Source organism: Taudactylus pleione, unplaced genomic scaffold (assembly GCF_031769625.1).
Source record: "Taudactylus pleione unplaced genomic scaffold, aTauple2 ptg000106l, whole genome shotgun sequence".
In the NCBI taxonomy this organism is placed as follows: domain Eukaryota; kingdom Metazoa; phylum Chordata; class Amphibia; order Anura; family Myobatrachidae; genus Taudactylus; species Taudactylus pleione.
The window spans coordinates 474,174-762,531 of NW_028284508.1; the positions used below are offsets into that span (position 1 = coordinate 474,174).

Consider the following 288,358-nt stretch of genomic DNA (forward strand, 5'->3'; position numbering starts at 1 on the left):
GCATTAGAGGATACCTTTCCGGACGACGCTCCGGATGTCCAGAGGGCGCTGTTAGGACAGATGAGAGACGCTGCTTCCTACATTGGAGAGGCCTCTTTGGATGCTAGTCTGCTGACTTCTCGAGTATCGGCTGCAGCAGTGTCTTGCCGCCGATCCTTATGGCTGAGGTCCTGGAGAGCGGACTCCGATTCAAAGAAAGGCCTGGAGGCCTTACCTTTCAATGGAGAATTGCTATTTGGTCCGGACTTGGACAAAATAGTGGATACCCTGGATACCGGCACACCAGCGGTATCTGAGGTTTGCTATCCTGCAACATCACTACCAGTTTCGGGCGTTGCCTTTTGGCCTTTCCACGGCTCCGACGGTGTTCACCAAGGTGATGGCAATTATGGCCGCCCACCTTCGGGGCCAGGGTATACGGCTGCTGCCGTATCTGGACGATCTTCTTCTGCTGGCGTGCTCCCCGGAGGTACTTCTTCGACATCTCCACCTGACCATTGCTTGTCTTCAGGCACACGGGTGGTTGATAAATTGGAAGAAGTCATCTCTGATCCCATCACAATGGATGGTTCATTTGGGAGCCCTTGTGGATTCTCGTCAGCAAAGGATTTTCCTGACTCCGGAAAAAGTGTCCTCCCTACAACTGCGGATACACAGTTGCCTGAGCAGTGCCAGGGTGTCGGTACACTCGGCCATGAGAGTCCTAGGGTCCATGGTGTCTGCATTCGACATGGTGGAATTTGCCCAGTTCCATTCCAGGCCCCTGTAGGGGCAGATTCTAGCGGAATGGAACGGGTTACCTCACCGGATCCGATCCCAGACACTCGTCTTGTCCTCGAAAGTACGCCAGTCTCTAGCTTGGTGGCTTCAGCCAGCTCATCTCATCGAGGGTCGCCCCTTTTGGATCCCGGACTGGGTTCTGCTCACAAAAGATGCCAGTCTCCGGGGTTGGGGGGCAGTGACCGGCTCGTTATCTCTTCAGGGCTGTTGGTCTGTGGAGGAAGCAGTTCTTCCCATAAACGTGCTGGAACTGTGGGCCGTGTACAGGGCTCTGCTGTCGTCAGGCACCGCTCTTCACGGAAGGGCAGTTCAGGTGCAATCCGACAACGCCACCACGGTGGCGTACATCAATCACCAGGGAGGAACTCGCAGTCGAGCTGCGATGTCGGAGGTGTCTCAGATCCTGACTTGGGCGGAGTGCCACCTTCCAGCAATCTCTGCAGTCTTCATCCCAGGAGTCCTCAATTGGGAGGCAGACTTCCTCAGCCATCCGTGCATCCCGGGGAATGGTCGCTTCACCCAGAGGTGTTTCAACTTCTCGTGGACAAATGGGGACTGCCGGAGTTGGACCTGATGGCCTCCCGTCTTAATTACAAGTTACCCATGTACGGCTCAAGGACAAGGGACGCAGGCGCAAGCCTGGCAGACGCGCTGTCGGTGAAATGGACATTTCACCTAGCGTACCTGTTCCCTCCGATCTCCCTGCTACCTCGGGTACTAAGAAAAATCAAACAGGACGGGGGCACGTTTCTGCTGGTGGCTCCAGCGTGGCCCAGACGTCCTTGGTACTCCGATCTCAGGAGCTTGTCTGTAGATGCCCCGTTCCTTCTGCCGCAGCGTCGGCTGCCGCAGCGATCTGGGTTGACTGTCTTTGACGGCGTGGCTTTTGAGACAGCCGTCTTAAGGTCCCGGGGCTTTTCAAGCTCTGTCATCAGTACCATGCTGAGGGCGCGTAAACCTGCCTCTGCACGGATTTACCACAGAGTGTGGCACACTTACTTTCAGTGGTGTGAGTCCAGAAACTTTGATCCTCAGGTGTTCAGGGTTTCAAGGATTTTGGCATTTCTACAGTCAGGTCTTGACCTGGGCTTATGTCTTGCTTCCCTGACGGTTCATGTATCGGCTCTGTCTGTGTGTTCCAACGTAGAATCGCTACACTGCCTGACGTTCACACCTTTTTCCTGGGTGTTCTTAGAATCCAGCCTCCCTTTGTGCCTCCAGTGGCTCCGCGGGACTTGGCGGTGGTTCTTCGGGTCCTGCAGGGACCTCCTTTTGAACCTCTTCAGCCACTTGGTCTTCCATTCAGACGTTTTTGAGGTTTTATGCGTTTGACACCTTTGCCTCTCAGGATGCATCCTTTGGGTGCAGGATTCTCCTTTCTGCACAGGAGCGTCCCCGCCCTTAGTTGAACTGCTTTTGGACATCCCCAAGGTCAACCCTGTGGACCCCCTATGGACCCTAAGTAGAGATATGGTAAAAACTTACCTTTGTTATCTCTGTTTCTACGAAGTCCATAGGGTCCACAGGACGCCCGCCCTGACACACCTGGCTTCAAATGGGCTGTGTTGCTAGTCACCGGTTTTCCATCTCCTTTTTCTGTGAGTATGGTTTTCTTGTGTGTTCCAGTCTTCTCTCTGTTTAGTCTCCTCCTCCGGCCTGGGCTGCTTACCAACTGAGGTGCCTGTGGCTCGGGGGTGGGGTATAGAGGAGGATGGACCCAGAGCATCCTGGGAGCAGCTAAAGCTTTAATTGCGTGGTGCCCGTGGATCCAGATCCAGCTATACCCCAAGGTCAACCCTGTGGACCCTATGGACTTCGTAGAAACAGAAATAACAAAGGTAAGTTCTTACCATATCTCTTGTTTTTTTGCCCCTGCGCATGCGCCTGAGTGTCACTGTGCTTGCGTCAAAGTACATTACCGTAGTCACACGCTGCGAGTCTTTAATCGCAGCGTGATTGACAGACAGGGAGCATTTATGGGTAGCAACGGGGAGTGTTTGTTAAAACACAGGTTTGTCTCGACCGGTTCGGGGGCATGTCACATTCTGCATCTGCGATCCCATACGCAATTAACATGGCTCCAGCGTCTCTGTTACGGAGCCCATTTTGAGTGACCATAGACTCACTCAAGGACTCTGCGTCTGATGCTGCGTATATGTTTGCAGTTGCGGACAGCTGCGGTGGCTCAGGTGGACATCTCAGTACTAGTCCTGGTGTGTATGCACCATTAAGCAATGTGTGGTTCTTCCACTGTTGTGAAACTACGGCTGGATCTTGTAGGTGAACGGCAGCTGAAAGGCTACATATATGGAATAGTGTAATGAGAAGATCTCGTACACAAAATGTTATGTAAAATAATAGATTTTTTTTTTTTTATTAAACATGAAGCTGTGTGTCTCATCACTGAATATAAATACTCACACCTTTAGGAAATGCTAAAGTTTTAGTTTTTCTTAAATAGACCCAGGGTGGTATGTACTAAAGCCTGAAACACGGTCAAAACTCAGAAAACCCCCGTTTTCTGAGTTTTGCCCTCATTCCATATGTACCAAGCTCCGGAATACGATACAAGCTCCGGAGCTTGGACCAGGAGGGTCTTTTAATGTTTCCCCCTGAGAGGGATCCCTTCCAACTTCCCCCTGCGTCATTCGGCACATGCACAGAAGGACACTAGAGGGACTTCTGGGTCCTAAATCCAAAAGTCCCTCTATAGCAAAGGACAGCTGTGCATTTCTAGGTACATACCGGTGTTATTATCGCCAGTATGTACCCGATAATTGGAGGAATGTATGGCAGTGTGGATGCAATGCTTAGTACATCTTTCCCCCAATACAGTTGTCTCATGTAATTTCCATTTACATATAAATTGGTGTGTCCCATAGGTGAATTTCATGGGGGAGTCATGCGTAGGTGACAACAGTTTATAAAACCTAAAAGTCCCTTTGTGTTATTATTTTAAGCTGGGTACACACTGATAGATATATCGCCCGTTCCATTGAAAGGTGATATATATCGATAGTGCATCGCCGGGTGTACAGCGGTTGTCATTCACAGACACAGGGCCGGATTAAGGTCTGTGGGGGCCCCTGGGCAACAAACATGTGGGGGCCCCTATTAAATGTGACGAACTGGGGGTATGCACAAGGGGGACCCCAGTAGTGTCAGTGCCCGTATGCAGTGCATCCAGTAGTAGTGCCCCCAGGAGTGTTGCCCCTTATGCAGTGCCCCCAGTAGTAGTGTCCCCAATAGTAATGCCGCCTGTAAAAATGCCCTCAGTAGTAATACCCCTGTAGTTGTGCCCCCAGTAGTCATGCCCCCTGTGGTAGTGACACCAGTAGTAATGCCCCCTGTAGTAGTACCCTCTGTATGCCCCTGTATTAGTGCCCCTAATAGTAATGCTCCCTCTGTACTAGTGCCCCAGTAGTAATGCCCTACCTTCAAGTAGTCCCCAATAGTAATGCCCCCAGAAATGGTGCCCCCAATAGTAATGCCCCCTGTAGTAATGCCCCTTCCTGAGTAATGCCCCCTGTAGCAATGCCGAGTAATGTCCCCCCAGTTATGCCCCCCGAGCAATGCCCTCAGTGGAAAAGCCGCTTGCGCTAAAAAGAAAAAAAAAGTCATACTTACCTTAAGCCCCGCTCCCGCTGCCTTCTGGTCCACCCGGCTGCTCCTCTGCACTATGGGAGACGCATGACGTCTCTCCCATAGTGCACTGCATGAGCCGGGAGCCGGAGCTCACGAGTGAGCTCTAGCCTCCGGTTCTGGCTGCCGCTACGGGGAGGGAGCCGGGCGCCCGCTGGATACAGTCTCAGTGGGCGCCTGGCTAATGGTGCCTCCCTGCGGTGAAGGGGGTTAGGTGTTCGGAGGCGGCGGAACTGGTTCCGTCTCCTCCGGTTCACTTTAACCCCGATGGCTGGGTGTGGGGGCCCTTCAGGTGTGGGGGCCCAGGGACGATCGCCCCTGTCGCCCCCCCTTTAATCCAGCCCTGCACAGACATATCCGATCTGCTGTGCAGCACAGCAGATGCCGATAATTCTGAAAGAAATATCAGTCATCTACTGGTGTGTATGGGCGACGGTCATCTACTGGTGTGTACGGATGACCCGCCGATCGCTCGTACACAGCTCAACTAGGCGGGCAAATTTAAGTGCCCACCCAGTTGAGCTGTCAAGCCCGGCACATTGCACAGACGATTGTTAAGTGTGTATAGACGTACCAATCGTCAGATAGGTCGGCCTAGTGTGTACCCAACTTAAGTATATGTATGTGGTGTCACAGCATATTTATGTGTTGATGGACACCAATATAAATAATAGCACCCAGGGGGTTATCATGATGATATACCCCAGGGTGCTATTATTTACATTGGTGTCCATCTCCATTCAGAAGTATTTACCTATGGTACTTATTTACAAAATAACTAGACTCAGGTGAGCAGACATGCACCACTGACAATTGCTTTGTCTTTCAGAACAATGCCCATTGCTAGAAAGGGGAAATGTCCCAGCTCTGTATATGGCCTGGCTGGAGACCCTGTCACAAGACCCGAGACCTCCAGTCCTGTTAGTCAGGGGGAACCAGAAGAATGTCCTGACAATGTACTGCCAGTAAGAAGCAATCCACCACCATGTGTAAATACCAAGAGGAACCGGCAGAGCCTGACCAAGGATCCTGGGATATAAGCATGTCACCATATGTAGACTGCTATACTGTATATGTGTGTGTATATATATATATATATATATGTATATATATATATATATATATATATAGTCCATTATCTTTTATGGCTTGTACATGGCAGGATTGTAGATTATTGTCAGTGCAGAAGGTGATTATAATTAAGCTGTACCTGCTGGCTTTATAATGGTAAAACATTCATAGATTCAGTCATTTTGCGGGAAATCTATAAATGCTTCTGAAGAGGACTTGTGTAGATGTCCCCCACAGCAACTACTCGGATATTTATCTAGTACACACTATAAAATATCTAGAACAGTGGTGCTCAAACTCTGTCCTCAGTACCCCACACAGTTCACGTTTTGCTGGTCACCCAGCAAGTGCACAGGTGTACTCAATGACATATTTTAAAAGGTCCACAGGTGGAGCTAATTATTTCACTTGATTCAGTGTGGAGACATGGAAAACATGCACTGTTTTCGGTCCTGAGGACCGAGTTTGAGAACCTGTGATCTAGAATATGATTGGTTGCGATGAGTAATATCTCCAGTTGTCTTCCTTAGAAGGTTTGGCACATTTCCCCCACAATCCTCTGGTCTCAGGGCCTATTTCAGAGGCGGGCGCAATACCCGTTGTGGCTGAGATCCCGTACGCAGCGGTTGTGCAAAGATATGCAAATGTCGCAGACACTAGTATAGATTTATCTAAACGGACTGTGGAAATATTATACCTGTTAATCTAGATTCCTAAATTCAACAAAAATGCTCTTAAATATTTTTATCATGTAAATAAAGTTTTTTGCTTAACACTAGACAATCATTACGATAAATGTATATTTGTAATGATCTCACGTAATTATGCAAATGTAAACTTAAATATATATATACACACTGTATGTGTATGTATATATATATATATATACATACATATAACATTAATAAATAAAGTGATGTAAAAGTTAAAGGAATGTATCAGAAGTAGACATATTTGAGATTTATGAGTCGAATATAGTGAAATAAGGGACAGGAACAGATAATCTGATTAATCCTGGACACATTTAAGGCAGTAATCCCTCATAGTAGAACACACTGTATTTAACAGTACAGACAGAACTGAGGGGGTGTGACAAAGACTTTGTTATCACCACATCATGTGCCATGTGACTGTGGTTGCCATGACAGTACATGACACTGGCAAAACTTCAAAATCATTATTATCAGCCTAAAGATAGTCTTATAGGAAGAACAAAATACACTCATATTTTTCATGGGGTTGCTGCTTTAGAAACATGCACCTGGCCTGTACAATAGTATCAGTTTTCATTGTGTAAAATCCTGCAAGATGCAGTATATGTCTCTGATAATTCTTTTGCTTTAGTAACCGTAGCTCTCAGCTATATCACAATAATGTTACTTTTACATCTATATTCTCTTCTGCTATTATCAAGGGGCAAGGGAAATTGAAGACCAGTGAATAAAAAAACAATAATCAGTTTGTATCATCACACAACTTTTTGGATTTATTTTCTGACATATTCAAGCCTGTTTTAAAACAAATCAATAAACATGTGATTTAAACTACCGATGTTAACAAAACAATTAATCTGAGATTGTGCTTATTTTTATGCAATATTTGTTTCTGTGATTGAGTTTAACAGGAGCTGGAAAGTATGAAAATAAAATATGTTGACAATGTGACGTTATTTATTTTTGCTAGGTGCCTAAAACATTTTACTTTGTAAGCTGGCGAGTGGGAGCCTGGAAACTAACTATTTTCATCTCTTATGCAAACCACCATAAACATTTGTATAGAATTTGCGCATAGTTTGACTTTGTCATTAAGGAAAATGTTATTTCCGCTTGAATGTTTTAATACCCCACCCCCAAAAGGAACACTCTTGACATAGACTTCATTTGTGAGAACTGTACAACCTGGAGGTTTGTTTCTTTTGCCATTGTTGACAAATACACATTGGAGCAATGTCGGGCCGATTTACCGTTTTGTAATGACAAATCACCTACATCGCTCAGTGTGTACGGGTTATTGCGCGTTCAAGCGGTTGCTAGGTTTGATGTGCTGTAAATCAAACCTAGCGATACCGCAAGCAACCTGTGGTTTGTTAATGATGGACATAACAGTGTGTACGGGCAATCCTCGTTCAAGGGCATTCGGTCCGATGTCAGAAAGAATGTCCGAATGTCCATCGCTCCAGTGGTGTGTGAGAGTAGAACTGTGGCTAGTGTTGAACATACTGTAATCTGTGCAGTGTAATGGTGTGTGTAAAGTTATACTGTAACTATGCAGCGCTGTTGCTGCTGTTGGGGACTGATGCGATTAGTCTACCATTGACCCACTCTGATGCGCTTTGTATGTGGGGGTGAAGGGGTTAATGACAGCGAGGGGGAACTCATAGCTACTGAAGGTTAACTGTGTCCACTGGGGTTGGGTGTTATCACAAAAAAGTTTTTTTAACCAGGGGGTTGGTTATAATTAAGACATAAAGAAAGTTTGCACCACTTGGGTGAAGGGGTGCAGTGGGAGGCTATTCTTTGATGGAGTCTTGCAAATATGGGGTTTGGGGGCATTTATTTGTCACTGGGGAATCGATTGCCACTGGGTGGATTGGGGCGTATTATTACAATGGGGACCAATTGGCGGGGGGGGGGGGGGGTGTCTAGTTGCCTCTGCACATTTTTTACTTGATTTTAAACAATATGTTTTAGACTAAACTAAAACAATAATCAGTTAAGTCGTTTTTAAAGACACTGATTAAGTGACATTATAGGGCTTATTTATTATATTATTATAATATTTATTATAGTGAGAGAACCCACTACAAATTATATTTATATTGCTAAATCCAGGTCTGATATGTGCTGGAAAAACATCTATTTATACAGCATATTTGTCAATGACATCGGTGGTGAGAAGAGTACATTTGTTTTGGATTTTCACAAATGATCATAAATGAAGTTTTGCAGATGTGTTGGGGAAGTTTCTTTCTGTATTACCAGCTGAGGACAACAATGAGCACCTGCTGATTACAGTATGGTCACTCAAGTGAATCGTACATGGTTTTAAGCCACTTGTTTCAGAGTAGAAGCAGCAATGTTGTGTGAGACCAGTGATCCAGGCCAACATTGAAACGACACTTTCTACCTGAGAGATGTTCTGCTTATGATCGTCTCACTTAATTTACGGCTGCTGTTACTTGTACTGAATTATTTGATATATAAAAAAACAACACCCGGAAGGGAGATATATAATGTCAGCAAAGCAAGAGTAAAGTGAATGGGATATTCTGGGCAGAGTAGACTGTACCAGATGGAAGAGGTATGGTGATGGTATGCTGAGATTGAAATCATGTAGTTGTGTTAATGTAAACAATAAAAGCCACATAATATTTAGGCAACATATAATAATGCAATTACATGTTTGTGCAGAACTACCGGTGGTGCAGTCAGTGCATTGCACCGGGGCGCAGCGCAATAAAGGGGCCTGCAGCTGGCAGCATTATAATGAGTCAAAATGACTCGTTATATGCCACCGCAGGCCGCTAGCCCGTCCCAGAGGTAACATCATGGAATGGTGATGAGCCGTGGCCATGGTTGCGATCGGGCCGGAGGAGACCAGGCTGTCCTCCCTGCTCATCCCCTTTCATCCTCTCTCCTCCCAGCTCTTCCCCTTCCTCCCTGCATCTCCCTGTCTATATCAGTTCTTCCGCTCTCCTTGCTGCGGCACCAGGGATCTGACATCACGATCTCATGACCGTCCCCAGCATTCACTGCTTGTCACCTTGTCCCTGTCACTGACTGCCTCTACCTGTTACCCACTGCTTCTCCCTGTCACCCAGTGCCTGTCACCTCTCCCTGTCGCCATCTACCTCTGTCCTCTCCCCATCACCCACTACCTGTCACCTTTCTGTGTCATTCTCCCCCAGTCACCCACTGCCTCTCCCTGTTGCCCACTGCTTCTCCCTGTCACCCAGTGCCCGTCACCTCTCCCTGTCGCCATCTACCTCTGTCCTCTCCCCATCACCCACTACCTGTCACCTTTCTGTGTCATTCTCCCCCTGTCACCCACTGCTTCTCCCTGTCACCTAGTGTCTGTCACCTCTCCCTATCACTCTTTCCGTCACCTACTTCCTCTCCCTGTTGTCCACTGCCTGTCACTTCTACCTTTTACCCACTGCTTCTCCTTGTCACCCTCTCCCTGTCACCCACTGCCTCTCCCTGTCACCCATTGCCAGTCACCTCTACCTGTCACCCATTGCCAGTCACCTCTCCCTGTCAGCCACTGCTTCTCCCTGTCACCTCTCCCTGGGCGGGATGTACTATAGACAGAAATGTGGGAAAACCTAATTTCTCATGTAAACCCAGAAGTCCCTCTATTGCAAAGGACAACTCTTACCGGGAATGCTGTCCTTTGCAATTTTCTAGGTACATACCAGCGATATTACCAGATAATGGGCGGTATGTACAGCATCGCGGATGCATCCCGCCCCCTATCACCCTATTACTCTCTCCCTATCGCCCCTCTCACTGTCACCCACTGCCTTTCACCTCTCCCTGTCACACACTGCCTCTCCCTGTCATACACTGCCTGTCATCCTCTCCTTGTCACCCTCTTACCTCTCTATATCTTGTCGCTGCCTGTCGCCCTCTACCTCTCCCTGTAACTCACTGCACTATGAACTTATGTGCTCCGTGAAGCCACACACCTTTACTAGTGCCAATCTTGAGGGCGTGACTGCATGTCACACACCCCGTTCTTGGCACATGCAGTGGGCTTGCCTTACCCAGTTCTCCGGCAGCTGACGGTGTAACCTCTCCCGACATGCCACTTGCACACACCCCACACCATTATGGAACCACCACAAGCCTGCACAGTGCCTTGTTTACAACTGGGGTTCATGGGGTCTGTGCCACACCCGAACCCTACCATCAGCCCGAAACAACTGAAACCATGACTCATCGGACCACTCCACATATATTGCCAGTCCTCCGGGGTCCACTTAGCGATGTCATGAGAGCCCAGGAGAGGTGCTGTGTCCGGTGTCGTAGGGTTCACAGGGGCACTCTACTGCGTCTTCTGCTCCCATGGAAGCTGAAGAACGCTGCACTGACCTGCTGAATATGTGTCTGGTAGCTTCTGCATTGAATGTGGATGTGATTTGAGCCAGTGTCGCTTGTCTGTTACCACAGACAGTTCTGACCAAATGGTCAAGATCATTAAGTACCCGTGGTCATTCACTGTGCTTTGCATGGTGGCTGGTAATGCCTACCATGAGTTATTCCTGTTACACACATGACACCATAGATCAAGGAATGTTGAGATTGGACACACTATTATGCTTTGTTCAAACTTTGATAATTCAGTTCGCCTTACCATGAGCAGCCTAGCCGGTGTTCAAACTGACTCTTAAGATGTCAGGTTATAATTGAAGTAGGTATTTCCAAGATACCAAAGTACAGTGAGGCCACCTACCATTACCTTTACATGCTGCTATACCATGACTTTTGGCACTTCAGTGCATATATATATAAATATATATGGATATATATCTGCAGAAAACAGGTGGCACTCGAAGGTCAAATTCTTTTCTATAACAGTCCTATAAGTCATAGTTTTTTTTCCAATGTTTCAATCTCTTTATTGAGATTTTTCTTAAGGCTTCAGACTTGAGAAAAATCACAATAAAGAGATTGAAACGTTGGCAAAAAAACGATGACTTGAAGGTCAAATTCTTTTCTATACTAGTCCTATGAGTGCCGCCTGTTTTCTGCTGTATGGATTTGGGATCTCCCGGGGAAGGCACCAAGGCAAGGTAATATCAGGGATGTGTGGAGTGCCAGTTTTTTGGAAACCATATATATAAGCCCGGCACTCGTATTTGATTCAGCAAACGTAATGCTGCGGTGCCCTCCATGGGTGTGTGACACATCCAAATGCAGGGAACAAAAGATAGGCAGCACTCTGCAGACTTGTTCAAATCAAGAATTAAAAGTCCTTTATTACCAACGTTGATTTGAACAAGTCTGCAGAGTGCCGCCTATCTGTTGGTCCCTATATATCTATATAATGTGTATATATATATATATATATATATATTCAACAAATCTGCCGGAACTCCAATTTAATCCACAACTTGCTCCTGTGCCCGAATATTTCAATACAACCTTCAAACAAAACGGCACTGAGAGACGGCAAGTATGCAATAAAAACTTGTATTAAATAGACCACAGGTTCTCAAACGCGGTCCTCAGGACCCCACACAGGTCATATTTTGCAGTTCACCTAGCAGGTGCACAGGTGTATTCATTACTCACTGACATGTTTTAAAAGATCCACAATGGAGCTAATTATTTCACTTGTGTTTCTATGAGGCGACCTGCAAAACATGCACTGTGTGGGGTCCTGAGGACCGAATTTGAGAACCACTGAAATAGACGATCAACGTTTCAGAGCTGTCACCCCGTCGTCAGGATCAAAAACAAGTGATGAAGGTGACACCCTGTGGACGTTACAGGCAGACACCCTGCCATAATTACAGCTTCCCGGAGCATTTTGAAGACACTCTGGGCATTGCTGCAGCTTCAGACTGGTGGTAGCAAAGCCGTCACCCACCACTCACACCAATGTCACTGTGGCCCTGTGCACAGACTGCTATGTAGCCTATCAAGTAAATACTGGGCAAAAGCACCTCTCCCCCCAGAGGTGTAGCTACGGGCCATGGTGCCCGGAGCAAGGTTATGTTTTGCCCCCCCCCCCCCCCACCCTGTACTGTATTGGGGGCATCGTCGCCCACTCCCTGCCCACAAATGGCAGCAGACTGTCAATCACTGACAGTTTGCTGCCAGTCTGCGATCGAGTTAGCAGGGCCCATCTGCACACTCACAGAATGGGTCCTGCATCTGCGCAGATTCCCAAACATTAGCGTGCACTGCTGAATCAGGCCCTCTTGAGTGCTGCCTTTACTCCTATTTTACACACAGACACACACACATGCACACAGACACACATACATGCACACATACACGAGAAGAAGCAGCGTTGACTTTAGTTTAAATGTTTATAGATCACACTTTTTTGCTATGGTACATGCATTTTTTATGACTGGCAGTGGCAGTGCCCCCCCTTCATTGATTGTTGCAGGTCTCCATCCCTTATATTTATTATTAAACCCATCAGTCAGTGACCAGCACACTGATATATAATCAACAGGACACTGGCTGATGGGTGCAATAATAAATATAAGGGATGGGGACCTGCAACAATCTGTGAGGGGAGGGGGGCACTGCCACTGACTTTTCTCCCCCTCACTGACTGTAGCAGGTCCCCATCCCTTATATTCAATATTGCACCCAACAGTGACCATCCCTATGAATTATAAATTACATACTGTGTCAGTACGTACTATTGAAAATGGAGTGCGCTACTATGCAGGCCCCATGCTAGTTCCTATGTGAAGGTTTCATTCCCTAATCTAGATGGCTACCAACCCTAATACTACACATGCACGATGTCATTTTGTCACTGTATGAGCAACGCAGTAGTACATGGCTGTGTAGCACTTATCTCCAGTGAGACCTGAGTTTTACATGGTCCAATAGCGTTTCCAGAGTGATCCTGCACCCCTACCTGCATACACTCACCGGCTGATGAGCTGTGTAACACTCCGCTCTGCTCAAGCTCAGCTTCATCCTACTAATGTGTATGTGAGCAAGTACTGCTGTACCCATCACTTCTTCAATAAGACACTCTCTACTGGTTAAGCAACAAGGTTCTTCATTGTACGGAATCTGCTGGTGTGTACAGTCACTCTGCTCCATCCTTAAGGCTGTACACAAACCATTTTCCAATAGTTACCCAGCGACAGAACTACTTTTACTGCATGGGACCTTCTCCTCTTCTATTAGTAACACGACCCGCTGTGTAGGTACATAATGCATTATGGATGATGGTACTGTGCATCACTCCTACAAAGAGGAGTCACAATATGAACAGCTTCTAGACTGGCACAGGACGTCGGTGTTTCTGTACATCTCAGGGAATGAGAGTGGAGTGACACAATGGGGAAGCATATAAGAGAGTTATTAGTAAAATAAAAGAAGAAAGGAAAAACTAAAGCAAAATAACATGTGGAGGCAGACTTGAGCAGATATATGAAAAAAGGGGGCGCAGATGTTGAAGCAGACAGGAAAATAGGGGACTGAACATCTTCCAACAAACATGGAGCCTGATTTATAGATGTACACTAATGCCGCAGCTGCTGTGAATGTGTATGCAGTGGATTTACGAAAATATGCAAATGTAGCAGCCGCTGGGATTTGTATTGAGACGCCCTCCAATGGTTTTGTAAATGCAAGCGACTGCATACAAAGACGCAGTTGATTTCTGAGTATCCCTAAGGCATACCTCCACACTGTCCCAGTGGGACAGTCCAGCTTTTTGGCCACTGTCCCGGTGTCCCACCTGCGAGCGAGACACTCTGACACACACTCTGCATAGCAAAGCAGCAGTGACTGTATGACGGGCGCATGCGCTCGTCATCTACACACACTGTGCTGACTCTGGGATGGACTGGGGGCTGTGCAGAAGGTCTCAAAGCACTGGGCAAGTCCCTAGCATGACAAAAATTGGGGTTAGTGTGGCTCATTGGTACACTATGCACCCTAGTTTCAGGTACGTGCAATTTCCCTGACCATCACCTCACAAAAGTTGGTAGCCGAGGTATGCCTATGGTCGCTCAGAATGGCTGAAGTAACACGCAGGAGCCATTTTTTCTGTGTACGGGATCGCAGTTGTAGGTTGGGACATACTACGATAACGGCCGTGACACACCTTCTTTGTCATTGCCAGCCCCCTGTTGCCACCCACAGACAGTTCCTGACTGGCAATCACTTTGCGACGTCACTCTGAGCAGGGCCGGCGCCTCCATTAGGCAGCTGCCTTAGGGGCCCATTTGTCAAAGTTAATTCAAATACTAAGTATCCCCCGGATGTATGAAGGAGGGACCGAAGCAGGTATCTCCGATACCTGCTGCGATCCCTCCTTTGCCGCCGGCAGCTGCCTCCCCCATAGATTTCTATGGGTTGATGCGATGCTGCCAAATGTATCAATATCGGGAATGCGAAGCATTCCCAATATTGGCCCCAGCAGCTAACGTCATCCGAAGATAGCGTTAGCCGCTGTAGTCTATATGCAACCTACCGCATTTCAGCCAGCAGAGGGATCTCCCAGATCCCTCTGCCGGCAATGGGCGCCGCTCATGTGCAGGCAGTGGGACTGCGCATGCGCAGCAGCCCCGCATGCACTCCGGCCACATTGCAGGGATGGGCTCCTTTTGGAGCTCGTCTCTCTGCATGTGCCGGTACATACATTCAGCCGCTATGATCGCATTTTGCAATGCAATCATGGGTGGAACTGGATGCCCTGATCGCATTGCAAAATGCGTTCATTAATAAATAGGCCCCCTTGCACAGTGATGTGTATAGTGTATTGCACAATACTGTGTATATGTGTGATGTGTGTGTAGTGTAGTACTACATGGTACTGGGTGTGATGTATAGTGTATATTGCACAGTGATGTGTATAGTGTATTGCACAATACAGTGTATATTTGTGATGTGTGTTGTTGAAGCTGAATAATTGGCTGAGACAAGTTCAGTTTAAAATTGAATCACGGCGACGCCATCTTGCGACTGCCCGCAAGACGCCATCTTGAAAATGAGATCGTAAGACGCCATTTTGCGAATGGCCGCCTAAGCGCCATTTTAGATAAACTCACATTTTAGTACATGTGGCGATAATACTATTAGCATCATGCGAATGCATCTGTTGTGACCATCGCCATAGGTTACAGCGATTCACCAAAAGCCTATTTCATTACTTTACGTATTATAAAGGATATATATTTCAGAAATGGCTTTACAGTATGCCAAAATTGCATTAGCTGAATAGAGCAAATGGCCTAGTGACAACTAGCCTGTGTAGATAAGCTTCCTGGAATAATGTCTGCTCTCACTCCAGGTGGTCTGGCTAGAACACACACCTTACATTAGTAGGCTTCCTGCAATGACATGATTTCAAAGACTAGAGTGTCATCTTAGGTCTGTCTCTTGTAGCTGGGCTATTTGCATTTCACACAAGAGACTGGGAGAATAAAGAGTTTTTTCTTTTGAAGCCTGGGACAGGTGAGGGGGACTGCTGACAGAGTGGGCATGTGGAACTATCTGGCTCAGCATGTCACACTGCTAAGATGTTCACTTAGTGAGAGTTAAGTGCACCCTTCCTCATACACACATTAATACGTCTTTATATCAAACCCCGAATACTCACACATTACATATTCACACATAAGGTTTAATAAGCTTTAAATTATATGATTTAAGTTGGTTCAGTTAGTTTAAATGCTGAGAAATAAAGATATTTGATAACTAAGGTTTTATACATGTTAAGACAGCCGTGTTTGGGTTCGTACTGATGCATACTCTTTCAACAGTATTCCGGTGTTATTGGTGGGGAGATCGCATCATACATTCTCGAGTTATGGATCGCAGAGACTTCAAGCAACAAAATGTATTAACTGTTAGGATGTTACAGGGGGCGGGAAGGAAAAGACCCTCAGTTGTTAGAGGTTGGGCGAGTCTATTTGAACCAGCCTGTTAAATGCATTGTAACATATGCTTCTCCCCTGGGAACCAATGGCATAAGCAAGAAACTTCTCTATTGTCCTGTCTATTCTGGGGGGGTATAAACGTGTGCTCAAACACTGGGTCTTTAGTCTTCTTGCTGAATGCTGATTGACGGAGGTTTTCTTTCTGAATGCCGGGATCTGGTCCAGAGGCGCTGCGTATGTATACTGTACTTGGGTCTGTATAATTCCTTTGCGCTAAATTGTACACAGATCATAGCGTGTAACTGACTGTACTTTTACTTGAATAATACTTTGTGCTTCGGAACCACATGTTCTGAGTCTGGAGTCTCTATTTATTGTATGAAATACGGTAAAAGGATATTGCGCACTGGACTCAAGGTGAACGATAAAGGTGAGCTGCACTTTTAGGAAGGGTGTCTGACCTCCTGAATTGAATACAAATATCTAATCTATGGTCATAGATCAAAAATGCATTCAAAACCTTTAACGAGATGGTGTGCGTCAATTATAAGTGTATAGGAGAGTGATGAGTTCAAGCTGAATATTGTATTATAGAGCTTTAATTAAACAAAAATAGGTGATAATGGGCTAAAATAATGACTGTTCACTGACTAAGTCAATGGCAGTCAAAATACAGAATATATGTAGTAATAGTGGCAATATTCAGTACCTAACTTCACTAAAAAGGAGAAAAGGAAAAAACTGTGGCATAAATCCACAGATTAAAACAAGAAAAAACAAAGTCAATCGATGGTAAAAGTTGATTAAGTGAGTGAGACAGGCACCAAAGACCATGGAGCTCGCATTGGAGAATGACAAGTCTTATGAGAGAGTTAATGTTGGTGCGGCATCCCGCACTTATATTATAGACAGGGCTGCTGGTGGATAATTAAATGCTGGTGGTTTGCTTGGGTGTTCCCAGGGTAAGCAGTACGGAGACCTGCCCGAGTATGTAGAGGTGTGTTTCCAAGCCTGTGTATGACCATGGAACACGTCCGGAGCCTACCCGCCAATGCTAGGCAGTCTACGGCGCGTCCCGCCGGTCCACAACTAGGTACACAGAAGGAGGGGGAGAGACGGTTGTGGTGCTAAGTACCAGACGCCGTACTCCCTACCTCCACTGTGGACTCACCTCTCAGGGACTCGGCAGAGTCCGCTCTTCCCCTCGCCGGCGTGTTGCAGTCGCGTCGTCCGCTCCTTCAGTGTCCCTCGGCAGAAGCAGCTACTCATTGAATGCTCGTCAGGCGCCGTATGATCAGGTGTTTGATAGATGCGGTGTCCAGTTCCTTGCTCGATGGGGATGTGTGGCCAACGCGTTTCGACCCACGTGGGGTCTTCCTCTGGGCGGGATTGATCATACGGCGCCTGACGAGCATTCAGGGTAGGGAGTGGGGGAGGGTTTGGATACCGACCGACAGGTGTCGGTATCTTAACCCTGCCGGGATGCCAGTGGCTGGATTTTGACTGCCAGCATCCTGTACCCATCCCCATCTATATAAATACAAAAAAGGCACAACCACCGTGTTACCAATGCTGCACAATAAGTTTCCTTCTTATGTGCTCTGACAGTTTGCGGAAATTGGCCCTCATTCAGAGGCGCTCGCAAGAAGTGAGCGCTCGTTCTGAATGAGGGCTGCCGCTTCCTTTTTTTTAGTACGGCCTCCTGGTTGCTAGCTAAGCTATGGATTACCACCCACAGCTTAGCGACCGACCAGGTTAATGGTCGCGATGGTGAACACCATCGCGACCATCGGGGCTTGCGACAAGACCCTAAGGTTGGGTCTCGGCAACGGCAAATCGAGCAGGAAGCTCCCCACTGACATCACTGATGATGTCATTGCGGCCGCTCACAAAACGATAGGCGCTTCCGTTTTGGAAACCAGCCCCCCGACCCGCCTACAAAACGGGGCGAGCTGTCGATCAACATCGACAGCCGCCCCTTTTGTAGAGAGCTCCGGAGCAAGAGAGTTTCACTCTCACTCCAGGGCTTGTGCACGTACAGTGCGGCCGCTGTGCGTGCGCAGGGCTGTCCATCGACCCGGTTGAGAGCGCATCGGCGGTTGCGACCGGGTCTGAATGAGACCCATAGAGCCTACTGACAGAATTAGATGTGTGCAGCTTCCTATGTCAACTGATGTAATATTCTGTTAGTGTGACATAGAACATTACATGTGTGCAGCTTCCTATGTCATTAGTTAACAGATTGTTTTAACGCAGCGCTCAAACCTCTGTGGAATGCTCCCTTTAAATAAAGAAATGCAGTCAGAACACTGTAAATAGTGTTTCAATTTATTAAAATCTTGATTCTAACATATGGTATATATTTAATGAAATAGTCCGGCACTCTCAGAATCCTTATAAGGTGATGTGCTCGGGTGCCTCCTGATAAAATGGACAAAGCAGCAGGAAAACAATAGCGGCAGTAACAGAGGTAAAGTCTTACCTTAAATACCGAGGAGAAGCCCACAAGCGTGGCAGGAAGTGAGACGTGTGCGGCTGCCGGGTCCCAGTAAGATGATGTCATTGCGCTGACGACGCTCGCGTTGTCCGGGTAACTAGGGAAGCGGTCCAGCCTGAGGTACATGGAGACAAGTAAAAATAATGCCGCGTGAATTTTACCTAGAGCCACCAGAGCCCTCTGGCCCATAGTTTCTACTGACAGAGAATTACGATGCTTCAAGGATAAGCGTCCTATGCCCTGCTTTACGCGAGGCAGAAATATTAATTACATGATTGTCCATACGGACATTACTAACTTTTCGTCTACCCTTGGCCCAAAAATCTTTTTGTCTAAAGCACCAGGTTGCTATAAAGGTCTCCGGTGCACTACCTGCAGTATGATTATTGGGTCTACCTTCACTCACCCACATTCAGAACAGCAATTTAGCATCAAGCATGTACTAACTTGTACTTCAACTTATGTTGTGTACATAATTATCTGTTTCCATGCGGTCTCTATTACGTAGAGAAAACCACTAGGTCCTTACGTGAGAGAATGGCTTTACACTGTTCGGCCATTAAGGCGGCCTTGAGCGGTAAGACCTCGGAACAACCTGTAGCAAGGCACTTTGTGGAGATGCAACACGACCTGTCTGGGTTTAAGCATATAATTATTTATCATGTACCAAAAACGCTCAGAGGAGGGGACCAGGCCAACAAACTTCTGCAGACAGAAGCAAAGTGTATGTTTTAAATACCATCAGCCCCAATGGCCTAAACGAAAGGATGACGTGGAATGTGTTCTAATTTCTCGAAGTTGGATAGCTATAATCAATTTAATATGGATTTATATTATTTTTCCAATTTGTTTCCTCAACTGTTATAGATGGTCCCATATCTTTGCCTCAGCCCCAATAAGTGTACCTAGCTCTCGTTGATCCCTGTCCCTATGCTGCTTCGAGACTGATTTTTCTTATCCAATTAACATTTGTTGCTCCATTCCCCCATTGCACCTTTGGGGGCCTCAGAAGATCAATTTAATTTAGATGAATTTGATTCCATTCAATTATTCCAGGTTCTAGCCTATAGTTAATTTGGATTGCTAGCTGTTGTTTATACAGCCTCTGTCATGTATGTGTATTTAAGCTATGCCCGTGATTTTTTCATTGTTTTTTTCTGTTTATTCACTATTTGCTTTATTAGTGGTTTTTCTTATTTCTCTGCCCTTCTGGGTTCACTTTAAATTCACGCTGCATTATTTATTATTCACTTGTCTCCATGTACCTCGGGCTGGACCGCTTCTCTAGTTACCCGGATAATCCAGGCGTCAACAGCGCGATGACGTCATCTTACTGGGACCAGGCAGCCGCACACTGTCTCACTTCCTGGCATGCTTGTGGGCTTCTCCTCGGTATTTAAGGTAAGACTTTACTTTACATCTCTGCTACTCACCTTGACAAAGGGGCTCTGATGCCCCGAAACGTCGGACTGTCTTCCTAAATGTGGATTAAACATATTTACTTAATTGCCTATTTGAGACTGGGAGTGCCGCTATTGTTTTCCTGTTGCTTATATATATATATATATATATATATATATATATATATTCTGTAATTCAATTTGATGATGATGGATTTTGAGGTGTGCATAGTATGTGCTCCCCATATTGCAGTCGCCTTGTAGCTGTTATGTGAGACACCACATATAACAGGACAATAACGGTCTGACAAATATGAAACAGAGGGAAGAAGTGAGTGTGTGGGAATGTGTGGAAAACAGGGACAACTGTGTTTAGTGTTAGGGTAAAATATGGGGGGAGGGGAAAAGGAGCAGATGTTTTAGGTATTGGTCCTGGTTGGTAATAATACTTTTGTCCAAATGTTCCTTCAGTAGCATGTTGTAGGTTCTTTCGTAGGTGGGGAGCTCCCTGTTAAATGGGGTCTCTGTGGCTGCTTTACTTGTCCGTAGGATGTTAAAAATAGTGATGTGTTTTTGGGCCGCTTGAGACCCGTGGGTAACTTACCCTTCCTTGTTGGGCGGGACACTGGTCCCTCTGTACCGGGGTTATGCGGCGGGTTCTTGCAGCTGTTTGACGGTGGTTCGCGGTAGTGCCTTGCAGCACTGCCTGCATGTATTGGGATCCTGGGTGAGAGCCCGGGTTGGCTGGTTGCTGACGCTGTGTCTGCGGCTTCCACACTGCTTGTCAGTCTTTTCCGTCTCCGTGTGCTGTCTTCCTCCCTTTGTCTGGGGTCACAGCATTCGACTCTGCGGGGAGAACTGCTGGATTCATCGTGCTTGTTTCTAAAGGTGGCATGCACCTTCGTACAGTATGTCACACTAACTAAATATTACATCAGTGTGACATAAGAAGCTGCACACATGTAATATTATGTCACTTTGACATAGGAAGCTACACACGTTATATTCTAAATATTATGTGTGCAGCTTCCTATGTCATACTAAGATGTTGTTGCATGTATGTAGCTTCCCATGTCACACTGACAGAATATTACATTTGTTTAGTATTATTTTACTAACTGACAGAGTTATGACAACCTGTGGGAGGAAGGAAGGGGGTGGTAGCATGATACGATCTCATGTCATGTAATGTTACAGACCTGTCGCTTTATGACATGTGATGTAACCCAGCACGTACATGACATCAGGAGGTAGCATGTTGAGAGTAATTAGCATGTGTGGCTGTTGTATAGAAGCAGCCAGTGCCTCTGCCGACTGAGATACTACAAATGCCAGCGTGATCTGTTAGAGCATGCTGGCTCTTGTAGATCTGCAGCAGCTGAGGGGAGTCATAGGCAGTCCAGTGATAATGTACATTACACCACGGAGATCATTACCCGGTGTTGGGTTGCTGGGCACAGTCAGGCTGAGCACCGCAATGCTTCTTCCTCTCCCAATCATGATCGTGTTGGCTGCAGGCACTAAGCGCCTTCCAAATTCTAGCCCACACGGATTCAAGACAGCACCAGCCCCCAGCCGGCACTCGGAACCTGGCTCCACACTTCTGGCGTTTCCTGCTCAACGTGGGCTCTGCCGGGCAGCCACGAAGCTTCCGAGTCAGGATGGAGTACAGGCACTTCTGTGGTACCCCAGACCCTGGTTGTCCCTACCCATGCTGGTACCTATGTCAAATATATGTATATACATGTCATTATATAGTATTTGTGTCTGTCTGCATGTTAATCTTAAAAGTATTTTCTAGTTCACATATATTTGACCCCCTTCCCCCTCACAGAAGAGAGGAGGAGTGAGCAATGGAGTGGTTAGCCAGCAGATTTCACATGACATAGAACCAGCTGGAACCAGCTGCAGGTGGCTGAGGTGGACAGTTAAGTCGGCCAGGGAGACTCTCCTGAGGTAAAGGACAGAGTAGGAGTCTGCCATAAGGAAATGCCGCTATGTGGGAAGTGAGGACGGGGACGGAAGGATCAGCTCTGCAGGAGAGGCAGCAGAAAAGCCCGCCTGAGCTGAGGAGACAGGCAGCATTCAGCAAAGAGGCAGTTGATGACAAAAATGGACGCTCTGTGAGGCAGCAGCTAGTGAGAAGGAGGTGATTCCCCTCTGAAAGACGCCCACCTAACTGAGCTTTGGTGAAAATGACCAGAGAGGTCTGTAAATGCACCTATGCACAGCCCTACAACCATGGCCTACACTTCTAGTAAACTGATTAAATGAACTACAATACCAGAGACTAGCTTATTGTGTGTAGTGTAACACCAGTCACAGTGCATACTCCTGGCCTTAATCTTCTACTCATAAGAAAGACTGTAATATAGACACCAGGGAGCATTACCTCACCGCACCAGCATTACTGAGGGCATCCATTCACTGTTGATCGTCAGAGCCCTGTTAGCCAACGTCAGCAAGTAAAGACTGAATCTGATGGTAACTGAGCAGAAAGGCATTGTAGCCAGTACACTGCGACCCCCCCAAAGGAAGTAAAGGGGGTATCTGACCTCAATGTTTTTAGACAAATTAACATACTCGGAACAGGAATTCAGCCTGCAGCATAGCAATCATCATTAATGGCTCCAGCTCAGCAATTCTCTCTTTACTAATTGAGCCATAGATAGTAATTTATCTACTTTAATTTTAAACTTGTGTGCACCGACGAAACTTGGCCAATAAGGGTAGACTCAATTAGGGGGGATAAACCTAGTCCGGACTAAGGTACTGAAGTAAAGTGGTGTAGCGCACTGATTTATGTGTATACACTGTTATGCATTGAGATTGGTTAGTGTAAACTGAATTATTTCAAGAAAGTGTAATGAGAGATACGATTGTAATGTTGCAATGTGTTTATGTGATACGTTACAGTGGAGGAAAATTAATTTTATTCGGATTGCTGCATTTGCAAAATACTGACCTTTCAATTCCAATAGCTCCAGATCCGGAGTTCCAGTACAATAAATTTACATTTATTTGGTAACAACAGGAATAATTCTTTGTGTCTGAAGCAATCCTCCTTACCTCTCTGGTAATTCAAGAGGATAAAAAGAACCTACCCAGAGTGTAATAATCCATCATTGCTCAGTACGGTTCAAGAACATACTATCACACGCAAACATCTATTAGTGGGGTATTACACTTCCAGCCCACACGGATTCAAGACAGACCCCAGCCGGCACCAAACTGTTGGATTTGGGCACAGACCAATGCTGCACTGCCGTACACAGGTGAGTGAATCACAGTGCGTCCCTGCAGGACCCGCTCACTTTTAAAAATTGAGTCCCTCTACATCTGTAGTGCATAAAGACGCGCTATAGCGCGGATTTTGCGATCACTCCAGTCTTCCTTTCGGTAGACACGTACCTGGCATCAATTCAATAGCACAATTATAATCCCTGTGAGGAGGTAAAATATCCGCTTTGTTTTTTGAGAACACATCTGCAAATTCTTGGTATTGAGGAGGCAGGCCTTCAAACATTTGTTGCACAATCCGAACCGACAAGGACAGACATTTGGCATAACACTTAGGGCCTAATTCTCTATGGATCAATATTGCGATCGCAGCTGCAATTACTCACGCAGGTCTGCTGCGAAAATATGCTAATGGCTGCAATCGCAAAGCTAGTATAGAGACGCCCAAAGCCAGCATGGAGACGCCCACTACCGCTTTTGCACATCTGTAATACCTTGCAATCCTGCATATACATCGGTACCATCGAGTAACATCAATTACAACAGTTCTGACCTTACTCCGAAATTGCTAACCTCATCGTACACAGTGAGTACACAAGCTGCGTATGCAGCCACAGTGGTTAATTTATCCACGCCCAAGTAACAGTGTTCAAACAGACAGGCATGCCTGCATTTCTCTGGCCACTCCCCTGTCACCACCCCCAAATGCTGACCTGATGTCACTCACTCTGCGATGGCTTTGTATTTCTGCAGGCGATCGCAATGCTAACTCACACATGTGTGCTGCGATGTATATTCATGCGCAGTACGCACCATCAACCGATCTGCTTATGCGGTTTCAATTGCGATCCATGATAATCAGGCCCTTAGCACCCCATTCTAGGATCTCTCCTTTCTGCCAGTTAATGACTGGATTGTGATCCTTCAGCCAAGGGTGTCCTAAAATGAGAGGTACCATGGGACAATGTTTTAAGTAAAAGACCAAGTTGTCAGTGTGCAGAGAGCCAATGGCTACATGAAGGAGGAGTCTCAAATTGATCTTTCCGTTAAGGAGAGAATTACTATCGAGACCACAAATGGTAATTACAGGTGTTTATTCTAGAAATGGTATTTGTAGAAACTGCGCAAGCTCAATGTCCAAAACATTTCCTGCCAATCCACTATCCACAAAAGCGGAGATATCCACTGCACGTTGCGTGAATGATAACTGAGCAGGTACTAACACTGAATTTTTAGAAGACGTACTAGACATACACCCAAATAAATCTCCTCCACTTCATTTAAGCTTTGTGGTTTCCTGACTTGTTTAGGACAGTCACGAGCACAATAGAGACATAGGCCCACAATAGAGACATAGGCCCAGCAACTGTCTCCTACTTGAAGTCTGAGCGCTCCAAACTGCATAGACTCTGCTGGTTCCTCCATTGTTACTGGAAAGGCAGTCTGGGGGAAAAACAAAGTCCATTATTTTAACCATTCTACGTTCCTTGATCCATTGATCAATTTTTATGGCAAGCTGCATGAACTTGTTCAATGTCTCAGGAACTGAATATTGCACAAGTCTTTAATTTGTTCAGATAACCCCAGATGAAACTGACTATGGAGAGCCAGATCAATCCATCCACTGTCAGTGGACCACCACCTAAATTCTGCAAAATAAGTCTCTGCAGTGTTATGATCCTGCCCCATGGTGCGCCTCTGCTGATGCAGCCCTGTCAGGATCATCTTACAGCAGACCCAAAGCAGCAAAGAAAGCATCCACAGACTTGAAGGCAACATGATCCTGACTCAATCCAAAAGCCCAGGTCTGTGGATCTCCTTGTATCAAGGAAATAATCACTGCTACTCGTTGAGTGAGGCCTCAAGCGAAAAAACTGTTTATAAAACTTTCTTTAAAGTTCAAGAAAAGTTTACGTTCACCAGAAAAACGATCAGCCAAATGCATCATAGGGCCGTATTCAATTGGAGGCGGAAACTTTTCGCCGATGACGTAATTTTCGCCTGTTTGACTCTTACCCTGTATTCAATTTGAAAGACTTTCTGCCTAGGCGGAAAGTCAACGCAATGTAATAGGCGGAAAAGTTTTGCCTATGAATGGGAGGCGGAAAAAAGTGCAGAATTGGTTTTGGGGTGCAACGTTGTGGGAACCCCTGTGCAGCCTTCAGACAGTCCCCCAAAGGTAATCTGTGTCCAAAATTTTTAAATAAACACTTAAGAACACCCCAAAAAATTACTCTGAAAAAGGGGGCGAAAAAAAAAATGTTGGGGTACAAACTTAAAAACTACCGACCTTGACTCTGGGGGTCCCCAAATATGCCACAAGTGTTTTTTTGATTGCAGGTGTTTGCACCAGGTGGATTTTTCATGATTTTTTCAACTTCACTTTAGAAACTTTTAAATATGCTGACCATTTTCAAGTACCCCAAATTTGCTGGGATAACTTATTTTCTTTAAAAAAAAATCCTAAATATTCTGCATCATGTATAGAAAAACGCTATTTAGCAGCTATTGAGCCCGTTTAAAAATACCAAATACCTTCAGCAAGCCAAATCGGGGAGGTACCATAGGGAACCCCCATGTCAGAGCATCATTTGGGTGATGTCAGCTGATTTCCCCAAAACTGACAGTACTTTCCGCTTGTTTAAGTTTTGCCGGGTCCCGTTTTCATGTACTTCCATATTGAATATGGGGTAAAGCCAGGACAGCCACGATACTTTTCCGCCTACAAAACAGGCGAAGTAGGCGGAAAGTCCGGGCCGCTCGGCTCATATTGAATACGGCTTTTAGGTTCATTTAAGATCGTTAAAGAACAGAGAGGGGAAAAAAAATGGGACGTCACTGCACTGATATATAATCACCAATTTGTATCAACATATGAGTATATGGGGCAGCGTGCTATGACCACTAATAATCAGAAATAATTGTACCCTATGGATTTGGTAAATGTATGATAGTGGGGGTGCTTCTCAGAGTTAATTTAATCTATACAACAAAAATTGGAGGTTTTGCTTACCACCAAAGACTCTATAACAGTGTTGGCTAACCTTGACACTCCAGCTGTTATGGAACTACATAACCCAGCATGCACTGCTACAGTTTTGCTATTAGGGCATGCTAAAACTGTGGCAGGGCATGCTGGGATATATAGTTCCACAACAGCTGGAGTGTCAAGGTTAGCCAACACTGCTCTATAATGAGAGCACTCTAATAGCATGTAGATGCCGACAATGCGAATCCGGTTAAAACCTAACCTTTATTAGAACTACAGTCTCATTTAGGATTAAGTGAGCTGATCTCCGTGACCAAACTACTCAGGCGAAATGCGCGTCGGATTTGTTTCTAAGAGTGCCTTGCAGCTGTGCAATGTCAAGGCACCCCTACTCCCAGGTTGTATGGAGGTTTTATACACGTCACTTAGGGGCATATACAATTGGGCGTGAGGTTTAGCAAGGAAAAAGCCTTGCGCCCAATTTAGAAATACCGCAGGTATGCGCGCTCCCGCTACCCGCGGTATTCAATTAAAAAAATAGTGGTCACGGGGTTTTCAGCTCTGAAAATCCTGCGCCGCGTAAATAAATAAAAAATAAAATTCTTAACTTACCTGGCCGGGGGTCTCTCCAGCTCCCGGTGGCCTTCCCTCTCTCTTATTAGTGGAGAGGGGGCTGCTGGGATGTAGTTCTCTCTGCGCCCATTCCGGGGGGGTCACACACACACAGTCACTCATACACACTTACAAACACCACACACTGACATACCCTGATGCAGAAGAGCCGGCTCCAGACGCTGGATGCAGAAGACAGCACTTCGGAAGGTGAGTAATTAAGGACTAATTAAGCTAATTAGAGGCTTCAAATTGCTTAATTAGTCTGAAGGGGGGGGGGGGGTGCCGCACGGGTGCCAGAGAAAGTACCACTGAGGTTTCCTAAAAATAAAGATTTTAGGAAACATCACACTTGCTCTGGAGGTGCGTGAAAAAGAAATTCCTAGCGTGAAAAAAAGTAAAAAAAACACGCACCTAATTGAATAGCAAAAAACACGCACCTGCAGGAAAAACCTCACAGGTGCGGGTTTTTTGCTATTCTCGCCTGGAAGTGAATATGCCCCTTATACCCCTTCTAGCTATATCGAGAATCCCGGGAATTTGGCCTGCATCAGCCAAATTCCCGAGTAGCCGCGTATGTCTGAAAGGTACCTACCCTAGCCGACCCTTCAATCGACCAGGGTTTTTCCCGGGACTACTATTCCCACATTTTCCCAGGATTACTTACTGGACCCTGCACTGCACTTTATTACAGCCCTAACCTTTGTGTTAAAAAACAAACTTATCCAGTTCAGGACTCCAGGAATCAATACAGCTACTGCGAGGTTATCTTGCACATTACCTGAGAAGACCCATCGGTTTATTACTATTATTGCACTTGGAATTTCCATTGGCTTAATTTCACTTGTATCTCAAAATACATCTGATATAAGGATCTATTTTGCAGACTTATATTCGGGACTCCATCCTGGGATTATTTACTTCATCGGCTACATGCTGCCATTCTTTATATAGATTTTTTACCTTTAATTATTTTTTTTGTGTTTTAAATACAATGTGTTAATTAATTTGATATGTTTTTCCATTGAACCTAGTCGCAATTTTAATTTTTAATTGGAGCGCTGTAACTATCGGATACATTTTCTTTTCTTTATTTTGAAGACTCACATCCTTCATTTATACAGCTGCTTATTCTCAGGGGTATAGCGCCTATACTTGGACACCTTGTGTGTCTGGTTTTCTAAGTACCGGGAAATTACCCTGCTCATGTCTGAATGGTGCTTCCCGGGAATTTACTCCCGTCCTCACCAAACAGCTTGGGATTGGCCAGACGCGGCTGCCTGTTGGTGACATCATCAGTGGCAGCCAGACAGCGGAGGACAGACGCCACACATAGTGGTACAAGGTAGTGCAGTGCTACAAGGCAGATTTAGGTGCCGGAACAGCTGCCATACATGCTGCAGAGAGGCCCGCAAGACTACAAGGTAAATTTGGTGCTGACAGGGGAGAGAGTGCAGTACCAGGTGTTTGGAAAGGAGAGGAGAGGGGTGACAGGTGTGAACAGGTGGTTGCAGATCATGTCACATTGGAAGGAGGAGGAGGTCCGTGAGCTCTTACATGTGAGGGGAGAGGAGGAAATAAAAGCTCAAATCACAGGCACTCTTAAGGATGCCATGATCTATGGCAACATTGCCAAAATCCTGGCCAGCCAGGGTATTGTGAAGACACAGCAACAAGTCCTTAATAAGCTAAAGAGCCTAAAGAAACAATACACAAAGGTCCATGACCACAATCGTAATCGCAGTGGTGTGGGAAGGATGGAGTGGCTCTTATACGATTTATGCAGTTCCGCTTTTGGGCATACAGCACTATGCAACCCCATTGCTCTATCCTCATCAAGTGATGCTGGCACAAATGTCTGCAACAACGTCAGGCACGCCTTCAACAACTCCTGAGAGCAGCCAGCAGAGCCCGGCATTATCACAGGTCCTATTGACCCAGATGAGGACTCATCTAACACCATGATCATTGAACCAAGCACTGGCACAGATTTGACGTCTCCATCGCAAAGGCAAGAGTCTGAGTCTGAGCCACGGACCCAGGGAGAAAAGCCAACCTTACGCAGTAACAGTAAGTTTAATTCAATTAACTTATGTTCTGCTGCGTTAATCTATGTAATGTTCTGGTTCAATTTCTAGTATATTTTCTCTTGTAAAAATAAATTAATATTTTGTCTATTGGGTTAGTTAACGCATTACTTTAATGCTTCTATATTATACAGGTACAGGGTTTTTGAATGTAACTGTATTGTTTCTGCGTTCAGCTTGTAGTCAAGGATGGTCACCGTATGCAAGGAGACGTGCTGCTTTTTAAATTTGGGCCATTTATTATTTTGTGCTTCCTGTGTTTAAAATATTTTTAACATCTGTTCCTTAATGTTTTTTCTCTTTTACTTTCAGTTTTCACAGTGCCAACACGTAAAAAGAAGAAGAGCAAAATTGAGGTTGCTACCAAAGCCATGACAAATATTCTGTGTGAACAACTACGCGACCTAGATTCAGAATGGTCGACACAAGAGGATGCCAGACTGCAGCAGTTCATGGCCAATGAGAGAGAAATGCAGAGTAATTTACTAAAGGAAATGATAGCTATGCAGGAAAGGCTTAGTCGCCATAACCACAAATTTTTTGCATAAATATTGAGCACAATCCACTTCAAACCAACACATGTTCCACCACCCACCCATTTTGCCCAACAAGCTAAGTATCCAAACTCATTTGGTGAACCATCCCAGAATGTGCAACAACCTCAGTCTCCCACTTCATTTGAGCATACATCACAGTATGGTCAGCAAGCTAATTTCCCCACAGCATTTTGCCAAAGTATGTGCAACAAGCAAAATCCCCCACAGCATTTGGCCCAACTACATCCCAGTAAGCTCAACAAGCAAAGTCCCCCACAGCATTTGGCCCAACTACATCCCAGTAAGCGCAACAAGCAAAGTCCCCCACAGCATTTGGCCCAACTACATCCCAGTATGCGCAACTTGCAAAATATCGAGCCTCAGCGGGACCTATATACCAACATGCGCAAACGCCGAAGTCACCCTCAATATTTACAGATAGTACATTAGATAATGTAATTGAAGGTCATTTAAAGATACTTTGTCTACTAATACTCTGTCACAGGAAGTTACTCCCGACAAGAACATAGAGTTTACAGTCTATAGAAATATGTAACTGTGCTATGCAAATATATCTAGTGATGTTAGCTAGCCATATCTCATGTTATTGTTTGAAATTTTATGGTTTTGTGGTGTTATTTCTTTAAGGATATTCTGTGGGTGTAAACAAGGTTATAACTAAAAATTGTTGACCTAATTGTTTTATTTAAAAGCGTTGTTTGATGCCTCAGAGCAATATGCGCACTTAATGTTTACATTGTCTACGCTCATAATATGTTCAACAATGTTCAACAATATCAATCCATACATACTGTTGAAGCTGAATAATTGAGTGAGACAAGTTCAGTTTAAAATTTAATCGCAGCGACGCCATCTTGCGAATGGCCGCAAGACTCCATTTTGGAAATGAGATCGCAAGACACCATTTTTGTGGTCAGCATTAATTCAAGCTATAACTCAGGAGCTAAGAACAGATGGCAATGTTTTTGTTAACCTACCAAGGGCAACGGGAAAAACCAGCTTTCTGAGTAAAAGTAAATAAGAAGAGACAATGGGTATTTTTACATACAAATTGGGAATCCCTGGATGCAGATAAAGTATAGTTGTGGCAATTGTAATATAATATCTACACAATTGGATTTGCCAGGATGGCCCCAAATCCCACAGTTTGAGGTGATAATACATTTGCATTTCACACAAGAGTCTGTGAGAACAAAAGAGGTTTTGTTTTCCTTTGAACACACAACAGGTGGGGGCCTGCTGACAGAGGGCATGTAGAACTACAACCCTCAGCCATCCACACTGCTGGATGTTCACTTCATGTATGAGAGATTATGCACTTAAATCTCACCCATTAATAACTAGCGTCCTTATACCAAACCCCGAATACCCACACACTACATATTCACACATAAGGTTCCATAAGCATCAAAATGTATGATTCAAGAAGGTTCAGTTAGTTTAAATGCTAAGAAATAAAGATATTTGTTAACTAAGGAATTATACAAGATAAACATGTCATTCTTGGAGTTGTTCTGATGCATACTCTTTCCACAGTTTCCCGGTGCTATCGGTGAGGAGATCGCATTATGCATTCTCGAGTTATGGACCGCAGAACCTACAAGCAACCAAAATGTATATTTTAGATTCAACTGTTAGGATGCTAAAGGAGGCGTTACCAGAAAGACTCCGGCTGTTAGAGGCAGGGAAAGTCTATTTGAAACAACCTGTTAAATGTGTCGTTACATATGCTTCTCCTCTGGGAACCAATGAGATCAGCAGGAAGTTCTCCCTTTGTCCTGTTTCAGTCTGGGGGGGGAATAAATACATGTGTCCGAACACTGGTTTGCCAGTTCATGCTGAATTTTGGGTGAACTGAGGATATCTAGTCAGAAGTCTATCTCTGGGTCCAGAGGCGCAGCGTATGTATAACCGTACTTGGTCTGTATTATTTCCTTTTACGCCTAAATTATGTATGTATAGATTGCGTGTAACTGACTGTACTTTTACCTGAATAATACTTGTGCGTTGGAACCACAGATTCCACTCCTGTCTTTATTTGCGGTCATACTGCGTATGCAATTAGCGTTGTGTTTAGCGGTTTATAGGCAGGTTTTGTCTTAGAAGTTCTAGGCAGGTGAATCTTAGAGGTTTATAGGCAGGAATGTATTAAAGGGTTTATTTACAAATTCAACAATACATATGGCCTACATTGTGCTCTGAAGTAAATGTGCACTTTTCTGTTTTTATATACTATTGTTTCTTTTTTACTGGTGTTGTATTTTGTGCGACATTATTTCCTATACAAAAAATATATAAGTAAGGCTTTCAAACTTCTTATTCAAATTATCCAAAAGGCCTTTATTAAAATTAAACATTTTTGGAACATTTCAAAATGTGTCTTTTAATATTTTACAATGACACCATAGAAGTTATGTTTTTAGAAAGCGTCCTTCGAATCAATCATGTTTCATTGGGTCTATAAGCAAGTGAGGTGGCTGAAAGGGGAGGAAAAGGATCACTCCCAACAGGCTCCTCAACGATGTCTCACTCTGGCAGATATTGTTCTCGCTGTATCTCACAGATGTTATGCAAGATACAGCATGCCACTACAACATCTGTAATGAGCCGAATGTCTACATCATTTCTTTTTAACAAGCACCACCAATGTCCCTTCAGTCGTCCAAATGCATTCTCCACTACTATTCGGGCTGAGCTGAGGGTATGGGTGTAGGAGATCTGCTTGTTTGAAAGCTCAACCTGTTGGTTGTACCCTTTCATCAACCACCTTCGTAATGGATACGCAGCATCCCCAATGATGTGGACTGGTACCTCAACTCCATCCACAAGCTTGGACTTCTGCAAGTGGAAACAAATATTACAGTTATTAATAAAGACTCTACAGGTAACAGTGTTGTAATACACTTGGTACAGGTATATCTACTTTCCTCTATTTGTAGGTATATACATTGATTACTAGTTTGCATGAGGTATTTACCAGACATGCCTGATTCAGCATGGATCACATTTAATGCAAATGCATTAACTGCATATATGCATATACAGTATATCAGAGCAAATTGCTGGTGACATACCCAAAAACCTGTCGGGGTTGAGTATGGAAGAAAATACATATCTGTTTAGCAATTATATGCATGACCTAAATGTGTGTATAGTTACCTCACGAAGAAATAGCCAACCATTCTGCCTCTCCTCCGCAATCTTGTGCAGATCAGAATTGGCCAGCACACGAGCGTCATGAGCACGACCAGGCCAGCCAATAAAAACATCAGTGAAGCTGTGAGAGCAAGATAATATCCGGTTAAAACTATACATATACACCGATTAAACACACAACAGTTTGGGGCAACTTGTTACCCATAGCAACCAATCACATTCTACCTATTATCTTCTAGAAGGTGCTAGTTACATGTGAATTAGAATCTGATTGGTTGCTATGGCCAACATCTCCACTTCTAATAACCCTCACTTTAGTAAATATACCCCTAACATTAGAATACAAAAGATGATGAAATGAAGGTGAAACATAATAGAAATGTACACTATTTATATCTAATACTGCATATATTATTAAACTGGCTATTATTTCTGATAGAAAGCATATGTAAGATCCAGTTACAAGTAAACATCTAGACTTATTAAACACACAACAGTTTACACCCTTCACTTTGCATGCAGGTCACAATATACATAAAATTCAAAGTAATAAATGTGGCTTACCAATACCGATGGTTAACGACGGCTTGCAGAATGATGGAATGCCATCCCTTCCGGTTATAATAGTCAGCTGGGCTGTCTGTGGGAGCAATTATGGGGATGTGGTTGCCATCAATCGCCCCAGCACACTGTGGGTAACCGCGGCACAGGAACCCAGACACTGTCTCATCCAGTCGCTGCCCATGGGGTAGGGCAATAAACCGGTGGTACAAGGTATCCAGGATGGCCTGGGTCACGTCACGCACCAAAACAGAAACAGTGGAGATGCCTACACCAAACAAGCATTGTGCGGTACTCGCCAGGGGTAGCATACCACCACAATACGATCGCAAGTCTCCTGCTCGGGAGCAATGGGCTGTCTCCATCGAGTAGTGTGCCTGGTAAGTGATGGAGTCAGAAGTTCCAGGATGTAATTAAAGGTGCCTTGCGACATCCTAAAATTTGCAATCCATTGTTTCTCTGTAAACTCCTGTACCGTAGCCCAGAAAGCCTCTCCATGTGGACGATCTCGAGACCATATTGTGCGAGATGACCCTCCGGTCACTCTAAATATGGACAAGACGCTGGACATTACCAAGGCTCTCCTCCGGCGTAGGTAATGTTGGAGCTTGGACACCCTCTCCACCACAAAATGCTCCCTTCTCCTCAAGATCTCACACTGTACTATTAAGAACAATGTGACCAGCTTCAGCCATGCCTCAGTTGCTGTGTAGCACACCAAATCCACTAGACAAAACAAGGTCTCCATGCTACACAGATGCTTGGAAATACAGCAATGCCTTATAGGTGCCCCTCCCAGTCCCTTTTTACCAAGCCCCCACCTTTGCATGCCCTCATTCATGTGTGCCAGCATAACGTCCACTTAAAATGACAACACTGTGATTTTCTCTGTAAAAATCTCAAAAACCCTGCTCTTGTCTGAATGGTGCTACCCATGAATTTCCCGGGTAGAAGCTATAGTGTGAAAGGGGGGTTTCTACCAAATACCCGGGATTTTGCACAGGAGAAATTCCCGGGTCTGAGGAGGAAATTTCCTGGGTCGTATGTCTGAAAGGGGTATTAGTGAGCAATCATTGTATGCAGAGATGTCCAATGCGCTTTGCAAGTATATACAGCAGTTCTAACATGCCCTTATAGATTAACTTTTAAGGATCCCTAGACAGATGCCTTAAGCAGACACTACGCGCTGATGCCTATTGTGATCTACACATACGATCAGTGTTTATTCTGGGAGCATTTTTTATCTGCTTTGTGTGAACTGGCTACATTTGAGGGGTTAGCAAAGGCATGATACATCTGTACTTTGCAACTTGCACCTGCACTTAACTCAATCAAATACCTTTTTCAAATATCAATTTTTTATCTACTTTAAACTTTGATGAGTTAAACTTGCATCTGACGTTTATATTTGATGCTAATCTACAAATCCTCACAACAAATTACATTTCGGAATTATATGACAATTTTGTATTTGACGTGTTTCATCTGATGAACTTATTGATCTCATGAGTGTTTTTTAGTATGAAAAAAAATAAGAGATATGGTAAGAACTTACTCTTGTTATCTCTATTTCTATGAAGTCCATAGGGTTCCACAGGATACCTTGGGGTATAGGCGATGCGGCAGCAGCATCGGGCACCACAGACTTAAAACTTTAGCCTCCCAGGATGCACTGGGGTCCCTACTCTATACCCCGCCCCCCAGCCAAGGCCATCAGTTTTTGTAACAAGCCATAGGCCGGAGGAGGAGAACAAAGAAAGAGAGTCTGGAACACAGAAGAAACACCTTCTCACTAGTAGGAGACGGAAAAACCGGTGACCAGATTAAAGCCCATCTGCAGTACAGGTACGACAGGGCGGGAGTCATGTGGAACCCTATGGACTTCGTAGAAATAGAGATAACAAGGGTAAGTTCTTACCATATCTCTTATTTTCTACTTTAGGGTCCATAGGGTATCCACAGCATACTTGGGGATGTCCCAAAGCAGTATCCTTTTAAGGGAGGGTCGCTCCTGTGCTGGAAGGAGAATCTGCCGCCCGAAGGAAGCATTCTGAGAGGCGAAGGCAGGAAATGCATAATACCTGACTAAGGTATGGACAGAAGACCACGTGGCTGCCCTGCAAAGCTGAACAGCTGAGGCACCACGGCGAACTGAAGGACCCACGGACCAAGAAGAGTGAGGATTACGAGAGGTTGGTCTAAGAAGGCCCTTATGAATGTAAGCCTGAGAAATGGCCATGCGAATCAATCCTGCCAAAAATTGTTTAGTGGCAGGTCAACCTTTCTTATGGAAACCATAGAGGACAAAACAGGGAGTCAGATTTCCTAAAGGAACTGGTACGGTCAACATAAATCCTCATAGCATGTACCACATCCAGAGAGGCCTCACCAGCAGAGAGGACTGAGGAATTAAAGGCCAGTACTAGGATTTCCTAATTAAATGTAGAAACTAGATACCACCTTAGGTAGAAAACCAGGGTGAGTGCGAAGCCCCGCCCTGTCTCTATGCAAAATCAGAAAGGGAGGACTTGAGAGAACCCCCAAATCTGACACCCTTCTGGCCGAAGTAATGGACAGAAGAAACACAGTCTTAGCTGTAAGCCATTTGAAAGCCACTGAGCCCAGATGTTTCAATTGCAGTCCTTGGAGAGCCATCAGGACCACAGCCAAATCCCAAGGAGCCACTGGCGGGATGAAGGGAGGCTGAATATGAAGTGCACCTTGCATCAAGGTGTGGACATTAGGAAGTGTAGCGATCCTACGCTGAAACTAGACTGACAGGGCAGAAAGTTGCACCTTCAGTGAAGCAAGGTGAAGATGAAGATCTAAGCCTGTTTGTAGGAAAGCCAAAACCCTGGATATCCTAAGGACCTGAGGATCAGAACCTCTAGGACGACACCATTTAAAGAAAGTATGCCTCACCCGGTGGTAAATCCCTGCAGAAGTAGGTTTCTGAGCTATGAGCATGGTGTTAACAGAGCTGGAAAAACCCCTGGACCTTAAGAGGGCTGACTTAACAGCCATGTGGTCAAAGCCAGACGACCGAGGTCCGGGTGCTGGAAAGGACCCTGAGACAACAGGTCCGTATGCAGAGGCAACAATATCGAGGTGTCAACTGAGAGACCCCGGAGATCTGAGAACCAGTGCCGTCTGGCCCACGCTGGAGCTATGAGCAGAAGCGTGTCACCTTCTTGCTTGAATTTGCGAGTAATTCGAGGGAGAAGAGAAAACAGATACGCAAACCTGAAGGTCCACCTGACTCACAGCGCGTCCACCAGAAGAGCCCCTTCGTCTTCTGTGATTGAACCGTACACAGGCAGCTTGTTGTTGTGTCGGGAGGACATGAGGTCTTTGTCTGAAAAAGCCCCATTTATTCACCAGTTGGTGAACTACTTCCTGGTGAAGAGACCATTCCCCTGGATGCATGTCTTGACGGCTGAGAAAGTCTGCACCCCAGTTGAGGCCTCCTGGCATGAACATTGCTGAATTATGGCAGGAAGATTGGCCTCTGCCCAAGGTAGAATGCGGGACACTTCTTTCAGAACTGCCTGACTTCAGTTTCCCCCTGGGCAGTCTATGTAAGCCACCGTGATGACGTCGTCCAACTGTACCTGCACGGACCATGTTATCTGCTGTAGAATTTTGAATACTGGCCAAAGTTCCAAGGGATTTATTGGAAATGCAGATTCTGTTGGCATCCACCGTCTCTGACCAAAGTGTGGACCCGTCACTGCTTCCCAGCCCTGGAGACTGGCGCCCATCATTAGAAGGACCCAGTCCGCAGTTGAAAGGGGGCGCACCCTGTCTGGGGAGCAGTTAGTAGCCACCAGGCTAGAGACAGATGGACCACTGGGGAGAGCACAATCGTCTGTGTTTTTAACTTTTAACCGATTGGGCAACCCATTCTATCCATTGAGGATTAGCTGCAGCAGAGGTCTGGAGTGGAACTGGGCATATTCCACCATGTCGAACATCGACGCCATGGAACCCAGTAACCGCATTGTTGAGTGCACAGACACTTGTCAGCTGCGAAGGCAACATCAAAAAGATCCCCTGGTGTTGAAAGACTAACAGGGCTCTGAAATGGAGCATCCTCAGTAAGGGACCCAGGGAGGACTTCTCTCATTTTATCAGCTAGCCATAATTGTGCAGCACAGATATTGTTAGGTGCAGATGGCGCTAAAGGATTTCTGGAGACCCTGCTAACAACATGAGGTAGTCTTGATAGGACAACAGGCGGACCCCCTGCATTCGAAGGTGGGCTGCCATAACCGCCATGAGTATGGTAAATACTCGAGGCGCAGTGGCCAGAGTAAAGGGCAGCACCTGAAACAGGAAATGGCGGCTTAACATTGCAAACCCGAGGAATTGCTGTTGCGCCAAGATAATAGGTATATGAAGTTAGGCTTCATAAGTGTCCAGAGACACCATGAAATCTCTAGGTCCCATTGCCAATATAATGGAACAGAGGGTCTGTATTCTAGGCACATGAGGATTTGGCCAGTAAAACCCATTGGGTTTGTGTACCAGAAAGAGAATCGAGTAATATCCCGTTCCCTGTTGGGATAATGGAACAGGTACTATAACTCCACCCGTAGCATAGAGTGCAGCTCCTCTGGAGTTACATGGCCTTAACAGATGGAAGACCTGCAGTGAAAAACCGGCTGGGATGCCTACGCCGAAATGAGAGGGCATACCCCAGAGAGACCACTTCTCTGACCCAAGTGTCCACGGTAGTCAGATACCAGCACTGGGCAAAGTGAAGAAGCCGGCCTCCCACTTTGGGGTCCCCCAACGGGAGGCCCTAGGTTGGAAGTCGCCACAATGTTGTCTAAATCAGAGCCAAAGGGCAAGCATTCCAAACCTTTTTCGGAATCTGCATCCGCTTTCCAAGAGCGCAACCCTAGGGTGCGGCGAACTGCCACGGCTGGCGAGGAGATTCTGGAAATGGCTGCCTCATTAATAGATGTGGCTGAGTTTCTGGGATTGCCTACCAACTTCGCCAGTTCAGGCGATGAGTCAGAGTCCAGAGACAATTACAAATTATCAGCCCAGTGCTCCATGGCTGTGGACACCTAGCCCACGGCCATAGCCATCTGGACGCCCCTCCAGCAAGGGAATAACTGGATTTTAGGCATATTTCCACCTAATGATCCGTGGCATGCTTGAAGGAAGCATGGAGAGCATGGTAAGATAGTACTCCACACTAGGCGTGTATACATGAGAATCCACTGCGGAGGAGTCTATTTAGTTTTGGCCACGGTGGGTTGCCATCCTCAATAACCAAGACCGCACGGACTGCCCGTATAAGGTTTGGTATATATGTTTTTGACTTAGACTTCTGGTCTGAAAGGTCAAAAATTGTCACCGTCATCAAATGTCATGACATCACCATCATGCAGAACATTGAGACACTACAGACTGCTTAGCAGACTGCAATGATGGCTCCCCCTGTAACACGGCCAATAGGTTCTGTACCGAATTGGACCGTTAACCCACACACGCAGGCTCATGCGAGACATAGGTGGGCGAGAGCAGGAGAGACTGGGAGCCACTCAGCGTCCTGGGAAACCCCTACATGGGTGAGGACCCAACCGCTGTGATAACCCCTATGGGGCAACGCAGGGGGTGTGGCCAGTTAACCCAAGCCCAACAAGGCCAGGGTGTTCCTGTACAGGCGCAGACACAGTAACTGGGCGTGATATTAGAAAACACGCCCTGCATAAACTCCCAGTGTTACAATACCCTCCGCTATTAGTACATTACAAGTGGTACACTTTAGCAGTAGGGGACAATCACGTTCACTCTCAGACATGATGAGTGTAACGGAGTGTATGTGACTTTCCTCACAAATAAATACTTTTATAGTGAGGCAATGACGACCCTGCAGCACCGCACCGGAAGGGCTTAGCAGAGGAAAAACAGGGAAAGAAAATATGGCTGACAGTCAGAAGTGGAAGTACAGGCAGACAGCGCTAGCTTTAAGCCACATACAATGCAGAAATAACTTCCTGCACTACCAGCGCTGAGATCGACTACACAGACACAGAGCCTGGTAGGAAACAGCGCAGCATACACTGACCTTAACGTTGCTTGAAGGAGAGGTATGCAGGGGGACCCGGACCACACAGGCACCAGTCATCAGTGTCCAGCAGCGCTTGTACATTATTCAGAAAATGGCCGCCGAGGAGCAGAGAGGAGGCGGGCCCCGGGGAGGAACGCTGAACACAGCCCACCAGACCGCTGTGGAGAGGCAGTGTGCAGCGGGGGAGGCGCCGGCTGTTAACAGGGAAGGCACGCTCCCCTGGCATGCATTTAACCCCAGGGATGCCGGACGTTTTCTGCTCAATCGCGGCCCGCTGTCCTTGGGGCTTGTGGAAGCGCAGGTTAATACCTGGCTCCACTCGCAAGCCAGTCCCCAGGGAGCCCCCTGCCTGGGGACTGAGGACTGTGTCTTCCGGTGGGTACCCTCCGCGAGACCCGCCGCTTACCTGGTCCCCTTAGATCCGGCCACAGTCTGGGTGGTCCAGGGTCACCACTAGCCGTGACCCCAGACCCCCACCAGCATCCCCGGATCGGTACCGGCGTTCTAGTACCGGCAGGGTGAAGAAGCGACAGCATGGACGTCTGAAGAGACTGTCCATGCTGTACTGCCAGGGCTGCCATCAGAAATTGTGGGGCCAAGGACTGGCAAAAAAGGCAGGGCCCCCCCCCATGTTTCTGCCACTCCTGCCAAACTGTGTCTTTCCAGATTCAGTGAGCCACTCTTCTGTCTCCCCAGCCGCCCCCCCTTCTGTATATCTCCAGCCAGTGCTCCTTCTCTGTCTCCATCCTGGCCCCCTTTTGCTGTATCTCCAGCCAGCCCACCTTCTGTCTCTCCAGCCCCAGGCATCCCCAACACTTACCTTGGTCTTGTTGCTCTAAGACCTACTCCTCATGCGACGCGCTCCTCGCTTTCAGAGGCGTGGTGTGACAGGTGGAGATGTTGACAGGTGGCAAAGTGGGCAGGAAGTGGGATTGCAGGGGAAAATGCAGGATTTACAAGAGGGGGTTTCCTATTTATTGAAGCAAAACACCACAAACAAATCTAACATGTATACATTGAAAATCAGTATTTCAACATTCATCATATATAATAATGAACAGTATTTTAAACAGTTTCATCACAGCACATATCCAAAAATAATATTAGCATTACAAAATAGAAATGATGTCTGGCACTCATCCACTGGGCAACACAATGGGAGGATCCCCCAATAGAACCTGGGTCTTATACCACTGAGTCAGGCGCACACTATGGTAGATCTGGGATTGTGTAGAGACTGGCAGGGTAGCTATGAGACTTTCCCATGTATCAAAAAATGAAGAGACTTTCCTCTCCTTATCAAACAATGTTTCCACCCAGTCCATTCGGAAGATAAAATTCAACTTTTCTTTATATAATTGGAAATTGATTGGGGTCGGGTGTATCCATTCTTGAAGAATGGCTTTTTTTGCCGCTGCACTTATTGCCAGTAATAATTTCCTGCTACACGTAGTAAGTCTTTGTCTCTGTGGGAATATACCCAGGACAGCCCATTCAGGGGTGAAAGGTACATAATTGACCAAATGAGTCTCGGCATCCCGTCTTACTCGTCTCCAAAAACCCTGAACAACTGGACATTCCCAAAGGCAGTGATAGAGATCCGCCTCCTCTCCCGCACATCTAGGGCAAGTATGAGAATCAGATATACCCATTCTATATCGCCTGTGAGGGGACAGATAGGTCCTATGGTACACATTTAAAAAAAGCTCGTTATATGTACTAGCAGTTAATAATGATCGTGATCTCAATAACCCACGTATTAAATCATTAATAGAAAGAGTTGGGAATTGTGTCAGCCACTGACGCATACCCTGGCTAACCAAATTGTGGTCCAACTCTTCACTAAGAAATTTATAATAGATAGATATGGCCTTACGAGTAGGTGTTGATCTAGAAAACCAGTTGTCCAGCGGGTTTTGCCAATCAGCTGTTGAAAATGTCCGCACAACAGAGGTATATAATGCTGTGCCTGGAAGTAAGCTAAAGGATAAGCACGCAGAGTCTCATATTGTTCTGTTGCCTCATGGAACGTCAGGGGCCGCCCCAACCCCAAGTTCAGCAGATGACCTATATTGTGGACACCCCCCACCCTCCAGATCGTGAAAGGATAAGCTGCTTCTCCCTCTTGAAAGTCCAGGTTGCCCAACAATAGGAGGTGAACTGATTTATAGGCATTGAGGCAAAGCTTATGACGCAGTATGTGCCAGAGGCGTCTAGTGGTCATCAATAATGGGTTATCACAAATTTCTGGTGGAACTTCCTGGTCATGAATATGTAGAAAATATTTTAAAGCCATTGTAGGGAGGAATTGTGATTCGAGGGATGTGTTGGCGTAAACCTCCTGATTATCAACCAAAAACCTCATCAGGGAGGAATGATTGTAAACAAGAATGTTAGGAAAGTTTATTCCACCTTTAGATTTAGGTTGACATAGTTTTCGGAGACTAATACGGGCCCTACCATCCTGCCATAAGAATGACCGGAAGAGTTTGTTGATTAATTGAATATCTTTTGTGGTAAGCAGGATGGGCAATGTTTGCAACATATATAGAAGACGGGGAAAAGTAATCATTTTAATCAGAGCCGCTCTACCCAAATACGAGAGGGTCAAATGTTTCCAACCCCTGAGCTCCTCAGTGATAATTCTAATAATTCGTGATACATTTATATCATACAAGTGAGCAGGGTTTCTAGGCAAGAGAATACCCAAATAGTTTAAATGTGAGGAGGTCCAAGAGAAGGAAAAAGACGAGCCCCAATGAGGAGTAGAAATAGTGGGATGAAGAAACATCGCTCGCGATTATCTTCGTTGATTCTTAGACCAGAGATGACGCCAAACTGCTCAAACTTCTGCATAATCAATGGTAATGTATGCTGGGGGTCAGATATATATGAAAGGATGTGGTCCGCATATACTGTTAATTTAACACTACGCTTTCCAACCCGGATTCCCCGGAAGTCAGACCACTGCTGCAAAATACGAAGGAGAGAATCTATAGCGAGGTTGAAAAGGAGGGGGGAAAGGGGGCATCCCTGGCGGGTGCCTCGTCCCAATTCTATGGGCGTGCCACGCAGTCCATTAATTAGCAATGACATAGAAGAGGAAAGATAGAAAAAACGTAGCAATTTAATGAAGTTTGGAGCAAATTTCCTACGATTCAAGATTTCAAATAGATGAGGCCAAAGGATCGTATCAAACGCCTTATGCGTTTGATACGATCAAACGCATAAGCTAAACGCATAAACTAAGAAGCATCTTCTGTGTATGAGAATCCCTACTTGAGGCGATTATAGCAGCCAAGGCGGAGCGAATACCTTTAACAGAGTTCCTACCGGACACAAAGCCTAATTGATGGTCATTTAAAAGGGAGGGTAGAATGTGTTGCAGATGTGTGGCCATGATTTTGGCCAGAAGTTTAAAGTCCACGTTATAGGTCGATATGATCCAAGTAATTGAGGATCTCTCTCTGATTTTGGTAGGAGGATCGTATAGGAGGTGTTAAAAAAAGGGAGTGATGGGGAATGGCGATGAATATTTCGAAATAGATCCAAGAGAAGCGGAGAGAGATCCTCTTTGAGGATTTTATAGTATTCACCGGAGTAACCGTCTGGGCCAGGAGCTTTATTAGTAGGCAGGGCTTTTATATTGTCTCGAAGTTCTTGATCAGTAATGTCTGAGTCTAAAATGTCACATTGATCTTGGGTTAGTGCAGGGAGACGAGCATCGTCTAACAAAATCTTCTGTTGTTCCTCATCGACTGACTGAGGGGAATACAGAGTGGAATAATAATTAGTAAAAAGTGTCAAAATATCCTTTGAATCAGCAATTGGAGACCTAGTAGTGGGATGAAGTACTGCTGTAATATGATTCCTAGATTTACGTGATTTGGCTATATTTGCTAAGAGGCGGCCAGCTTTGTTACCCCAGCGGTAATATTTATGTTTAGAGACCTCTAAACTGTGTTTCGCTTGTGAGAGAAGAAAGTCTTCTAATAATTGATATATATTTATTTTATTTATATATGCATATATATAAGCAATAACTCGGCTGTATGAATGTATGTATGTATATATATATATATATATATATATATATAGTGTGTGTGCACATATATATATGCATACAGTATTGGACAAACGGCATCACTCATGGGTACTTTCAGGCAAAACTTCAAACGACAAACAGTGCCTTTGTCAAAAGTTTCAGCCCAGCTATGTTCTTAATAAAAATCTGGATGGACTGAAGTGGTGATAGTACCTGTGAATGACACCGTAGAGATATACTGTATGTATGTATACATATATATATATATATATATACATATATATTGTGCATCTACAGTATATATATATATATATATATATATACACACACATACTGCCCAGATATTGTCAGATATATACTATATACTGTGTGCATATATATATATATACACACATACATAGCATAGTGTGTGTATAATATATATATGTGTGTGTACATATATATATATATATTTATATATATATATACACACACACACAGTATACACACACAAGCTGCCCAGTTATTATTTCTGAAGATTCCCCCCAACATGTAGCACAGAGCCCAGTCTCCCAATGGAGTAGCAGGTGCCCTATCTGCAGCTAGAGGAGTACAGTGGCCACGGAAGAAATGACCACGCGAGTTGCCTAGGAGCAGCTATGTGCCGCCGCTTCAGCTCCCCACGCTCTTGCAATATGAGCTCTGTGGTCTCCTCGTCGAGGAGCTGCCGCGCAAGCGCGGTGGCTCCCTTCACTGACAAGCAGCCTGTTCGAAACTCCAGTGAGACGGAGACAAGAATCTCCATCTCACAGAAAAAAAAAACTGCTCGTTTATCAGCGGTAATGGATTGGCAGGCGGAGGGACTGGCATTGCGGGCGGGCCCCCTCTCTGTCCGGGCCCGGTGCACCAGTCCCGGCAGTCCCCCCCCCTGATGGCGGCCCTGTGTACTGCTCTAGATGTGCAGCCACAGCTGCTTTTGAAAGTCTTAAGGGGCTGTAACAGCCCCACTCCGCTACATGTGCTCCGTCTCCTGGCCGGGCACTGACAAAAACTGATGACCTTGGCTTGGGGGCGGGGTATAGAGTAGGGACCCCAGTACATCCTGGGAGGCTAAAGTTTTAACTCTGTGGTGCCCGATGCTGCTGCTGCATCGCCTATACCCCAAGGTATCCTGTGGATACCCTATGGACCCTAAAGTAGAAAGAGGGAATTTTTTCAGATAGAATATGTTTATCAGTCGGTAACAATTTAAATTAATCACATCATCTGCCTCTGATATTTGCTGTATTGTGTCTCTGTCAGGTAATCTTATACAATTTAAAGCAAGTGAATAAGATGAGAATAATATGTGCATGGTAACTAATCCCAAAATTTAAATATAGAAGGGATTTCATTTACACAGTTCTGTGTCATCAATACTTATATTTTTTCTCTATCCATCTCCTTTCAGTATTTAGACAATTTACTAACTCTCTCACCAGGTGTCCTATACCCCCTAATCCACTAATGTGGTTTGGGCACGACACTTGAAAGTGGAAGCGAACGGCTGCTTACAAACACGGATACTGACTGTTGTTTCAAGGGGATTCTGCCTAACAGGGGTCGATCACTTCCTATCCTATACCTAATGGTAAGATAGGAAGCAGTAGAACCTCCTGTATAACAGAACTCTATATCCCTGACTTTTTTCTGACCTATTATCTGAACAGGAGTAGAGTTAGATGTTTGGTAATTGTGATATATACTTCACATATGAGCTCTTAGATCAATTTGAACCCCTTTTCCGGATCTGGGTGTATCTTATAATTATACATTTTTTAACATTATATGGTATATAGAATTGTATGTATGTTTGTAATATTTTGCCGTCTTATAGGTATATAGGAATCTGATACGTGATCCTATTACCTGTGTTTATTCTGTGTTTGTACGCAACTCTTTTGCACTTTACCACACTCTATGATATGTTTTTGTGAGTTTATTTTAAATGAGATTGTAGTTGTAATAAAGGTTTAACCGGATTCGCAATGTCGGCATCTATATGTTATTAGAGTGCTCTCATTACAGAGTCTTTGTAATGTAATGAATCTCCCCTGTATTTGCATAAGTCACCAAGAGTCACACTAAGCAGGGCTATAACAACTGCCCAGTGGTCCCTTACGACGCACTCACCGGTACTTAGGATGCGGCCAGGTCTTAACCTCCGGACAATAAGGTGCCTATACAAACAGCGGGAGTTCGCAAAGTAAAACTGGAGTAGTACAAAGGTAATATTAACCACGGAACAGCCTGTAGCCGTGGACACAAGCAAGATAGAATGCACACTAACAACATTAAACCGTGAATATCAGCAATACTAAGTAATATTGCAGGGTAATTACCAGAGAGCAGCATGCACTGCAGACAATAACAGAATACGATTGCATATAAACACAACTATATTAAATAGTGGCAATCACAAACAGATATATTGCAAGATGGTATAGCAATAAACTCGGAAACACAGGCAGCTGGCAGTATGGAATTGCAGCATAACATATAAAGCAGAATGGAATAGCAATATATTAACCAGCGAGTGTTTTGCAGAGTATAATTGCAGTAAGAGATATGTACATATATTGCAGGATGGAATAGCAAAAGTACATACCAATTGCTTGCAGAGTGGATTTGCAGCACAATTAATGCTCCAGGTATACTTGCATCAGGCATTACGCAAGGAAGAGACAGGAATACCAAACAGCAGATACAGGAACGGGGACAGGATATCACGACTTCCACAAGAAACAATCTCTGGCAAGGCAGGAATGGGCTGGCTGCCCTATAACAAGTTAGAGCCAATCCAGTGTGAGCAAATGAGACCTGCCTCTGGTAATTACCACTATGAGCAGCTGAGTGCTGCATGTTCACAGAGGCTTCCCAGCTGGGAGCAATCAGCCTGAACCAAACCTCACTATGGCTGTCTTTGCCTGTTAACCCTCTCAGCTTTGGCTGGAAACTGCAGCAGATATGAACTGTCACGACGGCTCATAACATTACCCTTCCCTTGAGGAGGGGTTAAAGAACCCCTAGACCCAGGCTTATCTGGGAACTCCCTGAACAATGGAAGAATGTTTCCTTTAGTGCCTGCATACAGATGTCTTCCGGGAACCCATGATCTTTCCTCTGGCCCATATCCCTTCCAGTTTACCAAGAACTTGTCCACGGACATATTTGGAATTCAGAAGTTAACCTTCTCAGTTTTGGCCGGAACCTGCAGCAGATATGAGCTGTCATGATGGCTCATAACAGTACAGCCCCTTATTCACATTACACCACACAGTAGTTCCCCTTATTTACATTACACCACACAGTAGAGCCCCTTATTCACATTACACTACACAGTAGAGCCCCTTATTTACATTACATCACACAGAAGAGCCCCTTATTCACCTTACGCCACACATTAGTTCCCATTATTCAGGTTACACCACATAGTTCCCCTTATTCACTTTATGCCACAGAGCCTCTTATACACGTTATGCCACATAGTAGAGCCCCTTATTCACTTACGCTATACAGGAAAGTATCTTATTTAGATTACGTCACACAGAAGAGCCCCTTATCCACCTTACGTCACACACTAGTTCCCATTATACAGGTTGCGCCACACAGTAGTTCCCATTATTCACATTATGCTACACAGTAGAGCCCCTTATTCACATTACGCCATACAGGAGAGTACCTTATTTACATTATGTCACACAGAAGAGCCCCTTATTCACTTTACGCCATACACTAGTTCCCCTTATTTACATTACGCCACACAGTAGAGCCCCTTATTCTCGTTACACCACACAGTAGAGCCCCTTATTTACATTAGGTCACAAAGAAGAGCACCTTATTCACCTTACGCCACACACTAGTCACATTATTCACGTTACGCCACACGGTAGTTCCCCTTATTCACGTTTTGCCACAGAACCTCTTATACACGTTATGCCACATAGAACCCCTTATTCACATTATGCCATACAGGAGAGTACCTTATTTACATTACGCCACGAACTAGAGCCCCTTATACATATTACGCCTCACAGTAGAGCTCCTTATTCACATTATGCCACACAGTAGTTTCCTTTATTCTCGTTACACCACAGTAGAGCCTCTTATTCATGTCACGCCACAGTAGTTCCCCTTATTCACATTATGCCACACAGGCGGCTTAGCTGGGCTAGTTTGGGGGTGTCCTGCGCTCTAGATTTGAACCCTAGTATGTTAGGAAACTACCCTAAAGAGGTTACCTGGTTATGGTGGGTAGGCCCATAACCTTGGCCATGATTATGCTTAAAAACCTCTATTGATTGCAAAATGTTATTTCATTTATATATTATCAGTAATTTGGAGTTGTGCACCTGAGATTTGTCTGTTTCTGTGCCACACACTAGTTCCCAAGTTATCAGCTCTCATCTTACGCCAAGTTCAAATAGCTCCTGCTGCCTATTAGCCCCAAATCCTTGGTGCCAAATTTAAGTTGGCGCCTCTTAAAATAATGATTGAGACGGCAACCAGTTTCAGAGTGCCCTCCTACAATGCAGACTCAGTTTACCACATTGCGCAGGCTCTGCCTACAAGTGCTCTGTGGCACCATTTGGGACCCACTGGATTTCACACCAGCATATATCTAGCCTTCTGATGTTATCAATGGTACTCATAGTCAGGAAATTCTGAGGTAATGGAAATAACACTGATCCCATTCCTATGCACCTGAACAGTGAACACTACATATTACAATATGAGCATTTTTGTACTGTGATTTTGAGCAGGGCAGGATTACCCATTAGGCAGTCTAGGTGAACACCTAAGGCCTAGTAGGTCCTAGTGGGCCTGCCAGCCACATGGTGCCAATCAATTAAAAAATAATAATTAAACTTTCCTTATGAGCAAGCAGAGCCTGGGGACAGGGTGAGAGGGGTCTGCAAGTTCTGCTGACCTAAACTCTGATTTAGTTCAGCATTTAAATGGTTAATGACAATGTGAAGATGCTGGCCCAGCAGTGCAGCAGGGACTGTTATACCTGCTGTGGTTTCTCTATTGGCTCTGTCTGAATCAAAGGCTGAGCATCAGTGGTCAGAAGACTGTGTGCTGAGCCCTATTCTGCGGGAATTATTAGCCCAGTAGTTGTAAGCAAGGCATTCTTAGAACTTTAACATTTTAAATATATTCTCTTAATTCATTGTGAAATTATTACAAGTGTCAATTCAGGTTTGCGTTCCACATGCAGCAAATCTAGAGTACAAAAGATGAAGCAGATCTCAACACATACCTACTAATATATTAATAAACCCCAATTACAATACTCTGAGTACAATTACATGCATCTTCACCACATATGCTTTAAGCCCAGTCAGCACACCTCTTCCGGTATACATCAAACAGTGGAATACAAAATCGAAAGTTGGTAAGTGGATAAATGACCTGTAAGTGACAAAGTTGGAGGCAACACATAATTTATATAGGTAAAGACACGTATTCTCTACACAGCCAGTTGAGAATCAGGTACAAAAGGCTTGGAATGCTAAATGTTTGTCTGATTAGTCATATGAATTGCATGAGCTTAACATACATAATACACAATGTAGACAAAAGTGATTGGACACTGAACGTAAACAGATCAACGAGATTTTATTGACGTTAGTACTTTGGAGGTCCACCACGTGCAGTGATTACCGCAGACACCCTTCTTGGCAAAATGTTCCTGCACAACAGCAGGCAGCATGTTTTGCCATTCCGCCTTAAGTACAGTGGCCAACTGTGACACTGAGGAAGGTCGAGTCGGCTTAGAACGCACCCATCGCTCCAATTCGTCCCAGAGGTTCTCAATGAGGTTAAGATCTGGACTCTGAGCTAGCCAGTTCATCCGGGTTACCGGATTTTCTGTATACCAGTCCAGCATTACCCTGGAAACATGACAGGTCGCATTGTCAAAACGTGTTGTTTTTGTAGAACTGCAAGTGCATGGGCCTCCCTATGAAGTGTTCTTGTTGAAACCGCCACATTAGTGGCCAATTAGAATTAGTGTGCAATGGTATGCAGAGGGGTGTCCTATCACTTTTGTCTACATAGTGTACAAATATATAATTTTATTGTGGAGCAATAACTAGGTCAAAGTATTTGCATAAGGTTTGAATTGTATGAATTTTTATGAATCTGACGTTTGAACTGGGGCATATTCAATTAGCCGCAAAAAGTCCCGTTCTTTTCATATGCCGGACTTTCGCCAACATCGCTGGTTTTCCATGCGGAAAAGTATCGCGCTCGTCCCCGCATTCAATTCCAAATCAGCAAAAATGGAACCCGGCTAATTCGAAACCAGCGAAGTCCTGTCAGATTTGGGGAAATCAGCCCGACACCCCCCAAAAGATGCACTGACATTGGGGATGACTATAGATACCCCCGAATAGGCCTGCTGAAGGTATTTGGGTACTTAAATGCTCTCAATAGCTTCTAATTAGCATCTTTGCAGAAGAAGAATAGCATTTATCAGGTTTTTTATTTTTGGAGAAAATAACTAGTCCCAGCAAATTTTGGGTACATGAAGATGGGTGTTAGCATATTTTGAAGTTACTAAAGTGAAGTTTTAAAAAAACGTTAAAAATCCACCTGGGGCAAACTTGGGGGCCCCCCTGGAGTCTATTTTGCTAGTTTTTAAGTTTGTCCCCCAACTTTGTACTTTTTCGCCCCCAAAATGAAAGTACTTTTTTGGTGTGTTCTTAAGTAGTTTTTAAACTTTTTTTTTTTTACACGGTTTACCTTTGGGGGACTGTCCCAAGGCTGCAGGGGGGTTTCCGCAACTTTGCACCCCTAAACTGCACTTTTTTTCAACTGCTATTCATAGGCGAATCTTTTTTGCCTATTACAATGTATTGACTTTCCGCACCGGCAAAAAGTCTTTGGAATTGAATACGGGGATAAGTTTTTCGCCTGGCGAAATGACGTCACCGGTGAAAACTTTTCGCGGAAAACGGCTTATCGCGGCTAATTGAATACGGCCCTAAATTGCTAAATATTTCATCACCTTGATAAAGACTCCAGTGTGGTGTGGCACACTGGGTAAGAGGTAGCGAGTCCTTACAGAGATCCATATAGCCTTTTAGCTAATAATATCCTGACTCAGGACTTCTATGTTGGATATTATGTAAAGTTGGTAGGCACCTACTCTTACAGTGGGAGGGGAATTTTAATACTGTGTGTTTATGATCATTTTGGTTATTTTAATAAAATAAGGGTAATACACCATTGGAAGCTTTCTATATATTTGATGATCATCGTTACCCATGGCTAAGTTGAAAGAGATTAATTTTCCTAGGAATCTTCACATTATTATTATTCTTTATTTATATGGTGCCACAAGTGTTCCGCAGCGCCTTACATAGTACATAGAACTAATAGGTGAACAAGAAACAAGTAACTTACAGTACATTACAGTGCAGGACAAGACTTATATACATTGCTGAAATAGTGATTAAGGCACTGACAGTAAGCTGCCGGGAGTTGGCGGTCCCGTGTTAGGTACCCTATGGGGAGTAGAGAGTAGAAGAAAATGTAAAGAGAAGCACATGAGGGAAGAGGTCCCTGCTCATGAGAGCTTACATTCTAAGGGGAGGGGCAGACAGACAGGCATGACACAGAAGGGGAAGATAGGAAGGAAAGAGCATGAGGTGGGTTAGGATGAGTGCTGAAAGGCCTTGATGAAGTAGTGGGTCTTGAGAGCCCGTTTGAAGATTTGTAGAGAGGTGGAGAGTCTGATAGGGAGAGCATTCCAAAGGTAGGGAGCAGCACGGGCAAAATCTCGGATGCGGGTGTGGGAGGAAGTAATCAGTTGGCAAGAGAGGCGGCATGCATTAGTTGAGCGAAGTGGGCGAGTGAAGGGAGAGGTCAGAAATGTATGCGGGAGAGGATTTGGTGAGGGCTTTGTAGGCAAATGTAAGAACCTTGAATTGGCATCTGAAGGGGAAGGGGAGCCAGTGTAGGGCTTGAAGGAGAGGGGAAGCAGATGTAGAACGTCTGGAGAGAAAGATGAGCCGAGCAGCAGCATTGAGAACAGATTGTAGTGGAGAGAGGGGAGAGACTGGGAGGCCAGCTAGGAGAAGGTTACAGTAGTCCAATCTGGATATGACCAGTGAGTGGATAAGGGTTTTAGTGGCATCCTGGGTGAGGAAGGGTCTAATCCTGGAGATATTTTTTAGGTGAAAACGGCAGGACTGCGAGAGGTGCTGAATGTGCGGTTTAAAGGAGAGGGAGGAGTCTAGGATAACGCCAAGACAGCGCACTTTGGGGCTAGAGGAGATAGTTGTGCCATCAATAGATAATGAAATTGTGGAAAGTGATGTAGTGGAAGCTCAGTCTTAGACATGTTAAGTTTAAGAAAGCGCTGGGACATCCACGAAGAGACAGCAGAGAGACAGTTGGAGATACGGGTAAGGAGTGAGGGGGAGAGCTCAGGGGTGGAAAGGTAAATTTGAGTATCATCTGCATAGAGATGATATTGGATGTCAAAGGAGTTAATGAGTTCACCAAAAGAGGACGTATATAGGGAGAAAAGGAGAGGTCCAAGAACAGAACCTTGGGGAACTCCTAACTTTAGTGGAAGTGGAGGGGAAGAGGAGTCATGAGAGGACACAGCGAAGGAACGATAAGAGAGGTAGGAGGAAAGCCAGGAGAGGGCAGTGTAACGTAAACGGAGAGAGTAAAGGATTTGCAGGAGGAGAGGGTGGTCTACAGTGTCAAATGCAGCAAAGAGGTCAAGGAGAATGAGCAGAGAGTAGTGGCCCTTGGATTTGGCAGCAAGGAGGTCGTTGCTGACTTTCGTGAGGGCAGTTTCAGTGGAGTGGAGAGATCGGAAGCCAGATTGAAATGAGTCAAGGAGGGAGTGGGAGGAAAGAAAGGTGGTAAGGCGGTTGTAGACAATACGCTCAAGGAGTTTGGAAGCAAAACGGAGAAGAGAGATGGGTCGATAGTTGGAAAGTATGTTAGGATCAAGGGTAGGTTTTTTTAAGAATGGGGGAGACAAGAGCATGTTTGAATGCAGAAGGGACAGTGCCAGATGATAGGGAGAGATTAAGGAGGTGAGCCAGATGGGAACAGGCAGAAGGAGACAGGTGGGAGAGGAGACGGGCAGGGATAGGGTCAAGAGGGGAGGACCGGATGAGGGCCATGATTTCCTCTCCAGAAGCAGGGGAGAAGGATGTCAGAGTTGGTGAGACAGAAAGGGAGGGGTGGTAAGGGCAAGGAGGGGAAGGAGTGCTGAGGGTCTGATGGGATATGATGTCCTCACGTATGGAGTCAATTTTAGATGTAAAGTAGGTGGCAAAGTCGAGGGCAGAGAGCGAGGAGGTAAGACGAGGAGGGGAAGGGCAGAGTAGGGAGTTGAAAGTGGAAAAGAGACGCCGGGGGTTTGAGGACTGGGATAAGATGAGGTTCTTGAAATATGTTTGTTTGGAGAGAGATAGGGCAGCGCTGTAGGAAGAGAGAATAAATTTGAAATGGAGGAAGTCAGCCTTAGAGCGTGACTTTCTCCACTGACGCTCTGCAATTCTTGAACACTTTTGTAGGTATGTGGTGCATTTGGAATGCCAGGGTTGTGGCGTGGATCTGCGAGGGTGAGTGGTTATTGCTGGAGCAACAGAATCAAGAGCAGAAGGGAGGAATTGTACAGGGAAGTAGCTTGTTCAGGACAGGAGAGAGAAATGATAGGGGAGAGAAGAGAGTCCAGCAGGGAGGAAAAAGCAACAGTGTCAATAGCCTCAATATTACGCTTCGTAATGGTAGCCTTAGGAGTTAGAGGAGGGGAAGGAGAGAGGGATAGGTTAAGAGAGAGAAGGTGATGGTCAGAGAGGGGGAATGGACAATTGGAGTAATCAGAAATATCACAACGGTGAGTAAAGACCAGGTCAAGTGAGTGCCCACTCACATGGGAGGGTGAGGAGGTCCATTGGGCGAGACCAAATGAAGAGGTGAGGGTAAGGAGTTTAGCTGCAGAGGATTCTGTGGGAATATCAATAGGAATATTAAAATCACCTAGGATAATGGAGGGAAGATCTGAGGAGAGAAAGTGAGAGAGCCAGGAAGCGAAGTTGTCAAGGAATTTGGAGGGAGAGCCAGGGGGACGGTAAATGACAGCTACTCTGAGGTTTACTGGTTGGAAGAGGCGTATAGCATGAACCTGGGGAATGTAAGGGATGGTTCAGAGGGTATTAGCTGGTAGGAATAACTGGTGGACAGAAGGACCCCAACACCCCCACCATGGCGACCCCCAGGCCGGGGGGTGTGGGAGAAGGCAAGGCCCCCAGAGGATAGAGCAGGAGAAGTGGTGTCAGAGGGTGAGATCAAAGTTTCAGTGATGGCTAGGAGATTCAGAGAGTTGGAGATAAAAAGGTCATGGGTGGGGACCAGTTTATTACAGACTGACCTGGCATTCCAGAGGGCACAGGATAGAGCAGTGTTGGCTAACCTTGACACTCCAGCTGTTGTGGAACTATATATCCCAGCATGCCCTGCCACAGTTTTAGCATGCCCTAATAGCAAAACTGTAGCAGTGCATGCTGGGTTATGTAGTTCCATAACATCTGGAGTGTCAAGGTTAGCCAACACTGGGATAGAGAGATAGCATTTGTGGGGGAGATGTGAATAAGATTATCCGGGTTGCTGTAACGTGGAGGGAAGATTAATTTGGGGGACCAATATGAATAGAGTTTAGTGATGGTGCGGTCACCTGAGCTAGAAAGGGAACCTGTAGGAGGTGAGCAGGGAGGGAGATGTGGATGGCAGTGGGGTGAAGTGACAGGGAGAGGAGTGTACAGTATGATATGCTAGAATACAAATAGAAACATTGATGTAAGGGAATTACTGTACATCATTAATTAATTTCTGCACATGTGGGTTCTTGTTTTTTAAGTTATTGTGAAATTCGCAATTGGAAACGGGTCATCTTGAAACAAGTCTTTGTTTTAGGAAGAATTAATACTTGAAGACTTATACTGTACTTTTCTGTTATGCTTTAGTAGGTGGTGACACTACTACAGTTAGTATGTAGGAGCATGGCACGCAGGTATATTTTCTTTATTATCTCTCCTGACATGTCCCAGATGTTCAGGCGTGCCTCTGGAATTTCATGCTGCACAGGGTGGTAAATTGGTCTTTACAGGAAATATATATTACTTAACATTTCTTGCATTTTCTCTTACATTAGTTACTCAGATTTCCAGTTCAATATCAATCCTGGTACTGGATTAAGAAGCATGCAAACCGCTCAGGAGCACACACCTTGATCAAGAAAAGTAACATTTTATTAGTTAACAGCAACATAGAAGAAAGCCTTAGACAAGCAGGTCACAGCATGCCGGGAGTTACCCAAGTGTAGCTGTAACATTGTTCACATTAAACTAATAAAACATTTTATTTCTCAAAATAATAAATACTTGGGTAGATTGAATTCTTCCAATCAGCTGTTGATGATTCTATATCCAAAGAAAATACCAACATTAGAGAAGATATAGAAATAACTAGCCTTACATTCAGTTAAGGCCTATTTGGATTATTTTGTTTATTGTTTCTTGCGTTTTAATGAAATGTAATAAAATAAGTAAGGTTAGAAAAATACAGTTGTGTGTGGAGTCACATTCATAAGGTTTTGTGTCAAAGCGGTTTCAGATCTTTTAAACTGTCAAAGTTCTCATCATTTTCATGTCTTTTTTTAGTCTGTGATTCTTGTGGTAGGCTCTCTACACCGACATTCTGGTGGTCTCTCTTTCGTTTTCGGAAAAGGTCACTTTCCCCCTCACCAAGTTTCCCCTCAGGAAGCCCTAGTGTACGGAGACAAACAATGGCTGCAGCCTGTTCTGCCACTCTCTTAGACTTGTCCCTGAAATAAGAGATAGAACAAGATGATGCTTATTTGGTCAGTATCACAAACACATTTTAGTTTACTTTAAAATTGTGATTTAAAAGTTGTAATGTTAGCAGTCCTATAGCAAGAAATATCCGTACCCAAGATGGATAGATCTCCAGATTTTTAGCAACTGCGCATGTGCTTAGAGCAGCAGTTCTCAAACTGTGGGTCGTGACCCCAAAGTGGGTCGCGGCCATTCCAGCTTGGGGTAGCGACTCACATGGGGTCAGGTTGATGACTCCTCTGATCTCTCAGCCAGTGATCTGAGGAGAGTGAAACCAGTTGGTCTGTTATTTCAGACTCCTTGGATCACTGGCTGAGAGATCCGAGGAGTCATCAGGCAGCCACGCCCCCACCCCAGTGCTCAGCGTATCCTGTCCTCCTGCCCAGCAGCAGAAGCTGACACACAGGCAGCAAGCATCAGCAGCACACAGGCCCAGAGGAGCCAGCTGCCGAACTCTCTCTGCAGTCTGTGCAGATGTTCTTATGTAAGTACAGCCTGGTGGACCGTTGCTTCCAGGGTGGGGGGACACAGAATGTGTGATGATTGCTGTGGAGGGGGAAGAAACATCAGCAGGGGAGCATGAGGAATGAGGGGAGTGCTGAGCACAGACCCCATGGGGGAACAGGGGAGCACATAGTGTGGGAACTGGAGGGGGGAAACAGAAAATAAATGAATTTATTAAAAACCCACTGCCTCCCCCATGAAACGCACTGCCCCCTCTGTCTTTCTCACTTACTGCCTCCCCCTGTCACCCACTGGTTTTCCCTCTTACCCACTGCCTCCTATGTCACCCTTTGCCTCCCCAGTCACCCACTGTCTTTCCTGCCACCACTTCCTCCCGTCACCCACTGCTTCTTGCTGCCTTCCACTGCCTCCTCCTGCAATCCACTCCCTTTTCCTGTCATCCACTGCTTCTCCCTGCCACCCACAGACACCCTCTGCCTCCCCCTGTTCTTCCCTATTACCCTCTGCCTCCTACATCACCTATTGCCTCCCCAGTTACCCTCTGCCTTTCCATGCCACCCTCGTCACCCTCTGGTTCTCCCTGTTACCCACTGCTTCCTATGTCACCCTTTGCCTCTCACCACCTCCCCAGTCACCCACTGTCTCCCCTGCTACCCTATGCTGCTCCTTGCCAGCCACTGCCACTCCCTGCCTCCCCATTACCCACAGCTTCTCCCTATTACCCACTGCCTCCTACGTCACCTATTGCCTCCCCAGTCACCCTCTGCCTTTCCAAGCCACCATCTTCCTCACCCGTCACCCTCTGTTTCTCCCTGTCACCCACAGCTTCTCCTCCTACGTCACCCTTTGCCTCACCAGTAACCCACTGTCTCCTCAGTCACTCTCAGCCTCACCTTGCATGGACAGGGGCTTCGAAAAGAGCTTGTTCCTGCAATGTGTAAAAAATTAAATGATCGCATTATCGGACACCTTACAGTTTTGTGTCTCCGTAGTGTTACTGTGCATGAGCGGTCTGCTGACCACACATGTGGCAGTCATTCTGCAGTAACATGCTGGGGTCCTGTAATAATTTTTATTGTTAGACGGGGTCCCAGAGCAAAAAAGTTTGAGAACCCCTGGCTTAGAGCAACTGCGGGCAAATCAGTCATACACATTCCAGCTGAGAGGGTGTAACTGAGCAGCAATTGGGTCAGTTTTCTAACCCTCCCTTCCTAAACCTAACCTCCCCCTCCCCGCACCCTAAACCTAACCCTTTCCCCTTAGTGCCTAGCCCTTCCCCTAGTGCCTAACCCCTAACCCTAAAGCTAACCCTCCCCCCCAACCCAGCTACTTACCTTCTGGATTCTGACAAGTGTTGGGATGCCGGCACCTAAATTCTGGGCGCCGGAATTCCTGCAGTCGGGATATTGGAGGAATCCCAGTGAAATTATGATATTGTGATTACTTATTTTCTTTCTTGGTTTTGAAATTATGCCATTTAAACATTGTATCATATGTTTGTGATTGAATTACATTATTCTTTATTTTGAATTTGTGCCTTCCCATACATTTAGAATGTAAGCTCTTACGAGCAGGGCCCTCTACCCTTCTCTTTACTTTACTTTCATCTACTCCTTTCTCCCAACTAGGGCACCTAACACTTGGTTGCTTATGCTCTGTTGCTTACTTGGGTGTTCCGGTCGCTAATGTAGCAATGTATAATATCCATGTTCTTGTCCTGCATTGCACTGTTATGTGACCAGTGATTTATTTGTTTATGTACTTTGTAAGGTGCTGCGGAATACTTGTAGCGCCATATAAACACTAATAATAATAATTTAGAGGAATTTAACTGTATTATACAATTTCTGTCCTCATCCACATAATTGTTCACATACTTATGAATAGAACTATCTAGATTCTTCTATCTCAGTGGATATGAGCAGGACTTTTTATTATTGAATGTTTCTTTGTTTTTGTATGTCTTGCTTTGTTCCGCTATTCTAACTTTTAAAGTATACCTACAAATGTTAAGTTTTAATATACTTCGGTAGGGTGAGCGCCACAACAAAAAGTACTTTTTGTCTTCTTTATGTCCTTCGATTAGTGTATATTTACTCTCATGGAAGCACCTCCATCTCATAATTTAAAAATACCCGTACTTGGGACATATTTTCACCCGAATATTCTGAATATGCCTATCATTCATTCACACTAGTTACTGTGCTAGTGGTTAAGATTGCTTCCCCTCCCCATCCCTTGGATAAACACACAAGTACGTTTCTCATAATCACTAACTACAAATCCTATGATTACGCAAAGTTTACATTATTAATACTCACTATCCCACATGTTGCTGCTCATATGCTAATGTGAAAATCCACCCATGTATGTCGAACATCCATGCGTCTGGATGTGAAATGCCATCCCACCCACTGTGCATCTGTCTGCAGCCACAAATGTCACCATTAGTATCAGGACTTAAGCTGGGTGCATTAGCCGATGTGTACCCAGCACGATATCGCCAGCGAAGGGATCCACATCGGCAATTCCATGCACACTTAGCTGATGCCGGGGGTGTTGAGGGAGGGATGCGTCATGCTGCATTCTGCAGCATGACAATTGTCGACATCCCGTCGGCCCTGTACTAGGGCCGACGGGTGATGTCATTAATGACCCACAGGAGCGCGCATATCATGGGGACACACTAGATCAGGGGTGGGGAACCTTTTTTTCTGCCGAGGGCCATTTTGATATATATAACATTATTTGTGGGCCTGGTTCAGACCATGCCCCCTCCGCGTGACGTCACATGGGGGTGGAGCCACAATCGCTGGTGATTACAGTAATGCCCGGAGCATCCTTAGGATCCTCCGGGGAGCTGTAAGGGCAGCGGTGTGACCATTTGAAGCATACTAAGGACGCTCCAGGTGGCACTGCTGCATATTCTAGGCACCCTGCTAGCCAAATGAGGCTAGCAGAAAAAAGCTCAGAGGGCCAGACCAAATGATTCCAAGGGCCTTATAAGGCCCCCGGACAGGAGGTTCCCCATCCCTGCACTAGATGATGTACCCGATATGTTGGCAGATCTCATGGATCGGAGTGACATATCGTCTAACCCACCTTTAAGCCCACTCCATGCTGGCTGCACAGGTCTGTCTAAAAACAGATGTCCCTCCTCTGTCCGCACTCTGCGGAAGTTGGCTTACACACCTCAGCAAACCCACTAGATGAGATAGTTCTGTGTATCCACAAAGTCGCTGAACAATTATCACCCAGAAAAGCCAAATTTCACAGAAAGTGTGATACTTCTATTTGTGTACGCCTGATCTGGCGCATATGAAGTCGCTGATCTTTCTACGTGCATACGCAATATGGTGATATCCGCAAGATCGATCCGCATTTCCACATGAGTCCAACAGAGATTCAGGCCCTAGTATATCTTATACACAACAGATTAATTATTACTCACAAAATACAGCTGTTATAATATGCTACAGATCACAAGGCTCCATACTGTCTAATATACGTCTCATGTATTACAAACTATATACCGAAGTACAATGTATCAATCACAAACTCCATAGCCTAACATGCTACCTCACAAACAATCCACACTGCTAAACAGTATTATAGTGTTATCCATATTCAGCATTACCTGGCGTTAGGCATTAGAAAGCGGATATATAAATGAGGTAAGATGTTTGTGTCTGTCATTTAGCAATCTCTGTGGAAGGATCGCTGTGCAGGAATGCTCATACATCATGTGTCATTTGGGCTCTACATTCACACCATTTGGACAAAACATACACCACTGAACTAACAATGCCTTACCATGTAAAATGGAAGCTGGTCTCTATCCTTTGACACCTACTAACTAAATGACATATCGCATTGGCTGTGCTGCACAGCCGATGGACAGATATGTCTACATACATATCTGTCCATCAGCAAGTGTGTACGGGCGGTCTGCATACATATCTGTCCATCGGCAAGTGTGCTACAGGTGGTCTGCAGACATATCTGTCCATCAGCAAGTGTGTACGGGCGGTCTGCAGACATATCTGTCCATTGGCAAGTGTGTACGGGCGGTCTGCAGACATATCTGTCCATCGGCAAGTGTGTACGGGCGGTCTGCAGACATATCTGTCCATCGGCAAGTGTGTACGGGCGGTCTGCAGACATATCTGTCCATCGGCAAGTGTGCTACGGGCGGTCTGCAGACATATCTGTCCATCAGCAAGTGTGTACGGGCGGTCTGCAGACATATCTGTCCATCGGCAAGTGTGTACGGGCGGTCTGCAGACATATCTGTCCATCGGCAAGTGTGCTACGGGCGGTCTGCAGACATATCTGTCCATCAGCAAGTGTGTACGGGCGGTCTGCAGACATATCTGTCCATTGGCAAGTGTGTACGGGCGGTCTGCAGACATATCTGTCCATCGTCAAGTGTGCTACGGGCGGTCTGCAGACATATCTGTCCATCGGCAAGTGTGTACGGGCGGTCTGCAGACATATCTGTCCTTTGGCAAGTGTGTACGGGCGGTCTGCAGACATATCTGTCCTTTGGCAAGTGTGTATGGGCGCTGTCCATTGGCAAGTGTGTACGGACGGTCTGCAGACATATCTGTCCATTGGCAAGTGTGTATGGACGGTCTGCAGACATATCTGTCCATTGGCAAGTGTGTATGGGCGGTCTGCAGACATATCTGTCCATCGGCAGCATGTATGGGCGGTCTGCAGACATATCTGTCCATCGGCAAGTGTGTATGGGCAGTCTGCAGACCGCCCGTACACACACACAGCAAGCCCGTGGGAGGAATGATAAATATACACCTCATTCTGGCTGACCTAAAAAGTTGGAGATGATGATTTTCAGGCATATTTTGCCTTTGGAATGTCTCTTTTCATGGGCCAGTAATAATCAGCCAGCATACAGGAATCAATTTTACCTTGGTACCGCTGTGGTACAGGAAACTCTTCACAATGTAAGACAGGCCTCATTGCAGATGGCAAGTTAGGATAGTATATATTGTTTTACATGTAATTCCTCTAATGTTAGTTAAGCAGAAATAGCAATCAGTTGAATGGTCCTTTGGTTCCCAAATCATAGGAATTGCAAATGGCATATGATGTGAACCATTTTTACAGCCAGTGAGAAGACTAACTCATGATATAAATGGCATATATGCAGGGCCCAGTTTTTAGCCAGAACGCCAACTTTACACCCGAAGTTCATAAAAAACTTTTTTACAATTGGCGTGAGAATTCACCTCTGAGATTTGAAGGTTACTTCACCACACACAAAAGAAATTGTCTGGATGAGTTAAACGCTTTCTTGGCATTATTGAAAATATTCTAACAACTAATACAACAAATACGAGGGTTGTTCAAAAAGTAATGCCTAAATGCTCACAACTCAAATTTTATTATAGATACAGATTTGAAAATTTGCAGTAAAATACTTTGAAGTCTTAGTAACAGAATGCCCTTATTGCCCACCCCATTTTGGCAATGGCCGCAGATGTTGCCATCAAAGTGTGAAGTGGTGTAAGATGACATTTGAAAGTGGAATTGTTGACCTTTTTTTGCGGATGGCTTCTTCCAGCTTCTTAAGTGTAATAATGTATCTATCGATCACCGTTGATTGATTGGTTTTGTTCCAAGTAATCGATGAGAATAACACCTCGGCAATCCCAGAAGAATGTGGCCATGACTTTGTTTACGGATCGCTGTGATTTAAACTTTTTTGACCTAGTTGAACTTGGGTGTTTCCATTGCATTGATTGGGCCTTTGTTTCTGGGTCATAAAGGAATACCCAGGTCTCATCTCCTGTAATTACATTTTCCATAAACGTCTCAGGGTTGGCTTCAAAGTTGGTCAAAAAGTAATTTCACACTTCCACCCTCTGGGCCTTATGATTAATTGGTTAATTGCTTTGGAATCCATTTAGCACACACTTTACAATATCCCAAATCATTGGTGTTTCTGCAGTGCCATGGCTACATTCAAGTTCATCACTGATATCTCTGATGGTCACACGACGGTCTCTCGGAATCATGGCATCGACTTTGTGTCAGTTCTCTGCTGTCACTGCAGTTGATGGTCTGTCACCATGAGGTTGGTCGCCCATGGATGATTCTCCCGATTGAAAACGCTTCATCCAGCTTCTGACATTGCTATAGTCAATTGTACGCTCCCAATACACTTTTTTCAGTCTTCTGTGGATTTCTGTAGCACTGTAGCCTTCTTTTTCCAGAAATTCAATGACGGCTCTTTGTTTCATCTTGGATTCCATGATGTTTCTTGGACTACCTAAACTAAAATACCTATATAGTTAGAAGACATATTAAACTACAAACTGACAAAGTTTCAAATAAATGTTGCATATTATTTCAGAGTTATGAGCATTTAGGCATTACTTTTTGGACAACCCTCGTACTTGTGCTAATAGGCTCCTCTATGGTGAGAACCACCCAGAGGAGAATGTGCTGAGCCCTGATTGGAGGAGACCAGCACACATGCTCCTCTGACCCGACCAGGGGGTCGGGTCTACACCAACACGGAGGAGGAAAGAGGGAGGAAGAGGAAGAGGAGGAGGAAAGAGGGAGGAAGAGGAAGAGGAAGAGGAAAAGAGGGAGGAAGAGGAAGAGGAAAAGAGGGAGGAAGAGGAAGAGGAAAAGAGGGAGGAAGAGGAAGAGGAAAAGAGGGAGGAAGAGGAAGAGGAAAAGAGGGAGGAAGAGGAAGAGGAGGAGGGAAGAGGAAGAGGAGGAGGGAAGAGGAGGAGGCTGCTGCTGCTGCTAGCTCCACATAAAAGTGAGAGGGGAGAGTGGAGAGGGACTACAGGAGGACATATTGTTTGTATGCACCTGTCTGTGTGTGTATGACAGGCCATAAAGAACACTAAAATCTGAAAAAGAAAAGTAACGGTCACAAACTCACTATGCCTGATGGAACAATTCTAATCACATATTTGAATTCAGATTTTAAAACTGCACTAGAATCACTATTCAGTTTTCTTGTGAAAATCATCATGTTGACTAGTGTTATTGAATTGAAGATTGTTAACTACTGTATATAACATTTCAAATGAAGATAATCTGTGTGCAATCTTTCCTGCTTACAAGACTCACTGTCCCTATGTGTATCTAAGCAAATATTCTTATAATATGAATATAAAAGAGAATCTGTGCGAGTGACTGGAAGGATATTCTGTACGTATATGTAGGATGTCTTCTGTGCTACATATGTGAATGGCTGATTGAGTTGTTATTAAATTGTCATTACCACTAGGCAGCTTTAGGCAACCTGCCTAGAGCGCCGGCCACTGGATGGCACCGCTGGTAGTGTAGTGCAGACCGCACATATGTGCAGTCCGCACTACACGGTAACAAACACACAGCTGGCGACTGTGTTTGTGTTAGCAGCCGATGAGTGTCAGACAGACGCCCACAGCTGGAGCCGGGCTGGAGCTCAATTATGAGCTCCATCTTCCGGCTCCCGCAGTGGGTGATGGGAGAGACGTCATGACGTCTCTCCCATAATGCAGAGAGGGCCGGCCCGGCAGGACAGAGAAGCGGACGCAGGAGCAGGAATTAAGATAGGTGTTTTTTTTTTGTGTGTGTGTCTGGACCTGCTCGGGGCACTATATAAAGGGCACTGCATCAGAGGGACCACTACTGGGGGCACTACATAGGAGGGACTACTACTGGGGGCACTGCATTGGTGGGACCACTGCTGGGGGCTCTGCATCGGGGGGACCATTACTGAGGGGGCACTGCATAGGGGAGTATTACTACTGGGGGGGCACTGCATAGGGGAGGATTACTACTGGGGGCACTATATAAGGGGCACTGCATAGGGGGACCACTACAGGGGGCACTGCATAAGGGGGGACCACTATTGGGGACACTGCATAGGGGAGGACCACTACTGGGGGCACTGCATAGGAGGGGGGGGGATTACTACTGGGGGCACTGCATAGGGGGGACCACTACTGCCGGTACTGCATAGAGGGGGACCACTACTGCACTGTATAAGGGCTTGTGTAGCTATCCATGGGGAGGGGGGGGGGATAGGCGCAAGGCTGAAGAAATGCCTAGGGTGCCAAGAAACCTTGCACCGGCCCTGGTCCTCAGACTGTGGCTTTAGGCGTGACAAATAGCCCCTCTCAGTGAGCCAAGTCCTTTTGTCCTGGCCACACTGAGCTTCTTATTCGCACAAATAAAAATACTGGAAGTGACAAATGACTTAGCTAGATTACACTGGTCAATTTATGTGCGACATATGTATGTCTGTGTGCGAATGAGTCTGAATCTGTGTAAGTAATGCTACAATGCAGCGGCCGCGGCTTTTCTCACGCAGAGTTGCTACATCTGCGATTTAAAACTAATTCCTGTGCAGTTTAAGTCGCAGCCTAGTGTCTCTTTTACACTGAACGGCTTTTCACTGTGTCTGCGATGCAAAGAAGACGCAAAATTTAAAGAAAAAGATGGCACTCTACATTTTAAAGTGGCTCAGTCACACCAGGCGTCTTGTGCTGTATAGACACTAGATGAAACATAGAATTTGACGGCAGATAAGAACCACTTGGCCCATCTAGTCTGCCCCATTTTTAAACATATTGTTACCTCAACCCTTATTGATCCTTACTTCTTCTGAAGGATATCCTTATGTCTATCCCATGCATGTTTAAATTGCTCTACTGTCTTAGCCTCTACCACCTCTGATGGGAGGCTATTCCACTTGTCCACTACCCGTTCTGTGAAGTAATTTTTCCTCAAATTTCCCCTGAACCTACCACCCTCCAGTTTCAGAACATGTCCTCTTATTCTAATACTTCTCTTTCTTTGAAGAACGTCTCCTTCCTTTACCTTGCTAAAACCCTTAATATATTTGGAGCAGAGAAGGGAAAGGGGGGGACATGATAGAAGCGTTCAAACTAAACATATTAAGATCTTTTAGTCTTTCCTGGTAGGTTTTGTGGTGTAGACCTTGCACCATTTTAGTTGCCCTTCTTTGTACAGTCTCTAATGTATTAATATCCTTCTGGAGATATGGCCTCCAGAATTGAACACAGTATGCGAGATGAGGACGTACCAATGACCTATACAGTGGTATTATCACTTCTTTCTTTCTACTACTGATTCCTCTCCCTATGCAACCAAGCATTTGACTTGCCTTCCTCTTTGCTTTGTTACAATGTTTGCTTGCCTTTAAGTCACCTGAATTAGTGACTCCTAGAGCCCTTTCCTCTTCAGTACTTTCCAGTATAGTGCCATTAATACTATATTTAGCTTTTGGATTTTTGAGACCCAAGTGCATGATCTTGCATTTTTTAGCATTAAACTGTAGTTGCCACGTTCTTGACCATTCCTCTAGTCTACCTAGATCATCAATCATTTGTTTTACTCCTCCTGGTATGTCTACCCTGTTGCATACCTTTGTGTCATCTGCAAATGGTATTGAAGGGAAACTATGCCTTTTTGCAATGTCACAAATAAAGATATTAAAAAGCACTGGCCCAAGTACAGATCCCTGAGGTACTCCACTGGCAACATTTCCCTCTTGAGACTGCACTCCGTTTACTACAACTCTGTTTCCTATCCTGCAGCCATGATCTTATCCATTCAACTATCTTTGTATCCAATTCCATGCTTTCCAGTTTATTTAACAGTCTGTGATGTGGAACAGTGTCAAAAGCCTTACTAAAGTCTAGATAAGCTATATCTATGGCCCCCCTTTATCTATTTCCTTAGAAATGATTAGTCATGATCTCCCCCCAGTAAATCCATGCTGTTTGGGATCCATGCTGTTTGGGATCCTGCAAATTGTTGGATTTTAGATAATCTACGACTCTTTCTTTTAAGAGTGTTTTCCCAATTTCCCTACTACTGATGTAAGTCTCACTGGTCGGTAGTTGCTTGTCTCTTCCTTGCTTCCACTTTTGTGCAGTGGGACAACATTTGCTCTTTTCCAGTCCTCTGGAATTACTCCAGTAGCGAGTGACTGGTTGAATAATTCTGTTAATGGTGTTACCAGCACCCCTGGTAACACCATTGTACAAGGACACATCTGTATATGCCTCACTACAAGATGGAGGTCGCAGGGGGGGCGGGAATTACAAATCATCTTGCGGTGGGTTAAAAAAAAAAAACAATGAGCATGCTGTAAATGGAGAAGTGCACAAAATCTGCCTACAATGCAAATAATAGGACAAGGGTTTAATAGGGCTCTAGTTTAGTTTTTATCTGAATTTCATGATATGAAAAAAAAATAAAAATACAAATGCAAAGCACAGTTGGCAACTGTGTATTTGCTTCACTATTGTGTTACACTCTACTTTCGTATGTGTGTGTGTGTGTATATCCAGATATATCAGACAGTGTCATTTTGGTTAAGTTGATGTATTAGTATCTGAAGTGGACAGTGAAAGCCAAGAAGCATTCGTTATCACCAGTATTTGCACTTTTTGCTTACCTGCTAACAACTGATTTAGTAAGTCACCTCTTTTTTTTTTATTTATAGCATTATATTTTTGGAAAATAGATAATACATTGTGCTTCAGTTCCACAAGGACAAAAATAGATTCAAGGAGATTGCTAATACAGTAAAGTTTCCTAATAAAACACAAAGTCTTCTAATTATACTAATGTTACATAACATGATTAAATCACTTCAAAACAGAATGACAACTTACCACAAAGTTGAACTATATTTCTTATCATTCACAGTGACCACAGAATGGAAAAATCTATCAAGTGATCGCTGAACCTGAAGGGACAAATTTAGTATCTTAAGTGTCACTCACAAACCATTATACGGATGAATCTAATAAACCTGCAAAATTGGTATATTGCATGCAGTGTGTGACAAATGTTCCTTATTTTAGCTGCTTGAAATGATGTGGCTTGTCATTATCAGACTATTCCAGAAACATAACAGACCATAGTAAAATGAAAAATCTGAATAGGCTTATTGCAACCTTTAGTTATTATGTATGTGATCTAGTAGAACGACATGATTTGACACTTGGCAGAATATAAATGTCAATTGAATAAAATTTATGACACTCCTCATCTACTGCAGGAGTGGCTGCTAGGAAAAAGTGATCATATAAACCACATACATAAAAACAATATTTAGTGAAAAATCCCAAGCGCCTAATAGTGAGTAAATATTAAATAAACAGCATGATAAAGTAATGATAGGCGTTTAAAAAAGCAACTTAGCTTATTCAGGTTGTAATTGGTCAACTGATTGCTGTAAACATTTAAGAGAGCTAAACTGAAGTTCCATTTTCAGCTTTATTACTTTGCCTGGAGCTGTCAGCGCACATAACACGTGTACAACAGCTTCTCCAGTAGTACAGGCACATCCACCACTCTGCTGCTGCCAGTCCTCAACAGGCCGGCCCTGTCACATTGCACCTCAGAGGTGCCCGCTCTGCTGAGGAAAGTTTAGCGTTACATAGATCCAGCATAAGGGCAGCTTTTGAAGACAAACTGGTGGACCAACCAGTAGCCAAACACTTTTGTGACTTTAAACATAGCTTGGCCACCATGCGCTGCAAAATGATAGACTGGATCCCGCCCAACGTTCGTGGTGGGGATAGAAGCCGGATTCTACTCCAGCCTCACACCTTAAAGACTGTACAGCCGTTTGTTTTAAATGAAATGTTGTCTTTTTCGTGTTTTCTATAGTCACGCATACTTACCTTCGATTGACATAGCCTATTAGTCTAACATATTTATTCAGCACACACAGATTGTCTGTGTTATTCCATTTTTGTGTTTTCCATTTACCTTTGAATTAATACAGTTTCCCATGTTATTATCCAACTTAGACGATCCGTGTATGTCAGTCATGTATCTATGTCAGCGTTTCTCAAACTGTGGGTCGCGACCCCCAGAGTGGGTCGCGCCCATCTCATCATGGGGTCGCAACTCACTAAAGTTAAATACCGGTCCAGTGTCCAGGGCTTACGCTGCTATGATGAGCCGCAGCGGTGTTTGCACGGGAAGTCCCCCGCCGGCTCCTCCTTCCTTCACGGTGATTAACATGCATGTGCGTCACGACGCCCGAGCGTCATGACGTCACGACGCCCGAGCGTCATGACGTCACGACGCCCGAGCGTCATGACGTCACCCCGTGTCAGTCAGACTATAAGGAGCTGCAGCGCAGTCTGACTCTGCGTTACAGTGTGCTAGTAGTAAGACACAGCGTTACAGTGTGCTCTGCGTTACAGTGTGCTAGTAGTAAGACACTGCGTTACAGTGTGCTCTGCGTTACAGTGTGCTAGTAGTAAGACACTGCGTTACAGTGTGCTCTGCGTTACAGTGTGCTAGTAGTAAGACACTGCGTTACAGTGTGCTCTGCGTTAGTGTGCTAGTAGTAAGACACTGCGTTACAGTGTGCTCTGCGTTACAGTGTGCTAGTAGTAAGACACTGCGTTACAGTGTGCTCTGCGTTACAGTGTGCTAGTAGTAAGACACTGCGTTACAGTCTGACTCTGCGTTACAGTGTGCTAGTAGTAAGACACTGCGTTACAGTGTGCTCTGCGTTACAGTGTGCTAGTAGTAAGACACTGCGTTACAGTGTGCTAGTAGTAAGACACTGCGTTACAGTGTGCTCTGCGTTACAGTGTGCTAGTAGTAGGACAAGAGCTGTTTCTGTGCTGCCCCAGCTAGTGGCAGCTTTAAGTATTAAACAGCAAGAACATTTATTTCATAGTAAGTAAAATGGAGAACTATGGTCATAATTTAAACTAAGGTGATGTGTACAAAATGTATGCACATTACTCCCCCATTGTCCATCTTTCCTTTGTTTCATGTCCAACATATTTTTATGCCATAAATAAGGAAGATGATGGGCAAGGAGGGGTAATGTGCATACACTTTATACACATCACCCCCATGCCCACCATTTTATATATTTTTATGCCCATCATCTTTCTTAGATATTTTTATGGCATACAAGCATATAAGAAATATGATGGTCTTAAAAATATATAAGGTATATATGGGCAGATTTATTATAGCGGCACGGATCGTACTGCTATATCTCTTCCTGCTGTGTCTCATTACCGAGGCAAAGCAGAAAGCACTAACAATGAGATGCAAGAACATCTCATCTGCCATAGTGGGGGGGGGGGGGGGGGGGGGAGTGAAAACTCCCCCCTCCAGTGATTCCTGCCTGAGTACACAGCGCATCAGCACTAGCACTGTGTCTCACTCCCGGCCGGCTCCAATGGGCATGCGCAGGATCTTGCAAGCATCGCGAGATCCCGTGTGCAGCCCCTGGAGCCATCAGTCCCTGCCGCCTGGGACAGTGCTGTCCCTGCTATGGTGATAAGGCATCCACTTCTTCCCCATATTGCCAGTTAATGCATGTACCCCATAATGGCAATGGGGGGTGATGTGCACATACATTTATTGCCTCATCCCCCCTTGCCCATTATCCTTATTATATTTGTATGCCATAAAACTACACAAGGGTGGTACAATACGTTAGGTAGCAAAACCTCCCACGTGTGTAATGTTCACTATTTCATTCTAATTTACCACCAGGCCAGTGCAGGTAGGCCACTGTTTCCCTTCACGGCCATTAGATTATTGATTATACGTATATGAACGAGTTGAATTAATTTACACAATGAAAGGTTGTTAACTTATTTATTAAACCACTGTCGTATAAGGAAGCAGAAAATATATATATAAAAATATATCAGGAAGATGATGTGCATTCATCACCCCCACCCATCATTCTTCTAAGGAAGACGATGGACATGGGTGGGGATGAGATGGCACAAAAAAAAAGAACCAGTTGCACATCAGTGAGTGAAGTGAACCGTTTTCTTCAAAAGAGTGGCAGAAAGCAGAGCAATGATGGCGAGTTGGTTGCCAGTAGCAGCAAAAGATGTGCTGCCAGCGAAGATTCAAATAGTAATAAAAAGGCAAGAAACCGGAAATATGATCCAAAATATGGTTTTACTTGGGCTGGCTCAGAGGAAGCACCACGTCCACAGTGTGTGGCGAAGTTCTTGCTAAAGAGCTTAAAACCATCCAAAATGATCAGGCACCTGCAGACAAAACACGGTTCTCTGCAAACCAAACCGCTTGATTATTTTAAAAGAAAATGAAGGGAACTACGCGGCCAAAAAACTGTGCTAAAAACAGCAGCTACAGTTAATGAGAAATCACTTGAGGCCTCATTTGTGGTGTCATACTGGATAGCCAAAACGGGTAAACCGCACAACATTGGAGAAAGCTTTTTTTCTACCTTGTGCCAAAGAAAAGTGCTGCTACTCAGCCTGATTTCATCCCCCTGTCTAATGACACTATTGCTAGGCGGATTCACAGCATGGCAAGAGACGTGACAGAGCAAGTCACCACCAAAATTAAACAAAGTGCTTTTTTTGCCATTCAAGTTGATGAAACGACAGATGTGTCGGGGGCTGCGCAGATGCTGACCTACATAAATTTTGAGAATGATGAAAAACTAATGGAGGAATTTCTGTTCTGCCAGCCACTACCACAACGTGCTACTGGAGATCAACTTTTTTCACTTTTGGATGCTTTTGTCACTGATCCTGGCTCGGAATGGCTGCGCTGTGTTGGAATTTGCAGCGACGGTGCTCGGGCAATGACTGGAAACAAGAGCGGGTTAGTGACCAGAGTGCAAGCTGTTGCACCAGAAGCAGCCTGGACTCACTGCATTATACATAGGCAAGCCCTAGTTGCAAAAAAAAAATGCCACCTGCTCTAAAACAAGTTCTAGATGAAGCTGTACTCAGTGTCAACTTCAGTAAGAGCAGTTCAACAAGTGCACGTCTGTTTAGAGTTTTGTGTAAGAAGATGGGAGCTGAGAACTATCAGTTACTTTATCACACAGAAGTACGCAGGTTATCACGGGGAAAAGTGGTCAACAGTTTATTTGCGCTTAGGGACTAAGTACATTTCTTTCTTTCAGACAGAGATCCTCTGCTGGCGGAAAATTTTTAGATGCCAAGTGGCTTGCTATGCTAGCTTACCTAGCAGACATTTTTGAATGGTTAAATGCGCTAAATACCTCCCTCCAAGGACAAGAAATGACAGTTTTTTCATCCACTGACAAGGCTGAAAGTTGGATCAAGAAGCTGACAATGATCATCCAAAACATGATTTGCAACCTATCATCATCAGCCATTTGGAGAGCCTTAAACATAAATTTCCTCAGTACTTTCCTGAGAAGGATCGAAAAGCAGAAGGGTGGATTAGGAATCCATTCAGTGCTGCAGCAACTGCAAGTGCTTGTTTGCCACTTTCACTGGATGAAAAGTTCATTGACCTCTCCTGTGATGAGACATTGAAGCTGAGATACTCTGAACAACCTCTTGCAAACTTCTGGATATCGATTCAACAAGAATACCCAGAGCTGTCATCTGCTGCACTGAAGGCGCTGATGCCCTTCGTGTCTACTCAGGCCCGCCAAGAGCAAAGCCAGGGGGGGCGCGATCAGTGTGATCGCTCCCCCGCACAGGCATAGGAGACTGCTGTGGCTGCTGCTCAGCAGCCTCGAGCAGTCTCCACTGCAGCTCAGCACACGCTATGTGCTGGGCTGCTGTGAGGGAGGGGGAGCGGCGCCGGACCCGGGGCCCCGCAGGAAGCCCGTGACCGGGTAATCTGTACCCGCCCCCCCCCCCCCCTCTCGGCGCCCCTGCGTTTACTTACCTTTGTGAAGCTGGATTTTCAGCTTTGACTTTACTGAAAAATAAGTACAGATCCCGTCTCGCTGTTGAAGATGACATTCGCCTTTATCTGAGTCACACAAAGCCCCGTTTCAAGGATTTGTGTTCAACACTACAAGCTCACCCATCTCATTAACAAAGAAATAAAAAAAAAATATTATTATATAAATATGTTCTAGTTTCTGAAGTGTCATGTTGTTACAAATAGACACACCATGCTATTTTACAATTATTTTGTCTGTATTGATCTGTTGATCTCGCAGCCTTGATGTTTTTTCTTGGTGAATAATTGCCTGACCATTCAAAATAAATAATTATTAGAAAAAAAGAAAAAAGTCATGTTCTCTCCATATTTCATTTTGCTTGGTGAGAAAAGTCACAATATCTTAAAAAAAAAGTGTGCTACTTCTATATAGGTGCATTGTTTGGCGGTAAATTGCTGGGGTCCTGTAAAAACATGTTTTGTCAGATGGGGTCCCAGAGCAAAATAGTTTGAGAACCCCTGGTCTATGTTATACCAACAGGTCATTTTTGCTTTGTAGTCTGTGTTCTATACACTTGTACACTCACCTCTGGACAGATATAGTGCTCAAGTCAAATTATTTAGTATACATTTGTGATCGATACACACTGATATTAGAGTGATTCCAATAGTTCATTTGTGTCCCATAGCCTACGAATGTTTAAGTGTTTGGGGTTAGACCCCCATTTTGTTTGGGATAGCACTGCGATTGGCTATCCTTTATTATCTTGTACTACTCATCTTGATGTGTTGTTCAGTTCACATATCATCGTATGTGCCAGCAGTTAGGAGACAGTGTGGACTATCACCATAATTGGCTCCTTGGTGAGGACGGTGTCTGGGGACAGTACCCAGTTGTTCCCATTTTTGATAATTTTTCTATGTCTGACAAATTTATTATGCAATGTATTATAATGCACCTTTTCTACATGTTATTCATTTCCTGCTTGGTTATTTTTGTTTGTTTTATAGGATCTGTAGCCATCACAACGTTTGTAGCCACGCCCCCTAGAGATGACCATGAAGCCGGAGCATTGGCACTCTTGAAGATGTCATCAGATCTCGCCGGGGATGGAGCAGTGTGGACATAGGCACTGGGTGATCATTATAAAGGTATGTCATCGTGTCTTTATTTGTGGATGTCTTGATAGAGGTACCACTCCGAAACGTTGACTGCATACAGGCATAGTATTGCTATGCTTATTTACTGCTGAGAAGTCTCTGAGTGCCATCCCTGGGCTGGTGGCATATATGAAACAAAGAAGGTGAGAACAAGCGCCATATAGTGTAGTATGAATAATAATTTAACGGCACACTACACAATTGGATGCGCACTGTATTACCAGATACGCCTTTTTTGGGCATGATTAATTAGTAGTTAGGGTATATAGGCCTGTGACAGTGACCCTGTATTTATCCTCCTGACTAAATCCTGCTATTAACGCTTAAGTGACGAAACACGTTGAGGACGCGGTGACCCCCGCTATCTGTAACCTGCTACAACTCTCAGATAAGCCTATTTAAATTTTTTAAATGTAATTATTTATTTTGTGTGTTTGTGTGATATGTATAATAAACTGTAATTAATTACTACACTACGAGAGTATTCTTCTCTCCCTTCTTGCTGTGATTACATACTGTATGCAGTGGTTGCACTACTGATGTGAATCCAGGAAGAGACACAACACCACCTATTAATTTAGGTTAATACAGTACGCATCCAATTATTGTGCAGTGTGCTTTTAAATTCGTGATCATACTACACTATATGGTGCTTGTTCGCACCTTCTTTATTTCATAAATATGTGGGGGTGTATTAGGACGCCATTGATAGCCACTGAGAGCGGAGGGCTCTGTTATGCAGAATTTACTTGTCTGACTCTTTAGATAATACTTCATTAAATATGAAAAAAGTCCACCTCCCTCTATTGTCTACATCATCCAAGTCTGACCTATTGTCTACATCATCCAAGTCTGACCTCAAAGGATCATAGCTCCAAAGACTGGCATTCAACCACATTTTGTAGTGATCATCCTGTGGCAGTTAAGGTGAAGACATTCCCTTACGTGGATGAACGTTTTGGACAGTACAGTAGCTCTGAGCTTGGAAATATCAGAGCTGGAGACGATATCTGAAAGCAGGCAGGCATTTGCAGGACTTGCATTCACGTAGCAATCCTCACAGCAACAGGAATGTCTCTAACCTCTGATTTATGTGGGACAATAAAACGGGGGCAGCTTCTCCAGTCACTCCACTTTTCCTCACCTCCTTGTTGTAGGGGGAAGGGCAAAGCCGCCAGAAAACCCAGCAGTGGCCGCAGATGGAGAGCTATAGCGGGAAGCAGGAAGCGGGAGAGACCAGAACTATCATCTTGGGATCACAGGCCACAACCCCATTGTTATAATTCTATATGCCAGAAACTTTAGCTGCTCCCTGCCAGTGCCAACTGCCAAGTGAGCAGGGATACGGAAAAAATGGCTTGGACTGTCAGAATTACTTCAAAGGGAAAAAGATGACTAACTTTTGCCAAATTCTTGAGTCATAAAACATCAGGTTGCAGTGAATCCTGAATTTTTATTCTGACATTAATAGCCCTTAGTAATGCCTTATCTACAGCAAGATGAGAATGGATTTTGTTTTGTGTTGAAAATCCACAATCAAGCAAGCGATAATAAACAGCATGAAAATCTTTCAAGAAGAATCCTCATTTGTTTTGATAGATGAATCCAATCAATGTAATTTTTAATTTCCCAGCAGTTGTTGAAAAATAAAATGCTCAGATGGAGACAATCATTTCTTCAATATGCAAATAAGAATTTGTTTATGACGTTTGAGTTATAACAATGCTCAACTGCTTAAATGGTGAGTTTTGAACATCACATGCCAATTTACTATCAATCTTTAAGTAGCAGACGACACAGTGGGACCGATCTCTTCAGTTTCCCCCATGTCTTTGGCATATTTGGGGAGAGCCTCCTAGCTGTCCCCATCCAGAGCAGAGATCACGCACTCACAGGGGAGCAAAGGGCATGCACGCCGACAATGTGGAGGCACACTCTGGAGCATGCCAACTCAGGGCAGTGCAAACAAATATGCACTCAGGCAACGCCGGGTGCAACTACTAGTAATAATATATTCTTCTCTGGATGAAAATCTCTTTAAAAAAGGATTTTCACTGCACCTAAAATAAATGTACAGATGTGTCCTTGTTCATCTAGCCTTAATACGCTATGCAGCACGATATGCCTGGCGTGGGTGAGCCGCCAGGACCCATGCAGCTAGTGTCGGGCGTCTTGTTTTGCAGATAGCGCGTCTAAGTCGTAATGCAATATGACTTGGACGCACCAGAAGACTGTGCTGATTCATTTCATATGTGACACTTGTATATCTGTGTGCGGCCGAGTCTGTAGTCTTCGCATGCTGACAGCTAGGAGCTGAGAGTCTGCTGCTTTTCATGGGAGTGTAATGAGGTCTAAGGAAAGGAAAGTCAGTGACGTGTTGGCAGTGGTGATGTCAAGTTTGAAATACCTAAACAAATGGCGGTAATGGTGGGGTTTTTATGAGTATTATAAGGAAGTCTGGGCCTGATTCAGAGCCGGACACTCTGACAGAGTGCTCGCTCTGAATCAGGGCCGGCCTTCTGTTTATTTAGAGCGGCCTCCTGGCCGCTCGCATAGCTGTGGGTGACAACCCACAGCTTTAGCGAGCGGCCAGAAAGATGGTCGCGATGGTCGTGGTAGGGTCTCGTTGCCGAAAGCACTCCCACTGACATCACTTGGGAACACCTCCGTCTGGGCAGCCATGCATGCGCACTGGGCCACCATCGACCAGCTTGCGAGCGCATAGTGCTCGCGAGCGGGTCTGAATCAGTCCCTCTGTTAGGATAATCTATCACTAGTATCAACTCAATTGATTGGTTTGGTGTTGTCATTGTGATAGAGTTCAGCATGTGGTGGATCTGGTTGAAAGACTGCTGGAAGGGTCTAGCCGGCTGTCTTGAGTTCATAATGGTACCAATGACAGAATAAATGGAAGAAAACTAGTATTTTGCAGTTGTGTATAAATATTAACTAATTATATTTCAGAGATGCAACCAGTACTCTGCATTTCCAGATAGTAATAGCATTAGCTGTTAAAATATACACTGTAGTATTCTGCATATAGACAAACCATATAAATTAAACTGAAGTATGCTAAATATACAGAAACCAAAACAGTATTAGACATTAACTGTATCTGCAGATGAATCGATAGTGTTACTTCTTTTTCAGTAGACCCCATCCATAGGCTAGCTTAGCCTTGCCAATCAGGCCACTTATTAAATACAGACTCGCCATGAAGTTGGTGAAAGCCTCCACAAAGAGCCTAGCCTAGAAATCCAGCCAGGTAGAAAGGGTTAAAGGAACTTCTCACAGTACAGTCACATCCATGAAGATGTGACCGTCAAGCTGTCAGTAAAGGCTGTATATTGTGGCCTAAATTACTGGGATGTTATCATGGCCAGTAAGGTGCCCTGGAAAGCCTAGGAAGCCTCTCCCCTACTACGATGCACATCCATCTACATCAAGCTCTGCCGTTACTAACTTTGTACCTGGCATAGACTAAGGGAGGAAGCAGCATCGTCTGTTTGATGTGACATTATAGCCTAGCGCCACACTTCCTGCTCTTTACTGATCTGGAGAAACAAACACCTAATGAATATGATGTTAATGTCCCTTCACTCCTCATTTCAGGTGCATCCCATAAGCATTTATTTTCTTAGCAGACAAACAGCCACACTTGCGCAAGTTAAGATGCTGTGTATGTAGTTATTATTTGGCGATGAGTATATGAGCCTCAATTGTAAAGCGTAACGTAATATGCTGGTAAAGTAAATGTTAATATAGTATAGTACTATTTGATGTAAAAAAAACTAAATAATAGAAATAACAAAATAAGGTAATGAGGCAATTCTTCATGTCTAACCTGGATGTAGTTGGGGATGTCTGAAAAATGTACAGTATGTTTTTGTTGTCCTACTGGAGTTCATCAATTGTCTACAAAAGTTTGGGGTATTTCATTTATCACCTAGTGCCTGGGCAAGTTTATACTGCTGCTTAGTTACTACATTGGGTAACAAAAGAATAACGCATCCAAAAACTTGTTCCTACAAATAACTGTTCTATCCAGACAATTATCATTTATAATAGTATATTTTTTGAACAACAACTGCACTTTTTTTTTAGAATGCCTTTGAATCTCTCTCTCCCAGCATTATATTATATATTACAGGGTGTGCAGTCCAGAAATCTTTCCCATATACTCCATTTAATGTGCTTAATTGCACTTCTGAGGGAAAGGAGACGCCCTCAGTCTGGATTAGCACCCCTACCTTAATTGGTTTAAAAGCATGGAGTCTGGTAATAGATATGCACACTGGTATAAGGCACAATTCTAGGTAAGTCCTACAAGTTTTTATATACTGTAGTGCAACTTTGGTTCATTTTTGGGGCATGGGTCCCCCTGGATTGCCTTGGTTGATCTGTTTCAGGGCACCGCATTATAACACATTTTTCTTTTATGACACATTTTATCCCTTCACTGTTTGTTTATTACATATGTACCTCACTTTTTTCTCATTCTTTATATGCAGCTGTGGCTGCTCTTAACTATCTCTTTACACTGCACTTTTCTTACTATGGCGGTGCCCTAGGGCGGCTTGGCTGCGTCAGTTTGGTGGTGTCCTGCGCTCTGGATTTGAATCCTAGTATGTTAGGGACCTACCCTAAAGAGGTTACCTGGATATGGTGGGTAGGCCCATAACCTTGGCCAAGATTATGCTAAAAACCTCTATTGATTGCAAAATTCTATTGCATTTATATATTATTAATAATTTGGAGTTGTGCACCTGAGATTTGTCTGTTTTTGTGCCTGCAATTAGTCTCATCAGGTAGCACCTCCCATTATATATATATTACAGGGTGTGCAGTCCAGAAATCTTTCCGGTATTTCATTTATCACCTAGTGCCTGGGCAAATTTATACTGCTGCTTAGTTACTACATTGGGTAACAAAAGAATAACGCATCCAAAAACTTGTTCCTACAAATACAAATAACTGTTCTATCCAGACAATTATCATTTATAATAGTATATTTTTTGAACAACAACTGCACTTTTTTTTCAGAATGCCTTTGAATCTCTCTCTCCCAGCATGCACTCTTTTCCAATATATGTCTGAATGAGTGGTTTCATACACTCACAGTTTGATATTCCGGCTGGGGAAACTTTTCCTTCCTGCACCATTCCAGGAGGAGCATCTTGGGGGTGATTTGGGGTCGGTAGTCTTTTCTAGTAAAAACAAAATGAAATTAGCAACAGTGAATGACAACACTGAACAGCAACAAAAGAATACAGTAGTATGTCTTATCACACACAGAAAAATAATAAGACTTGGAGTTCAACCCTATTAGGTGCGAATTGCGAGCTGCTATTTTCACTTCGAATTCGCATAACAAATTAATTTTGCAAATCAATTAGCAACTCGCACTGAATCAAACAGACTGAATTCGCAACTTTCCATTCGCACCTCTCTGAGGGTGAGAGATTGAAAGGAAAATCTTTATTTTAAGATTAAAATGTCGGGACACTGTGCTGAACCCCTTGGACACCCCCTCTAATGACTAATTAGGCATTTGAAAGTTTCCAATAATTACATCTAATTTTTTGGGGTAAAAAAAAAAAATTTCCTCAAATTACCAGTTAGTTTAGGCACCCCAAAGTTAATTATAATAATTTTTTAGTTGAAAAATAATAATTTTTTAACATTTTTCAAGGTGCCGTCAAAGTACCCCAAAATCACCCTTTTTCCTACTTTTTTTTTTTTTGCATTTTTCGTTTAATTCGTTTGAGATTAAATGAAAAAAAGTAAATTTTTTTATCATTTTCTTGCATTTAAAAAAAAAATTAGCCATTGGACACCATTTAAAAACCTACAGTACCTTCCTAATGCCCACAAACAGCCTTTTATACAGTCCTGCTAACGAAATTATCCATTTTGGGGGGTCCAGTATGGTCTCCCCAAATTTTCAGGCATTTCTCGCAAATCTCATTTGGCAGTCAATTCGCACCCCTCCGCTGCGAGTAATGCGAATAGGCATTTTTAATTGGATTGGAGAATTCTCTGGAGCGCACTTCGCTGCGAAGTGTGTGAGTTTCAAGAAACAATCTCGCACCTAATAGGATTGACCCCTTGGTGTTATTATTAATAAGTTATTTTATTTCACTCTTATAGTTAACCTGCTGTAGATATGGACACAAATAGGATTTTGGTACTTACCGATAAATCCCTTTATCTGATTCCACAGGGTACACTGGAGTGAATACACTGGGGTATTGACGGGTGAGAGAGGGGAGCCTGGCACTTTAAGTTTAGTTGGTTCCTCCCACTCTATACCCTGCCCGACCTCAGTTAAGATTAACCAAGCCTGAGTGGAGATGGAGGGCCTAGACAAGAGAGGAAGGAGAGCCAAGAAGAAGGTGGAACCAACCAAGAAGGTCCAAGACCAAGAAACAGCCTACAAAATCATCAAAAAACAGACACGCTGCAGACAATAAAGATGCAGCTAAAACCTCTGCAAGAACACTGCAGCAAGGAACAGCGCCGGGAGGGCGTCTAGTGTCCTCTATGGATTAGGATAAAAGGATTTATTGGTAAGTACCAAAATCCTATTTTCTCATTCATTGACTAGGGGACATTGGAGTGAATACACTGGAGACGTCCCAGGTGGGAAAGAAACTTGCAGAACCATACGACCAACATCAAATAAGGGTCGTAGAGAACAAATGTAGAACAAACAAGGTATGCACTGTGGACCAAACTGTCGCATGGCAAAGAGAATCAGTAAAATGAAAACACAACTCAAGAACAGATTCAAACATATCAGGAGAAGATGCAGCTACAGCTGACGGACAAAAACCATAAGGATGATCCATGTGGATTTTAGACCGAAAACCCTATTCGCAAGAGAGGCTGGTAGCCAGCCTCTTTTGCGAATAGGGTTTTCGGTCTAAGCACACCCGATTGTAATAAAAATAAAGTACAAAGTGATTAGACAGAGCCCCAAGCTCTATTCCTGCTGAGCAAAGGCCAGTGCCAACCGCAGAATCGACGTCCAGGACCTTACCAGTGGTCCACGTAATATAGAGGCTCAAACCCAACTGAATGTAGGAAATGGATGGGAATGATTGTAGGAACACCGCCAGGTTGAGAGCCCATAGGGCAGGAGGAGGCACCCGAAGATGACTGAACTGAAGAACTCCTCCCACAGAAGGTTTGCCCTCAGCAAACTCAAGCGAAAACCAGCATTCACTCCCGCCTGAAGGAACGCTAAAACCAGGACAGCTGGAAGAAAGATGATGAGAAAAGGGCCGCGGTATGTACACCAAATTACAGAAGACTTCCAATGTGATGGAAGTGGGCCGGAGACACTGGCTTCCTGGCCTAAGCATAGAAGGAAAACAGGTTCTGGGAATTAGCAGTGCCTCTGTAACACAGCTGTAACAGCTATGCCGGTAACGAAGACACAGAAGTGCAATGAACAAGAACGAACTTGCTGAAGAAGATCCAGTAAACGTGGTAACAGCCACGGGTCGCTTGTAAGAAAACTACAGAGAGCCTAAGTACCACCCTCTGCAAGGCCAATCCAGAGTTTCAGGAAGGGCTGACATGGAGTTGCTAGATAGATCTGAGTGCCTGTGCCACTGGGCGTCTAGAAGAGGACGTGGGCTAAATGGAAAAACCAGCTAGGAACACATGTGCACCAATAAGGAATTAACGACCCCTGTCCCCAAAGGGAACCAAGAATTGGACTTAGGAACCGTCCAGGCCAAGAACAACTAGGTCTGGTAGTAATATGATATGCCCCAAGTTTGACATGTAGAGTATGCAGAGCAGGCCAGACTGCAGTAGGAACCCAGGAGAGTCAACTAATTATTTTCTTCTTTTTTATATATATCCAGAGACAGCAAACCAGAAGTCAACTAAGGCCTGGGAAGAAGACCAGAAGCATTCAGGAAAACACTGCATGATTCATAGTGTAATGATATACAACTTATAGCGAACCAGGAAAGGAGAGCCAGTATATGAAAAACAAACCTCCTCTTATTCCATCCTAATAGATGAAAAAAGAACCGCAGTCACCCCGTAGCAGCACCGCATGCTCACCTCGCGCTGAGAACTTCTCATCCCCATAGTTAATTAAAATAATTAGTTGAGCTGGAACTGCCAACATGACTGATTGATGCATTCTTGAAGCAAGAACTGCATCCAGTAAGCAGTCACTGGTAATGCTGACAGAAGATACAGGGTATGTCAGACAAAGCGTATCACTCCAAGAAGGCGGAATAACACCTGTGGTAGAACTAAGATCACATATGTACCTTTGGATAATTATACTCAACCCCATAATGGATATAATCCCATAAAAAATATATATAGCAATACAGAAAAAGAAAATCCCCGAATTATCAGACAAGGTCTATCCGACCTAGGGGGAGAGAGAACTAGTGGAATAAGTAACATATAACGTCAGCAGTAGTAGTCACTGTACGCCAGGTCAGGACGAAACATTGATGTAGAAGGTATATTGAATTGTAGGAAAGCCCTTAGGTTGTAGAGCCAAACTGATGTGAATGAAGGTACCGTATAGGGACAGAAGGCTACTAGAACAGCTTTTAAAAGGTACAATGTCAGGCGCACGCTATCGCACAGTGAACTTGTTAACCTTCTAAAGGGATCTGTGTCAAGTGTGGAGGAAGCCCTTACCTGCAATCGACCAGGAGCTACCTGGTTCCCTTGTAGATCTTTACTGACCAGTGTTCAATGCCGCAGACACCAGCACCCTCAGGTAGGTAGAGTACCAACCATCTCTGTAGACCCTACGTTTTACATGGTGATCTTTTTAGCCGTGTAAAAACTCTAGCAGAGCTGTTAGTGGAGACAATATACGTTCACACTAGGGAAACGCAAGCTATGACACACAGAAACACAACAGTGCAAAAACTAGAAAACCAGGGGAGACCAGACTATACAGCCCAGAAACCTGAGATTGTTCAATTGGGGATGTATGCATACATATATGCACACATACATATACCCATACCCAACAAGGAGGTCTACACTGACCAATCTATTTTTTATTTTTCCAAAAACTACAGTACAAACATAACATTGTCTGACACTCACCAGAAAACATAGCGTAAGCAAAGACATACTAACACTTTTTACGTTCCAAAAGCTGATTACACCCCTTTGGAATGACAGGTAATATAACTTATTTAATAGTGATCCCACCCGAAGGAGGGAGGTGATTAAAAAAACACTACATTATAGAGTATCACCCCTGGAGGAATATAGAATGACAGACAAGTTACATTATTATAACTACCGCCTACATTTGACGTCGGCAGCGCGTAGCCCATAAAGTACGTCACATGCCGTGTGCTGGCTTGGTGGGTATATAAGATGTGCGATAGGCCATCTGCACACATATCACTCGTTGCCATCATGGGTAAAAAGTGGCAATTTATCAGAGTTGCAAAAAGGGATGATTATTGGTTTCGAGCCAAGGGTGGCAGTATTTCTGAAATAGCGCAGTTTGTGAACTGTTCGCGTGCTACTATGGTGAAGGTGTATCGTGACTAGACAATTGGCACCATTGAGAATAACCGACGTGGAAACTGCGGAGCACCACGTGCCATTGGTGTGAGAGGTGAATGTCAGCTACGAAGGTGTGCGAGGGCAACCGACACGCTACAGTGGAGCAGTTCACCGTTAAAATGAACCTGGGGCCACCAGACATGTGTCTAAAACAACAGTTCAGAATCCTGCTGCGTATGGGGCTCCGAAGTAAACAGATGGTCACTGCACCAATGCTAACGAAGGTGCATCGGCGGAAAAGGTTTAAATTTTCACGCCAGTATCGGAATCGGACCTCAGCCGATTGGTGAAGGGTTGCCTTCTCTGATGAGTCACATTTTCTGCTTCATCGTATGGATGGACGTTGACGTGTCCGGCAAGAAACATCGGAGAACAAACACCTTGCAACCACTGCTGGAAGAACACAAGCTGGTGGTGGCAGCGTTATGGTCTGGGAAATGTTTTCATGGCATTCTCTTGGGCCCATTCATCCATGTGGAAGGCACCCTCAACCAATTTGGTTATAAATCCTTGCAGAGCACATACACCCATACAGGCTGATTGTCTTCCCTGAGGCGGAAGGAATCTTCCAGCAAGACAATGCGGCATGTCACACGGCTTGAAATGTCCAACAGTGGTTGGACGAGCACGACCAAGACTTCCAAGTACTTCCCTGGCCCCCTAATTCCCCGGATTTGAACCCAACTGAGCATCTGTGGGACCACCTCAATCATTGTGTCCGCTCTATGGATATTTCATCACGCACCCTCCAGCAACTGTGGGATACACTGCAGTCAGCATGGCTCCAGATACCTGTGCCAACCAACCAGCACCTTATTGAGTCACTCCCAGTCCATCTAATGCTGTCCGTGCTGCACACGGCGGTTACTCTGGCTATTACCTGGTGGTCAGAATAACGTGACTCAACTGTGTATAACCCCAGTAATGGGTTTAAAGGATTCTCCCCGGAGTGTTATGGATAGAAAATGTAAAAAATGTAACCGCCACCCGCTGTTCCCATAAAACTGGACACATTCACCGGTACTTAGGTGGCCACCTGGACTTATCTCGTGATAGTAGAGGCTTGCACAGTTAAACTAAGACCACTAGATGTTATGCGACTGATGGAGATACGGCTTTGAGAGCAGAGGTGGTAACAGACTAAGATGCGGCCTAATAGGCAAAGGTGCGGCTAGACAGCCAGGATGCGGTATTCAGAGCAGAGATGACAACAGACTGAGGTGCGGCTTGTGGGCCGAGGTGTGGCTAGACAGCTGGGATGCGGCTTTGAAAGCCGAGATGGTAACATATTGAGGTGCGGCCTTGTGGGCAGAGTTGCAGCTGATAGCCGGGATGTGGCTATGACAGCCTAGATGGTAATAGGCTGAGAAGGTTATAGCTGACTACAAAGAGTGGTGAGGCCGCAGGCACAGCACAACCAGGAGCACTGCAGGCAACACAAAAAGAACACTCTAGATGACGGAGTGAGAGTATGGGATTACAGTTCTTGAAGTCAGCAGAACAGGCACATACTAGCAGGACCATGACAGGTGAGAACCAGAAGGACACGTACAAAACACGCTACAGCCAGCAAGCCGGTGACGAACCAACAGGCTTAAGAAAGGTGCTGAACCAATGGATGAGAAGCAGGTGATTAATGGAATCTACAGGTGAGGAGGCATCATCCAGTATCATGAGTCGTAGACCGGCGTTCCAATCCCCTAGCAGCTAGAGATGCCGTCCCATCTCTAGCTGTATGTTGTCACAAGTAACAAGGTGCGCCTGCGACTTGTAACATATACAAAACAAACAGACAGGTAAGGGTGAATAGTCTGTCTTAGTCCTGTAGACTAAGCTCCCAAACAATTTGCATAATATTTCATCCAAGAGCCGTAGCCCTTCCTTCTGAAAACATATTTAATCTTAACAGATTTAACCTAACACAGGGCCTCAGAGATGTGAGGCAGTACTGCCAAACCATTATCACGATATTTGGAAATTTCATCTTTTCTACAACTTGATACCACTGTTTATCCTGGCACCCTTTGGGTGTGTGTGTGAATATATATATATATATATAGGGAAAAACAGCGGCACTCTCAGGACTTGAAACATAAATGAGACTCACGACTCCAAGAGATCAGCGTCCAACGTTTCAGTCGGTGTGACTTTTATCAAGAACGGCAGTGAAGTGTAAAACATCTTACCTAAATACCCAGTGACATCCCATAATGTCCATGCCCATCTCATCTGTCGCGCGCCCGTGAAAACACGTGATAGGGGCGGGGCCGGCGCTACCATGATGACGCGGCCGTCTAGAGTTCCAGGCGCTGCATGTAGGTTACCGTGGCAACCCAGCTAGTGGAGCTGTCGCGTGACTATCGTGTAACGCGCCTTCATCAGACCTCTCCACGGGTTACCTTGGCAACCCTGGGGCGTCTGAGTGCTGCGTGAGGTAAATGGAAGAAATGCAGGCTAGGTAAAAAGATAGTATCTGGTGGGTAACGTTATGTTTAAGCTGTAAAAGCTATATGGGCAATAGAAAATGACAGAAAATAGGGAAAAAGCTCCAAGGTGCGCGGAGATGCCATGCAGGTAATATGGGCAGGACAAGATGTGATAAACATATACATATAAGTGAAATCAATCTGGTGCAGAAACACGAGATAAATGTGCAGTGTATACTGCATATGTAAACATGAAAATAGAAACAAATAAATGAAAGTAAAAAATAAAAAGTAAAAAATAACACATTCAGTAAACAAACACGAGCTGTGGAGAGACAGGATGAGATTAATGTCACCATTGATACAATCCATGAAATAACCATTGGAGATGAGTAATACTGGTACAGTCCTTAAGTTAAATACATGCTTGTTAGCGTGTTAAATTGCTAATTGAAACTCTTCAATGGTGGATGTATTACTATAACTAAACACATGTCGGTATATAGGTTGAACATCTGTCAGTGATAGAGACATCCGTGTGACTACATAAACAGAGCCGATAGTGAGGTCACAGAGTAAGTAAGCTGGCTGATGTACAATTCAATAATGCAGAGCTATACAGGTAACCAATCGAAAGAATGAATAAAAAATGAGTCAAAATAGGGAAAAATGTAAGGAACAGAAATGAGGGAGTGTGGATGTGATGTCTCAAATTAAAACCATGGATATTACCTTATTACAGTACCAGGTATTCCAAGGAGGTCTCCCATCCCTGTACTGACCTGGCCTACACTGCTTAGCTTCAAAGATCAGACGGTATAAGGCGTTTCCAGTGTAGAATGACTGTAGTCACGGTATATGTTATCCAAAATATAGGTCAAGCCCATAAGGGCCAGTTGAGACAAAAAACATTCACTAGGAATGGGAACAAAGGGATAGGAATACCAAAAGGATGATGGAGAAACAACATAAACACGAGGAAAACATGAGAATATGGAGAGCAAAAGGATGATGCTAAGAATAATCATATATGATCATATAAAACAATATAAGGGTAAAATATACCCAGTGTGTGTTGTGGATGTTCAACTGTGGAAGAATACAATTGTTACTTTAGTAAAAGCATGAAAAGGACAATTGTTCGTTGAGTCCGAAAGGGGACACAGTGTTCATTCTGTGGATCCAATAGGTTTCTAATTGGAGAAGTCTTTTCTCTCTGTCCCCGCCCCTCTTGTTTGGAGGGATGTGGTCAATTATTTTATAGACCAAGGTAGATAAGGAGTGGCGTAGGTTCTTGAAATGTCGTGCCACTGGTTGGTCTACTTCTTTTCCTTCCAACGATTGTCTTATTGCAGTGCGGTGCTGGGCCATTCGGATACGTGCTGTGCAGGTGGTTTTGCCTATGTAGACTAGTCCACAAGGGCATCGAATCATGTAAATGATGTATTTAGTGGTGCATTACAGGACATGTTTGATTGGTATGCGTTTTCCTGAATGTGGATGTACAACATCCGGACCCGTTTCTAGGTAGCCACAAGTGGTGCAACCAGTGCAGCGGTAGCAACCTGGTTTTTTGGTTAAGAAATGTTCAGTGTTGGCGGTCCCACTGTTAACATCGTTGTGGACCAACCAATCTTTTAAGTTTCTCCCTCGTTTATAGCCAATCATGATTTTTGAGTTGATGAGAGGTTTTATGGTGTTGTCCGTATTGATAATTGGCCATAGGCGTTTGGTGGTACTGTTGATAAATTTACTGGCGACGTTATGTTGATTGACAAATATCATGGTGTTAGTATTTTTGGGTGTTTGGTCAGTTGGACTTGTGACCTGTTGAACGGATTCTAATGCTCTTTGTTTTGCCCGAAGAAGTTCCTTATGTCTGTATCCCCGTTGTTGGAATTTGTCTATCATGTTGTCAATTTCAATTGTTGCCAATTTAGGATCACTGGTTATCCTAATGGCTCGTAGGAACTGGGAGTACGGCAGGCTCCTTTTCAATGAAACTGGATGGTGACTCTGTGCGTGTAGTAAAGTGTTACTATCTGTTGGTTTGTGATAAACAGTGGTACTGAACTTGGTACCAGACCAATGGATATTGATGTCCAAGTAATGTACTTGATTCGGACTTTGTTCATGTGTAAAGGTAATATAGTTGTGCATAGAGTTGATTTTTAACATAGCATCGATAAATTCATCCTCTGTCCCCGACCAGAGTACCAAAATGTCGTCGATATAGCGAATGAAAAATAAAAGATGTTGGTTAAATTCCGGATTGTTCAAAAAGAGTTCTTTTTCTACGGTGAACATGTAGACATTCGCGAAGGATGGTGCAACATGAGATCCCATCGCACATCCTTTCTTCTGAAGAAAAAACTTATTATCGAATAAAAAATAGTTGTTCCTTAGAGTTTGTTGTAACAAGCATATGTAGAAATCCACGTTTGGTCCCTGGTAATCCGGTCGAGATTTTAAAAACGATTCCATATATTCACAACCCTCTTTATGAGGTATGCTGGTGTACAATGAGTTGACATCTATCGTACACATGATCAGATTAGATGGGAGGTTGCTTAAAGAATGTAGTTTGACTAAGTGTGAATTAGAGTCTAATAAAAAAGTGGGTTCTTGTGAAATCAGTGGTTGTATGTAAAAATCAAGAAATTTGGAGGTTTTGCTATACAATCCTTCCTTGGCAGAAATGATCGGGCGTCCTGGGGGTGCAGTTAAAGATTTGTGTATTTTGGGTACTGTGTAAAGTAATGGGGCCATGGGTTTGTCAACTGTCAAATATTGCAGGATATCGGAAGTGATGTAGCCTTGTTGTAAGGCTTCGGATAAACTATCATCCAATTCTTTTTTGAAAATAGAGACCGGGTCCTTGCTAAGGAATGAATATGTGTTAGTATCACTCAGTTGCCGTAACACTTCAGTCATGTATTGTTCCCTATCCTGAATTGCTATTGACCCTCCTTTATCTGCTGGACGGATAACAATTGAGGAGTCATTGCTAAGTGCTTTCAGGGCTGTAAACTCATCCTTTGAAATGTTATGGTTTAGAGAACTTGGACCTTTGAAGTGTGTGGTCACCTCTTGGTCCAAGATTCTAATGAAGCTTTTGATGGACGCATTGTTGGAGGGTGGTTCAAATGTGGAGACCTTTTTGAATACATACATACATACATATATATATATATATATATATACATAGAGGGAGAGAGAGATCGAGAGAGAGATCGAGAGAGATATGTGTGTGTATGTATATATATATTTATATATACACACACACTATAATATATATACATACATACATACATACACATATATATATATATATATACATAGAGGGAGAGAGAGATCGAGAGAGAGAGATATGTGTGTGTATGTATATATATATTTATATATACACACACTATAATATATATACATACATATATATATATATATATATATATACACATACACACACATACATACATACATACATATACACCTACAGACAAGCCTACACATACCTTTAAAAGGTTATGTCTATGTGAAGAATTGATCCTGTGACCTGTTAATGATGAGCAAACCGGCCGTCACATACCTAGTCGAACAGCTAAGCAGGGAGAGAAGAAGAGTTAAGTTCAGTGCTCTTGGTTACTAAAATGGCAGCCCGCCATATGCAACTATATAGCCTTCTCCATAATATATAACACTGACTCTCCAACAGGATCTGAACCTATGGATGCCTACACATTGAAGAATGGCTTTAGCCCACTAGGTTAATCTGACCCAGTCTTATGTTAAAGATAAGTAATTTATTGAAGTATCCATAATATAGAGCAGCAGCAAAGCTAATAACCATTAGCTAGGGATATGATTTCCCTAGGGAACTAGGCAAGTAGCGAAGAAACAGGCAGCAGACATGGCTGTTGTCTGCATATGTCAGCCAAGCTGCCTATAGATTAGTGAGTGCAGTTTCAGGTGCGCTTTGCTATTAAGTTAAATACCTGGCAGGATCTTCCTGCTGAATGCGAACAGGAGCCTTACCACTGAGATATTACCTGACACAGACCTAGAGCTCGCAGAAACCATGACAGGCGTTCAGGAGAGGGAGAGCACCAAAATTAGAGGGTGTCATCCCCTCGGGCAGAAAAGATGGCCGGACTGATCTCAACCATACGCGGTGTCGCCCCCCTACCCAAGATGGTCATCCAAGCGGGAGTGAGGGCTGTGCCACGTTGCCGTTGAGCCCCTCATCCAGCCAAAATCTGCTCCGTTGTGAAGAGTAATGGAATGTAACGCACCCCGCTGCTGCGCTCAGCCCCCCCCTGTAGTTAACAGGGCTGTGATGATGGTCACTATAGAATATGGTGCAATGCAGCATCTAGCCCACCAGAGCTTAGAGGGGGATAATAAGAACAGGCGCACCATTCTGCCGCCGCTTGTGTATTTTATCACCCACCCCCTTCTAATTGGGGAGGATGGGGCATACTCATCGTTCATGCTGCTGGTGCGTATGGGGACCCAGAAACTAGCCACGTGAGCTGTGGTGGGTCTCCACTCTGAATGTGGATATGAGGCCCAGAACCCGGAACACAGCCATCGAGGGCTGTGGCGGCTCTTCAGAGACTGTTGACCAGGGACCCGGACACGAGCTGTATGAGCTGTGATGGGTCCTCACTCTGATAGCGGCCATGGTGTGGCCCGGGCCTGGACATTAGCGGCAGTGGTGGATCTCAGAGTCCACCGGCTTTCCACGTTGCAGGCAGACTGTGGTCATACAGTCTGCCTGTAGAATAGAATAAAGAAGAAGAAAATAAATTATTTATAAATAGGGCTGGAGACAGCTCTCAGTGCACCCAGCTCCTCTCGTACACAAATCGAAATGGAGGTCGGGCGGTAGAGGAGCAAACTACACTTTTAAAGAAATTTAAAGTGCCAGGGTCCACTCTCTCACCCGTCAATACTAGAGATGAGCCAGCTCGGATCTAAGAGATCCGAACCCATCCGAATTTGGGGGATCCGGGGCGATCCGAGCGCAGCTCGGATCTCCCTGCCTGCCCCTGATCCGAGGCAAAACCTTGCGACCCCTCTATCGAGTCGCGAGGTTTTGTTTTCAGTGGGCTTAACACTGATTGGCTGAGAGAGCAGTCTGTTACGGCTCTCAGCCAATCAGTGTTAAGCCCATTGAAAACAGCACAAAAGAAGAAAAGATGATGGCGCCCATCATCCCCCGTCGCCGACACCACCACTGGCAGCATCCCCCGCTGCCGACACCACCACTGCTGACACTCCTGCCCAACGTACTGAGGACACAGTCAGCGACCCCCACACTGCCAATACTCCAACACTGAGGACACCACCAGCACCCCTGCACTGCAGACACAGTCAGTAAACCTGCACTGAGGACACTGCTGGCACCCCCACACTGCCAGCAAACCTGCACTAAGACACCGCTGGCACCCCCGCACTGCCGACACAGCCAGCAAACCTGCACTAAAAACACCGCTGGCACCCCCGCACTGCCGACATCACCAGTACCCTTCACTGAGGACACTGCCAGCACTGCCATTCCATGTACTGAGGAGGACACCGTCAGCAACCCCGCATTGCAAACACTGCTGTCACAGTAAGTGCACTATTGGTGTATCCAACCCACACTGTATAACCCACTGTATCCGTTTTGAAAATTAGAAACTGAACTGCGACATGTTAGTGCCGCCCACTGTGTCACTTAGCTAAGTCAGCCAGCTAGCTGGATACAACCTTTTGGCCTTAACTAGATGAAGCAAATAATATTGTGAGGTGGTCAAAATTGATTGGAAATTACTGGAAATAAATGTTATTGAGGTTAATTATAATGTAGGAATAAAATTTTTTGTGATTTTAGCTATTTTTAAGAAAAATCCAGATCCAAAACACGAAAAACAAAACAAAGGTGAGGTTTTGGTAAAACCAATCCAGATCCAAGCCAGGGTAGATTCAGATCCAAAACCAAAACACGGGGGTCGGCGCACATCTCTAGTCAATACTCCATGTATTCACTCCAGTGTCCCCTAGTGGATGAAGGAAAAATACCCACTGACATAGCTGGGAGAGAAAGCACAATAGCATACCCATATTTACCTACACATACAGGGGACTGATGGAGAGTTGAATGTTCCCCATTAACGGAGCGTATTGTGCGTCTTTTTGTGCAGTACATGCTCCGGAACTCAGCATACGCAAGTACGGGCCATGTAGAGTCATACGTATTTGAATCACAACACTTGGTCAATGTAATGGAGTCCGAGAACATGCAAACTCGCATGTTTTTAGACTCGAAAAACTCACGATTTAAAATTCTCATCCAGATGTTTTCCCCTATTGAAGATAAACTTGACCAATGTGAGCATTTACTGCTAAACTCTCACATTTTACAAACTCTCACCCATTTATATTTGGCCCCATGTTTAGATGAAGTGCCACAAATATTGGCACTAGTGTAACTAACCTATTAAGGCTATTAGTCCATTACGAGTATAAAACAACTTGCAGTGGAAGGATGTGATTTCAAATATCACCATATTCCAAAAGAAATGTAGTGAAAATGTAGACATTCAAAATTTAAACAATCAAGATGTCAACATGGTCAAAATGTCGATAACCAAAAGGTTGACACTTAAAACATAAACAAAGTAAAAATGTCGACATTGAATAAATAATATAAGCAGGTCTATGTATATATGTCAACATTTTGATAGGATCAAAATGTCGACATGCTAAACATAAATATGATCAATGTCTATATTTTGATAGGACAAAAATGTTGACATGTAAATATATAGACATGCTTATATTACCAATGTTGACATTTGCACTGGATGCCTACATGGAACAAAGAAAACCAGATTCCTGTATTTTGTGAGCAGTGAAGTAGAGGGCTACATGGGGAATGTTTTATGTTATAAAATACGACAACATTTGGTGTCTGTGTATTGTCTTTAGTTTAAGATATTCTTTACACGCGAATTAGAGGCACCATTAACACCGTACCGAGTGCCAGCAGGGATGCGGGGAGTAGCTGGCTGTCCCTAGGGGGGCCCCTTTTCTTTGGGGGAAGGTCAACTTTCTAAGGGAATTCTACCCTGGGCTGGTTAATGTTATGGAAAGGAAGGTCCCACCCTGGCTGGTACAGCCTGGTGCTGATTTTTGGAAAATAGGGAAGCCCCACACCATTTTTCCCCCCTTTTTTCCAATACCAGCCTAGGCTCAGAGGCCCGGGGTTGGTTATGAATTTGGAGGCGAACCTCATACATTTTTATTTAAAATGTAACTAGCATTTTTTTTTTTTTTAAATGTAACTATTCTTAAATGCTCCTACACTTTAGCAGCTAAACTGCCAGCTCTCAGAGGCGTCTAAAGCTGGCCACACATCTAAAGATTATCTGTCCAACCAGCCAACTAGTTGGCTGGTTGGAATGAAAATCTGGTAACGTATGGGAGTAACTGATGATCAGCAATTTGCTCCTAAATACCAGAAAACAGATGAAAATGGTCGTTCAGACAATTTTGTTGTCTGATCTAAACAATTTGTTCAAACAACAGTTTTGGTTCATTTTCCGGCATTTGGGAGCAAATTGCTGATTGTCATTTGCTTTCATACCTTACCAGATTTTCATTCCAACCAGTCAACTAGTTGGCTGGTTGGACAGATAATCTTTAGATGTGTGGCCAGCTTTAGACTAAGCTTGTAGTAGCATCCGACACACCGGTCATCAGATGCAGCTTTGTAATTTTATTATGACTGTCGACAATTTAACTGGGTCTACATTTTGGTTGTTGACCTTATGGTTTGTCTATATTTTAAATGTCTACATTTTAACTGTGTCTACATTTTAACTGTCAACAGTTAGACATGATGTAGACAATTAAATGTCAACATGGTCAAAGTCTATATTATGCCCCCATAAACAATTTGATTGTCTACATATTGACTGTAGATATATAGTCCATGTCAACATTTTAATTGTTTGAATAATGTACCTGTCGACATTATGGTGGCTATATTTTGATTATCTAAATACACCACAACCTTCCAAAATGGTTACGACATCCACACTAACAGTTTTTAGATAGTGTGTGAATGAATGTGATTGCAAAATAGGGTTTCTTACCTTTCAAACTTGATGGGCATTCGTATTATGCCACGATTCTCCTCATTGCTATCGTCAGTTACTGGAGCCTCTTTAACTATGATATCAAGGGACGCTTTCCTAGCTTCCTGAGATAATCTGCAGCTCTTATAATGTGCCGTCATTTCAAAAACTTCACTGAGGGAAACAAGGAAAATAGTTTATTCTAAATTTATATTTTACTATATATTCAGACAAAATAATATATATAAGAATATATGTATATATTTATTTATTAACAAAATGCAAAGTGAATGAACACAAGAGAAATCTAAATCAAATAAATATGTGGTGTGACCACACTTTGCCTTCAAAACAGCATACATTTTTCAATTCTTTTATGTACACTTGCACACAGTTTTTGAAGGAACTGGCAGGGAGGTTGTTCCAAACATCTTGGAGAACAAACCACAGATCTTCTGTGGATGTTGGCTTGCTCAAATTCTTCTGTCTCTTCATGTAATCCTAGACATACTTGATGATGTTGAGATCAAGGCTCTGTGGGGGCCATATCATCACTTCCAGGGCTCCTTGTTCTTCTTTACGCTGAAGATAGTTCTTAATGACATTGGCTGTATATTTGGAGTCCTTGCCCTGCTGCAGAATAACTTTGGAGCCAATCAGATGCCTCCCTGATGGTATTGCATGATGGATAAGTAGCTGCCTCTGTTTCTCAGATTTGAGGACACAATTAATCCTGACCAAATCCCCAACTCCATTTGCTGAAATGCAGCCCCAAACTTGCAAGGAACCTCAACCATGCTTCACTGTTGCCTGCAGACACTCATTGTACCTAGATACAACAAGGAAAAAGAAAAAGAGGTAGTATATCGGCGCACAAGTTGATTGGTTACAAATTACTTAAAACATAACTTTTATTAGATATGTATTATAATATATATCACCCCTCTAGGGAAATAAAGCGGCAAAGTATTAAAATATATAGAGAAAGAAGAAATTAGAATTAAAATTAAACTGAGGGTCTTCTCTTTAATGGGTTTATTAATCAATATCTTCTAGTGAGAAGATCAACTCTCTCATCTGTGATCGGATATAGTTTAAATTATACGTCTGTTATTGATCCATATCTTGGATCTCCTATGTGAACTCCCACAGTATATAATTTGTATAATCTATAAAATTTGTAGATTATACTCCAAATGTTGCAGATTCAGCTGCTTCTATAATATCGGCACCTTCATATCAATTGACATTTACAAATTATGGGCCTGATTCAGAGCCGTTCGCTATTTGTGGTCGTTCGTTCAAAAACAAGGGGTGGCTATTCAAATGATCCGTTCGCAAATTGCAGTCTGTTCCCACCTCTAAGTCTGAACGAGCGAGCAAAACATACGCTCGTTTTTTTTATAAAAACGCCCCCTGGCCGCACGCACCATACGTCATGTCCGCTATTTATTAGATTAATCGAGTACATCGTACAGCGTATGAACTGCTCGCTATTCTTGTGGTTGGTGTTTTCAACCGCTATTTTGCGAGCAGTTCTGAGTTAAAAAAAACCAAGTGACGTGGTCAATGACGCTGCTGTATTAAATATGCACTCCCTTAAAACGCCCGTTTTGACCTTTAAGCACGCCTGCGTTCGGATCTCCACTCCCCGTTTTCAAGCACCATCCCCTGTTACCACCCACATACGCCTCATTCTGTCACTCAAAATAGCAGGCCCTCGCTATATTGCGTACCAACGATTTTCGGCCGCACTGACTGGTTCGCGCATGCGTACTAAAAACCGTACGCATGCGCAGATGTGCGAACATCGCTCGGAACGAGCGTACTGCCGCTAGCGAGTGGCTCTGAATGAGGGCCTATATTCAAAACATCGATGTTATGCCGATTAAATCATTGGTCCAATTATCGCTATACTAATGTTTGGGTTGCCTCTATAAATAGGCAAATAAATCCCTGATGTTGCGCAACGCTTGTACATCGATTAATACCTGTATATTATATTACTGCAGTAAAAAAAAAAAAAAACTAAACAAAAACCACTACAGCCACTTCATCATAAATCTCGATAAATAGCAGTATTCAATTTGAATCTCAATATTACAGATTCAGTTGTTGAAATATCAGCAGCTTTGTATCTTATATAGTAACAGCCGTTTACTATCAATTATTGTTTGGGAGTTGTATCGCTGAAATAAAAAAATCGCAGGGATTGATCGATGTAAAAACTTTATTTAAAAAGATATCTAAATATCAGAGACACATTCATCTATAAACAAAGACAACTTAAATACCAACAAAGCAACATTTGGATTAATGATTTAATGGGCACAACATTGATTTTTCAGTTGCGGATATTATAGAAGATACAAAGTTGTTGATACTTTAAAAGCAACTGAATCTGCTACAATTGGATTCAAACCAAACACTGCCATTTGTCGTGACTTATGACAAAGTGGCTGTAGTCTTCCTTTTTTTTTTTTTACTGCAGCAACCTAATCTGCAGAGATGAATCGATGTATCAATGTTGCTCATTTTTAGGGATCTATTTGCCTACATACAGAGGCAACCTTAATATCAGTATAGTGATGAATGGTTCATTGATATATTCGGTATAACATCGATGTTTTGAATCTGGCAATATAACCTGTAAATGTTTAAGTAATATAAAGTTGCAGATAGTATAGAAGCAGCTCTATAAAGATATTTAAATATCAGGGACGTATTCGCCTATACATAAAGGTAATCTTAATACCAATAAAGTGATGATTGGACCAATGATTTAATGGGCATAACATCGATTTGATTTCAGCGATACAACTCAAACGATAATTGATAGTAAACGGCTGATACTATACAAGATACAAAGCTGCTGATATTTCAACAACTGAATCTGTAATATTGAGATCCAAAATTGAATACTGCTATTTATCGAGATTTATGATAAAGTGGCTGTAGTGTTTTTTGTTTTTTTTCTTACTGCAGTAATATAATATACAGGTATTAATCAACGTACAAGCGTTGCGCAACATCAGGGATTTATTTGCCTATTTATAGAGGCAACCCAAACAGTATAGTGATAATTGGACCAATGATTTAATCGGCATAACATCGATGTTTTGAATATAATTTGTAAATGTCAATTGATATGAAGGTGCCGATATTATAGAAGCAGCTGAATCTGCAACATTTGGAGTATAATCTACAAATTTTATAGATTATACAAATTATATACTGTGGGAGTTCACATAGGAGATCCAAGATATGGATCAATAACAGACGTATAATTTAAACTATATCCGATCACAGATGAGAGAGTTGATCTTCTCACTAGAAGATATTGATTAATAAACCCATTAAAGAGAAGACCCTCAGTTTAATTTTAATTCTAATTTCTTCTTTCTCTATATATTTTAATACTTTGCCGCTTTATTTCCCTAGAGGGGTGATATATATTATAATACATATCTAATAAAAGTTATGTTTTAAGTAATTTGTAACCAATCGACTTGTGCATCGATATACTACCTCTTTTTCTTTTTCCTTGTTGTATCTATGTATAACGGTAGTTGATAGCACACCACCCATATACACATTTCTGGATAATAAATAATGATTGTATGTTTATAGGGTGGTTGTTGAATAGAATTTGTGCGGTGTTCTACATTTTTTATATGTGAATAACTCAGTATTGTACCATAAGGATATTCCTTCCAAACTGTGAATCCATAGATGCACATCCAAGAGATAATGAGCTAAATGTAATAGCCTCCAATCTTACAATGCTGCAGGGATTTATGAGAGCCTCCCTGTATTTTTAAAGTGACAATCCTTTTAAAGGCTAAACCTTGTTTTACATGTTGTGACATCTATCTAAAATTAAAATCTTTAGGAGTTCAGTGGAAAATACTGATCTTTGAAATAAAAACAAATCATTAATGGATAAAATAAGAGATATGGTAAGAACTTACCCTTGTTATCTCAATTTCTATGAAGTCCATAGGGTTCCACAGGATATCTTGGGGTATTTGTGATGACGTCAGGCATCGGACACCACAGAGCTAAATTTTCATCCTCCCAGGATGCAATGTGGTCCCTCTCCTATACCCCGCCCCCGAGCCAAGGCATCTAAGTTTCGTTGGTGTCCGGCCAGGAGTCGGAACACTTGCAAGCAGTCAGTACTGACGTCCATACTGACGTCCATGCTGTCGCTCCTACACCCCGCTGGACCAGAACGCTGGTAGGTATCTGGGGTCACAGCTAGCGGTGACCTCGGATTACCTGGACTGTGACCGGATTCAAGGGGGAAGGTAAGCGGCGGGTCCCGCGTAGGGTACACACCGGTAACAGAGTCCTGTAGGTCTCCAGGCAGGGGGCTCCCTGGGGACAGGCTGCATGTGGAGCCAGGTATTAACCTGCGCTTCCACTAGATCACCAGGGGCAGCGAGCCGCAGCATGTGCGGTACAGCGCGACGTCCCAGGGGTTAATAGCATGCCAGGGGAACGCGCCTTCCCTGTCTAACAGCCGGCGCCTCCCCCACTGCACAGTGCCTCTCCACAGTGGTCTGGCGGGCTGTGTCAGCGCTCCTCCTCCAGGTCCCTCTCCTATACCCTGTCCCCGAGCCAAGGCATCTCAGTTTCGTAGCAAGCCATAGGCCGGAGGAGGAGAACAAAGAGAGAGAAGAAAGTCTGGAACACACAAGAATCTGCAGTACAGGTGCGACAGGGCGGGAGTCCTGTGGAACCCTATGGACTTCGTACAAAGAGAGATAACAAGGGTAAGTTCTTACCATATCTCTTTTTTCTACATCAGGGTCCATAGTGTATCCACAGGATACATTGGGGATGTCCCAAAGCAGTATCCTTTAAGAGTGGGGACGCTCCTGTGCTGGAAGGAGAATCCGCCGCCTGAAGGAAGCATCCTGAGAGGCGAAGGTATCAAATGCATAATATCTCACAAAAGGTATGGACAGAAGACCACGTGGCTGCCTTGCACAGCTGAACTGCAGAGGCACCACGGCGAGCTGCCCATGAAGGACCCACAGACCGAGTAGAGTGAGCTTTAAGAGAGGATGGTACAGACAGGCCCTCATGAATGTAAGCCTCAATAATCGCCATGCGAATCCATCCTGCCAAGGTTTGCTTAATGGCAGGCCAACCCTTCTTATGGAAACCATAGAGGACAAACAGAGAGTCCGATTTCCTAAATGAACTGGTACGGTCAACATAAATCCTAAGAGCAGGCACCACATCAACATCCAAGGAGGCCTCACCAGCAAATAGGTCTGGGGAATTAAAGGCTGGTACTATAATTTCCTCATTGATGTGGAAACTAGACACCACCTTAGGTAGGAACCCAGGGCGAAAAATTAAAAATGGGGGGCAACATGAAAGAGCCCAAAATCTGACACTCTTCTGGCCGAGGCAATGGCCAGAAGAAACACAGTCTCTGCTGTGAGCCATTTTAAATCCACTGAGCCCAGTGGTTCAAATGGCGGTCCTTGGAGAGCCCTAAGGACCACAGCCAAGTCCCAAGGAGCCACAGGTGGAACAAAGGGAGGCTGTATGCAAAGTACACCTTGCAGAAAAGTGTGGACATCAGGAAGTGTACCAATCCTACACTGAAACCACACTGAAAGGGCGGAAACCTGCACCTTCAGTGAAGCAAGGCGAAGACCGTGATCTAAGCCAGCTTGTAGGCAAGCCAAAATCCTGGATATCCTAAAAACCTCTAAGTCGACACCATTCAAAGTATACCACACACGGTGGTAAATTCTTGCAGAAGCCGACTTCCGAGCTCTGAGCATGGTGTTAACAACAGAGCTGGAAAAACCCCTGGACCTCAAGAGGGCAGTCTCAACAGCCACTCCATCAAAGACAGACGGCCGAGGTCTGGGTGATGGCAAGGACCTTGAGACAACAGGTCTGGACGTAGAGGCAACCACATCGGAGCATCTATGGATGGGCTCCTGAGATCTGAGTACCAGTGCTGTCTGGGCCACGCTGGAGCTATCAGCAGGAGCGTGCCGCCTTCTTGCTTGAATTTGCGAATCACTCGAGGAAGAAGGAAGAACGGAGGGAAGGTCTACCGTACCGACAGAGCGTCTACCAGAAGTGCCTCTGTGTCTCTTGTTCTTGACCCGTACACAAGCAGCTTGTTGTTGTGTCGGGAGGCCATGAGGTCTATCTCTGGAAGGCCCCACTTGTTCACCAGTAGCTGAAACACCTCCCGGTGAAGAGACCACTCTCCTGGGTGCACGTCTTGACAGCTGAGAAAGTCTGCTTCCCAGTTGAGGACTCCTGGTATGAATACTGCCAAGAGGCAGGGAGATTACCTTCCGCCCATGCTAGAATGCGGGACACCTCTGTCAAGGCCGTGTGACTGCGGGTTCCTCCTTGGTGGTTTATGTAAGTCACCGGTGGCATTGTTCGACTGCACCTGCACGGGTTTTCCGTGGAGGACATGTCTTGCTTGTTGGAGAGCTTTGAATACTGCCCTTAGTTCCAAGATGTTGATTGGAAGTGCAGATTCTGCTGGCGTCCGTCCACCTTCCCTGGAAAAAGTGTGGACCCGACACTGCTCCCCAACCTCGAAGACTGGCGTCCGTCGTCAGAAGGACCCAGTCCACGATCCAAAAGGGACGTCCCCTGTTCAGGTGAGTAGTCTGCAGCCACCAGGCTAACGACAGTCGTACCTCCGGTGACAGCACCATTGTCTGTGTCTTTATCCGGTGGGGCAACCCACTCCATCTGGAGAGGATCAACTTCTGCAGAGGTCTGGAGTGAAACTGGGCAAACTCCACCATGTCGAACATCGACACCATGGAACCCAGTAACCTCATTGCCGAGTGAATAGACACCCTCTGTCACAAAGATCCTCTGATGTTGGGAGTCCAACAGGGCTCAGAGATGGAGCATCCTCTGTGATGGCACCAGGGATGACTTCTTCCAGCTTATCAGCCAGCCATGAGCCTGCAACACAGAGACTGTCAATTGCAGATGGCGCTGAAGGATCTCTGGAGACCGTGCCAACAGCAGAAGGTCGTCCAGATAGGGCAACAAGAGGACTCCCTGCCTCCGCAGGTGGGCTGCCATGACTTTGGTAAACACTCGAGGCGCTATAGCCAGACCAAAGGGCAATGCCTGAAATTGGAAGTGTTGGTCTCCTACTGCAAACCTGAGGAAACGCTAGTGTGCTGAGACAATGGGAATATGCAGGTAAGCATCCTGAATATCTAGTGAACCCTTGAGAGACCACTTCTCTTACCCAAGTGTCTACGGTTGTGAGACAGCAGCACTGGGGGAACTGAAAAATCCGGCCTCCAAGGGGAGACCCGTCCCATCAGGTTGAGGGCTTATCGTCCGACTTGGGAGTTGGACGTCTTGTTCTCCAAGCCTGTTTCTTTGGCTTGGCAGATTTCTTGGACCCTGCCTGTCTAGGAAAGGACTGCACTTCGTCCTTTCGGCCCTATAGGGCCCAGGGTAAGTTCAAAGTACCAGACCCTGATGGGACTGTCGCTGATGGCAGACACACAGACTTAGCTGCTGCCAGAGTGGCCACAATTTTGTCCAGATCAGGGCCAAACAGGACCTGTCCATTAAAGGGCAAGCATTCCAATCCCTTTTTGGAATCTGCGTCTGCTTTACGTAGCGGAGTCTCTGAGGTTACCCACTAGCTCCACCATCTCAGGTGACGAGTCAGCGTCTAGAGACATCTCCAAGCTATCAGCCCAACGCTCCATGGCTCTGGCAACACAGAACACGGCTATTGCCGGTCTTGACGCCCCCTGCCCACCATCCGCAAGGGAATAAATGGATTTCAGGCATATTTCCACCTTGCGATCCATAGCATCCTTTAAGGAGGACATGGAGGGCATGGGCAATGTAGCACTCCTCACTAGGCGTGTGACATGAGAATCCACCTGTGGAGGAGTTTCCCACTTGGACTCCACCTCCTTAGTACGAGGGAGCTCCTGGTCTGAGAGGTCAAAAATCTCCCCGTCATTAGACGTTATGTCATCCTCATCTTAATGAGCTGCCTGAGACATTAAAGGCCGCTTAGCAGGCCGCAATAATGACTCCCCCTGTAAAACATCAGTCAGGTGCTGTACCGTATTGGACAATGAGTTTACCCATGCAGGTTCCTGGGAGACCTGGGGGTCGAAAGTGGGAGACACTTGGGTACCATCAGCTGTCTAGGGAACCCCTGCATGGGTGATGACCCTACCAACTGCTGTGATAACCCCATTTGGGGAAACGCAGTGGGCATCGCCAGCTGGCCCACAAGGGTTGTAAGTGCCTTAGCAAAACAAGCCCAGGCGGTTCCTGCACAGGCCCAGTTACAGAAATGGGGCGTGAAATTATATAACATGCCCGACAACCTTCAGTGTGCCCCTCACCCTCCGCTATTGGTACAGTAGATGCGGTACACTTTAGCTGGAAAGGAAATTCACGTTCACTCTCAGACATGGTGTAACGGAGTGTATGTGACTTCCCTCACAGACAATATTTTTACTGTGAGGCAATGAATACCCTGTAACACTGCACCGCAAGGGCTTTTGCAGAAGAAGAACAGGTATAGTAAAATGGCTGACATGAAAGTACAGGCAGACAGCGCTAGCAGAAATCCCTGCACTATCAGCACTGAGATCAACTACGCAGACACAGAGCCTGGTAGGAAACAGTGCAGCATACTCTGACCTTACTCTGGAGGAAAAGTATGCTGGGGGACCTGGACCACGATGCCACCTGTATCAGCTTCCAACAGTGTTTGCACACTTCATTAGAAAATGGCCACCGAGGAGCAGAGAGGAGGTGGGCCCGGGGGAGGAGCGCTGACACAGCACGCCAGACCGCTGTAGAGAGGCACTGTGCAGCGGGGGAGGCGCCGGCTGTTAGACAGGGAAAGCGCGCTCCCCTGGCTATTAACCCCTGGGACGCCGCGCTGTACCGCACATGCTGTGGCCCGCTGTCCCTGGTGATCTAGTGGAAGCGCAGGTTAATACCTGGCTCCACGCACAGCCTGTCCCCAGGGAGCCCCCTGCCTGGAGACCTACAGGACTGTTACCAGCGGGTACCCTCCGTGGGACCCAGTCGCTTACCTGCCCCCCTTGAATCCGGCCACAGTCCAGGTAATCCGGGGTCACCGCTAGCTGTGACCCCAGATACCTACCAGCATCCCCGGATCAGTACCTGCGTTCTGGTCCAGCGGGGTGTAGGAGCGACAGCATGGACATCAGTACTGACTGCTTGCAAGTGATCCGACTCCTGGCCGGACACCAACAAAACTGAGATGCCTTGGCTCGGAGGCGGGGTATAGGAGAGGGACCCCAGTGCATCCTGGGAGGATTAAAATTTAGCTCTGTGGTGTCCGATGCCTGACGTCATCACCAATACCCCAAGGTATCCTGTGGAACCCTATGGACCCTGATGTAGAAATATAAATGAATGTTAATATAATAAGATAAAATATTTAAAAGACGAGACTTCTGTTATTACCTGTTAAGTCTTTTTCTTCGACTCCATAGGGGGCACAGGGATGACACTGGGTATAGCATGTAGAGGAGAGTATGGGCACCAAATAGTTGATGAATTTACCCACAAGCCCAGGCTCCTCTCCTCTATACCCGCTAGAGGCCATCAGTTTAATTTGCAAAACCACGGCAGGAGCAAGGCAAAGAAGGAGGAAGGCCGGCAATCATACAGAACCATACAAACCATGGAAAGGAAAGCCGGACCACTCCCCTGGTGCCCCCTATGGAGTCGAAGAAAATACTTAACAGGTAAGAACATAAGTCTCCTTTTCTTCTTCCTCCACTAGGGAGCTCTGGGATGACACTGGGAGGTCTCAAAGCTGTCCCCAATGTGCAGGGATGCTCCTAAGCTGCAGTAAGCGCAGAACGTCCGAAGGCAGCATCAGAGGACGCAAAAATATCAAATGCATAAAACCTGATAGAGGTATGATCAGACGACCATGTGGCAGCCTTCCAGAGCTGTTCTGCAGAAGCCTTACTGTGTGCTGTCCAAGAAGTCCCCACTGACCGGGTGGAATGGGCAGTCACCAAGGCAGGGGTAGGAAGGTTCGCCAAGTAGTAAGCTTGACGAATGCTAAAGTGAAGCCAGCGGGCCAAGGTCTGCTTAGCAGCTGGCCAGCCTCACTTATGGACTTCATATAAGACAAAGAGAGGCAGACTTGCAAATCTCCCTAGTTCTCTTGACAAAGCCGGAGTGCCCTCACCACATCCAACGAAGCCTCTTTCTGAGAAGAACTCGTAGTCTGGAATGCAGGTACTACTATCTCCTGATTAATATGGAAGTGGGATACCACCTTGAGAAGGTAGCCCAGGCGTGCCTGCAGTACAGACCTGTCTTGAGTGTAAAACAAAAAACGGGGAGTGACACGATAAGGCGATCAAATCAAACACCCTCCAGGCTTACGCGATGGGTAGCAGAAACAGTTTTCCACTTGAGCCAACCCGTTTAAACGGTTTAAATGGAGCCGACTGGAGAGCTCGGAGAACTGAAGAACGATCCCATGAAGCCACAGGAGACTCGAATGGTGGCTGAACATGAAGAACTCACTGGAAAAAGGTTTGCACTTCCGGTAGCAGAGCTATCTGCATTTGAAAAAGGACAGACCAGGCCAAAACCTGGACCTTCAAGGACGAGAGCCGGAGGCCCAAATCCAGACCTGTTTGCAAAAAAGAAAGGATACCAGACATGACATCTTTGACCCAAGTGTCTATTGTTGTCTTCATACACATTGCCGAAAATTGAAGAAGCCGGCCTCCCACTCTGAGGTCCACCGGGAGGAGGCCCGTCTCATCATGCAGCAGGCTTGTTTCTCCACTGGTTTGGCAGCTGGATGTCTAGTGGACCAGGGTTACTTACCTCTGGGCTTGGAGCTCTTAGAGCCTGAACCTTGGCTTCTGGGAAATGTCTGACCTCTGGAGTTGCCCTGTTGACAAAAGGAACAAAATACTGAATCTTTAGGTGTGGCAACAGATGGCAAGACAGCAGATTTAGATGCTGCCAACATGGCCACTATCTTGTCCAATTCTGGACCGAACAGAACATCACCCGAATAGGGAAGGGCCTCCAGGGCCTTCTTGGATTCCGTGTCCACCTTCCAGGTGCGCGCAGCCATAGGGCTCTTCTGACTGCCACTGCAGAAGCTGAAATTTTAGAAGTTAAAATTCCTGAATCTATAGCTGCTTCGGAGAGATAAGAAGTCGCCTCTATCCACAGCTGAGAGAGGGTAAAAGATAGCAAATGTGCTTGGACACTTGAAAACGCCTACTAGGGTGAGTCCATGCCTCCGTTAGGAGGTCTTGTAGCTGAGCGGAAGACAAAAATTCTATAACTTTCTTCTTCTGCCTTTAAATACAGGTGCTTTGGATCTGGGAGGTTGCTTTGAGTCCTCCACTAGGAGAATGAACTTTATTGCTCTGAAAAGAGCCGCTACTTCTACTGGGGACATAACCCAGATAAAGGAGTAGAGCTTTCGCATGCAGTAGGCCTACGTTTGGAAGCCCTATCGTTATCTAGCATCTGCTGAAAAGACGTGGTCACCTGAGCAAACCCCTGGACTGACTGTGCAAAAGTCTGCATCCAGGGTGGCTCCGCCATGGAAAGCTGAGACACAGCGACAGGGAACACTGGAACTGCCATTCTGTCTACAAACTGTAACAATACCACTGTTAACTTGGACGCCCAAGCCAGTTCCTGACTGGATTTAATGGGCGAAGTCACCTGTTGCAGGGCCGTAAAGCAGCAGACACAAAGGCTATTGATATGGAGGAGACAGAAGCCCAAATACTCTCCCTGAGCTGTGCTGAGGCGGGCAATGCATAAAATGGGCGCTCAGCTTTTCAGAGGAGGGGAAGTTTAAACCTGTGTCTGCAGTGAGGAAGCGCGCCCAGGGCTGGGGAAGGGACTAACAGGAAGAGTCCTGTTTTCCTGTCTGGTGTGGACCCCAGGGAATCGGCCAGCACCGCTATTAAGTGGTGTCCCATTCCATTAAAAATCCTGGTGGTCTAGTAAGCAGCACGGAGACAACCAGTGCCCTCACAACCAGCACCGGCGGTTGTCTTCTGCACCATGGTGACTGCGGCTCCCTGCTAGTAAGAAGCCACTCTTACCTGTGAGCTGTCCGGTTCTCCCCAGCGTCCGGCTGTGGCATGCGGCTCCATCCAAAGGAGTCCACAGCTGAAGCAACTGACCCAGTCACCAGTGCTGCAGCCCCGGCGGCGGGTTGGTGGAGCAGTGGTGATGGCGTCCAATAGGACGCCCTGCACCACTTGCTCGGAAAAGTTAAATAAAGTAAGAAAAAATAAAACAAATCTAATGGAAGGCTACTAAAAAGCAGCCCCCCTGACAAGGTGCCCGCTCCTAGCCGGCACCAAACTACAACTGGTGGCCTCTGGCTGGGGGCGGGATATAGAGGAGAGGAGCCTGGGCTTGTGGGTAATTTCAATAACTATTTGGTGCCCAGACGCTCCTCTCCAGGCTATACCCAGTGTCATTCCTGTGCCCCCTTCGTGGTGGAAGAAAAAAACTTTAGAAAGGTGCTTTATCTTGTGTGAAGAAGTTAACATTTATTACATACAGCTACTGTATATGTTTATATAAGTTCTATGTATGTTTATGTTATTTTATACATTAATATATTTAGCAAAGTGATACTGATTGGACTGCACTACATAGGTAAACACCTGGTGCTTATTAATAATAATCAAGAGTGAGGTATAAAGCAACTATCTGCTTAAGTGAAATATAAAATGTCTCATGAATATTAAGATCATAAGATGTAGAAACATGTTAAGATGGGTTTGGTATAAAAAGGGCGATATTCAGAATGTTGACATTGAGATGGTCTTCATGGTCTGAATAAAGACATTCAGAATGTGGACACTGACAGATGTCGACAGTGCAATTTTACATTCATTTTGAATGTAAGCCTAATCTTAACCATAAACTGCAGTCTATCCCTAACATTGGCTGTCAACACTTTGGCTGTTGAAATTTTGTATCATGTTAAATGTTGACATTCCAAATGTCAACTTCCAGACCATGACTGCATAACCTTTATCACTGCTTATTGATAGGCTGTGCGATTTATTCATTTGCCAGTTTTTCCTAAATTTTCCATCTTCGTTCACATATAGAACCTGATTCCGAGTAGCACAACACATGCCTCAGTCGCAGCATGCATGCTTCCCGATTTTGTCATACAGAGTCACAGTACAGTTGCAGGGTAGCAAAAGCGTATTGGAAATGTATGGAGCGTTCCTCGGGGTTAACGAGGGGTGGCTAACAGATGCATGTAGATGTTGCATCTTATGGGAGTATTGCTGATAGTAGTTGCGTTCAGACACACAGAACTTTTCACATATTCACACAGATAATCTGTACCTGCCATAGAGCAAGTTTCAATGGTGTGAACAATGGTGTATCTAAGGATGCTGACAGTGGGCCTCCTTGCTCATTCAGATGCACGGATGTACACCAGGAAGAGCTTTGTAGCACCATTAACAAAGATGAAGACACAACTGTGCCAAAAGACGCAGACAGAGATGCAGCTACGTCTGACTTAGAATCAGGCCCATAATGTACTAGTTATTTAGGATATGTTTTTGTTGCAAATAAAGCATAATAATGAATGCAGCAAGTCACTCATATCTGACCTGTCTTTTTACATACAATACTGAGGGAAAAGTATGCTATCTTACATTACTTATAGTGTACTAGGTAAAGTGGCAGATTAAGCATAAGCAGATGTACATATGACTACCGGCTTTCTATAGTGGCGCAGTGTCTCTTTGTTTTGTTTTTTCTGGCTACATACAGGTGGGTCCATATACATCTACCCTCCTTGCGTGTTAAACAGCCCCTCTAGTCGCGCCATGCCATCTTTTTACCTTCAAATGAGTTTTATTCGCACAAGATATCACAAGCAGTTTCTGCTGATTATAATGATATGCAGCATACCTATGTTCTGTGAGCGAGTGCAGCTGTATCTGGATGCTAAACGCTATGTTACAGTGTCAGTGTCGAATAAGACGCATTTGAAGGTAAAAAGACGCACAATAAGACGCTCGGCACTACAGAGTCACACTGAGCTCCCGTGTTATGTGTGGCGTGACTTGTAGCGCACGGAGGATAGATGTATGTGGGCACATCTGTAGCTGCAGACTTCACCCAGACGTAGAACCTTTCAGGAAAATAGAGGTTCAGCATTCACTGTATCTTACAGCGCTCAGTACAACGCAAACTGGAGACCTTAGGGCATGTTTTTCAGTGTTTAGAAGAGGAGGTCAGTTTTCCAGCACCATGTTTGCTATACTGGAAAGTAGCAAATAGCTTTTGCCAGGGAGCCAACCATTGTTCTCCACTTTCACTGTCGGTAGTGTGTCGCAGGGACTATCTGACGCTGTGAACCGGTAAGTAAAACACACTACATTTAACACTATAGCCACATGCACCAGCCAAATGACAGGAAAAATACACTGAAATGGTGCTTCTTTATAAGTCTCTACTTAGCTGACTAAAAGCAATAGTCCAAAAAAAAAAACACCTCACTTTTACCTTGTTTGTCCTATAGATACTATGACCTACTTAACCTTTTGTCCTTAAGTTTTCACTGATTAGCACTCTTGACAATAATGATACCTGATATATGTGTACATTAGAGTATGACACAAAGATCTAGAAGCAGATATCACTTTACGTTTATCCCTTTTTTAATTTTGAGGGTTTATTTGGACTTAACAGCTAACATAACAGCTACTGCTAAATCCAAATTGGTCACTGCATACAGTAAGGGAAGATGTAAACCCGATCTCCCCTATAGCAGTAAAGGCTTTAACTCACTCAAATACATAGCTGAAGACCATCAGAAATTTTACATCACATGATTTCCTTTGATCAATAAGCTATATGTACTGGAACCTGCACAGTACCATTACTTTTATTCTCACTATTTTATTACACTCTTGATAGGGTTATCACATTTGAAATGGAATCCATGCCAAACACCCCCTGTGCTAATGCTGAAAGACATAATTGTGGGATATGGATAGCTGATCCATAGACAATTGTATTTCAACCTAAAATAGGAAGAGTGTTAAAAATGACCCAGCAAAAGCAATAAAAGATAAATATGACATACGAAACACCAACTTTTATGTGTATCTGCAGATCAGGCATTTCATTCAGACTATGCTGTCTACCAAGTTACATCCTGACACAGAAGATGTTTTAATGTCCCTGTTCTCATTTCTGACCACCAATGCGTACCGTACCGTACCAAGCTTCTGATGATAAACTTACAGTCAGTAAAGAAGACAGAGAAACTTTGGAACAAGTGCACTGCAGGATGATCTTTACTAATCCCTAGTTTGGAATCATCTGAACCATTACTTAAGTATTGTGAAAATGCCATAAAAGGGGAAACAGTTGGGAAGCCGGCGGACGCAATGCCGACCACCAGCTTCCCGACTGCTGAATCCCGGCAAGGGTTAAATGACAGGCGGGGGGGGACAAGGGATTAGACACCCCACCGGGAGGTTAGGGTCAGGCTAGGGGAAGGGGGGCTTAGGGTTAGGCACCCCTGGGGTGAGTTCAGGGTTAGGTGTCCCCCAGGGGACTTAGGTTTAGGCACTGGGGGGGGGGGGAGGAGGTTAGGGTTAGACAGGGTTAGCGGGTAGAATAGGATAGTTTATACTTGCCTTCCGACGTTCGGGATTCCCACCTGTGTCGGGCTGCAGCTGCCGGGATTTGAACCGCTGGCCATGCTGATTCCCATAAAAGTACTACAGTTTGCAATGTTGCAGGAAGTACACTTTAAAGTGCTCAAAAGAGCCTATATTTCTCAAAGAGCACATATAGGGGGGGAATTCAATTAGACGCAAAAACGTTTAGTTTTCGCATGTGCAAACTTTTCGCACCCTTTGCCCGAATGTGTCACTTTTCGCTGCTATCGCGTATGCAAGTTTTCAGGTAATCTTATTACAAAAGACACGGCAATTACCTGAAATATGGCAAAAAGTGCACATGAAAAATGGGGAAATGTGCCTGTACCCCAAAAAAAGGTAAACCAACAATTGGTAATAGTTTAGATGTGTATTATTGTGCAAAATCAAAGGGTTTGGGGTTTTTGCATTTTGTTAAATGGCTGTTACTGTATATAGAAAGCAAGTTTTTTGGCCAAAATAAATGCTGCAGTTAAATTAGGGGTACATATGAATGGGTCCAACTATATTTGTGTCATTTTAGGGTACTTTTAAAAAAAAAAAAAAAGTTAAGAATACACCTGCTGCAGCCACCTGCAATCCCAAAACACTTGTCCCATCCATACAGCCCCCAAATTACCTACCACACTACTAAAAGCCCATTTTGCAACACTTTTTACATTTTGACCTCAAAAATGTCGTCATTATTAGGGGGAATTAAGTTAAATACAAAATTAGTTTTGCCTAACTAGTCATTAGGGGGGTGTCCAAGGGGTTCTGAACCAAGTCCCCACATTTTTAGCCCAAAATAGGGGTTTTGCACATTTTTTCCCTGCTCTGAAATGGTGAAAACTATTTGCTGCGTTTAGCCGCGCAAATTTGGCATGTGAGAAAAGCCGCAGCTAATAGGATAGCACGATACACATTTTGGGCGAAAAGTTAACACAAGGGTGAATTTTTCGCCAAAATGTGGCTTTTTCGCGGATGAATCCGGCCCATGGTCTTAGAAGAATCTGGAAAATGTGTGAAATGTAGTGCCTCCGAGGCAAATTTCTTTCACTATTTTTGGGAGCGTAGTCGTATTCGTAAATTCTGGGATAAAGTTGTATCCTTTAGTAATAATATATTTTCGCTGCATCTCCCTAGTATCATTATGTGCCAATTTTGACAATTGGAATTGTAATCCCATAGTAGGAGAGATATAGTATCGTTACTTGCAACAATTTAACTATTGCTAAAAAGGCCATTCTGTTAACCTGGACTATTAAGACTACAGCCTTTTTCACGGTCAAACGTATGTTGTTGCAAATTCTATATTTCGAGCGTCAGGCTACTCTCCCAGACACTGAGAAGGAAATGGTGCGATTTCAGAAATAATGGGGCCTTTATCTACATCTCCCATCTGGATGACACCACTCAAACACATACTAATAAAATCTTTGAATCCACTGACTGGTATCTATATCAACGCTTTCAATGAATATTATGTCCTTGAAACTTGTATCAATCCTTTAAGATGGATGTTGTATTATTATTATTTTTTTTTTTCTTTAGATACTCTTCATCTCGCTATTGACACTTTAGTGATGTGGTATCTCTTCCCCTAATTCTATCCCTCAGACCCCTCCCACCCTCCTTTTATTTCTCATTGTATAATAATTATTTTTGCTTATTTACATCTGTTAACATTTCAATTCTTACTGAATGTTATATACTCTTCTTAAGGCGCATATCCACTACACGATAAAAATGAACGATTACGACATCATTATCGTTCATTAATCGTGCAGTGAATATGCCAGCAACGACCAGCGATGCGTGCTCCCACCGGTCGTTGTTGGCATCCGTCATCGCCTGAACATGCAGGCCAGCCTGCCGATAAGAGACAGGTTGTACATGTTCGGGGATGAGGGAGGGTGTCTGCACTGAATGACATATCGTTCAGTGTGGGCACTATATCCACTGCACAGTATAATAAATGATTACAATGTTGTAATCGTACAGTCATTCTACACTCGTATAATGAATATGCACCTTTAGCGTCAACAACAATGATATTCATTTATCATACTTGATAATCAGTTTGTGGCCTTAACCACTTAACTGGTAGCATCGCATGTGATGCGACCGCAGCCAGCAGTGCTTCAGCTGGCAACTTTGCATCACATGCGACCGTGCTGCCACCCTGCTTCCCCTGGTTTTCATAGAGGCGATCCATCCTTCACCTGATCTTCTCCGACTCCCCGGACCACCCAAAAGTGATGTCGGTGGTCTGTGATCGCCGACATCACTTCTGGAATCGCGCCACGGCACTCCGGGGCGCATGTGCCAGGGATCGCAGGGCGAAGAGGTGAACTTGGTTGTGTGCAGAGATCAGCTTCAGCAGGGGGGGACTGATGAGCGGTCCCCCGACACACGCTCCGCTCGCTCTGCATATGAGGGAGAGGAGGTGTATGCCCATGGGGGCTGGGAGGGTAACTTGGGGGGGGGAGATCCAACATCAGATTTAAATAACATTTTAAAATTATTTTCTTATTTAATATATTATTAAAAATTAACAAAAATTTCTGAGCGGTTTTCTGGGAATTAAATAGTCAGTTAAGTGGTTAAGATCAGCTGGACTGATATCCAGGGACATATTTACTCTTCTGGTCGCCGGTCACACCACTGGATATATAGTAGTTGACTCTTGTTTTGTACTGCCTAATACGTTTATGTATTTTGGGACATTCCACATCCCAAAAAATTAAATGTCCACCACCCATCTCAGATTTTTATGACATTTTTTTTTTAGTTAATAGAGGATGTCAAAAAAACGATTTCTGCCAAATAGCTCGACTGTATGACCATTAGTTTCTGAATTACAGATTTTTCAATCTATTAAACCATTTATTAATTGTGGTGTATTTATTCCAGTTTAGTTGAAGGATCACGGGTGTTTATTAAGGGATCACCACAAAATTTGGACCCCTAAGCTAACTTTTCCTCCAGAATCCAAACCAAATTACTTTATCTGCCTCATGTTTCGAGTTATGGCAAAAATGCAAGCTTTTGGAACAGAATTAAAAACGCTAGGTTAAATCAACATTAGCTATCCCATTTTTTTCTAGGTGCTTAACAAAAGGTATACATAACTACCACAAAAATCTGCATGGTGCTCGGTTTCATAGTGGAGAAAACAAAAATAATGAAGTTGACGTTCAATTACTGTTGTACCGCATACATAATTTACACAAGAAACCATGCTGTTACAAACCACACAAAAAAACTGAGGCAGAAGCTGATGGGAAGGGGATTCCCTTTCCAGACCAAAACTGAAACTTTCCAGAGAAAGACAGACAGCTGCTCCTCCAAAGTGCACATTTGGTACTCTTTTAAATACTGCAGTGGGTCCACACTGACCAAGGTAAATCAGTCCCAGGCTAGATACCTATGCCAGCTGAAAGAAACCATACGACCAGAAACACAGCTATTGTGTTACTAGATTTTGCAGAAAATTCTTAATTCTTGTGTCAGGATGCAATTCAAGGATTCCACTGGGATACTTTACAAGCAACACTCCAACCATTTGCTGTATATTTTAGGAAAGATGATTGTGACACTTTAAACTGTGTGAGTCTCTGCATTATAAGTGATAACAGTGACCATGTTGCCATTACTGTGCATGCCTTCATTACAATAGTTATGAAACATTTAGCAGAACTATTACCAAAATTGAAGTATGTTCACCACTTTAGTGATGGAGCTAGTGCACAAAACAAGAACTGCAAAAACTTTTTGAACATATGCTTCCATAAGGATGACTTCAACATTCAAACAGAATGGAATTTTTTTGCCACATCTCATGGTAAGAGTCTGTGTGACGGCATTGGAGGGACAGTTATACGTCTAGCCACCCACACCCACAAGCAGTGGAAAACCATCACATCTTGACACATTTGGACCTGTATAACTGTGCAAATTAAAATGTACATGGCATAAAGTTCTACATGACACAAAGTGAAATACAAGACTGCAAAACCAAACTGCATAGCCATCTAGAAACAGAAAAGACTGTGGCAGGAACACGTACTCGTCACAAATTTCGGCCTGTTAGTAATGATGAGCTACACATATACCACTTGTCATCAGATGACATGAAGACAGCAGGAACCAGAGTTAGAGTCACTATGACCACAGTCACAAATCCAAGGATGCACTTGGGTCCCCCTCCTATACCCCGCCCCCCGAGCCAAGGCATCTCAATTACGTACCAAGCCAGAGGCCGGAGGAGGAGAAGGAAGAGAGAAAAAAGATCTGGACACACACAAGAATCACATTCTCATCAGAGGGAGACGGAAAAACCGGTGACCAGAGTAAAGCCCATCTGCAGCACAGGTGCGACAGGGCGGGAGTCCTGTGGAACCCTATGGACTTCGTAGAAATAGAGATAAACAAAGGTAAGATCTTACCATCTCATATTTTCTACATCAGGGTCCATAGGGTATCCACAGGATACCTTGGGGATGTCCCAAAGCAGTATCCTTCAAGGGTGGGGACGCTCCTGTGCTGAAAGGAGAATCCGCCGGCCAAAGGAAGCATCCTGAGAGGCAAAGGTGTCAAACGCGTAATACCTCACAAAAGGTGTGGACAGAGGACCACGTGGCAGCCTTGCAGATCTGGACTGCAGAGGCACCATGTCGAGCTGCCCATGAAGGACCCACAGACCTAGTGGAATGAGCCCTCACAGAGGATGGAACCGGAAGGCCCTCATGAAGATAAGCTTCTGAAATAGCCATCCGAATCCAACCTGCCAAAGTTTGCTTTGAAGCAGGCCAACCCTTTTTACGGAAGCCATAGCGGACAAACAAGGCGTCCGACTTCCGAAACGAGGAAGTGCGGTCAACATAAATCCTTAAGGCCCGCACAACGTCCAAAGTGGCCTCACCAACTGAAAGGTCGGGTGAGTTAAAAGCCGGCACAACGATTTCCTCATTGATATGGAAACGTGGAACAACTTTGGGAAGAAATTCAGGACGAGTGCGCAGCACTGCCCTATTCCCATGAAAAATCAGAAAAGGGGGTCTACAGGATAGAGCCCCTAAGTCAGAAACACGTCTGGCCGAAGCGATGGCCAGAAGGAAAATTGTTTTAGCTGTCAGCCATTTAAGGTCCACTGAGCCCAGTGGTTCAAACGGCGGACCCTGGAGAGCCCTCAGGACCACAGCTAAATCCCAAGGAGCCACCGGTGGAACAAATGGCGGCTGAATTCGAAGAACACCTTGCATAAAGGTGCGCACATCAGGGATTGTAGCAATCGTACGATGGAACCAGATGGACAGGGCAGACACCTGCACCTTCAAAGAAGCAAGGCGAAGCCCATGGTCTGGTCCCGCCTGTAGGAAAGCCAACACTCTAGACAGACGGAACTCCCGAGGTACATAACCTCTCGGCCGACACCACTGGAAGAACGTATGCCACACACGATGGTATATTCTTGCAGAAGAAGGCTTCCGAGCTCTTAGCACAGTTCGTACTACAGAGCTGGAAAACCCCCTGGACCTTAACATGGCTGTCTCAACAGCGACGCCGTCAAAGTTAGGTCCGGGTGAAGACAAGGACCCTGTGACAGAAGGTCCGGTCGTAACGGCAACCGCAGAGGAATGTCCACGGACAGCCCCTGGAGGTCTGAGAACCAGTGCCGCCTGGGCCACGTGGGAGCCATCAACAGGAGCGTCCCTCCTTCCTGTTTGAATTTCCGGATTACCTGTGGAAGAAGGGAAAACGGAGGAAATAGATAAGCAAACCGGAACGTCCACTGGATGGACAGAGCATCCACCAGAGACGCCTTTTCGTCTCTTGTGCGAGACCCGTACACCGGCAACTTGTTGTTGTGCCGTGACGCCATGAGGTCGATCTCTGGAAGATCCCACCTGTCCAACAGAGGTTGAAAGACGTCCTGGTGCAGTGACCATTCCCCCGGATGAACGTCCTGGCGACTGAGAAAGTCCGCCTCCCAGTTTAGGACTCCCGGGATGAATACTGCTGATATGGCCGGGAGATTGTGCTTCGCCCAAACCAGGATTCGGGACACCTCTATGAGCGCCGTCCGACTTCGGGTTCCTCCTTGCCAATTTATGTACGCCACGGTGGTGGCATTGTCCAACTGACCTTGGAGAACCGATGTGCCTGCTGGAGAGCATTGAACACCGCGCGGAGCTCCAAGATGTTTATTGGAAGCTCTGTTTCCGCCCGAGTCCACCTGCCCTGGAACAAGTGTGGACCAGTGACTGCTCCTCAGCCCCAAAGGCTGGCGTCCCTTGTCAACAGGACCCAATTCGCCACCCAGAATGGACGACCCTTGTTGAGGTGGGTCGTCTGCAACCACCAGGCTAGGGACAGGCGAACCTCCGGAGTGAGTACCATCGTCTGGGACCGTAGACTCTGAGGCAGTCCATTCCATTTGGACAGGATCAATTGCTGCAGAGGTCTAGAGTGAAACTGGGCATATTCCACTGTATCGAATACTGACACCATGGAGCCCAGTAACCTCGTCGCCGAGTGCAGAGACACACGGCGACTCTGCAGACAACTGCGCACCCTCAACTGTAAGGCAGAGATCTTTTCCCCCGTCACAAAGATCCTTTGCTGCCTGGAGTCAAATAAGGCTCCGAGGTGTAGAATCCTCTGAGACGGGATCAGGGTGGACTTCTGCCAGTTTATTAACCAGCGGTGCCGTTGCAGTAACGCAATCGTCAGGTCCAAGTGGCGTAGAAGGAGCTCTGGAGATCCTGCTACCAACAGAAGGTCGTCTAGGTACGGCAATATGCGGACACCCTGCAGCCGCAGGGAAGCCGCCATGACCCTGGTGAACGCACGTGGTGCTGTCGCCAGGCCAAAAGGTAACGCCCGGAACTGGAAGTGATCGTTGCGGATTGCAAACCTGAGGAACTGTTGATGGCGTGAAAGAATAGGGACATGCAGGAAAGCGTCCTGTATGTCCAACGACACCATGTAATCCCCAGGTTCCAGCGCCAGAATTATGGACCGTAGGGTCTCCATCCGAAACCTCGGCACCCGCAAGGACTTGTTGAGTGCTTTGAGGTTGAGGATCGGACGGTACGACCCATTGGGTTTCTGCACCAAAAACAGATTGGAATAGAAACCCAGGCCCCTCTGGGAGAATGGAACAGGCACTATAACTCCAGCCTGGAGCATAGTGTGCAAGACCTTCCGCAGCTCCGTGGCTTTGTTCCGGTCTGATGGAAGACCCATGGTGAAGAATCGGGATGGGGGCCTGTGCCGAAAGGAGAGGGCATACCCGTGAGAAACCACCTCGAGAACCCAACTGTCTGTCATGGTTACTGACCAACACTGGGCGAACTGCAGCAGACGGCCTCACACTTTGGGATCCCCCAAAGGGAGGCCCGGACCGTCAGGCCGCAGGCTTGTCCTCGGACATTAGGGGCCGGACGTCTGGTACTCCAGGCCTGTTTCCGGGGCTTGGACGATTTTTTGGGGCCAGGCTGTTGGGGAAAAAAGACTGCGCTTTAGTCCTACCCTGGGCCCTGTAAGGCCGAAAGGACGACGTACCTCAACTGGAAGGAACTGCAGCAGACGGAAGACATGCAGATTTGGCTGCCGCCAGCGTGGCTACAATTTTGTCCAGATCCGGACCATTAAAAGGCAACATTAAAAGGCAAAGCTTCCAAGCCCTTTTTGGAATCAGCGTCCGCCTTCCAAGATCGCAACCATAAGGTGCAACGAGCAGCTACAGCTGCCGAAGAAATCCGAGAAGTTAGGGTACTGATATCTAAAGCCGCTTCATTGATGTAAGTGGCCGAATCCCGGAGACTGCCTACCAACTCTGTCTGTTCAGCCGAACAGTCGGTATCCAAAGACGCCTCCAAACTATCTGCCCAGCGCTCCATAGCTCTGGCTACCCAACAAATGGCCATAGCCGGCCTGGCTGCCCCCCCCCGCGAGGGAATAAACGGACTTTAGGCAGATCTCCACCTTACGGTCCGTAGCATCCTTCAAGGAGGACATGGAGGGCGTGGGCAACGTGGCACTTCGGACCAGGCGTGTCACATGAGAATCCCCTGTGGAGGGGATTCCCACTTAGAAAAATAATTGTCCGCAAACGGGTAAGCCACCGCCAAGCGTCTCTGAGGCTGATACAGTTTACCAGGGTGTTTCCACGCCTCCTCTAAATGGTCTACTAATTGACCCGAAAGCGGAAACACTGTGGCGTCACCCTTAATATCCTTAAAAAAGGCATATTTTGACTTGGACACCGGAGGATTTTCATCCTCAATCACTAAAGCCATGCGGACTGCCCGAATAAGGCCAGGACCTTGGACTTAGCGTCCGACTCTTTAGTACGTAGAGGTTCTTGGTCAGAAAGATCCAGAATCTCCCCATCATCAGACGTCCCGGCGTCATCCTCATAAGGAGCGGAAAAAGACGCCACCAGCTGCTTATGTGGCCGCAACACAGACTCCCCCTGTAACACGTCCGACAAGTGCTGTACAGAACTTGTCAGTGAATTAACCCACGCAGGCTCCTGAGAGACCTGGGGAGGGGAAATAGGGAGACTGTGGGGTACCATCAATTGTCTCAGGAAACCTTGCATGGGTGACGACACCATTGACTGCTGGAACAATCCCATCTGTGAAAACGCAGGCTGCGGAGCTAACTGGCCCACTAGGGTTGTAAGCGCTTTGGCGAAACAAGCCCAGGGCGGTTCCTGACCCGCAGCCGTAACAGTAATTGGCCGCGCCAATAAATAACACTGCCGACATAGCCCCTTCACGCTACCCTCCCCCTCCGCTATTGGTACCTTACACGTAGTACACAGAAGCTGGAAAGGAAAGTCACTCTCAGACATGATGGTAAGTATGTGACCCCTCTCACTGATACTTGTTAGTATAGTGGGAGAACCACCCTGCAATCACCGCACCGCAAAGGCTTTAGCAGAAGAAGAGCAGGGACAGTGAAATGGCTGACAGTAGAAAGTGAAAGTACAGGCAGCAGATGCTAGCAGAAGTCACATACAATGCAAAGAAATAAATTCCTGCACTATCAGCGCTTATCCTCAACTACGCAGACACAGAGCCTGGTAGGACACAGCTGCATACACAGACCTGTTACCAACGGAGGAGATGTATGCCGGGGGACCCAGACCACGATGCCACCGATCATCAGCGTCCAGCAGCGCTCACCATGCTTCAGCAAAGATGGCCACCGAGGAGCAGAGAGGAGGCCGGCCTGGGGGAGGAGCGCTGCCACAGGGCCAGTCAGCAGCTGCAGAGAGGGCTGTGTGCAGCGGGGGAGGCGCCGGCTGTGTACAGGGAAGGCGTGCTCCCCTGGCATGCAATTAACCCCTGGAACGCCGCAGCGCTACCGCTCAGCCGCGGTCCGCTGTCCCAGGGGGGTAGTGGAAGCGCAGGTTAGTTACCTGGCTCCACGCTGCAGCCAGTCCCCAGGGAGCCCCCTGCCTGGGGACTCTGGACCATGTGCTCAGCAGGGACCCACCGCGGGACCCCGCTGCTTACTTGCTGCCCCCTTGAATCTGGCCATGGTCCCAAACACCTGGGGTCACCGCTAGCTGTGACCCCAGATGCTTACCAGCATCCCCGGATCAATACCGGCGGAGGTGTAGGGAAGACAGCATGGACGTCAGCATTGACTGTCCATTCTGTACTTCCAGATGAACAGTCACAGCTGCTTACGAAGAAACTTCAGGGGCTAACCTTAGCCCCCCCCCCTAACAGGTGCATCCGACTCCGAGCCGGGCACCAATGAAAACTGAGATGCCTTGGCTCGGGGGCGGAGTATAGGAGGGGGACCCTAGTGCATCCTGGGAGGCAGAAAACTAACTCTATGGTGCCCGATGCCTGATGTCATCACCTATACCCCAAGGTATCCTGTGGATACCCTATGGACCCTGATGTAGAAATGTAGAATAAAATTATCTGCAACCTGGAACATACATAGCAGCAGTGTACAATAACATCAGGTACATTGGGTATATTATTCAATGTAATGAGGAGGAGCAGGATGTGCTGGTACACTTCATGAAACGAAAACCAATCAACAAATGTGTTGTCCAAGTGTTTTGTTCCTTTTATTCACGTCCTCTGTGTAACGGAAGTGCCTACTATGCAAGGAAGTACTGGAAGGCAGTATATACACACTTTGCTGACACATTAAAGAACATTACAGACCATTACAGCATGTTCCAAACAAGGGGAAATAATGTGATTGTTAACTCAACTTCATCTATGTTTGAGTTTTTACATTTCATGGTTTCCTGTGTAAATTATGTATGCGGTACAACAGTAATCGAACATCAATTTATTATTGTTATTTTTCTCCACTAGAAAACAGAGTTTTTTTGTGGTAGTTATGTGTACCTTTGTTAAGCACCTAAAAAAAATTGGGATATCTAATTTTGATTTAACCTAGCGTTTTTAATTCTGTTCCAAAAGCTTGCATTTTTGCCGTAACTTGAAACATAAGGAAGATGAAGTAATTTGGTTTAGATTTTTGGATTTCGGAGGAAAAGTTACCTTGGGGATCCAAATTTCGTGGTGATTCCTTAATAAACACCCGTGATACTTCAAATAAATTGGAATAAATACGCCACGGTTAGTAAATCGTTCAATAAATTGAAAAATCAATATTTCGGAAACTAATGGTCAGACAGTCGAGATATTTGGCAGAAATAGTTATTTTGACATACTCTTAACTAAAACAATTTCGTAAGAATCTGAGATCGGTGGTGGACAAACCTGGTTGAACTTATGTGGAATTACCCTTTTGTTTTTTTCCTAATGTCTCAATATGTTTATAATAAATAAGCAGATATTTGAAATAAAAAATTGGATTTTTTACTCACCGTAAAATCTCTTCCTCGGAATCCATCTGGGGGACGCTCCATTACTCTGGGTTATGCTTATGACCTATTGGAGTCTGGCACTAAAACAGTTAACTGCCGACTCCCTCCCCTACACAACCTTTCCCACTTCAGGTAGCCCCTCAGTCTACATTTAGCAAAGCCGCAAAGAAGAGAAAAATAAAAATAATATCTACCATAGGCAAAGCTGGTACGAAACCAGACAAACAGGGAGATAGCTTAGCGTTCCCCAGATGGATTCCGAGGAAAGAATTTTATGGTGAGTAAAAAATCCAATAGCCTCCATCATCTATCTGGGGGACGCTCCATTACTCTGGGATTTACCAAAGCAAGCTAATCAGGAGGGGGCCTCAGAACCAGCTGCTCGTAGAATCTTACACCCAAAGCTGGCATCATCCTTTCCAAATATATGGAAATGATAGAATTTGTATGGATGACCATAAACGGGTCCCCACCAGCAGAGTCTGGACCGGAGCCTCCAATCAGTATTGCAGACTGTTTTTCTGGTGTCTTAACTGCTGAACTGCGTATTCCTGGGGTTCCCTTTCCTCTGAAGGTTCCTCTACGGGAAACCCTTGAGGTGCCTCTAAAGGCCTAAAAATTTCATTTTCCTTGTGACTGAATGGCCCACAACCTGGGAGACTTGGATTTGGAGGATGAAACTGTAAGATAAGGGCTTTTGCCCCCCCCCCCCGTAACCTGGGAGATAATCGTAGTGATTTCTGACCTGAACAATAATTCCCCTTCAAATGGAACGGCTTCCAAAGTGTGCTTAGACTCAGCTTCCGCTTTCCATGTTCTAAGCCATAGCGAGCGCCTGGTGCAAATCGTCAAAGCTGAAATACGGGATTGTACCTGAATTGCATCTAATAACAATTCACCCACATAGGCTAGGGCCTCCGAAATCTTGTCAGCTGAAGCAATTGCTTCAGTCAGATCTCCCATCTGGAATCCCTCAACCACCTGAGCCATCCAAGTTTCTCCTGCTTTAATTGACCGTAGAGACCCCAGAGAGAAAAAAATTGATTTTAACACAGATTCACTCTATCAGCAGGATTTTTAAGAGAAACTGGCTGAACAGTGGGAATGACCGTTGCTCTGGCTAGCCTAGTGAAAGGAGCATCCACCCTGGGTGGAATCTCTCACGGCTTTTTATCATCCTCTGCGAAAGTTCCTTGAACTTTCTTGGTACCTGAAACCTTGTATCAGGTTTGAGCCAGGTCTCTGTCAAGGCCTCTCAAAAACGAGAAAAAGCTTGGAAAACAGAGACCTATTTCTTCTTCTGCTTGAAGAAGGAGGCTGAACTATTTTCAGAAACAGTTTCTGTAACTTTAGTGTCTGATGGACTGCCTCAACTAAAAGGGCTACTCCTGAACTCTTTTGGGAATGTCCCTCCAACACAGAGGTATTTTCCCAATCAGGATCTATTTCCCCTTCTTCCTGGGATGATTCGACAGATTCTGAATCTTCCCCAGAAACATCAAAAGAAGAGTGAATACTCAGTTTCTTAATGGCCCAGGTCCCTGTGACCGTCACCGTCTTGTTTAAAGACGTGGCCATCTCTGCGAGACGCTTGCCCAAATTACGAGCCCAAGGTGGTTCTATAGCAGGGTCAGAAACCGGTTTACCAGGTATAACACTAGCCTGAGACTGACGTAACTCAGCAATGTCGTCCGCCGTGGACCTGCCCAATCAGGCAACCCGGTCTGTTCCATAGAACATCCAGGCTGAGAGGTCACTGACACCTCGGAGCATGCTGCACAAAGCGAACCTGGCTCTATACAACCCTTGGGTAATTTCTTATTGCACTAAGCGCAAGTAAAATATGTAACAGATTCCGGTTTACCTTTGGGAATTATGTCTAGTTTCCCCGACATAATTCTCAATACCACAAAGATAAAAAAGTAGAAAAAGAAACCAATATTTTCTGAAACCCCAAAAGGGGAAAAACACAGAATGTAACCTAGTATCAAATAACTGCCTAAGTTCCCAACCAGGAAATAGTGCAATATTATGCTGTTTTATAACAACCTGCAATATAAGCTACAATAAACATGCTAAGTTTAATACAAAAATAACAAATATAAATAAAGTAACAAATCCAAGCCGTGTTTATCTGTGTCCCCTTCACGTCAACAGCAGTCACCGAGTAGCAAGGAATTACAGTGCATCTCCTCTCTTCACTTTTAAACTGTTGGGGGCGAGGCTAATTTGGCGCCAAAAACACCCGAGTAAAGAACCTCCTTTGGAGCGGAGCTACCCCTGAAGCTGCACTCGCATCTTCTAAATGCAGACCAGCTAAACGCGTCAGCCGGAAGTACCACCATCTGGGACCTTGGTTATCTGGACGGCTCAGGTTGTGACAAGCCAAACCAACTGCCCTAACAGAGGACTTTGCTCTGTTCTTGTGTCCCCCGACCGCAATGTAATGCTCGCCATACACTAGTGCGATTTCGGGCTGATTGCCCGATTTGCGATGCGTCGTACGATGAATAGTGTGGAAATTGTGTAGTTTTTAAGGTAGGATACGATCCGATACGTGCTCCCGCTCTTAAAACGTATTGCAAGATCAGATGTGCAACCCATCATATCTATCGTGATGGTATGCTGATCGTGCCGTGTATTTGTGCATACGATGCATCGTGCGTCCGAACGGCGTCATCTGTTAAAAAATAAATAAATAAGACTGATGCACGCAAGGGGAGATCCGTGATGCATGCACCGGTCTTTAATAAAATAAACACAGATGCAGGGATGGTTCAGTGAGAAAAAATAAAAATAAAAACGGCATGCCCCTCCCCCCAAAGAGCAACCAGTCCCTGGCTTTTAGTGACCCAGTGCTGGTTATGCAACACATGGGGGACAAACGACATATGGGTCCCCTGTATGTAAGCACAACCAGCATCGGGCTAATTAGAACCAGCCCTGGTTGCCAAAATATGGGGGACAAACGACGTAGGGGTTCCCAGTATTCTGCGCAATCAGCACTGGGCTCTGTGATCTGGTCCTGGTTCTGGATATACAGGGGGAAGAAATGCATAGGGTCCACCTTTATTTTCCAGAACCAGCACCGGACTCTTTCTAGCGGGGGGCTGATGCCACAGCCAGGGGAGTCCTTTCATCCGGCCCCCCAGCCGCAGCATTAACCCTGACGGCTGACGAGCTGGGGACCCCCCCAATAAAGGGGTCCGCCCCTCCAGGGCACCCCAGACCCAGGCTGATAGCCTGGGGCCATCCCAGGCACCCCTGGTTAGTGGGTGCTGGGTTGATAGTGTATAAGTGTAGTGTAAAAAATGAAGTGAAAAATCCGACCCACGCATTAGGTAACAACCACGAAGGTTGATACGTCCCGAATGAAGAGCTCAGATGCGAGATTACATTTGTAGTACTGTGTCTGAGCGTTTAATGGCTGAGAGAGGCCAGCCCCCGCCTCTCTCAGCCAATGAACGGCTCCCACCATTGACTACAATGGTGGGAACCGTTCATTGGCTGAGAGGCGGACAGCTCGCCTCTCTCAGCCAATGAACGCTCAGCGGCGGGGGTTTCCAAGGTGAAATCCCGCCACTAAGTTCTCATTTGGAAGTACTGTTCTTATACAACTATACTAAAGTACGTGGTTCCGCGCTTTTGTTTTTTTTATTTTTCCAAGGCCGGGGATTCCTACTTTGGACCGAAGAGGACCCGAACCTTGCATAGGAGACGGTGAGTATGGATATTTTTTCACAGGTACCCTATGAACAATCTACTGGAGAAGAGGACCGATGGCTACAGGGATACATAGACGAGTATGTGTACATGTGTGTGTATTTGTGTGAGTGCATGTAGGTTTAATAAACTTATACTTTGTATGGTGTGTGTCCCGTGTTTATTTTAATATTGCTTTTGCAGTGGAACTACAAGTACGAATGGGCCCGTAAAATGCTGGCACTTGTGGTTCTCCAAGTACCAACAGCGAGGGAGGCTTGCTGGGACCTGCAGTTCCACAGCAAAATACAAAATATTTTCAACTATTTGAAATGTACTACATTACATAATCAACCCGGCACCCACCGCCCAGGGGTGCCGGGGATAGCCCCGGGCTATCAGCCTAGGCCTGGGATGCCCTGGAGAGGGGGACCCCTTTATTGGGGGGGTCCCCAGCTTCCCAGGCCTAAGCTAACTAGCGGTCAGGTTGATGCTGCGGCTGGGGGGCCCGGTGAAAAGGCTCCCCCAGCTGTGACATCAGCCCCCCCCCCGCTAGAAAAAGTCTGGTGCTGGTTCTGGAAAATACAGAGGGACCCTACACGTTTCCCCCTGTATTTCTAGAACCAGGACTGGATCAGAGCGCAGTGCTGGTTGCACAGAATACGGGGGACCCCTACGTTATTTGTCCCCCGTATTTCGGCAACCAGGGCTGGTTCTGACTAGCACAGTGCTGGTTGTGCTTACATACGTGACCCCTACATCGTTTGTCCCCTGTATATTGCGCAATCAGCACTGGGTCACTAATAGTCCGGGGCTGGTTGCCCTTTGGGGGGGGCGAAACTCAGTTTTGTTTCTTTTTGAAACACTTTTTAAAAAAAAATTTCACAGATGCACAGATGGTTCTCATTGAACCATCCCTGAATCTGTGTTTATTTTAGCAAAGACAGATGCATGCATCACGGATTTCCCCATGCGTGCATCAGTTTTGTCTTTTTTAACAAATGTCTCCGCGCTGACGGTTGGACGCACGATGCATCGTACGTGAGATCGTATGAACATCGTGTGTCAATATTGCGGACGGGACTGCCAGAGATCTGCCGGGAGTTCAAGGCAAACTGTAAAATTAATCTTATCTTATGCTGGTCCTACTAGTGTATGGCCAGCATAAGTGATGGCTTCGTCCCCAAAGGCTTCTGGCAACTTCGATCCCACCTGCGGCCAGGAGTTCGACAGTACATCGGCCCTGTCACCGGGGTTAGGAAACGGGAGGGCAGGGGAGGATAACGCATGTTTGAACCAACAAAGCCGGTCCCACCTTTACAGTAAGCCTGTGTGCCAGGTATCAGGGAATAGACTGCACCAAGTGCCTTAACCTTACCACCTTGGATGCCTCCTCGGATGTAGTCCGGTATTACAGAGCCCCAGTGACTGCTGACAGCTTGGTGACTTCTGCAGAGGCTATTTAGAGTGGGATTTCAGGCTCCAGCCCTAAATAACTGTCCCCACTCTGTTAGTACTTGCCACCTGTGACCACGGACTAAGCACCTACTTTAAGAAGAAAAAAAAATGAAATAAAAAAAAAAAAAATGAAATAAAAAAAATAATAAAAAAAAATGCTAAGCTTCTAATACAAGACTTTGGGGCTGCCGAAAGTGTCCTCGGAATCCATCTGGGAGACACTAAGCTATCTCCCTGTTTGTCTGGTTTCGTACAAGCTTTGCCTGTGGTAGATATTATTTTTATTTTTCTCTTCTTTGCGGCTTTGCTAAATGTAGACTGAGGGGCTACCTGAAGTGGGAAAGGTTGTGTAGGGGAGGGAGTCAGCAGTTAACTGTTTTAGTGCCAGACTCCAATAGGTCATAAGCATACCCCAGAGTAATGGAGCGTCCCCCAGATGGATGATAGAGGAAATTACCCAGCAAAAGGTTACCAGACACTCAGATCCCTGCTATACTAGTTTGATATATACTTTACTCACCAAATGTCCAATGTTGATTGTGCTGCATGAAGCCTTTTGCCCAATGGAGACTCAAGCTGGTCCCGTAACATTTGACATAAGCAATACTTAGTATTGGTATAATGATTATCGTACTGCACAGCCTGGTTGGCAAAAGAAAAAAAAAAAAAAGATGATGATTAGAAGCCAAAGATATAAATCTTTCTATTCAACTAATATTTTGTACCCACAGGTTAATAGCTATTGTGCCCAATATTGCATGTGTAACTTTCCTCTTATCCCTCAACGTCCCGTCTTGCTCCCTCTCTTCACTGTTTCTTATACCTTCTACCACCTCCTTTCTACTCTGACTCTCTCACCTTACCCCTTCTCTTCCCTGTCCCATTTCTCTCTACCTTTTCCTTCCTCTTGTTGTCCTTTATTTTCCATCGCTCTGTGCACCCCCCTTCCTGTACCCATTGTTATATCCTTCTCTTTGCAGTAACCCCCTCCTCCATCTGTCATTTTTTAAAATATACACAATTTCTGCTCCTGGGGGCTGAGTGCCAGGGCTAAATTTTAGTCTCCACAGTGCCAGGTAGTAACTGCACCCTCATATCTGTACCCTCAGTCATCCTGCACCCTTAGACCTGTACTCTGTCACACACTACACTGCACCCTCAAAATTGGGGACAGCCAAATACAGAGTGCACAATGCTCTGCAGGGAGCAGTTATATACAAAATGTGCAATTCACTGCAAGGGGTCAGCTATATACAGACTGTACAATGCTCTGCAGGGGAGCAACAGGAGACCGCTATATGCAGACTGTGCAATGTTCTGCAAGGAGTCATATAGAAACCGTTGCAATTTTCTACAGGGGGAAGCTATATACTGACTATGCAATGTTCTGCAGGGAGCAGCAGACAGAGCTGCAGAGGCGGTGTTATTGGGGCCAGTGGTGGAATCCAGGTGGCGCTTATCATGAGACTGATAAACTTGGCACAACAGTGGAAGGATTCCTGGTCCCATCGACACAAACCGTGGTCGCCACGAATTCGGCTGTCACTGTATCATCTCCTATATCCTCCCAGATAAGGGTGGATGACATGAGTTGGATGATTGAACACATGACTGCCAGCTGCAGATTTGGGAACAGGATACTCACTCCCATGTAATAATCATCAACCCTATGAAACAATCATCACACCTGGCCGCCTCAAGATTGTCTCTCTTCTAGCAAGGGGTTGGTGGGTGGTGGGGTCTGTATGTGTGTAAGAGGAATGGGGGGATGCCGGGTAAATGAAAGAGAGAAGAGACAGTCAGTTAGAGCTGCGTGCCTGAACTGTTGCTGAGCCACATCTCACAAGCTTTGACAGTGTATTAGCGGTCAGAGATCATAAATCCCACCTCTTGTAAGAGATGGTGAAGGGAAGAAAGGTACTTTTGAAAGTCAATGTCATTGGAAGTTCAGTTTTGCATATTAATCTAGCATTTTAAAGATATTGATGACTTTCCAAAATATGTATACACAATTAAAGAGTGTGATTTTAAAACACATGCATCTTCTGCTTTATGGTTATAATAAAGGATACATTAACTGTGACCAGACCATATGAAAATTGTAAATCTCTATTTTCCACCACCTTCAAGACACATCAAAGAAAGGTCGCAAAAAATGCTCACGTGTCTAATGTAATCACGCATGACCTTTTCTATAGGCAAGGTGCCCTCTCTCCTGAAGATGGAAGGATTCCACATGGCTGCCCATGCTACCATTACAGATGAAGCAGCTGTGACGGACCGAAATGCTTCTATGTCTTGGAACTCTCGTATAAGCTCCTGTGAGCCTCCACTGAAAAGAAAATAGATGTTATATAACAGTGTACATTGTGAATCCTTTCCTAAAATTACCATATGTGAAATAACCAATTATTGCTTACACACCTGTGCAACATTTGTTAAGCACTCCTCAATCAGTATATTAATAAAATATACTTACCATTAATATATAACATATCAAACACAATGATATGAAATATACACTATATGACAGTGGTTCCCAAACTGTGCGCCATGGTACCCTGGTGTGCCTCAGGACACTTACAGGGTTGCCTCAGGTTGGTCCAACACCTAATCAAATTCTTTATGGTCACTGTAATGTAAATATGTGGACAAACAGAAGCACAAACCTGTCCCCATCACATAACTGAACCTAAGGATGATAGGTAAGCACAATTTACTTCACTTTACTACATTTTTTTCTGAATTTCCCAATCAAAAACTTTTGGCTTACGGGTACCGTGAAAATAATGCTAATACTCTAGGGCGCCGTGATTAAAAAAAGTTTGGAAACCTCTGCTATATGGACAAAAGTATTCGGACGCCTCACCATTACACATACAGGGACTGACATTGTATTCAAATACATATACTTTACTATGGAGTTGGTCCCCCTTTTGCAGCTATAACAGCTTCCACTCTTCTTGGAAGGCTTTCCACAAGATTTTGGAGTGTTTCTGTAGGAATTTGTGCCCATTCATTCTGTAGAGCATTTGAGAGGTCAGGCACCGATGTTGGACGAGAAGGCCTGGCTCTCAATCTCCGTTCCAGTTCATCCCAATGGTGCTCGATGGGGTTGAGGTCAGGGCTCTGTGCGGGCCAGTAAAGTTCTTCCACATTGAACTCATCAAACCATGTCTTTATAGTCCTTGCTTTGTGCACTGGGGCAAAGCCATGTTGGAATAGAAAAGGGCAGTGTTCTCCCCAGAATTTTTTTCCAGTCGGGTAGCATCCAAAACTAGCCGGGTGGGGGCCTTCGCAATCTTGTGCGCGCCAGGAAAAGGGGTATCTCCCTTACCAATCCAGCCCGGCAGGTCTCAGGCTGCTCCCCCACTGGCTCTCAGTCAAAAGTGCCCCCTGTAGTTTTCCCCTTCACGCATTGCCCCCTGTAGTTAAACTTTTCCCTTTTGCATTGCCTCCTGGCTGTGGTGTCTCTAGGTAGTGCCCCCAGATTGGTCCCTTATGTAGTGCCCCCAGGCTTAAATAGTGCCCCCAGACTGGCCCCTTATGCAGTGCCCCCAGGCTTAAATAGTATCCCTTATGCAGTGCCCCCAGACTGGCCCCTTATGCAGTGCCCCCAGGTTTAATAGTGTCCCTTGTGCAGTGCCCTCAGGTTTAATAGTGTCCCTTATCCAGTACCCCCAGGCTGGCCCCTTATGCAGTGCCCCAGGTTTAATAGTGTCCCTTATGCAGTTCCCCCAGACTTAAATAGTGCCCCCAGACTGGTCCTGGCTCCAGCCCCAGCCCAGCACTTGCCTTTACTTGCTGGCCGCTCCCGCTGCTGCTGCCTTGCGCTGACTGGATCTAATTAGAACCAGCAGTTTGTTAGGAGGGTAAGTCGCACAATAGCGAACACATATTTCCTGTATTGCTGCCAAGTGTTCAAACGATCATTGTATTCATAGCATGACTGCTTGTTAAACCTCTGAATTATACGGCTATATTTAGGGAGAAGGTTTATTTGTTTTCTGTGCAGAATAGGTGTATGTAATTGAAACGTGTGATTGTAAAGTGAAGGCTACTGTCTGTTAAGCCTAAAAAGTGGAGGTTACTGTCTGTTAATCCTCAGTGGAAACTCAGTAGGTGCCTGATGGGGCCGAACAAACTACTGGGCCAGTGTACAAAGCAGGTACATTGTGGTTATCGAGAAACTAAGGGGTTTCTTGGTCCAGCACCCATTAATCGCAAAGTCCACTGATCAGTTAGGTTCTTTGGGCAATGCGATCGAACCACATAGTTGTATAAACTGTGATTGTGAAGTGGGTTAATGTGGGAGTGAAACTGCTGGCAAGGTTAGGAGTTATTGGAACTCCTAGATGCTACCAGCTGGGAGTAAACTCAAAGTAGGAAGCGAGTGGTGAAGCTTGGAGTTAAATTCATCATAAGTAAAATAATTTGCTAGGCGGTTATTTTACTCCTCGTTTATGCACACGGACCATATCACCTAGCTGGAAAGTGGTGCATAGCGGGAAGAAGCGAGCGGCTAAAGCATGGTTTGAATTAGCCGCAGGTAGAATAATTTACAATAGGTGGTTATTCTGCTCCTCGTTGTGCAAGCCGACTGTAACGCCCGGCGGGCCGACTGTACATAACGGGAGGGAGTGCGTGAACGTAGATCTCTGAAAATCGTTCACCAATCGAAATTCTCTAGAAATTGCTAAGCATTTTCTCAGACGGGTGCGAGGCAATCTCTAGGAATGGTTGATGATGTGCTGCTGATGGAAGGGCCGCTTGGGTCGGCCAGGTAGGTTATGTTTAAAAAGTATGGTGCGTACGCTACAGCGTACTGTGACATATAGGTCAAGATGACCAAGAAATGTAGAACACCTTTTCCTAAGATTGGTAGCTTTGATTTGGAGGTTCTGAATAATGTTAGAGAGAGTATATGTTTAGTGAAATCTCTAAAGAAAAGAATAATGTTTAATGATTGTTTAAAGTTGTGGCAGCACGAGGGGAACATGTGGCTTAGCGGTGTGCCCGCGACGCAAACTAGCGTCATGCTCACGCCACACGAGAGTGCGTATGTAACGCAAAATAGCATTGTGTGCGCGCCACAAAAGAGCACGCACGCACGGCAAGATAGCGTTGCAGAAGGTAATGTTAGTAGCACATGCACCCCATCTCCGCCCTATGCGGATGGGGGTGAAGGTACAGTCGATCTCAAAAATCATGAAAATGTAACAAGTAACTTGTACCCTATCCTAAGCATATCATAAGGAACATGTTTTTGATGCAGATGATGAACCTGTTGTAATGTCAGCTCTTTCCCATGTTGCCCAAATGTTAAATGTACCATCACAACAAGCACAGGTAGCTGCCCCGCTAGTACCAGAAATGGAGGTAGCCCCACCAGTGCAGGAAGTATTAACACCCGCTGTAACAGTAGTGGAGGTTGTTAATACTACACGTAGTAGTAGTAGGCTGAACCCTCAACCAGGTAATCAGGCCAAAAGGTAGCAGTGTGGCAGGCATCCATCCCGTCCGGACAATAACTGTTCCCAATGGGAATCCGGACGCACATGGTGTAGTGGCCACAAGGAATGTAGCGATGCATTGTCCATGGACAAGAGCAGAACTACATTCCATAATGACAGATTTCCCTGACCCTAGGAAAGAACTAGCAAAGTGCCAGAGATTTGCAAAGGATTTAGGTAATGCTCATGAGCCAACCAACAAAGATTGGCGAGTGGTATTGCGGGCATGTCTTCCACACAATACCGACGTAAAAAAGTTCATCACAGCCTGTGTATTGGATGGAGATAGTCCCATAACTGATGAAGGTAATCAGGACAACATAGCCCACATTGTCACCCAGTTGGCCGTATATTTCCCAGTAGTAGATAACTGAGGTAAGCTTTTTACAATTAAGCAGAAAAAGAATGAGTCTGCAGCAGATTATTTCACCAGAGTGCTACAGACTATTACCCAATACACAGGTATAGAAGATATAAAGGATAGCACACACCATAGGGAAATGACAATCACTCTACCATTTCAGATAAACATCCATCTCAGGTAGAGCAGATGTTATCTCAAATATCAGGGTCCCTCTGGACCAAAGATGGACAGGACACTGGAATGATGGCAAACGTAGCTCCCGTAATGGTAAATCTAGAAAGTGGTAGGCAAGCTCCAAAAATTCCCCAGTACCCGTTAAAACCAGAAGTAGAAATAGGGGTTTATCCCATAATTGAGCGGTTACTATAACAGGGAATTTTAGTCCATGCAGCAAGTGTAGCCAATAGTCGCATTTTTCCAGTGAAGAAGGCTGGGAGGGGCTATTGATTAGTACAGGACCTTAGAGGGGTTAATAAGGTAGTTGAGAGCCAATTCCCCGTAGTGCCAAATCCAGCTGTCATCCTTACGCAGACTCCACCATCCGCAACCCATTTTACTGTCACTGGCCTCTGTTCTGCCTTCTTCATCTTGACTGTCAGTACCTATTTGCATTTACATAGAGGGGGGTACAATACACATGGACACAATTTCCCCAGGGCTTCATAGACAGCCCCAGTATCTTTTCCCAGGCCTTACATGACTGTTTACAATCTTTTCAACCTGCCAATGGATCTGTTCTAATACAATATGTGGACGATTTATTGTTGTGTTCTGATTCATTTATGTCATGTTTAAATGATACTAAACTACTGTTGCTTCATCTCTCACAGACAGGACACAAGGTTGCTAAAAACAAATTACAGCCATTCCAGTCCAGGGTTAAATACTTAAGACACTGTCTAACCCAGGGATTACAACATCTGACTACTGACAAAATCCAGGCCATACAGACCATGACACTGCCGCAGAAACAAGAGCAAATCCGTACCTTCCTGGGATACTGCAGAATGTGGATCCCAGGTTTTTCTATTTTGGCTTTACCATTGCAGGAATTAGAACCTCATTCAGATGCACTCGCAAGAAGCGAGTGCTCGTTCTGAATGAGGGCGGCCGCTTGTATTTTTTGTGCGGCCTCCTGGTCTCTAGGTAAGATGTGGGTTACCACCCACAGCTTTAGCGACCGACCAGGCTGATGGTCGCGATGGTCAAGACCATCGCGACCATCGAGGCTTGCGAGAGAACCTAAGGTTGGGTCTCGGCAACCGCAAGCTCCAGGGAGCTTCCTGCTCTGATTGAGCAGGAAGCTCCCCACTGACATCACTGCTGATGTCAGTGCAGCCGCCCACAAAATGGCAGGTGTTCCTTAAGGAACGGCTCAGTTTGTGAAACCACCCCCCGCCACACCTACAAAATGGGCCGAGCTGTTGATCAACATCGACAGCCGGCCCTTTTGTAGTGAGCACCGGAGCGAGAGAGTTTCTCTCTCGCTCCGGGGCTTGCTGCTCTTGCACACAGCCTAAACATCGACGCAGTTGCGAGCGCTCAGCGCTTGCGACCGGGTCTGAATGAGGACCTTAGTCTCTTCCTCAAAGCCCGATCGTGTCATACACACAGAGGAAACAGAGCAGGTTTTCCTTAACCTGAAGGACAGTCTGACAAGAGCACCTGCATTGGGAATACCCGATTATGAAAAACATTTTGATTTATTCTCTACGGAAGCTAATGGTTGCGCAGCAGGTGTCCTCACAAAAATATGGTGATGCTAGTAGGCCCGTAGCATACTACAGTGCACAATTGGACACTATGGCAAGATCACTCCCAACGAGTTTAAGTGTAGCAGCGACTGCTCTATTGGTCAGTAAGAGTGAGGATGTAGTATTAGGCCATGATATGATTGTTTATACACCCCATGCTGTATCTGCTTTGCTGAATTCTGCCCAAACCAGACAGGTTTCCTCAGCTAGGTTCACGAAATGGGAACTAGCTCTAATAGCACCTGCAAACATCACCATTAAGCGGTGCAGTACGTTAAATCCAGCAAAGTATTTACCATATGTGCCTCAGGACGCACAAAGGGTGGAGGAAGGTGAGTCGCTGGAGGAAAGTGAGTTCTGCAGGTATATTGATGCACATGATTGTATGGAATATTTGAATCAGACCTTTACTGCAAGACCTGACATACGTGACACACCTTTAGAAAACGTAGATGTGAAAATTTTACATGGATGGGAGTGGTCATAGACAAACTGATACTGGAGAGTTATGTACAGGTTATGCTGTGGTAAATGACAAGGACGTTATAGAAGCCGAACCTCTTGGTCCACCCCACTCAGCCCAAGTGACGGAGCTAGTTGCATTAAGAAGAGCATGTGAATTAGCAAAAGGCAAATCTGCTAATATCTACACCGACTCCAGGTACGCCTTTGGGGTAGTACATGATTTTGGTGCTCTATGGCATCTAAGAAATTTTATGACAGCAGCAGGCACGCCAGTCGCACACTCAAAACATATAAAAGGTCTATTGACAGCTATCCAAATGCCTAAGGCAGTGGCCGTCATTAAGTGTAAAGCCCATACATGTGAAGATCCGGTGTCACTGGACAATAACAGGGCAGACGAAGCTGCCAAATGGGCAGCAGGTTTAAGAGTGAACATGCCAATTAACCAAATTATGAGGTTTGAAAACGATGGCTATGCAGACATTAATTGAGATGCAAAATTTGTGTTCCATTCAGGAAAAGGCAGTCTGGAGATCCAAGGGATGTGGTAAGAGAGATGGACAAGGTAAGCCTATGGCACCAAAGGCATACTACTCAAGTTTGTCTGACTCACCTGGGAAAGCAAGGTATGTGCAAATTGGTCAGGGCGTATTGGTGTGCACCAAGTTTCTCTTCCCAAGCCGAAAAGAGGGCAATGTCCTGCTTGAGGAAGAACGATGGAAAAACAATACCAAACGAACCATCCCACATCCCTCCGACAGGTGGACCTTTTCAGGTAATACAAATTGGTTTCATCCAATTACCACCCTGCAGGAATCTCAAGTATGTATTAGTTTGCACAGATGTGTTTTCTAATTGGGTTGAGGCATATAAAGCTGCCACTAATACTGCTGCGTTTACTGCTAAAAAGATTGTTCAGGAATTTGAGGTAGGCTACTGCGGTGGCGTTGTAGGATTGTACCTGAACGGGCCTGCCCTTTAGTACTTCCTGTGCTTGAACAAGTGCTCTGAATAGCCGTTTTAGAGGCTGCCACAGTAGAAACAATCTTGTACAGTTTTTTGCCAAATAAAATGCCTCCTGTAAATGGAAGGTATTCCAGGGCTTTCTTAGACCCTGCATCTAGTTTCCAGTCCCTTAACCAAAGGGCACTGCGAGCCACCACGAAGACAGCTGATGCTTTAGAGGATAATATACCCGCATCCAATGCTGCCTCTCCCAAATAGACGCTGCCTCCTTAACATAGGAGATAATTGTCAGCTGTTCCCCAGAAACTTCTTTAAGAGTCTCTTCCAGTGCCTTTATCCATTCTTCAATGGCTTTGGAAACCCAGGCCGTAGCCATGGCTAGGCAAGTAACATCTCCGGAAAGAGAAAAGACTGTGTTGAGACAGGCTTCAAGTCTCCTATCCATGGAACATTTAAGAGGATGCAGATGGTATGGGCAATGTGGCGGTCCTGACCAGATCATGCATGTCTACTGATGGCGAAATTTCCCATTGGCGCACTCGTCTGACGGAAAGGGGTTTAAGGCCACAACAACCTTTTTTGTAATACGGAATCTCCTATCCGGAGAACTCCATGCTTCCCCCATAATTTCCGAGAGGTGCTCAGATTGGGGAAATTCAGCTTTCATAACTTTCTGTCGTTCTACTGGAGCCTTCCTTTGCACTGGCTCCTCATTATCTAGGTTTAGCACAACTTTGACTGCCCTAATCAGGGAGGGGACATTTGCTGTTGGAAAATAGTCCTCTCCCGAGAGAGATTCCCGAGAGGAGCCCTATATATCCCCACACTCATCAGAAGATGTACCAGAATTTGCAGGCTGGACAGAGTGATAGGATGAGGCCGACCGCCTTCTGGGTTTTGGCTGTACCGGTCTAGCTGCTTGCAGCGGCTGCTGAAAAGCTGCTGATGAAGCCATACTCTGACCTGAGTGAGCATACATGTCCCATCCAGGATGGATGCATAGGGGGCATAAACATAGTAGGTTGCAGCTGCTGACGGTACCCCATCATCAGGGCCGGCCTAGGAGCTATCAAATAATGGGGGAGGGGCCGCCGGGGAGACAGTACCTCCCTTCTGTTGTATGGATCCACCAGGCACACCGACATGGCCGCCGCCATTTGCTTAGCCCCCGGCTGTCAGGATCCCTCATGTCCCGATGGTCTAGTGTGAGAGGCAGTTTTACCTGGCTCCTCACAACAGCGTCCTCCGGCCAATCTGCACCGCCGGAGGCATGGACTGCCACATGGTTCCCAGACGTCAGCGGCCACGGGGAATCACCTTACCTGCGTCCCTGATGTTCCTGGCTATAGTCCTGGGCTCAGCTGATACTCGTCGAAATCACCAGTTCCCTCACTGGTGTTGCGGCGCCGGCGGGGGAAGACGGAGCAGCAGCACGGGCGTCTTATCCAGACGCCTAGCTGCTTACTCAAAAAAAAAAAAAAACTTGTACTGCTGTCGCAGTCCCACTGTCAGCAAGGTGCACTCCTGCACACCAAACAAAAAACTACTGCCTGTAGCTAGGGGTGGGGTATATATGGTGGAGGACCCAGTGCATCCTGGGAGCTGACAGCTTGTTAACTGTTTGGTGTCTGGATCACTCCAACCACATACCCCCAAGGTAATATCTGTGGACCTTATGGACCCCGAAGAAGAAAATATAAAATACTAAAGAGAATCAATTGTAATGTAGTTTACAAAGAGTTCCAATTCATTTTACTCACTGAGACAGTTGGGTTGTAGAGTATTGAGTCTCAGTATCCATTTTGTTTCTAATCTCATCAAGTCCAGAATCCTGTTGCCTCCCCTTGGCTTTGGAGGGATGTGATCAACGATCATGTATTTTAAGGATGCTAAAGGATGGTTGACGAAGCCCCCCCTGGGGGATGAATTTCGACTTGTATTTACAACTACTGCGTCTCACTCTAACGAGAAATAATTTTTTTTATTTACATGTGGCCCCGATGCATTCCAACGTGTTAATGTTTAAGCTTAAAAATGAATTTTCTTTCAGGATCCAGAATACAGCCAACATATCCTCTGGTACATAGGATACATACAGTGCCTTACAAAACTATTCACCCACCTTCTCTTTTTACTTTTTTTGCCTGTAATTTTTTTTTCATCTGAATTTTATTAGATGGGTCTGCACAAAATGGTCTAATTTGGTGAAGTGAAATGAGAAAAGTAAATATAAAAAAAGAATCTTTATAAATAAAATTCTGAAAATTGGCATGTGCATATGTAATCAAGGGACAAAGTTGTTGAGAAGTACAATTCTGGGTTGGGTTATAAAAAAAAAAAATTCCAAATCTTTGATGATCCCCCGGAGCACCATCAAATCCATCATCAAATGGAAAGAACATGGTATCACAACAAACCTGCCAAGAGAGGGCCACCCACCAAAACTCACAGATCGGGCAAGGAGGGCATTAATCAGAGAGGCAGCACAGAGACCAAAGGTAACCCTGAAGGAGCTGCAGTGTTCCACAGCAGAGACTGGTGTATCTGTGCATGTGACCACAATAAGCCGTACACTCCACAGAGCTGGGCTTTATGGAAGTGTGGCCAGAAAAAAAGCCATTACTTAGTGATAAATATAAGAAGACATGATTTGAGTTTGCCAAAAGACATGTGGGCAACTCCCCAAATGTATGGAGAAAGGTGCTCTGGTCAGATGAGACTAAAATTGAACTTTTTGGCTACCAAGGAAAACACTATGTCTGGTGCAAACCCAACACATCCCATCACCCCAAGAACACCATCCCCACAGTGAAACATGGTGGCAGCATCATGCTGTGGGGATGTTTTTCAACAGCAGGGACTGGGAAACTGATTCAAGTCGAGGAAAAGATGGATGGTGCTAAATACAAGCATATTCTTGAGCAAAACATGTTTGTGTGCCTATGATTTGAGACTGGGAAGGAGGTTCACCTTCCAGCAGGACAATGACCCGAAGCATACTGCTGAAGCAACACTCGAGTGGTTTAAGGGGAAACACTAGTCAAAGCCCAGATCTCAATCCAGTTGAGAATCTGTGGTCAGACTTGAAGATTGCTGTTCACAAGCGGAAACCATCCAACATGAAGGAGCTGGAGCAGTTTTGCCTTGACTAATGGGCAAAAACCCCAGGGGCAAGATGTGGCAAGCTCATAGAGACTTATCCAAAGCGACTTGCAGCTGTAATTGCCGCAAAACGTGGCTCGACAAAAGTATTGACTTTAGGGGGGTGAATAGTTATGCACACTGAAGTTTTCTGTTATGTTGTCCTAAATGTTGTTTGATTCACAATATAAAAAAAACAAAAAACAAACACAACTTCACAGTTGTAGGCATGTTCTGTGAATGAAATGATGCACACCTTCAAACAATCCATTTTAATTCCAGGTTGTGAGGCAACAAAACATGAAAAATGCAAAGGGGGGTGAATACTTTTGCAAGGCACTGAAGATGGTTTGCTTTTACTGTGGAACGGGGGAGAAGAAAAATTCAATGATGATGGAACGCATCAACAAATTAAAAACTCCCATTAGGTTCACGTAATAGTAATAGGGTACATATTTTGGATGTACAAGTAAATCTCAGAGAAGGAAGAATTTCTACTTCAGTGTTCTATAAGCAGACAGATAGGAACACATTTCTGGAGGCAAGTAACCATCACTCCAGACAATTAAAATCAGGTTTTCCTTTCTCACAAATGCATAGAATACAGTAGGGAATATAGATTGTAATCTCCTCTGGGGCTTGTGAATGGCCAAATATTCTCTATAAAGTGATGCGGAATATACAGTGTTATATATATATATATATATATATATATATACACATACACACACTGGTAATATTATTATTATTATGAGATATGGTAAGAACTTACCTTTGTTATCTCTATTTCTACGAAGTCCATAGGGTTCCACAGGATACCTTGGGGTATAGGTGTGACGTCAGTCATCGGGCACCATAGAGTTAAGCTTTCAGCCTCCCAGGATGCACTAGGGTCCCCCTCCTATACCCCGCCCCCGAGCCAAGGCACCTCAGTTAGTTATCAAGCCATAGGCCGGAGGAGGAGAAGGAAGAGAGAGAAAGAAGATCTGGATACACACAAGAATCACACTCTCACCAGAGGGAGACGGGAAAACCGGTGACCAGACCAAAGCCCATCTGCAGCACAGGTGCGACAGGGCGGGAGTCCTGTGGAACCATATGGACTTCGTAGAAATAGAGATAACAAAGGTAAGTTCTTACCATATCTCATATTTTCTACTTCAGGGTCCATAGGGTATCCACAGGATACCTTGGGGATGTCCCAAAGCAGTATCCTTTAAGGGTGGGGACGCTCCTGTGCTGAAAGGAGAATCCGCCGCCCGAAGGAAGCATCCTGAGAGGCGAAAGTGTCAAACCTGTAATACCTCACGAAGGTATGGACAGAGGACCACGTAACAGCCTTGCAGATCTGGACTGCAGAGGCACAACGTCGAGCTGCCCACGAAGGACCCACAGACCTAGTGGAATGAGCTTTCAAAGAAGGAGGAACCGGTAGACCTTCATGAAGATAAGCTTCAGAAATAGCCATACGGATCCAGGCTGCCAAAGTTTGCTTTGAAGCAGGCCAACCCTTTTTACGGAAGCCATAGGACAAACAAGGCGTCCGACTTCCTAAACTAAGAAGTGCGGTCAACATAAGTCCTTAAGGCCCGCACAACGTCCAAAGTGGCCTCACCCACTGAAAGACCAGGTGAGTTAAAGGTCGGAACAACTATTTCCTCGTTAACATGAAACTGGGAAACAACTTTGGGAAGAAATTCAGGCCGAGTGCGGAGCACTGGCCTCTTCCCATGAAAAATCAAGAAAGGGGGTCTACAAGAAAGAGCCCCTCAATCAGAAAAACATCTGGCCGAAGCTATGGCCAGAAGGAAAACAGTCTTAGCTGTTAGCCATTTAAGATCCACTGAGCCCAGTGGTTCAAACGGTGGTCCCTGGAGAGCCCTCAGGACCACAGCCAAATCCCAAGGCACCACAGGTGGAACAAAGGGCGGCTGAATGCGGACAACACCTTGCATAAAGGTGTGCACATCCGGGATTGTAGCAATCCTACGGTGAAACCAGACAGACAGGGCCGAAACCTGTACCTTCAAAGAAGCAAGGCGAAGCCCATGATCTAGTCCCGCTTGTAGGAAGGCGAGTATCCTAGACAGACGAAACTCCCGCGGTACATAACCTCTCGGTCGACACCACTGGAAGAACGTATGCCACACGTGATGGTATATTCTCGCGGAAGACGGTTTCCGAGCTCGTAACATGGTATGCACAACAGAGCTGGAAAACCCCCTGGACCTCAACATGGCTGTCTCAACAGCCACGCCGTCAAAGACAGCCGAGTCAGGTCCGGGTGAAGACAAGGACCCTGCGACAGAAGGTCCGGTCGTAGCGGCAACCGCAGAGGACTGTCCATGGACAGACCCCGAAGGTCTGAGAACCAGTGCCGTCTGGGCCACGCGGGAGCTATCAACAGGAGCGTCCCTCCTTCCTGTTTGAATTTCCGGATTACCCGTGGAAGAAGGGAAACCGGAGGAAACAGGTATGCGAACCGGAACGTCCACCGGAGGGACAGAGCATCCACCAGAGACGCCTCTTCGTCTCTTGTGCGAGACCCGTACACCGACAACTTGTTGTTGTGCCGGGACGCCATGAGGTCGATCTCTGGAAGACCCCACCTGTCCACCAGCAGTTGAAAAACGTCCGGGTGCAGGGACCATGCACCCGGATGAACGTCGTGGCGACTTAGAAAGTCCGCCTCCCAATTTAGCACTCCCGGGATGAAGACCGCTGATATGGCCGGAAGATTGCGCTCCGCCCATACCAGGATCCAAGACACCTCTACGAGAGCCGCCCGACTTCGGGTTCCTCCTTGCCTGTTTATGTAGGCCACGGTGGTAGCGTTGTCGGACTGGACCTGCACCGGACGACCCTGGAGAACCCGATGTGCCTGCTGGAGAGCATTGAAGACCGCACGGAGTTCCAAGATATTTATTGGAAGCTCCGCTTCTGTCGGCGTCCACCTGCCCTGGAACAAGTGTGGACCCAAAACTGCTCCCCAGCTCCGAAGACTGGCGTCCGTTGTCAACAGGACCCAATTTGGTACCCAGAACGGACGTCCCTTGCTGAGATGGGTCGTCTGCAACCACCAGGCGAACCTCCGGGGTGAGCACTATCGTCTGGGACTTCAGAGACTGAGGCAGCCCGTTCCACTTGGACAGGATCAGGTGCTGCAGAGGTCTGGAGTGAAACTGGGCATATTCCACCATGTCGAACACCAACACCATGGAGCCCAGTAACCTCATCGCCGAGTGTAGAGACACCCGGCGGCTGTGCAGACAACTGCGCACCCTCGACTGTAAAGCAGAGATCTTTTCCTCAGTCACAAAGATCCTTTGCTGTCCCGAGTCTAAGAAGGTTCCGAGGTGCAGAATCCGCCGAGACGGGATTAGAGTGGACTTCTGCCAGTTGATTAACCAGCCGTGCCGTTGCAGCAGCGCAATGGTCAGGTCCAAGTGGCGTAGAAGGAGCTCTGGAGATTCTGCCACTAATAACAGGTTGTCCAAGTACGGCAACATGCGGACTCCCTGCAGCCGCAGAGAAGCCGCCATCACCTTGGTGAACACACGCGGTGCTGTCGCCAGGCCAAAAGGTAACGCCCGAAACTGGAAGTGGTCGCTGCGGATTGCAAACCTGAGGAACTGTTGATGGCGCAAAAGAATAGGGACATGCAGGTAAGCGTCCTGTATGTCCAATGACACCATGTAGTCCCCAGGTTCCAGCGCCAGAATGATGGACCGTAGGGTCTCCATCCGAAACTTCGGCACCCGCAAAGACTTGTTGAGAGCTTTGAGGTTGAGAATCGGACGATACGACCCATTGGGTTTCTGCACCAAAAAAAGATTTGAATAGAAACCCTGGCCCCTCTGGGAGAATGGAACAGGCACTATAACTCCAGCCTGGAGCATAGTGTGCAAGACCTTCCGCAGCTCCGTGGCCTTGTTCCGGTCTGATGGTAGACCCGTGGTGAAGAATCGAGCCGGGGGTCTGTGCCGGAAAGAGAGGGCGTACCCGTGGGAGACCACCTCGAGAACCCAAGTGTGTCGTGGTGACCGACCAACACCGGGCGAACTGCAGCAGGCGGCCTCCCACTTTGGGATCCCCGAACGGGAGGCCCGGACCGTCAGGCCGCAGGCTTGTCATCAGGCTTAGGGGCCGGACATCTGGTACTCCATGCCTGCTTCCGGCTCTGGCAACCCAGCAAATGGCCATAGCCGGCCGCGCTGCCCCCCCCCCCCCCGCGCGAGGGAATAAGCGGACTTCAGGCAGATCTCCACCTTGCGGTCCGTAGCATCCTTAAGGGAGGACATGGATGGCATCGGCAATGTGACACTACGGACAAGACGTGTCACATGAGAATCCACCTGTGGAGGGGATTCCCACTTAGCAAAATAATTATCCGCGAACGGATAAGCCACTGCCAGGCGCCTCTGCGGCTGGTATCGCTTGCCAGGCTGTTTCCATGCCTCCTCTAAATGGTCCATTAACTGACCCGAAAGAGGAAAGACTGTGGCGTCACCTTTCACATCCTTAAAAAAGGCATACATGGATTTAGCAGCTGGGGGAACTTCGTCCTCAATCACCAAGGCTGTGCGGACTGCCCGAATAAGTCCAGAAATATATACCTTGGACCTAGCGTCAGCGTCCTTAGTATGGAGAGGTTCCTGATCGTAAGGATCCAGAATCTCCCCATCATCAGACGTCCCTTCGTCATCCTCATAAGGAGCCGACAGAGACGCCACCGGCCATTTATGTGGCCGCATCACAGTCTCCCCCTGCAACACATCCGACAAGTGCTGTACAGAACTCGTCAGGGAGTTAACCCACGCCGGCTCCTGAGAAACCGGGAGAGGGGAAATAGGGAGACTGCGGGGTACCACCAATTGTCTTGGGAAACCCTGCATGGGTGACGACACCACTGACTGCTGGGACAAACCCATCTGTGTAAACGCGGACTGCGGAGCTAACTGGCCCACTAAGGTTGTAAGCGCCTGAGCGAAACAAGCCCAGGGCGGCTCCTGTACTGGTGCTGTAACCGTAATAGGCCGCGCCATTGACAAACACTGCCGGCAGAGGCCCTCCGCGCTACCCTCCCCCTCCGCTAAAGGTACTTTACACGTAGTACACTGTAGCCAGAGAGGAAAATCACTTTCAGACATGATGGTACTAAGTATGTGACCCCTCTCACCAATTGTATTTTAAAGAGGTGAGAGACCACCCTGCAGTACCGCACCGCAAGGGCTTAGCAGAAAGAACAGGGACAGTAATAAATCTGACAGTCAGAATAGAAGATACAGGCAGCAGCGCTAGCACAGTCACATACAATGCAAAGAAAATCAATTCCTGCACTAACCAGCGCTGATCACTCAACTACGCAGACACAGGGTCTGGTAGGACACAGCGCTGCATACCCAGACCTGTCCACAGCGGAGGAGAGGTATGCGGGGGGACCCAGACCAAGATGCTTCCAGCAGCGTTCACCATGCATTCAGGAAGATGGCCGCCGAGGAGCAGAGAGGAGGCTGGCCTGGGGGAGGAGCGCTGCCACAGGGCCAGTCGGCAGAGTGCAGAGAGGGCTGTGTGCAGCGGGGGAGGCGCCGGCTGTGCGACAGGGAAGGCGCGCTCCCCTGGCATGCATTTAACCCCCGGGACGCAGCAGCGCTACCGCTCTGTTGCATTTCGCTGTCCCAGGAGGGTAGTAGAAGCGTAGGTTCTTACCTGGCTCCACGCTGCAGCCAGTCCCCAGGGAGCCCCCTGCCTGGGGACTCTGGACCATGTAACAGCGGGGACCCACCGCGGGACCCCGCTGCTTACCTTGTTGTCCCCCTTGAATCCGGCCATGGTCCGGAACATCTGGGGTCACCGCTAGCTGTGACCCCAGATGCTCACCAGCATCCCCGGATCGGTACAGGCGTTCTGGTACCGGCGGGGGTTTAGGGAAGACAGCATGGACGTCAGGACTGACTGTCCATGCTGTACATCCAGATGTGCAGCCACAGCTGCATACAGGAAAGCTCTTCTTAGCCCCCACTCCAACAGGTGCACCCGACTCCGGCCAGGCACCAAACTAAACTGAGGTGCCTTGGCTCGGGGGCGGGGTATAGGAGGGGGACCCTAGTGCATCCTGGGAGGCTGAAAGCTTAACTCTATGGTGCCCGATGACTGACGTCACACCTATACCCCAAGGTATCCTGTGGATACCCTATGGACCCTGAAGTAGAAAATGTGGTAGTGGAGAAATTCTGGAACAGGGGATATGCTTTAAAACATCTTAAAGGCAATGAAGAATAAGGTGCTTGGAGCAGACAGAAAAAGGTTACTTGAAGGCAATAGTAGACAACGGTATGAGAGAGCAGGCCCGCAGGTTAGCTTGCTCTGAGAAACTGTTTGCTACAATCCAGAAGATTGCATAAATTGTCACGGCTGGTGCTTTTGTGACTTGAGAGATCCTGTATTGAATAAGAAGGCGAAGTATTAAGGACGGCCAGTAATTGTTCAAGTGATTTATACTGTGGTGAACTTAAGGTACACCTCCACCACATAAGTGATTTATATTGTTGAAGGGTACCATATTTTGTAAGTTATTGCACTAGGAGGCGCCCTTTTCCACTTTTTGTTTTATAGAATTAAAGCTGTTGGAACTTCAGTGGATGGGAGAAGGAGCTGCCACCTTGAATACTTGGGGAGTGCCTCACTTAGATAAATGTCACTTAAAGTCTTAATTTTAAGGACTGAGCGCCATATACCACCCTTGAAATATTTTTAGCATGACTGAGATGGTGACACCTTTGCTTTTTTATGGTTCAATGTGCACAAACTTTGTTTAAGGCACACAATTATTAATAATAAAGTATAAAATTACCTTCAGGCTTGTGTATAAGGTGTATATAATATATAAATGCATTCTGTGTTTAGATTTAGGTCCCATTCCCAAGATATCTCTTTAGGATATGTAAATATTCCAAAATACGGAATATTCCAATATCCAAAATACCCCTGGTCCCAAGCATTTTGGATATACGGCTTCCAGTCCATCACATACAGCAGGGATGGGGAACCTCCGGCCGTATACGGCCCGCAAGACGATTTTATCAGGCCCGGCCAGCTGTGGCCCTCTTCCCTCTCTGTTTTTTACCGGGCAGCGCTGAGCCCTAAGCACTTGGCTCAGACGCTGCCCGGCTGTGAGCGGCTGTGCGCAGTGTGACATCAGAAGTCAAGCAGCGCCGTGCAGCCTCACACCGCCCGTCCTCCTTCAGCCTGCTCACAGACATCTTAAGAGGAGGAGGATGGAGAGGTGCAGTGCAAAGCAGCGGTGTGGCCGTGGGACATGGAGTCAGGAAGCCCGCAGGCGGCCTTCAATTACTAAAAATACAGTTCTGCTGAATCCCTGAGAGACAGAAGGAGGAGGGAGCCCTGCTGATGCACTCCAAGGGAGCCTTGCTGCTACACCCCCATACCCTGTGACTGATGACTGAGTGAGACTGTGCCTGTTGAAGCACCCCTTGCTGCGTGGCTGCTGTGCTGTAGCTATTTTGGAGGAGAGGAGACTGGATTGGACTCTTACAATACTGGTCTGGGTGAGTCTCTGAAATTTCCCTGTGGGCTGGGCTCTATATACAGTGCATCCGGAAAGTATTCACAGCGCTTCACTTTTTCCACATTTTGTTATGTTACAGGCTTATTCCAAAATGGAATAAATAAATTTTTATCCTCCAAATTCTACACACAAAACCCCATAATGACAACTTGTAAAACGTTTGAGATTTTTGCAAATTTAATTAAAAATATAAAATAAGAAATCACATGTACATAAGTATTCACAGCCTTTGATCAATACTTTGTTGATGCACCTTTGGTAGCAATTACAGCCTCAAGTCTTTTTGAATATGATGCCACAAGCTTGGCACACCTATCTTTGGGCAGTTTCGGACATTCCTCTTTGCAGCACCTCTCAAGCTCAATCAGGTTGGATGGGAAGCGTCGGTGCACAGCCATTTTCAGATCTCTCCAGAGATGTTCAAATCAGATAGAAGTCTGGGCTCTGGCTGGGCCACTCAAGGACATTCACAGAGTTGTCCTGAAGCCACTCCTTTGATATTTTGGCTGTGTGCTTAGGGTCGTTGTCCTGCTGAAAGATGAACCATCGCCCCAGTCTGAGGTCAAGAGCGTTCTGGAGCAGGTTTTCATCCAGGATGTCTCCCTTACATTGCTGCATTCATCTTTCCCTCTATCCTGACTAGTCTCCCAGTTCCTGCCGCTGAAAGACATCCCCACAGCATGATGCTGCCAACACCATGCTTCGCTGTAGGGATGGTATTGGCCTGGTGATGAGCGGTGCCTGCTTTACTCCAAACATAACGCTCTACAGAAATAAAAGAAAATAAATCAAATTAAATAATTATATCAGTGGCACCTGTGAAAAAATATTTGTTAAAACGTAGTGTTTATAGCTCCTTTGTGAGGATATTGTTTTAAGGTGAGGTCCGGTTTAACACATGAGTTGAATCGCACTGTATTAGTCCAAAATCTGTCCCTACCTTGCCCTCATAGAGATGGTACAGCGGGACAGGTCCGGATTATGATGTTACGTTGGTGGAGAGCGGCCTGGCCTCGGCTCTCTCTCCACGTGCTGCCGGCGTCTGGCCGTGTGCAGCTGCTATAGAGGACGTCAGCGGGACAGTGCGGGTAGTGTAAGCGGCTTCCACGAAGTACCGAATGGTACGAAACGCGTTGGAGGGATTCAGGTGTTTGGTATCCGGCAGCAAGCTGACCTTCGTGGAAGCCGCTTACACTACCCGCACTGTCCCGCTGACGTCATCTATAGCAGCCGTACACGGCCAGACGCCGGCAGCACGTGGAGAGAGAGCCGAGGCCAGGCCGCTCTCCACCAACGTAACACCATAATCTGGACCTGTCCCGCTGTACCATCTCTATGAGGGCAAGGTAGGGACAGATTTTGGACTAATACAGTGCGATTCAACTCATGTGTTAAACCGGACCTCACCTTAAAACAATATCCTCACAAAGGAGCTATAAACACTATGTTTTAACAAATATTTTTTCACAGGTGCCACTAATTATTTAATTTGATTTATTTTATTTTATTTCTGTAGAGCGCTCATAAACACCAACTCATTGCATTATAACCTAATGAGCAGCTGATATTTTACAAGCGCAGCACTGTGTACTTTTCATTTATAACTCCAAACATAACGCCTGGCATTCACACCAAAGAGTTCAATCTTTGTGTCTCATGGTCTGAGAGTCCTTCAGGTGCATTTTGGCAAACTCCAGGCTGGCTGCCATGTACTTTTTACTAAGGAGTGGCTTCCGTCTGGCCACTCTACCATACAGGCCTGATTGGTAGATTGCTGCAGAGATGGTTGTCCTTCTGGAAGATACTCCTCTCTCCACAGAGGAATGCTGTAGCACTGAGAGTGACCATCGGGTACTTGGTCACCTCCCTGACTAGGGCCCTTCTCAAACGATCACTCAGTTTAGACGGCCGGCCAACTCTAGGAAGAGTCCTGGTGGTTCTGAACTTCTTCCATCTACGGATGATGGAGACCACTTTGCTCATTGGGACCTACAAAGCAGCAGATATTTTTATGTACCCTTCCCCAGATTTGTGCCTCGAGACAATCCTGTATCGGAGGTCTACAGGCAATTCCTTGGACTTCTGACATACACTGTCAAGTGTGGGACCTTATATGGACAGGTGTATGCCTTTCAAAACCATGTCCAAACAACTGAATTTACCACAGGTAAACTCCAATTAAGCTGTAGGACCAACTCAAGGATGATCAGTGGAAACAAGATGCACCTGAGCTCAATTTTCAGCTTCATGGCATAGGCTGTGAATACTTATGTACATGTGATTTCTTAGTTGTTGCTTTTTTTAATTAAATTTGCAAAAATCTAAAAAAAACTTTTTTACACATTGTCATTATGGGGTATTGTGTGTAGAATTTTGAGGACAAAAAATAATTTATTCCATTTTGGAATAAGGCTATAACATAACAAAATGTGGGAAAAGTGAAGCGCTGTGAATACTTTCCGGATGCACTGTAAGCAAGCAAATATTTAAGTTGATAATTTTGTATGGCCCGCAAATAATTTTAAAAATATCCAAATGGCACTTGGCAGAAAAAAAAGGTTCCCCACCCTTGACATACAGGTTGATCTGTTCACTTAAATATCACAATGGCAAAGATAAAAAAAAAACAAAAACACTTTTATACAAAAATGGGTAAACTTAAGTAATATTCAATCATTTTAGGTTTCTACTTATTTAGCAATAGGTTAGGTTTTTTTTACTTACTTGGCAATAACAGGAATTGATATGGACTCAGATATTGCCTTGATAAAGTCGCAGTGGACAGGGTGTTGAGGCCGTTCCTCTTTCTTCCTTTGCAGGAGAGAAAAACAAAAACAAAAAACAAACAAACACAAATTCAAATACACAGTATAAGTATATTTAACTCCCAGTGGTTTGCAGTACAGGACTTTACAGCAGGTTGGCAGGATAACCAGGTTGGGTCTGCATTTCCGTGCACAGTTTGACATGCAGCCCTAATGCCGAATGACCAGATGGGTCAAAAACATATGCATGCAATGTTACTCAATGTATTTCAACTTCATTAAAAGTTTAGATCTTTGTATTATGAAAGGTATCAAAATAGAAACAAAGTTTATAAGCCTGTTTTTTTTTCATTCAATTAAACATTCATTATATACCAGTAATCGGACTGGTTTTGTCTCATTTATTAGCATTACGTTTAAAAAAAACAAAACATTTCTCATCATTGCACAATATACAAGTCAATTATAATAAAAATACACACAAAACCATGATCTTATAAAAAAATAGACCCAATAACAATTTCATTAAGTAAAATGTTAGATTTGTTTTTTTGACATAGAAAAGGTTTTACACAAAAAATAAAAAGGTAGTAAGTACTTAACAAGATAGAACTATGGCCCTCATTCAGAGCCGCTCGTTAGCGGCAGTACGCTCGTTCCGAGCGATGTTCGCACATCTGCGCATGCGTACGGTTTTTAGTACGCATGCGCGAACAAGTCTGTGCGGCCAAAAATCGTTTGTACGCTATATAGCGAGTGCCTGCTATTTTGAGTGACAGAATGAGGCGTATGTGGGTGGTAACAGGGGATGGTGCTTGAAAACGGGGAGTGGAGAACCGAACGCAGGCGTGCTTAAAGGTCAAAACGGGCGTTTTATGGGTGTGCATAATTAATACAGCAGCGTCATTGACCACGTCACTGGGTTATTTTATAGCCAGAACTGCTCGCAAATTTGTGGTAGCAAACACCAACCACAAGAATAGCGAGCAGTTCATACGCTGGTCGATGTACTCGATTAATCTAATAAATAGCGGACATGACGTATGGTGCGTGCGGCCAGGGGGCGTTTTTATCAAATAAACGAGCGTATGTTTTGCTCGCTCGTTCAGACTTAGAGGTGTGAACAGACTGCAATTTGCGAACAGATCATTTGAATAGCCACCCCTTGTTTTTGAACGAACGACCACAAATAGCGAACGGCTCTGAATCAGGCCCTATATTTGATACTTTAAAAGCAGTAGCTCCCAATGGTCTTAATGAACATCATGGACATTTACTGTGGTTAACAGAGAAGATTATATTATGTTATTTTGCTTTTAATGTATTTCACAGATTTTTCAATCATGATTTATGGGCTTGATTCAATACAAATCGCAATTGCAACCGTGTGCGCAGATAGGCCGATGGTGCACACTGTGCATGCACCGTAGTGCGCGTGCGCAGGCCAGTATTGTGAACGCACTGCGATCACATACGCAGATACAATGCAATCGCAGAGTGAGTGTCAAAACGTCAGCATTTGGGGGTGGTGACGGGGGAGTGGTTGGAGAAACGTAGGAGTGTCTGCCCGTTTGAACGCCGTTTCCTTGGCATGCATAATAGCCACTGCATTTGCAGCTGGAGTACTTACAGCGTGCGACGAGAGTTGCAATTTCTGAGACAGGTCAGACCTGCTGTAATTCTGCGTGAGGGTCCCATGCTAGTCAATGTATACACAGGATTGCGAGGTCTTACGGATGTGAGAAAGCGTCTCTATGCTGGCTGAGCACTTGCAAACATTGCAAAACTACCAGTCGTAGAACCTAAGAAACGTGTAGACAGAAGACCACGTAGCTGCCTTGCACAACTGTTCAGCAGAGACACCACGACTAAATGCCCACGATGGCCCTACAAACTGAGTAGAATGTGCTGTCACCGTGCTTGGGACAGGGAGATCAGCCTGTGTGTACACCTAAGAGATAGTCATGTGTAACCATCTCGCCAGAGTCTGCTTACTAGCTGGCCATCCTTGTTTGTGAAAAACATATAATACAAAATGAGCATATGATTTTCTAAACAGAGTTTGTGCGCTCCAATTAGATATGGAGAGCACAAACTACATCCAGGGAGGCTTCACCTACAGAAAGATCTGGAGCCTGAAAAGCTGGAACTTCAATTTCTTAATTTACATGAAAATGCAACACTACCTTAGGAAGGTAACCCTCCTTTGTACGAAGAACAGCTTTATCCTGGTGAAAAATCAAAAATGGAGAGCAACAAGAAAGCGCTGCCAAATCAGAGACTCTGCGAGCAGAAGACTTAGCAAGAATAAAAAGGGTCTTCGCTGTCAACCACTTCAAGTCTAGAGGTTCAAATGGGGAAGCTTGTAGCTCCTTAAGAACCAAAAGACAAATCCCACGGTGCTACTGGTGGAGCAAAAGGAGGCTAAACTCACAGAACTCCTTGGAAAAAAATTCTAACATCTGGTAATGAGGCAATCTTCCTCTGGAACCAGACTGACAGTGCAGAAACCTGCACTTTCAAAGTGGCCAGGAGCAAACCACGGTCTAAACCTGCCTGAAGAAAAGCCAGTATCCTGGAAATCCTGAGCACCTTAGGATCCTATTTTCTGTGGGTACACCACTGACCAAAAGAATGCCAAACCCTGTAATATATGAGGGCAGAGGCAGGCTTTCGTGCCCTAAGCATTGTCTGAATTACAGAACTGGAAAAAACTTTTGCTCTTAAGATTTAAGAGCCACGCCGTCAAAGCCAGACGAGGTAAGTCCGGATACAGGCAGGGACCCTGCGTTAGCAAATCCTGCCATAGAGAACAAAGATATGGACTGTCTGTGGATAGATGAACCAGTGACATCTGGGCCAAGTCGGAGCCACCAATATTACTGTTTCGCCTTTCTGCTTGAATATCCTGAGAACTCTTGGAAGGAGAGAAATGGGAGGAAAGAGATAAGCCAGCTGGAAAATCCCATATTACTGCCAGAGCGTCCACGAAGCCTGCTGATGGGTCTCTGGGCCTGGACCAGTACCTGGGAACTTTGTGGTTGTGACGTGACGCCATGAGATCTCTCTCTGGTAGACCCCATTTGTTTACCAGGAGCTGAAACACTCCTGGATGGAGAGACCACTCTCCAGCGTGTATGTCCTGGCGACTTAGGAAGTCTGCTTCCCAATTGAGTACTCCAGGTATGAATATTGCCGAGATGGCCGAAAGATGACGTTCTGCTCAAATCAGAATCTTTGTCACTTCTTTCATGGCTGCATAACTTCTTGTGCCTCCCTGATGATTGAGGTAGGCCACTGTTGTCGCATGGTCGGACTGGATCTGGACCGGCGTGCCCTGGAGCAGGTCCCATGCCCTGACAAGTGCTCTGTATACTGCTCGCAGGTCCAGAATGTTTATTTGCAGATGACTTTCCTGATCTGTCCATCTTCCCTGAAAGGTGTGATGACCCAACGCTGCCCATCATCCGCAAAGACTGGCGTCAGTGTTGAGAAGCACCCAATTTGAAATCCAGAATGGGCGCCCTTTGTTCAGATGATCCTATCTTAGCCACCACAGGAGGGATTGACGAACCTCTGGAGTAAGAATGATCCTCTGGGACCGTATTAGATTTTACTGTCAGTTCCACTTGGAGAGAATCAATCTTTGCAGAGGTCTGGAATGGAACGGAGCATACCTGACCATGTTGACGGTGGATACCTTTATCCCAGGACCTGCATTACTAATAGAATAGATACCCTTTGCTTGCACAGCAGCTTGCGTATTCGCAACAATAGGGCCAAAATCTTGTCCTCTGGCAGAAACAACGTCCAGATATGACAGAATTCTGACTTGATAGGCCGTCATGACTGCCGTTATTTTGGTAAATACCCGGGGAGCTGTCGATTGGCCAAAGGGTAGAGCCTGAAATTGGCAATGTTGCTGAAGGACAGCAAACCGTAACAATTGCTGGTGAGATGGTATAATAGGAACATGCAGATATGCAGCTCCTCCCAGACAGGAAGCCACTCCCCGTATATGGGAGATATACATCTTCTGTTCTCTGGTAGCATTTGGTAGAGAGTTTTCCAATGCTCCCATGCATTCTTCAACAGCTTTGGCTACCCAGGCTCCAGCCATAGCTGGACGAGTATCAGCTCCAGATGATGAAAATATTGTTTTAAGACTTGCTTCAATCTTTTTATCCATGGAATCCTTCAGAGAAGATGCTGACGGAATAGGCAATGTAGCATTTCTGATTAAATGCGTCACATGAGTATCCACAGTAGGAGGTACCTCCCGCTTAGTACATACAGAAGCCAGTAAAGGATACGATGCTGTTATTCTCTTATTCACATAAAAATGTTTGTCAGGGTTACCCCATGCCTCATACATAAGCTCAGTGAGCTGTTCAGATACAGGAAACTCCGTTATGACCACCTTTCGGTGGTGAGTAAACACTGCAGCCTTCTTACTATGAGCTGGTTCATCATCCTGAATATCTAGGATTGATTTCACCGCCTTCACCGGAACATCCACTGTGGACAGATGGTTCCCCGAGCTAGACCCTAGAAAGGAACCTTGCGCATCATCTGATTCCTCTGATGATGCGTCCGAATGGGATCGGTATGAAATCCCGCCGGATGTTAGCCCGGCGGATGTTATACCGACGCCGGAAAGCAGAACAGCAAGATCCTGACTCAGGAAAGTTTTTAACTATTCCTAACCCTCTCCCCCTCCCTAACCCTCCCTTAGGGGTGCCTAACCCTAACCTCCCCCCTAGTGCCTAACCCTAACCTCCCCCCGTAAGTGCCTAAACCTAACCTCCCCTCCCCACACCCTAAACCTAATCCTTGGGGGGATCTAACCCTAACTTCCCCCCGGGGGTGCCTAACCCTAACCCTCCCTTCCCCTAACCTCCCACCCAGGGGTGGGGAGCCATTTTGATATATATATTACATTATTCGTGGGCCACGCCCCCTCTGTGTGATGTCAAATGGGGACGGGGCCACAATTGCCATGATTACAGCAATGCTTGCAGCATCTTGAGGATGCTCCGTGGAGCTGTAAGGGCAGCGGTGTGACCGTCTGAAGCGTCCTAAGGACGCCACAGGTGGCACTGCTCCATAGATTCTGGCTGCAGAGTGCCATTATAGGCACACTGCTATCCAGATGAGTCTAGCAGAAAAAAGCTCAGAGGGCCAGACCAAATTATTCCGGGGGCCTCATATGGCCCCCGGGCCTGAGGTTCCCCATCCCTGCCCTAGGTTAAAGGCTCCTGGGGGGGTGCCTAACCCAAAGTCCTCCCCAGGAGCCCTTAACCTAAAACGGCTGTCCACACCCGGCTTACCTTTGTTCGGTATGCCGGGCGTCGGACTCCCAGCGTAGGTAAACTGACTGGCGTCGGGATTTCGGCGGCTGTCATTAGTCCCCTGCCGGAATTTGACAGTCGGGAAGCTGGCAGCCGGCATTTCTACCGCCGGCTTTTTGACTGCATCCAGTCTGAATCCATATGTTGAGCAGACTGATAAGATAACTTGCACTTAGGCGCCTTAGTAACTATCGGTCTGCTATCAACTTTAGATGGTGCCATACTCTGACTAGAATGGCCATAAACATCCTTCCAGGAAGGACACATAGGAGGTGCAAACATAGCATGTTGTGTACACCCCATCCAAGGAGGCATAGTGGGAGCAGCCATACGATCCACAAACTGCTTCATTACCTGGAAAAAAGTGGATACCCAAGAAGGCTCTTGTCCAGGGACAGGTAAACTGGACTGGTGAGGTGGCTCTTTATAACAGACAACACACAAACCATCCTTAATGTCCTGAGGGGACAAATAAGCCATACATGATTTACATGAAACCAGCACAGAGGGCATCCTGTATTCCTTTATCTTTTGACATGTTCAATACAGGCAATAATTGCAATGTTATGTGACAGCCTTCACAAAATCTAAATTAATGTGAAGTACTCAGAAAAAAAACTCTACCCCAAGAGGATGGAGAGAAAAAACAGTGATAGTTATAATTGACAGACAGAAATAAAAGACAGTGTCAATACAGCAGCTAGCACACAGTCATAAACAATGCATATGTAATAAAATTACAAATCGACTCTAAATCAACTACACAAATACAAAGGAATGATAGGATATAGAGCACTATGGGCCTGATTCAGACCCACTCACGAGCGGCTGTCCGCTCGCAAGTGGGTCGATGTTATGGACTGAGCATGCGCACGACGGAGGGAGCTCCGTCGTGCGCATGCGCCAGACGCGACGAGCGAAGGAAAGTCCTTCGCTCGTTGTGTCCGATCAAAGGGGGCGTGCTGTCAATGTTGATTGACAGCACGCCCCCTTTGGTGGGCGTGCCGGAGGCGTGCCTCCCTGACGGGGGCGTTCCCACGGGAACGCCTCCCGTCAGAAGCCGGCTCACTGACATCACTAGTGATGTCAGTGGGAGTGATTTTGGCTCTGATAGAGCCAAAATCACTCCGGAGCTTGCGGTTGAAAACCTCAACCGCAGGCTCCGGCTCGCAAATTCGATGGTCGCGATGGTCTCGACCATCGCGACCATCACAATGCACGCTCGTATAGCCTGTGGGTGGTGACCCACAGCTATACGAGCGTCCAGGAGGACGCTCCATGAAAATGGAGCCCGGCCCTCATTCAGAGCGTGCGCTCTGCTCAGAGCGTACGGCTCTGAATGAGGGCCTATGTATCTTAACCAAGGGAGACCAAACCCTCCTGAGACCAACAGCTACAGGGCGCACTGAGCGTGGACCGTGAGCGTCTCATACACACATGGAGGGTAGGTGGAGCTACCCAGAATGGCGAAACACTTCGTAGGGACTGCATCTGGGTCGTGAGAGGAGCTGCCGGGGGAGCGCCTAACTCCCCTAAGCTGAGTTAACCAGCCGGATACGCTGGCCTCGTGGCAGCAGAAGTGCTCTACTGCAGATCCCCGGTGTCAAATAATACGGCCCCAGCGGTGTAGTGAGGACGCAAACAATCCTGGGCCCTGACTGCAGTGGCACAATACCCCGTAAGCGAGGAATCGCCTTACCTGACACCTCAGTCCGTCCGGTTGCAGTCCGGGTCGCAGTATTGCTGCTAGCAAGCTCAGCAGCGACCCGCCGAAATCACCAGGCCAGTTACTGGTTTTGTAGCCCGGCGGAGGTAGATGGAGTCGCAGTACATTTGTCGCAATTCAGACGTTTAGTACTGCCAACCCAAAAACATAGAAATAAAATAAAACATTAAATAAAAGCTTAGGACTGCCTGAGCATTCCCGTTACAAAGGTGCATCTTGATCTTGCCGCACCAAACGAACAACTGAAGTCACATGTCTAGGGGCGGGGTATACATGGAGGAGAGCCCGAGGCATCCTGGGAGCCGAAAGCTTTAACTGTTTGGTGCCTGGTCTCCAACCATAATATTCCCCAGGGTAGCCCTGTGGATCCCTATGGACCCTGAAGAAGAAATTAATTTATGTTGAAGTGTAATGACTACAATAATTGGATCACCTGCTTTTCCTGTAAAATGATATGGAGATAGTCATATTCAAAGACTCTTTTGCAGCTACCTTTCTTGCTATGTTGAAAGTAAGATTTGCACATGTGAATGACAATGATATATGCAGCTAATGCTTCTACGTTCATGAGATTTCTATATTTTTAGGTTCTACAAACATGTATGGCCAAATCTGAAAAGGATTGTTGGAGCCTTAAAAGTGCTTTATAATTTACTCCCTCTTAGCCAGTTCAGCAAGGCAAAGTCACACATTCTACAGGACACTGACTAATTTTACTTGGTAGTCACATATTCATGAAAAATGTGTAATTGTCCGACACCCCAGACTCTGAGCCTGAATCTAAGACGCAGGCAAAAGCGCACGCATCGTCTATTGTCGGTTGCAGATGCCGCTGCAATCTCCTTCCCTTGTGTACATCCATGTGGCTGATTGTGCAAGGACTAAGACGCCCACTTTTAGTGTTTGTGTACACTGTAATACCGATTGCTGCGTCCTTATACACCACCATCTGTCGCACCATCGAAAATTCCACCAGGCATAGGTTCTCCATCTAACCAAGGCCTCCTATGCTTGTGGCTGTGAATGTAGCCTCTTGCATTGACACACCCACAACACTCTCACAACACTCCCTTAACACTGAACGGGCCATTTTGTGTGCACTACTAGCAACCACCCAATCACCGCCCTGGAACGCCCATCACTTTTCTAACACATTTCTGGTATCGTCTTCCCCGATCCCAACAGCACCTTTGTGCTTACTGTGTGTAACAAACGCGCCGTTGGGGGTTTTCAGAAATGTTTGCGCATACGAAATTGCAAATAATCACTCAACTACATGAATTGTGTACGACTCAGAATCAGGCCTTGTGTCTCCCTAAATACATTTTGTCATCTATATTTATTAAATGAAAGCTTTACCTTCCATGAACAGCTATAGCTGCAACACCAGTGCTCTCGATACGCTTCGCCAGACTGACAGTTTCTTCCAGCTAAAACACGATGAATTTAACAGATCATAATGAGAAATCGTAAGCAAAAAACCATAACAGAAGTAAGGGCAAATAGGTATCAAAGCCAAAAATGACAGATTAAGGGGTCTATTTACTAACCAGTGTTAAGAAACAAAGTGAAAGGAGATAAGGTACCAGCCAATCAGCTCCCAACTGTAATTTTTCAAACACAGCCTGTGAGATGGCAGTTAGGAGCTGATTGACCTGTATCTTATCTCATTTCACTTTGTCTCCTAACACTGCTTAGTAAATAGACCCCTGAATTATGATCATGCATGAGGTGGGTGAGGCTACAGACAGACATTATTGTTAGGAAGAACAGTGATTATCGTAGCTATCTGTTTCTCTGGATACTAGACACCTGGGAAGCTCAACGGTAACTACAGTAGTTTTATAAAACATATTTCAATCAGGTAAAGTGTACTTTCATCTTCTAGATTGAACATCTGTTTGTGGTCTGCCTTAAAATTATTAAATTCAGATTTTGTTTCAGGTTCACTGGAAGATATTTATTTCCTTGATATTGTTTGCAAATCCTGCTGAGTAAATAAATTTGGTATATACCCTGAGTTTGTGACTATTATGATACCGTAGTTTATTACCACAAAATCTGCAGCACTGTACAGGAAAATAAGGCATAGTCTATGAAACATGATGAACGCAGTGGAAGTCACCAGTCCACTCACTGGTGCTGCCACCCCGGCGCTGGTATCGGAGAAGCTGTACGGGCGTTCGCAGATCGCCTGCACAGACCGCTCAATGTTTACAGTAAAACAAACAAGTAAAATAAGTAACCCTGGGACCACTTAAAAGCAGCCCCCCATAGGAACGGTACCACTCCTGCAGCAACAAGGAGGAAGAGGCCCGTCCCGTCAAGCGGAGGGCTTGTCATCAGGCTTGGTAGGCGGACGTCTGGTACTCCAGGGCTCCTTCTTATGCCTGGCAGATTTCTTGGTGGTGGATGGGCTGGGAAAGTACGGAGTTCTAGCCTTACCTGGATCCCGAAAGGTCCGAACCCCCGAAGAGGCCGGAGCAGAAGGCAGACAAGCAGACTTAGCTGCTGCTAAGGTATTCACAATCTTGTCCAGATCTGGGCCAAACAAGACTTTACCGTCATAAGGCAAACGTTCCAACCCCTTCTTGGATTCCGCATCAGCTCTCCAAGAACGGAGCCATAGAGAAGGGCGAGCCGCAATGGCCGCCGAAGAAACCCTGGCATCTAGTAGGCCAACATCCAAAAGCTGCCTCATTTATATAGGTAGCCGAATCTGAGATTTCCCACCAGATTCAGCTGTTCCCTGGTAGCATTAGAGGCTAAGGATGTTTCAAGGCTATTAGTCCAACATTCCATGGCCCGAGCCACCCAGCAAATGGCCATAGCTGGTCTGCACGCAGCCCCGGAAAGGGAATAAACAGATTTAAGCATACCGCTACCTTCCTATCTGTAAAATCCTTCAGGGACGACAAGGAAGGCATAGGAAGTGTTGCACTTCTTACCAAGCACGTAACATGGGAATCCACCACCGGTGGAGTCTCCCATTTGAAAAAATTATTCTTAGCAAAAGGGTAAGCAGAGACTAGACGCTTCTGCGGTTGATACCGCTTTCCAAGCTACCTCCAAGTGATTCACCAATTGGTCAGACAATGGGAATGTAGCTTTAGTCACCTTTTCTTCCATGAAATATACATGCCTAGATTTAGGCGCAGGAGGCTCATCCTCCTCAATGATCAGGGCTGCTTTTACAGCTTCTATTAGCCCTGGAATATATATTTTAGACTTTACCCCCTCCTCCAGAGGAGGTAGCTCAGAGTCAGACTCATCAAGAAGCAGTCCATCAACAGATGACACATCATCATCATCCCATACAGTAAACTGCGAGGATAGTAATACCCTTTTAGTTTGTCTGTTGATATGTGCGTCCTGCTGACGTATCTCAGTCGCACCCTGCAATATAACAGGAACTGTATTAACCCACTGAGGGGGCAACACCTGAAGGTGTAGGAGGTTGCAGCAGGTTTTGCGCTGGCAAAAGGTGCTGTTGTTGAAAACTGAACTGTGGACACATAGGAGGGCCTGCTAAACGCCCTGTTTTGGTTGTTAGTACTTTTGCAAAGCACTGCCATAGAGGCTTGTGCTGAACGGCAGAAGCCTCAGAAGGACCCGGGGCAGTGTAACACCGGAAACATAACTCCTCAGAGGCTATGTCCTCTGCCCCTAACACCATTGTACATATTTTACAGAGCAGTTTAATAGGGGTTAACTTAGTCATATCACTCTCACTGCCAAACATAGTAAAGAGGATCACTTAACGGAGATAGAGTCTCAGCTGCGACTTGTGCCACACCCGCACTACACCCGTGCTTATGGCCCAGAATAGGTACAGGGATAGCAACAAAAGAATGAGTGTTTTCTTTACTAAAAACTGACAGACAGTGCTAGCATACAGTCTCAAACAAATGCAGAAAACAATAATACCTGCACTTAATGGCACTTCCTTAAGTCAACTACAGAGACTTAGCGTCTAGTAGGACAAAAATGCTACATACACTGACCACCAACCAGAGGAGAGGTATGTAGGGGAAACCGTACTCTGCACTGCCTGTGGATATCAGCGACACACAGCCAGGAGAATGACCGAAGAACTCATGGGGAGGCGGAGTTGGAAGCAGGAAACTGTAAGCCAGACCACAGTGGAAAGGCGTGTTTAGCAGTGAGGAGGAGCCGGCTGTTAGAAAGGGAAGGCTGCCTCCCCTGGCCAGCGTTTAACCACTGGGACGCTAGAGTGTTCTGCAGAACTCCAGTCCCTTAGTGTGGACACAGGACTCAGTGCCTGGCCACACTTGCTGTCATCCCCAGGGTGTCCGCCAACCATGGAGGAAAAAGACTGCATCTCGCACGCACCACCGCGGTGCATGTCGCTTTCCTGCACCCCGTACGGTTCAGCCGCAGTCTAGAAATCCTCCGGGGTCCCTGCTAGTCAAGACCCGAGGCCCGCATCATTATCGGTGTCTCAGCACCAGCGGGGTGATGATGCGGCCGTGCGAACTTCCTCTGGACTGTTCACGCTGACCGCACTTAAGTAACTGCATGGTGCCCAGATGTCTTCGTCATCACCTATAGGTTGCTCCTATGACTAAGCACACTAGCGAAATGCGCGTCAGGAGACACGCGGTGCACGCTGTGTGGCGTGTGCTCTAACAATTTATGTGTTCACTACACTAATGATTTTAGGATTATGAAAGGTGTCTGTTAGACATTTGAACAATATGAACAGGCGCTTATGTTCCTATGAACTGAATGTAGATTGTTGATATACATGGCAATTACGTGTCGAATTATCTAGCAACATAGTAACAATCATACTGGTTCACAAGCCGTGCCTGCTAAGAATATCGAGGGATAGGATCACTGCTCCATTTCAATGTGCAGCAGTTATATTAGCATTATTACAAAAGCACACTCAGGTTACATACTGTTAGAAGTTATACTTAAATGATCTGCACATTGTTTAGAGAGGAGACTGATTCTGTAAATTAGGAACAAATATGATAATTAAATCATAGAAGCGCTCCAACAAAATTGATTAAGGACTCCAAATCAACTAGCCCTCCACCAATTAAAATATTAATATCAACAACATGCCACTTAATACCTGAATTATACTATAACTTTTGTCTTTCAATAACTGCTTGGTAACCATACTCAACATTCTAATGACTATATAAACGCCTGCTGTGATAACAACAAGCATACTTTACAATTACAGTGAATCATTTGGGAAGTAATTATCCAGTTGGATACCACATTATTATTTTAGGTTTCATCCAATATACCACATAGGGGATTTGCGGTGATTCCCAAAGGGGTGATGTAATGAACCGATTGAATACTAGATACACGCGAGACACCAATCCGTGTTATCACTCAGACTAAACCAGGTGGCCTCACCCAACACACTGTATATGGCATGTGCAATGATTCCTAAGGGGTGATATAATAAACCCGATTTAATAGATGAGTTATCGGGATAATACTGTACACATGGGATAAATTTTACTGACATCTCTAAAATGAAACAATATCATGACCCATAAGTAAGAGTTTGAGAATTGGTACCTATATGGCATTTTCTGTAATCCCTAATGCTGGGCATACACTATGCAATTATCTGTCAGATATCTGTCCAATCTGACTGGTTGGAATGAAAACCTGGTAATGTATGGGAGCAAATAACAATAGAAATTTGCTCCCAAACACTAGAAAATGGACCAGATTTTCCTTCCCACCAGACAGATTTGACAGATAATTGTAGAGTGTATGCCCAGCATAAGTGAACTTGATACATGTGTATGGGATTTGTTGTAATTTCCCAAGTATTATTTATGCCAAGTTTTAACTTGGGATATTGAGGTATATATAGTGTTGACTGTGGGTAATTTAAGCCCCAAGACTGTGGGCCCCAATAAATAGGGCTATTAGATTTTGGAATCCTGTTAGCAGTGACAATAATATTAGACCAGGGCTCGACAAATCCAGGGGGCCAGGTCGCCATGGCTACCAGATTTTGTTGTCTGGCTACCAGATTTTGCAGTGAGGGAGGAAGCAGATCCTCATCAGCTCTGGCGGAGTTTCATGCCTATGGTATTGCGTGTTCATATCATGCTGCTGTGACTGCTGTGTCTGTCCCGGCCTGCGCGGACGACTCCTCGCCATCCTGGCCTGCTCTGATCCCTGCTGTCTGTCTCAGTCTACTCTTGATCCTCCTCCTGTACGTCCCGGCTGTCTACTTTCTCCTATCTCTGGCTGCATAGAGCTCTCCGGTAATAGGGTCTATGCGTGACCAAGGATTGCGGAACATTTCAGAGGGATAGTGGTGTGACCATGAGGGAGGGGGGTTTTGTTGTACTTTCTGGCACCATTGTTTTATGTGAAATGTGGTCCGTTATCACTGGATTGTGGAGCAGGGGAGCTGTGCAGAGCTGTGAGGGGGCCTCCATTTTACTGTATTCATTCAACTGTAACCATTTGGTGGACTAGTATAGTGTGCATAACACACAGAGCTGTGCTCCTTACTCACTCCTGTAATTTTTTTGGGGGGGAGCGGTGGTCTGGCTCCTACAATTTCATGCTGGCTCCTAGATTTTAGAAAAATTTGTCAAGCCCTGTATTAGAACCTTATAATATAGGATGTATTTAATCTTATAATCTTAACATCTACTAAATGTTCTCGTTTTACAGACACCCTCCCGGTTCCAAAAGACAAATAGGATAGTATGAGACAATCATTACACTTATATAACCGGATACCAATTAAGTAGTGACACACTATAATTGTTTTAGTTTTTTTTTATTTCACAATTTTATGATAAATAAACAATGAAATAAATACACAAAAAAATATTTTGCTGAACCATTTTAAGGAGAAATTAAAAGTTATGTTTTATACTGATAACGATGGGACACTATTAATAACTATTTATGATATTTAGTGAGATGTTATCTTGAGTCCGTGAGTGCCCCGACACAGGAATACTTTTCTCTTTTTGCATGTCAATTATATTCCTGGGTGCACCTCCCCATTGTTATTGAAGTTATATTTCTTATCAAATGCAATAGGGGAATGGACGATATATAATTATTATTGATCTGTGCGGATTGGTTCTTCTCTACTACATTACTCATCACCTATACCCCAAGGTTTCCTGTGGACCTTCTATGGACCCTGTAGTAGAAAAAGCATTTAATACTTTGGAGACTGGTGGGTAGGATTGTGAGCAGGAGAAGGTAGAGGTGGAAGTAAGATGTCATCAGTGGGGAGTCAAGGCACCATTCATTGGCAAAGTAAAGATAGTAGTAGGGAGTGTGAAGTGATTCAGAGGTATATTTATCACAATCCACATTGTGACCCACGTATGAAATTTTTTGAGTATATTCGCAAAATGAAAGTGAATATTTTCACGTGAATTTACTATTTATATAAGAGCCCATCCTATCGGAAAAGCTGGCAGCAGTGTGATAGCGTAACGCTATTGCACTGCTTCCTAGTTTTGGTCCCTGACGCACATTGTGCATTCACAGCAGTCGGCTGGTGCATGCATCACCGGGGTCCGACAGAGAGCTGTAGGCTAATTAGTAGCACATAGGCTAAGATAGGACACCATCATCTGTAGATAGGAGCTTGGCCCTGATAGGATAACGCTAAGTGCTTAGCAATATGACAGCTTTGCAGCCCCCATAGAAAGCTATGCAGGCTGTGGTAGTTGTTGGAAATGGAGGGACCGCAGCAGATATCAGAGATGGTACATACGTGAGATACTTCATATTTTCGGTTATTCCCTGAAAATGGCTGTTTTTGAGTATTATCTCGCAAATATTGTTTGATAAATAGGCATATAAAGTCAGAAATATATGGGTGAGGACTTTGTAGAAGGTAGTAAGAAGTTGAATTGGAAATGTTAACCGCAAAGTATATTTCTTAAGTACTTCAAATAAATAAGTAAAAACTCAGAGGGACAGGACAGTAATCTTACCGTAGGAAGGATACGTATCTTACAGGTCACCGGCTTAGAAATACCATTTACCAATGTTTTCAGTATCTGTGGAAGAAAAGATAAGTTTTAGCTAATGTAAAAGACGCAATTTAAATTTCTTCGGTATGAGACGATGTATTGGAATTTTCAAAAAGTTGTAAAACACACACACACACACACACACACACACACACACACACACACACACACACACACGTTTGTGTTTTGGAGACTGCCATATAAAGAGAGCCTTGTTCTGTTTATGCTCATATATAGTTGTAAAATAAAAAAAGTCTAACAGTTTTTTAATGATTTTGAATAAAGGGGGGGGAAAAAGTTCCCCCACTGTTCTTGTGAGGTTGTTCGATGTCATCATATTACACTGATGACTACATGAACAAAATATAAAGAGACAAACAAAAGAGATATACATTAAACATAAAACTTACTTTCTCAATCTTCTCAGGATTCGATAGAAGCGCTGCCCCCATGCCACCCTAAATAATAAATATTTATAGTGATTAGTTTTAATGATAGACATAAAAACTGTAAATACCAACCTGGCAAAATACAAATTTTAATCTGGCTAGCCACCATTCAGAGTCATAGCCTGTCATCATACAGCGTAAGCGTGCAATTCTAGTGAGCAGCACCATCAACAATAAAGAGTCTGCTATATGAAACTCACATCACAGAAAAAGTTAACAAAAAACATTAAACAACTTGTTTTTCCAAATAAAAGGCACAGAAGGACATACAGATGTGTTGTCTTACATCTATCCTCAATACGCCACAAAGCGCGATATGCCTGGAGTGAGTCACCTGTTCCCGTACAATTCTGCTAGCATCGGGAGTCTTCTTTTTTTTCCAACAAATAATGCATTTAAGTAGCAATTTGATGCAACAACCACTAGGAGACTGTGCTGATTAATTTGTTATGTAACACTTGTATATCTGTGTGCGGCTAAATCTGTAAACGGAACTTGGCGTAGAATAAAGCTGCGGTTGTTGCATCGTAGCACTTTGTATTCAGAGAATAAGTTGCAGATATACAAGTGTTGCATATAAATTAATCAGCACTGTCTCCTGGTGCACACTAATCACATTATCGGGAAGAAAAAAAACCGCAAAAGCTGCGTTTGATGGCGGCCGGCCGATATTCGCAATCTGCGCATGCGTATAAGACGAAGTGCGTGTGCCCGATTCAGTCTCTGCGATCGGGAAGCGATCACAGCCAGTACATAGATGCTCCGCAAGCATGAGTGACAGGACGTGCAGTTTGTGGGTGGTGACGGGAGGAGGTCGATGGTAACGGGGAGTTGGGGGGGGTGCAACCGCAGGCGTGTTTGAGCATCAAAACGGCGTTTCAGGGGCGTGCATAATTAAGATGTGTCATCAACATACATGTCACACGGCTGAAATTAACACTCGCAGTGCTTGTGGTAGGCTAAAGACAACCACAACTGCTGCGTATGGATCGGATGTCAGCCGATGTTACCAATTGTTTAATACACTTCCTGGTCATGACGTATATTTCTAAGGGCAAGTGGGCATCTTGTGTCAGGCCGGTGGGCATCTAAATACATACGGCAAATCGCACAGCAAAACTTAGTGGGCGTGCTAATGTCTTGCTTGCGATCGCGGGATTTGCATACTTGAATGCGGACAGCTGTGTGCGAACGCAGCTTTGCGAGCGGGTCTGATTGCGGAAAGAGGAGCAGTTTGGTGCGAATTAAGCAAAAATGTGCGAGGACCCATCTGTACATGATGTATTTATTGTGGCAGTATATGTATGGTGACACTAAGCCTTTCTGTTCTAAATTATTAAAAAGAAAAATTATGCCCATCAATAACAGGTATCCAAAACGGGAGTGTTTTACAGTTGTGTATCTAATAATCCATGCTCTGGGGAATGGCTAGCCATGTCCCTAGTACTTAGGGAAGTGATCCAATGTGTATCTAATAATCCATGCTCTGGGGAATGGCTAGCCATGTCCCTAGTACTTAGGGAAGTAATAATCCATGCTCTGGGGAATGGCTAGCCATGTCCCTAGTACTTAGGGAAGTAATAATCCATGCTCTGGGGAATGGCTAGCCATGTCCCTAGTACTTAGGGAAGTAACGGTTGTGTATCTAATAATCCATGCTCTGGGCAATGGCTAGCCATGTCCCTAGTACTTAGGGAAGTGATCCAATGTGTAAACTCTGAAATTAAACATTCTTCACTAAACATACTATTCTGGAATCACAATGCGCCTGGTATAAACAAACGTGAAAAATATTGTTACTGATAGATATGGTCAGTATCCAAGCCGAGCAACATGCTCAAAGGGTGGATAGTCCCCTGTTCCTGCCTTGTATAAGACATTGCTCACTCTCAGGTTCCCAGAGTACATGGCTGCTGCCTGGAAGCCTAGCATGCTGAATTGATACACACAGGCCTGATTCAGTACGTATCGCAACTGCAACAGTGTACGCAGTCGGCTGATTGTTGCGTACTGCGCATGCATCGCAGTGAGCGACGGCTACACTGCAATCGCACTGGGATCACGCAGAGCACAATAAGCCATTGCAGAGTGACTGACATGTAGCCAGTGTTTGGGGGTGATGACGGGTGGAAAAACGCAGGCATGCCTGTCCGTTTGTACGCTGGTGCATGAGCGTGCATAAATTAGCCACTGCGACTACATACGTAGCTTGTGTACTCACTGCATGTGTCGAGGTTAGCAATTTCTGAGTAAGGTCAGACCTGTTGTAATTGTGCGTAAGGGGCCGATGTTACTCGATGTTCCTTGCTGGCCTCAAGGTATGTGAGATTTCGGTAGTGAGCGGCAGTGGGCATCTTTATGCTGGCTGTGCGACGGCATAGAGTAAGCATTCATTAGCATATTTTCGCAGCGGGTAATCACAGTTGTGTATCAGCAGTGAATCAGGCCCAAAGTCTGGTTGTTTGTTTTTGTCTGTCTGTTGCAGCCTTCATATGCAATGCAGTCATCTTCTGTCACCTACCACAATATCTCCCTCTACCTGCACCTTCTACTTGTATATGATCCCAAGCAATTCGAATGTAAATAGCCACTATTTACCATGTGTCCCCAACATTGTGGGCAAGAAAGCTGCCATTTACGTGTCACTGTTAGAATAGTATTTACTATTAACTGTAAAATCAAGACCCACTTCTTTATCAAAGTCTTCCAGGTTTCATTCTAACCCACTACCCCATGCTCCTTGTTCACAGTCTCTTTCCTCTGTCACCCTTGTTTGTCTGCCCCTCCCCTTTAGATTGTAAGCTCTCACGAGCAGGGCCCTCTTCCCTCGTGTGCTTTGCCTTGCCCTCACTTATACCATCATCTCCTCCCCACTGCCTACAACGGCACCTATCCTTTGGGTATTATGACATCTGATGCAGCTATTTTATACACAGTGTCCATGTTCTGCAGTGTTCTGTGATGTAAGGGACTTTGGCCCTGATTCAGACCCACTCGCGAGCGGCTGTCCGCTCGCAAGTGGGTCGATGTTGTGCACTGCGCATGACGGCGGGAGCTCCGTCGTGCGCATGCGCCAGACGCGACGCGTGAAGGACTTTCCTTCGCTCGTTGTGTCTGATCAAAGGGGGCGTGCTGTCGATGTTGATTGACAGCACGCCCCCTTTGGTGGGCGTGCCTCCCAGACGGGGGCGTTCCCAAGGGAACACCTACCGTCAGAAGCCGGCCCACTGACATCACTAGTGATGTCAGTGGGAGTGATTTTGGCTCTGATAGAGCCAAAATCACTCCGGGCCTTGCGGTTGAAAACCTCAACCGCAGGCTCCGGCTCGCAGTTTCGATGGTCGCGATGGTCACGACCATCGCGGCCATCAAACTGCACGCTCGTATAGGCTGTGGGTGGTGACCCACAGCTATACGAGCGTCCAGGAGGACGCTCCATAATTATGGAGGGCGGCCCTCATTCAGAGCGTGCGCTCTGCTCAGAGCGTACAGCTCTGAATGAGGGCCTTTATTTTTTATTGTTTATACTGTTTCTGTCCAAGTACTTTGCAAGGCTCTGCAGACACCTTGAGGCACCATATAAATAAAGGATAATAATGGTTTTCTTTTGTAAAGCTAACAACACACCCCGGCAGTCAGGTGCATCAGGGTTTGGCGCCCTGTGCCACCTATGGAGTCGAAGAAAGAGACTTAACAGGTAAGCAACAGGTCTCCTTTTATTCTTCCTCCAATAGGGGGCACAGAGTTGACACTGGGACGTCCCAAAGCCATCCCTTATGGATGGGGATGGTCCTGAGCTGCAGTGAGCACAGAACGCCCGAAGGCGGTGTCTGAGGACGCAAAAGGTATCGAAGGCATAAAACCTGATGAATGTATGAGCAGACAACCAATCTTACAGAGCTGTTCTGCAAAAGCCCCACAGCGTGCTGACCAAGCAGTCCCCACCGACCGGGTGGAATGGGCCGTCACCATGACAGGGGTAGGAAGGTTCGCAAATTGTGCAGCGGAGACAGCGGGCCAAGGTCTGTTTAGTAGCCGGCGAGGCCCTCTAAATGCATGTCGTATAATATGAACAGAGAATCAGACTTGCAAATCTTTCTGGTCCTCTCGATGTAAAGCCAGAGAGCCCTTACTACATCCAAGGAAGCCTCTGGCTGAGAAGGATGCGCAGTCTGGAAAGCAGCAACCACAATCTCTTGATTTAAGCGAAAGCAGATCAGCTTGGGAAGGTAGCCCAGGCGAGTCCGTAACACAGCCCTGTCTGAATGGAAAATAACTGAAAGCGTCAAGATAGGGCGCTGAAATCGGACACCCTCCAGGCCGACACAATGGCTAGCAGAAAAACAGTTTTGCACATAAGCCAGCGCAAATCCACCGTCTGACAGTTCAAAGGGAGCAGACTGGAGAGCTCGGAGAACCAAAGACAGGTCCACAGGAGACACCAACGGGAGCTGAATGTGGAGAACTCCCTGAAAGAAGGTTTATACATCCGGGAGCAGAGCTATCTGCCTTTGGTAGAGAACAGACAAGGCCGAGACCTGGACCTTCAAGAACGAGAGCCAAAGTCCAAATCCAGACCTGTCTGAAGAAAGAAAAAGGATACAGGAAAGGCGGAAAGACCTGGGGTTAAAACCCCTAGTCGTACATCAAGAAAAATAGGTACACCAAATCCGGTGATAGATATGCGCCGAAGAAAGCTTCCATGCCTGCAGGATGCTCCAGACAACCCTCCCGGAGAATCCTTTTACTCTTAGGGCGGAAGTCTCAAGAGTCACCCCGTCAAAGCGAGATGGGTCTCATCCGGACACAGAAGATCCAGCAGCAGAGAAAGATGCAGTGGTGCGCCGATGGAGAGGTACAGTAGATCTGCGTAGCACACGTGCAGAGGCCAATCCGGTGCCACCAGGATCAAAGTGCCTCCCTCCAGTTTGAACTTGCAGAGAACCTGACGAATGGATCATAGGGAAGACTTAAATCAGAGGGAAGGTCCAAAGAACCGTAGGGTATCTACCAGGAGTTTCTGGATCCCTCGTGCGGGAGCAGAATCTCGGTAACTGACTGAAACGAGACTCCATCATGTCGATATCCGGCAGGCCCCAACGGCGGACTAGGAGTTGGAAGACGTCTGGATGCAGCGCCCACTGCATGAACGCCCTGACGAAGTCCGCTTCCCAATTCTGAACTCCCGGGATGTAGACTGCGGACAGAGGCCCTGATTCAGAGCCGGTCGCTCTGACAGAGCGCTCGCTCTGAATCAGGGCCAGGCTATTTTTTTCCAGAACGGCCTCCAAGCCGCTCGCATAGCTGTGGGTGACCACCCACAGCTATAGCGAGCGGCCAGGAAGATGGTCGCGATGGTAAAGACCATCGCGACCATCGGGCTTGCGACGAGACCCTTGTGGTAGGGTCTCGTTGCCGCAAACCCCAGAGAGATTTCGGCTCTAACAGAGCCGAAATCTCTCCCACTGACATCACTCGTGAGGTCAGTGGGGCCAGCCCCAAACGGAGGCGTTCACATGGGAACGCCTCAGTTTGGGCAGCCACTCCCCCGGTCCGCCCACCAAAGGGGGCGTGCTGTCACTCAACATCGACAGCACGCCCCCTTTGGTACGAGAGCCGGTGCGATGGATTGCCCGTCGCTATCCGGGTCTTGCGCATGCGCACGACGGAGCCGGCTCTGTCGTGCGCATGCACTCTGGGCCACCATCGACCCAGTTGCGAGCGCTCAGCGCTTGCGACCGGGTCTGAATCAGGCCCAGTGCTGGAACATGATGCTCCGCCCAACTAAGAATTCATCTGACTTCCTGAATGGATCCCTCACTGCGGGTGCATTGTCTGACTGTACCTTCACTGGACTTCTCTGAAGGAAGTGCTGTGCCTGACAGAGCCCTGTACATGGCACGTAATTCCAGGATGTTGATGGAAAGTTGGCTCTCCCGAAGTGTCCAACAGCCCTGAAACGTTAGGTGACAGGTTACCGCCCGCACACCCGAAGGCTAGCATCGGTTGTAAGAAGGACCCAGTCCTGGATCCAAAGGGGCATCCCTTGTCCAAATGTGAGTGTTGGAGCCACTACAGTAGGGAGAGACGTACCTCCTGGGGAAGAATGAGAATCTGTGTCTGGAGGTTTGGGCGAGACTTGATCCGTTGCCTTAGAATGACCTTTTGGAGAGGTCAGGAGTGGAATTGACCATACTCCACCTTGTCGAACGTTGAGAACAAAGACCACAGAATCTGCATGCACGGATGTATGGACACTCGACGTTGGCCTAGAAAGGTGCGGATTTTGGCTTGTAAGGTCATGATCTTGTCCGGAAGAAGACTCTCTGAGCTCTGGAATCCAATAAGGCTCCCAAGCGGATCATCTCCTGGGACGGCATTAATTTCAATTGATTATCCATCCGTGGGACTGTAGAAGCTCCACTGACAGATGGATGCGATCTGTGAGAACTGTTGGAGACGAGGCCAAAAGAAGCAAGTCGTTGAGGTATGGTAAAATTCGGATGCCCTTGCAGTGAAGATGTGCTGCCATTACTGCTATGACCTTAGTGAACACATGAGGGGCCGTGGACATACCAAAGGGTAATGCCTGAAACTGATAACCTGAGAAAGTGTTTAGTAATCGGCCCATATAGGGATATGTAAATATGCATCCTGGATATCCAACAATGCCATAAAACACCCCAGTTCCGAGGCTAGGTTATGGACGGCAGGGACTCCATGCAAAATTTGTTCAGGTGTTTCAAATTGAGGATGGGTCGAAAAGAGCCATCCAGTTTCCGAATACAATCCTCGTGAGCCTCTGCCTTTTCTGGCTGTGGAGGAAGGCTGGTGAAAAAGAACTGGGAAAGCAGACGCTGTAGAAAAGTGAGAGAGTAGCCCCGAGACACAACATCTCTGACTCAAGCGTATCTCACGGTCTGCATCCACACTGACAAAAAATGAAGAAGCTGGCCTCTCATTCTGAGGTCCCCGGGGAGGAGGATGCTTTACGGTAATGTTTAAAATTATTATGCTGACACAGTTACAATGCTTTAAATAACATTAAAACAGTGTCAGAATCTTATCGATATCACACTGTTGACAGCATTTACATTTACAAACTAAACAGTAGCAAGTATAACAAACTAGTTTAATGGACCTAGCAGATGAATGGAGAATCTGCATTTCAGAGCATAGAATTTACTGAACGGCAGCCGAGAGTATTGGACAGGTTTGATAATGAAACGATCCTACCAGCTTTCAGCAGTTTTTTGGCTGTTAACAATTGTCAGATCTGTCATTTAATTGGCTGATCTGAACGATCATTCAGTTTAAGGCCAACTTAAACTATAGTTACCAACTGTTTCAACTCTTTACTGCAAGTCTTACATGTGACCAGTGAAGCAGTCGAGGGTTTTGACATACAATCTATTCAACATAAATTATACTTAGATTGATAATGTGTGATGAACATAACTAATGGTGTAGAAATACAATATGCATATAATGCACATATATACCTTGGTGGAATACTCCTTTGGGCAGCCCATGTTAATGTCAATAGCAGCAACATCATCTTCTCTACATGAAAAAGAAGAAGAAATGCACAGATTGTAATCAATAGCTTACACAAAACTTTTTAACCCCAAAAATGCTTTGTAACTTTGAATGGCTATTTAAAACAAAACTACAAACATGTTCCAGCATTATATTAAACCTAGAACAAGGTTATAAAAATGAAATGGTTTGAGGCAGTTTAGAAAATTTTATATAGCAGGAGTCCTACCATTATGTTGTGAAGATACAAGTACAATACATTTTCATTTAATGGTACGAACATAGTGTATTATGTTACTGCGGTCTATATTCTTTAAATGGAATAAATTGGCATCTTTAGATTACAGATGTGTCCCCATGACCTATTGCCGCGACTCGGCTTGGGCTGAGCATCTTTTGCTTGAATATGCATCTTAGTTACAATACGATGCGACAAAACCGCTTAACGAGACTGTACTGATTAATTTGATATCTGTGTGCGAATAAGTCTGAATCTGTATACGAAGTGCTGCAATGCAGCGGCCACAGCTGTCTTTCATGTCAAGTTCCATTTGTGCTTCATCTGAGACTTTGTACATATTTCAAACTAATTGCTGTGTGGTTAAAGTAGGAGCCTGCGTCTGCGGTACAAATGAAATCAAAGTTTAAAGAAAATTAGGTGTTTGAGGACTCATCAGCAACTTCTACGGTTGCTCTTTATCTGCACTCCACATTCTCAATTCAGTGATCACTGTAGATCAAATCATATTAAGGTTTTAAACATTACTCCAGCATCATAAGTGCACAGCAAGATTCATTTTTAAAAGGAGCACTCAGCGCAGTGTGGGCTTATTGTCGGCCAGTGCAGACGCTTGGTAACAGTTTGTTGGACTGGATACTGGCTGACGAGAATCCAGCACAAGAACAATGCAGATCAGCAAGGCCATAAGTGGATCACAAAGCCGATGTGGGTTGTACACCCGGCTAAAGTGGGAAGACACTGAGATTAGTCTCTCTCTAGTGGATAAAGAATAGAGGAGCATAGCTCAGCAGCACAACTGAGGGGAGTTGAAGTACTGCAAAACCTAAGAGGTGTAAAAGTTGCAGTCTCAGCACAGTGTGGGTTTTTTGATGGAAGTAACCTGCTCAGTACCAACTTAGGGTGGCAGCTGCTATTTGACCTGATGCAGGGCAGCAAGGATCAGCTGTAAGGCAGTCACAGAGCAGCGAGGAGTGGCAGCAAGTGGAATGAGAAGTTGTTTTCTGCACCAGACAAAAGAGTAGAGATATTGGCCCTCATTCAGAGCCGTACGCTCTGAGCAGAGCGCACGCTCTGAATGAGGGCCGGGCTCCATTTTCATGGAGCGTCCTCCTGGACGCTCGTATAGCTGTGGGTCACCACCCACAGGCTATACGAGCGTGCATTGTGATGGTCGCGATGGTCGAGACCATCGAATTTGCGAGCCGGAGTCTGCGGTTGAGGTTTTCAACCGCAAGCTCCGGAGTGATTTTGGCTCTATCAGAGCCAAAATCACTCCCACTGACATCACTAGTGATGTCAGTGGGCCGGCTTTTGACGGGAGGCGTTCCCGTGGGAACGCCCCCGTCAGGGAGGCACGCCCCCGGCACGTCCACCAAAGGGGGCGTGCTGTCAATCAACATTGACAGCACGCCCCCTTTGATCGGACACAACGAGCGAAGGACTTTCCTTCGCTCGTCGCGTCTGGCGCATGCGCACGACGGAGCTCCCTCCGTCATGCGCATGCTCAGTCCATAACATCGACCCACTTGCGAGCGGACAGCCGCTCGCGAGTGGGTCTGAATCAGGCCCATTGAGCTTAGACCCTGTTACATAGAATAAAGTAAAGAGCGTTTCTAATTGAATTGTGCAAGCAGTTCTGAATTTGTAGGCAAAAATTACTACGCAATAAGCACAGAAAATTTATATGGGACTTTACAGCAGGAACGCGCAGCTAACTGAATCTGTCCTTATGGTATCATTCACACAGCTTTTATTAATGGATGAAATGATACCCAGCACTTGTATTTCAGCAAATATAACAAATGTTGAGTATTTATGAGTACATTTAAAAAGGTTTCTATTGTGATTGATAAGTAGTAAAATATGGGTAGAAAAAACCTTGCAATTATAATAAATTCTGCATTTAAAACAAGAACAAACTTGCATTATACTCACATAAGTTTCGCAACAGCTAACGCCCTATCTGCATCTGACGTCCCCTAAAGGTAAAAGTAAAAAAAGTAAGAGTATTTTTCTTGAATATTGTTGGTAGTTAAGGATAAATCAGTTGTAAAACACAAAGAAATGTGCATGAATTTCACACTCTATAAATGCTATTTAATCACAATAAATAAATCACAATATTAACTAGACTTTCTAGGAGTCTAAAAGGCAGATTCAATTTAGCGCAAGGCCACGTTGCAGATTGGCATGATGTGCTCTTGCCTATTATGGCACAGAAAACATTGCTTATATTTACTAGATAATAAATGAGCAATACTTGTTATCAGTAAAATCACATGGAGACATCATGCAATTCTCCAACTGGATCTCAAGCTTAAGTGAATCTGCTAATAAGAAACGGGCATACTGTAGATTAAAAGTAAGCTGCCGCCAGTGTTTACTATATTAATTACTCAAACCATTCAGCTCACCACCTTTATTACAACACTAGGAAAAAAATTATCTATCCGCAGCAAATCATTGATTATATCATTAAGTTTACAAAATAGAGTGATGTCTTGTGTAGAACAGCACCAATAGATGTCCAGGGCGCTAACGTAATATTCGCTCTAATTTATATAGGATACAAAGAACGATAAGAAAGAGACTTTCATTTAGAGGTGCACTAGTCATATATAAAACATTTATGGATACAAATTTAAAATAAGTTTTACTGCATTCAACTAATATGCTAGTGAAGAGGTTCCCAAACTCTGCCATTACAGTCCAGGTTTTAAGGATATACATTCTTGAGCACAGGTGACTTAATTACACCTTAGTCAATTTGATTTAAACATCTGGACTCAACCAAGCACATCCTTAAAACCTGGGCTGTGATGGTAGAGTTTGGGAAAACTTATGCTAGTACAAAAATTTCTTAAACTCTGTCCTCAGAAACCCAAAACAGTTTGTTTCCTAGGTCTTGTCACAGAATCACATGTGAAGTAATTAGATCTACCTGTGTATCTTTAAAAATGTCACTTGTTAGGGGAAAGGTGGGTGTGGAGGTCACCAGCACTACAAACTAATATACTTGACCAAATTCTTGGTGTACAATAGCCTATGCTCACTGAATGAAACACAAAAATAACGTAACCCCACAATATCAAATACAGGGGTTGGGTGCTCCTAAGGGGTAAAAATTCAAATGCAGGTAAGAGAGAAAGAGAAAAGTACTCCTATAGTAGGGGTACACTTCCCTAGATAGCACTAGTTAAAACAATCATCTTTATTAATTTGCTTTAAAATTAGGGGTACAGTAAATAATCTCAATAAGATAGCGGAAAAAAAAATAAGGGGACAAAAAGGAAAAACGCACAGAGGGGCACAATGAGTTTAGAGATGTAACTTTAAAATCTAGAAATACCCATCAAATAAATGTCTTAGAAAAAGCGTATAAAGAGTCAAAAAAAAAAAAAAAAAAAGGAAAATAATTGTGTAACCAATAGTAAAGGTGTTGGTTGTGTGTACCCTATTGGGAAAAAACAAGGCGAAGATATATCTCTGGGTGAAACGTACATCTTGGACCAGTGAGCCACCATTGTGCGCATTAGGACACGGCGGACCCAACTAACCACCATCAAACTGATACACTTCACCTTAGGGATTGGTCCCCTGTCTCATTTCCCTGAGACATTCCTGCACTGTCTTACAGACATCAGGGCTGCCAGGGTTATACACGGCGAAAGGACTTTACCACTTATCTATATTACGGTTTTGGGACCACCCTACAGACACGCTCACCTGCTGGGCACTGTGTATCACCACACACAGCAGGAAGCAGCACATAGTAAGTGTTTCTCCCATACGTACTGCACTGTCATTCTTTAATAAGGCACTCTCATCAGCTGTGGGCTTAGTTAAAAGTGCATCTGCTCTGCCTCTGGTATCAGATCCACCACCAAATTCACTCTGAAAGCAGATGTCTGTTATCTAATTCATTCTACCAGATGTGTTTGGGGTAACCACTCACACACTATTACATACCAGGAGTATATCGTGTGCAGTAGCCATTCCCTTCACTGTCTACTGGAAAATTTTTCACTATTCTTCTCTTTTACTATATGTACAGGGCGAGATTACTATTTATGTATTACCTTTTTCACACTGCCATCAAATAATTAGAGTTATGGTATAACATACCTTAGTTAACGCTTTTTCTTAGAGGTCCATAGGGTCCACAGAATCTACCTTGGGGTATGTAGTTGGAATGATAAATTGCACCAAACAGCTTACAGCTTTGAAGCTCCCAGCACTGGTCCTCCTCCCTATATACTCCGCCCTCAGCCACAGGCATTCAGTTTGTAAACCAGCTTAACGGCAAAGAGACGGAAAGTGGAGAAGGAAGTACATTGCACACAAGAAACACTCAACTTTCAAAGAGGGAATCAGTGATGCGAAAAAAGGCAAAGAACAGATCCCAACTGAGGCCAGGTGCGTCACGGTGGGTGCCCTGTGGACCCTATGGACCTAGAAAGAAAACGCTAACTGAGGTATGTTATACCATATCTCTAATTTTCTTCTTCAGGGTCCACACGGTCCACAGGATCTACCTTGGGGATGTCCAAAAGCAGTTCCCTTAAGGATGGGGAAGCTCCAGCGCAAAGAAAGCATCCTGGGAGCAAAAGTATGAAATGCATAGAATTTGATAAAAAGTATTGACGGAAGACCAAGTGGCTGCCTTGCACAGCTGTTCAGCCAAGGCGCCATGTCTAACCACCCACGATGGTCCCATCGTGCTGTGCGGTCACCTTGTTTGGGACCTGAGAAATTGTCGCACGCAGCCAGCGAGCCAAAGTCTGTTTGTTTGCTGGCCAGCCTCGCTTGTGAAACCCATATGACACAAAAAGTGAATCTGATTTCCTGATGGAGTTGGTATGATCCATGTAAATACGAAGGGCTCGAACCACATCCAGGGAAGATTCATCTGTAGACAGGTCTGAAGACTATAAGGCCAGGACTACAATCTCTTCATTTATATGGTAATGGGAAACCACTTTTGGAAGGTAACCCACTTTAGTACGGAGGACAGCTCTATTTTGATGAAAAATCAAATATGGAGAGCGACATGACAGTGCTGCCAAGTCAGAAACTCTGCGAGCCAAGGCGATAGCGAGGACAAAAAGTGTCTTCGCTGTCAACCATTTTAAGTCCACAGTCTCCAAGGGTTCAAAGGGAGCCATCTGCAATGCCCTGAGAACCAATGTCAAATTCCACGGTGCCACCGGATGGACAAACGGAGGTTGCAGCCGAAGAACCCCCTGCGGGAATGTTCTGACATCCGGTAGAGGGGCAATTCTGCATTAGAACAAAACTGACAATGCAGAAACCTGAACTCTCAAGGTAGCCAGGCAAAGACCTAAGTCTAATCCCGCCTGAAGAAAAGAAAGTATTCTTGAGACCTTGAAATTCTTAGGATCATATTTTCTGTGAGAACGAAGAAAAAATTAATGCTAAATTCTGTGATCGATGCATGTGGAAGCAGGTTTCCTTGCCCTCAGCATCGTCTGAATCACAGAGGCCAAAAAACCCTTGGCCTTCAAGATGGCAGACTCAATAGCCATGAGGTCAAAGCCAGCCAAGGTAAATCCTGATATAGGCAGGGACCCTGCATTAGCAGATCTGGCCGTATAGGCAGTGAAAGTGGACTGTCTATGGATAGACATGTCAGATCAGAGAACCAATGCCTCCTGGGCCAGGCAGAGGCTATTAGTATTATCCTGCCGCCTTCCTGCTTGAACTTTATGACAACTCTTGGGAGGAGGGAGATTGGAGGAAACAGGTATGCCAACCTGAAGTCCCACCTCTCCGCCAGAGCATCCAAAGGTGGCTGAGGGGTCCCTTGCTCTGAACCCGTACCTGGGGACCTTGTGGTTGTGACGTGATGCCATGAGGTCTACGTCCGGTAGTCCTCACTTGTCCACCAGAAGTTGAAATACATCTCGATGTAGAGCCCATTCTCCGGCATGTATATCCTGGCGACTTAGGAAGTCGTTGAGAACACCTTGGATGAATATTGCCGAGATTGCTGGAAGATGGCATTCTGCTCACAGCAGACTTTCCGCCACTTTCTTCATGGCTGCCGGACTTCGTGAGTCTCCCTGATGGTTAATGTAGGCCACTGCTTTCGCCTTGTTGGACTGAACCTGGACAGGCCTGCCGTGTAGGAGATCCTGCGCTAGTATGAGCGCCCTGTGCACTGCACGAAGCTCCAAGATATTTATTGGTAGGTGACTTTCCTGATCCGTCCACCTTCCCTGAAAGGTGTGATGACCTGCCATTGCTCCCCATCCTCGAAGGCTTGCATCCATGGTGAGGAGTACCCAATCCGGGACCCATAACTGACGACCCTTGTTTAAATGAGTCGTCTCCAGCCACCAAGAGAGGGAGAGCCAAACCTCTGGCGAGATGCGGATCATCTGAGACTTTATCCGATGATATGGACCATACTAATGAGCCAGAATCCAATTCTGTAGGGACCTGGAGTGGAACTGGGCATAAGCCACCATGTCGGATGTGGATACCATGGAGCCCAGCACCTGCATTGCCAAGTGAACGGACACTCTTTGTTTGCAGAGAAGACTGTGCACACGAGACTGTAGCGCCACAATCTTGTCTTCTGTTAGCAGAATCCTCTGTCCCAGAGAATCCAGCAGTGCCCCCAAGAGCACCATTTGCTGAGTTGGAAAAAGAGAAGAAGACTTTTTCCAATTGATTATCCATCCGTGCTCTTGTAAACAGACAATAGTCAGTCATTTGCAAATGAGATTGTGCGAATATCAGGAGGTCGGCCAAATATGGCAGTATCCTGACTCCTTGTCGTCTGAGATGAGCCGCCATTATCTTGGTAAATACCCGAGGGGCTGTGGCCAGACCAAAGGGTAGAGATTGAAATTGGGAATGTTGCTGATCTACCGTCAATCTTAGAAAGCCTTGGTGAGATCGTGCAATTGGAACATGCAGATATGCATCCTATATGTCCAGGGAAACCAGCATAATTGACCATAGGGTTTCCATACAGAATTTGGGCACATGGATGAATCTGTTGAGAGGACTTCAGATTCAGGATAGGGCGAAGCGACCAATTTGTTTTTTGAATCAAAAATAAATTTGAATAATAACCCCTTCCCTGGTGAGTCACAGGAACGGGGACTATGACTCCCGATTTCAGGAGGGCCCAAAAAGACTCCCGGTAGGCCGCAGTCCTGTCCAGGTATGAAGGAAGGGTTGCACCAACGAACCTCTGATGCCTCAAGAACGTGATGGCGTAACCATGAGAGACTACCTCTCGAACCCAGGCATCCGCAGTTGTCTAATACCAGGCCTGGGTGAACTGTAAAAGTCGGCCTCCAACCGAGACCCCCCAGAGGGAGGCCAGCCCCATCAGACAGCAGACTTACCATCTGACTTGGAAGCAAGACGTTTGTTTGACCAAGATTTCTTGGCCTGACGTGTCTTGCGGGAATGACTGTCTAGAGGAAGACTGACCTTTTGCCCTACCCTGTGGACGAAAGGACCAAGTTGACGACTGCCTAAATTTAGGGGTAGTCGTAGATGGCAATTCAGCAGACTTCGGTCTTGTCAGAGAAGTCATTATGTCATCCAGCTCTGGTCCGAACAGTACCTTCCCTGTAAAAGGCAAAGATTCCAGAGCCTTTTTGAACCCTGCATCCGCCTTCCAGGTTTTTAGCCAAAGGAATCTTCGAGCTGCAACCCATGTTGCAGAGACCGCGTCAATGACCGCGTCCCCCATATATACAGCTGCGTTTCACATCTGACAGAGAAAAGACTGCTGTTCTCTGGTACCATCAGGCATAGTACCTTCCAGAGAGGTTGTCCCTTTTTCGATAGCTTTAGCTACCCAGGCTACAGCCATAGCTGGTCTGGTAATCGCTCTAGGTTACGAAAACATTGATTTCAATAATTGTCAAGTTTTCTATCTGTAACCTCTTTTAAAGAGGATGCTGCAGGAATGAGTAAAGTAGCGCTCCTGATCAACCTTGTAACATGAGCATCTATTGTTGGGGGAACTTCCCAATTGTTACACTCACCAAGTGCAAATGGGTATCTCGAGGTTAATTTCCTTGTAGCATGGAAATGCTTACCGGAGTATTCCATGCTTCAGACATGAGATTTGTCAGTTGGTCAGACTGAGGGAAATAATACTTAGCCACCTTTTGACGCCTAAAGACCGGAGCCTTGGCTGTCAGCGGAGCCTCCTCTTCCTCTATACTGAGGACAGATCTAACCGCTCTCACCAGAGAGGGGACATCCACAAGGGGCTGATGATCTCACAGAGTAAGACCCAGAACCCTTTATCAGAGTCTGATGAGGAGTCCGAGTCGTCGTGAGGCAACAACTGATGGGAACCTCTCTTATGCCCCTGCTTTACCGCCACTGGTCTATCTGCCTGCTGAGAGGCTATAGACGGTGGCATACTCTGACTAGAGTGAGCAGTAGAATTAACCTAACCAGAATTCATGGAGTGCATACATATAGAAGGATGCAAATGCTGTGAACACCCCATAGCAAGAGGAAATACCGCAGCAGGAGCCCGCGCATCTGCGGCTTTGTCCACTTAGTGCGACAAATCCTGAGACCAAGCGGCCACTCAGGGTGGCTCTAGTGCTGCTGCAGATGTTCCGGATAGAACAGGTAGCCGTTTACAACAGTTACTACATAATCCATCCTGGTTATCATCCTGCTCAGACAGGCCTGCCAAACGAGAAATACATGATCTTAGAGTGTTCTCCCCAGAAAAATTTCCAGCCGGGTGGCATCAAGAAGTAGCCGGGTGGGGGCCTTCGCAACAAAATGTTTTAAAACCATTTTTTAAACAGCCCTCAGATACTGGCCCCTATTGCAGGCTACATAGAATATATTTTTATACAGCAGCTCCACAGATACTGTCCCCACTTGCAGGCTCCCAAACACTGTCCCCACTTGCAGGCTCCCAAACACTGTCCCCACAGATTTTTTTTATATTTTCAGTTCCAACTCAGAGAGAGTGGACGCAGGTCTACTCTCTTTAATCAGTTCAGGCGACTGTTCCCGCCTTAACAGTGCGCCCGTGCTTTTATACAGGGGGAGGGATCTTTGCCCTCCAGTCTGACACCGCTCCTGCACTGTGATGGACAATGTCCCCTTGCCCCTTTGCAGCATCCTCTGGCCGGCACTTACCCGCCCCAATGCCACATCCCCTGCCAGGAACCTCCCTCCACCCAATGCAGCGTCCCCTGCCCGGCACCTCCCCCCCACCCCAATGCGCCGCGTCCGTGGCAACAAGGACACCTTAGGGTGAACGTACGACAGGAGATGTGGCACATTGGGATGGGAGGTACAGGTATAACTGACAGTTTGGAAAACAAAAGGCAGTACAATACAGCATCTAGCATTAAAGTCACATACAATGCATAAATACGCACAATTGCTAATGCAAATGGACTCTGAATCAACTAACCAGCCCCGCACGGGTAATGGTAGGACATAGAGTGCTATATACCAGATCCAAAGGAGAGGTATACAGGGAGACAGACCAACCTCTGAGACCAACAGCTTCAGCAGTACACACACACACACACACACACACACACAAACGCTAACTGCGAGCGTCTCACCACAAGGTAGTCAAATATAGCAAACCAGACGTGGAAATCCGTACCGGAATTTGCGTCTGGGTTGGGAGAGGAGCAGCCGGGGGAGAGCCTATCTCCCCTAAGCTGCGATTTTGACAGCACTGGTACGCTGGCCTCATAGTAGTAGACGCTAACTAGTGCACTGTAGTGCGTCTAATACCCGTCCCCGGCGACAGACAATATGCCTCCGGCTGTCTTAGTGAGGACACGTCACATGAGGTCTTCACCCGCAGCTGCACCCGATGCGTCTCCTACCCCAGATGGCAGTACTGCCGCACACGATTCCCCGTGAGGAATCGCTTACCTGTCACCTACGTGACCCGACTGCAGTCCGGACCACAGCCAAAGCCGCTAAGCTAAGCCATGCTGAGGCCCGCCGAACTTCAATGCATATAGCGGTACTGGTGTTTCGGCGTCAGCAGAGGTAGAAGAAGTCGCAGTACATGCGTCATTAGCGGCGCCAGGTACCGCTAAACTCATAAAAGAAAAAAGTCTGGGACTGCCTAGGTAGTCCCGCTGTATAACAGGTGCGTCTTGCTGCGCACCAAACAAAAAAACTAAATACCTGAGGGCAGGGTATATAGGGATGAGGACCAGTGCATGCTGGGAGCTTCAAAACTGTAAGCCGTTTGGTACAATGGATCATTCCAACTATATACCCCAAGGTAGATCCTGTGGACCCTGAAGAAGAAAACCCGGGTTATTGCACTGCGAAAGGGCACAGTTGAGATCAACTCGGGTAACAAGCAGGGTTGAACATGAGTTCAGCCCGGCTCGCGGTGCAGTGTGAACAGGTAACCCGGGTTGAGGCGACCCCGAATCATTGCAGCGGTGACATCGACCCAGCATTATTGCCGGGTCCGGCCGCCGGTCTGAAAGGGGACTCAGCTGGATCGCACCCAGGATAGAAACGTGTACAAATCCCAGGTGCGATGTGATTTGTGATGTGAAAGGGGTATAAGTTACCCAGTAATGGTTATAATACCAGCTACACTGTGAAGATACATGAAAACACTTAATTAGAACGTTGCTGTGTGAACACAGCTAATGAATACTATGAATACAATGTTACACAGTTTTTGAAACTGGTAGATTGTGCTCTGTTTCTATCCACATCACTGTGTTTTCAACTAAAAACTCATGAGACAAATGACAATATTGTTTATTGAATGAAAATTTCTGGAGACAAATCACAGTGTTTGGTTCCACTACAGATATATTTTTGCAGCCGAGTTCTATGAGAGAGATTATGACACTATAAAATTGACACATGTTGTGTATATATGCTTTCTATCGCCTCTGTCTGCAATATTTTTTATATTACCATATATTCTAAAAGAAGTTGTCCTATATACAGTATAGTAGCTGGGTGTAATATACAGGACACGGTAGTGTCCCATGTTTAATTATTAATATCTGAATTATAACAGATTTTTACCCACTCTTTGTTTCCTAATTTGCTATTTTTGAAAAGGAGAGGAAGCTCTGTCAAAAGCAATTTATTCATACTTAAGATGCTGAATAATACCATTTAAAAATAAATATTTGGTGCAAGCAAGTTTGTTAAAATTTGTCAATTTATTTTATTACAGCACAACAAAAAAGAAAATCAAGCAGAATAACAGCCGTGTTATTTAACCTAAATTTGGAAACAAAATGCTCTACAACCACAACTTACCCAATCATCTTTTCTAGACTACGGGCAAAATTGACTAAGCGGTGGGTTCTAAACCCCACTTAGTCAAATCAGGATTGCCTGGCGGTTTGGCGGCGGTTTTGCTATGTGCAGATTTACTAAGGATAACACCGCTGCAAAACCGCCGTCAAAACACATTTTAGAATAGACTAGAACAGGGCTGTCATTTAGAAACTGCTGCAAAACCGCCAGCAAACCCCCGGGATTTAGAACAGAATAGAACCCGCCGGGGTTTACAACCCGCCGCTTAGTCAATTTTGCCCTACATCTCAAAATAAGGAAGGCTCTTACCATCTGGAAAACAATATGGCCTTTCTCCCTTTCACAGGTCTGAAAAATTATTCTCTCTGTGGGAGCCACGTAGTCCACTGTCTGAAGAACTTCTGGAGGAAGAAAAAGAAAATGTGTTACTTTAGTATAGCATTTACATGTACAAATGATTGATCTGTAACATTCTGTATGGAATGTTCCAATTGATCAAATACACAAATTTTACAAGTAATATTTTCTTCTTTCATGTAAACCAAAAATCTATACATATAAGAACTTAAGGCAACGTATGTAAAATTAAAATATAGGATTAACAGAATTACAATTAGAACTATGAGCTCTACGTCGAGCATAGCAAAAGTTGTATGATTATAACATTACACAACTCTAGCCCTCTTTAGGCTTCCTCAATCCACTTTGGGTTGTAATGACGACAAATCAGGATTTTGTCTGAGAAATGAGCAATCTGGCAGACTCTATTCTGCTACTTTCTCCAGCAACCTAAATCACACAACTCAGCGAGGTGGTGTCTTGGGAAACTGGGACTAGATTTATAGGTAATAAATTAACATGATAAGAAGTGCTGAAATAAAGGTGAGCTCATATGAAAATAAGTATTTCAGTAAACTTTATAGTCTACCTTTGGGTGAGTTTTTAATTTTGTTTTGGCCCTCAAGCTGTCACATGCCGGACCCACTGTCTGGCTGTCACTTACTGGACCTGATGATTGGCGCTCTCTCCTACTACTTGCTACCGCCCACCTAGCAACAGGCACAAAGTATTTCTGGGTACTGTACTTCTGACATTACAAGAGTGTCTGATTAAAATCAGGATGCCTATTTTAGTTCTACTTTGTACATGTTTCAGTCTCCGAGCTCCCAACATCTTACCTCTTTCCTGCCTCCCAGTATAGTCTGTCTTTCTGCACTGCAGACCACAGCTTTTTGGATTCCTATTTAGTTTCCCGATTCGGTACCTTGCTTGAGTACTTATATTGCAGGCCTCGGCTTGTTCAGACTGCTCTCCTAGCTTACAATTTGGTAGTTCACAATTCACATGTGTGTCAGACCACAGTCTACTTGACACACTTTCTGCCTGATGACTCAGCTCCAAACTTTCCTCCACTACCAGCCTACCACAGCAAGGGGCAATCTCTGGGTTGTGACCTGCTGACCCACTGCGGCAAAACCCGATCCTCCTTGTGAAGTATCCGTGCTGAATGCCAAGGGCTATTACACACAGCGGTTTTGTCCAGACAAAAAACTTCCACTGAAGTTAGACAACGGTTAAAAACCGTCCGGTTCTTTTTGCCGGACGGACAAATCTGTTGTGTGTGAAATAGCCCTAAGGGGTCCTCTTAGACAGCCTGCCTTAGTTTTGCAAGCGCTTAGCTTGGATGGTGACAGGGAATCCATCATCTTCAGATCATACTGCGTGACAATGGAGTAGCTATGGCCTTTGCAACATTTTTTTATAGCAAGTCAGATACCAAATATATTTTTTTTAACTTGAGGCTTGGAAGGAGGAGGTAAATATTTGTTTGTTCTATGTTCTCACTCAAACTACAGCACATTATGCTTTCTTCAGACTCTACATGCAGGCACCAAAGCAGCTACAGCACAGAATGAGTTAGCAATTACAATGTTCCCTTTAAAAGCATTTGCGGCTTTAAATGTAGTGTCTATCTCGCTGAAATCACAGGTCATTAAGCTGGGTACACACGTTTACGATTGCAGGCTGATCGGGGAAAACTGTCCCGATCAGCCGTGCAGTCTGTCCCCAGTGTGACCCCGTCAGCCGCGTACACAATGTGCAGACATAGGACAGTGTGTACGGGCTTCTATGGGATCGGGAGATCAATCCGATAAATATTAAACCATACATAAGATGCGACCTCCCGATCCCGACCGTTGCAGGAGCGTTAAAAGCAGTTTATCGGCCAACACTCCTTCATCGGGACAGCATACACACCTATACAATCCAACGGCCGTTCTCTCGATATTGGATGAACGGCCCGATGATTGTATAGGTGTGTACCCAGCTTTACATTTGGGACAAAGCTGTGACAAGGTTTTTGAGTTTAATCGTTAGATCTGTTCACATAAGCTGAATGTAGGAATGGTGCATCCAGAAGGTAAGAGGTAAGTTAATACTCAAACATTTTAAAAGTCTATTCTATAGGATAAAAATCTTTTTTATCTACTATATAAAAGCGAAAATTTGTCCTTCTGTCTTTCTATACAAATGCACAGTTTACAACCCACGATCGTGAAATTTTACATACGAGCGTATTAAAACATGGCAACTAATCGAAATTAATTACTGTTAATTTTTAATTAATTAAAAAACACAATTTTTACATAGCATTCGCCCTCTACAGGTCAGGTACGGAATTACAAAAGGATTTAGCTCATCTACTATTTTTTCTTTTCTATCTTCTCTACTATATCAAAGCGAAAATGTGTCATTCTGTACTTCTGTCTTTCTATACAAATCCACAGTTTACAAGCGAAGATCGTGACATTTTACATACGAGTGTATTAAAACACGGCGGAGGCAACTAAAAAAAAAAATGTTATATCGAAATTAATAACTGTTAAGTTTTAATTAATTTAAAACCACAATTTTTGCTGGACACTCATTGTGGGGCCTCACGTTATATGGGTAGGGCCTCGGAGCAAGCATTGTGTTGTCATGTTTAATCAGGATCTTAATGTTTATTATCGAAGAGAGCTTTAGCAGGCTTTGCCAACATTCTCAGCGCTCTGACTACACCAAATTACACAACAACATTTACTTCTTTCTTCCAACTGTGTCAAAATGATGACTTTGCAAGGACCCTGCTGTACTGTGAGCTGCCAAAATATTACACATAGAATGCTTCTCCCAAAGTTTTTCTGCGCAGAAAACAGGGAGACGATGTAGATGCTAATCCTGGTATCAGAGCAACAGAAGCTCTTGGCCGTGTTTACACTGTACATCCTACAAATTTTTAATGCTTCTATCTCCAAAGTTTGCTTTACACTGTTACAGGTCCTACTTCCTTTGAAGACCTTAGGACTGTTGATGGGGAAGTTTGTCACACTTTTCGTGAGGCCTGCCTAAGGAGAGGTTGGTTGGAGGATGATGTGTTAACAAACATTCTTAAAATCCCGGGCAATGCCGGGTACTCCAGCCAGTCTTTGATAAAGTGCACTAAGTTCGAAACGTGTTGGACTTTAGGGTAAGGAGGCTTTTCAGCCATGACTAACCTATTCCTGCACTCACCGGCTTAGAAGTGCAGAAAATATTGGAAAAGAGCTATAACATTATCGCTAATCAGCAACTAATTTTACTGCTTTTAATACTATTTTTGTTTTATTGGTTACGTGTTGATACAAGCTAACATATTATTACTACAGTAAACACACCGCTTATTTTTCACAACAGTTCCATTAACAACCAGTGCAGTTTCGGTCTCCATAACCAAATATGACATTACTCCTAGACAAATGGCTGCTTAACCACTTAAGTGGCTAATATTTTTTCCAAAAAACACCCAATTGTCAGGTTTTTTTTTTTAATGATTGAATTAGGTCAAGAACATTTATTTATAACTTATCCAACACAATTTTCTAAAAAAAAAAAATTTTTTGAAACACAACATTAGTAATAAAATACAAATACTTCAAGACTTGTCATACTTTACAGTAACAAAGGGCTATAAAACACACAAAGATGATCTTCGCAATCATGATATGAAATATTGTTGGGCATTTAGCTTTCAAGAAAATCACAATGTCAAAGCTGTCATGCTACACACATCCTGTTTTCTTCCAACACGTGCAGGAATCAGGATTCCACTGCAGCATTTTCAGTAGCAACGTCTCATTTGCTTGAACAATAATGTTCAGTTTTTGAGTTTTTCTCACATGGTATAATACTTTAGTTTCTGCAGGTGATACATTATACATATTTATTATGTAGATTAATATACAGTTAAACAAGGTTAATAAGTTGTTGTTGACCTTCAGTATAAATACTTTTTCCTGGACATGGATTTGGTGGTATTTGGATAAAAAAAAAAATAAAAAAAAATCGACAGTCAATAGGTCAACAGGGTCAAAAGGTTGACAGGGCTAAAAGATCAAACAGGTTCAAATGACAACCGCAAAAATGGCCTATCCCTAACCGGAGATGACGGTGAGGGTTAGGCACAGACGGGGAGGGGGGGGGGGGGTGGAGGTTAGGGTTAGGCATTAGGGGGAGGATTAGGGTTAAATTACAAAAAAAAACAAAAACATGTCAACCATTTTTGCGTTGACCATTTGAACTGTTGACCTTTTAACCCTGTCAACCATTTATCCCTGTCGACCCATTGACTGTCAATCTAGAAGATTTTGTTCTATTATAAACACACCAGGATTTGATACACCGCATTATACACACCAGGTGCAGTATTACAATTCCGATAACGTTTCTGAAAATCCTTTTGTATACCTCATGTTTACTCCATACATTTTTTATTTTTGCTTCATATTCTCTTTGCCACTCTCTCCCTATCCGCTCTAATCTGATCAATGCACAATCCCTCCTTCTGAGAAGCCAATTCAAGTATCACTAAGCGGGTGATTAAATTCTGCGCGATGTTGAATAGCCCCAGGAAGGAGTTCCCGGCTCTATTCAATTGACTGCGCTGTTAAGCTGGACTAGAGGATTTCCTGAGGTATGAGCAGAAATATGACTTAAGTGCCGGCAGCAATTCTGTTTTCCAGCTTAGCGTGGAGCTAACAACCTCGAAGTCGGCACTTTAGTTGGAGAATGCCGGTTATCGTGACTAAACACCCATCTTAAGGCGCGGTAACAGACATTCTCTGACTTAAGTGGTTCTAGTCTGGCTTAACAGTGCAGCCAATTGAATAGCTCCGGGAGCTCCTTTCACGGGGCTATTCCACATCACTCTGAATTGAATCGCCCCCTATAAGAGAACAAAGTAGACAACCCTAATTCATGAAACCTACCTTAATCATAGCCTTAATGTTCCCTTTCACAAAGTCAATAATACCCCAATGTAATTTACACAATAAATTTGCAGGGAAGACGTTGCGAATGGCCACATTATTTGCCACAGATGTTCTAATATCCAAGGTAGTTTCATATCAGTTACTGGAAAGGAGATTTCTTCAAAACCAGGATCAGTCTACATTGTTTTCCACTTTTGTGGAGCAAGCAGAATATTTCATAGATGGCGTTGATGCGATTGGTGAGGAACTGAACAGGAACATTCAATAATTGGGCCATAGCAGGGATGCTCACGATTGATCAGCTATTTTTGTCTGCTGTGTGTCCCTTTAAATAGTTTCAGTCAAATATCTGTCACAATTAGAATTCTGGAAATACTTTAGAATTACACCACTTTCTAAACACCTTGGTACAATCTCAAAAAGTATGTAAAGAACAGACACCCTTTGAGATTACTTGTATGTGACCCCAAAAACCCCACAACATATTTTAAGTACTGCACAAACTGCTTAGTGAAAATTATTTAATACCTTACCTCCTGCACTACAGCATAAAAAAAGGGACCTGAGAGGTGTTATCTTAGTACCAGACAGGAGAAAAATATTCCAAAACACATATACCAGCTCCTTAAGCACAGTATCATTTAAGACCCTTTATAAGGTTATGCCTAGATGATACAGAAACCCTAACTGTGTATGATCTTGCCTCGCCAGGTGATCAGATATTATTTTTGATCCCACTGGATCATAGAAAACTACCGTCAGTAAAGGCCTGTTACTGACTGCTCCCACTGTGCAGTGGGCATGTAACTTCACTGCCATCCAAAGCTCCTTCTACCAGCACTAGGAACTGCTTACTTCTGGGTATGTGTGTGGACATGCTGCTGCAACACTTCCTGGATAGTGTTAGCTAATTTTCACTGGTCCCTCACCATGGACCAGTCACTGCAGGGTAACTGGCAGAGAGCTTTATCTGGGAGACACTGGCCTCAATCCAGAACAGTGGTTAGCGCTATTCACAAGCTATAATTAGATGCACCGTCTTACGGCAAGATGTTTATTGCTCAAGTCTTGAAAAAGATAATTCATCCACAGAGAGACAGAGGATATACACACTTTTGGGCTTACAGGCCCCTTTTTATCCTGTTCTTACCCACCCTGTGTACTTTAACCAATCAAACGATCTCAAAGTTTAAATAAGTACATCTTACATTTCAAAGGAGCTAAGCAAATTTCCTCCTTCCCTTCATACATATACCACTCTAACTAGTTTGTCTTTCCTACAATACAAACGGATTTACACCTTCTTAGAGAACTTCCACAACACCAGAATACCGTCCTGGAGCACATTTCAAAAAAAGTGTTTTACACAAAATTTTTGCCATTTCATTTCACAAGACCTTTTCTAGGTCAGAATAATTACCATAACATTTACTATGTGAGAATGTCCTAGGAACAATTGGTTTCCAAATGTCAATGCCTAGTTATGAATCCTTCCTGTAAGTGCATAGTCCATACATTAAAATATGCGTTCCTACAATTCTAAAACTGCACACAGCGCATTAAATATAATTTCTTAAATACAATATGAAATATACATTTACAGTACATGTATGATAGTTCATATGAAATTGGCACTGTAGCAAAAGGGATTAACTCTCTCAGCGCCACAGCCGCCATCTTGACCATGTGAGGGAGCAGGGGGAGCTGGCTTGAGACTGGGACCCGGCCACACTATCTTACTACACACAGTTATTCATAGTTTCAGGTTAATACGGTCATAGAGAACCTGGGGTTTTGCTTTGCTAATGTGACCAAGAGTTCCATCAACTGCTAGAAGAAATGTGAAAGTCGTTATCCTGGTCTGCTGGAAATACCTACTACAATACAGGAATGGTTTACAAAAATCAATTTCAATGGATGACATAATATCCACAAATGCAAGTACACAGAATTTTGCTCTGAACTTTGTACGAAATGGCTAGAATTGAAAGAAACTGCTGCCTATACAGATCGATCTCTCGGTCATTTTGTGAGACAGTAACATTGATTTGATCCACTGAGATGGTATGTCTTAAGATTTTCTCTCTGTGCAGTGACCACCACACCCTGACAACCATTACTCTAACCAATCTTCCATTCATTCTATTTTCTCAGTTTTGCTCTTACTTCTTTCAGACCACAATGTTTAATGTCAGGCCTGCCAGGCCGAATCCCACTATTTGTTTCACTTAAACAGTTATTGCGTTATACACTTATGTTTCAACATAATACATGGGTCATACCATGTCAAGTGACCAATTTTGAAGAATGTGCCACCAACTTTTAGTTCATAATATGCAATAGTAGCAAATCTATGGCCCCCAAAGTGGGGGTGGGCGTTTTACTACTATTGCATAGTGTGAACTAAAATGTTCCCAAAGTTAGCTTGACAAATATGCCATCCTTCATGTAAAATTTAATCACAATTGGAGATGATCAGGTGTGGATCCCTGGACCACTTTGCATGGAATGAACCACATCGAAGTGTTTTTAAATAGTTGGAACAACGTGTTTGCAATGTTATTGCTATCATTCGCAATAAAAAAAAAAAAGAAAACACTGTAAACAAAAGTAAAATAATATTCAGGAAGATTTTGTTTACATTTCAACAGTAGTCTTACCATTTACAACTCGCTTACACTGCAACATCTTTAAGTCAACCAGCTCCTAAGGGAAAGCAAATTAAGATTCATTAAAAACACACATAAAAATGTATCTGTTATGGTGCATACACACGGTCAGTTTTGCTAGATAGTTATCGTTAAACGATAACGATGAACAATTGAACGATTTTAACATCAATTTGAACGATTTTATCAACGAACGATTTCTGACATTAATTAAAATGAATGAAAAATGTTACTGCAAACTCAGTCGATGTCCGATATCGTTATCCGACATGCGGGAACACGCATCGTTGGTCGATGCATGCTCAACATGTATTGTTCATATCTTCTTAATCTGACCGTGTGTATGCAGCATTACACTCCCTGTATACATAAATGGTTTCCAAGGGCTATTCTATACCGCTTATCAAATACATGATTACAGCTAAATATATACATAGAAATACAAGCAAGTGCTTGCTAAGGTTCCTGCAAAATACAAGAATACCACTTAAAGTGCTTTAAAAAAGCTGATGTGTGCATAAGAGCCAATAAGAAGCCGCAAAGTCCGTGACTTCCATGTTTCAGCCTGGTCTGGGAGGATAACAGAACCCAGGGAAAAGAGCATTCCTCCATAAATGTAAATGCCATGAGCACGTTCTCTGTCTGTTGTGTGACAGAAGCACCGTGGGAATAGAATGCACATACTGTACGATCTAGTGGGTTCTCTCCTGTGGACATGTTCTATGCTGGAATAGTAAGTCTCTAATCTATGAACAGCTGATGTATAATGGAAAACGGTAACATGCTAATTAGCTTTAGAAAAAGGACAAAAAGATTATTTTGTTAAATATTTTTGAAATGGACATCATAACAATAGACATAACTAATATGCGCAGCAAAATTATCAAAGATTTCTTACAGCAACAAGCGGAGATAATTGCCCCCTAAGACCATTGAGGTAAAACAGTGATCTTTGTGGAGAGATTTATTTCTTGTGTGCACCAGACATTGCCAAAGGTGTAATGACAAAAGGCCACAACAGCTTTCATTGGTTTTTTCTTTTTTAGTAGAATACCCCTTTTATTTTGCACTGCTCAACATCAAAACGTGTATATATTTATCTCTAGACAATTGGGACTTTTGGTACAATACAGTAGTAGAATGTTTTAGCAAATAGGACCATGAGTCTCCCCATAGTTACTTTAATACAAGTATAATCATACACACATTTTATGTGAAGACAAAGCTGAAAAGAACATAAGCAAAAGAGATAATACGAAGTTTTTTTTGTTTGTATTTTTGTTAATGTACCTCAAGACAGAAGCAATACAGGTCATGCATGACATGTCTCAAGATAAATATGTAACAACAGTAGATACAGTGAATAAAAATGCATAACACATGTCAAAACTAAAAATGTAGATGAGGAATATTTTATATAGAAAGTATCTACACAATAATATACAAAATTAAGTTGAAAGTAAAATAGGACGGGAAAGGAAGGTCTGAGAGAAAAGCAAAAATAATAAAAAGGGTGGGGGGTAAGTATATCAAGTATAAGGTTCAAAGCTTGCTAATAGCTGTGTAAATGTGTACAAAAAGAGACTGTACACCTGATTCAGAGTTGGGAATAGAGTAAGAATTAGCAAGTACCTGGACAAACCATGCTGCAATGCAAGGGGTGCAAATACATACATTGTTTTTACATACAGGATAAATACTAGCTGCTTTTGCATGTAGCCCACAAATGCTAGACAGCATTATTTTTATACTGCAATTTACTTCTCAGTTTGCACACCTCCCTCCCAAATCTAAATCTCTTTGCAAATTTTACATCTGCCCCACATGCAGTGCAGCATGGTTTTACCAAGATGCACATATACTTGCTGCTCTTTCTTATTCTATTCCCATCTCTGAATCAGGCCCATAAAGCGGACTTGAAAGTTATGTAACTAAGGTTTAGCTAAGCAGTCGTAGTCCCGTCATATTTTCGTAGACTTTAATAATAGTGGTCTGCAATGAGATCGGGAGGGTTAAAAGATAAATTTCCCATTTTCCGTAGAACCGCTACACTATTTTCAATATCAGAAAGAGCATTATGCCTATTGAAGTATATATATTTCAGTAAGACAGATTGTACTCTCTAAGGGTCCTATTACTATAACCGCATTGCAAATTTAGGAAAGATCACAAGAATTTATCTAAAATCCCTTGCAGGAACTGAGCTTGTGATAAATTCTGTCCCTGCGAATCCCCTCCGCAGTCTTCTCACTATATTTTTTGTAACAAATACAGTGATGTGTCCGCGCATGCGCCACAGACTCACCAACCTTCCCCCCCCCCCCCCTCTCTCTTACACTTACCTTGGTGATCGGTGCTCCGGTAAAGTCCTCTATGCAACAGCTGACCAGGGTCACAGTGCAGGAGCACGGAGACCAGCTGACCTGAGCCCCAGAGGACCTCACCGCAGTACCAATCTCCGGTCCCTGGAATCAGTGTTTTGTTTTTTTAAACTAGTTTTTTTTCCAGTGATCAGCTTGTGGACTATTGAGACCACACAGCTAATCACAGGAGCAGACTCCCGGCTCTGCTCTGCTTGTCAGAGCAGAGCAGGAGTCAGGCGACTGAGGGGAAAGCCAAAACGCCATCTGAAGATGGCGTTATTATCACAGGGCTTCCCCACTTATTTTTTTACATTTTATTTTTAGTAAGTCTCAGGCAGATCACATTTCCCATTACAAGTATGGGAAATGCGATCTGCATTCTAAAAATATGCAAATTAAAGGGCATAGAGTAGTTTTTCATGAAAAACTGCTCTAATTGCCCTTTACTAATGTATGCAATACTAAAATAATGCGAAAAAGGGTGTGAAAACACCCTTTTTCTAATTTTTTTTTGTAAAAATAATATTGATAAATAGGTCCCTAAGAGAGGGTGCTGATCCTTTTATCCATTTGTCAAAATAAGTGTCTTCGCTAAAGTAACTATGAGTAATAAATGATCAACATTGGCTAAATTTTGCCAAGACTCAAAATGAGCAAATAATAATGGGAAAGGTCATTTAAGGTTGAAAGTTTGGTTAATAAAAGAAAGCACTATACGTCAAAAGATTTAAATTTTTGAACAAGAACACGCGTATACAAGATGCATTATTCATATGACATTTTGGACATTGGCCCGTAGAGCCCGTGACCATATGCTTCCAGCGACTTGGGTGAACATAAGCTTTATGAATTAATTTGGTGTGGACTTCTTGCAGTCTAGCAGAGCCGAGCGATTTTAAAATTGCATCGGTATGGGAGAGTATCAGTTGAAGGTCCCCGATTTCAGGAAGGACATCTGACAAACGTTTTTGTAAAGGCAACCACATTTTAATAGGGTCTGTCAATAGTAGATATGGATATAAATACCAGATGTGGTGAGGAGCTACCATGTGCACATTTAATAAGTCTAATGCTATGCATTTAATAATAGCTGCAGAAGGGCACATATAACTCAACAAATAAGAATACCAATATATGTAAACCATACATACATTTTCCATTTGGGATTTCTTACCTCGCAATACACAATGTCCGCACCATAATCTAGAGCAAGAAGTCGCATGGGAAGAGTACCTATACGAACCATGGGAGCCAAGATGTTTTTGTTGCAAAAGGAAAGCCCCATCATCATATAGTTCCTGCAGGAAAGACATTTAGACAAGCATGACATGACTTTAATGAATGCACAGTGTAATAATACAGAAGATGAATACTTAATTTAAAGAAGAAGAAATAAAAATGGGAACAAAAGTAAAAGGTGGAGGCCAAAGATTCAGGCTTTTTGGGAGGACTCCTAGAATTCTAAAAGGAGTTCAGCAAATACCTATGATGTTAACAATACACTAAAAAGTAGTGTAAAATTATATATTTTCTGTAACTCAATTACATTAAGGAAAGGCAGGGTATTCATATTCTGCTATTTAACACTCCCTCACTAATGGATAATCAAACCATTACAGAACAATTAAACAAAACACTCAATCACAACACGGTCTGCACATTATTACACTTAGAGTAATGGCTAAAGTTTTAGGAGCTAAGATTACTTTCTTCATCAAAATCCTACTTCCATACCGTGTGCCGTTTGTCACCTTATTTAGATTAATGTTTCAATGTAAACCGATTCTCGCATTTGTCACTATTTATGTTCAATACTTGGACATTAGTGACTGTATTGCTCTTACTGTTTGATTCTTTCAATAAAAAAAACAAACATTTTTTTTAAATCCTCCTACTAAACCAATAGTAGTATATAATGATAGACTCAAATACAGACTGAATACAGGCCGGCGGTTCAAATCCCGACAGCGGCAGCACGACAGGGGTGAAAATCCCGATCATCAAAAGGTAAGTATTCACTAACCTAATTCTACCCCCTAACCCTCCCTCAGGGGTGCCTAACCCTAACCCCCCCCCCAAAAGTGCCTGGAGTGTCTACAACATGTTCTGCACCCTCACCTCTCCTGTTGCATAGCCGCTTCCGCAGCACCACCACGTGGTGTCACTGTCACTGCACAGCCTTCTGTCATATATTTCCCCTTCAGTTTCTGTAACTGGAAGTGACGTACAGTGAGGGCGGAAGTGCGGTTCCCTGCCCATACAGTCCACCAAAAAAAGAAAGTTGTCCGCTCGCCACACTTCGGGCACGGTGGCTCGCTACAAGATTATATTCCCCCTCTATGCCCACGTGGATGGTAGGGAATGACGTTGGTCAGTAGCTGATGACGTCAGGGCACAAAAACTGAAGGGGATCTATCCACTTCCTTCTGTTTACATGCTGCCCTATACATCACTTCCTGTGCGCCCGTGACGTAGCATTGCTGAGAAGTTACTCCGGCAGCAGTCAGTCACCTACATGCAGGACAGGACTTGGCACATGGCATCGGGGCTGCTGCCGCCGGTGAGATAATGCTGCGAGTACGGAGCCCGGTACTCAGACTTGCTGTCGCCTTCTCCACCTCTGAAGTGCCGGTTATCCGGCTACCTCGTCGCACGGAACTCTGGTTGGAGAGCCGGGAGAAGCAAAGTCAGAGGGTAGCAGTCTTGGCCCCCCGGGGCGGGAAGCTGCTGATAAATACTCGCAGGCGGGAGCTGGTGCAGTTCTCCCGGGACACATGCGGGAAGTGGGAGCAGCCGGCGCTGGTTAGCCGGGGATGGAAGCACCGCCAGTCGCACGGGGACTATTTCACCATTAACAGGCAGTGGGAGCAGCGCCCTTGGCCGGAGACTGAGGACACCTTCCAGCCCTTCCAGCTGCACCCTAGGCTGCTCGAGGCTCTCCATTCCCTGAATATCACCGTCCCCACCTGGGTGCAGAAAAACAGCATCCCGGTCCTGCTTCAGGGCAAAAATGTGCTGTGTGCCTCTGAGACTGGCAGCGGTAAGACCCTGGCCTACCTGATTCCTCTGCTGCAGCGACTTCTCACCCAGCCGGGCGATTTGGGCTCCCCAGACCCTCGCAGCTTGGTTCTGGTGCCCTCCAGGGAGCTTGCAGGCCAGGTCACATCGGTTGCACGAAGATTGGCTGCACCCATGGGGTTAACCGTGCGTTTTGTGGGAGGGGGCTTAGGGCGTGAATCAATAGAGAAGCAGCTTGACACTAGTACCTTAGACATATTAGTGGCCACTCCTGGTGCCCTCTTGAAAGCTTTGAAGTGGGGTAAACTCAGCTTGGCAGATCTCTGCTTTATTGCCCTGGATGAGGCTGATACACTGTTTGATGATACTTTCTCTGGGCTTGTAGAAGGAATTCTCATGCAGACTCTGATAGCTTCCCATGCCAATGAAGTACGCGGTCTGGACAGGAAAGCCCAGTTAGCCATCATTGGAGCCACTTTCCCTAAAGGTGTTGGTCAACTACTGAGTAAGATGACAGATATTGGCAGTATCTACACCATCAAGAGCAAAAGACTGCATTTTCTCATGTCACATGTTGAGCAGACCTTTAAGAGACTCAAAGGGTCAGACAAAATCTCAGAACTAGTGGCGTTCCTGAAAAAACAGGCAGTAGAGAAGCACGGGTCAGGGGTTCTTGTCTTTTGTAACAACTCAAAGACTGCGAACTGGTTGGGCTATATATTAAATGACCATGACATCAAGCATTCCCGGCTCCATGGCCAAATGCCTGCAGATATGCGTCTGGGTATCTTTGTTTCTTTTCAGAAAGGTGATAGCGATGTGTTAGTTTGCACAGACCTAGCTTCCCGGGGTCTTGACAGTTGTAGGGTCGAAACTGTGGTCAACTATGACTTTCCCCACACTTTAGAGGACTACCTGCATAGAGCTGGAAGGGTGGGTCGTGTTGGCAGTGCAAGTCAAGGCCATGTGGTGAGCTTTGTCACATATCCTTGGGATGTTGAACTTGTGCAGAAAATTGAAACTGCTGCTCGAAAGAGAAGTAGCCTCCCTGGCATGGAGTCCAGGATAAGAGAAACCATCCAGACCAATGACCTCCTAAAAGAAGAGCAAGAGAAGTTGTAGGCTTCATCTGTATTATTTTTGTAAATGTGATTTAATATTATGGTTTCTAATTAAACTACACCATGGAGATATATATCTATTTATTCTGTACCATAAATGCTACACATTACATCAGATGAAGGAGCTTAATCTTTCTACTCTTTCATTTAATGTAAAGTTTGCTACATTTATTTCTAATATGGAAAGGCTAAATAAACTTGTTAGTTGATGAAGTCATTTCTTTCATCCGTGCCAACCTGCTTAATATTCAGCTTTCATTTTGTGTATGCCTCCTATAAAACGCAACTGATATCTACCAACCAGAAATATACTGGATACTGTGTTGCAAAGTGGCAATTTATACATACACTACCTATAGGGAGGATTATTACCCAAATAATTAAGGGCCATATCCAATTAGATGTGAAAAGCCACGTTTGTATGAAAAGATTTCACAGATGCTAACCTTTTGCACAAAATGCGTATCGTGCAATCCTATTGCATCGGGTTCTCGCACCTTCAAATTCTTAATAGACAAAAAGCAGTGAAAAGTTGTGCAAAACCGCTATTTTTGGTAAAAAATGTTGGGACTTTGTTCAGAACCCCTTGGACACCCCTCCTTATGACCAAAAAGTCAAAACAATGTTTTAATTATCTTAAGTTGGCCTATAATGACGACCGTTTTGGGGTAAAAAAAAATTGTGTTGGAAAATGGTTTTAAAGTAGTGGATTTGGTATTTGGGGGGGAGGGAGACTATGGATGGGACATGTGTTTTAAATATTTCAGGTGGCTGCACCAGGTGTATTTTTATCATTTCTTTTTTAACGTGCCCTAAAATGACACAAACATACTTACGCCCAATTTAATGTACCCCCAATTTAAATACAGCATTTATTTGCGCCAAAAAAAACTTGCTTTGTATAATTTTTCCACTGTTATAGAAAAATGCAGCCAGTTGACACAATTTAAGAACCCCAAGTGCTTTTATTAGGGCCCCTAATACACTTCTACATTGTTTTCCTATGTCATCCTTTTTAAGGGTACAGACTGATTTCCCCTATTCCTGATGTACTTTTCACAGGTTACACCACGTACAATTTTCAGGCGATTGCCGAATCACGTCTTTAGGAATAGGTTAGTACGAAAAACGGGAGCATGCATAGGCAAAAGATGCTAAATTATTGCACCAAAAGCACTGAAGTGTGCGAATAGTTGACAACTAGTTTTTGCGATATCTCGACTAATTTAGTCTGTGTAGTATCTACATTTTCCTATATTTAATTTTTTTTTTTTTTAAACAAATTGTCAAATCCGTTCTAATATTCATCATCTGCAATCACACATCAAGAACTTCTGGTCATAATTCATACATATACAGATGGGGAGAGGACAGAAACGGTATCTATTGAATTTTATAAGAAAACAATATTTAATATTGTTTGAATAAAAATGCTGGAGCCGTGGGACAAGACAATAAGTATCGTATAACGTTAACAATGTGTGCATGTAGTCAATGTGCAGATTGGTGTGAGCATAACATAAATGGATACATAAGTGTCCTAGTATTAAAAAATGTTACAGTGAAATATATTGTGATAAACAAAAGTGGTAATATAAATGGTAGTTCCACACAGATTAAAATTGCAATGTACTGTACCACAGTCCTATGAAAGGAATCGGTAAGATTTACCGCCGGACGCATGTAATCCCAACACCAGCATTCCAGTAGCAGTGGAAATCCCGATCGTCCTCAAGTAAGTATTAGCTAACCTAATTCTACCCCCTAACCCTCCCTTAGGGGTGCCTAACCTCCCCCCAGTACCTAACCCTAATCCCCCCTCTAAGTGCCTAAACATAACCTCCCTGCTGCCTTGCCGGGATATGACAGTCGGGAAGCCGGCTGTCGGGATTAGGTCCACCGGCTTCCCGGCTGCATACCCTATGAAATGTTCCTTGTAGGATCTCATGCAACTATGGTTCATCATTTTATGGATAGCTACTCCCAGGTCATTTATATGTCAATATATGTGTAGGGAGAAGAGTTACCCATTTGTTGTTAATCACTTTATACAGCATATATAGCATGTTACTTTGTATTCCTTGCTGTGGTTTGTATAACTTTTTGTACGAATTAGTCTCCCAGTGTGCACCCAAGAAATGATCAGGGCAATCGGAGAACAACGCCTTCTAATAATGGAAAAGTGCCTTATAATTTGTGCAAAAGAGGTCAATATCTTTATTTGATTTCACATGCCTCCTCCCGGTATGGAGTCGGGAAGCCGGCGGACCTAATCCCGACAGCCGGCTTCTCGACTGCTTAATCCCGGCGAGGGTTAAATGACAGACATCTAAATCTAGATGCCTGTCAGTTTACAGACGCCAGGAGACCAGCGCCCGGCATCCCCATCGAAGGGACGACCGCGGGGGGGAGGGTTAGGTTTAGGGCACTCGGGGGGGACTTAGGGTTAAGCACCCCCCTGGGACGTTAGGGGTAGGCTAGGGGAAGGGCGGGTTAGGGTTAGGCACCCCCAGTGGGGATTTAGGTTTAGGTGGCGGGGAAGGGGGGGTTAGGGGGTGGGGGCTGAAATTAGATTAGTTTATACTTGCCTTAGGACGATCGGGATTTCCTCCTCTGCCAGGCTGCTGGTGTCGGGATTTTGGTAAATCATACAGATTCCCTCCTCCCTGTAGGATAAACTCAACATGCTATTTGTGAATTATTTGAGGCAGAAGGTGTTGCCTGTCTGCCAATAAGAAGAGTCTGTAGGTGGCACACAGGAAGCATTTTTTTACAGGCTTGAGCAGTATAATTCTTTCAAGGGGATGGCGCTAAATTTGAGATGTTATGGAAAGCTCTTTATTATAAATGAGCTCTATCAAACCATTATGTCATTTGTAGTAAGATATAGATAGCAGGACTGTTTCTGTAATATATAGAGCCGTATTCAATTTGAGCGGACCAGCGATACTTTTCCGCCTCCTGGATATTTTGCCTACATTGTGTGTTTTGTAGGCGGAAAAGTATTGTGCGCGTGCCCGCGTATCCCCGTATTCAATTTGAAAGTACGCGAAAACAGGACCCGGCGAAACTTGAACAGGTGGAAAGTATTGTCAGATTTGGGGAAATCAGCCTGACACCCCCCAAAAGATGCTCTGAGATGGGGGTTAGCTATGGTTACCCCCGATTTGGCTTGCTGAAGGTATTTGGTGTTTTTAAACGGGCTCAATAACTGCTAAATAGCTTTTTTGTATAAGTGGTGAAAAATAGCATTCAGGAGTTTTTTTGCAGAAAATAACTTATCCCAGCAAATTTGGGGTACTTGAAAATGGGGGTCAGCATATTTTAAAGTTAAGTTGAAAAAAATTTAGAAAAATCCACCTGCCGCAAGCCCCGTCAATGAAAAAAAACACATGGGGCATACTTGGGTGATTTTTAGGGGTGTCAACTGTTTTTTAAAACATTTTTGGACAAATTACCTTTGGGGGACTGTCTGAAGTCTGCATGGGGGTGCCCGCAACGTACCCCAAAACCCCAATTCTGCACTTTTTTCCACCTGCTATTCATAGGCGAAATTTTTCCGCCTATTACATTGCATTGACTTTCCGCCTAGGCGGAAAGTCTTTCAAATTGAATACGACGATACTTTTCCGCCTGGCGAAATTACGTCATCGGCGAAACTTGTCCGCGGATTCAGGCTTTTCGCCTCAAATTGAATACGGGCCATAGTATAGTATTTTTCTTTGAGATCTGACTTGGGCAATATCATTTTCATGCTATGTAACTCAATAGAACTTTTAATACTCTGACAGCGTGGGGTTCATTCTATATTGTGCATGCACACAAACATTGTGTACACATCTGTCCATCTCTTCATATTTGCATATCATTAGCTTGTGTCCCTTTTTTCCTGGAGGAAAACTTGGGCGTATATAATAGTGTCACTGTCAGGTGCTGTCATCATGACAAACTGATGCAAGATCCAACCACAATGTATCTTCTATTTTTGCTTTTTGTCACCATGGGAGAGCATGGCCACTTTCATGCTTGGTTTCTTTGTTCTCCCAAAGCAGCGTTTCCCAAATTCCAATCCTTGAGGACCCTAACAGTGCATGTGACTCAGGAGACCTGGAAAACATGCCGGTTAGGGCTCTCTGAGGACTGGAGTTGGAAAATACTGTCTTGAAACCATTGTGACACTCCTAGAACTATTCTGTAAGGCATTCAAGTGACATTAAGCACACCCTTTACATCCAAATCAGGGGTGTAGCTATAGGGGGTGCAGCTTCTATGTAACCCACATGGGGCTTAGCGGAGGTGGAGCTTGTGCTCCAGGCCAGGGCGCAGTCTGCGGCTCATTAATAAAAAGAAAACAAATTAAGCCCTGCAGCCACCACTGACTGCCAAGGACCACAGCTGCAGGGCACTAGGACCTAGCAGCTCTCCACGGAGGTGTGATGTTCAACATGCGCCTTCTGCACATGCGCGTCACCATCTCGTCATTCCTCCGCACCGCTGAGGAAAAGCTGGAGCATGCCAACTTCCAGGTAAGTTGGAGGCAGTCGGGAGAAGGGGTTTGCTCTTGAGGTGACACATGAGAGTAGAGTGATGGGGCAGTAGAGGTGGGAGAGACATGGGGCAGGAGGCTAGAGAGAACATGGGGCAGGAGGGGACAAGGGGCACTAGTCTGCTTGAACCTCTGTGGTATGATGATGACATTGGTTATTTCTACTTCAGGGTCCATAGGGTATCCACAGGATACCTTGGGGTATAGGTGTGACGTCAGTCATCGGGCACCATAGAGTTAAGCTTTCAGCCTCCCAGGATGCACTAGGGTCCCCCTCCTATACCCCGCCCCCGAGCCAAGGCACCTCAGTTTAGTTTGGTGCCCGGCCGGAGTCGGGTGCACCTGTTGGAGTGGGGGCTAGAAGAGCCCCTGAAGCTTTTTCTTCATGCAGCTGTGGCTGCACATCTGGATGAACAGCATGGACAGTCAGTCCTGACGTCCATGCTGTCTTCCCTACACCCCCGCCGGTACCAGAACGCCGGTACCGATCCGGGGATGCTGGTGGGCGTCTGGGGTCACAGCTAGCGGTGACCCCAGATGTTCCGGACCATGGCCGGATTCAAGGGGGACAGCAGGTAAGCAGCGGGGTCCCGCGGTGGGTCCCCGCTGTCACATGGTCCAAAGTCCCCAGGCAGGGGGCTCCCTGGGGACTGGCTGCAGCATGGAGCCAGGTATTGAACGTGCGCTTCCACTACCCCCTGGGACAGCGGACCGCAGCAGAGCGGTAGCGCTGCGGCGTCCCGGGGGTTAAATGCATGCCAGGGGAGCGCGCCTTCCCTGTCTCACAGCCGGCGCCTCCCCCGCTGCACACAGCCCTCTCTGCACACTGCCGACTGGTCCTGTAGCAGCGCTCCTCCCCCAGGCCAGCCTCCTCTCTGCTCCTCGGCGGCCATCTTTTCAACGCATGGTGAACGCTGCTGGAAGCGCTGGACTTAAGCATCGTGGTCTGGGTCCCCCGCATACCTCTCCTCCGATTTGGGTCAGGTCTGTGTATGCTGCGCTGTGTCCTACCAGGCCCTGTGTCTGCGTAGTTGAGTGATCAGCGCTGTTAGTGCAGGAATTGATTTTTCTTTGCATTGTATGTGACTGTGCTAGCGCTGCTGCCTGTAACTTTTCTTCTGACTGTCAGCTTTATTACTGTCCCTGTCCTTTCTGCTAAGCCCTTGCGGTGCGGTGCTGCAGGGTGGTCTCTCGCCTATTCAATATATAATTGGTGAGAGGGGTCACATACTTGGTGCCATCATGTCTGAAAGTGATTTTCCTCTCCGACTACAGTGTACTACGTGTAAAGTACCGTTAGCGGAGGGGGAGGGTAGCGCGGAGGGCCTCTGCCGGCAGTGTTTTCTATGGCGCGGCCTATTACGGTTACAGCACCGGTACAGGAGCCGCCCTGGGCTTGTTTCGCTCAGGCGCTTACAACCTTAGTGGGCCAGTTAGCTCCGCAGCCCGCGTTTCCGCCGATGGGTTTGTCCCAGCAGTCAGTGGTGTTGTCACCCATGCAGGGTTTCCCACGACAATTGGTGGTACCCCACAGTCTCCCTATTTCCCTGCTCCCGGTTTCTCAGGAGCCGGCGTGGGTTAACTCCCTGACGAGTTCTGTACAGCACTTGTCGGATGTGTTGCAAGGGGAGTCTGTGATGCGGCCACATAAACGGCCGGTGGCGTCTCTGTCGGCTCCTTATGAGGATGACGAGGGGACGTCTGATGATGGGGAGATTCTGGATCCTTACGATCAGGAACCTCTCCATACTAAGGACGCTGACGCTAAGTCCAAGGTATATATTCCTGGACTTATTCGGGCAATCCGCACAGCCTTGGTGATTGAGGACGAAGTTCCCCCAGCGGCTAAATCCAAGTATGCCTTTTTTAAAGATGTGAAGGGCGATGCCACAGTCTTTCCTCTTTCGGGTCAGTTAGTGGACCATTTAGAGGAGGCGTGGAAACAGCCTGGCAAAAGATACCAGCCGCAGAGGCGCCTGGCAGTGGCTTATCCGTTCGCGGATAATTATTTTGCTAAGTGGGAATCCCCTCCACAGGTGGATTCTCACGTGACCCGTCTTGTCCGTAGTGCCACATTGCCTATGCCATCCATGTCCTCCCTTAAGGATGCTACGGACCGCAAGGTGGAGATCTGCCTGAAGTCCGCTTATTCCCTTGCGGGGGGGGGCAGCATGGCCGGCTATGGCCATTTGCTGGGTTGCCAGAGCGATGGAGTGCTGGGCGGATTCATTAGAGGCGTCTTTTGATTCCGACTGTCCGGCCGAACAGGCGGAGTTGATTGGTAATCTCCGTGATTCGGCCACTTATATCAACGAGGTGGCCTTAGACATTAGTACTCTGGTGTCTAGAATTTCTTCAGCAACGGTGGCTGCTCGTCGCACCTTGTGGCTGCGATCCTGGAAGGTGGACGCAGATTCCAAAAAGGGTTTGGAGGCATTGCCATTTACCGAAGTTCTCTTCGGTCCGGATCTGGACAAGATTGTGGCCACGCTGGCGGCAGCCAAATCGGCTTGTCTCCCGTCGGCCGCTGCTCCTTCTGGTTCTGGACCATCGTCCTTTCGGTCTTATAGGGCCCAGGGCAGGCCCAAACCACAGTCTTTTCCTCGACAGGCTGGCCCTAAGAAATCGGCCGAGCCCCGGAAGCAGGCATGGAGTACCAGACGTCCGGCCCCTAAGCCAGATGACAAGCCTGCGGCCTAACGGTCCGGGCCTCCCTTTGGGGGATCCCAAAGTGGGAGGCCGCCTGCTGCAGTTCGCCCAGTGTTGGTCGGTCACTACGACAGACACTTGTGTTCTCGAGGTGGTCTCCCACGGGTATGCCCTCTCTTTCCGGCACAGACCCCCGGCTCGATTCTTCACCACAGGTCTACCATCAGACCGGAACAAGGCTACGGAGCTGCGGAAGGTATTGCACACTATGCTCCAGGCTGGAGTTATAGTGCCTGTTCCATTCTCCCAGAGGGGCCAGGGTTTCTATTCAAATCTTTTTTTGGTACAGAAACCCAATGGGTCGTATCATCCGATTCTCAACCTCAAGTCTCTCAACAAGTCTTTGCGGGTACCGAAGTTTCGGATGGAGACCCTACGGTCCATCATTCTGGCGCTGGAACCTGGGGACTACATGGTGTCATTGGACATACAGGACGCTTACCTGCATGTCCCTATTCTTTTGCGCCATCAACAGTTCCTCAGGTTTGCAATCCGCAGCGACCACTTCCAGTTTCGGGCGTTACCTTTTGGCCTGGCGACAGCACCACGTGTGTTCACCAAGGTGATGGCGGTCATGGCGGCTTCTCTGCGGCTGCAGGGAGTCTGCAAGTTGCCGTACTTGGACGACCTTTTATTGGTGGCAGGATCTCCAGAGCTCCTTCTACGCCACTTGGACCTGACCATTGCGCTACTGCAACGGCATGGCTGGCTAATCAACTGGCAGAAGTCCACTCTAATCCCGTCTCGGCGGATTCTGCACCTCGGAGCCTTATTGGACTCGGAACAGCAAAGGATCTTCGTGACGGGGGAAAAGATCTCTGCTTTACAGTCGAGGGTGCGCAGTTGTCTGCACAGCCGCCGGGTGTCTCTACACTCGGCGATGAGGTTACTGGGCTCCATGGTGTCGGTGTTCGACATGGTGGAATATGCCCAGTTTCACTCCAGACCTCTGCAGCACCTGATCCTGTCCAAGTGAAACGGGCTGCCTCAGTCTCTGAAGTCCCAGACGATTGTGCTCACCCCGGAGGTTCGTCTGTCCCTTGCGTGGTGGTTACAGACGACCCATCTCAGCAAGGGACGTCCGTTCTGGGTTCCAAATTGGGTCCTGTTGACAACGGACGCCAGTCTTCGGGGCTGGGGAGCAGTTTCGGGTCCACACTTGTTCCAGGGCAGGTGGACGCCGACAGAAGCGGAGCTTCCAATCAATATCTTGGAACTCCGTGCGGTCTTCAATGCTCTCCAGCAGGCACATCGGGTTCTCCAGGGTCGTCCGGTACAGGTCCAGTCGGACAACGCTACCACCGTGGCCTACATAAACAGGCAAGAAGGAACCCGAAGTCGGGCGGCTCTCGTGGAGGTCTCTCGGTCCTGGTATGGGCGGAGCGCAATCTTCCGGCCATATCAGCGGTCTTCATCCCGGGAGTGCTAAATTGGGAGGCGGACTTTCTAAGTCGCCACGACGTTCATCCGGGGGAATGGTCCCTGCACCCGGACGTTTTTCAACTGCTGGTGGACTGATGGGGACTTCCAGAGATCGACCTCATGGCATCCCGGCACAACAACAAGTTGCCGGTGTACGGGTCTCGCACAAGAGACGAAGGGGCGTCTCTGGTGGATGCTCTGTCCGTCCGGTGGACGTTCCGGTTCGCATACCTGTTCCCTCCGGTCTCCCTTCTTCCACGGGTAATCCGGAATTTCAAACAGGAAGGAGGGACACTCCTGTTGATAGCTCCCGCGTGGCCCAGACGGCACTGGTTCTCAGACCTTCAGGGTCTGTCCGTGGACAGTCCTCTGCGGTTGCCGCTACGACCGGACCTTCTGTCACAGGGTCCTTGTCTTCACCCGGACCTGACTCGGCTGTCTTTGACGCCGTGGCTGTTGAGACAGCCATGCTGAGGTCCAGGGGGTTTTCCAGCTCTGTGGTGTGTACCATGTTACGAGCTCGGAAGCCGTCTTCCGCGAGGATATACCATCGCGTGTGGCATACGTTCTTCCAGTGGTGTCGACCGAAAGTTATGCACCGCGGGAATTTCGTCTGTCTCGGATACTCGCCTTCCTACAAGCGGGACTAGATCATGGGCTTCGCCTTGCTTCTTTGAAGGTACAGGTTTCGGCCCTGTCTGTCTGGTTTCACCGTAGGATTGCTACAATCCCAGATGTGCGCACCTTTATGCAAGGTGTTCTCCGCATTCAGCCGCCCTTTGTTCCACCTGTGGCGCCTTGGGATTTGGCTGTGGTCCTGAGGGCTCTCCAGGGACCGCCGTTTGAACCACTGGGCTCAGTGGATCTTAAATGGCTAACAGCTAAGACTGTTTTCCTTCTGGCTATTGCTTCGGCCAGACGTGTTTCTGACTTAGGGGCTCTTTCTTGTTAACCCCCTTTCTTGGTTTTTCATGGGAACAGGGCAGTGCTCCGCACTTGGCCCTTAGTTTCTTCCCAAAGTTGTTTCCCAGTTTCATGTTAACGAGGAAATCGTTGTTCCGGCCTTTAACTCACCTGGTCTGTCAGTGGGTGAGGCCTCTTTGGATGTCGTGCGGGCCTTAAGGACTTATGTTGACCGCACTTCTTCGTTTAGGAAGTCGGACGCCTTGTTTGTCCTCTATGGCTTCCGTAAAAAGGGTTGGCCTGCTTCAAAGCAAACTTTGGCGGCCTGGATCCGTATGGCTATTTCTGAAGCTTATCTTCATGAAGGCCTGCCGGTTCCTCCTTCTGTGAAGGCTCATTCCACTAGGTCTGTGGGTCCTTCGTGGGCAGCTCGACGTGGTGCCTCTGCAGTCCAGATCTGCAAGGCTGCTACGTGGTCCTCTGTCCATACCTTCGTGAGGTATTACAGGTTTGACACCTTCGGGCGGCGGATTCTCCTTTCTGCACAGGAGCGTCCCCACCCTTAAAGGATACTGCTTTGGGACTTCCCCAAGGTATCCTGTGGATACCCTATGGACCCTGAAGTAGAAAATATGAGATATGGTAAGAACTTACCCTTGTTATCTCTATTTCTACGAAGTCCATAGGGTTCCACAGGACTCCCGCCCTGTCGCACCTGTGCTGCAGATGGGCTTTGCTCTGGTCACCGGTTTTTCCGTCTCCCTCTGGTGAGAATGTGATTCTTGTGTGTGTCCAGATCTTTTTTCTCTCTCTTCCTTCTCCTCCTCCGGCCTATGGCTTGGTAACTAACTGAGGTGCCTTGGCTCGGGGGCGGGGTATAGGAGGGGGACCCTAGTGCATCCTGGGAGGCTGAAAGCTTAACTCTATGGTGCCCGATCACTGACGTCACACCTATACCCCAAGGTATCCTGTGGAACCCTATGGACTTCGTAGAAATAGAGATAACAAGGGTAAGTTCTTACCATATCTCATATTATTCCTACACAATCGGGCATCTTCCGAACAATGTGATCTCCTACATGAATAGTGATACCGACTGAAGAGACTGTCTGCCCAGGGAGAATCAATTGCTTCAGAGTTTCCCTGTTGCAGAAAACCACTATTTAGGTAGGGTGTATTTTATTTAGTACACATAAAAAAACCAGTATAGATTTAGTACTGGTCCTGGTTACCACCCATCCGGGATTGTTCTGGAGCAGTTCAGGTTTTGAGGATATACATGATTGAGCACAGGTAACTCAATTAGTACTTCAATTTGATTTAATCATCTGGACTGAAACTTGGATATTCTTTAAACCTGGACTTTAATGGCGGGTTTTTGGGAAACTCTGTTCTGGGGGGTCAACAATGCCAGGCGCTAGCCTCCTCTGCCCTGTTCCTACTACGCTAGCGCCTAATCTTATATTGGGAAATTCTGAACTAAGATCATAACTGATGAGAATAGAAATTCTAATCTGCAGTTAAAGGCATTAATTCAGATTTATTTATGTTAATCCTATATCCAGCAATGGAACTAATCATTCTTATGATGGCACGAATCAAGCTTTGCCGATTAGTCAATTTAATGTTACGGTGTAGAATGATAGTTTATGTTATGGTGATTGCATAGATTGTAAACTGAGAGTTTACAATGTAGTAGGAAAAGGGCAGAGCTGAGACTAGGATGTGTATTTACTAAAGCGTGGGTTTTTAGAAGTGGAGTTGTTGCCCATAGCAGCCAATCAGATTCTACTTATTATATATCTAACATATTGTAGAAGATAATAGCTAGAATCTAGTTGCTATGGGCAACATCTCCACTTCTAAAAAAAACACTTTAATAAATATACTCCTAGGAGAGTGAAGATTGTGACAGTAGCAAGGGTGTACCAGTATGAGCATTATATGTGGGAGTAAGGTAGTCTCTTGCAAAGAGGTGGTGGGTCAGATGAGGCATGATCCAAATAGAACACATAGAAACAGTGTGGTCCCACTGTACAGTAGTCACCGTTAGTTCCTTCTTTGATGTATGATGCTATATGGGGAGAGATTTTTCCCTCTTCTGGTAGTTGTGGGAAACCCAATTTATTACAGAAGTAAATAACCCAGACCTGTTTGATAATGTTACTGATACAGGGACAGTGGAAATTTTCCCAAAGAGTGAAATATTCCCTTTTTTAAGCACGTTTGGGGAGTTGAAGAATGAAGAGAGCAGCGTTGGGGCGCAGAATGGTGTACAAATGATGTACAAATATTGTTGAACCAGTTCACTGTATGACTGATATGAAGTAAGATAATAGATCTTTGCCTCAGAACAATTAAAATACCTACTCTGGTAAAGGCTAGAGAGAAAGTAAAACTGGTTGATGGAAACCTAGTAGAGCCTGATAGTAGGTAGTCATACCCTCACATTGCAGTACATTAAGATTTGTTGTACCAAGTGTCCAAGAAAGAAGATATTGTGGAACAATTGGAAGTTCAAATTGCATATAGAAGACCTGGCTCATGGGCACATAACTGCAAAACATCTAGGGGTAAAAATAAACTTATGAGAACATTTTACAGCAATTTTCTTGCCAGGGGTTCATTAAGATGTATATGAATACTGTACCTCCTGCCCTGAGTGTCAGTACCATGCTCTAAAAGCACATTTTAGATGTCTGCTTGTCCCATTACCCATTATTGAGGTCCAGTTTGAGAAAATAGCTGTGGATTTGGTTGGACCCATAATAATGGGCCTGATACAAGGTTGTATGCAAACCCGATGGTGAGTTGACTAGGCATTCACTGGCGTCACAGTGTGCATGGGCTGTAACGTAGCTGCAGCTCCGGTCATAGTGTAGGAGAAGCCACACCTTGATTGACAGGCTGCGGCTGTTTGGGTCGAGGACAGGGCAGAGATGACCTGCGTTCCATAAAATGGGCGTGTTGGTCCCATTCTGGGCGTACCAAGGTCTTCCGACACAGATTTCCTGGCCCCGGCAGAGGAGTTTCGGTGGCCATTCTGAGCAAGATTAGTCTTATTCCAAGGACCTATAGCTTCCCAATGGTGACCCGATGTTGCATTTTCGGATGCAGCAGCAGATCCTGTGGCATTAGCATATATTAGCATCACTGCTGCGGCCAAAGATGCAGCAGCAATACTAACAGCATACAACTCTAAATCAGGCCAAAGTCTGCCCAGGGTAATCAAAATATTTTAGTTGTAATGGATTACGCTACCAGATACCCGTAAGTGATATCATTGTGCAATACGTCAACTAAGACAATTGCTAGAGAACTAGTACATGTCTTAAGCAGAGTGGGAATACCTAAGGAAATCCTACCTGATCAGGGTACCCCATTTATGCCAAGATTCATGAAATTGTTGTGCTGCCTGTTTAAGGTTACTCATCTAAGAACCTCTGTGTAACACCTTCAGGGGAGATGTACTAAACCTTGGAGAGAGATAAAGTACCAACCAATAAGCTCCTAACTGTCATTTTACAGATTTATTTGAAAATTACAGGAGCTGATTGGTTGTCACTTTATCTCTCTCCACTTTATCTCTTTCTAAGGCTTAGCGCATCTATGATCGGTGCAAGCTTCATTAGGTGTAAATTCAATTACACTGTCCTCGGAGTGACCTGCCGTTTCGCGTGCCCACTACAGCGTGCAGTGGCAGTCCATGGGAACAGGTGTTCATTTAATTATTTAACTAGCTGGAGTACCCGGCGTTGCCCGGGATTTTAAGAATGTTTGTTTACACATCTTCCTCCAACCAACCTCTCCTTAGGCAGGCCTCACGAAAAGTGTGACAAACTTCCCCATCAACAGTACTAAGGTCTTCGAAGGAAGTAGGAACCGTAACGATGTAAAGCAAACTTCAGAGATAGATGCAGTAAAAATTTGTAGGATGAACAGTGTAAACATGGCCAAGAGCTTCTGTTGCTCTGATACCAGTATGACCATCTACAGCGACTCCCTGTTTTCTGCGCAGAAAATCTTTGGGAGAAGCATTCCATGTGTAATATTTTGGCAGCTCACAGCACAGCAGGGTCCTTGCAAAGTCATCATTTTGACACAGTTGGAAGAAAGAAGTAAATGTTGTTGCGTAATTTGGTATAGTCAGAGAGCTGAGAATGCTGGCAAAGCCTGCTAAAGCTCTCTCCGATAATAAACATTAAAATCATGACAAAAAATTACAACACAAAACGCTTGCTCCGACGCCCTACCCATATGCCGTGAAGCCCCACAATGAGCGTCCAGCAAAAATTGTGTTTTTAAATTAATTAAAAATGAACAGTAATTAATTTAGGTTAAAAAAAATTTTAGTTGCCTCCACCGTGTTTTAATACACTCGTATGTAAAATGTCACGATCTTCGCTTGTAAACTGTGGATGTGTATAGAAAGACAGAAGTACAGAAGGACAAATTTTTGCTTTGCTATAGTAGAGAAGATAGAAAAGAAAAAATAGTAGATAAGCTAAATCCTTTGGTAATTCCGTACCTGACCTGTAGAGGGCGAATGCTATGCAAAAATTGTGTTTTTTAATTAATTAAAAAGTAACAGTAATTAATTTCGATTTAGTAGAGAAGATAGAAAATAAAAAAATAGTAGATAAGCTAAATCCTTTTGTAATTCCGTACCTGACCTGTAGAGGGTGAAAGCTATGCAAAAATTGTGGTTTTTCATTAATTAAAAATGAACCGTAATTAATTTCGATTTCACATTTTTTTAGTTTCTATTTGTATAGAAATAGAGAAGGACAAATTTTCGCTTTTATATAGTAGATGAAGATGAGTGGATTACTACTTGGACTTAAGTGGGCTGAACACATTTCTGACTCTATGGAACTCACTTTCTCGCACAGGTCTAGAAGCCTTCACTCCAGAGTCTTTCAATAATACACTCAAGACTTTCCTGTTCATCCAAGCATTTGCTAAGCTTGTTTGGTATTTTGTGCTGTAAAGGCAAATGTAAAGCAGTTTGAGTCCTATTAGGAGAAAAGTGCTATATAATGTCAGAAGCGCTGAGCGCTCGCAAACGGGTCGATGTTTGCCCACTGGGCATGCACCCGTCGGAGCCGGCTTCGAAGTGCGCATGCGCGAGACCTGGCTAACGACGGGCGCTCCGTCGCTATTGGGTCTCGCACCAAAGGGGGCAAGCTGTCGATGGTGATTGACAGCTCGCCCCGTTTGGGAGGCGGGCAGAGGGGGTGGCCGGCTAAACGAGGGCGTTCCCGATGGAACGCTTGCTGTTTGGGGGCGGCCCCACTGACATCAGCAATGATGTCAGTGGGGAGCTTCCTGCTCGATCAGAGCAGGAAGCTCCTTGGGGCTTGCGCTTGCCGAGACCCAACCTTAGGGTCTTGTCGCAAGCCCCAATGGTCACGATGGTCTTGACCATCACGACCATTACCCTCATCGGTCGCTAAGCTGTGGGTGGTAACCCACATCTTAGCTAGCGACCAGGAGGCCGCACTCAAAAAAGAAGCGGCCACCCTCATTCAGAGAGAGCAATCGCTTCTTGCGACCGCCTCTGAATGAGGGCCAGAGTCCCTCTGGTAACCTCAGTACCTTTAGTTCCCGAAGTGACAATAGCTAAAATCCTTTTTCTCAATAGAGGTATATATAATATGATGTTAATCTCTTCCTTTAACTATCACATATCACGAGGGTCGGTCTGAGCCCTATTTTTTTGGTAAGCGAAGATAGATTGGAGGTTTTTGCACGTACCAAAGTCACAAGTTTGAAAAAGGAAAGGTGAGTGATCTCGTGGGTATGCCTTACCCACGAAGCATACATTTAATGTCTTAAACTCGGGCCACAGTGCACACCGTCTGCAAAGGGTGTGTGGCAGGGGCGTGGCCTTTCCTCACACCACTGTTTCGTCACTCTGGGGGCTCCCCCCAGAGACTCTCCCTGCACTATGTAGATGCTGTGTGCATGCGCTAGGTTAAGTGCTCAGAGCTATTTAATTATTCCTCATGGTTAGCCCACAGTTAACCACAAAAAATAGCTGTAGATCTCGGGATACGTGGCAGGAGGTATTCCAGTGCTGCCCTTACTATGCCCGCAACTAGCCCGGAGTGTTCAGTTAATGTAGATTTTACCTATTGGCTCAAAATTCTGCGAAGGAAAAAAAAAGCATTAAATGTACCCTGGGGAAACTTGCGGGCTTATCGGTAATTGAATACTTCTGGTCACTTAACCCGAGATCTAAAGCTGCAGGGCAACGCACGCAGATAACTGAATATATATGTCCCATCAAATTAAAACAGCAAAATTCACAGTTACATAAAATAAAATATAATGACTTCCACCTACCAGACAATAGATGGGTAGATGGTATAGAAGAAAAAACAGTCACATTCAAGGAATACTGTATCTTAAAAATGAAAAACATTAATTAAAGATTAAGAAATAATTGTTTTAAATATCTCAAATTGACTCTAAAGTTAAAAAATTGAAAAGTAAAAAACAATAAAAAAAAAACTTTTGTTTTACTGTGGCCAGGACCATAACAGGGCACAAATGCACCCTGTGCCAGCCCCACCACCTGAGTGCACACATGACGTTGCTAACTAGAAACAAGGGCCATGGGATGGCGATGGTGCTGCCCACAGACCCCTTGCACTCTGTGCGGAGGCACCGGTCGCACACCCCTAGTTACGATAATTCAATTGCCCTAAGTTTATCCCATCAGATGCGCAGTAGTTGTCTATGATGTTGGTTGCATTATGTGTGGTGAAAATTGGAAAATCAGCCTGTACACCACAAATCATACTTGCCTACATTTAAAAATGCATTTCGGGGAGATTGTGAAAGCAACACCTATGAGCGTGTGTCACAGTGGACGTGTATTACTACATCTGAGAGCCATGTCATAGAACTAACTTACATTCAGAAGTAAATGAGCCCAAAAGCAGTTAGTAAGATCTATTTGTTGATGAAAACACACTGATACTTTTTGGAAAATGCATGTAGCCATAGGGATCATTGTGCCTTATAATAACCAATGCAGGGATATTATACTAATGATTGTATTTGAATGTTGTGGCAGTATCACCAGAGGTGGCACTGGTCAGCAGCAGATTCTGTGTGGGGCAGGGGAGATCCGCCCACACAGACTAGAAAAGCATTGTGGGAAGATGCCTAATTGCTGGATGGTGGATAGAGCTCAGGTGTGGGCTGATGAGAAGGCAGACCAGTCAGAGAGCCCAGTGAAGCTAAGCGAACCATTGGGGGCCAGGAGGCCTGTGTCTGGACCTTGCAGGAGGCAAGGGGGGACCACAAACTCTCAGACTGTGTGATAAGAAAGCAGTGAAGCTGCAGGCTGAGGAAGCCAGGGTCTAAATCTGTAGGATACAGGGTAGGCCACCCAGTCTGTATTTGTGTAGTTGTGGCAGCAAAGCCAAGCCAGGCTGGAGCCGGCGATAGACCTGCAAGAAGCAGGCAGAGACTTTGTTGGCAGACTAGCTGCACCACGATAGAGAGGGCTGAAGAAGTGAGTTAGACGCCCTAAACAAGGGCTAGGTTGTTTATTATTTTCTGTTCCTTTGTGCTGTACTTGTTTTCCCCTGCTGGAAGTAAAGCACCATCTCATTTATTTTACTTGAAAGCTGTGTGTGGACCCTCATTAAGCACCTAAACACTGCACCAATCCACCCTCTGCCGAGCTAATTACCCCCAAGATATCACAATGTATATATCTTCATTTTTTTTTTAATATAACAGCTTCATAATGGGGGTAAGGTGCAATCAGGGAGATTGCTAGACTCTTCAGGGAGACAGGGAGATTGCTACTATTTCAGGGAGTCTGAATTGGTAAGTATGCCACAAATGCACAAAATAACATTGGATAAATGTATATTGGGGGAATTAAATTGTTCTTCCAGGCAGCCAAAGTAATGGGCGCCCGACAGAGGAATTCAGTTGTTGCTCTGATCGGGCACTCATTACTTTACACGCATCCAAAAGCATCGGGGCTAGTCGCACAAAGCTAAAGTCCTGGCCGCACACGAAAAGTGCCGTTTGGCCCCAGTGTATATATGTGGTAGGGAACATTGGGCCTGATTCAGCAAGGATCGCACACAATGCAGTTGCTAATATCAGCGGGGATATGCAAATGATTGCATTCACACTGTTATCTCAGCCTAACATGAGGACGCCCACTTTCCCTTACTCACATCCTTACACTTGGGCAAAATAGCAAAACAATCGGTAACATCAAGTAACATCGAACCCATATGCACAGTTAAGGCAGGTCAGACCTCACTCAGGAATTGCTAACATCAGTGAACGCTATGAGGCCTCAGGCTGCCTATGCTATTGCAGCGACTAATTTATGCACACCTCTGCAACACTGTCCCCTCCCCCTGTCACCACCCACAAACGGTACTTCCTGTCAATCACTCTGCAATGGGTCTGCATACACACTGCAAACTCATTCCTGATCGCAGTGGCTCGTTCGTGCATGCGCATTGCAGTGCATACGCAGATTGCAAAAATTGTCCGACTGCATGCATCTTAGCACTTGCGATCCTTGCTGAATAGATTGTAAGCTCCACTGGGGCAGGAACTGATGTGAATGGTGCTGCGGAATATGTGTGCGCTATAGATATAACTGGTAATAAATAAATTGCCCTCATAAAAAATATACATAGAATACATACCTCTATTTGAACGAAGTGAAGTATTTCTATGTATTTTCATGATAGAAATACATAGAAATGTGTCCACTTCAAATTCAAATAGCTAACAAAAAACAAGATAGCAACAAACATTATCCACTTTAAAAAGACTATATACTGTATATATATATATATATATATATATATATATAATCATTCAATGAATTAATATTACTCAATATGAATGTTTAATTTAAAGGCAGATACATTTATATACTGTATGTAAATATATTTTATATATATATATACATACACAGGGCCGAAACTAGGATATCTGTCACCCGGTGCAAGGCGGCAATTTTGCGCCCCCTCCCTTCCTGTACCTGGATTTTGTCCTTGCTCCTCCATAAGGCAGTGCACTACTCAGACGTCCCTGGTATAGTGACTCACATTATTCCATACACCATAATGCCCATTACACATTATGCCACACACTGTAATGCCTATTACCAAAGTGCCACTTACATATTTGCCCGACACCATTTTATGCCCCACAGTAATGCTTCTAATTACTTTAAAATTACCTGCTCGTTGCCAGGGATTACATGCTCATTGCCAGGGGGTTTCATGCTTTTTGTCAGGGGATTTATGCTTGTTACCAGGGGTTACATGCTCATTGCCAGGGGGTTTCATGCTTGTTGTCAGGGGATTTATGCTTGTTGCCATGGGGTTCCATGCTCATTGCCAGGGGGTTCCATGCTCGTAGCAATGGGGTTCCATGCTCGTTGCCATGGGGTTTATGCTCATTTCCAGGGGGGTTTATGCTCGTTGCCAGGGGATTTGAAGGGAGAAGATGCAGCTCTCAGCATCTTCCGGGAACTCTGTGTGCATTGCGCTCTGCTAACAGACACTAGAGGTCCAGTAGGACCTCTAGCATCTGTCTCTTCCTTGGCGGCGGCCATTTTTTTATGGCCGTTTTCAGCAGAGTCCATGCGGACGGCTAGTCCGCATGGAATTTGCTGAAAACGGCCATCCAAAAATGGCCACCGCCAAGAAAGAGACAGACACTAGAGGTCCAGTAAGTACCTCTAGCATTAGTCTCCTCTTCGGCGGCGGCCATTTTCAGATGGCCGAGTCTGCTTTTTCACCCCCCCGCAATCCCCTCCCGGTGCATGTGCACCTCTAGCCCCCCCCTAGTTGCGGCCCTGACATACAGTATCCCTTGAAGAAGTCTGAAATTGACGAAACACGTTGGAGCCTGTTTCTATGCCTGCTGTTTGAACTGCCTATTGCTACCTCAGATAAGCTACCTTGCTTATACATTGAACTATTTCCTTATTTATTTTAAAATTGCATTTTTCATGTCATCACCTTGTCCTCTCTCCTTCCCTCCTCTTAATGAGTAATGTTTTTATCCTTTGTGTCTATATTAAAATATTGTTTTATAACTTATTTATTGATTGCACTGATATTTTAATTAATTTATATTATGTTTGACATTGGGTTTTAGAGCTTATATAGGTCCTTTTTTCTGCACTTTATTATAATATTTCATTATGTTTTAGGAAGAATTTTGTTCATATATATGCAATAGTATTTTTGCACATATTTGCACTTTATCTTGCACGAGCACTTTACATTTTATTATAGTGATATATTATTCACATGGTTTTGACACATTAGGCAGCCTGACAGGTGTGTGATCACTGCTCGCCTTGACTTCTACTGTATATAACATGTGGGCGTCCTAGCAGGAGAGTCAGTGTGCAGCTCCTCATCGCTGGCACAGTGAAAGCGGTGAAGCACAAGCAGCAGGAGAGCAGGTGGGCAGTGCCGGCGTGACGTCACCACGCCACATTACGCAGCCAGAAGAGGCAGAGCTGCAGAGTTACAAGGAAGCCATAGTCCTCCTGCCCGGTCAGTAAATCTATTCCTGACTGGGCAGATAGGTGTATTCGCGGATCGGCAGTCTGGCCAATGGGCGGTCCGGTGCACATCCGGACAACCCTTAGTTTTGCTACCGACAGTAGAGAAATGAACCCAGGGTTCATCATCTCTCTACACCTCTGCCGACTGGCGCTCTACCTGCTTGTGTAGTCAGCGTAACGGGTGGGCCGGCCCTGCATATCACCAGGGGTCAATCTGGCCATGACTGTGGAGGGAATCAAATTAAAATTACCCTCTACAATTAAGGAAGAGGAAGCAGAAAATTACAGTTTTGCAAATAGTCGGTGAAAAAATGATTTAGAATAAACGTTAGGAGCATAAATGTTACAAAGAGCATATGTAACAAATTGAATAGTCACATCCATTAGAACATATCTACCTTCAGGATCTGATTGTGAGGAATGGACTGTAAATGGGAGACTTTTGTTAGAAGGATCACCACTCCTCTAGCCAAGTACAAGTATAATCTAATTGTACATGGCTAATTTTGTAGATTCAGATGTGGTTTCTTGCAGTAAAGCCAGATCAATTTGTAATTTTCAATTATAAGTAAAATGTAAGAGGGTTCTTACTTATAACCGAATATCCTCCGATATTCCAGGAGCTAACCTTCAGGGATGTCATGGGACACAATGAGGAGAGTCGACAGAAAGTATAAATAAGTTACCCATTCTATAAAGCACATGAAAAAGTGCCCGAGTGCTCCTGCCAGACAAGTAATAGGAAAGTGAGGGTGGGGAGGGGGGAACAATGGGAACAAGGAATACATGAAATAAAACACATACATAGAAAAACATACGTAAAAGCACATGAGATTAAGAACATAAAATGTGAAGTATAGTATGCCAGAGGACAACGATCCACCAGCATAGGTACATTAAGCTTACAGAGAAACAGATGTAAGTATTAACAACACTAAAAAATAATACACTAGAAGCTCCTTGCCAGCTGCTGCCTATAAACTTCAAGGAAAACATCCTGTGGAGCAGTCCTGAAATATCACCAACTTATCAGCAACCATTCCAAGTGAACTCCCTCTTATGTCTAGAGGCAGACAAGATAGCCCCTTATGTCCATAATTCAAATAATGTAAGATCACCACATGAGGGCATTGTTTATTTTGATTTCAGATTTGACCAGTCTGGTGGGCCTGTTCAATAACCAAATCCAAGCACACATCACATATTTCTAAAATCTCCGGTAGGGTGATTTAAAAAAAAATGGTAAAGAGCAAGACCGATGTACTACGTGGGGTGCCACATACCGCAGCAAGCTGGGGCGTATTAAGAAAGGAGGGGCCCGTGTACAGTCATTGTCCAAGGCCCCCTCGTCTCTCGTCGGCAGGCGAAACACCGCAGCACCAAGTGCAGAGCCGCAGCAGTAGATTCTGGACAGTAGTTAGTCTAAACGGCGGCCATTTTCCAGACGATTTTTAGCGCTAACATGGGACTCCGGAGTGGTAAGTATTATAAAAATAGGTGCAGGGTGTGCAGTGTGGGACCGTGTGCCCCGCATACCCTGCACCCGTTATAGATACGCCCCTGCCAGCAAGATTTGAACAATTATAAAATTTTAAAAAATACTGTGTGCGAGTTGCCATTTTGTGTAGCTTGAGTTGCAATGTTGGCAGTTTGCGTAGTGACGGCGGTTTAGAGCGGAGAGTGCTAGCACGGCAAATACTGTACACATGCGTAAAGTGCGTGTGGGCATCTCATACCTCACATGATTCGCCATACAATATTTTGGTTTTTATTACTTTGTAGATACATATATTTGTTGTCTTTACTGTTTTATACTTGGTTTTAGAAACATAGGCTTTAAAATGTCTTCTCGAATTCGGGATGAAGATATATATGCAGCATTTCAAAAAAGTTATTAGAAGACTTATAAATTTAGTTTGTAAAAAAATGTTTTATTTTAGTTTTCTTGTTTTAAAAGATTAAGGTGCTTATTCCCTTTTTACTGTTTTGTTTTATTTTTATACCTTTGGGGATAAGAATCGATGTTATGACAGTGTACTGTCGTACTAAGTTAGTATACCTATGGTGAAGTATAGAATACTGAAGTGAGATACTCAACCATGGTCGCCATGTTGATATTTTCCACCTGGTTCATGGAAGGTCAACCATTTCCGGTAAACCCACTATACACCAGACAGTGGAGCCCCTGTCACATCAGCGCTGGAACTGGAAGTCAATACACTCTATACTTATCTGATCTGCAGATCTTAAATTCTGTATGCAGCCAGATATAGGGGTTGGTCGGCCTGATAATTGAATAGTGTGTATGCAGGAGCATTGGAGCATTTGAAGCCGATAAATTACCAGTTTGGGCTGGTTTTATATTATGCAAGGAGATCCCTTTGCTGTGTGTCTCCCTGCTATAAAGTAAGACCCCCGACTGGTTCAAGTTGATGCTGGTTACTGGAAAAACGGGGACCCCACACTGGTTTTTCTCTCAATTTTCCAGTACCAGACTGGGTTCAGAGGTTCGGGGCTGGTTATGCTTTTGGGGGGGGGGGGACCAAACACATTTTTTAAAAAAATTAACCCTTCATTTACTATTTTAAACCCAAAAGCCTTTGAATCTGCTGCTGAATATCAGCAAATTAATGCTTCATTTCATCAGAGTCTATTGTAAACAGGGTAAATTAACTGATCTTGCACAGAACAGAAATCGTTGAGTATCACCGTCGAAACTAAGTAGACAGTCTGGGGGGCAGCTGTGGCTGAGGAGCTGCTGTGTTTAAATACATAAAGTGTTTAAATCAAAGTGTATAAACAGAACAGTTAATCAAACAGCCAGTTATCCTGCATGAATAACACTGGGGAAGAAAAAAAATATTTTTCTTGCCAAGGATTTAAGATCGGTTTGAGAGTACTCGCAGGTCCTATTTTCGCATTAGATCTTCGTTATAGCTGAATTGGCTCCAGTTTTCAAATTAATGAAAAATTATAATATTCTATAATTTTCTCCATTTGAAGTACCTTACTAGTCTAGGTCTGCTTTACTTAAGAGAATCAACTTAGTTTTGCAGTTTTTAACAACTACCCTCTTTCAACAACAACAAGAATTTGTTTTATTTGTGACAATGTAGCTGGTAGTCACGTTTGAGACACATAACACATTCAGATCGCCTCACTAACGTTGGGAGGAGGCGTGGCCGTGCACTGCTGAGCCTGCTGGGACATCATCACACCACAGCCACGCCTCCTCTCTGCATACAGAGAGGAGCAATGGAGAGGACCGAGTGATGCAGTTAGCACACTTCCTGTTCCTTTGTTCGGACCTCTCTCTGTCTCATCACAACCAAATTCCCGCCGGTTGGGCTTGTTTTGTTCAGTACGTCCTCTGCTTTTGTTGGGAGTTAATACTGAATGTGTGAAACAAAAAGTTTTCGTCATAAAAATTAGTTCTTCTCGGAGACGGTCTCCTAACAACCCTGCTGTTTTTTGTTATAATTGTGGCAAATATAATGTTGCAAAAGAAAGAAAAAATACAACTGTATTTGTAAAACAAGCGTATCAGGCTTATTTTGGACATCACATAAGCCAGCAAGACAAGATTTGGGAGCCTCACAACGTTTGTAAAACCTGCGTGGAATCACTCCACAATTGGACTAAAGGTGATTGAAAATAACTTAATTTCAGCATACCTATGATGTGGTGTGAGCCAAAAGATCACTTGAGTGACTGCTATTTTTGTGCTGGAAATGTGAAGGGTATGAATCGATTTAAGAGACGCAAATGGGAATACCCAAGTATGAATTCTGCAAAACAACCAATACCACATAGTAAATATTTACCTGTACCATCATTCAGTTCTTTGTGCGATGTTGAATGTTAATTTCATTCAGTGCAAGTGACAACACAGATGAAAGTGAGTTTGAAGAAAGTTCCTCTACTCCAAACAAATTTTCTTAAAAGGAACTAAATGATTTCATTTGTGACTTGAATTTATCAAAAAAGGAGCTGAGCATTTAGCATCCAGACTTCAAGAAAAGCAATGTCTTGAGCCGGATGTTACTATAACTTCGTATCGAAATAGAGAGCAAGCCATACTGTCATTCTTTAGCCAAGATAACAATCTTGTGTATTACAACAATATTCCGGAACTTCTCCAGATGATGGGTTTACCAGAATATCGAGCAGAAGATGGCTCTTTTTGGATAGTTCTAAAAGGAGCTTAAAATGCGTATTACTGCACAATGGGAATAAATTTGCGTCAATTCCTATCGGTCATTTAACAAAACTTAAAGTACAGTATGAAAATATCAAGTTAGTCTTAGAAAAAAATGCTTATTCTCAGCATCAGTGGTCTGTTTGTTTAAACAATGGTAAACTTTCTTCTTGGGCAGCAAAGTGGATATTCTAAGTATCCTTGTCACATATGCTTATGGGATAGTCGTGTAAAACAAAAGCAAACCATATGGCCTCCAAGAGAAGTTATAACTGTAGAAGAAGCCAACATCATTCATGAGCCCTTAATTGACAGGAAAAAAATCATACTGCCGTCTCTCCATATCAAACTGGGTTTAATGAAACAATTTGTAAAAGCATTGGACAAGTCAGGCGATTGTTTCACATGTATTTGTCGAACATTTCCATCTCTTGGTATTGAAAAATTAAAGGCAGGAATTTTTGACGGCCCACAGATACGGAAACTGGTGAAGGATCCAAATTTTACCACATCTATGACTGAAACCAAATCTGAAGCATGGCTGAGTTATGTGTCTGTCATTCAGAATTTTTTAGGCAATCACAAGGCAGACAACTACTGTATCATGAATTAGTCCACAACATGCTAAAATGTTTTGAGAAAGTAGGTGCCAACATGGGTATTAAAGTAAATTTTTTGTACAGCCATTTAGATCACTTCCCGTCCAATCTATGAGATTTAAGCGAAGAACAGGGTGAATGGTTCCACCAGGATATTCAGGTAATGGAAGAAAGATATCAAGGAAGGTGGGATCGTCACATGATGGCCGATTACTGTTGGTGTTTGCAGAGGGACTGCCTGCAACAACAATACAAAAGAAAATCCTACAAAAAACTGTTTTTATAGTTTCCTAACACTTATGTATGTAATTATCCTGTGTCTTTTTATAACATTTTACGAATCAAATTTAATCAAAATAAAAAAAAATATTTTTAACTATTTTCAATTTAATTTTTCATAAATATTAAAGACATATACTTATCTCAAAAACTAGAGCCAATTGAAAATTAAGCATGGCATATTCATGATCAGGAGCACAAAATTAATCGAAATCGACTCTTAAATCCCTGGCAACAGATTGACTGTTCCCCAGTGTAATCATGTTTTATTTTTTTAAATAGTTTTTATTGAAACGCCGTAAAACAATGCAGTTTTTCAATTTCTTTGTCAAATAATAATCCAAAATAATTATAGCAGAAGTAAAGTAAATGTCACAGTAATGGTATGAAAATATCATCATATAATATTTCAACCATTATAATGTCCGCATAAAGGGAAAAAGGTAGGTAAGATAGAGTGACCGAGAGGAGGGATGATAGGAGTCTCAAGATAGGACCAGGAACCAAAAAATACCAACTGAAATATAAAAAATAATAATAGGGGAAATGGTTTCTGCAGACGTCTTTAGGAATCTAGGATAATCGGGGGGGGGTCATTGGATAGCACACGGAGGCTATAGCATTGAGTGTGTCTAAGGGATGTATGAATGTGCCCTTGGGAATCAGAATGTAAAGTCAAAATATAGCTGTCCCAGGTCTCAAAAAATTTGGAAACACGGGTTTCCTTCACCATTGAGATTTCTATCCAATCTACAGGATATTAAAAACATTGAAAAGTTTCTCCTGAAACAATTTCAAACTAGGAGGTGTAATACTTATCCATGTCTGCAATACTGCTTTAAGGGTCACTGCGCTATTATCAATAACAGTTTTTTACAACCTTTCGTCACTCTCTGTCCTCCAGGAAATATACCAAATAGTGCCTATTCATCAGTAAGGGGAAGATAATTCACCAGATGATCTAGGGCAAACTTTCTAACCTGTAACCAGAGAACTCAGAGGAGGGGGCATTTCCAAAAATAGTGACACAGGTCAGCTAACGGGGATTGACATCGTGTGCATGAGTTGACATTCCAGACTCAAACTGTGGGGGAAAAAATACGCCTTATGGAATAGAATAATCATCTTTTATATCTTTTTATCCCTCATGTATGTGATTTCATCTCTCATCCTGCATATTGCATAGGACTTCATGCAATAATTTTTTTAAATATATGTAATTTTGGGGTATATTTACTAAAGGTCAATTTTCTAAATCAATGTTTTGTTTCTGGGGCTAAATCACACATTTACTAACAGACACTTTTTATGTGTATTTTTAAGTGTTGGTAAATGTGTGATTTAGCCCCAGAAACACAACATTGATTTATATCAATTTAGATCAATTTAAAACAATGGTCGAAGTGGGAATTTTGAAGTGGGGGTATGGAAAATCTATGGTTGTACTTATGCGTGCACATCCGAAAAGGGGTTGTGTCCTTAACACGTGCACCCTTTCCATCAGTGTTGTGTACCACACACGTAGTACCCCTTATACAAATTATGCCACACAATAGCAGTGCCCCCTAGTAGTGCCCCTATGCAAATGTCATAAACATCACGTGTCTCCCATCACCCTCCATATCAATAAAATGTGCCTTATGGAATGCACGCTGTTTGTAATATATTAACATTCATCCATGACCTCTTTATCTCTAACAACCTCGACCATCTGGCAATAACAGAAATATGGCTCACACAATCAGACACTGCCTCCTCTAGCACTTTCACACAGGGGTCTCCACTTCAAACACACATCCAGGTCTGGAAACAGTAAAGGAGGTGGGGCTGGAATATCACTATCCCAATTTTTCAGATACATAATTGTGCCACAGGTTCCATCCCTCACATTTACATAGTTTGAAGTACATTCTATCAGTATTTTCACCTAATTTTCTCTGCATGTTGCTAAGCTCACCTGGGGAACCCCAACAAGTTATGGAATGTTTTTCTCATTGTGTCTCCAAACTACTCTCTCTAATCTCTCTTGGCCTCTGCCAGTGGACAGACTCCGCTACTCAGAAGGATGGCCACTGCCTGAATTTTGTATTCACGAAATTATGCTCAGTTTCTGAACTCACTAACACTAAATTCATTTTTTTCAGACCACAACCTTATCATCTGCAGGCTGTCCTCCATTACTCATTTCTTATTCTTCTAGATCTCTCTGCTGCATTTGACACTGTTGACCACTCTTCTCTTCTACAAACTCTACAATCTCTAGATCTTCAGAACACCGCTCTATCCTGGTTCTCATCCTACTTATTTAATCGCTGTTCATTTCTCTGGCTCCACCCCCTCTTCACTACCTCTGTCAGTTGAACTGTGCAAAGGCTCAGTCTTAGGTCCCCTTCTTTTCTCAATCTATACCACATCTCTTGACAAATTTATCAGTTCTTTTGGATTTCAGTATCATCTGTATGTGGATGATACCTACTGTATCCTCCCCAGATTTGTCACCATCTGTATTGTTCCGAGTTACTGAATATTTTTATGACATTTCATCTTGGATGTCATTTTGCCATCTCAAACTTTATCTTTCAAAAACAATTAATAATTTTTCCACCGGCCAATAGAATTTACCAACCTGATATCTTTATCAATGTTGATAACTCGACAATCAACCCTACCCACACAAGCTCCCTGCCTAGGTGTTACCCTTAACTCTGAACTGTTCTTTGTTCCCCACATTTAAGCTGTATCCAAGTCATGTTACAAACATCTAACAAACATATCCAGAATATGACCTCATCTTACACAAGACACTTCAAAAACTCAAATTCATGCACTTATTATCTCCCACATTTATTATTGCAATAATCTCCTTGCTGGTCTTACCCAGTACAGACTCTCGCCACTACTATCTATTTTGAATGCAGCTGTGAGGCTGATCTTCCTCATCTGCTACTCCGCTCTATCAGTCCTTTCTTTGGTTAACGGTACTATATCGAATTCATTATAAATACTTTTACTTACACATAAGGCTATTTCATCTATCTACACCACAGGTTCTCAAACTCAGTCCTCAGGGCCCCAAACAGTGTATATTTTCCAGGTCTCATGACAAAATCACAATTGAAATAATGAGTTTCACCTGTGGATCTTTTAAAATGTGTCAATGAATAATGAGTACACCTGTGCACCTGCTGGGTGACCTTCAAAACACGAACTGTGTGGGGTCCTGAGGACCGAGTTTGAGAACCACTGATCTACACTAACATACTTATCTTCACTAATTCACCCACCCATTCAGAAAACGCCCAAGAACTTCATGGAATCTCTCTTCTGAGCAATTTATTTGAAGATTGTATCAAAGACCTACATATGTATACAGCCCTCAATAAATGAATGAGAAGCAAAAAAATGAAGTACTGTATTATTATTTATTATACTTATGGAAAATCGTGTTATGAACTATGATTAAGTACAGTCGATAGGGAAGCTCCTCTTTATCTAGAGCAGGGGTACACAACCGTTTCTAGTACGAAGGTCACATTGCAAGATCACACTCTTGGAAGTGACTACAAAAATTGATTTGCTTAAATATGCAAAACACATACAATATACTAGTGGAAAAAGCCTTGCAGCATTTTTAAATGTCCCTATGGAGACAGAATATGTGCAGTGCTGCAGAGCCGTAACTAGACATTTTGGTGCCCTGTGCCAGAAAGAGCATTGGTGTCCCCTCATTTTTCAAAGGGACATAATGCACCCAAAAATGGGGAATGGCCTCATGGGGGAAAGCCAGGGAAGAGATAGGGGAGGCCAGGAGATGCTGGGGATGAAATTAGAGGAAGCTACAAGCAAGAATGATAATAAACAGAAATTTGACAGGCCCAAACAGCGCCCCCTGACGTGTGGTGCCCTGTGCGATGGCACTGGCCGCACTACCCTTGCTACGGCCCTGCAGTGTTGCAAAGCTAGGGTTGTGGCTATCTCACGTTATAACACATTCCCCCATTCCCCCTGTAGCAACAGCTTTCCTCACCTCTGCTGCAACACCATCACAACCCTATAGCAACTTATCCTCCTGCACTGGTTCTATACCCTTTCCATTTGGCTTCCACTACTGTAGGGTCAGTAGTGATGCCATCAAACAGATGCAATAATTTTTTCAGGATAATTGCGCTATCTGTGATATTAGATTTAGGATTTTGTGTTGCTTCAGACATGTACATAAATGTGGAACTGTGTGCTTGCAATGCAAAGATTTGATTTAAAGTAGGGATGGACATCGGAAGCCGACGGCTATCAACTATTGCTGGTGGGCAGGCCCATATTTTTGGCCAAATATATGCTAACAACCTCTTATATGATATTCAATTGTAATATATATTTAAATTTTAAGTAGTAATAATTGCATAGTGCATCTGCATCAATTTTTCTATGCGTAGTACTATAAATCTCAGCAAGATAGCACATCTCATTGCATTAGGGTGTGCAGTCTGGAACCACTCCCCTTGTATATTCTATGTTATGTGTATATATGTACACTTGAAGCTTGAGATTGCTTCAGTCTAAATTGTCATCCCTCCCCCACGCTCCTCTAACTGTGGGAAACTAGCACTTTGGATCAGGCATAATCAAAAGTAAGTCCTATTAACATAGTCAGTTTTTTGGGGGCGTGTGGCCCCTGAGGTGTTCTGGCTGAGCCACTTCAGGGCATCACCACTTGACACTTATATTCACCAGTGACGTGCAGTGAGGTAAATGGCTAGGGAGGCAGATTTACAGATACATATATGAACCCAAGGGTTCATATAGACATTATACAAAGGTGCAGCAGTATATACATGTAGTACTGGAAATTTAGGCCCTCATTCAGACCCACTCGCGAGCGGCTGTCCGCTCGCAAGTGGGTCGATGGTCCCCACTGCGCATGCGCACGATGGAGGGAGCTCCGTCGTGCGCATGCGCGAGACCCGACGAGCGAAGGACTTTCCATTGCTCGGAGTGTCTCATCAAAGGGGGCGTGCTGTCGATGGTGACTGACAGCACGCCCCCTTTGGTGGGCGTGCTGGGGGCGTGCCTGCCAGACGGAGGCGTTCCCAAGGGAACGCCTACCGTCTGAAGCCGGCCCCACTGACATCACTAGTGATGTCTGTGGGAGTGTTTTTGGCTCTGATAGAGCCAAAATCACTCCTGGCCTTGCGGTTGAAAAACCCAACCGCAGGCTTTTGCTCGCAGTTTCAATGGTCGCGATGGTCAAGACCATCGCGACCATCATCCTGCACGCTCGTATATGCTGTGGATGGTGACCCACAGCTATACGAGCGTCCAGGATGACGCTCCATATTAATGGAGATGGGCCCTGATTCAGAGCGAGCGCTCTGGTCAGAGCGTCCGGCTCTGAATCAGGGCCTTAGTGTGTATTGATCAGGGATGTGCGACAAAAGATAGACAGGGGAGGCAGTGTCTCGCCTACCATAGACTTTTTACTCCAGAGTTTTGACTATAAAAATGACTAGAATAATAAAAAGAAGATATTTATAATAATTTCTTTAATTTTTTTCTTATCATTTTTATAGTCAAAGCTTTAGAGTATACCTAAGTATGACAGGAAAGGCTCTGCAAACCAGCTTTACCTCACCGCACATCACTGATGTTCACAATTTATATCACTTTCTTTGTTTTTTATCTATGTATTTTTTTCACACATTTTAGTTTTGTAACACACTCAGGGGTCTATTTATCAAGCAGTAAAAAGCGTGGAGAAGTGGACCAGTGGAAAAGTTGCCCATAGCAACCAATCATCTTTGAAGAAGCATTAATCAAGTACAGTCTATCAAATAATAGGTAGGAGCTGATTGGTTGTTATGGGCAACTTCTCCACTGGTCCGCTTCACGCTTTTCACTGCTTGATAAATAGACCCCTTAATACTGAGCAGCTGCCTTCATACACCTGAATTTATAACATTAAACTGCTAATTTTCACCAGTGTGATGCCCTGGGGTTGTTTTTGGCTGAGCTAGTTAGAACTTTTGAACCATTACCGTAGTATTTTATTTTACCTTAAAATATACCAGGGGAGATGTTTTATACCTTTGCGAGAGATAAAGTAGAGAAGTTGTCAATCCCGATGTCCTTCTTTCCAGTGTACGGCACCGTGGTGGCTCCAAGCATTGTATTTTTCTTGTATCGGAAGGGCATGGCCCCACCTCCCAAATGTAGCCATGCCCCCCAGTACCGGGTCCCTTTAATCTCTTGAATGCTTAAGATGCGATTTGCTTATGATCCAATCTCATTTGCGAATTTCCCTTTCCCGAATTCCTGAACTTTCCTGGTCATACCATATTGTGCCCACAAACGGAACGATTGCACAAACGACCAAACAATATAGATGGGTCGTAAACGACTGCAGATCATAAACGATACATTGTTTGCAGCAAAAACCTTACGATTCATCTGCTGGAATTTTAATAATGAGAGGGCTTAACTAGGGTTTATGAAAGGCAGCCACCATTTTAGGTCTGTGCACATTCTGCTCTATGACTAGTGAAGCTTGGTTTATACCTGGTGAACGCTGTACATTGCTATCTGCTTTGTTTTTGGCTTGCCTTTAACAAAGTGTGTTCTATACTACATTCTATTCTGTGGTGATGGATTCCTATCGCGATAAGCTTTTGCTAGCTTATGGCTATCTGAAGCTGAAAGGTAATGGAGCTGAGGAAAGGAAAGGATGAAGTCCTGCTGGACAAAGGAGTGGCTGATGAGGAGGGAGACTCGCTCCCACATGCCGCTGCTTATGGAGACTTGGGAGAACAACCCGGACGATTACCCCAACTACCTGCGCATGAATGACGCCACCTTCTAGGAGTTGCTGCGTCTGGTGACCCCCTATATCTGGAGGCAGGATATGAATATGAGGAGGGCCATCCCAGCTGAGGAGAGGCTCATTGCTACTGTACCTGGCTACAGGAAGGTCCTTTGAAGACCTGAAGTTTGGGACGCTCATTTCCCCCCAGGCTTTGGGGCACATCATCCCAGTCACCTGCAAAGCCATTGTGAATGTCCTGAAGTACCACTACTTTAATGTGAGTAAAACCACTACACGTTTTTCTGGTGTAAGAAAATAATTTTTTACATTTTTAAAAAAAAAAAGAATTTGTAGAAACAAAACAGCCAATATGGCTGTATACTGTATATGTAACGTGGCAACCTTTATGGCTGCATATTTTGAATCAAAAGCTACCAACATGGCTGCATTTTAATGTATTATTAACCAACATGGCTTATAATGGTAGTATAAAAATTGCATTATCAACAAGTTTTATCTGTCCCAATAGCTATGCTGCTCTATGGTATACGGTGGTTCAGATGGCGGATTGGCTTTGCCAAGAAACACATGGCGCAAGTCCAGATTGTGGCCTCGGCATTCAACAATCTTTCCTTACGCCATGTGTTTAGTGTCTGTGTCCTCACCACCGTAAACCATAGAGTAGCTATTGGGAGAGATAAAACTTGTTGATATTTTTAAGAGCAAATATAACCATAAAAAAAAAATACAGCTCAAAAATTGAAAAATTGAGGTGGCTACTCGTCCACCTCCAGCATGGCTCTGTATAGAGCCTGTGGGGATGTGGAGGGGTAAGTGGTTTGGGGAGTAGGGTAAGTGGGATGGGGTGTAGGGTGGGATGGGGTTGGTCCCATCAGTGTTTTGGACTGGTAGTTGGGTGGCGGGTTTGATTGTGATGCGGAGGGCACAATCTTCGGAACTGATTGCACAGTTGACTGGGGCAGGGGCTCGTCAGTAAGACTTGTGGTGCAGGCCATTTTTTTTTTTCCCCTTATGACAGTATCATATATGATCCGCTCAGTATGTATCTGCTCATCTGGATCCATATCCTGTAAACTACTGCCAATATGTGTGCCCAGATTATCGAACAAGTCCGGGTTTTTTTGGAGGGCCTGCTCGACTTGTTGCAATAGTCCCGATGGCTGTGACTGGGTCTTGTGTCGATAACATCTTCTTTGGGAAGGAGGCTGACTACATTCGGCCTCGCTTTCAGTTATGGCAGACATTTGGGGGTTATCACTCAGGTCCTGGTCAGGTGTTACAGGCTGCTGGAGGAGAGAGTAAAAAGTGGAAATATCATGTTTTAATGAAAAAAATAATAATACTAGTTCCTGTCAATGATGGGGGAGTGGCAAACCATTGGTTAAGAATTTGATCAGAGGGTGAATTTCCCAAGCTGGTGCAAAGTGGCCTGACCAGTGATGTAACTATAAATTTTACTCCTCCTTGCCAGAAAAGTTTCAGGTGCCCGCCTCTGTCAAAACAACAAACACACCCAAATACGATGTTTAAGGTGTGTGGTTTCATGATACAGTAATGTCCCTTACACATTATGACACATTAAGTAATGCCCCTTATAACACATTATGCCACACCGTAATGCCCTTATAACAAATTATGCCACAACTTAATGCCCTTATAACAAATTATGCCACACCTTAATGCACCTATAACACATTATGCCACACCGTAATGCCCTTATAACAAATTATGCCACACCTTAATGCCCCTATAACACATTATGCCACACCATAATGCCCCTTACAATACATTATGCCACACAGTAATGCCCCTTACACATTATGCCCCACAATAATGCCACGTATAACACATAATGACAAACAGTAATGCCCCTATAACACATTATGCCACACCATAATGCCCCTTGCAACAAATTATGCCACACAGTAATGACCCTTACACATTATTCCACACAGTAATGCTCATTACATCCCACCCTGACAGATCTACTTCACCAACCCTCCTCTCTGCTCTTGCCAGTCTGTCACCTCAGCTCAAGACAGGTTGCACAGTTTCTATGTCTGTGTAGAACCAGATTATTGGGAACATATCTTATAACCTGTAAACTGCATGTATTAAGTTAGTGCCCCTTATATAGTGCCCCCCTGTAGTAGTCCCCTTGTAGCTGTGCCCCTTATGCAATGCCCCCTGTACTAGTGCCCTTATGCAGTGCCTCCTGTAGCAGTGGCCCTCATGCAATACCCCCTGTAGTAGTGGCCCTTATGCAATGCCCCCTGTAGTAGTGCCCCTTATGCAATGCCCCCTCTAGTAGTGCCCATTATGCAGGGCCCCCTGTACCAGTGCCCCTTATGCAATGCCCCTTGTAGCAGTGCCCCTTATGCAGTGCCCCTTATGCAATACCCCTTGTAGTAGTGCCCCTTATGCAATGCCACATGTAGCAGTGCCCATTATGCAGGCCCTCCTGTAGCAGTGCCCCTTATGCAGGCTCCCCTGTAGCAGTGCCCCTTATTCAATGCCACCTTGTAGTAGTGCCCCTTATGCAATGCCCCCTGTAGTAGTTCCCCTTATGCAGGGCCCTCTGTAGCAGTGCTCCTGTAGTTGTGCCTATATGCAGTGCCCCATGTAGTTGTGCCCAAATGCAATGCCCCCTGTAGTTGAGCCCATATGCATTGCCCCTGTAGTTGAGCCCATATGCAGTGCCTCCTGTAGCTGTGCCCATATGCAGTGCCTGCTGTAGTTGAGCCCATATGCAGTGCCCCCTGTAGTTGTGCCCATTAAAGTAGTGCCCCTGTAGTTGTGCCCCTTAAAGCAGTGCCTCCCCATTACTTACCTGATCCCAGTAGTTACCTGACTCCACGCGGCCATCGTCCGGGCTGTTGCTCCCGCTGCCATGTTGACTGCATCTAACTTGATACAGCAGACACGGCCGCACAGGCTCCTCACATCGCAGGTGACGTCATAACATCATCCGCACACTGCATCACTGGGAACGCTGGCCTCTGAAGTGATTGGAGGCTTCCTTAGCCTCTGATCACTTCAGAGGCCAGCGTTCACAGTTGCAGTGGCGAAGCAATGGCCCCAGCGCCCCCAAGCTGCTGCGGAGGCTGCAGGGGCCGTCGTTACGCCACTGGGCCTGACTATGGAAAACAAAAATACAATTACCAGTTATCCAGGGCACAACGGATTGTGGAGAACATCTGTGGCATCCTGAGTAACCAATTCCGCATATTCCTTACCACCATTAAAAAATGATTGGGTCATCTTGGCATGCTGTGTTCTGCACAACTTTTTGAGGCGCAAAACAACCACCCAACAAAGGACATCAGGTACAGCAATCCCAGATGGCCCAGACAAGCCAGAGGAGACAGTCCAAATGCCCTCTGTGTCAACCCCAGTAAATCTGGACTCAACGGGGACTGCGCGGGCTAAAGATGTCAGGGAACAATATCTGGCCTATTTTAATGGAGTAGGGGCAGTGCCATGGCAGGAGGACTGTCTTCATTGAACAGATTTGGACAATTTTGGACTGTAGAACTTGTTGCAAACATTTGGCATTGTGTGTATGCACTGTGTCTGTACTTATCACATCCTAAAAGGATGGTTAATCCACTTCCTGTGTGTTCTCTTCCTGCTCTCCAGGCACATTCTCCACCATTAGAGTTTATGAAGCTTTCTGTGGTTCCTGTTCGTGAATAAATCAGAGCAGGTCAAAGTAATGTACTTGTGTACTTGTCTTCTGCCCCTGCTCCTGAAGCCCGCAAGTCCATTTGTTTATTGTGCTCTTTTAGGTAGACAGTCCTCAGGTTTTGGATTCAGGCCTTTAGCCATTTCGGACACACCTCATCATGATAGGGCAAGCTGTACATCACTAGGTCGTCTATGGCTGCTTTTGTTTTTATTTTCCAAAAACATTCATGGCTTCTGTACAGCTCCAGAAAGCCAGTAACAAATTGCCTCTCTCTTGCACTAGTCATCTATGCAGGAAAACAGAAAAACAACTGTTTTAATACTCAAATTATTTTAATGTTTTTTTTTACTGTTTATACTATTTTTCCTGTTTGAATGTTTAACCAGTTAGATTTTAAAAAAAAATTATGTTTATTGATTATGTTTTTTAATTACAATAAAAATTACTATTTTGTGTTTTAAATTTGGAATTGATTTTTTTGTAGCAAATTTATCATTACTATTGAGTGGTCTTTTTAATAAAATACTTTTTTTAAAAACTAGCTTGGTGGTACACAGGTAAATAAACATTGGTGGGGCAGTGGGCACATTTGCAGGACAAGGGTTAATAAACATTGGTGGGGCAATGGGTACATTGGTGGTGCAGTGGGTACATTGGCGCAGCTGGAGTTAATAAACATTGGTGGGGTGGTGGATACATTGGTGGTGCAGTGGGTACATTGGCAGAGCTGGGGTAATAAACATTGGTGGGGCAGTGGGTACATTTGCGGGACAAGGGTTAATAAACATTGGTGGCGCAGTGGAATATATGGAATACAGGGCCTGATTCAGGCCCGCTCGCGAGCGCTGAGCGCTCGCAAACGGGTTGATGTTGGCCCAGTGCGCATGCGCACGAGGGAGCCAGCTCCGTCATGCGCATGCACAAGACCCGGATAGCGACGGCCAAGCCGTCGCTAAGGGTCTCGCTGCAAAGGGTGCAAAGGGGGTGTGCTGTTGATGATGAGTGAGAGCACGCCCCCTTTGGTTGGTGTGCCGGGGGCGTTGCTGCCCAGACGGAGGCGTTCCCATGGGAACGCCTACCATCTGGGGCCGGCCCCACTGACATCACAAGTGATGTCAGTGGGAGTGCTCTCGAAAGCACTCCAGGGCTTGCGGCAACGAGACTCTACCACAAGGGTCTCGTCGCAAGCCTGATGGTCGTGATGGTCTTGACCATCGAGACCATCTTTTTGGCCGCTTGCTATAGCTGTGGGTGGTCACCCACAGCTATACGAGCGGACAGGATGCCGCTCTAAAATTTCAGCAGGACGGCCCTGATTCAGAGCGAGCGCTCTGTCAGAGCGTCCGGCTCTGAATCAGGGCCACAGGCACTATTTATATATACTCACTACAAAATAGGCAAATCTCCCCAGACGATCCACGGTGCTGCTGCTCTCTCCATCCTCCATGTAGTCTGGCACAAAATGGAGGAGGGGAGATTGTCAACAAATCTACCATCGTACATCGCATCTTTCATCATGCACACGCACAGAGCGATGTGTATCAAATTGTGTACGATAGTTTTAAATCTTTCTGCAGGTTCAATTGATCAGCGACGACGATGTACGCCGGTGGGGGCGCGCATTGCCATTGTGATCATCCCCACAAACAGGAATTTTTTCACAATTGGTCGTTCCAATCGATTAAAAAGTCCAAATCGTGGGAAAAAATTGCACCGTGTATGGGGGCCTTTACTATCTGCTACCAATACAATTTCAATATCTTTCTGTCAATGTTTAGTTTTATAATGAGAGTTTCCTCTAAGAAAATCACCTTACTAATATATCTTAATATGAACATTTGTCTCATATTAGTTTTCAAGTATTAAAAAGTTATTAGCCAATAAACATACTTCTGCATCAGTTTGAGTAGCTAGATAGATTGGAATTAACTGGTAAAAGCACTTGCTTAGTCAGTGTGATACAATGTGATTAGTAAACAGGAGAGAATTTTAGTCAGCAATTGCTTTACACTGTGACACAATAGACAACTGTTGTGCTATTTGACGAATGGCACAAATACAGCCCTGGTCAGATATCAGACACCAAGGTCTCTCAAAAAAGTAAGTCACAGTTTTTACTGTTCTGATTATGGGTTGCTTAACATAACACAATATGTTTTTATAAATGTATATATATATATTTTTTTTTCATTCTCTTTTTTATTGAGACATTGTTTGCACTAATACATATTGCATCATGGATTACAGTATAGAAAAAACTGTTTTAAACAAATATAACATTTCCATATACAATAGAATCTGAATAAACGGAAATACGTTTCGTAGACATTGAAATTCTGCGTTTACAGTTCTTATATTTCTGTAAGCAAAAAATTGTTAATACACAAGGACATACAAATTAACTCATATTCCTGCGATTAAAGCGATCGGAGGATCTTGTAACGCTAATCTGGTAAGGTACCATGTAGTGTTTCTTAATCTAAAATGTATTTGTATTCTAGTTGAGAGTGGAAGAGTATCAATGCACGGCTCCCATAGCGTAAATAAATGCTCCACTGTTTTTTCGTTTTGTAAAAGTGTTTCCATCCAATCCATTTTAAATATAAAGTGAAATTTAGACAAAAATAAAGGCAACTGAGGGGGTGAACTATCCAACCAGCCCTTCAATATTTTTCTACTTGCAGCACTTATAGCTAGTAGAATATTTTTACTTTCAAAATTCATCCGCAAACCTGGGTCGAAAATTCCCAAAATTGCCCACTCAGGGTGAAAGGGACGTAATTCACCAGTTTAGCTTCTGCATAACTGCGAATTAAATGCCAGAAATATTTAACTATGGGACACGCCCAAAGGCAATGGAAATTGCCTACTTGTAGTGTAGTATCAAAAGGAGAAAAGCGAAACAAAGCTTCAAAATGTTCTGGGAATTTGGAAACTATTTCTCGGGAGTCAGTTATTACATTGCCATTACGGGGTTGTTTTAACGTGATAATTGTACGTTGTTTTCTGGGAGGTCTAGACAACGTTGCCAGGAGTTTACCTGCTTTGTTTCCCCAACGGTAAAATGTCTTTTTTGTATATTCGAGAGAATGTTTTCTGCTCTACGGGAGGTTTCTGACTTCCTTGAGCTCGCCTTAGGACATCTGCGTTACGGTTTGACAGGTAAGAGTGCATATTTTCTTCCTAGGGATTCGCAGTGTAATGCTGGAAGGCTTCCAACATTGTGGCATTTGCTTCCCGTCTCCTATGGCAATGTCCCCTCATTACTGCCTTAGAGGCACCCCAGAAAAGAATGGGTTGGTCCGAGTAAGTTAAATTATCGTCAACATAATTCATCTAGTGGTGAGTTAGATATGACTTAAAGTCTTCAGACTGAGCCAGATAGTAAGGAAAGCAACATATACGATCAGTATGATGCAATCGTGGGTGGGTATGGGCCAGCGAGACAGGAGAATGACCCGAAATAATGATATCATGAATGTCCACCCGATGGACATTAGTCATTAAACCATCAGAGATTAATACAGTAGCAAGAAAAACGGTAATTCTTATACAGCGCTACACCTGAAAGTGAGCAGCTAACAGTCAGATCTCAGTCCCCCCAAGGACTAATAAACTTTGAACTAAAAAATTGATTGAAAAACTGACACAAGCGCTACCTCTTTAACCAAAAAAGTTCATGATAGATGATGATAAAGATGGTAGAATTACTTATGTAACTATGTCTGGTACATTGAAAACAATCATAGGGTGTACACTATTTATTGACATGGAACATATAAGTATAAAACACAATACATATGACACATAAAAACTTCAGCTTGGTAACTCTGATGTAAATAACTATGTCACCAAGAAATCACAGATGCATGACATATATAATACATATAAGTCCAATCCCGGTGTTTATAATATAAGGTGGCTGCTTTACCAGAATTATGCAGGTCATGGGCATAGGTGTAAAAAATTGCGGAGAGGTAGTCCGGGTCCCTCAAATCCACAGGTCCATTGATTCTCCACAATCCTGGTGCTGCAGTGGTTCTAACTTCCTCCTGCCAACGCGTTTCGGTACTCCGTGTACCTTTATCAAGGCCACCTTATATTATATACCAGACATAGTTACATAAGTAATTCTACCATCTTTATCATCCTCTATCATGAACATTTTTGGTTAAAGAGGTAGCGCTTGTGTCAGTTTTTCAATCAATTTTTTACATCAGAGATTAATATTTGATCAATTCGGTAAAGAGACCCATGCACCATGAAAAGATGTGTATGAGTTTTATCAGTGGGATTCAATAATCGCCATGGATCCAACATACTTAGATTATGTCTAAAAAGAGTAAATGAACGATTATGGGAGAGGATTGGTCGCAATACCATTATTGATTTGTCAAGTAATGGATCTTCTACCATATTGAAATCACTCCACATGACCAATGAATGATTAATTCTACCTTGGAAGACATGGCCTAGATCCTGAATGTAAAGATGAGTATTAACATTTGGGGCATATACGTTAACTAGAGTATAATTAACCTGATACAATTCGATATCTAAGATAATATGTATTCCATTTGGGTCAATAGTTTGTGAAAGTACAGATACTGGCAAATCCTTGTGAAAGAGTATGGCTACTCCTCGCGCTTTTTTTCTAAAAGGGGCTGAGTAACATGAACCTACCCAAGTGGCTTTCAATGAGTGCTCTTCAGAGGAGATCCAATGGGTCTCTTGTAAAAAAAAATATAACTGGATTAAAACGTTTGAGATGGGTAAGGACCCTCTTCTGTTTAAATGGGGAGTTTAATCATCCAACATTCCACGATAGTACCTGCAATGGTGTTGGGGGAAGGGAAACAACTGGGTCTGTCATTGAGGATGGCATCTCAATGACTGACCCAGTCCACGGGCAGATACACTGTAAAATAATGTACAAACATAAGGTGCGTACACACTGGGCGATTAAAGTGTACGACTGAATAACGATATTGTTATCGTTCAGTCGTCCACTTTATCGCCCATTTTTAACACCAAAACGATGAACGATAACAATGATGCGCGTTCCCGCGGGTCGTTCATCATTATCGTTCATCGGCTAAACATGCCAGCCAACCTGACGATATTGTCAGGTTGCTGCATGTTGGGGAATGGGGGAGAGAGCCCAGCACTGAACGATATCGTTAATGATATCGTTCAGCGGGTGTGCTCAATGTCATGAACGACATTGAGCACACCCTGCCACTCTATAGGAGCGTACACACTAGACGATATGCTCCATGAGCAATATCGTCTAGTGCGTATGCTCCTATAGAGTGGCTTCTCCCTGATCTCCCAGGTCCCAGGTTACAATAAATAAACAGTTGCAGTACGATAAATAGGCTGAAAACATGAGTCAAAAACATTGCTTTCTTTAGTTGCGATAATTGTCGCAGACAAAACATAACCAATTCACAATGCCTCAAAACACCATTTTCTAATTTTTCCTCAACAATCAAACTCGTAGTGGACACCATCTAATTTTAGAAGTGTGCACCCAAATAGTACACAAAAGAAATAACAAAACAGTTGTAGTACAAACCTCTAGTGGCAAGGTTGTCAGTATATCCCCATCCAGGGGAGGCAACCCCCATTAATTTAGCTAATTATTCAGTAATTTGAAGGTTCACCTGTATGGGGATCTGAGTGAGTTTGTTATGCAAAAATGTACAGATCTCTGAGAATTCCTCACGCTTCTCAGTCACTGTTACTGAGAAAATCCTGAAAGATTAATATTTTATTACCTCCAATCATCAAATTCCTCATTTGCAATATGTTGCTAACATTTTTCCTTGGTTCTATAATAAAGGTACTGAGCCAATACTGGACGAGATCACCGTCTGGCCCCTTCCTGTTCTACTCCCATACTATGGGCCCTTTCGATATGTGATACCTCAATCTAGTATCCCTAGTGCAGTGGGAAGATCAGTTGTTAGGAATGACAGTAAATTTGTTCCAGAAACCGATTCAGGGATTCCTATAAACCGTAAATTACACTTTTGCTTGCAGTTGATTTATTAATCTATCATGAGTATTGGCAAGTCTGCATGTGGTCCTCCATATCGCTTCTAAAGCTACAATACGGGAAGCATGAGAATCACTACGTGCTAAAGCAAATTCTAAGCGCATCTGAAGGTTTTCAAACCTTTTGTCCATTAGAGGCATCATGAAATCTGAGATTTCTTTTGCAGTAAAAGGGGAGTTTTTTTCACCCAGAGAGTCCGTAGACCCTTGATCAGAGAGTGATGGTAAGGGCGGGGCAGATTTTTGAGAAGGACCTCTGGTCTTACCGGTCTTATGATCTCTAGATTGTCTAGAAGGCATAGCTTTATCAATAAATTTATCCATGCTCCACAAACAACATTTTCAATGAGATCTATTGACAGTCACCCAAATAAATATTTTACCTGCATGGGGTTTGTATCATCGGATCACATAAACATAGTAGTAACCCCCAGAGATAGCATTCCATGGTTATAAAAACAGATTACATTGGTACTGTAGAAGTCAGTAGAGTATAAGCATTACCGAGTCAAAATTGTGACACTGAATTTAAACAGTATAGAAAGTGAAATTGAAGTGATACTAAGAAACGATCACTAGGTGGCAGTAAAAGACTACCTTTGCAAATGGTAGAATGAATTCAATAGTATAAATATATAGTAACACTATTGAACAGTCACAAGATGGCAGCTAAAGACTGATCTTACGTAAGATAGACCGTAAATAAAATATAGTAATACTGATAAACAGCCACTAGATCAAGGGTTCCCAACCACGATCCTCAAGGCAGACTAACAGTCCAGGTTTTAGGGATAGCCATACTTGAGCACAAGTGACTTAATTAGTACCTCAGTTATTTTGATTTAACCATCTGTGCACAATCATAGATATAACTAAAACCAGGACTGTTAGTGTGCCTTGAGGACTGAGGTTGGGAATCACTGCACTAGATGGTAGCTGAAAACTGCCTTTGCAAATAGGTGGTATCTAAAGACTGCCTTTATAAATAACATAGTTGGATATTGTGTAATGTAGAAATGCAGTTAGCAACATGGCACATCAATAAAGCATTATAAAAACAGAATCAGCACAAATAACAGACAACCATTAGAAAAATATTAAACAGATATCATTAGTTATCTGTGTTCAGAGACGAGGAATGCCTTAAATACTGGATATCAGGCACATATGTAAATTGCACAGGCAATTGACATGAAATATATATGTTGGTGATTACCAACTGAAATATAATTATAAGAGAAAGAGTATAAGCTTCATAAGATACTGTAATACTTCATCAATGGTCATATACATGTAAGGAGAGAGAAAGAAAAGGGAAGAAGAGATAAGGAGAGGTGGGACAAAGGTTGGAGAACTGGAGGGGTATAACAAAGAAAAAGAAGAGAGGCAGGACAAACAAGGGAGAGAGACAAAGACCACGTCCTGCAGTTAAATAGGACTGAGCAGCCACCTTCATTTACTTCGCAGACGCTGCGGTCAACGGAGACAGAATCCACACTTTCCACCTCAACAGCAGGTATCCAGGGGGAGAGAAAACTGCATCAGTCCTCAGACGCCTGAGAATCTTCTCCCAATCACGGTGAGTGCGCAAAGCAGGAGAAGGCACTAAACTTTTCAAAGGAGGGCTCCAGTGGGGGAAACAGATACTGGCAGACTTCTGAAGCAGAAGGGAAAGGCAGTAGTCGGAGGTAATCACAGCACCACAGATGCACCGGGATGGCACCCAGGACAACGGGGAAAGCAGCCAGGCAGAGCTCCAAAGGTCTAGCAGACAAGGCAGCCACAGGGGAAAACCAGTCTGCCTACGATGACACCGACCGGGCCCCAGCTACAGCGGCGACCACTTGGTGAGAGCAGCGGCAGTCAAGCAAGAGGATGTCAGTAAGGCAGCCACCTCAGCATCCACAACTCAGCAGCGGTAGGTACTTGAGAGGGGCATGTAGGTCAGGGACAGCAGAGAAGGATCCACTCGATGTTAGCCACATTCTGGGTGGGGATCGGGGTTCAGCCACTCAGTCACCGTACATCCACACCATCAGTATAACGCGGGTTGTGGCTAATACAGGTACACCCCAAGCAGATAGCAGGCTCTTGTATCCACAATGATCACAGGGAGAGCGCTCGTCCAGGAAAACCACCTGTCCAGGGAAAGGGTATAAACAGATCCTGCAGTGAAGGTGCTTCACAGAAAGGGGATTACTGAGTCCAGGTAGGGAAGTAGTCGACCGCCCAGAGATGCTCCAACTCAGAGGTGCCTTGGCCAGGGCAGTAGAGAGCCTGGCCGGGCCCGGGTAAAGGAAGGAACATGGCCTAGTCGCAGGAGGTGTGGCCACTCCCCCTTGAATTTTTTTTTCCATATATAAATGGATGGGGGCGCTGTAAGCTCTCCAGCCCAGTGCTAAGCAGGGGGGGCGCAATCAGTGTGATCGCTCCCACCCCACAGCCATAGGAGACTGCTCCGGCTGCTGCAGTTTCACACAGCAGCCCAGCACAAGCTGTGTGCTGAGCTGCTGTGAGGGAGGGGGGGGGCGACGCCGGACCCAGGCCCCGTCGGGCCCCTCTAGGTAAACTGTACCCGCTCCGCCCCCCATTGGCACCCATGGCCTTGACTGAGGAGTAGCTTTTCGCACCAAAACTAGGTAGTCACGCAGGCCACCAAACCTAGTCGCCAGACTCTGGTGGAAATGTATTATCCAGAGACAATAATGATCTCAATATGATCCCCACCGTGTAGCAAAATAAATAAAGTGCTTAATAATCCCAAAAAACGGGCACTGTTTAGGGCAGGGGTGGGGAACCTCTGGCCCGTGGGCCGTATACGGCCCGCAAGGTGAAATCATCTGGCCCGGCCGGCTGTCAGTGGCAGCAGCAGAATCAGCGTAGTATAGCGGCTGTCAGCGGCGGCAGGTAGCGCAGCGGGAGAGCGGGGATGTCAGGATTGTCATCGGCGGCAGGTAGCGCAGCGCGGTAGAGGGGATGTCAGGATTGGCATCGGCGGCTGGTAGCCAATGACAGCCCTGACACACCCCTTCCCCCCACTGCGCTATCAGCAGGGGCAGGTAGCACAGCGGGGGGAGGGTGTGTGTGTCAGGGCTGTCATCGGCTATCAGCGGTGGGAGGTAGCGCAGCGGTGGAGGGTGTCAGGGCTGTCATTGGGCAGATTAGTGCAGGGGCTCTCTCCCTATCAGCGGCTGCAGGTAGCACAGGGGGGATCAGGGTGTCAGGGCTGTCATCGGCTATCAGCGGCGGGAGGTAGCGCAGCGTTGGAGGATGTCAGGGCTGTCATCGGGTGGATTAGTGCAGGGCTCTCTCCCTATCAGCGGCGGCAGGTAGCACAGGGGGGGGATCAGGGTGTCAGGGCTGTCATTGAGTGGCATGAAGGGCTCTCTCCCCATCAGCGGCGACAGGCAGGCAGCGCACAAGGGGGGGGGAATCAGGGCTGTCATATGGCTGCCATTGAGCTGGTTAGTGCAGGGGCATGCAGGGTCTCACCCTAACAGTGCGGGCAAGCAGGCAGTGGTGGCACAGCAGGGGGTGTGTACAGTCAGTGCTGTCATCAGGCTGGTTAGGACTGAGAGGACCCCAGGGCTGCCTTATCAATCTTGCTGTCACACATCCATAGGGACTGCCCCTCCAGACTCTGTCTGGCAACATACCATAAGAGAAGCAGTTACTTACAGCCATCACATTAAGGGTGAGTTAATAACGTTTTGAACCAAATATAGGAGGCAAATTTTAAGTTAATAATTTTGTATGGCCCCCAAATTATTTTCTAAAAATCAAAATGGCCCTTGGCGGGAGAAAGGTTCCCCACCCCTGGTTTAGGGATTAATGGAGATATAAAAGGGGATGCTCAGGAGTTCTGTTCTAGATGCTCCACCAACCGGAAGACCTATAAATGTATATTTGAAGCTACTTATTTAGAGCCATATGTACTAGGTGTTTTTCAAAGTATATTTAGATTATAATCTAACTTGCACTTGACAACATATTAAGCATAAAGTATATAATGTAGTAATAAGCAGAAAAACAATTTAAGGTGACAGAGAGTGAAATATTGGTTGGTCCTCTATTGTTTAAGTTAGCTAGCGGGAATATAATTGTTATAATTTATTTTATATAGTAATACTACTGGTCTAGTAGAAAAAGTATACAGCTAAAATAACTGGTTGAATCATAGAAGACAAAGGTTTGTTATGAAGAGGACATGTGCAGACTGGGATAAAAATATTAATGATGTACCACAGGGATAAAATATGAGCTGTCTTGATACCCATGGGAGGGAACTATAATGGGGGCCCATTGCCGCTAGTACCATAAAGAGAGGTAAGCATTTCAGTCACTTGGGGGCTAGAGCAGATGTTTGTGCTGTCTTTAGACAATTAAATTGTGGGGAGGGAGGTTATGTGGGAGGTTGGGAAGATGATAAGTTCAGTTTTAAACATGTGATGTTTAAGAAAGCACTGGGATATCCAGGAAGAGATAGCAGAGAGACAGTTGGAGATGCGAGTGAGGAAAGAGGGGGAGTGGTTGGGGGAAGAACGGTAAATCTGAGTATCATCAGCATAGAGATGATATTGGAGGCCAAACAAACTGTTGAGCTCACCTAAAGAGGACATATAGAGGATGAATAGGAGAGGTTCAAGAACAGAGCCTTGGGGACACCTACTGTTAGTGGAAGTGGGTGGTAAGTGGAGTCATAAGGAGACAGAGAAGGAGTGGTCAGAGAGGTAGGAGGAACCATTACTCTCTTCTCATTCTTCTTGACCTCTCTGCTGCTTTTGACACAGTGGACCATCCTCTCCTCCTGAAAATTCTTCATTCCCTTGGTCTACATGATACTGCCCTCTACTGGCTCTCCTCCTACCTCTCTGACCACTTCTTCTCTATCTCCTCTTAAGACTCTAAGGGAGTGAAGGATTTTCAGGAGGAGAGGGTGATCCACTGTGTCAAAAGCAGCAGAGAGGTCAAGAAGAAAGAGAAGAGAGTAATGGCCCTTGTATTTGGCAGTAAGAAGGTCATTACTGACTTTCGTCAAGGCAGTTTCAGTGGAGTGGAGAGGACGGAAGCCAGACAAAGGTTTGTTATGAAGAGGACATATGCAGACTGGGATAAAATTATTGATGTTGTACCACAAGGATACATTATGGGCTGTCTTGATACCCATGGGAGGGAACTATAACAGGGGCCAATGCTGGACCTTTGGTCAACAGTCTTAGGATGTCTTGGGGGAGGGGAGTGGTGGGTTGGCAGCGGGTCTGGCAGTTGTGGATGTACACCCTGGCGGCGTCCCGTGCAGGGGTTTAAGTCTCGGAGTCACTTACCTACCGGTAGGATTTGTTGGTGAAAAAGGCTGCTGGTAGCTGGTGTTAGAGTTTCCTTTTGCAGATACGGTGTTGGATGGCAGCTGTGGTGTCAGAGGTTGGAGGAAGCTCTATGTGTGGTAGTAGCTTGCTGATGCACTGTGGGGCTTGGTGCACCGCATTGCTGGCATTCTGTTCCCGCTGCCTGGTGGGTGCCTGTTGGTGTGGATCGCTTAGGGATTGCTGCTGGATGAACAGCTGTGAGTGGAGCTGGTGTTGGTTGCTCCCAGGGGGCGGTGCGTGGTCGCCTGGGTCTAGCAAGCGGAGTGGTGATCAAGAGGGGTGCGCAGGGCTTTGCTAGGTGTGATGCCCAGCGCGGCCCTGCGGGTGGTGGGTAGAGAGGGTTCTGGAAGCAGCAAGGTTCGACCGAGTTCTCCGCGGGAATGAAGAGCTCTGGTGTAAGCTGGCTGTGGTATCAGAATGTAGGGGGTTTCTGACGCATTTCGACAGGTGCTCTGCCTTCTTCAAGGAGGTAAGAAGTGTGGCTATGCATGTGTGAGGTTTAAATGTGGAACTTCCGGGTTCTGTGTTTGTCAGGTGGTGGAGATGACCAATCAGGGCTAAGAGTGGGTGTGGCCCATGTATCTGATAGGTCGTGGGTGATTGTGCGAGGCTAAGCCTGTGGTTGGGTGATAATGTCACGTGGTTTGGGCAGCCAATGGTGTGTTGCACTGCTGTGGGTGTGTTAGCTGGGGCTCGTGTCTGGGTGCATATGTGGCTGCTATGGGGATTGTGACGAGCTATGGATGGTCAGCGGCGGTCATGTGGTGTCGGCAGCCAATTGTGTGCTCTGCTGGTGTGGGTGTGTATGCTGGGGCTGGTGTGCTTTAATGCATTATGCGGCTGCTATGGGGATCGAGAATGGGTGCGGTTGGTTGGAGGTGGTCACGTGGTGCTTGCAGCCAATCTTGTGCTGTGTAGGGTTTCCGTATGTTTACATGGGTTGAGGTGACAGCTGGCTCTGGCGTGCGTTGGGCGGAGGAGGTATGCGGTCTCACATCCCCACCTCCACAATAATTGCCTTACACACCCCGGTGCCCCTGACCCCCACCCTACTCGCCACATGCCCCTGCCCACTCATTAAATCCTCCACACAGCACAAAACACTCAGTCACCTTTCCGCATACCTCCTCCGCCCAACGCACGCCAGAGCCAGCTGTCACCTCAACCCATGTAAACATACGGAAACCCTACACAGCACAAGATTGGCTGCAAGCACCACGTGACCACCTCCAACCAACCGCACCCGTTCTCGATCCCCATAGCAGCCGCATAATGAATTAAAGCACACCAGCCCCAGCATACACACCCACACCAGCAGAGCACACAATTGGCTGCCGACACCACATGACCGCCGCTGACCATCCACAGCCGGTCACAATCCCCATAGCAGCCACATATGCACCCAGACACGAGCCCCAGCTAACACACCCACAGCAGTGCAGCACACCATTGGCTGCCCAAACCACGTGACGTTATCACCCAACCACAGGCTTAGCCTCGCACAATCACCCACGACCTATCAGATACATGGGCCACACCCACTCTTAGCCCTGATTGGTCATCTCCACCACCTGACAAACACAGAACCCGGAAGTTCCACATTTAAACCTCACACATGCATAGCCACACTTCTTACCTCCTTGAAGAAGGCAGAGCCCCTGCCGAAACGCTTGGGGGACCCCTACATTTTGACACCACAGCCAGCTTACACCAGAGCTCTTCATTCCCATGGAGAACTCGGTCGAGCCTTGCTGCTTCCAGAACCCTCTCTACCCACCACCCGCAGGGCCGCGCTGGGCATCACACCTAGCAAAGCCCTGCGCACCCCTCTTGATCACCACTCCACCTGCTAGACCCAGGCGACCACGCACCGCCCCCTGGGAGCAACCAACACCAGCTCCACTCACAGCTGTTCGTCCAGCAGCAATCCCTAAGTGATCCACACCAACAGGCACCTACCAGGCAGCGGGAACAGAATGCCAGCAACACGGTGCACCAAGCCCCACAGTGCACCAGCAAGCTACTACCACACATAGAGCTTCCTCCAACCGCTGACACCGCAGCTGCCATCCAACACCGCATCTGCAAAAGGAAACTCTAACACCAGCTACCAGCAGCCCAAGCCTTTTTCACCAACAAATCCTACCGGTAGGTGACTCCGAGACTTAAACTCCTGTGCGGGATGCCGCCAGGGTGTACATCCACAACTGCCAGACCCGCTGCCAACCCACCACTCCCCTCCCCCCGAGACATCCTAAGACTGTTGACCAAAGGTCCAGCAGGGGTAACGTGCCGGTCTATTGAACTGCATGGAAAGGAGCCCCCTAAAAGGGTCCACACCTCCCCAGTCTCCTCCCACACACACCCCCAAGTAGATCGCTCACCCCACCTGGGTGCCTGGGACCGAACAGGATTAGTACTTGTTTTTTCCAATAAACCTTTTGGCCCCCATTTCTGCCTCTGTCTTCATTTCCTCACCCACCACCTCCAGTCCATTAGACCCCCTTCCCTCCCCACAACCCCATCACTCCACACACAACATCGAACACAAAAGACCACGACATACTATTACTTCAGCATTACACCCATAGGGCGAGCGCACCCTCCGCACCCTCTACCCCATTCTATCGTTACACAGGACCCGGTACTCCTTTTGAGTCAAGAATAACTCCAAGACAGAACACTTGGGGGCAAGAGGAGATGGTTGTGCTGTCATTAGATAATGAAACTGTGGAGAGTGAGGTTATATGGCAGGTTGGGAAGACGATAAGTTCAATGTTTAACATGTTAATTTTAAGAAAGCACTGAGACATCCAGGAAAAAATAGCAGAGAGACAGTTGGAGATATGAGTGAGGAGAGAGGGGAAGAGGTTGGGGAAGAATGGTAGATCTGAGTATCATCAGCATAGAGATGATATTGGAGGCCAAAAAAACTGTTGAGCTCACCTAAAGAGGACATATAGAGGAAGAATAGGAGAGGTCCAAGAACAGAGCCTTGGGGGACACCTACTGTTAGTGGAAGTGGGTGGGAAGTGGAGTCATATGAGGAGACAGAGAAGGAGTGGTCAGAGAGGTAGGAGGAGAGCCAAGAGAGAGCAGTTCAACGTAAACCAAGAGAGTGAAGGATTTTCAGGAGGAGACGGCGGTCCACTGTGTCAAAAGCAGCAGAGAGGTTAAGAAGAGAGCAATGGCCCTTGGATTTGGCAGTAAGAAGGTCATTAGTGACTTTCATCAGGGCAGTTTCAGTGGAATGGAGAGGACCAATGCCATACTGAAATGGGTCAAGCAGGGAGTGGGTGGAAAGACATGTTGTAAGGAGGTTGTAAACACTATGCTCAAGCAGTTTGGAAGCAAAAGGAGGAGAGAGATGGGTCCGTAGTTGGAGAGAGTGTTAGGATCAAGGGTAGTTTTTTTTTTAAGAATGGGGAGACAAGGGCATTCTTGAATACAGAGGGGGCAGTGCCTGATGAGAGGGAGAGATTGAGGAGATGAGCAAGATGGGAACAGGCAGAAGGTGAAAGATAGTGGAGGGGGTGGGAGGGGAGGAAGTGGAGGAGGGTGGAAGTGGAGGAGGGGAAACCAGATGAGGGCCATGACTTCATCTACAGATGCAGAGGAAAAATACGTCAGAATTGGTAAGATTGATGGGGAAGGGTAGGCTGGCAAAGGAGGGGAGAGGGTGCTGAGGGTTTGGTGGGATATGATGTCTTGATGAATGGAGTCAATTTTAGAAGTGAATTAGGTGGCAAAGTCAGGGGCAGAGATTGAGGAGGGGAGGTGAGGAGAAGGTGGGCAGAGAAGGGAGCTGAAGGTGGTGAAGAGATGCCTGGGATTTAAGGACTGAGAGGATATGAGGTTATTGAAATATGTCTGTTTAGAGAGGGAAATGGCAGCACTGTACAATGAGAGCATAAATTTGAAATGGAGGAAGTCTGCCTTAGAGCGAGATTTCCTCCACTGTCGCTCAGCGGTATTTGTTGAATTAAGATGCCAGGGTTGAGGTGTGACTCTGCGAGGGTAGTGATTGCCGGAGCAACAGAGTCAAAAGAAGAAGTAAGGGAGGCATTGTATAGGGAAGTGGCTTGTTTAGGGCAGGAGAGAGAGAGAATAGGGTGGGGAAGTGGTATGTGTGTGAGCATGTGGTAGGAAATATAGATTGTAAGCTCCACTGGGGCAGGGAATGGCCAAATATTCTCTGTAAAGTGCTGCAGATATATGACAGCTACTTGAAGGTGAACAGGCTGGATGAAGCATATAACATGAACATCAAATGTAGATAATGTAAGGTACTGTTCAGAGGTAATGAGTTGGTAGGAGTAACCAGAGGATAGTAGGATCCCAACACCTCCACCATGGCGACCCCTGGGCTGGGGTGTGTGGTAGAATGTGAGGCCACCAGAGGAGAGAACAGCAGAAGTGGTGTCAGAGGAGGAAATCTAGATTTCAGTAATTAGCTAGGAGTTTCAGGGTGTTGGAGATGAAAAGGGTGGGGACCAGTTTATTACATACAGATCTGGCAGTCCAGAGGGCATAGGAGAGAGAGACAGAGTTTGTAGGAGAGATACAAATGAGATTATCAGGGTTGCTGTAGCATGGAGGTGAGATAAATTTGGGGGATTGAGATGAAGAGAGTGTAATGATGGTGCGGTCTCCTGAGTTTGGAGGGGAGACTGCAGAAGGGAGTTTAGTGTGATGCAGAAGGAGGTGAGGTTAGGTGACAGGTAGAGGAGGGGGGAGCCGGGCTTAGTGATGGGGTAGAAGGACCATGGTTGGGGAGAAGTGAAGGAAAGTGAGTAGAAGGAGAGGAGGGGTAAAGGAAGCAAAGGGAAGGATGGAATATAGAGGAGTGAAGAGAGGGGGATGAAGAGGTGGAGAGATTTTATAGGTGCAGAAATGTAATCCTAAAGTAGAGTGTGTTAGAAGAAAAACATGGGGCACCAAACATGGTATAGTAGGATAGGATTGAAGTGAAATATTAAATAATTATTATCAAGGTATCTTGGAAAAATGTAGAAACAGTCCACATGCTTGTTCTTTGTCTGCATTTACTGGTGTCTTTTTCATATGCTATATTGAATGCGCACCTGTTACCCAATAGAGGGGGTTCATCAAAAGATCAGTATAAGGGTAAATGTACAGTGGAAAACCATTCCAGTGTGTTAAACATTGATCTCATTTCTTGAAGGAGGGAGAAGGCACATATGGGTGACTGGGCAAAAACAATGCAGTTGTGAAATATTACCTAGTAAGAAAGAAAGAAGGGTGCTTTCACCATAAGGGATTTCCATTTTAATATATTTTTTTATTAATGTTTTTATTGTGGGAACAGTGGGAAAGGATAGATACAAATATAAGTAACACTAAAGCAGATGTTCCCAAACTCAGTCCTCAAGGCACCCTAACGGTCCAGGTTTTAAGGATATCCATGGTTAAGCACAGATGGTTAAATCAAAAGACTGATGTACTAATTAAGTCACCTGTGCCCAAGCATGGTTATCCTTAAAACCTGGACCGTTAGTGTGCCTTGAGGACCAAGTTTGGGAACCTCTGCACTAAGGGGTAAATGTAATAGCCTGTGCCTTTGCAGGCATGGATAAGTTTCTGGAGAGTCCGCCAGATGCTTTAAAGGGGCAATCATTTAAAAGCCAAAACTAGGACCATGAATGGAACATATACTTCCTCATTTGCGGAAACTATTGCATATATAAGATGGAAAAGCTCACTGAGGATAGTGAGCCAGATCCTGAGTTGGGAGTAAAGTAAAAAACAGCAAGTAATTGTGTACCTGGACAATGTTGCAATGCACAGGGTGTGAGCTACATGCTGCTTTTGCATGTAGCCCACAAATACTGGACAGATTTATTTTTACCCTGCTATTTAGATTTGAGTTTGAACATGCCCCTCTCACATCTAAATCTCTCTGCACATTTTACATTTGCAGCATCTGCAGAGCCACATGGTTTGTCCAGGTGCACAGTTACTTGCTCTTTCTTGCTTTCCTCCCACCTCAGAATCAGGCCCATAGTACACAACATGAAGAGCCAGAATATACAGTCAAAATATTTTTTTTGCCTCAGGGAGGCAGAAGTCCTATGGCAAGAGAGGAAAATGATATGAGCAGCAGGGTTAAGGATAGAAGTGGGAAAGGCAACATTGAGGGAAACCACAAAGTAAGAGTAAGAGTCAATTTCTTCAAGATGGAAGAAATTGAGTGTGTGGATTAGAGTTTTAATGGCATCTGAGGTGAGGAAGGGACGAATACTGGAGATGTTACAGAGTTTGAAGCTGTAGGACTGGTGGCCTGAATGTGGGTATGTGAAGGAGAGAGTGGAATCAAGCGGACATGAGGGACAGAACAAACTGTGATCTTATCAACAGAGAGAAAGGAAGGGGAGGTTGGAGGGGCCCTTCTCTGTTGTCTTCTACTATGACTTACATTTCACATATTGTTGAGTTCGATTTTGTTTTCATTGTCTTTCCCTCGCATCCCTTACCCTCTATCCATCTTGATATACCTACAAAGTGTTGTTTTCTGTTGCTCTATAAATATATGAACATTGCATTTTTATATCATCCTTTCAGATTTTCTCTCTCAAAATGACCCTAAAGGACCTTATATATCCGAACAACCCTAAGAAGAGAGAGGAAATAGCTAGACTGCACTGTGAACTTCTCCACTATATGAGAGGAAACTTCCAGGAAACCAAAAAACTCATTTTAATTCTCAATAAACATTTTGGTTGCCAACTGAGAATTCTAGAGATTAGAGACAATGCAAGCATAAAAGAAAATTGTGACAACTTTATAAAGAATATGACTGACATCCAGCATGAAGTGCAAAAGATTGACAACCAGCTGAAGATCCTCCTGGAACCCACACTATATGAGAAACTCCATGACATCAAGGAGTCAGAATCAAGTAAAATAGAGATTGCCCAGAGGGTTGTCTCTAGTATTTTAAGTAAGGCCACAGCTTCAGCCAGTGCTGTCATTGTTAAGTTGATCAGCTCCAATATCACAACCATTTTGGCTAATAAGTTGATTACTCTGTTGGCTGAAATCAGTGCCTCTGTGCTTGGAGCAGTTGGCATTGCTGTTCTTGGACTAGGTATTGATGTAATCATTGGTGCCATTCTGGGAGCTGTTGAACGAGACCAGCTTGAATGCTCAGTGAAAGAATATGAAACACACCTAGCTGAGTTCAAGCCAGCATCTGAGTCCTATCAAGAAGCGATTTTCAGTGTGACTTCAAAGTTGGAAAATATGTTTAAGTCTGAGTGCCTGTCCCCTTAGCAAAATACATTCTGACCAGAAGGACAATTTACCCAGATGCAGTACAAGAACCCCACAAGAGCAATTATGATTGCATAAGAGTCTGTAACCCATGACAAATTAGCAATATAGGTGTTCCATTGGCAAGGATTTATTCACACTTCTAACTACAGTCTATTTTCAACAAGGATCATAGACTGGGGTAAAGACCAGTAGTATTTTCATACATTTCATAATTATATATACATATATGTACACAGGGCCGCCAAGATTCCTAACGTAACCACACCATCTTAGGGGCATGGTTATGCCTTCCTGACAAGCTCCTGCTGTACCTCCATACAGGTCTGCCGCCCACTCTCTGAATATATGTATATTTTCTTAATGAATAATAAAATATTGGTATGACATCTTTTATCCAGAATGCTTGAAATTTAGTAGTGGAGATTCATGATTAAAACATTTTACGGAATAAGTGGGTAAACTATGAGGCAAGTAGCTGAAAAGGTAACCATGATGACAGTCCAATAGCTACACTGGCTCTATTGAGCATGCATAGTGCTCATACACAGTGATGCCCCAGTGCTTATGAGAAATTATCTGCATTTAGATCAGAATCTGCGAGAGAAGTGGCAGTGGCATTAAGTATTTTGTATTTAGTTAAATGTATTTTATACCTGAAACAGTATATATTAGTATAGCTAGTAAATATTATTATTGTTATTGTGAATGCACTGTGAGGAAGGGAAGGATTTTTCATTTGCAATGACAACTATTTACCAGGGCTTATTGAGGGTGTTCTTTTTTAAAATGTCACTTGAGTTAAACAATTTCTTCACCATGGGTTTCCTGACACATCCAATTTCCTAAAAGATGGCAGCTTACCTCCAGGAGTCTCAATGACTCCAGGAGGCAGGCTATCAGGCTCAGCAATAAACTTTCCTGACAGATCGTCACTGGTGGTGAAGTACCAGTATAATGCTACCTTGGTACAGGTACAATGACAACTTGCTACCTCATAGCCAGCCCACCCTGTAAAGCCCAATAAATACCAACCTTCCAATACTGAGAGAGATGATTGAAAGTTTGAAATGGCAATGCAATTTAAGAAAAGCATTCTGCCACCAACTAAGTCAAACTGCTCATCTTGTCTTGGCAGGCATGACCCTGTAGGTTCTTCTAACATGTAGCTTCAATAGTATATGCTAGTCATGTGTTCTGATGTAATATTGTTGCACATGAGCTACATGTAAGTACAGTAGTTGGCATTGCAACATGATGATGATGATGATTGGAGCTTTAGGGGGGAAATTAACTAACTGTGGTAATTTACAGAGCGCTAATTGATCCCGCGGGGCTAATTAATTAGCCCTGAAGGCAGCCGGCAGGCTGCACTTATCTGACCCGAAAAGAAATCCCTGATAACTAGCCCTTTAATGGGTGAAAAGACCCCTTTAACACATAGGTCCGTGAACTTTTCACGGATTCTATGTGTTAACATTTGTTAACACATGTATACACCCGTTAACACGTTGAAATAATAGGTGTTAACAAGCCACTTCAGTGAAAAAAGGACTCTAATTAAACAGTTAAAGCCTAATGGTGCGTACAGTTGGGACGATCGACAACGTTAACGATATCGTTGTTCAATCTCCCGGGTGTGCTGGACGATCGATATCAATCATCCAGCACACCGCCAACTCACCAACGACTATATCGATCCGCAAACAACGATCGTGGGTCCCTATAGTAACCTGGTCGATATCGACCAGGTTGGCCTGCATGCACGGGCGATGGTCAATATCGATATCGACCATACATGCCGTGCATCGCAGGTCATTGGGCACCGAAAAATGCACGATATGAACGATAACGATTTGATTGTTATCGTTCAATTCGTCCATTTCAATGATACCATGTGTACGCACCATAAGGCTATCAGCCTTTTTCACTCCAGTTACTGTAACAGGGCTGATTGAGTTCAGCCCATAATGTATATTATAAAAAAATCACAGCTCCACCAAATGTGAACTCAAAGCCTTGGCTGATTAGCTCTAATATGCTAATATGGTGGGAATAACAGTGTGGTTCCTCACAAAAGCTGCAGCCAGCAATGTCTGGGATGGTCATACTATAAAAGGGAAAATTGCAGAGTTGAGGTCCATCTGTCATATTGGGACAAAACCCCAGTCTATTCTGCTTGTTCGAGGCAAAGCCCCTATTGACTCTGACAGTCCCACAAAATTGGGACTGCTATGATTGGAGCAGTTGGTATTGCTGTTTTTGGACTAGGCACTGATGTAATCATTGAAACTTTTGAGAGAGATCAACTTGAATGCTTAAAGAATATGAAATGTACTTAGTTGAGTTCTAGCCAGCATCAGACTCATATTAAGAAACAATTTTGAGTTGTCTATAAAGTTGGAAACTATGTTTCAGCATCTCCTTTGCAAAATACATACAGACAGAAAACCTATTTACTACAGCTGCAGTGAAAATGTTCTAACTTACAGCTTTGACTACTTGCCGCTGCTGCTTGTGTTTTTTTTTTTAAACTCATTTGCTGCTTGACTGAATCCTGGAATGTGGGTGCTCTGTTTGAAATGAGATTATAAACATCGCTGCCCCAACCAGCCCTGACATTAAATCAATAGCAGTCATGTGTAATGATTAGAATTACATCCTGAAATTAGGTTAAGAGCATTCACATTTCATAAATAGTTCTTCTTTATTATTATTATTATTATTATTATTATTATTATTACCGGTTATTTATATAGCGCACACATATTCTGCAGTGCTTTACAGAGAATATCTTACCATTCACATCAGTCCCTGCCCCAGTGGAGCTTACAATCTATATTTCCTACCACATACTCACACACATACACACGAAACCGGAGTACCCGGAGGAAACCCACGCAAGCACAGGGAGAATATACAAACTCCACACAGTTAGGGCCGTAGTGGGAATCAAACCCATGACCTCAGTGCTTCTTCTTTAACAACTGAACCCACATTTAATTAAAAGCACACACCACCTCAAAATTATATTAATAGTCACATCATCATAGCTTAAATAGGAACCACAAGGAACCCACCACTATTCTCCAAATGTATCTAAATATTAATCAACCCACCATTAAAGGAATAGTTGCCACTGAAAGCGTGCACAGTTCATTGAATTAGGACAGTGTTTCTCAAACTCAGTCCTAAGGACTCCACACAGTTCCCATTTTTTCCAGGTCACCCAGCAGGTGCACAGGTGTATACATTCTTCACATTTTAAAAGCTACACAGGTGGAGCTAATAATTTCACTTGTGATTCTGTGAGAAGACCTGGAAAACATGCACTGTTTGGGGTCCTGAAAACCGAGTTTGAGAACCTGTGCATTAGTATATGCACCCAGGGACATGTAAGGTGGGCTACTCATTGGTGTTGCACACACAGTATACCACCCAGTTGTGTCCCCAGGTCCAAGGGCAAAACTATAGTGAGTGCAGAGAGTTCCGTTACTATGGGGCCCAGAGCCTTAGGGGGTCAGCCACCAGGGCCCACCTCCCCTGCACCCAATTCACATTGGCATTGGTGCAGAAATAAGAACAGCTGTGACAGTTCTCCCAGCATTCCACTTTATTTTTACACTGCAGATTTGAGTTTGGACACACCCCTCTCATTTTAAAACTTCCCCACCTGCAGTGCTACATGGTTTTGCCAAAAGTGCAGAGTTGATTGCTTTTTTTTTTTTGCTTTGCTCCTAACTCTTCATCAACCCCTGTGATGGAAAAAGATGATGGTAATATGAGAGAATGTGAAAATGATGAAGAGACTTGAGGATGTAAATGCATTGAAATTATAGGCGTCAGTATGCCTGGCCACTGGTAAAGCCTATTCCATTGGGGCTCCACGTGTCTATCTAGAAGGACTGGGGGTACCTTGAAATATTGCTATAGGACTCAAAAAGTTCTAGTTACGCACTTGACTGAAACACCAGTGTTTCTTTTGATCCTCAAGGTGATACCAAATCTAATCTAAAACTCCAATGAGCCTCCTTATGTAACAGCTCCCTATTACTATAGCGTCCTCTATGGGGAGGTGGTGTATATGATCAATGATCTTCTGAAGTAGTGTAGATAAGTTAATGTGGCTGCAATGACCGCGGATTGATGCAATGCCATCATATCCTTAAATTGTTCTTCAGTCTTTCCAATTTAATATTTACCATATAGGCATATTAGCACGTATATAACATACCGACTGGTGAATGCTAAGTTATAATGAGGAACAAGTGCACTTCATGTATGGGAGAGAATTTAAACCCCTAGGGAATTCAGATTAGGAGACTAGTGCAGGGAGTTATGGGGTTAATTTCAGTATATTTCTTCAGCTAAATTACAGCGTTACACCAGAAGGTTTATGGGATTGGAAAAGTGGAATTAGGGGCTGATTCAGACCTGGACGCTAAGCTGCGAATGCACACTATGGCCGATAATTGCACGTTTGTGTCAATATGCGCATGCGTGAGTTACTCACTGCACTTGGGAATTGTGCGCTCGTAGTACACAGACTGGATGCGTCTAAACAGCGTTTTATGGGTGTGCGTAATTAGCAAAGAAGCTTCATTGTACACGTCACTTGGTTGTATTTTAGACAGCACTGATCGCAGGGCTTGCGGTGGGGCAGGGTCTACCTCAAGCGCTGCGTGCAGCTCCAATGGCTCTCAATGTTACCAATTAATCACCAACTTCCTGGAGATGATGTGTGCTAAGAAAGAAAGGTGGGCGTCTTTATTCTAACGTGCGTTCGCTCTGCCGTCCCTCTCTAAGACATAGAGGGCATCCTTACACCAGTGTGATCGCGGCATTTGCAGACCCGGCACCTTTTGGCTGCGTGAGAGCGCAGCTTAGCATCCGGTTCTGAATTGACCCCTTAGTTCAGTGTAAGGCAGGGCTCTGACTCTTTTTCCTGCGTTCTATTGACAGGAAAGTACTACTCCTGAATTTATGTGGTAGTGTTGTCTATTTTATTGCCTTTCTTTCACCTTTTTTCTTTTTTCTCTATTATTTCTTATTCTTTTCCATTTCTTTGCTCTTTTCCCTCTCCTGTCTTTCCCCCTTTCCCTATCAATATGTTGAGATCCTGCAGATCCACGCCTGTGCCCTCCAGGTACATGTATGCTGCCCGTTACCTCATGCCCAGCTGCTGCTGGGGCTGGGAGTGTGTCGTTTAGGCCTGTGGCTGATGCTACTACCATTGCAGTGGCGGTTCCGTGGTTGTGGCAGCGCCCCTCTCCTGCACACCCATGGCTCTCACGATACCAGCCATGGCAAAGTGTCCTGGCTTAGTGTCGGAGGACCCCCGCATCTTTTTCAGACCTGGGGGGTCTTTTGGCTTAGCTGGGCACAATATATCTGGGTGTGGATGTCTTTAGAAGCCCTGAGCCGCAGGCCATGGGGCACATCTTTTCAATGAGCTCGACTGGGACATTGACATGTTGTCTAGAGCCTGGGGGCACTCTGGTGATGGTGTAATTTCAGGAGTGGATTGGGGTTCTCCCCGTCCATCTGCACGTTGTTGTCATTGCTGCCCCTGGGTTTCTTAGGGCACAGTGGATGGGGGCATGGCTTGAAGTCTGATGTGATGCCCAGCCCTCCCCTTCTGGTTCAGCAAGCTCTACAGGCCCCTCTTCTCAGGGGCCTGCATAGCTTGCTGAAGATGGAATTGACCTTGGGCCTTCCCACTCACCATTATGTTGTATATTAAAAATCCATGGGTAAATAGGTATTTGAAGGCCTCATAGAAAAAGTTTGTAAGGGCCCCTGTGTACCAGCCAATGGTGAAAAATGTATATAACACATGTAACTTTCACAAGGAGGATGGGTCCCCCTCAGCTCTGGTCCCCATAGCAGCTGCACCCCTTGCACCTATGTTAGTTACACGCATGTTAACAAGGACATGCACAAACTAATTACTTCAGTGACAGGTACTGCCACTGTTGTGGCTGAAGTGGTTGGTTTGTTTGGGCCACCACCAAAACAAGCTACCAATGGGATTAGGTAGTTAACAATGTTGTTAATGAACGGTTTATGGCAGCTAACAGTGCTGTTAATGATCTCTTCCCTACAGTGGCATGACTGGATCCACCATTACAGAACTCTTTGTACTTTGATGTAATTGCCAATAAAGGTCTTCCTCATGGAATTTATAGTTCATTTTGATGAACATCATCTTTTCCACATTTTGAAGAAGTAGCCTCCTACGGCAATCTCTGACAAGGTTCCCGGCTGTGCTGAAAACTCTTTTCAAGTACACACTGGAGGTTGTGCAGCTTCACTAAAGCAAAGCGAGTTTGTGCAAGGGCCTCCAAATTTCCTTTTTTCCTCCCAGTAGTCAAAGGGACTGTCTGACATGCCTGTTTGTAAACTGTCATTAAAATAATTCTCCACTATTCTATGGAATGGTGACCATATCAGATTGAGTTACAATAGAGGTGTCACTAATTTTTGCCAATTATTTAGATCTGACCAGATGGCAAAATGTTGTTGACTCATCTGCATAGCCAGTGGGTCTCTTGGGAAAGCTCAGTTTTTCCTGGCAGCAGCAGCAGTTGCTGTAGAAATTGACGGAGGTGACGTTGTTGTGTAATGTACCACTGACAACTTGCTCGTCAGGAGCTCTTTGCATCTCTTAAGATCTGTGTTAGTTGGAAAGAAAGATATGATGCATAATTTAAACCTAAGATCAAGCACAGTTAACAAAATGTAGTGATCCTATTACAAGATGTTGACAATAAAGGACTTGATCTACAAGTCCGACATACTTAGCAGTACCACTTGTCCACATGTATATGGCTAAGTGGACAGTAGGTACAATGGCCTTTTGTAGGCCAAGTACTAGTTTTTTTTAACATCCTGGTACAGGCGAGGAATTGATTTTATGGAACCGAGATGGAATTTGGTAGCGGGGACAGAGGACCTCAATTAGCTGTCTAAAACCAGATACATTAATGGCAGATATTGGACGCAGATCTAATACTAGCATAGTCACCATGGCTTTAGTGATCCGCTGTGCAACTGGGTGGCAGCTGTCATACTTGCTTCCTCTTGCAAAGGATTGTTTAACAGTCAATTGTTCTTTGAAACTACTACTAGTACTCTTGGTCCCCTTCCGGGTTGAAGATCCACCCCCGGAAGCAGCAGTGGGCCTACCACTCAAGGTTTCTTCAGAGGAATTGAGCTGAGAGAAGGGAATTAGTTTATGCTGGACTGCATAATTTTCAGATATTGCCAAAACTTTTCATGTACTTGCTGCAAATGACATAACAGGGAGGAGATGAGTACTACTTCTACTTACTTTGCTCTATAAATGCTACATATGGCGTGACAATTGTTGTTAGGAGTTGAGTAAAAATAATTCCACATAATAGAGGTGGATTTTTGGTCTTATGCCCAGGCATATCAATGGCATTCTTCTTATGACAGGCAAGAACTGCCTCTTGTGCATGTCTTACGGTGCATGACACAAACAACATCCTCATTAGCACTGGCGTCAGCTACACAAATATCCCTCTGATCCTGTTGTAATTCTTCAATAGCATCCTCAATTTCTAGGTCACTTTCTTTTTCTTGTGGTGCTCATCCCCACAATGGCAGAGGGTGCAGTAATGGTGGAAGGAGATTTATGTCAGACACACATAGCAATAATGGACATCCTTAGATTCTCCTCATGGATTTGTGATGTTTCTGAACAGTTTGTTCATCAGCCTGAGTGTTTTTTTTTGCACTGATTTGCCTTTTGTTAATTTTGACACCTCTTCTGGACACTGAGTGAGGTGTTGCATCATCACATGAGGTTACAGAAGAAGATGCCTAATTGACAGCAGTTTCAAAAACACACATGCACACATAAAGGCCAAGGCCTGAGTCTTTCTTTGCCACTGCATGGCATGTTGACTACTTTATATTTTTCAGCAGGAAACTTTCCCTTTATTAGTAAAATATTGTTTTGATTTCAGATGCCCTGACCTAAACCCTCTATGCCCTTGAACTCTGGCTTTAGTAGATGTTGAAGGACTCCACCTTGATAAAGATGCTGTTAGCGTTAAAATTCGTAGGTGTACTTTCTACAAGCACCTGCGTGCATTTTAAATATTCACCTCTTACTATCATCTTCTACTTATGGATTGAACTTGGACACTGCGGATCACCTGCCTAATTCCTGCTAACTCATGACCACCAGAGGAACGGGTATTGACTTTTCTCCAGCTTTCCCACATTAGGTAGAGCTCACTGTGGCAATACATGGTGGACACAGCTCCCTAACTACGACAACTGAGTCTGTCATTCCCCTCATGAGACAGGGAACTTTTTACAACTCTGCTGCGGACGTCACCAGGTAACACCGCATCCCATTTCCAGACAGCCGGAGCTGATCATTTTCTGGAACAAAGGTAATACACTATTAGCGTGAATGTCCAACGCAGACACTCCCATGACTGCAATACTGACGGCTACATTATAAAGATATTTCCCCCATCATTGGATTAGCTGGAACTACTGTACGTCTAGTGGGTAACCATCCCTCAGGTGGCCGCAGGCTTTAGGAGTGGTCACCGGCCTATACCATCCCGTTGGCCGGGTTTATCACTAATCGGGTATACCACCCTGAGCACTAGCTCCTTTTTCCTGCTGAATTTAACAACGGAAACCACAGGTAACCCTGTGGCTACAATTATTTGACTGTTTATTTCATTTGACAGTGTCCCTTTGATACAATCCTATTTTGGATACTAATATTATACATTGTTTACAATTTATGGCTCAGTACCCTATATAATAGGGGTTATTCTAACATACTAGGAATAATATATTTATCATTACAATCATTATATTATTGTATTTTAATTAGGGATGTGCAGGCTCGGATAGGTTCGAGTTTGCACGTGGAGTTCGGATTTTTCCCTCCAAAAAAACGGAACTCAGAACGAGGCAAAACGTCATCTTACATGGACGAACATCATCATTCCTGGACAAAAGACCAGGAATGATGATGTTCGTCCATGTAAGATGACGTTTTGCCTCGTTCTGAGTTCCGTTTTTTTGGAGGGAAAAATCCGAACTCCACGTGCAAACTCGAACCTATCCGAGCCTGCACATCCCTAATTTTAATGCAATCATGTACGCTTTTTTTATGTTAATATGTTATTAATAAATATCATCTTGTTTATTCTTGCTGAACAGTTGATTCGAGTACTTCATTAGAATATTCCTCAGCCAATGGTTGGTTATTTTTTACATTTTATGTTTGTTGTTTAAGAGGGTGACCACCTCATCTGACCATTTGTGTTATTGTGAGGTTTTTTATCTGCTCTCCAGCGCCTGGGTCTCCCCCTTTTGGACTCTAGTATCATCAAGACTGGTGGCAGCCACTGCAGCGCTACTATTTGGATGCTGCTCTAAATCTTCTATCGACTAATCGTGATCCATATTGACTCACAGCGCCAGTATTACGGTGGACTGCACCCACTCTACCTTATTTTTTTATAACGTTTACAACAACGCACTGCCCAGAGAACACACATACGTTTTAGAAAAACGTTGGAAGAAACGAACGCACCTCCCTGAGTTACTGAATGAAACACACAGTACTCATTGAGAAATGAAAGGAAGCCTGTAACTAGTCAAAAAATGTCACGTGATACGGAGTTCCCTATTAGAATGATACGTGGCATAGAATTGGTCACTGATGTCAAGTGAGCGGGAAAACATGATTTCTTTGGTCGTCTATTATGAATATAATCTGGGTAAGTAGAGGCAATCTGTTTGCCTTGACAAAGCTTTACTAGCGAAACGCACGTCGGCAAGCCTGCGGTGTGTGACTCATAAGCAAAAACATGTTCTTGATGTTATAATCTCAACCTAAATGTTATATCATGTAAATGCTTTGTGAAATTTGTCCTAGGTACAAGGACACTGAGCTGCGTGTGAGCCCTTGATACACAGTAAATAGGGGCAGAGACAGATATTGGCAACATTGTTGCCATTTCCCTGTCTGCAATACTCTGAATGTAACCACCACTGCTAACCATTGGGATTGCAAAGAGAGACCTTAGATGTTGTCATTTCATCCCAAATGTTATATCAGGTTAATGCTTTGTGATATTTGTACTAATTACATGGACACTGAACTGTGTTTTAGCCCTTGATACACAGTTTGACTGGGACAGCAGAGACAGATATTGGCATTGGCAAGACCATCGCGACCATCGGGCTTGCGATTAGACCCTTGTGGTAGGGTCTCGTTGCCGCAAGCCCTAGAGTGCTTTCGGCTCAAACACAGCCAAAAGCACTCCCACTGACATCACTTGTGATGTCAGTGGGGCCGGCCCCAGACGGTAGGCGTCCCCATGGGAACGCCTCCGTCTGGGCAGCCACGCCCTCGACACGCCCACCAAAGGGGGCGTGCTGTCACTCACCATTGACAGCACTGCCCCTTTGGTACGAGACCTGGAGCGACGGTTTGCCCACGATGGAGCTGGCTTCGTCGTGCGCATGCACACTGGGCCAACATCGACCCGCTTGCGAATGCTCAGCACTCGCGAGTGGGTCTGAATCAGGCCCTCAGTACGAATATTGAAAATAGATGTAATGATGAATTAATAACGAATACACACAGCCAGGATATTTTTTTATTTATTTTTAATACACATTTTCTACAACATATCTTTCTCACTACCTTTAATTTGTAACCATTATTTCACTGGCCATTATCCTACATAAGGACATTTTAATGTATATCTAATGCAGCACTGTATTACATTTCCCATTCCTACACAAAACACACATAGGGGTTGAGCACTGTAGCTATCTCATAGTTCTTCCAAACACACATAGATGGCTGATATCTATTTTTTTACCTGTTTACGCCTTCAATGATGTCATCTCCTTGACTGCAACTGTAGGTGATTGATTTTCAGGTACAGTAAACAGCTGTTCTTACTGCTGCAGCCCAAAATTTCTTACCGAGATTTGAACCACTCAGCATTGCTCTGTACAAATACTGTACACACACTGTTCTGTTAACTCTTTCACACCATTTTGTTCTGATGTACAGGCAATAGATAGCTGATGCTGGATGCCATTTTCTCTTAAGCAATTGCCTAGTTCATCATTTTCATATTCTCCAACGTATTCACATCTCAGTATCTGACCTGTTTGTTTTTTTAATAAGATTCTTGTACATTTTGACCCGACCTGTTCACTTTTGTTCTTCAAAAAATAAACATGTGTCATCCTTGTAGCATTGTCAATGAGTGTCATGAAGTAACACCTGCCACTTATGGATTCAACCTTGTTTGGTCCACAGTCCACACACGTCAGTATGTTCTGATTCCAATGGCATTTGTGCACTGGATGCAAACTTAGGAAAGGTGCAACATGTTTTCTTGCCTTTCACACAGCTCTCAAATGCTGGAGTTTCAGAATTTTCCTTTGACTATACCACTCTGAAGTGTCTGTACACTGTCATAGCTTAGGTGCCCCAACTGCCTGTGCCACAGTTGCATTGATTCGTTGGATTCCTGTGACCATTACACGCCACTCCAAAGTGTCAAGGGTATATAGTTGTTGGTACTGGGTAGCTGTTTTAATGATATCTCTCTTTGGTTGTACACAATGTACTGTCCCTTTGCAAACTGAACTCTGTAACATCTCTGAACACTCACAGCAATCAGGTTGCTTCCTTGGTTAGGTACAAACAGTATGTTTTCCATATCAGTGACAACTTCCTTACCTCTCACTCATAAGCACAGTGTAATTGTCCCAAATGGAATAGCAGGTGCCTCCTATACCTCAGGCCTTAGTTGACCCACACAACCTTAATTACTCATTTTCATTACAACTGAAATGCCTTGTGAGTCCATGTACCAGCAGTCTCTATGATGGCCTTCTCTATGGTGGCTGTCTGCTACATTCAAGGCTGTCACATTTAAGTGATGCGGTGCCGCTTGATACACTCAGCTTGCAATATGAGGCCTTATGTTTCAGCTTGTGACATGATCTTTAAAAAAAAAAAAAAAAAATTCTTATTACCATTATCCAATATACAAAATAAACAAAGTTACAATCATTGTTCCAAAGAAGAATATTCTTAACAGCGGAACAAGAAAAGATCAGCTGAACAATACAATTTGACAAACAGTGCCTTGGAAAATTTCCCAAGCATAATAAAAATTTGATATTGTTGTTCCATAATTGAAAAATGGCAATTGCCGATACATTGCATCATTATCCAGGATCATTATACAGGATACGTAATAAATACCAAGATGTTTTTTTGAGGCAACAATATATCTGACGCCTCATTTCCAAAGACAGAGTGGATATTTAACTCTCCTACATGATAACAAAAAAAATTCTACTTTGGCTCATTATGTAGTGTTACTTCAATCCAGTCCATACGGAACAGGTGAAACAGTTTAGACTTAAATAATGATAATGACTGAGAAGATTTGCCCTTCTGCTCCACGGGAGGTTTCTGCCCTACCTGAGCTCGCCTTAGGACACCTGTGTTACGGTTTGACAGGTGTACCGCCACAGTCAAACTCCCCACCTGCCACTGTCATTCATGTAATATTGTTTTCCATGCCTCTGCGCTAACTGCTATGCGTACACATTTACCACCTTTACTGACCCTCATATTAGTAGGAACAAGGCCAAATATCGCCCACTCTGCCATGACGTGAATATAATTAAGTAGAGAGGCCTCAGTGTACTTCTTAATCTCCTGATTAGTGGGCATGACTATCTATAACAGGATTGAGATGTAGAAAGCTTCTGTGCGGAGACAGATATGCCCTAAGAAAAATGTTTCTAAACATCTCCGTATACATAGATGACGTAAGGGTTCTGCACGAAGCATCAAGAGGTCCTCAACCGTGTATGTAAGAAACTTTAGTAGCCATTGTAATAAGCCCTTGGAGTAGGATGCATGGTCCTTACTTTAAAAATGTTGATAATACATTGTGATGGCCTTCCTAAGTATAGGAGGCCAGGACAAAAGGGTATCCACTGGATTCTCCCAATCACCATCAGAAAACACCCTAACCACGGAACTGATATAGTGTTTGGCCTGCAGGAAAGCCAGGGGGTAACCTGATAAAGTTCCATAACTCTCCACCACCTCAGTAAATGCCAGTACTTGATGCGAGCTTCTATTTACTAAGCAACCCAGATTACCAATGCCTCCTACTTGCCAAATTGCGAACGGATAAGCCGCCAGTCCATTTTGGAAATAAGGGTTACCCAAAAATGTAAGAAATAAAGATTTAGGGAAGTTCAATCCCGCTTTATTTCTTACAATATGCTATATTTTCCTTGTATTCCATAGTAATGGATTATCCCTTATAGAGGGTGATAAGGGTGAAACTGTCTGAACGTGGAGGTGGAGAAAAGAAAGTAAACCCCCCTGTTCTAGAAATTCCCTTTCAAGGGTAGTATTTGCATATTTGTCACAACCATGGATCCAACCAGACAGGTATCTGAATATTGCAGCTCTATTATACATCTGAATATCAGGGAATCCAATTCCCCCCATTTATTAAGGATTGCTGTAGTTTTAAAAAACTTATCTTAGGTCTTTTCCCGCGCCAAATTAATTTTCTAAAAATCTTACAAAGGTGTTGTAGATCTGCAAATACTGCTAATTTAATGGTCCTAGAGCCTACTGAGATGCCTTTAAAGATCACATCATTTTCTAAAATGCGGATTAAAGAATATATAGCTAGATCAAATAAGAGGAGCGAAAGGGGGCAGCCCTGCTGGCTACCTCAAAACATCTCTAGTGGGGCACTACTATGACCGTTTATCATCAAGGTAGTCATGGGAGACATATACAAATATTTGACAATATCTATAAAAGATGAGCCAATGACGAATATCTGAAGGATGAGAGGACAGTATCAAATGCCCTAGTAGTTTCAAGGCTTAATAAAGTGTTGTTAAAGTTGCCACAGAAGAAGCGGCGATTGCTGCTCTAATTCCTCAAACAGAGTGGCGTCCCCTTACAAATCCCAACTGATGTGGGGTCAGTATATCTGGTAAAATACTCTGCAAGCAATCCGCCATGATTTTAGCGAGAAGCTTAGCATCTATATTTAAGAGACTAATAAGCTGATATGAATCTAACAGCTGTGGATCCCTTTGAGGCTCGGGAAGCAGGACTGTGGTGGTGTGTGTAAAATGAGGAAAAGGAGAATGATTACTAATCAAGTTGTTAAACAACTCCATCAAGCCGGGGCTGCCTGCTGTTGCAATAATTTGTAGTACTCATTGGACAAGCCATAAGGGCCGGAGGATTTCCCCAAACGAAAGTGCGATATAGCTGATAATACCTCAGTGATGGTAATATCTCCATTAATCGCCTCCTTCTGATCTGGTGACAATTCACGCAGGGAAACGCCCTGAAGTAGATGACTATGTTTGGCAGGGTCAAAAGGAAGGTCGCTATATAAATCCATGTAATAACCTTCAAACTTCCTTACAATGTCCTCAGTGGAACAAAGGTGTGTGTACACACATACCTTTGCTCAGTCCGGCATGGATCGGGTTTTTTGCGTTTTTTTATTTTAACCCCTGGATTGCCTACTTGGACAAGTGGACGTGATCTACGCATAGGAGAGGTGAGTATGGATTTTTTTTTCAGGTACCCCTATGGATTACTTCGGATACTAGGTGAGTATGTGTGAGTGTGAGTGTGCATGTATGTTTTATTAAAATTTTACATTCACGGTGTATGTGTGTTTATTTACGTATTTCTTTAGTTGTGGAACTACAAGTGCCAGCGGGCCCGTAATGCCCCGCATGCTGATATTTGTGGTTCTCCAATTACCAGCATGCAGGGAAGGCTTGCTGGTACTTGTGGTTCTACAACTAAAGACAATATGCAAACTTTATTTTTACACTTTACACTATCAACCCGGCACCCACCGCCCTAGGGTGCTGGGGATAGCCCCGGGCTATCAGTCTAGGCCTGGGGTGCCCTGGAGAAGGGTACCCCTTTATTGGGGGGGTACCCAACTCCCCAGGGATCCCCGGCCTGGACTGACTAGCGGTCAGGGATAATGCTTTGGCTGGGGAAACCGGTGAAAGGTTTTCCCTGGCTGTGGCATTATCCCCCCGCTAGAAAGAGTTCGGAGCTGGTTCTGGAATTTTCAGGGGACCCCTACTTGTTTTGTCCCCTGATTTTCCAGAACCAGAACCAGCTCAACAAAGCCGTGTGCTGGTTCTTAATATACAGGGGCCCCCTACGCATTTTGGCCCCTGTATTTTTAGAACCAGAACAGGCTTTATAAAGCCCGGGGCTGGTTATGCTTTTGGGGAGGGGGTGCACGTCATTTTTTTTTTATTTAAACACATTTAACATAAGTACACACAGAAACATGTACATATCTCATGGATATGTGCATGTTTCTGTGTTAATCTGACCAGCTCAGGATGTACTCACTAGCCTGAAGCAGGTCTATTATTTGGGGACTTTTGGTAATCTTTTTTTTGCGAGTCTGAAACAGACACTCTATTACATTGGGCGAGTTGATTGTTTTCAATGTGAAAACATCTGGATGCGAGTTTGAGAATGGAGAGTTTTAGTAACTCTGAAAAATGCGAGTTTTAGTGACCAGACACCCTATTACATTGGAGAGTTGTGAAAAATTGTGAGTTTAGCACCAAACTCGCAATTTACCAAAACAGACTACCTATTACATTTGGCCCATGGTCTCTGTGGTCAGCTTTGTAGAACTCAACTCAATACCACTACCAAGAACTGGAGCTCCTGCGTAAGAATTTGCAGCATTGCCATAGCAATCTCATCAATTGGGACACCAACTGAAATTAACTGCTGAGTTATGGATAATATTCTGTCTATGTACTCATCATATTTTAACAAGCACTGTGCATACAATATGCACCTCAGCAGGGGTGTAACTAGGTATTTGAAGGCCCCATAGCAAAAGTTTGTAAGGGCCCCTATGTACCACCCAATGGTGAAAAATGTATATAACACATGTAACATTGACAAGGAAGACGGGCCCCCTCAGTCCTGGGCCCCATAGCAGCTGCGCCCCCTTGCACCTATGTTAGTTACGCCCATGCACCTTAGCTTCATTCCCCTCATTAAGCCTTTATATGTATAAGTGGTAACTTTCCCATGGATAGAACAAACATACAATTTCACAGCTAGACTATAACTCTGTCTACATTTTCAAGACTTGGATTGTCATTGGGGCTACTAGTGACCTTCCACAATTTTTCCAGCTATCCAATTTTTCCATCTTAAACTTTAATGTAGAGTAGTTTTCAGCACCTGTCAGCCTCTCTAAGTACATGCTGCTCCCTGCACTGTATGTATCTATCATACAGATTATTTAGGGTCTGTCTGTGACTTTGTTGATCTTGGTATCAGCGTATACCACACCAGGCATATCTGAACTTTCAGCAGCTGGATTTGAGCATAGTGATAGCCTTGGAACAGATCCTTTGCATTAGTCTAGTGATGTTTAATCTGGGGAAGATGGTAACTGCTAGCATGTGGTTACTGGGCCCATAACCAATTAGCAGGCATACAGCAGGGCACTTTAGGGCTCTTTTGTGGTAAGAGTCTACAGTGGAGTAAATTCATCCCAGACACCTGGAGGCAAGTTATACTTTGGTGCCCCCCTTCCCTTAAAAAAAGGGGAAAATAAATATGGTGCACAAAACTGCATATCTATCTATCTATCTATCTATCTATCTATCTATCTATCTATCTATCCATACTGTATTACATATGCACAAAACCACTAATATAGAAGATGTGAATTTGTTTCTATTAGGCCTATTTACTAAAGTAAATTTGTAGGATATCCCCCCAAAAGACCCTTTTTTGGGTATATAAAGCTATGCGTTAGTCACAGATGAGACCTGTATAGTACAATTAGCATGAGGCTCAGCACACCTGTTAATTCAAAACCATTCCAGTAGACTACCTCATGAGGCTGACTGAGAGAATGCCATGAGTGTGCAAAGCTGTCATCCAAGCAAAAGGGGGCTACTTTGAGGAATGTAAAATATATTTTGATTTAACACTTTCTTGTTTACAACATAATTCCATGTGTGTTCTTCATAGTTTTGATGTCTTCAGTATTAATCTACTATGTTGAAAATAATTTAAATAAACAAAAACCATTGAATGAGAAGGTGTGTCCAAAATGACCCGTACTGTAAGTACGGGGCGCCCATCCTCTTAGCCCCGGGGGGAGGAGGGTTAGGTTTAGGGCACCCTGGAGACACTTAAGGTTAGGCACCCCCGGGGAGGGTTAGGGTTAGGGAAGGGATGGTTAGGATTAGGCACCCCCGGGGTTAGGATTAGGCACCCCCGGGGGGAGGTTAGGGTTAGGCACTCCCACGGGAGGGTTAGGTTTAGGGTGTGAGGAGGGCACCTTAGGTTTAGACACCCCTGGGGAGAGGTTAGGGTTAGGCACTCCTAAGGAAGGGTTAGGGGGGGAGAGAGGAGGGTTAGGTTACTTACGTGCCACAGTCAGGATTTCTTCCCTTTGGCCTGCCGTTGTCGGGATTTGAACCCGCCAGCATTTCAATCCCATTCCGTATAATTCACACCAAAGAGATGTAAAAAATATAAATTCAACCTTTTTGTTAGTAATGTTACACCGTTGCAGTGAACATTATTACACTGAGTAGATGGATACATACATTGTATGCTAACAGTAACAATATGTGCACAACTACTGTAGACTGATTTCTGCATACTGATAATATACTGCTCCTGTTTTGTTCCACACATATATACAGGGACAGGGCTGCCATCAGAAGTTGTGGGACCCGGGACTGATAAAATAGTCAGCCCCCCCACAACCCCCCTTCCCTCGCTACCTTACTCATACACAGTTGGTGGGGTGAGGATGAGAGACACAAGGTGGGGGTGGTGGCAGGGGGGATGAGGCTGAGAGACACAGTGAGGGAGATGAGGCTGAGAGACACATGGTGGGGAATGAGGCTGAGAGAAACGGGATGGGGTGAGGCTGAGAGACACAAGGTGGGGGTGGTGGCAGGGGGGATGAGGCTGAGAGACACAGTGAGGGAGATGAGGCTGAGAGACACATGGTGGGGAATGAGGCTGAGAGAAACGGGATGGGGTGAGGCTGAGAGACGCAAGGTGGGGGTGGTGGCAGGGGGATGAGGCTGAGAGGTCACAGTGAGGGAGATGAGGCAAGGAGACACATGGTGGGGAATGAGGCAGAGAGACACAGGGTGGGGATGAGGCTGAGAGACATGGGAGATGAGTGGATGGCTGGAGATGGAGAGATACTGGTGGATTAACCTGATTCAGGGTAGGGTTGGAGGGCAATGTGCCCCCTGTCATTTTTTAAAACTTCAAACGGCTTGGGCTGACCTCTGGCCTTTAATTCAAATTTCCATACCCCAACTTCTAAATTCTCACTTCGACACAACACAGGAGCACACTACTTCCAAGAACATTAACTAAAGTAACCTCCAACTGTTTCTGAAAATTTTTAGTGGGGTTTGTATGAAAAGGTTAATATCTAATAACTGTCTTAAAATTTGTGTGTAGAAGCGTAACCCGGTCACATAGTAATATTGAGGAGGCAGGTGTTGTAATACAATTCCAACTACTTGGGAGGTCTTGCCATGATTTTCTGAGCAAGTGAGGGGGGCACTGAATATGCATTGAAGACTAATTTGGTTTTCCAGTTCAGTAAAAGATTTTCTGGGACTATGGGCCTGATTCAGCTTCGGACCGAATTGCAAAGCTGCTCGCAAGAAGCTATGTAATTCCGTCTGGGCATCTCACCTCCTGCTGCATTACTTATCCAAGCTGCGTTGTCCAGCACAGCCAGGGCCGGATTAACGGGGGGGCGATCGACCCTGGGCCCCCACACGTTAAGGGCCCCCACACCTATTGGGGTTAAAGTGGACCGGAGGAGACAGAACCAGTTCCGCCTCGTCCGGCTAACCTAACCCTGCCGCCGCAGGGAGGCCTCATTTGCCAGACACCCGCTGGTTACTTGTAACCAGCGGGCGCCCGGCTCCCTCCCCGCAGCGGCAGCCACAGGACGGAGCTCACTCCTGAGCTCTGACTTCCGGCTCACGCAGTGCACTATGGGAGAGACGTTGTGATGTCTCTCCCATAGTGCAGAGGAGCAGCCGGGCGGATTGCAGCGAACGCGGGGCTTAGCTTAAGGTAAGTATGAGCTTTATATATATTTATTTTTAGTGCAAGCGGCTTACTGGGGGCATTACTCGGGGGGGCACATTACTACTGGGGCAATATTCGTGGGGGGAGGCATTACTACAGGGGCATTACTCAGGGGGGAGGCATTACTACTGGGGCATTATTCGTGGGGGGGAGGCATTACTACAGGGGGCACTGCTCGGAGGGGGGTGACATTACTACTTGGGCATTACTCTTTGAGGGGGGAGGCATTACTACTGGGTGCAATACTGGGGGGGCATTATTACTGGGGAGGGGGCATTACTCGGAGGGGGAGGCATTAGTACTGGGGGCATTAATCAGGGGGAATTACTATTGGGGGCTCTACTACAGAGGGAGCATTAGTATTGGGGGCACTAATAGAGGGGCATTACTAGTGGGGGCTCTACTACAGGGGGCATAACTACTGGGGGCATTACTATTGGGGGGCACAACTACAGGGGTATTACTACTGGGGGATTTATACAGGAGTCATTACTATTGGGCACATGCAGGGGGCATTACTACTGGGGCCATTACTATTTGGGGCACAACTACAGGGATATTACTACTGGGGGCATTAAACAGAGGGCATTACTACAGGGGGCACTACTAATGGGAGCATTGAGTAGGGGGCACTGCATAAGGGGCACTACTACTGGGTGCACTGCATACGGAGCACTACCACTGTGGGCACTGACACTACTGGGGGCTCTGCATAAGGTCCCCATTGTGCATACCCCCAGTTTGTCACATTTAATAGGGGTCCCCCACATCTTTGTTGTCCAGGGGCCACCACGGACCTTAATCCGGCCCTGGTAATTACTATGAGGATCCCGATGGACAACAAGTCAGTATTGTTTGTTGCCATATCTAAAAATACCAATAGATGACTTGGACTTGTCAGTTCGTTCTAAACAGAGATCATCCTCCTATTGTTGCCAGCTGTTTGATGCAGATAGATCACACACAATAAATCAGATATATAATGGCCACCGATATTCATTGTGGACACAGGGCCTGATTCAGAGCCGGACGCTCTGACCAGAGCGCTCGCTCTGAATCAGGGCCCTCCTACCTAAAAATGGAGCGGCCTCCTGGCCACTCGCATAGCTGTGGGTGACCACCCACAGCTTATGCGAGCGGCCAAAAAGATGGTCGCGATGGTCAAGACCATCGCGACCATGGGGCTTGCGACGAGACCCTGCGGTAGGGTCTCGCTGCCGCAAGCCCAGGAGTGGCTCTATCAGAGCCAAAAGCACTCCCACTGACACCATGGGAATGCCTCCATCTGGGCAGCAACGCCCCCGGCACGCCCAATAAGGGGGCGTTCTGTCACTCACCATCGACAGCACGCCCCCTTTGGTGCGAGACCCATAGCGACAGCTTGGCTGTCGCTATGTGGGTCTCGCGCATGCGCACGACGGAGCTCCCTCAGTCGTGCGCATGCGCATTAGGGCACCATCGACCCGCTTGCGAGTGCTCAGCGCTCGCGAGCGGGTCTGAATCAGGCCCACAATGTGCAGAATAATGCTTGTATTTCATGAACGTCAAGCATAGAGAATGCACTTTGGCCACCATATGGTGCACATAGGAAGCTGTACATCCCGGGGAGGATTCACTAAGCGCTGCCCAATTACAGATCTTTATCTACTGGGGGTTTGCGGACACTATTTATTCAATTTCGTAATAGTAAGAATTTAATACAACTCAGTATCAGTTTATCCATATGCAAAGATAATAATTATCTGTATCTATCTATCTATCTATCTATCTATCTATCTATCTATCTCATATCTTATAACTATCTATCTATCTACCTATCTGTAGATAAATAGATAGATACCATATCTATCTCATCTATCTATCTATCTATCTGGCTATCTCATATCTATCTAACTCATATCTATCTATCTATCTATCTATCTACTATCTAATTAAACTCATATCTATCTATCTATCTATCTATCTATCTATCTATCTATGCATCCAGTGATGTATTTGCTACAACCTTAGCTAGGTCCACTCCTTTTATTATCAGGTTATAACAATCGGATTTATATATCTTGCTGACTCTGGGTCTGATTCAGAGATGGACGTAGTGCTGATATTTATGCAGTTGACAAACAAAAATGGCAGCTGCTCAATCAATCTAGCAGTACTAATCAGGTGCATGAAAGGGAGGGGTCATACTAAGTAGAAAAAGAAGGAGGATTTAACCCCCTATTGTACCTCAGCACACTGAATAATACCTGCAATATATATGAAGACTATATGATCATAGAAATTCAGAGATATTAGTTGCATGCATTTGCAAATACATGGGAGGCTGCTGGGCTACGTCATGGCTTCTCTGTTACCAGCAGTCCCTAACACTAAGGGGTTCACATCGGGGTGCAGTGCACCCCAAAAAACGTCCAGCCCAGGACCCCCCCAGGGCATCACACGAAAATGGAAAAAGAGTGACAGTGCAGTGTAAAGTATAGCTGTGTGCGAGTAATCATTAAGTGTGGAATGAGAGGTTAAAATATATGTGAAAAAATACATGAATAATAAACAAACATAAAAGGTGATGTGAAAAGCAACTATGTGTATTAAGTGGTGATGCCCTGAGGAGGCCCAGCAGACCAGAGGCGGGGGCCCTACGCCCAAACGCTCACCCCAAATGTAAAATATACCAATTATAAGGCCTCATGATAAAGGCACATATATAATTTTGTCAAATGTAAGGCCTCATGATAAAGGCACATACATAAATGCATCCAAATTGAGAGCCAGCTTACCTGGAGTCACCCCTGGGAACTCCAACTAGCACTACTAGAACCAGCATGCCCTACTAATGCTGGCTCCTTCATACAACTCATAACAAACAAACAAAATTGGCAGCTGCTCAATCAATCTAGCAGTACTAATCAGGTGCATGAAAGGGAGGGGTCATACTAAGTAGAAAAAGAAGGAGGATTTAACCCCCTATTGTACCTCAGCACACTGAATAATACCTGCATAAGGTCCCCATTGCGCATACCCCCAGTTTGTCACATTTAATAGGGGCCCCCACATGTTTGTTGCCCAGGGGCCCCCACACAGACCTTAATCCGGCCCTGAGTGCAGCATCAGATAACCTGCAGAACATCAGCCAGCTAAGGTAACCTATGGGGAGATGATTGGCTGGAGCACCATTATCATACGTTGCATATGATAAAACTCATTGATAAATAGGCCCCTGAATAAGAATAGAAAAGTGCATGAAGTTGATGATTTCACTGAGTTTTCTCCTCTTCATTTAGTGACACAGCCCCCATTGATTTCAATGGGGAGTGTTTAGTTATGCTATTTACATACATACATACTGTTAAAGTTAGATATCTTGGATGAAGGCATTTACTTATATAGGTTACAATTTAAATGATCAGTCAGTTTTTATGTTATGAGATCTGATTGTATGCTATTGTGATTTATTATATTGCACCATTCCTTGGGCTTGTTCTGTTACATATTTCAATAGGATAACTGGTGACTGTGAGAGTCTATAATAATTTATAGTGTTTATTTAAAACATACTGTATGATTCATCAGAAAAAGCCATTTTCCTTTACACAAATATCATGAGATTCAGCCAGCATTATACTGAACGAGCAGTTACAAGACAACAGCAGCTGAATGATCCCAGAATAGGATACTAAGGGCCTGATTCAGAGCCGCTCGTTCGTTCCGAGCGATGTTCGTCCAACTGCGCATGCGTACGGTTCATAATGCGCATGCGCGAACCATTCATTGCGGTCTGAAATCGAGCGCTCGCAAAATAGCGAGTGCCTGCTAATTTGAATGACAGAATGAGGCGTTTGTGGGTGGTAACGGGGGAAGGTGCTTGAAAACGGGGAGTGGAGATCGGAACGCAGGCGTGCCAAAAGGTCAAAACGGGCGTTTTAAGGGTGTGCATAATTAACACAGCAGCGTCATCGACCACGTCACTTGGTTGTTTCTTAGCCTGAACTGAACGCAATATTGTGGTAGGAAAATCCAGACCACAAGCACTGCGAGCAGTTCAGACGCCTTCCGATGTACTCGATTAATCTAATAAATAGCGGAGATGACGTAGGATGCGAGCGGCCAGGGGGCGTATTTTTCAAAATAGCGAACACATGTTTCGTTTGCTCATTCAGACATAGAGGCGTCAACAGACCGCAAAGAGCGAGCGCTCTATTTAAATAGCCAGCCCCTTTTCAGAACGACCATTCGCATATTGCGTCCGGCTCTGAATCAGGCCCTAAGTCTGGACACTGTGAAAAAACGACTAACTGAAAGATGCATTGACACATCCTATGTACTTGTGAAATCAATCATATGTATTCTTATCTGTCAAACCATTTTTGGCAAATGTTTGAGACAGCAGTTTTCTGAACTTATAAAAGACAGCTCAAAGAGGATGTGCCTCTGAGAGCTGAGTGGATTCATCACAAGTGTGTGTTGAGTTTTCATCATCTCCCCAGCCGGCTGGAAGGAAAATAAAGAACAGGAGTAGTGTTTTGCATACCGTGATCCAGGGGTAGGAAGCCTCGTCACCCCAACATTTCTGGGGAACTCATCTGGGATCCCCAACTGCCTGTCTGTACTGACAGATGTCCACTTGAAAATTTGGAACTGCAGAAGCAAATTCCGATCGGTGAGTATTGAAAAACAAATGCACATTTGCGCTTTTCAATGCTCTCTTCTGCGCTTCCTAATTAGTATTGTGGGGTTCAGTATGGATGGGCTAATCGGGGATCTATGAATATATTGTATGCCAAACCTGCTCTTTTAAAGTATAAGTTGTCTTGTCTTGAAGTGAGTGAAAGGAGTGTGATTGTATGTGTGCTAACTGTGAGATGTATATAAAGGAACCAGATCTTTAAATGATCAACCAAAGACTGCACTTCTCATCTGCAATTATAGGCTTGTCCTATCTTTTGAGAGGTGTGACCCCTGGGTTGAGACATTCACTGATCTCCTTGCTCTCATAGTAGCTGTAAAAAGTGACACCTAGCGCCTAAACATGGCAAAAGTGTTTAGGAGTGCAGAGAAGGTGCCCATTGATTCAGGATAGGGTCCTTCACGTTTCCTCATTGGTACCCCTAGGGCGCCTCGGGCTGGAGGGATGTACATGTTATTCATCTGTGTAGCATGCCAGAAGGATTAGAACAGTGGGTCATAATCTGTGGGAGTGTTATAGTGACATTGGGAATACTGTATTGGCTGTGAACACTGTGGGGGTGAACAGATGTATTTTCAGAAAGGGACAGGTCCACCCCCATACCAAAACACATCTGTAGAGGCTTATCCTGTAATTACACAGGAGGTGTTTGAACCAAATCCCTAGAATGCAGCAGTTATGATAAGAGTAAGAACCCAAATTCAGTATACACCCTAGACAGACCAGAGATAATAGGAAAGTATCTCCAGAAGAAGCAAAAAGGAAAGGGTTATGTTTCTTCTGTCATAAAGCAGGGCACATGAAAAGGGATTGTCAGAAATATAAGTAATGGTACAAAACATTTGACACAAGATAAGATATCAGCTATACAGAAAGTGCCAGAGCCCACTACCACCAGGCAACTCAGAGCATTTCTAGTTCTAATAGAGTATTGATGGAATGGATTGCCAATGCGTCCCTCATAATGCAGCCCCTCTATGATGTGTTAACAGATACAAAAGACAAAACAGTAATATTAACATCAGAACAGAAGAAAGCTTTTATGCAGATAAAAACTGCAGTTACCCAAGCACCAGCACTAGGATTACCCAGATATGACAGGCCTTTTATGTTATTCTGTCATGAAACACAAGGACATGCTGAAGGGCTATTAGTGCAGGAACATGGTGGTAAACAACAGCCCCTGGCATATTATTAATTGCAGCTTGATAGTATAATCAAAGGAGCATCCTCTTGTATAAGAGCAGTAGCAGCTGCAGGAATGCTTAAAGACATGGCAGCAGATTTAGTGCTGGACCACTCATTGATCATACAGGTTCCCCACTCAGTAACAGAAATACTTAACCAGGACAGAACTAAGCATCTTTCTGCAGCCAGGTTAATTAAGTATGAGGTAGCCCTACTAAGCCCTACCAATGTGACCATAAAGAGGTGGACAGTATTGAATCCTGCTACATTGTTTCCAACACAGGATTCAAAAGAGGGGAATAGTGAGGGAAGCATACATACACCTGTTGATAACATACCAGGTAATGGCAATAAGGAACACAACAGTGAGGATGATAAGGGGGATAATGTACTGCAAATACAGTCACATAAAAATACAAATCAAAATTTTTCTGACCATGATTGTCTTGAACTTATGAAAATGGAAATGAAGGAACTAGAAAATGTAACAGATGTTCCCTTATCTAATTCAGACTGGAAATTTGTAGATGGCTTTAGATATTATCATGAAGGGTCTCCAAGAACAGGGTATGCAGTCACCACCTTAGATGAGGTATTGATTCAGCAACCACTCCCACCTTCCTGCTCAGCAGAGGAAGCAGAGTTGAGGGCACTCACTGAGGCATGTATAATGGCTGAAAATCAGACAGCAAACATTTACACTGACTGGGGTGTGGCCCATGATTTCGGGCCTATTTGAAAGAGTAGGGATTTTATGGGCTCGGCTGGTAAAACCATTAAGCATGCTGAGCTCATTAGATCGTTGTTTGCAGCCTTACAGCTTCCAAGTAGAGTAGCCATTTTAAAGGTGCAAGCACATACCAAGGAGAAAACAGCTGAGGCCAAGGGGAATGCCAAAGCAGATGCTGCGGCTAAGCAAGCCGCCCTGTTAGCTATCCCAGCCCTCTATGGTATAGAAACAGACAAAAAGAAAGACCCCTTAGATGTACATACTTTAGACCAGTTTCAAGAACAAGCTATAGAAGATGAAAAGAGAGGCTGGGAGAAAGAGGAAGCCACCTGTGTTAATATGCATTGGGCTAAAGCCACCAGGTGGTGCCTCCCAAGGGCCTTATATCCCCTGATGACCCAGCTGGCCCACGGTCCAGTGCATAATTCAAAGGAGGCCATGGTAAACATGGTGCTCCAGCACTGGATAGCACCAGGCTTTAATGCAGCAGCTACAGCATACGTAGCATCATGCCAGGTGTGTGGGAAACACAATCCAGGACAGACAGTTAAAGTACCACAAAGGCATACACCAAAGCCATTATACCAGTTTCAGACACTGCAGATAGACTATATTCAGTTGCCTAGGGTGGGGACATATGAGTACGCCCTCGTTTGTACAGACCTCTTCTCTAACTGGCCAGTGGGCATGTAGATACTAAATGGTACCCTCAAACTAAAGATACAAAAGATTATGGCACAGGCAGGCAAGACATGGGTGGACTGTCTGTCCATAGCTTTATATTCGGTAAGAACTACCACCAGTAAGAAATATAAGTTGTCACCTTATGAGATACTATTCTTAAGACCTCCTAAGACAAGGTGATAGTTCCCCCCAACAGTTGCAGCACAATCATGTAGATTTAACAGACTATGTAGCTACTCTTTGTAATCACGTGAATAACATCCATTCTTTCGTTTTCTCCTCCCTTCCAGACCCAGAAGCGGTACCTGGTGTACATTCATTGGAACCGGGTGATTGGGTATACACTAAGAGACACATCAGAAAGTCTCTGGAGCCAAGATTTGATGGTCCATATCAGGTTCTGTTGACTACACCAACTTCAGTGAAAATTGGAGGAAAGAGCACATGGATACACACCTCACATTGCAAGAAGTTGACGGTCAAGATTGAACCACCATCATCCTTTTTGTGTGATAATGTTGGCTATACTTAGTCTAAGGGTATTGCACACACACCAAGGGACAACAGGAGGACAAATAGAGTACTCTAGGGTAGTTTATGGTAACCAGACTTACCAATTACACAGATTTAATGTATCCTGGTCAGGATATATGTAAAAAGTTTGGGACAATATAATATAAGGCATCTCTACTGGGCACCAAGGGAGCATGATAATATTACTATCATAAGTGGAATAAAAATTAAGTATTGTACTGATAAGTTTACGGGTTATAAAGAATTTAAGAAAACTTGGGCATAGGGTATTCTGTGTGTCAATAGTATGGACCCTGGTATACCCATAGGAAGCCCAACAACTATAGAAAGAGGTGTAGTGCTAGTTTGCACTAATACCACGCAATTACCAAATAATTCAGTAATAATGACAAGGATGTACGTCCTAAGTAGCAAGCCCACTATAAGAAATGACTCACTAGTTAAAGTTCCCTCCACTAGTGTAAAAGTGGGTACCAAAAGACAAACCACTATATTAAGATTTTATATTTCTTTCCCCCCAAATCCAAAATGTTATAGCAGACAAAAGAGAGAATGATATGATACATTGTTAGGAGCATCAGGTACAGGTATAGGGTTACTTAATAGTATAGATATAGAAACTTTAGCCAGCAAAATGAGTAATGCAGGAGAAGATATGAAAAGATTAGTTACAATGCAAGCTATATGGATGCCTACAGTATTTACCCTATTACAGGCCAGTATATCTTGGGATAATGAATATTTACAGGTGTTCAGTAGCACATTGTTTAACACACTTTACCTGTCAACAAATGTTTCTGAACTGTTTAATTGGACTGAATGTTCTTTCAGAACCATGCATCAAAATATGCAAAAGGGTAAAGCACAAACACAGTTAATGAAAGGTAATGAACAAGTATACAGAAGTATGTTTAATATATCTTCTTTGTTATGGATACAAGTTCAGGGAAAGAAGATGTACAGTTTGAATTTCAGGTGCCTGAGATACCATCCCATAACCTTACAGTTAATTTCCAAAGTATCATTAATGCCACTAATAATACAGAAAAACTTGCTCACCACTTACAGAAAGTAAACTATTCTGCCCATCATGCACAAATGCAGACAATTGTAGAAGCAGAGAAATTGGTGGAAGTAGCCACACAATTAAAAGATAATTTACAGCACCATTGGTGGGATGTGTTCACAGGTAACTCACCTTCAGTCAAAATGATGTTTAGTGGTCTCATTCATCCAATAATCATTATAATCATTGTATTGATTTTGCTCATTTTGTGGAATTGCTATCTATCTTATAATTTTAGGAAAATGGTAAATAAAGCATCTGCACCGGTAGGGACTCTCTTTGTCACACATAAGAAGAGTGCCTCCGAGTGGGAAGAGTGTTCAGCGTGTGAAAGAATTACATTGATCACACCTGAGAAGAAATGTGTTTTCTGTAGTACTGATGTTGGAAGAAACCCCTTTTTCTAGGGAAAGATGCGCCGGGATTCTTGGTATTCAGGTGATGAATGATGCTTGCATCTACCTGCATAGGGTGCCTATGGAAGTAATATAGTTACTACGAAAGCCATGACTCCAGTAAGGGAGGGATATTATGTTTTAATAAAAAGAGGGGATTGTGAGAGTCTATAATAATTTATAGTGTTTATTTAAAACATACTGTATGATTCATCAGAAAAAGCCATTTTCCTTTACACAAATATCATGAGATTCAGCCAGCATTATACTGAACGAGCAGTTACAAGACAACAGCAGCTGAATGATCCCAGAATAGGATACTAAGTCTGGACACTGAAAAAACGACTAACTGAAACATGCATTGACACATCCTATGTGCTTGTGAAATCAATCATATGTATTCTTATCTGTCAAACCATTTTTGGCAAATGTTTGAGACAGCAGTTTTCTGAACTTATAAAAGACAGCTCAAAGAGGATGTGCCTCTGAGAGCTGAGTGGATTCATCACAAGTGTGTGTTGAGTTTTCATCATCTCCCCAGCTGGCTGGAAGGAAAATAAAGAACAGGAGTAGTGTTTTGCATACCGTGATCCAAGGGTAGGAAGCCTCGTCACCCCAACATGACCATGCAGAAATCATCACACCGTGCGGTTATGGAATATGATTAATACAAAGTTCTTACTTTACATATACTATAAGTATAATTATAATTTTACTTAACTGTATAGTGCTGTTTAGTCTTATTTTAATCAGCATTTAATATGTATTGCTTTATAAATATAAGAAATCCACCAGGTGCAGTACTCCAGACAAATAAAGAATACAACAAGGTCTTACCTTAAATACATGCTGGCACACTTCCGGAGTCGGGACGCAACACACGGTCCGGCGGTGCATACAAAGTGACATCATCTCCTGATGATTCACTAATGTGCTCCCATCACCAAGGCAACATATAAACAAACTGAAGAAAAAAACATATACAAAATAAGCACATAATTAAACTCATACCTAACAGTATTAATCAATATAAATATCTAGATTACACTAAAGGCTGGCAGTGATCTAACACAATTGTATATAAAATACATGAACATATATAAACATTATGTCAGCAGGAGAATTACATATCGAACTACAGACATATCATATAAATAGCGCTTTGGCCGAATCAGGCAGATCTAATACCTATCTTTTACATAAAGTGCTGGAGACCCAGGTGATCATTAAGTCCCTTCGGTACAAGAGTTCCTAATAAAAAAATCCATTTTTGTCTCACAACACAGCAAATTAGCTGCACGATTACCACCACGGATAGACACAGGTATATGGTCAATCATACGGTATCTTAAGGATGCTAATGTATGTGCTGCTTGGCAGAAGTGACGAGCAACAGGTTGCTCACTAGTACCTGTACCAATGGCGGTACGAATCGCTGACCTGTGGGCTGTCATACGCTCTTTAAAGGTACGTTCGGTCTTACCTATGTAGGATAACCCACAGGGACAGATAATTTGATAGACAACATATTTCGAGTTACATGCAAGCCCATCTCTAATATAATATGTTTTACCCGTATGTGGGTGTTGGAACGTATTCCCAGGAATCAAGAATTGGCATTTAAAGCACCCCAATTTAGTATGTAAAAAATTACCAGTGTTTTTTTTTATACTAGTTACACTACCGTTCAAAAGTTTGGGGTCACTTAGAAATGTCCTTTTTGAAAGAAAAGCACTGTTTTTTTCAATGAAGATAACATTAAATTAATCAGAAATACACTCTATACATTGTTAATGTGGTAAATGACTATACTAGCTGCAAACCTCTGTTTTTTAATGGAATATCTACATAGGTGTATAGAGGCCCATTTTCAGCAACCATCACTCAAGTGTTCTAATGGAACATTGTGTTTGCTAAGCGCGTTAGAAGACTAATGGATGATTAGAAAACCCTTGTGCAATTATGTTAGCACAGCTGAAAATGGGTTTGCTCATTAGAGAAGCTATAAAACTGGCCTTCCTTTGAGCTAGTTGATTATCTGGAGCATCACATTTGTGGGTTCGATTATACTCTCCAACTGGCCAGAAAAAGAACTTTCATGTGAAACTCGACAGTCTAATCTTGTTCTTAGAAATGAAGGCTATTCCATATGAGAAATTGCCAAGAAACTCAACATTTCCTACAACGGTGTGTACTACTCCCTTCAGATAACAGCACAAACAGGCTCTAACCAGAGTAGAAAGAGAAGTGGGAGGCCCCGGTGCACAACTGTGCAAGAAGATAAGTACATTAGAGTCTCTAGTTTGAGAAATAGATGCCTCACAAGTCCTCAACTGGCAGCTTCATTAAATGGTACCCGCAAAATGCCAGTGTCAACGTCTACAGTGAAGTGGCGACTCCGGGATGTTGGCCTTCAAAGGCAGATTAATAAAAGAAAAAGTCATATCTGAGACTGGCCAATAAAATTAAAAGATTAATATGGGCAAAAGAACACAGACATTGGACAGAGGAAGATTGGAAAAAAGTGTTATGGACAGACGAATCAAAGTTTGAGGTGTTTGGATCACACAGAAGAACATTTGTGAGATGCAGAACAAGTGAAAAGATGCTGGAAGACTGCCTGACGCCATCTGTAAAGCATGGTGGAGGTAATGTGATGGTCTGGGGCTGCTTTGGTGCTGGTAAAGTGGGAGATTTGTACAAGGTAAAAGGGATTTTGAATAAGGAAGGCTATAACTCATTTTGCAACGCCATGCCATACCCTGTGGACAGCACTTGATTGGAGCCAATTTCCTCCTCCAACAGGACAAAGACCCAAAGCACACTTCCAAATTATGCAAGAACTATTTAGGGAAGAAGCAGACAGCTGGTATTCTGTCTGTAATGGAGTCACCAGCGCAGTAACCAGATCTCAACCCCATTGAGCTGTTGTGGGAGCAGCTTGACCGTATGGTACGCAAGAAGTGCCCATCAAGCCAATCCAACTTGTGGGAGGTGCTTCAGGAAGCGTGGGGTGAAATTTCTTCAGATTACCTCAACAAATTAAGAGCTAGAATGCCAAGGGTCTGCAATGCTGTAATTGCTGCAAAAGGAGCATTCTTTGACAAAAGTTTGAAGGACAAAATTATTATTTCAAATAAAAATCATTACTTCTAACCTTGCCAATGTTTTCACTATATGTTCTATTCATTTTGCAACGCATTTGATAAATAAAAGTCAGTTTTCATGTAAAACACGAAATTGTCTGAGTGACCCCAAACTTTTGAACGGTAGTGTATATCGGTTTTAACCAACATATCTCAGGTTTTTATCCCGCTTATATCAGGGCATAAGTTTAGTATCTGACAATGGTAGGTCATTACCTGATTGTATCAGTGGCCATAATTTTTTAGCAACCCAATTGATACCATCACTAACTGTGCTATATTCCATTCCACTGCAGCATTATTAGTCAATAACTTATCCCTATCAATCTCAAGTACTTTTTGTTTAGCCTCCAATAATATAGCAGGGTATCCACGTGCTCTAAATTTATTAATCATTGTATCCATTTCTTGCTCAGCAATGTGCTGATCAGATGTGATCCTTTTGTTGCACAGCAATTGTGAGTATGTTAGCTCACGTTTAAGTGGTGGCGGGTGAAAACTATGCATATAGAGGAGATTGTTTCTGTCTGTGGGTTTAGAATATAGCCTAGTGGACACAATGCCATCATTCAATGAAATCTGCACATCCAAAAAGTTGATAAGACTGTCACTAATAACATAATTCAGTTTTACAGGATGCTCTTTAGCATTATGTTTTTCAATGACAGAAATAAACCCTTCCTTGCTACCCTGCCAAAAAATTAACAAGTCATCAATATAGCGACAAAAAAACACTATATGCTAAGAGATTGTGCCATCAACAAAGAAAATATAATTTTCAATCTGAAACATGTACATGTTGGCATATGATGGGGCCACATAGGACCCCATCGCACAATCAACACATTGGACGAAGAACGTACCATCATATAAGAAATTTTTTTTAGTCAAGAGCATTTCAGGTAATGCCATACAGAAATCAAAATAGCGGGTGCCCTGCAACAAAATCCTTAGTTGAAGCAATACCTGCACTATGTGGTATAACTGTGTATAGGCTATTAACATCATCACTGCATAGCCATATCTGGTTATCAAATTTCTGCAGGGCACTAAGTATCTTAAGTAATGTAGCAGTGTCTAAAAGATATCTCAGATATTGTTATATACAAGGTTGGAACAGTAAATCTAATAACAATGCAGCTGGTTGTAGTAATTGAGTTTCTAGCTGCAATAATGGGGCGGCCGGGTGGTTTTAATAATGACTTATGTACTTTCGGTGTAGTATAAAGTACTGGTACAACTGGGTGTGCTGGAATCAAAGCATCAAATAATTTTTGAGGGATAATATGAATGTCAAGTGCAGTTGTTAGGAGTGTCACCAAATCTTCTGTAAACTGTTTAGTAGGATCCTTAGATAATCTAGTGTAGGTAACAGTATCACCCAATTGTCATTGAATTTCCTCTTTATATTGATGTAAATCCTGCACAACCAGGGCTCCCCCTTATCAGCGGGTCTAAAAATGTACTCATTATTAGCCGACAAACTCCTCAATGCCATCCATTCAGCTTTATTGAGATTCTGCCTAACTTTAGGTGATTTCACAATATGTGACCACGCTCACTTTTTCGGCGCGCGCACATACTTGGGGGGCCCAGCTTTTTTAATTGCCTTGGGCTCCAAATACCATAGTTACGCCGCTGCTGTATATATTGGATATCTCACTATTGTTATTACCTAACACACCACCATTTCGCGTCACTCTGGGAACATTCCTTTCCATTTCATATGCACCTTAATGCCCCCAGTAGTAGTGCCTCTCTTGCAATGCCCACTGTAGTAGTGCCCCTTATGCAATGTCCACTGTAAGAGTGACCATTATGCAGTGCCCCCTGTAGTAGTGACCCTTATACAGTGCCCCCAGTAGTGCCCCTTATACTTTGCCCCAAGTAGTGGTCCCCCTAAGAAGTGCCCCCAGTAGTGCCCCTTATACAGTGTCCTCAGTAGTGGCCCCCCTATACAGTGCTCCCAGTAGTGTCCCTTATACAGTGCCCCCAGTAGTGGACCCCTTATACAGTGCCACCGGTAGTGGTCCCCCCTATGCAGTTCCTCCAGTATTTGTCTCCTCCTATGCAGTGCTCCCAGTAGTGCCCCTTATACAGTGCCCCCAGTAGTAGTCCCCCAATGCAGTGCCCCCAGTAGTGGCCCTCCCTATGCACAGCCAGTGCCCCTTACATATATAGAACAAAAATTAACAAAATACACTTACCTGAATCCCCACTCCTGCACCCGCCGATGTCTGCTGCTTCGTCCTCCCAGCTCGCTCTGCACTATGGGAGAGACATCATGAACTGTCTCCAGCAGCAATCGGTCTGATGGTGCCCAGGGCACGTGCCCTGATTGACCTCCCCTAGATATGCCACTGATATACACTACTTTGCCAAATTTTTAGGCAGGTGTGTAAAAAATGCTGCAAAGAAAGGCTGCTTTCAAAAATAGAAGTGTTAATAGTTTATTTTGATCAATTAACAAAATGCAAAGTGAATGAACAGAAGAGAAATCTAAATCAAATCAGTATTTGATGTGACCACCCTTTGCCGTCAAAACAACAGCAATTCTTCTAAGTACACTTGCACAAAGTCAGGGATTTTGTAGGATTATAGTCAGGTGTATGATTAACTAATACTAAACAGGTGATAATGATCATAATTTGTAGGTTGAAACTAGGGATGAGCGGGTTCGGATTTCTGAAATCCGAAACCCCCTGAACCCCCCGATCTGAGCCGGGAACCGAGTCCGGCTCGGGTTTTCCCGCCTGACTCGGAACTGAAATCGAGGCAAAACGTCATCATCCCGCTTTCCGGATCTCGCGGGCTTTGGATTCTATAAAAGGTCACCGCATCTGCGCCATTTCTCACTCCGGCTGTCGACAGTGAAGAGGGAGGGTGGGAGCTAGGGCTGGCTGGGCTGTGTTGTGCTGCTGTTGTCCATAGGGGCTGACTGGGCTGTGTTGTGCTGCTGTCATAGGGGCTAGCTGGACTGTGTTGTGCAGTCAGTTGTCCATAGGGGCTGTGTCCACTCTGTCCACAGGGGCTGGCTGGGCTGTGTTGTGCTGCTGTTGTCCATAGGGGCTGGCTGGGCTGTGTTGTGCTGCTGTCATAGGGGCTGGCTGGGCTGTGTTGTGCAGTCAGTTGTCCATAGGGGCTGTGTCCACTCCAAAGTCTATAGGGGCTGGCTGGACTGTGTTGTGCAGTATCCCATAAAGGCTGTAGTCCTAAAGGGGTGCTGTAGTGTTGTCCAGGGGGTGATCTGTCCATCAGGAGTGCTCCCCAAAGTGCACTCCAACAAAAATTAAAAAAAGCAGCGCCAAGTGTGCGCCTGTGTCATAAATCAAGGGCCGGCTGGCTTGTCCGTTAAAGGGTGCTGTAACCCCCAAAGTGCACTCCAAAAAATATTTTACACATTTTTTTTCTGTGTTTGTGAATTGTGTGCTCAGTAGCCACACGTGCATCAACAAAGTAGCGCCAAGCGTGCGCCTGTGTCATAAGTAAAGGGCCGGCTGGCTCGTCTGTTGAAGGGTGGTGTAACCCCCAAAGTGCACTCCAAACAAATAAAAAAATATTTTTTTCTGTGTTTGTGAATTGTGTGCGCTGTAGCCGCACGTGCATCAACAAAGTAGCGCCAAGCGTGCGCCTGTGTCATAAATCAAGGGCCGGCTGGCTTGACCGTTGAAGGGTGCTGTAACCCCGAAAGTGCTCTCCAACAAAAATAAAAAATCATTTTCTGTGTTTGTGAATTGTGTGCACTGTGGCTGCACGTGCATCAACAAAGGAGCAGCGCCAAGCTTGCGCCTGTGTCCCATAAGTAAAGGGCCGGCTGGCTCATCTCTTAAAGTGTGGTGTAACCCACAAAGTGCACTCCAACAAAAATAAAAAATTATTATTTTCTGTGTTGTGAATTGTGTGCGCTGTAGCCGCACGTCCATCAACAAAGTAGCCCCAAGCGTGCGCCTGTGTCATATATCAAGGGTCGGCTGGCTTGACTGTTAAAGGGTGCTGTAACCCCCAAAGTGCACTCCAAACAAAATAAAAAATTATTTTCTGTGTGGCTGCACGTCAACAAAGGAGCAGCGCCAAGCGTGCGACTGTGTCCCATAAGTAAAGGGCCGGCTGGCTCATCTCTTAAAGGGTGGTGTAAACCCCAAAGTGCGCTCCACAAAAAATAAACAATTCTATTTTTTCTGTGCTTGTGTGCGAAATGTATGCGCAGTAGCCGCACGTGCATCAACAAAGGAGCAGCGCCAAGCATGCACCTGTGTCCCATAAGTCTGTTAAAGGGTGGTGTAACCCCCAAAGTGCGCTCCACAAAAAATAAACAATTCTTTTTTTTCTGTGTTTGTGTGTGAAATGTATGCGCAGTAGCCGCACATGCTTCAACAAAGTAGCCCCAAGCGTGCGCCTGTGTCATATATCAAGGGCCGGCTGGCTTGACCGTTAAAGGGTGCTGTAACCCCCAAAGTGCACTCCAAACAAAATAAAAAAATATTTTCTGTGTGGCTGCACGTCCATCAACAAAGGAGCAGCGCCAAGCGTGCGACTGTGTCCCATAAGTAAAGGGCCGGCTGGCTCATCTCTTAAAGGGTTGTCTAAACCCCAAAGTGCGCTCCACAAAAAATAAACAATTCTTTTTTTTCCTGTGTTTGTGTGTGAAATGTATGCGCAGTAGTCGCACGTGCATCAACAAAGGAACCGCGCCAAGCGTGCGCCTGTGTCCCATAAGTCTGTTAAAGGGTGGTGTAACCCCTAAGGACACTGCCTTTGAACCTCTATATACCCCTGCCTATACCTTCTAATATCCTTCCTATAAACCTCTAAGGGTGACGCTAATTTGCGTACGCAGTCATCCAGTAAATAAAGACTCCAGACTTAGAACATGTGGTTCCAAAGCACAAAGTATTATTCAAGTAAAAGTACAGCAGTTACACGGTATGATCCTCATATAATCTTAGCACAAAGAGATTATACAGACCCAAGTACAATTATACATACTTCTCATGTATAAAACCTTAGTTACCAAATAATCTTTATTTCACAGCATTTATGCTAAATGAACAAACTTAAATCTTATACTTTAAAGCTTATTAAACCTTTTATGTGAATATGTAATGTATAAGTATGCGGGGTGTGATGTAAAGATGCCGGTTAACTTGGGGCAGATGCGTACGCATGAAGCTAATAAACAGCGTTTTCATACAGGATCTTATGCATTCGCTAATATGTGATTAGTTACCAGCGCAATTGTGCGTATTAATGTGTGTATGAGAAATGGTGCTCTTATATCTCACTTAAACTAAGTAAACACCTAGCAGTGTGGAATGCTGAGCCTTATAGTTCCACACACCCCCCTCTCTCAGCAGCCCCCACCCTTCCCAGGCTCAAAAGTACAGTCCTTTTTTTCTCCCAGGTTCTTGTGTAAATGCAAATTAGCACAGCTGCAAGACCCAAACCTCAGATAACACTCTTGGCTTTGAAGGTATTTTATTGCAGGAAGCCTGCTAATGTAAGGTGCTACAAACGACCCTCTTGCTGTATTTGAGCAGGGCCACCTTGAGTGAGAGCAGACGTTATGTCCAGGAAGCTTGTCTATACAAGCTAGTTGTCACGTGGCTATTTGCTCTGTTTAGCTAATGCAATCCAATTTTGACATATTGTACAGCCATTTCTGAAATATATCCTTTAGGGGAATTATAATAATATACACTTTATCCAGAGCACCCAAACTACATAAAGTCACGAAATGAGCTTTTGATGAATCGCCGTAACTTATGGCGATGGTCACAGATGCAATCGCATGGTGCTAATAGTATTATCACCACATGTACTAAAATGTGAGTTTATCTAAAATGGCGCTTAGGCGGCCATTCGCAAAATGGCGTCTTGCGATCTCATTTCCAAGATGGCGTCTTGCGGCCAGTCGCAAGATGGTGTCACTGCGATTCAATTTTAAACTGATCTTGTCTCAGCCAATAATCCAGCTTCGACAGTTAACCCTTTGACAGCGAACAACATGCTATCACAATCTGATTTTAAAATATAATTTAGGCTTACATTTATATACTATTTAGTGTTATTATGGGATGGCACAAGGTGGTTCTTAATCCATCAATAATGTGTCTCTGAGTGGGGACATAAAACTACTATTATACGCAC

At 44.8% G+C, this 288,358-nt stretch overlaps 3 protein-coding genes across 8 annotated transcripts; 2 read left to right on the top strand and 1 right to left on the bottom strand.

Moving 5' to 3' along the window:
- Positions 1-54,595: 54,595 nt before the first annotated feature.
- Positions 54,596-196,172, bottom strand: DUS2 (dihydrouridine synthase 2). 3 transcript variants are annotated; one of them, XM_088470897.1, is made up of 16 exons: positions 194,053-196,155; positions 193,109-193,232; positions 189,563-189,608; positions 181,921-182,012; positions 172,252-172,295; positions 170,039-170,099; positions 162,498-162,545; positions 162,049-162,114; positions 155,426-155,496; positions 146,949-147,035; positions 126,597-126,765; positions 124,954-125,075; positions 92,679-92,834; positions 77,655-77,742; positions 66,364-66,437; positions 54,596-55,188 (listed from the first exon to the last, which is right to left on the bottom strand). In XM_088470897.1, the coding sequence occupies exons 1-16, from the start codon at positions 194,121-194,123 to the stop codon at positions 54,963-54,965; spliced, it is 1,545 nt and encodes a 514-aa protein (XP_088327023.1). In that variant the 5' UTR covers positions 194,124-196,155; the 3' UTR covers positions 54,596-54,962. The 3 variants fall into 3 exon arrangements, with proteins under 3 accessions (XP_088327023.1, XP_088327024.1, XP_088327025.1); XM_088470898.1 differs by lacking the exon at positions 194,053-196,155 and adding an exon at positions 193,686-193,705; XM_088470899.1 differs by lacking the exon at positions 66,364-66,437 and having other exon boundaries at positions 55,097-55,188; positions 194,053-196,172.
- Positions 194,346-196,143, top strand: DDX28 (DEAD-box helicase 28). Its single transcript, XM_088470896.1, has one exon. It carries the CDS (start codon positions 194,503-194,505, stop codon positions 196,072-196,074), a length of 1,572 nt encoding a protein of 523 aa, XP_088327022.1. The 5' UTR covers positions 194,346-194,502; the 3' UTR covers positions 196,075-196,143.
- Positions 196,173-233,896: 37,724 nt separating the features above from the next.
- SMCO3 (single-pass membrane protein with coiled-coil domains 3) lies at positions 233,897-252,132 on the top strand. Of its 4 annotated transcripts, none has more exons than XM_088470902.1 (2): positions 233,897-233,916; positions 249,825-252,132. In XM_088470902.1, the coding sequence occupies exon 2, from the start codon at positions 249,840-249,842 to the stop codon at positions 250,533-250,535; it is 696 nt and encodes a 231-aa protein (XP_088327028.1). In that variant the 5' UTR covers positions 233,897-233,916; positions 249,825-249,839; the 3' UTR covers positions 250,536-252,132. The 4 variants fall into 4 exon arrangements, with proteins under 4 accessions (XP_088327028.1, XP_088327027.1, XP_088327026.1 ...); XM_088470901.1 differs by lacking the exon at positions 233,897-233,916 and adding an exon at positions 239,246-239,455 and having other exon boundaries at positions 249,825-252,130; XM_088470900.1 differs by lacking the exon at positions 233,897-233,916 and adding an exon at positions 239,246-239,794 and having other exon boundaries at positions 249,825-252,129.
- Positions 252,133-288,358: the final 36,226 nt, after the last annotated feature.

What these genes read in the sequence shown, in the direction of transcription:
- DUS2 (XM_088470897.1), bottom strand. Translation starts at nt 194,123, where the DNA reads ATGACAGAAGGCTGTGCAGTGACAGTGACACCACGTGGTGGTGCTGCG. An exon ending in GTGTAAGCGAGTTGTAAATG is followed by an intron (nt 182,013 to 189,562) that starts GTAAGACTACTG and finishes TTCTTCCTCCAG; the next exon opens with AAGTTCTTCAGACAGTGGAC. An exon ending in GCTATAGCTGTTCATGGAAG is followed by an intron (nt 147,036 to 155,425) that starts GTAAAGCTTTCA and finishes TCTCCTGCAAAG; the next exon opens with GAAGAAAGAGGAACGGCCTC.
- DDX28 (XM_088470896.1), top strand. Translation starts at nt 194,503, where the DNA reads ATGCTGCGAGTACGGAGCCCGGTACTCAGACTTGCTGTCGCCTTCTCC.
- SMCO3 (XM_088470902.1), top strand. Translation starts at nt 249,840, where the DNA reads ATGACCCTAAAGGACCTTATATATCCGAACAACCCTAAGAAGAGAGAG.